Here is a 207,950-nt window from a genome sequence, read left to right as displayed (position 1 = left end):
CTCTGCCTTGACTAGCTGACCTGGGTAAGGTTCCAGGGTACCCCCTAACCCTGGTCCAGAGATGGAAAAACTCAACAGCCTTGGATCTGAGAACTCCAGGATAAAGTGACAGAAGCGGAGGCATCACGTGGAGTGGACACACTGTATTAGGAAGGTGGGGGTGGGCAAGAAGGGTGTAGGGGAGGAGGGACAGCCCACTGCTGAGGACTGAACCCAGAGACCAAACAGTACAGCCACCTCAAGACACAGAGCTGCCCTGCCAGCTCCTCCTCCCCCAGAGCAGAGCCCGCCAGTGCCCAGAGAGACTCCCATCAACTGCTGTGAGTGAGTGAAAGACGCACAGGATGCACCCACCCCTCCATGTCCACAACACCCTCTGCTCAGTAGTGAATCTGGGTTTTGCGGAACTTGGAACTACAGGGGTTGGGTGGGGAAGAAAAAAAATAAATATGTAACTTTTGCAAATATAACAGAGATGTAAGACCATGTGGCCATATAGTTAGGGCCCCTGCTAGGGTTGTGGAAGGTGCCCCGGCAAGTGAGAGGCCCTGAACCTTCAGGCTCATCAGCTTCAGGATAAGTCCACACACAGCCCCCAAGGGCAGTAATGGGGGCTCTGTTATAGCCCAACACCCAGAGAAGTGCCTCTACCCAGCAGGTGCTCGATAGACGCTGAAGAATGAGCTTTGGTGTCGTGCACTTCAGATAAATATTCTTTTATTTCCATACTCCATTGTGACATTTGCAGCACAGGTATCCAAATCTCACAGGAACAGAAAACCCATATTTAGAGGGTATCCAGTGTGCTTAGGAGATGTGGGAATGGGCATTCGTGGGCAGAGCCCTGGGGATCCCTGGGGGCAGCCCCTCATCCATGTCACCTTCCACTAAGTGATGCTGACCCCTCCAGGACAAAGGGAAACTGACAGGGCCACAGTGATACCACACAGTAGCCACTTGCTCTAACACCACGATAGATGGGCCAGTTCCAAGGGCAGGAGCCCAGGAGAAGAAGGGGTGCCTGGATTAAAGCCAGAGCAACAGAGTGACTACCTCCTGGACTGATGATGGCTACTATGTCATTTTGAGAAAAAATTAAACAAGATGCCACTGAGACCCTGAAAAACCAAATTACTCACTGCAGAGACAGAAAGTTAAATTTAAAATCAATCCATAAAATAGTACCTGGAAACTCTGTGCCTGGTGCCAATCAGCTGCAAAGTCGACAGAGTGTAAATAATAAAACTTTAACCCACTAGTAAAAAGCAGTAACAGGCCCACCTATAATCACTTCTGGTTAGTCTACTAATGAGCCCAAAAGTGGCTTAAAACCGAACCATTATTAGTGAGATTAAGACTGTAACTTCATCAGGAAGTCAACGTTAAATGAACAGTTCATTAAAAGTTTTTGTTAAAAAAAAAAAAAAAACCCTTCCCAAATAGCAACGCCAAGGAAGACATGCCTGAAAGGCACCTAAAACACCCTTGTGTGCTCACTGCCGGCTGCTAAAGAAAGATGCCAAGGAGAAGAGGGTGGAGGTCCCCGTTGTGGGCTTGTTGGAGCTGGCATATTGGATCACGTACTCCGGGTAGACCTGGTGCTTCTCAAAGATCACGAAGATGGAGGGGTCCGACATGCTGTTCACGCAGCTGTCATAGAAGTTGTTGCCAAGGCCCTCCTTGGCCGGGGGGCGGACGAAGGAGGCGTTGCCTCGGATGAACTCCCCGACCAGCACCCGGGCCAGGAACATCGTGTGGGACTTGGTGTCGGATTTGCTGTAGTGGTGGGAATAAGCTGCGTCTCGGGCGAAGTAGCTCCCTGCAAGGAAGGACACGTGTGGGCTCAGTGGGGTTTTGGGGGGCACAGCCCGCAGCCTGGCAGGGGAGGCTCAGGTGTCCTGTCAACCAGGAGACATTCCTATCTCCCTGTCCTCCCTCTTTCCTAGTCTCTTCCCTCACGAAGGGCATTAGGGGGAATCACCTAACTCTGAGACAGAAAACTCAGGTTCTGCCTCTCTCAAATCCTAAGGGTCCCCTGGGCACATCACTACTTAGCCCCTAAACCTCAGTCTCCTCAGCTCTAAAATGGGGCTGTCATGCCAGCCTCATGGGGTTGGTGCAGAAAGGTAACAAGATCCCATACATGGAACCGTAGCCACTGGCAGCCTAGCAGAGATTTCTGAAGCTCAGCAAACAGGAACCTGCATCAGAGACTGCCACATACACATATGCAGAAATACGACCCACCACTGGCTTCTGTCCATCCCGCCCCCACAGCTGTTGCCACACCTGATTCAGGCTGACTGATGGACAAGTGATAGAGTCAGAGGGGGGCTGCTGATGACAGTACCACAAGATGCTTCAATTTAGCAACCATGTCATGGTTACGGCAAAGAATGTCCTTGTTCTTAGGAGGTGCTCAAGGGGGAAAGAGCAGGACCTATGCCACCTACTTACTTGCAAATGAGTCAGAAGAAATAAAGCCAATGCGGCACAATGTTAAGCTGATGAATCTAAGTAAAATTTATGTAGGAGTTTTAAAAATATTATTCTGGAGACTTCCCCGGGTTTGAAATTATTTCCAAATAGAGTTTAAAAATAACACAGGAAAATAGAGAACTCCCATTATGGCTGGAATGACATGGACACAAGCGTCCCTCAAGTATTCAGATTCTCATCCTAATGATCAAGCAGGCAACAGCCTGGGGCCAGGCTCGGGGCTGGGAAGGCACCTGGTCTCCTCCCCTGACTCATGCTCACCATCTCCAGGGCCTCTACTCCACAGGGACACAAAACCCTTCTCCAACCTTGGGTAAGGCTCCTGGCTGCACACAGAGGAGTAAGGGGGCCACCGGCTAGGCGCCCCCCCCCCCCCCCCCCCCCCGCGAGGGCCAGGGGTCCTCACTCACTGAGTTTGACCCAGCTCATCAACTCATGCTGGTTCCCCCATGCCCTCCATCAATTTGCTCTAAAAGAGTAAAGCCAGGTTCTGCCAGTGGGGTCACCTTTGCCCTTACCCTTGCCGTAGGAAGTGCCATGAAGACCACAGACCCTCCAGTCAAAGTTCTGCTGGCAGATGGCATCGACGAAACTGGCACTAGTGCCGTGGAAGAGCTGCCGCTCATCTACCATCTTCCCTCCATTTCTCTTCTGCATTTGCCCTTTTTGCCTAGAATCATGGGAGAGGAATGTACGTTGGAGGCAGAGAGTGCCTGCTGCCAAATATAGGCCACTCGACCCAGGAAAACACATTTTATTAGAAACATCAGGAGTCCGGGCCCATGAGACCAGGCAGGCGCCAGGGCATGGGAAAGAGGGTGAGCAGCGGGACCTGGGTGAAGAGCAGAAGGGAAGCCTTTCCTTCCACAGATCTAGATGTCGGCAGCTTCTTGCACTCCCACAGCAGGCCAGCCACTGGCAAGCACACACACCACCTCTTCTTCCTCACCACCTTGCTTCCCAAGGGAGCTTAGCCAGGGAAGCTGGGAGATGCTGGTCAGTTGAGGGGCCATCCCTCTACCTGCTCTAAGCTACCCTGATTTCATCACTGGGCCCAGAGTACAGATGACACTGCTCCAACCCCCTCTTCTGGGGACAGGTCAGCAGGACCTCAGGCCCTCCCTCCCTGGTGACCTGCTGCAGACAAGGACAAGTTGCTGAGCACCCAAGAACATGCTAGTCCTCAGGCCCGAAAATGAGGTCTGGCTCCCTGGCTGTCAGGACAACAGCTCTATATGCCTTGGGGTGCGGGTGGCTCCTACTGACCAGTTCCACGCAGGGAGGCAGAATGCACATGTGCAAGTGCGGGCTCTGTTACTAGGGCAGCTTTAGTCCCCTTGGCTCTGAGGAATATGCCGACACTAAGCTGTAAAGATGGAGAGATGGAGAGGAAAGCAGGGACACAGCTCCTGATGCCACCAACACCGGGCAAGCAATGACTGCTATCTCAGGTTGTCCCTCAAACCCTGGACACATTTGGCAAGCAGCTAGCCTACCGTGTATGGATTGGAGGGACAGTCACCAGCCCACTAACAATGAGCCCCTAACATACCACTGGTAGACTTCCCAGAGAGCCAGATTCTGGACTCGCTCAATCTTCTGAACAAAGTAGAAAGGCAGCGTGCGGTTAAAGAGGTTCCAGACCTTTTGATACTCGTCTGATGAAGAACTGAGGGTAATTTTCTACAAGAAGCAAACATTTTTTTTCTGTTATCATCAAAGTGTAAAATATAAATCAGTCCCTTCCAGGTCTGCTCATAAAATGCTAGAACTGCAGGCAAGACCAGAGTGATCACTACTCTCCCTTGGCCCAGACGTGTAGTCTCTTCAGGTGTCATGGGGGGGTAGGCAGTTTGTGGTCACTTTCCTTTTGTTCACTGTGAAATCCTCCTAAAGGGCAGATACATGATGCTCATGCCAACACCCCCCTGGGTGTCCCCACTCCTCCTCTGTACCCACACAGGGCAGACTATATAGTCTATAAGACCAGAGCTGGTGTCAATAAATGTGGAGCACACTTGTTTGGTGGAGGCAGGCAAACCCAATTAAAGCAGATCTGGGCTCACAGACAGCAGTGTGGTGGGAGCACGCCACACTGCAAGTGCTAAGGAAGAGGCAGGCTGGTAGATGGGCACACATCAACTCAGGAGCGCCATGAGATGTGCAGGAGCGCCATGAGATGTGCAGCACCTGGTGCTACCGCATCCTCCCAGGTGAGCCTACCTCTCCCTTAGTGTCTTGCTCTGGGAATAGCACTCCCTATGCACCAGGAGGGGCCCAGAGCAAGGGCAGCTGACGTTCGCACAGTGACAATCCACCAATTCCTGCACTTGCTGTCTGCACCTAACCAGCCCCCCTGTTCCCAGCTAAACAGGCTTGGCCCCATGACAGCGCATTTGGGAATTCCTGAGAAATCCCTCTGTACCATGGCCTTCCCCTACCCTGTGTTCAGTCTGAATGTCCATGGGTCTCCTGCAACTGAAATTATGACTCTGGTTTCCCTGCTCCCATCCCATGGGAGGACACCAAATTCCTCTTCCTCAAATATGGAACCAGCCTGCCCCTCCAAGACCAGACTGTCAAGGGCTCCCATACCTGCCATGGCCTTCAGCTTGGCCTCACGACCAAGGGCTCCAGAACACAGCCCTGACCTCCCTCTTGCTCCCCCAGTGTCTGTGCACATCCTCCATCCTGACCTGGGCTCCTTCCCTATGCAATTTCCATTGATTTGTATGTTCTTCCCCTATTTCTGCCTGTACGAGCATCAGCCATCACTTAGGTGTGGACCCAGTGAAGCTTTCTCCATTCCCCTCAATATGGTCACCTCGTTCTGTGACACTGACTACTATTGTTCAAACTCGCCCAGCCCTTCTCACATGTGTCTGTGCTGCTGGAGTCTGTGTACATTCTGTACAACCCAATGAGAGTCGACATCTCACGGCAGACAGGCACAGAGCCTGTATGCCCAGTGCCTGACAGGGAGCCAGCATCAGAAGGCCATCTGAGTGCCCCACATTCAAGAGGTGGTAATGGACAATGGCCTGAGTACTCTACAGAACTCAGCATAGGTCTCATTAGCTGGCAGGCCCTACATGAGCCATCTGAATTGATGTTCCCTATCTTCTAGTATCTGGCACCTTCCAACAGCAACTCCCCCTCTACATATCCCTCATCATACTCAAATCCTCCCCTGGTTTTTCTTTTCTTGCTTAGTAAAACTAATACTTATTTGGCTAAGCAGCTGTTAAGCTCCTATTTCTGCCCTTTCCAGAGATTTCCAGATCATCATCCTCGATCCACAATATATTCTCTCCCCTTAGGGCCATAACCATCTTCTTCTGAATGGTGAGCATTCAGCCTTAAAGTCCCCACGACCTGAAAATAAAACCCCACTAGCTCCTCCCTCCTGCTCTAGCCTGACCACACAGCTTCCTCAGTGGTGGAGTCTGCTCACTAACTATGTCTAAGAACACCCTCCTCCATGACCCAAGGCAGCGCGAGTCCCATACCTTAAAGCCAGGGTCTGGCAGGGCTGAGGGGTCCCAATGGTCTGGGATGCTCTTTGGGCCTTGAAACTTGACGCTGCTACAAAATGTAAACAAAAACACTGAAATATTTTGTTCTTAGACTCCAGCAGATCTACTCTAAGCAGCTTCCACTAGCTGGTACCACCAGTCTAGGGTCTCAGCATACCATTTTGTAAAAGCAGGTAGAAGGTGAGGAAGCACCTAATAAGCACACTATCCACCATGTAGGAGTACATCTATCTTTGCTCATGTGGCCAAAACCCAAACAATCAGGTATGAGGGATCCATTTCTCACCTGTATCTCAACTCTTGCATGGAAGGCAAAGAGTATCTGATAAAAGCAGCATGTACAAACTTTTATCCACAATTTTAAAATTCAAAGAATTCTTCTTTCAAGCAGCCTCAATGAGGTATAATTGGCATACAAAACATTTTTAAAGAACAGAAAATTTACATCAAAACTCATTTGGCAGGAGCACCTGGGTGGTTCAGTCAAGTGTCTGACAGGAGATAGAGCCCCGTGTTAGGCTCTGCACTCAGCAGGGAGCCTTGTTTGGGATTCTCTTTCTCCCTTTTCCTCTCCTCCCAAAGCTCAAGCTCACACTCTCTCTCAAAAAATAAATCAATCCTAAACAAACAAACAAACAAACAAACAAAAAAAAAAAAACACCGCATTTGGCAGTAGAAATTTGACTGGAACTAAGGGACTATGGTTATTTCATACTGCTGCAATATTAGCATGCTTAATTACAGGTCTCACATAACACAAGCACCATATCTTTCCAAAAGATAAAATAAAGTCTAAGCTCTAAAAGACACATGACCCAACAGGTCTAGGAACAGGGACTGTGTCACTATAATTCCAAATCTTTCTGACTCTGTTTCAGAATGCTGTTCTTCCTACAATAGATCTACCTTCTGTTTCTACGGGCATGAGACATGTACCTTCATCCTAAGCCTCAAACAACTCCCACAAATAACTCTCCTAGAAAAACAGCACAGTTTAAAAATAACTAATCAAGGCCCCACAAGCAAGAATCAGCCAGAAACAGACCATGAAGACTTAAGATGCTGAAATTACAAGGCAGATTATAGCACAACAATTATTCTTTCCGTGTTTGAAGACGTAAAACACAAACTTTAAAAATATATGCAAGAAACTGAGCTATAAAAAGATGTGGAGAGTTTGGAAAAGAATCAGGAAGAACTTCCAGAAGTGAAAGATACAGTCCTTGCTAGTAGAGGTTCCAAAGACATTTGTGCAAGCAGGGGAGACCACCTGAGGACAGAGGAGTGAGCCGAACTAGACAGCAAGTGTGGTTATCCAGAATGTGGTCCCAGCAGGGAGGAGACAGTAAATGTGGAGGAGAAGCTGGGACACAAAGGAGAGATAGAGAAGGCCAAGATCTAGTCAGAACACAACCAAAGCTCCAAAAAGAGGAGAGAGGAAAGGCTGGAGGCCATTTTAAAGAGAACAAAGGAGACTCTCAGAGTGACACAAAGGTCTAAGAAGTCCCAAGAATCTCCAACAGGATAAATAAAAGCACATGCCCACCCACACCAGGTTAATAAAAGTGTCTAGCAGCAAGACTGACACAATCTGAAAGGCAGCTAAAGAAGACAAGAGGGATTCTGGAAAAGCTCCAGTTAGACTAACAGCTGATTTTGTGAAAGCAGCAATGGAAACCAGGGGACAGTGGAATGTTCTAGGAGAAAATAACCACAACACAAGATGCTATCCTATAGCCAGTGAAAATATCTTCTGAGATTGAGAGCAAAGTAAAGATATACTCAGGCAAACAAAAATAGTTTTCCAACAGACCTCCATCTAAGAAAATGTGAAAAGACAAAGTAGTAAAATGCGAGTGAATCTAATGCAACATTCCTAGTATAAAGTAACAGTACCTCATGAAGTTTAAAAACAAGAGAGGAAATTAATGGAATAAGGCATATGAAAGCCCTTCTACCAGCTGATGAGAAGACAGACACTGATCAACTCATACCTAAAAACACGTTATAATTTCTAGTATGACCTTTAAAATAAAAGGTAATATAATTTGTAACTTCCTTTCTTTTTTAAAAATTTTATTTATTTATTCAAGAGAGAGAGAGAGAGGCAGAGACACAAGCAGACTCCATGCAGGGAGCCTGACATGGGACTCAATCCTGGGTCTCCAAGATCATGCCCTGGGCTGAAGGTGGCACTAAACTGCTGAGCCACCTGGGCTGCCCTAGTTTGTAACTTCCAAACTAGTAGAAGGGGGAAAAATGAAATGACTGAAAATATCTTCATAAAGTGGGAAGAAAAGAAAAAATAAGATCCAATCACATGAATAAAACATTGTTTTTGGAGGATACAAGGACAGTAAGGAACTAAAACCAGAAAGCTGATATACAAATGCCATTTCAAACTCTACATCAAATTCTCATATTAGAACTCTGGAATGTAAAAAAAAGAACTCTGGAATGTGGGAATGTGGAGATCATATTTAGGGATCCTGTCATTTGTGTAAACAGAGAAGTTGTTTCTGAAAGTGACCCACGCTCACTCAGAGTCCCCAGTGGACTTGCTTGCTAGAGTTACATGGCTGCTGTCACATGGGTTATCAGAAGAGCCACAAACCTCACTACATTGACTCTGTGATTCTCAGGGTATGCAGTGGGGAGGATCCTGAATCAGTCATATCTTACTCTGAATTTGACCAAAATGATCACTTTCATTTCTGATGTGCGGTGTCTGTGGCCCTCCCTGAAGACTATGTTACAGTCATAATAAAAGACATCCAGTCTCAGAAAGGAGACAAACAGATTTTTCCACACTGTATCTAAGGTAGACTCTGGTAGGGAAAGAATCAAAAATAACTTCCAGAAGTAGAAGTAGTCACAGTTAACTAAACTGTAAATCCAGAAGCAATATGCAGAAGGGATAGATACATTTCACTAAAAAATAAGCAATTCTGTGGGTAACACACTTTATAAACAAAGCTGAGAACTAACAAACTAAGAGAAAAGGTTTGTGATTTGTTATAAGAAACTGAGTGCTCGGGGATCCCTGGGTGGCTCACAGCTTAGTGCCTGCCTTTGAGCCAGGGCGTAATCCTGGGGTCCCAGGATCGAGTCCCGCATTGAGCTCCCTTCGTGGAGCCTACTTCTCCCTCTGCCTGTGTCTCTGCTTCTCTCTGTCTCTCTCATGAATATATAAATAAATAAATCTTAAAAAAAAAAGAAAGAAACTGAGTGCTCATCTCCCTAGTAGATAAAAGGCTCTTAACATTTAAGAAAATAAAAAGGCTGACAGAAAATTGAACAAAAAGACAAACTGTCCAAGGAAAAAGAAAGGCAAAAGGCTGTTACAGTTAGGAAAAATATTAAACCTCACTTGTAAGAGAAAGCAAATTAAAATAGACTGAAACACCCTTTGCCACTCATGAGAATAGCAAAAGTCCAAGAGATCGATGATTCACCTGTTGGCAAGGCCGAGAGAAACAGGTACCTCAAGCATCCTGAGGCAAAGTGCATAATAGTTCAACCCCATTAAAAGGAACTTGCATTTACCTTCTAGAACTTTAACCTCCATGAATATGAAACAGCTCATACACCAGATCATCCACTGTGGCATTACCATTGTAACAACAAAAGATCTAAAACAATGCAAAGCATCCCTTCAAAGTGGACAAATTAAATAAACTAGGGTATGTACAGATGATGGAGAGCCATGAGACAGATTTCAGAAGATTTCAATGTACTAAAAGGGAATAATTATTTCTAAGTGGAAAAGAATAGTACAGATAAAATGCTACCTTTAGTGCAAGAAAAAGGAAATCAGAAAACACTTTTATATTTATGCGTTTGCTCATTTTTTCCAAAAGAAACATAATACAGATAAATCAGAAATATATGCAAATAACTATTCACTGTGGAAATGCTGGAGGCTAGAGGGAGGAGCATACTGACTACCAAGTATATCCTCTCCTTGAACTGATCATACCTTTTCCGTCTAGCTCCTATCAAATTCTTCTTTAAATGATCATGCTCTACAAATACAACCACTAATGTCCATCTGTGAGACCCCAGAAGAACCAGCAGAGAAGCTATCAGTTTGCTGTGAAATGGCAATGAGCCTGATTTCTCTAGCTAACAGAAGCCATAGCTGGCTGTCAACATGGTCTGAAGTCCCAGCTTAGGCTGTGACACATCCAACTGTAACTGGTGCTGTGGTACCTCTTGCCATGCAGGCCATTCTCCCCCAGTAGAATGTGGGGGACCTCTGGGAGGGCCATGCAGATGGAGAAAAGGACCCTTCCTCCACTCCAATCTCGGCACATCGGCATCCAGCCTAAAACTACTGGTTCAGAAGGGGTCTGATCAGAGCAAAGCTCATAAATATGCCCCATCAGCTGCAGGAGGGCCCTCTCCTGCTCTTAAAAAAAAAGGCTTACAAGGCCAGGCGCTCCCCTAGCGGCTTTTGGCAGCCACAGGGAATCCACCTTGAGGATGAAGCTGGCCGCTTGACACCTGCAGAATCTATATTTGGGTTTGTGGCATACCGTGATATTCAAGTACTGAAATACATGGTTTTTACTGGTATAATTCCATTATTTTCCTATCACTTCAACATTTTCAAAGACTCAAGTCTATGATTCAACTATTCAACTGAAAATACAAACTGCTGAGCCAGCTTCAGCCTCGACTGGCTTGCAGATCACAATAAGCAGCCTTATAATTGTGTATCTCAAGCCTTCTAGCTACGAAGATAATGCTCTGGCCCCAAGCCTTTCCCAACTCATGGAATATAGAGGACTGTAGTCAAACAGCTACAGGTGACTCGGCATCAGAACTGGCATTCAAAAAAAAAAAAAAAAAAAGAACTGGCATTCATACATGACACAAGTGGAGAGCAAAGAGTAACGTGCTTTGTTAGAAGTCAAGATCGCAGCTCACTACCAATAACAAAACCCAAAGAGTTACTGAAAATATCCCTTCCATGTTATTAAACAAAAGATATAATCACTTGAAGACGGAAACAGAGAGAAAATATGAGGAGTGAGATTATTATTTCCTAACCATTCTCTAAAGTAGTCTAAAGTCAGGAAGAACTTTTTTGGTTTCTGGAAAAGTCTACACAAGAATACCTTTATGACTCTGTAACATCACTGGCACACTTAACAGCTAAAATATCTAATTATATGGAGCATGCATGGGTGGCTCAGTCAGCTAAGAGTCCCACTCTTGATTTCAGATCAGGTTATGATCTCAGGGTGGTAGGATGGAGCCCCACATCAGACTCTGTGCTGAGCATGGAGTCTACTTGAGATTCTCTCCCTCTGCCTCTCCCCCCACCACATGCACATTCTCTCTCAAAATAAATCATTCTTTTTTTAAAATCTAATTATGCAATTTTTTTTCAGCATCTTTGTTTTTTTTTTTACCCTTTATTTTATGTTGCATTTAGTTTGGCACTTTAATGCTTTATTAATTAAAACCTGCATTGTATTTATCATCTTATAATCCGTACTAATACTTCTGTCTCTGAAATGTGCTAAGTGTACCCTGATGTTCCAGGTTCATGAATTCTCAGACCTTTTCTGAAACACCGATATTAGCATCAGCACTATGGTATTCAGTGAAGGAAAGTCTGAAAGTACCTGGTGCGGGGCTGGGCACTTGGAGACAGAGCACTGGTACACTCAGACACAAGCCAACAAACCCTCTTACTGCATTAGCCAGTCTGAGGAGGTTTTCTGTACCTGCAGCAGAGCACACCCCATCTAATACACATGCCACTTACCAGGCTTGCTTCACCTTCACCTCCTGAGGAGACACATACTTGGGTCTCCGGCAAACCTTTCTGACCGTACCATAGACCAGGTTTTTCTGAACGAACACTGGAGAAACAAACAAACAAACAAACAACAAAAACACCAAATGTATATACACACATGGGATAGCACTGTTTCATAAACACAAACTAAATGGTTGGAAAATGTGTAAAGCCTATATTCAGTCTGTTAAAAAAAAATAAAGCAATTTTCACATTTCAAATATTCACAAAGAAAATAGGTATCCTTAGGAGACTGAATTTAATGAACCCATGAATGATGAGTAATTGACATATCAATTATACATGAGTACCTTTAAATTGTTCCTTCCAATCTTGTTTAAACTATTATTTTGCTTAGCAATTTTTCCCAACTTGGATATGAAAAAGCTTCAGCTCAGCCTGAGACCAAATTACATCTTGAGTCAGTGGGATTTAGAGTTAATATAATTTTACTCTTATGACTTTTTGAAATTTGACTAAACTGACTCCGTGGCATTATTTCTCAATCCTTTTAAACCTGTACCATCTTTAATAAACAAAATTCTTGGGGCAACCTGGGTGGCTCAGCGGTTTAGCACTGCCTTCGGCCCAGGTTGTGATCCTGGAGACCCAGGATCGAGTCCCACATCAGGCTCCCTGTATGGAGCCTGCTTCTCCTTCTGCCTGTGTCTCTGCCTCTCTCTCTTTCACTCTGAGTCTCTCATGAATAAATAAAATCTTTAAAAAAAATTCTTGCCCCATGCCCACCCCCCAAGATCCTCAGGTTCATCCTTAAGGTGGAGGGGACACTGACCCTCGAGTTGAAAAATCACAAATTCCTGTGAGCGAGATTATGTGTCCCTAGTCACCAGGAAAACCCTATCTTTCTGTACGGAGAGTAAAAACCAGTTTCTTTCATTTATAAAACATTTTAATATTAATTTGTATATGTCTGTAACTTATGCTACTGCATTTCAGCTCACACTGTGTGATCATCTAGGTGTGTGTCCCTCATGCTGTAGCCCAGATGGTCATCAAGATCGGGACTCCCAGAGGTCCCCCCACATTCTGATTAGGAGCCCACACACCAGACATACATGGCTACAAAGCCCTACTGTGGTCCACCACTCAACTCCCATCAATAATTAGTATACTTACAAGGGGTTTTTACTGGCCTCTTGAGTGACATCATGATGAACTTAAATGGGCTTTCACTGGTAAAACTTCAGGATATGCAAATTGGCTAAATAAATGTAAGACCCACTCCCTAGCCTTCTGTGGACAGGAAAAAGTGAGACCTTTTCCTTAATTTACCCTTACCAGAGACACATTAGGCTAAGTCCCTAAACAACCTTGACCTTGGGGATTCCGCCCATCTGATGCCAGCTAACAGATGTCAGAGTTCTGCCTCTGGAATCTTGGCATTGGCAGTGGCTTTGAGCAATGCTTGTGACAAAGGTCTCTCAAATGATAGCACCAAGTCTTCCTCAATCCTACAGAACCAACCATTTCACCTGTTGTGTTTCTTAACTGTACTTGTTTCCTAATATTTGGTTCATAAGTGTGTCTGGCAAATTTGCTGTGTCTGCTTGGATTTGCTTTCACTACACCTCACACAGTGAGACAGGAAGCTAACTCACCTCAAACTACTTCTGTGACTGCTATTATCCACTACCAACAAAAAGAACTGTGCCTATCCACGTGGTCCCGGGTCAGTGTGGGGTGAACACACTTTTTCTTGCAGTTTGCAGAAAACGGCACGCACGTTGCTCTCTCCCACTCTTATTCTGTTTCTCTGTTATGTCCCCTGAGGATGGGGCCTAGAGGTTGAGAATGATAAAGCTTGCGTCTGACAATTCTGGTTTTGATATTTTCCAGATACTTAAAAGAAGTATTTCAAACAGTTGCCAACAGCAGTCAGATTGGTGCTAGGTGTATAGACTTGACCCTCACGTCACTTGCTGTCCCCTTGCATGCACTTGTACCTATCACACTGTGGACTACAAACCACCTGACCTACGGCTAGTGTTCCTGAGCAGATGCTAAAGGTAGGTAGGCAGGTCTCACTGCAGAGCAGAAGAAACTTTTAAGTACTCTGTAAGGGCACATTGAGGCGGCAGAGATTCCACCTTCAGCAAGATGATCAGCACTCCAAAACCATAGCAGGCAGATAAAGTGGTTTTAGGATAATTCACCACATACAGTTTTCTGCCCTCCACATAGAAGAAGGTCCCAAAAAATAGAGAAAATAGTAAACCATATTTACTATTACTAAGGAATGCCCAGTGAATTCCCTCAAAAGGTTCTGAACATTCAGAAGGATTCAGAGTTAAAGAGAGCTAGACTGATATATCCATGAGGAAATGGCTTAAGAGAAGCCACAGAAAAAACTAAAACTTAAAAAAAAAATCCTCCCAAATCAGTCTCTTAGATGAACTGAACCCAAAGGTTATGGGGCCTGTTTCTGTCTGCAAAGGCAACCAGGACAAGTCACTTAAAGTCCAGTATCAGGACACCACAAGCACAGGTAATCTGCTTCTAGCAACTTTTAATGAAAGTGTGTGTCTAGCACGCATTCAATCTGTAGCCCACCTAAGCCACAGGTGCTGACTGAGAAGTTGATGTGGAGCCACCATGCTGGGGGGATGAGGCGGGGTGCACAGAACAGTTATGACACTGGTCAGGGACTGAGGTTAACCTAGGACCACAGGGACTCATCGATGGCCCACAGGACCACCACCACCGCACACATGCAGACCCCACCTGTTCCCCCAACCCTCCTCAGGCTCCTGTCTCCTCACCAACCCCCTCCCTGGGCAGTTTCTCTTTTATCCCACTGAGCTGGCATCATCTGTTTAGTTTGTCTCCCTTTCCAGGTGAGCAGCTCTTCAGGAGCAGGGATCATCCTGTCCTTTTCCATCCTGGCCCTCAATGTGTACATGGAGCTTCTACAGGGTGAAGGCAGAAAAGACAGAGCCAAGAGATGGCCAAGTCCTGCTCGGTGAGGGCAGTGTGTCAGGAAGTACCTTTGAAGTCTAACTCGTATTTGTGCTTTCCAGCCTGGAACTTCAGAATGGCTGCCTGGGCGTCAGAGCCTGGTGCACAGTACGCCAGGTAGGCCTTCTCCAAATCACTGCTGTTGACGGCAGTCACAGGGTGCTCCATGCCCTGTGAGGGAAAAGCCAGATACTTCGTGAAGGCAGGAACCTACAACGATGAAGAAAGCTGCCAGGTGCGATCCACACCACACTGCAGACATGCCCATGGTGGATATCCATGTTTGGGGGGAGGCTGGGGAGTGAGTGAGAAGAGCCAGGGAGCAGGGGTGTGGCAGGAGAGGGAGGCATGAAATAGAAGCCAACACGAATGTCTCCTAAAAGCTGCCCAGGAAAATAGTAAATGCAGGTCCGGCTAGCCAGATGGTAGCAAAAGAAGAGAGAGCATTCAAATTATTCATAATGGATGACACAATCATTCGAATGAAGGTAAATGCCAACACTGAATTCTCCAATCCGCATGGAGGGATGGCCTGACACAGCTGCCTCTTCCCTATCCATTCTTGTACCCACCATCCTTCAGAGCTTAGGCCTCCTCTGTGTCCTTTTCCTGGGCCCGTGGAGAGCTCTTCTATTTCTGAATTGCCCATTTTGATCCCACACCTTCTCTCCAATTACCTATAGAACATCTAAGATTTCAGGACGGACTGAGTTTGAATTCTGGCTCCTCTACAACCATGGTAAGTTATTTTAACCTCTCTGAACCTCAAGATCTCAACAGAATGGTAATAGGAACAGTAACAAACTTACATCATACCCCTATCATGATATAAGAGTACATAGCACTGTGCCTAGAACAAAAAGCAAAGATGCCACAGAAATACCAGGCGGGTATCTAGATAGACCAGTCTGAACTTCGAAGAGGAATCTAGTCTGGAAACAGAGACTTAAAGATCACTTAAGGTGGCTGCTAACATCAGAAGAATGGGGGCATGGGCTGGACCCTGGGACACCCCAACATTCATGAAGGGAAGTAGAAAGCATCAGCCCATGAAAGAGATGGAGGAGGAGCAAGACAGCCAGGTGAGAAGGGAGTGCACAAAGGCTGGAAATGCCACAAGATTTGACACCTGGGCCCTTGACCCTTCACCAGGGTATACAGCACAGTGGGGGCTATGCCCGGCAGGATCCCACCTCCTGCAGGCACTCTATGAGAAGTGACTAGATAAACAAGTAACAATGATGGCAGATTGGCAGATTTGGGTCTGGCTAGTGGAGGAATACACAGGGGTCTTACCTTTCAAGTAGAGATGGATGTGTTGTTCGGGTACAAAAGTGTGAGGGCAGTTGTAGAGGTTTTAGATCAAGGCAAAGAAGATCACAGGAAAGGGAAAAAAATGCAAAAGGCCAATCGACATAAGAAGCCTGTTGTGGATGGTTCAAAGAGGATACAGGTCAGGGTTAAGGTATCCTGGAGCCCAATACCTCAGGGATGTCAAGTTTAACACAGGAAAATTCAGTGGCTGAGAACAGTAATACCTTAGGTTACAGACTGAGCTGTGCCACCCCCTTTGCCTAAAAAGATAAGTTGAGATCTTGATCCTAGTACCTCAAAACTTGACCTTATTTAGGAAAAGGGTCACTGCAAATATAATTAGTTAAGATGTGATCATACCAGAGTAGGATGGACCCCTCATCCACAAAACCCATGTCCTTATGAGAGAACAGCCACGTGAAGGCAGACACAGGGAGAAGGCCAGGTGATGACAAGGCAGAGACTAGACTGAAGCACCTACACGCCAGCGAGGCCACCAGAAGCTAGGATGAGGCAAGTAGGATTCCTAACAGATTTCAAAGGGAATGTGGCCTTGCTGACACCTTGACTTCGATTTGCATCCAATTGTAAGGCAATAAATCACTGTTGTTTCAAGCCACCTAGTTTGTGGTACTTTGTTATGGCAGCCTTAGGAAATTAATATAGGGCAGAGGCAATCTGGACCTAAAACTGGGCTGTACATTCTGAGCTCAGACAGGAAAGAATCTAGCTTCCCTGAATCAAAAGAACATGGTCCTAAACTGGCAATTAGCAGAAAACTAAGAGATAAATCCAAATATGGGGTGACACCAGAAGTGTGTGGGAAAAGAGGAGATAGAATGGACAGGCCACCCTAGGAGAAGATCCAGTCGATGGTACCAAATGAGACCACACATGTGCACCTGCACTCCACCATCAAGTGGTGCATCAATGATACCCAAATACAGGTCATTCCCAGAGATTTTCACTCTTCTAAATGAGGTTATACACTCTGACTATACTGCAAGTAGTAGCAGCCTAGACAAGAAAAAGGAAAAGCCCTAAGTGTGGGTGTTTGGTGGAGAAAGGACCCCACCTTCTAAAACTGTGACAATCCAGTTTTGCAAAGTCACCTAGGGAAGCATACTTTTGCATAAGTTGACTATAGGGTCTATAAGTGTCATCCCACTCATCTCCCCAAGAAGTGGGACAAATCAGAAAACAAAACATGAGAGGTCATCACATTTGCTAAGTGCTTCTCGCCTGCCATGGGTTCCTTCATGATGTCACCAGGTAAGCCCCATTCACAGAGCATAATCAGCCCCACATTCACTCCTGCTCAATACCAGGCATGGCCTCTCCTCTCCTGCTTCTGATCAAACCAAGAGCAACGCCAGGGAGTCTCCTTGAACAAATCCACATGGCAAGGAAAGTGGAAGAAGCCCTAGGATGCTCAAGAGGGGGAGATGGGTGGGAAAGAAGACAGACAGAACAGCTAATGAGAAAAGGCTAGCCATGGAGGACACGGAGGGGAAGCAGATGAGAGCGGAAGTGAGGCCCCTGCTGAGAATGACCACGTCCAATCAACCAGAGGGCAGCTATTACTCTGTTCTTCAGCCAGCCAGTCTATGCTCTGAGGACCTGCTAGGCGCAGGCACTGTCCTCCATACAGGGGCACATCGGTGACACAAGAGACAAAACTCTCTGCTCTCATGCAGCTCTAATTACAGTGTTCCCAGAGAAAAAGAAATTCCAGGTGCAGATAAGAGTAAGAAACCAGGGATCCCCAGGTGGCGCAGCGGTTTGGCGCCTGCCTTTGGCCCGGGGCGTGATCCTGGAGACCCGGGATCGAATCCCATATCGGGCTCCCGGTGCATGGAGCCTGCTTCTCCCTCTGCCTGTGTCTCTGCCTCTCTGTCTCTCTCTGTGTGACTATCATGAATAAATAAATAAAATATTTAAAAAAAAAAAAGGGTAAGAAACCAAAGCTTTAATATAGCCTCTTACAATGTCTATCAGACCACATATCCCAGTTTTCAATTGGGAAAGCTGTCCCTATAGACATGGTGACCTCCCGATACCTCTACAGATCAAGGGGCTCCCTTTAATCTGATCCAGCATCATCAAATTATTGACAGCAGCAGTTATTAGATTCAGATTCCAAATCAATACCTGAAATAAATCCATTTTCTTACACTGGCCCATGTTCTGTGGACTTGCTGCTACACAGAAGGCAGAAAAGCCAGCTTCAGAAAGTCTTAAAGTTTATTATGCAGCTACACAAACTCTCCTGCACACACAGGCACTTGGTCTGGAGTTACCTATTCAACAGTAAGAGAAGCATCTTTCTACTCCATTTAATAAAACCAATGAAGAAATGTCATCTCACTGTAATGTATAGTAATTTAGTTCTCATGGAGCCAGCAAGATACCTAATCATTCAAAGACACAACCTCATACAAAGAAACAAGTTAATAGTTAGTAGTTAGTTTTGCCCTAATTTCCCTAAAGCAAATGAGTCACAGTGGGACCTGGGGATCTTTGGCTCTATCAAGGACTCTCCAGAACAACCCTTGTGCTCATGTCTGGAATGGCTCCTCCATCATGGACCCTTAGCAGAAAACATTTGCCCTCTTTCTGTGACACTTACTTGTTTTCCATATTCCTGCCAAGAGCCAAACTCGTCGGTCCAGTACCAAACCCAGTCAGTGGTGAGGATGAAGTGTGGAGGTTTAGTAACTGAGGAGGCTGTGGAGAGGCGGCGGGCTGGGGCAGCGCCGAACATCATGGAGTCAAAGTCTAGACAATCAAAGTGAAAGTTGCTGGCTGACTCAGCACACAGGATCCTGCAGAAGAACATGAGAGGTAAACTGAAATCTCCACCTGCCAAGTCAATACTCAGGTTCCACCTGTAGTCTTGTAGATGCTCAGCTGGAGGATGTGAATATAAATGTGACACTCCTTAAGAAAAAAAAAAAAAAAAAAGCTTCCAAGTGGGAGGAGGAGAGGACAAGCTGGTTCTTACTAAAACAAGAAAAATATTAATAAAATTAATAAACCTCTGTAAGATGAATCAAGAAAAAAAGGAGAATATTAGAAATACAGAAGGTGGGACCCCTGGTTGACTCGGTGGTTGAGCGTCTGCCTTCAGCTCAGGGTGTGATCCTAGAGTTCCAGGATCGAGCCCCACACTGGATTCCCCATTAAGCAGGGAGTCTGCTTCTCCCTCTCCTTCTGCCCCTCCCCCTGCTTGTGCTAATAAATAAAATCTTTAAAAAAAAAAAAGGCCAAATATTCCAAACATTCACTCATGCTTAAAGTGAAACACTTAATAATTACTCCTAAAATCAAGGGGAAAAGGAAAAAAAGATAATATTCCAGCTATCACTACTTCTATTCAGCATGGCATGGGAGGTCCTAGTCACGGTAACAAGAAGTAAAATGAATAAAAACAAACAAGAATAAAAAAAATTAAAATGCTACCCACAGATATTAATTTCTAGATAAGTAGAATATATAGATAACTATACAGGAAATTCAAATGAATTATCAGTAGAGTCTTCTGAGTTAAGATATTTTAGCAAAGTTGCAGAATACAACTGTTGACAAAAGTCAACTGCGTTTCTATGTATCAGCAGAGAGAAAACAAATTTCTTTTACTGGGGGTATAAACATGACAACTATAGTTAACAATGTTTTATAGCATATTTAAACTTTGCTAAGAGAATAAATTCTCAAAGGTCTCATCATAGAAGAAAAAAATGTTTTTTTTAACTGTATGAAGTGAGAGAGGTTAGCTAAATTTACTGTGCTAGTCATTTTGCAATGTATACGTAGTCAAGTCACTATGCGGCACACCTTAAACTTCTACAGAATTGTGTGTCAATTATATCTAAATATAAGTGGGGGGAAAAAGGATTTCTCTAGCAAAAGACATCAAGATCTTAATGGAGAAATTACAGAACTACTAAAAGATATTTTTAAAAATTTAAATAAATTAGATGCTATTATGTATATGAAGACACAGTCTGAGCATCACTATGATGTCAGTTCTCCCAGGACTGACAAGAGTCCATTCAATTCTAATTTCAAAAATCACAATGGAGATAAGCCAGTGAGATATAAAAATTTCTAAAGAGGAACAAACTACCAAGGGCTCAGGCAGTTCAAAGACAGACAAAATAGGGGTATGCCTCACCAGAGGCCAACACTTACAATAAAGCTCCACCAGGTGACAGTGTGGCAGTGACAGACAAACCAATGAAAGAGAAGAGGCCAGGAACACACTTGGATGTGTTTGCTAACTCAGCACATGTCTCGAGTGGCACTAGAAGTAGGTGGAGGAGGGATGGCCTACTTAAACAAGCGATATTTGGCACAAATCAAAATAAGTCTCAAAATAAGACTCAAATAAGTCAAATAAGTCTCAAAATAAGCTATAAAAGGTGGCAACATTTTGCCAAATTTGGCTCCATTTTGATGGATTTAAAAATAATCACTTGTAACGAGTGGTGGGGACAGCCACACAACAATGTAAAATGTGCTTAATGCCACAGAAATGTACCCTTAAAAATGGGTAAGATGGCAAATTTTATGTTATGTATGCATTACCACAATTTAAAATTTTTTTAAATAAACATTTTTTTAAATAAACATGTATTTAAAAAGTAGTTTTGGTAAAACTGGTTAATTCATCTGCATAAGAATGAAACGGGACCCATACTTCACGTGACCTGCAGTGAAAGATGAAACACAGTGCTTAAAACGTTAAGACTTTTTAAAGAAAATTCAGAAAAATTTCCCAACAGTCTTGGGATAAGAAAGGCTTTCTGAGGACTCAAAAATTATAAAACCATAAAGGGAAAGATGGATAAATACTTCTCTATATTAAAATATACCATAAGTTGGCAGGAAGAGTTTATTTTCAATGCACATTTAATATCCAGAAATTTAAAGAATTCCTAAAACTAGGGATGCCTGGGTGGCTCAGCGGTTGACCGTCTGCCTTTGGCTCAGGGTGTGATCCTGGGATCTGGGGATGGAGTCCCGCATCAGGCTCCCTGCAAGAAGCCCGCTTCTCCCTCTGCCTATGTCTCTGCTTCTCTCTCTCTGTGTCTCTCATGAATAAATAAAATCTTTAAAAAAAAAATTCCCATAACTAAACACCCAACCTTTACCTCAAAAGAACAATCAAACTATAAGGACAGACATTTTAAAGGAAGCACAAATGGCCCATAAACATGTGAGGAGACATCTTACCTCATTAGGACCCAAAGATATGCATGTAGAGCTACCACTTTACATCCCCAGGCTGGGAAAAGTTCAGACGGCAAATAAGACCAACATTAGGGAGATTGTCACCACAGACTGTGAATGGTGGTGGAAAGCAGGCAACCATCATTTTGGAAAACAATTGAGCATTACCTGGCAGAGCTGAGGATGGCCCCAGCCTATCTTCTGGCAGTCTCATCCCTGAACACCTGGCCTAGAGAAGCCCACACACATGTGCCAGGATATCAGCACAACTTGACAGAGTCCTGAGAACAGTGTGCTGAGCAGAAGGCACTAGATGTGGTGGTAGAGAGTATATGGCTCCATTTAGATGGGGTTCAACAAGCGAGATTAATCTGTGGTGACAGATGTCAGACCAATGGTAGCCCATGGAGTGGGCACTGATGGGAAGGGGACAGGAGGGGACTTTCTGGGGTGATGAAGATGATCTCTATTTGGATAAGAACGTCCACTACGTGAGTGCATGCATTTGTCAAGACTCAGTGAACTATACAATTACTATCTGTGCACTTCCCTGTGTGTAAATTCTGCCTCAGAAAAAGAGAGATAGGGGAATATGTGAGCCAATTCATCTTCCAAAGGGGAACAATTTGTTTCACATACTTTAGCAGTAGCGATTTGTGCAAAATTGCACTCTAAGCACAAATTTATTTTTTCCACTTAAAAAAGTAGGCTTAAATTTTCTTCTTGGCAACATATTTTAGCAAGTTCAATCCATAATATGAGAAGTATTTGAAACTAAGGCTTCCCAGGACTTGCCAATTTAATATGACTAAGTGAAAATAGTGGGACACACTTAGAAAAATTGAAAAGTTAAAGGCCGAACAATAAACAGAAGGTCAACTCAGGACTTCTCATGTAAAAGCTAAAATTTCACAAATGACTGCCTCTCGCTTTTCTGCAGTAATCAATGTAGATATATGTACATGATCAATGCCAGCAGCAAATAACTCAAAACTTACATGGTACCACCATTGCCTTTCCCCATAGCTCCTCCCTAAAGGAGAGAAAGGTGGGAAAATAGAGGCATCAAACCAGAGTATCAACACTCACTTCCAATCTCCAGCCTAGAGCTTTCACCTCCAGACCAGGCTGTTTACTGGCGTGTGTGTGTGTGTGTGTGTATGTGATCAAACCTCAACTCTGTTGTGTCCAAACTCCCCACACTACACACAAAAGCCCTGACACACAGCAGACACAAGTGATATATTTCATACCTGTCTTTTCTGGGATCACTATATGCCTCTTCAATAAGCTCCATTTTATCCAAATCCTTCCACTTGCCTCTGTCCAAGAACTGCCATCGATATGGTAAATGGAAATGAACTTTATTGCACTTATCTAAAATAAGAATATAAGGAAATAAGACACCTTACATAGCATGACCTAGTTCTGTGGTTCTCAATGAGTGTGGTGCTGCCCACTGACGTGGGAACACTCTAGAGATCTGTGGAGAAGTCATTTTTAGGGCAATCATCTTGAACATGTAAATATTGAAATACCATGTGTCTTATTATACACACTTTTATATCTCCCCTTTAACAGGACATTACATCAATTTTTAAAAACATATATTGGTAGGTTACATTATGTGTGAGTTTCATCTCATGAGTACAAAAGCTGATCGTGTAAAGGCCAATCAGGAGGCAGTCATCCGACTGCCTCCTGATTATTGCTGGGCATGCAGCATGTGGACAAGTGGTGGTCATACCAAAAACAGAGGCAGATTCATCTCTACTAGAAACCCATACAAACCCTGACACATCTGACCACAGGTAAGTCAGGAGCATAGTTCTAGCCCATTTTTATCTTCTGGCTAACATACTCACCACCTCAGCACAACCCCACATCCCTAGAGGTGTTTATACACACTGCCCTGCCCCTGCCAAAATACACAGAATGGCCCCACCCTCCAGTTCCCTGTCAGTTGCTCCCCCTACATCTTCCTTGTGCTCCCTAGCACCTCTGTCACTCCTCACACATCCTGCCAGCCTTGCCTTGGCTCATGCCAGCCCCTCACTTTTCTCTCTACCTCTCAGTATCTTATACGAGGTTCTGGTACAAACTCCAGAGAGGAAAGGCAGACTGGAAAAAAAAGCAAGAGGAAGCTCTCTGCACCCTGAAATAGACCCACTTTTAAGGTATATGCTATTAGGTAAAAAGACAGACAACAAGGTGCAGAATGCCTCTATTTGTGGAAAAGAAGAAAGAAGAAAGAAAGAAGAAAGAAGAAAGAAAGAAGAAGAAGAAAAAAAGAAGAAGAAGAAAATTAGAGCTACTCTGACTGAGCACATATATACACACATATTATTCCTTGAAGAGAGGAAGTGGGTCACCAGGGACAAAGTTATGAGGAAATATTTCTGTTGTTTTCTATGTCTTTTGAATTTTGAACCACAAGAACACCCAAAAAAATAAATGTCTACGTAAGTGAAAAAAGATACAAAATAGTGTGCATAGTGCACCTATGTAAGAAGGAAACCCACCAGAAATATATACTTGTATATATACATGAAATATATACATGTATAACATCTTCATGGAAGGACAATCAAGGAACTAGTAACAATGATTGTTTCTGGGGGTGGGGGAAGATGGGTGCTAGAAAAAAGAGGTATGAGGGAGACATTTCTTACTGGTTGTCCTTTGTGCTTCTTTAATTCATCTTTCAAAAACAATGACAATGAAGTGGCTAATTTGACACTTGAAAAAATTAAAATTTTCTGAGGTTGTATGTAGGGGCATCTGGGTGGCTCAGTCGGTTAAGCATCTGACCCCTGATTTCAGCTCAGGTCATGATCTTGGGGTCATGGGATTGAGCCCAGTGGGGTTCCACAGAGAGCTGGCTTGAAAGATTCTCTCCCTTTGGCCCTCCCCTGACCTTGCATGCATGCATGCATGCATGCATGCATAAATAAATAAATAGTAATAAAATTATATGCAGCCTTTCAGGCACATCTCAATGCCATTTCTTTTCCATAGATTCTACCTTGGACCATGGAGGAAGGTGGGCAGGTTGCCTGGGCTTGTCAAAGGCCAAGCCTGAGACTAGGCAGAGCAGACAAGAACACCCAGCCAAAGGATACAAAATCAATGCATAGAAATCAGTTGCAATTCTCTACACTAACAATGAGACTGAAGAAAGAGAAATTAAGGAAGCAATCCCATTTACAATTGTACTCAAAAGCATAAGATACCTAGGAATAAACCTAACCAAAGAGGTTAAAGGGTCTGTACTCAATAACTACATAACACTTATGGAAGAAATTGAGGAAGACACAAAGAGATGGAAAAACATTCCAAGTTCATGGATTGGAGGAATAAATACTGTTAAGTGTTTAATAATAAATGTTATTAAAATGTCTATGCTACCCAGAGCAATTTACATTTAATGCAATCCCTATCAAAATACCATGGACTTTCTTCACAGGGTTGGAACAAATAATCCTAAGATTTGTATGGAACCAGAAAAGACCGTGAATAGCCAGATGAATGTTGAAAAAGAAAAACTAAACTAGGGGCATCACAATGCCTGACTTCAAGCTGTATTACAAAGCTGGGATCATCCAGACAGTATGGTACTGGCACAATAACAGACACACAGATCAATGGAACAGAATAGAGAACCCAGAAATGGACCCTCAGCTCTATGGTCAACTCATTTTCGACAAAGCAGGAAAGACTATCCAACAGAAAAAAAGACAATCTCTTTAATAAATGGTGCTGGGAAAATTGGGCAGCCACATGCAGAAGAACAAAACCAGACCATTCTCTTACACCATACACAAAGATAAACTCAAAATGGTTCAAATATCTAAATGTGAGACAAGAATCCATCAAAATCCTAGAGAACACAGGCAACAACCCTTCTGAACTTGACCACAGCAACTTCTTGCAAGATACATCTATAAAGGCAAGGAAACAAACGCAATAAAGTACTGGGACTTCATCAAGATAAAAAGTTCTGCACAGCAAAGGAAACAGTCAACAAAACTACATAATGGGAAAAGATATTTGCAAATGACATATATGATAAAGGGTTAGTATCCAAGATCTATAAAGAACTTAACAAACTCAACACACCAGAAACAAATAATCCAGTCAAGAAATGGGCAGAAGACATGAACAGACATTTCTCCAAAGACGACCTACACATGGCCAAGCATATTAAAAAATGTTCCACATTACTTGCCATCAGGGAAATTAAGTCAAAACTACAATGAGATACCACCTCACACCAATGAAAATGGCTAAAATTAACAAGACACGAAACAAATGTTGGTGAGGGTATGGAGAAAGGGGAACCCTCTTGCACTGTTGGTGGGAATGCAAGCTGGTGCAGCCAATCTGGAAGATAGTGTGAAGGTTCCTCAAGAAGTTAAATTAGAGCTACCCTATTATCCAGCAATTGCACTACTGGGTATTTACCCCAAAGATACAGATGTAGTGAAACAACAGGACACCTGCACCCCACATGTTTATAGCAGCAATGTCCACGACAGCCAAACTATGGAAGGAGCCATAATGTCCTTCATCAGATGAATCAATAAAGAAGATGTGGCATACATATACAATGGAATATTACTCAGCTATCAGAAAGGATGAATACCTACAATTTACACTGACATGGACAGAACTGGAGGGTATTAGGCTGAGTGAAATAGGTGTATCAGAGAAAGACAATTATCATATGGTTTCACTCATATGCGGAATTTAAGAAACAGTGAAAGGGACCATAAGGGAAGCAAGGAAAGTGAGTGGCAAAAATTTAGAGAGAAAGGCATACCATGAGAGACTCCTGACTCTAGGAAACAAAGGGTTGCAGAAGGGGAGGTCAGTGGGGGAATAGGGTAACTGGATGATGGGCATTAAAGAGGCCACATGATGAAATGAGCACTGGGTGTTATACTATATGTTGGCAAATTGAATTTAAATAAAATAAAAAAAAAAAGAACACTCAGCCAAGATGATTCAGGGAATAAGAGAGACTCCAAACAACAACAACAACAAAAATCCCCAAGTTCACGAAGGCTGGGTTCAGCCACTCTTGGGACTGAACTTATCCAGAGTTAGAGCATGGATGGCTCACACCAAGCCACACCTCTTGGACTCTACCAGGGTATATAAAATAGAATGATAATGAAGCGTCCAACCTGGAAAGATAAGGCTACAGATATGGTCCAGAGGTCACAACCAGATTAGATTTCCTGTTCCCTCCCTGAAGGGCACTAAGGGAATGATCAGGATTAATGTCAGTGTTCAGTCACTGCACCTATAGACCCTAGCTCAGGTGAGTCCTGGACAGGCTGAAGAAAGACTCTCCCCTTAGAAGGCCCCCATCAGAGAAAGTATACCACCCATTGCCTTCCAGGCTAACACTTTCTTGGGAAGGACACAGGGGCCAAGGGAAGGCACTGTAGTCAAGAACTGGGGGCTCCAGTTTTTTTTTTTGGGGGGGGCTCCAGTTCTTAATGTGAGCTCAATGTGGAGCCCATATCACTCACCAGCCAGAAGGCGCCCAATAAAAGAGGGTGCAATGCAGGCCACCAGAGCCATGGTGGCTGGCGAGAGCAGAGTCCCAGATGATGAGGCCACTTCTCTGCCTTTCCTGATCCTCTTATCCCCTTTCTCAATTTCCTTTCCCTCCTTCCTAGAATCTAGGCTTTCTGGAAGGTGAGTTGCAAAAACCAAATTAATTTCAGAGACAAAAATACTACATCCACATCCCTTTCCTCCCCACATCACTTGAAATGACAGGCTGGAGAGAAGAACACATCTAAAAATGCTGAAAAAACAATAAATAGTGCCATCAAAAGATTATTGATTCCACTGATTTCATCTATTGATCTATCCTATGGATTTATTCTATCAATTTCAATCGATTGAAAATAATTAGAATTATTGGAGAGTCCCTAAAATATGAAGCACACAGAATCAAACTGAGTTAAAGACAGAAAAACACATGTAAAATACATAGAAGTGGACCTTCTGGAAGTGGGAAGTATTGAGGGGTCCTTAACAAACTCAGAGTTACATGTAACAAAAAGCAAGAAAGACACCTGGTCAGTCCCAATGAGAGTAATTCAGACCCACCCACTAGAACAGGCACTCCCTCCATGCCCTGCTTGTGCCCCACAACCTTGCTATTTTCCCCAAGGAACACAGGAGTGTGGACAGATGTGCTGGAGAGAGAAGCATGTAAGAGAGCCATGAAAGCCCCCACCCCACTCCAAGGATACATGCCAGCAGCCTATACCACCAAACAAAACATGCTGCCTCTTCTCCATTAAGCCTGGGTCAGAATCTGCATGACCAGCAGACACCAGGATTCTCAAGAAGACCACCAAGAGTCACCCAACACATGAGGAAAAATGGAAGCTAACTCACACAGAAGAATCAATATCCAAGGAATAATTATTAGGGTAAACAGCTCAAGTAACAGTTAGACCTAAACATAAAAGTGAAACCTATAAAACTTCTAAGGAAAAAAAAAAGCATAGAGCCACTTTTAGAGGCTTGGAAGGGGTAAAGATTTTTCAGACACAAGAAACAAACTACAAAAGAAAAAGATACTAAAACAATCATCAATAGTGTAATTTATTCCTCAAGACACCATAAAGAAAATGAACATGAAAGAGACAGACTGTCAATACCTGTATCTGACAATGAATTGTATAAATAATACTCAAAACCCTCAGTAATGAGAGATCAAACAATCTAATTAATAAATGGGCAAAATAGTACAAAACACCACGTATTGTGATTCCGTTTACATGAACATCCAAGCAAATCCATAGATACAGAATGTAAACCTGTAGGTGCCCTGGGGAAGAGGGGGAGAATGGGTGGAGTCTGCTAATGGGCACAGCATATCTTTGGGGGTGACTGACTTGATAATAGCTGCACAATTCTGTAACTAAACTAAAAATTATTAAATGGGTGAATTGTATACGAATTATACTTAATACCTCAAACTGTCATATAAAAAACTAGCAGAAAACTTAAACAGATATTTCACAGAAGATACACAAATGGCCAGTAAGTACATGAAAAAAATTAAATATCATTTTCATAAAATAAATGTAAATTAAAACCACCATGAGATATCACTACTCATTAATTACAATAGCCAAAGTTTAAAAGACTGACAATACCAAGTGTTAACAAGAACACAGAGCAATGAACTCTCAGACATTGCCAGTGGGAAGGTATACCCACTTTGGAAGACAGTGGCCATTTCTTATAAAGTTAAACACATACTTACACATTCCACTAATTCCACATCTAGGTCTTTACTCAAGTGAAAACAGATATCCGCAAGAAAACTTGTACATAGGTATAAAGACTCTATTTGTAAAAGCTAAAAACTTAAAACCCATCACATAATGGATAAACAAATTGTAGTCAATCCATGCAACACAATACTATTCAGCAATAAAAAAAGAGCTAACTACTGATTTGCCAACCTGGACAAATCACAAAGGCATGCTGAGTGAAGACAGGGACAGAAGAATGCATGCTGTATGTTTCCATTTACATGAAATTCTAGAGAGTGCAAATCTACAGTGACAAAAAGGAGATCAGGGACTGCATGGGGTCAGGAAATTAGGGGGTGAAGATGAATGGTATTGGGACATAGGGACACTTTGAGAATTAGGAAGCTACCATATCTAAGGTGTTATTATCAGAACTCAGCGTATACTTAAAAATGTTAAATATTTAAAATATCACTGTGTGTAAATTATAGCTCAATAATGTTGGCTTTAAAAAGCATACATGTATATATGACACATATATATGCTTGAACTGGCATTCCATTTTCAGGAACCGAGCTATAGAAATACACTTGAGTACTCAGGTGCTCAGTGGAATATCACTCTAACTGGACACTACAGTTGTTTTTTAAAAACAAGGTGGACTTACACATACTATGGTGGAAAAAAAACTCCAAAACACAATGTTAAGTAAAGGAAGCACACTAAGGAATACCTATCACATATTCCCATCTGTTGAAAAATATGCAAAACAAGCACCATGACCACACGGCATGTGTTTACCTTTGGGGAAGGCTGAAGGAGGACTTCAGACTTTATTCTGTATTATTGGATTCTTTTACAAAGTGAAAGTAGTCCTGAATTGCTTGGGTGGCTTTTAAAGACTGAAAACGAAACAAGAAGTTTGGTGGTTGTTTTTCTAAAAGTCATCAAATTTGAGAAGGAAGCTTTCTTCAGTCAAAGCCCAGGATAACAGTAAGAAGAAAACAAAGGTTTAGTGAAAATACAGACACACATGTACATAAAAGAATTGTTACTTGTGATAAAAAGAGGGACCATGGAAATCCCCAAGAGGTTCTTAAGTTCTTCTTCCCCACCTTAAGTTCTTGTTCCCCAAGAGCACACACAGGCATCTCTTTCTCAGGGAGGGCCTTCTGGCTTCTTGGGGCATTTCTAAGTCTACAACCACCCTTTATGAGGGATGCTCACATTTGTCACCACTAAATGGGGCATCTGTGCAAATCTGTGACCTCATGCTAGGCTGATCAAGGGTCAACACTTGACACTTGCTGCATGAACCAGTTATGTTCCCAAAAACTCATCTATGGTCTAATTTCCATTAATTCAATTCCTACCATCCTCAACTCCCCAACAAAATTGCTTCAGAACTGTTTGGCAAAAGTGCCACCCCAGCTCACAATTAAGAAGGCCTCAACCCTCTCTGGATGGGGGAGAGGACCTTCAGGCATGACCTCAGGGCAGAACTCTTAAAACAAGAAGCAGCTGTCCCACCTACAAGTGGATGAAGGGGATTCCTCGAACTTACCTTGAAAGCTACAACTTTTCCGGATATGGTATAAGCAGATCTCATCACTCTCCTCTTGGTTAGCAGTGTTTGGGGACACAGAACCTGAACTATCTCTTCTTTCTATGAAGAAACACCACAAAGAGGTATCAGCATCCATCAAAGCTTCTGATAGAGTCAGAGTAGTTCAAGATACAAGGAGAGAAAAGTGGGCAAGGCAATCTCACAAAATCCTATGACATTCAGGATGAAATTACCCCATTATGTAAGTGGACCCTCTGTTTTTTAGGGAGGAGCCAGGGAGCCCAACACCATGCAGCTGCTTGCCATGGAGGGGCTCTTTTTTTCCTCAGCTCTGGCTGTGCAACCAACCTTAAAATGAAACCTCCTTAAGTAACTTTAGATGAATTATAAGAATTTTAATATATAACAGGCACAGAGGTGATTTCAAAGTTTATCTTTACTAGTAGTGCTTCAATCAGATGTTACCTAACAATTACATTTACCATTGCCCCTCCACCATACAAACACATAAAACTCACTCACAAACCCTCCTTATTCAGTATCACCAGTTATTTTGTTATTCACTTTCCTTTTAGTTTTTATAGGCTCCCCAGACACTCACAGGGTGGGCCTCAAAACCCACAACTTGGGGGCCTCTGAGATTACCCCCAAGGGCAGGTATCCTTCCCTCCCTTTCTAGGGCCATAATCCAATTTACACTGTTATTAAAGATCTATTTAAAGCAAAACCTGTCTACACCTAGCTTCCTACTATTGAAAGAAATTAACCTAAAATAACTGAAGATAATGTAAAGAAAAAACATATATGGCAAAGACTATTTTTAAATATAAAAATCAAGTAAGATTACAGTGTTGTTTGTTTGCTGGTAGTCCTAGCACTCATCTGATATTTTAGGAAGTAGTCTATTAAAAATTCTAGATAACCTCTATTAAACATCTATTAAAATCCTACAGCTAACAAATGGTTTGATTGTGCATTCCGGGGTGGTGGGGGTGGGGGCGGACTATGTCCTAGTCTCCAATATATAACCAGGGCCCAGGCCAGTGGCTAGCACGTGGCAAGCATATAAATTTGTTAAATGAATGAGTGGATAACCAGAATGGCCAGCCAACAGCCAATACTGTGAAATCCAAAGGACACCAATGTGTCATAACCTCTCCAATGGACTACATTATTAATTTCCCACATAATAAGTGAAGAAATGCTTATTTAAGAAGCAATCTCTGCTTAAAACTCCCCCATCTGCTTGTCATTAAACCTGACATTCCTTTAAAAAATAAATAAATAAATAAAGTATCCTAGCATGCTCGATCACTCAACAAATAAATGTCTGAGTGTGGGCCAGGCACTGGCTAGGTGCTAGAGATGAGCAGTGAACAAAGATATTTATAGGGTCTAAAAGATTCCATTTATTCATGTCAAGAACAGACAAGATTCCATTTATTCATGTCAAGAACAGACCTGAAATTAAAACAGACTTTGTTCACTGCAGATCAGATCTGTCAGGAATGCATTTATAGTAAACATCAATTGGTATTTGTCTACAATATCTTGCTTGTTCATGACCATGATTTCAAGTCATCTTTATAATGCCTACTAGCTGGGAAGGAATCACCAACTGCACTTTTCTAAAAGCAGCACAGACTTGCCCCAGGTCACACAATCTATTATTGGCCAGGTAGAATCCAAGGGCCCCAGTGCAGAGCCTTACCAGATGTCCCCTGTGGGCCCGAGGTAGGAGGGTGCCCTCTGCTGGGGGTGGAGCTCTTGTTCTTGATGTCATGAGCATTTCTGTAAATGGAAGGCAGTCTGCTCACCAGATCTGAGTTCATGCCCAACTTCTCCAGTTTTTCCAGATTCTCAGCATTAGAGAGATCATGAGATCTCTTACAGCTAGTGCCAAACTTGCATTCGCCCTGTAAAAAATACTGGCAGATGTGGAGTTTGATACACTGCTTTTGAAAGGAACAAGAGCCGTAGGGTCCATCTCCTTTGTTATAATGAAGGCAGATCTGTTAACAGAAAAGGAAAAAAGCACCAGCTTAGGAAAACCTCACAGGACACCACCTCCCCTCCGGACCAGTCACAGTCAGAGGAGGTTTCTCTAAAGACCTAGCCAAGGGATCCCTGGGTGGCGCAGCGGTTTGGCGCCTGCCTTTGGCCCAGGGCGCGATCCTGGAGACCCAGGATCAAATCCCACGTCAGGCTCCCGGTGCATGGAGCCTGCTTCTCCCTCTGCCTGTGTCTCTGCCTCTCTCTCTCTCACTGTGTGCCTATCATAAATAAATAAAAATTAAAAAAAAAAAAAAAAAAGACCTAGCCAAAGCTGTGATCCTGTCATCCTCACAAGCCACACAGCTATGAGAATATCCCCCCACTCTAGATAGATGGCTAACATATGCCCTTGGAGAAAATGGAAACCAGGTAGAAAGCAGACTGTGCAAATCCAAAGAATTCCAACTTATCAGAACTGCTCCCTTCACAGGAGATGTTTCCATGTAACTCATACAGCAGCATGCTAACAGCCCACCTACAACCTCCACCTACAACCTTCCCCCACTGACTCACCAACTCTCCCTAAGCCAGGTCCCATATCCCCATCTTCTTTTTTTTCTGAAATTCAGGGTCAAAGAGGTTCTGAGTGTATAAAGTATCTTCGAGAAAGGCCAAATACAGCCCTTTCATTTATCAAGAGCAAACTGAAACTCAGAGAAGTATACCTACTTGCCCTAGGTCACACAGCTATCTACATCTGGCATGCTCAATGTCTGTTGAATTGGACTGTTGGTAAAGCTGGGACTTGAATTTGAATCAACTGCTCCTTTTCTACCTTCCAAATTCCTAGAGATGAGAGCCTGGCCAGAGACCACCAATGGCCTACCCAGGCAATTCAGAGGCATTACACTGAGCAAGAGGTAGAAATGCAACAGAGGGCTGTAGAACCAAGACTTAGATCAGTAAGGACTCTACTCTGGGGATGGAAACCCCAAGGGGAAAGGCCAAGACAGGGTTATGCCCTAACCTTGATTTTGCCACTTAGGAGATGCCTGACCTTAGGCAGGCCACTCGCCAGCTCTGAGTTTCAGCTTTTTAATCCCTAAAATGGGAATAATACCACCTACATCACCAGGCTATCATGAAGATTGAATGGAAAATACACAAAATGGCTAATACAAATGTCTGGGGTCATAGTGGGTGCTCGATTCACGGTAGCAGCCCCTCAATATTCATCCGATAAGGACCAGACTGACAGCAGAAGGTCGGGCAGGAAAGCTACACCAGGTCCCAATTTATGGTCACAGCTCCCAGTTGCCAGCACTGTGTTCTGAAGCAACCTGCTTACACAAGTATACAAGAGGCTACACAATCCAGACTGGTCACCTTCTGATTCACTTTTCATACTATTGACAAGATGATCTCTCCAAAACATTAATGCCCACTCTCCAAACACAACCCCCGACCCCAACTCCTTCCCGTGATACTGAAGCCTGCATGGATGAGTCTCTACTCACTCATTTCTCCTTCTCCCCTCTCCCACTCTAAATCCAAGTTGTCCCCTGGATAAATACATGCTGTCCCCTGACCATACCGGTTCTGTCTTCTCTCTGCCCATTTTTCCCAGACCTTCATCCTCCACACGTCCTTCAGCATTCAGAACACACACCATCTACCCTAGGACACCTTCCCAGGCGTCCAAACTGTGCCCCTGAGACCACAGTGCTTTTACTGCAGTATCTAGAAAAGCACCTTGCAATCACATGCTAACTTGTCTGTCTCACCCAAGAAATGCACCTCCTGGAAGGGCAGAACAGGGTCTTTTATCTCCGTATCACCAGTGCCTCACTCATAGTGGATAGTCAATAAAGGCTAGCTGAATTAAATCAATACTAATTTTCAAAAGGCAAAAGAAAAAAGTTAATACCTATTATGTGCCAGTCACTAAGCTATATATAGCACCTGTCTCAAATGTGTGGTTTTAGTGGAATAATATGTAGCATTTTCATAAAAACAGGTTAATCTGACCTCTGTAATCTTATCCCAGAAACAGTGTCAGAGCATCCCACAAATCTATGCCGGCCACAGGAACACACCACTCAGATCTGCTGCAGAGTGCAATTAACTCAGCTCAGCTGCTGCCCTCGGGAGCCACCACCTTATTCACACAGAGACCATGCTCCCACCGGCTGCTCCCAGGCAACAATGAGCTACCTTGGCTCAGAACTTCCCACTGGCCAGCAGAAGCTCTCTTGGAACTGGGCTACAGTCAGGGTCTCTTCCTACCCAGTCCCTTCCTTCCCCCAGTCCTGCCACATCACTGCCCAAAAGCTTCCCACTTTCTTCTGCTCCCTCTCCACTAAATCTCCTGCACTTCTAATCCCATCTTGGTGTCTGTTTCTCAGAGGACCCAAACTAGTACATAGCCACTGCAGCGAGGTGCATTATGAGATTATGCATTATGCATTATGAGAATCCACATCAACTAAAGTTCAAAATTCCCTGGGTGTAACTGATTTAGTAGAGAGGGCATCATCTGCCTGTCAGCATCTCTGAGAAGTTTCCTCCTGGGAAAGATGGCCCCTCCTGGGTCTGGCAATAACACAGAGTTTCAAGTCCTGCTAGATGGGGAGGAGCCAACTGGAGTCTCTCATCTCCTCATCCCCATGTAAGGAACATCTTGCTTCAGCCACTGACCAACCAGACTCCCCCAACCTCTAAGAAGCCCTGCAAAAGAGGAACCAGTCCCAATGACATAGAAGGAAAGGCAGCTTCTAGAAGGGGCAAGGTTTCAGGCCCAAGGTCACTAGTCTAAAAATCAATAGAGAGCAGCCCGGGTGGTTCAGCGGTCTAGTGCCACCTTCAGCCCAGGGTGTGATCCTGGAGACCTGGGATCAAGTCCTGTGTCGGGCTCCCTGCATGGAGCCTGCTTCTCCCTCTGCCTGTGTCTCTGCCTCTCTCTCTCTCTCTCTCCCCCCTCTGTGTTTCTCATGAATAAATAAATAGTTTTTAAAAATAAACAAATAAATAAAAAATAAAAATCAATAGAGCCAGGAATTCAATCCAGGTCTCCTCCAAGCAGATCCCATGGTCACTATCAGGTCCTCCTCAGCTTCTCTTCTGCCATATTTCTTATCTTCCAACCTTCTAGCTTCTCCCCCATCACTTACACACATACACACCCCCTCCTGAAACTCACCTCTGGCAAAAGCCAGGGGTCATTCTGAAACAAAAGCAGGCAGAGCTCACTGAAGCTGAGGTGGTCAACACCATGAGTTCTCAGCACACTCAGGTTGTGATCTGTCGTCAAGCTGTGACTGTTTCTACAGTTCTTCCTGCAAAGAAGCAAAGCTGGTGTCACAGTTCAACTGTGCCTCCCCAAAATTCTTATGTTGAAGTTCTAACCCTCCCGTGACTGTATTTGGAGATGATTTTTATACAGAGGTAATCAAGTTAAAAAGAGGTTGCTGGGGGGGGGGGGGGTCTAATCCAATCTGCTATCTTTATAATAGAGGAGGAAATTAAGACACAGATGCGTACATGTGAAGACAGAAAGAAGATGCCATCTGCAAGCCAACGAGAGAGGCTGCAGAAAGAAAGCAACCTTGCCAACACCTTGGTTTTAGACTTCTGGCCTTGAGAATTGTGAGAAACTTCTGTTTAGCCCCCACTCTGTGGTACTTTGGTATGGCTGCCCGAGCAAACTAATACAACTAGCAAAATCAGATTTTAAAATAATTTTTCAGGAACAGTTCTTGACATTGCTTATTAGCAGCACCAGGAAAAAACAAAACAAAACAAAACAGCATGTACATACAATGAAAAACCGCAATGCTTATTTACAAAGGAAGAGAGAACACCTTGCGAGTTCTAGGGCCCAGGACAGCACTTCTTATCAGTATCTGGTAAGAATCACAGGGCCATTCCCAAAGAAGACTCCCAGTATGCCAGGCAGTGGGCACTTAACAGACACTTAAACAGTGGCTGAATAAACGAGCCTGGACATCTTTGGTTAAAGGTATGTGTATACACCCTGAGGCCCAGCCCTTTTCTCCACTCCCCTCCTCCATCATTTCCATTAACAAGCAAGCTCCCGTTGAACATGCATAGTGAGCCAGGCACTGGCACCACGCCCTGATGATCCAAAGACTTCAAATGATCGCCCGGGTCACCAGGACCCGGAAAAGTCAGGCACATATCATTTGCTTTATTCAGATGCTGTCAAACCTCAAAAGTCATGTTTATTTTAAGCGTTCCAAAAGAAAGCTGAACCCTTGATTGACTTCCCTAAACCAGCACCTTCCACAGGCTCCCTCATCTCAGTAAAAGACAACTTCTCTCTTTCACTGCACAGACCAACAACTTTGGGAGTCATTTGGCCTCTTCCTCTGATCTCCTCTAGTGGAAGTGACAGATACGGAGAGGACTCTAAAATAGTAGGTCAAGCGCAAGGTCAGCCATGCTCAGAATACATCCGTGCAGACAGGAGAGGCATCTGAGCCTGACAGAAGTGGAGAAGCAATCAAGGGATGGTGCAAAGCCCAGGCCAAATATTGAGGCAGCACAACCAGGCAAGGAGAGATGAGAAGAACATTCTAGGCAAACTTGGTGCCACTAAGATGATTATGACAACAATGATGGTAACAACAGCTGCTAAAACTTGTTGAGGATTTACCACAAACCAGGATTACCTGAAGGTTCTATAAGTCATTCAGTCCTCAACAAGCCCATGAAGTGTGTGATATCCTCATTTTGCAGATAAGGTAACTGAGGCTCAGATATAAAGTCGCTTGCCCAAGATCACGCAGCTAGCAGGGAGCAGAGCCAGGTTTAAAACAAGGTAGGCTTGTCTTGGGGCTGTGCTCTTAACCACCATGCTCACTGCCCCTAAGCACAGGATGGAAGTCAGGGACTTGGGACCCTTCCCAGCTGTCACCAATGAGTAAAAGCAGAAGCCATGATGTTTCTGAAACAGGTGACCCTGTGGTTCAGGAAGTCACAGGAAAAGCATCGAAAGTGCAGCCAACCACACCTACTCTCCCTTATGTGACCCAAAAGCAGTCAGAGAAGGAAGGTTCAAGAAACCGTCATGTGTGAACCACAAGGGAAATGGAACAGCGAAGAACGAAAAGGAAGCTCCGTATCATCTAGGCCAGTCGATAATCAGACTTCCAGATTTCCGAGACAAATAAAATCCAACCCCAAATTTTGGGAACTAGCTGCACAACAGAGCTGCTCTATTTTTATCGCGTATGGACATTAACAAGATGCACCAATTATCCCTATCACTCAATTCATCCTTCCACCATTTATCATTTATCGTGTCCACCTTCTCCAGCTGCTGCTCCTCATTCTCCCCCAAGGTCAGACACTTTTCCAACAGTCCCTGAGGACCCAGCTTCCCGACAGTTCCACCCTCAGGCTCCACCTCAGATCTGACCTGCTCCTGGGGCTGCAGCCCTGGCATGCACCAACCAATAACTTCCAAACCAGCACCTGGGACCTTGGCCATGCTCCCAGGCTTCAGACAGACAGCTGTCCTGGGACACACTTCTCCTGCTCTCTCAGCCAATAAGGAAGAAAAGGAAGAATCATCCCTCAGTCAATAATAAGGGGGGGGGGGGTATGAGTCATCTGTCAACAGTAAGAAAACAGCCATCACCTCTCTGCCATCCTGTCACCACAATCACACCAACTCCCCCTCTCTCAAATTTCTCACACACACATCCCTCCTCTTAAGACCTTAACTAGGTCTGGGAATAGTCTCATCTAGATATTTCTCAGCAGCTGCTGAGGGGGTAGAGGGGCAGCAGCTGCATTTCCCACTCCCACCCTCCTGTATCTAGGCATGAGGGGCGCAGGCAGGAGACATCCAGGGGATGTGTGGAAAGGTATCTACCACCTGCACACCCCGCCCATAAAAACTTCCCTCTGGCCTCTACTGTCCATCTTTTCCACCTGCTCCCTGGAACCTCATACCCAGGATGGCCTTAAGAGCCGTGGGCTGAGGAGGCTGAGCTGAGGTCAGCCAGACCCAGGCCCTGAATGACCGCATGGATCCAGACCCCTACCTCCTGCTGACTAGTGCACCTGATGTGAGCAAAAAATAACATCTCTTGTGTTAAGGGGGGGGGGGGGAGTGAAGGAAGGAAGGGAGGGAGGGAGGGAAGGAAGGAATGAAGGAATGAAGGAAAGAAGGAAAGAAGGGAAGGAAGGAAGGAAAAAAGGAAGAGAGGAGAGGAAAGGAGGGAAGGAGGGGAGGGAGGAAGGGAAGGAAGGAGGAGGGGAGGGGAGGAAAGGAGGGCAGGAAAAGAGGGAAGAAAGGAAAGAAGGGGAGGGAAGGAGAGAGGGAGGAGAGGAAAGGAAGGAAGAGAGGGAAGGAAGGAAGGAAAGGAGAGGAGGAAAGGAGAGGAGGGGGGAAGGAAGAGAGGAAGGAAGGAAGGCAGGGAGGGAAGGGAGGGAGGGAGGAGGGAAGAAAGGAAAGGAGGGGGGGAAGGAAGGGAAGGAAAGAAGGAAGGGAGAAAAGGAAAGAACAAAGGAGGAGCCCACTCCTCCACAGAAAGGGGCAGGCTTCTGGACAGAAGCCCCCTGCGCCCCGGGAAGCGAGCTGGAGCTGAGGCGGCCTGGGGAGTCGTCCTGCGGCGGCGGAGGAAGCCCGGGGCGCCGGGGCCCTGCAGCTGAGGGGAGCGCGGCGCCCAGGAGCCCCGCAGCCGCTCGGCCGCTCCCCCTCCGAGAGCCCGGGCGGGGGGGGGGGGGACCGCGCCCCGAGTCGCCCTCCGGGACGGAGGAGCCTGGGGGCCGCCGTCCAGCGCGAGCCCTCCCACAGCGCCCGGCAGTCAGGTGCCCGCTGAGGAGAAGGGAGGCGGAGGCCGCGGCGGCGCCCGCCCCAGGGGGCCCAGAGCGGGCCCGCGGGCGGGGCCCCCCGTCCCCGGCCGCCGTCGGGCTGCGGGCGCGGCGCTTACCCGGCCCTCAGGAACTTGCAGGCCCCGTAGACCAAGAACTTGCAGAGGTGCAGCTGCGCGCACAGCCCCACGCAGGCCGCCTTGGGGCTCTGGTGCGCGCGGCACAGGCGCAGCGCCGACACCGCCAGCACCACACGCCCGGGCGCCGCCGCGCCGCCCGCGCCCGCCCGCGCCGCCACCGCGAAGCGGCCGCGCTCCCGCAGCAGCCGCTCCAGCGCCTCGGCGCCGACGCCGTCCCGCAAGCGGCGCCGCAGCTCCTCCAGCTCCAGGGCGCCCCCGGCCGCGCACAGCACCTGGGTCACCTCGCCGAGGACGGCGGCCTGGGCCATGGCGGCGGCGGGCTGCCCGTCGGGGCGCGGCTGACGGGACGCGGGCGGCGGGCGGCTCCCGCGGGGTGCAGACGCCAGCTGGAAGCGAAAGCGAAAGCTCCCCGGGGCCCGGGAAAACGGAACCCGCGGCGCCTCACCACGCCCACCGGCCCGCAGCTGAGGGGGCGCGGCGCCTTCCGGCCTCAGGGCGCCCAGCTGCGCGCGGCCGCCGCGCTCCGCGGCCCGCTCCCCGGCTCCGTCGGCAGCCCGGACGGGCGGAGGCGGGGGCCGCAGGCAGACGCAGGCTCGTCGTTCGGGGCAGCGCCCCGGGGCTCTCGCGGCGCCTTCACCTAGTGGCCGGGGGCGGCGACGCCCGGGCCGTGCGCAGCTCCGGCTGAGGCCCCGGGCCGTCGGGAAGCGCGCGGCCGCCAGGCCCGCTACGTCTCCGCCCGCGCGCTGCCGGAGCGCCCGGGACGCCAGCCCACCTGCGGACGGAGCCCGGCCGCCCCGACGGCTCGGACGACGCGGGGCCGCGGGCGGGGGGCGGGGGGCGGGGCGTCGCGGCCAGGCCCCGCCCCCGCCCCGCCCACGTGACCGCGATCCCTCGGGATTGCCGGCGGGGGTCGCGGCCGCGCGCGCTCTCTCCCTCTCTCTCTCTCTCTTCAGGGCTCGCCGGGAACCTCGCGTTTTAAGCTTGAAAGGGTCGTGCGTGTCCTTGGAGAAAGCGGCCCCGCTCCTCCCCAGCCCTGCCGCACGGAGGGACCAGGTGTTCCGGAGCAGTCGGAGCGCAGGCGCGCACGCTTGGGTCCCCCCCCCCCCAGATGTGAGCTGTTACAACCCTTTGGGAAAGTAGTCCCTAAGGTTGTAAGTGTGCCTGACCTTTGACCCAGCAGTCTGCCCTCTGGGAATCTTCTAGAAGTAAAAGCAATAGCAGGTAAGTTTCCCAGTTAAGTGTTGGTGTGGGGGGAGCCCTGGTGCAGGCGTCGTGGATCCTTATCCAGGCCGTTCGACAGCTTTAAACCAGCAGGTGGGCGGCCCAGCGCCGCCTTCAGCCCAGGCCGTGATCCTGGACACTGGCCTCCCTGCAGGGAGCCTGCTTCTCCTCCCTCTGCCAATGTCTCTGCCTCTCTTTCTGTGTCCCTCATGAATAAACAAATGAAATCTTTTTTTAAAAAAATGTGGATTCTTGAAAAATTGTGTAAAAGGCTTTTTTTTAAAGATTTGAGAGAGAGCGCGCGCACGATGGGGGGGGCAGAAGGAGAGAGAGAGCAGCAGACTCAACCTGCTGAGAGCCCCACCCGCCCCCATAAAATTGTGTAAAAAATTTTTGTTGGATATTTAATTTTTAGGGGCGCCTGGATGACTCAGTGGGTTAAGTGTCGGTCTTCCGCTCAGGTCATGATCCCAGGGTCCTGGGATCAGGTCCTGCATGGGGCTCCGTGCTCAAGGAGCCTGCTTCTCCCTCTCCCACCACCTCTGCTTGTGCACTCACACTCTGTGTCAAATAAAACCTTTTTTAAAATTAATTTTTTAATTTAAATTTTTAATTGTGATTTTAATATTGATTTGCAGTACAATATTTCTCAGAAGGGTGACATCAGTGAAAGTGGTGGAGTAGGAACCTCAAAACGTTTGCCTGTCAGTGGCAGTGTGGCCGCAATGAAAAGCTGGCAAATATGATCAGAATCCATACTTTTCAGAGCTTTGGAAATTAAAGTCTTACAGCAGCTCATTTAGCATTTAGTCAAGAAGAACAGCTGCGTCAAAGTGAAAACATCAAGCTTTGTGGCATTTGCACTTACCCTGCTCCCATCTCCTGAATTTCGTGGCAGCCTCGAAAACTAAAAGCCCACACTCTTGGTACCAGTACCAGAGACAGCAAAACAGGGCTGGAGCTTTTTCAAAAAACATCGTTTGGCTTGTCTACTAGTTGCGTGAAAGGCCCCCCTGAAAAGGCTTGTATTTATTCATCCTCACTGGAACTAGCCCGGTCCCAGTGGCTTTTCCCCAGGGGTAGTTCAGTGTTTTAATATCACGACTGGCTGACACAATGGATAATAGTTGAGGCAAACAAAAGACTAACCAAAAGTTTAAAAGGAAAAGCTGAAGGATGAGATGTCCGTTGGGGCTTTGAAAAGCTCGACATATTTCTAGGAATCTAGAAGGCTGCACGCACGCCTCACTGATTGTGTCTCCCGCAAGTCACAACAAAGGTTCTTGCCCACATTTTCCCCACTCCCTCTGCCTCCTCCCCAACACAGGAGGCCAGCACACCGACCCTGCAGTGTGCCGGCCTCCAGTTACTAGCGGCCTGTGAGTATTAAAAACATCTTTCATAGCAGACCTTGCCATGTGCACACGTCCTACCATACCTGATTTAAACACCTCTCTTGGGATCCCTGGGTGGCTCAGCGGTTTAGCGCCTGCCTTTGGCCCTGGGCATGATCCTGGAGATCTGGGATCGAGTCCCGCATCGGGCTCCCTGCGTGGAGCCTGCTTCTCCTTCTGTCTGTCTCTGTTTCTCTCTCTCTCTGTCTCTCATGAATAAATAAAATCTTTAAAAATAAAACCCCTGTGTTTTAAAATGCAGGTCCTGAAGGAGTGTAAGGTAGAAGAAGAGTTAGAGGATTCCTACTGGACATCCAGGTGGAAATGCCCGGCCTGCCCTTGGATCTGTGAGTCTGGCACTTGCAGAAGAGGGCAGAACTAGGACTGTGAACACGCAGATGGTTAAACCCACGGGACTGATGAGATGGGTCAGCAAGAATATCCACTGAGAAGAAGAGTATTCCAAGGATCTGCCCCTCTGATGAAGAAGGCGAATGAGAAGACCGAGAGGGGGCAGCCACTGAGGTAGGAGGAAAACTAGAATTTGGGAATCGTGAAAGGCAAGTATTTAAATATCTCAAGAAAGGATGATCAACCGCATTGAGTGCCATCAAGAGACTGAGTGAAAGAGGGCAGAGAGATGTGTTCTCTATTCCTGAGCACCCCAGAACGTGGTGGCTGAAACCAGTGGTTTCTTTTTCATGGTTTTGTGAGTTCACTGAGCTCAGTTGGGTGGTTCTGCTTTACACAATATAACCAGTCATCCCTGGGGCTGCATCCTGCTGGGATCTCAGTTGGGACAGAACATCTAGGATAGCCCCTCATCCCCCAGGGTCTCCAGGTGGCTGCTCACTACTTAGTAGTCTGTCCTGAGCTTTATGACAGCGGGCGGCAGAATGGCAAGAAAGATGATTGGAGGGGGCTGAAGCTTGAGCCGGCAGTGAGGACGTGGCAACAGCAAATGGAGATGGTATCCGCAGGAAGGTTTGCTGTAAAGGCAAACAGGAGGTGGTGGTGAGCAAGTGACCTTACTGGAGGGAGGAGAGGGAGGTGGGGTCAACGAAGCTTTCTGTCCAAGTGTTGTTCTAAGATGAGGTCTTCATAGTTTCATTCTGTATAACTTATCCAGTGGGGAGATTGCTGACGGCTGAATCATTTGTTGGGGTAGGGAGGGGGCAGTTTGAGGACAGCATCCAGGAATCTGGCTTGGGCAACTGAATATTGGTAAGGTCATTCACCAAGACACCTGTGGGGATTTGGGATCTGATACAGAAGGGTAAGGTGTCCACCACGTGGAGTTGATCTGGAGTTGAGGAACCAAGCCTGGAGCTGTGTCTCTTGGTCCTGCTCTTGACCAAGCTTCTCCCTCTGACCAGGAATCTTTAGAGCCCAGTCTCTACTGGGCTCAGCATACTTATATGCTGGTTTGTGACCAGGCCAACGGCATCATGACTTGTCTTCCAAGGCGAGACCTGCTAGCCCCTGAGCAACTCCCTTTCTGACAATCACGCTGCCCAAGAATAAAGCAGAGCGACAGCACCTATGAAGGGTCCTGCTCCAAAGCTCTGAAAATACTGCTCAGCAGAGTCAAGTAACTTTCAGCAAGCTCTTTTTCTCTCCTTTATTTTTTTTTTAAAGATTTTATGTATTCATGAGAGACAGAGAGAGAGAGGCAGAGACACAGGCAGAGGGGGAAGCAGGCTCCATGTGGGGAGCCTGATGTGGGACCCGATCCCAGGTCTCCAGGATCATGCCCTGGACCAAAGGCGGCGCTAAACCGCTGAGCCACCCGGGCTGCCCTTCCCCTCCTTTACGTAGAAATGCTTTCATGATGAGGTACCACCCAATTAATTTGTTTTGCAGTTTTACACATTAACTATTACTATATAACTATTGCTGTGTGTTCAAAGCAAGGCACACCGATATAAACTGATGTTTACAAAGCAATCACAATAAAAATTTTAAGTTTTAAACGTGAGCTATATAATCAGTTTATTTCATTAAAGAAAAATCTTTACTATCACCTTTTTCTTATTGTAAAGAAACTTGAAACATTTGTTTTTATAATACCGCATTGGTGAGTTTCCAGTTTGTTTTTATTTTACTTTATTGAGAGAGAGTACACGTAACTGTGCTAGCAGGAGTGGGGTGGTAGGGAGCCACAGGGAGAGAATCTCAAGCTGAGCACCAAGCCAGCCGCCAGCTCAGTCTCACCGTCTCAGATCATGACCTGAGCTGAAATCAAGAGTCTAACACTTAACCAACTGCGCCCCTCCACAGTTTTCCAGAGTTGACAGAAACAGAATTCAACAGTGGTTGAAGGTTCTTTTCTCGTTGTTCTGTTTTACACCTCTTCCACTGCCTCCCATCCCATCCCGCTGTGAGAGCGAGAGCGAGAGAGAGGAAATCACAGCAATAAGAACTGTGTTTATGTATTTTTCAGTGTATTTTTGGTGAGATTGGTGCTAAACTCTAGAACACGTCGAGGATAAAGGAACACATTCGGGCTGATAGTTCAGATAGACAAAAAAAGGAAAGTACACACTGCAGAGTGAGAAGTACAGCGATGGAAGCACAGACAAGGCAGAGGGTAGGCGAGGGGGGAGAAGGAGCTCCCTGGTGACCCACTCCCCAGCCCCACTAGGCTGCCACTACAGCACCCCAGGAATACAAGGGCCTGAGTGCTGATGGTTGTGAATAGGCACGAGGGTGTAAGCAGTGTGTTCTTGGGCAGCTAACCCATACCCTGTGGTAGAGCACACTTGCCTCTTTTAATTACAAATTCAACAAGTTATTTGAATTAGGAAAAAAAACAAAACAAAACAAAACATAAAACCTAAGTGTGTACGAGTTCCCAGGCTCAGTGATCTCCCCATTCTCACTCCCCAGGTCACCAGCCACCACTGACTTGATGCAGGTTATTACAGACACAAATGTATCTCAAGTTCCTTAGGGCAGCTTCTAGAGTGAAGGATTTAGGGGAAGGTCAAATACTACTCTTACTGTGGAGAATCTTTCGTTCCAGGTTTTATCTTTTAAACCGTACACGTTACTTTCTATTTTTAGGGCCCTCATTTTTTCCTTTTCTCCACCTGTGGCATAGAAGGGCCACAGTATTTCAGAATTAGCACTTGAAAAGAGCGTAAGGGGTATTATTTCTGGGACCAAGGTTGGGAAGAGGCCAGAAAGAGGGAATGGAGAACCTGGAAGGGAAATGAAGATGAGGACATGGATGGGAAGGAGTTTTGGGGGTGGGGGTAGGAGAGAAGCCAGGCTCTGGAAGGCAGGCAGAAGGCCTTTTCTTTCTCCTTCCTTATCTGGACTGGCCTGCTTATAGAGCTGAGGGGCACAAGATGGCAGGAGAGGCTTCGGCGTGGGAAGAGCAGTGGCAGAAGCAGCGAGGGAGGCAATTGTGCTCTCACGTGGGAGCCAAGCCCGTGGAAGCAGTGTGCCGGGCACGGCCTCTACTCACATCCTTGGTGTGTGGCTTTGGCAACTGCTATTAGGTTCATATATTTTAACAGTATCCTGTGCCCACTGTTTACAGCCTGTTCTCCACTAGACGATGATACCCTAGCAGAAAAACCATAGTCTTCCATGTGTGCCTGTCCCTGGGAAAACTAGACTCAAAGTTAAGTAACAGAAAACTTCTGAAGAAAATGTATTTCAATCCAAAATGGGTACCTACAAAGAAATGTTTAGAACATAAACCATTCCTAAGAACTATCTAGTCCTATTTAATAATGGAAAGTATGTATAAAGTAATTAGAGAAAGAAATTCAGAAAAAAATACCATAGCTTTTATTTAGGCTTTTGATTCAAAACTCAGTTTTACTTATCAGAGTGTGAACCTGGACATATTATTTACCCTCTCTGGCCTCGGTTTCATCTGTAGGATGGATGGACAATGTAGCACCTACCTCTTTGGGTTAGTCGGAGGAAGAAATGAAAATATGCCTTGTCTACAGGAAATACGTGGAATAAAGGTAATGAGGGCTTCTGTTCAAAACTCTGTCCACAGCATAGCACCTGATTCTTCTCTATTTAAAATGAGGGGTGTGTAACACACCATATCACACAGTGATGGGTCGGTCCGCCTCACTGCCTGGTGCAAACACAAAAACCAGGCTAGAAGTCTGAGGAAAGCAGGTCCTGATAACTAATAACAAATGAGCCTAACAAAGGGTTAGCATCCCACAGGTATACAGACAGTCTGTGGATTTTTACAAAAGAACAGATTAATTAGTTCAGATTTAGGTCTCAATCAGCTTGGACCAGAGCAGGCCAGTTAAGAAAGAGGAGGTATAAACGTGCCTGGGGTAACACTCTTGTAAGTGTGTGTAACTCTGGTGTAACTCTGGTGTATTAGGTATACGAAGAGGACAAGTCTGTGTTCCTTCTGAAGCCTTGGTTTCCATGACCAATCAGGGTCCTCCTCCAGAGTGGACTCTCAGCCACTTCCTGCCCCTGCCCCCGCCCATCCCAGGCTCTTCTTCTGCCCTGAAGTGTTGCCCCCAGCCCCTCCCTGCCCCCACCCCCTCCCATCCCAGGCTCTTCTTCTGCCCTGAAGTGTTGCCCCCAGCCCCTCACTCCTTCCTTGGTCTGTAGCTCCCTCTTACTTCACCACATATCATCCCAGACTTGGCTTTGGGGTCTCTCAAAGCACCAAGGCTGACACAGAATTTGTCTTTTTCATTAAACTAGCACTTCCCTTCCACCTTCACTGAGGCAGCTGGTCACCATGGCACATCTCTCCCCAACTTTCACGTCTACCATAAGCTCCCTGAGGACTAGGGCTTTGTTTCGTTCACTCTTGCAGTCCCAGCACTAGAAAAGCACTTGGTATACTGCAGGTGCTCAATAAATATTTGTGGGGTGCCCGGGTTGTGAACAATGAGTGCTCTTAAATGTTCCTCAGTAAACACCCACATCATGGCCAGGGCACAGCAGTATCTTGCCAAGTACCCTTTTGTGTTCCTTCCTCTCTCTCAGCAACTGCTTCCCCAGCAATACGTCTAATAAAAGAATAAGACACTTTACTTTTCACATTTAAATTTTCAGAAATAGTAAGAAGCATAAGTTTGACACAGTTTTTCACATTCTCAAATCTCCTGTGAGTCAATAAGCACAAAAAGGGAACGGAAAGTCAGAATTAGATATAGAATTCAGATTTTTTTTTCTTTCAAAGACACATTTTATACAACTTTCAACATTTATACTTTCAAACAAAATAAGCAAAAAATACACCGAGTGCTAAAAAATCAAAACAGAAGTAATACAATTTTAATTTCAATATTTTAAAATACAGAAATTGGAAAGAATACTAAATACAACTTTAAACAAGTCACTTGTCCTCCCCTATAATAACCAATGTAAGCTACTTAAAGACTTACAAATTTAAAACAGAAACAAAATAAATACTTACACTTTCCCTGCCTGCAGGCAAAAGATGGGAAATACTGTTATGAATCAAAAAAAAAATGCTCTTAAAGCTTCAGCATCCCATTTCCCAGCCACACCCCACTCTGTTGTCACACCGTGTGCTTCTGTATTCAAAGGACACACATGTGCACACATACTGACTGCCTATACAAACAGACAAGACACTACTCCGCAGACACCCCAAACGAGAAAGGGTAACAGTCACCTTGGACCATGGGCATAAAAATCAGTTAAGGAAAGTCAGTCAGGCTAGCAAAACATTACTACAAAACTAGTAAATACTATAGCCAACAACTGTCCCCTTTTCAAATTTCACAGATTTAAAACCCCTAAAACCAATACTACCCCCACATTGCCACCCTCTACACCCCCACCCCCACCCCCCAAAAAAAACAACAACCTGCTGAAGCACTGGCAAAGTTAGACATTTCACAGTAAATGTGAAAATTCATATTATATAATCTCTTAAAATGAACCTTTTCACCCTCTTTCCACAGCATGAAACTGTTATGGCTTAATTTATATTAAAAGTAGAAAAGTCTTTTCGGAAGGAAATACAGTCTGCAAAGATGCATATGTGTTTCCTGATCAGTGCTATTTCATATCTAACAACTGCATGACTTGCTTTTGCAGTCAGAAGCTGTTTTTGAAAAAATTGAGGTTATAGCTTTTGATTCAGTCTAACCATAAATGTAAGGCCCTTAGTTTGGTTTAGTTTCTTTTGCAAGATAAAATAACCTTGGGGTTCACTTAGCAAGTTACACCTCAGGTCCCTGACTATAATGTGGAAGTCTATATGTATGCTTTGTAAAAATAAAAGGTTACTTATGAATCTTAGAGGGGAGAAATGATTCCAGGGAAGGAATCAACTCCTCATTATATATCACACTTAATGCTGGTAACTGTTACCAACCAAGATCCACCAATGAAATATAAGAGTATGTCTGGGTTACTTTATTCCTGCAAAATATTATATATTCCAGCACTTATGATCATTGTTTTGGTGAAAAATCCTGGGAAAAAGAGCTGACATTTTGAAAAGGAAATGGCCTAAATAAAACTGGGTGGAGGCAAGGTTTATCTTTATGGTTTTAAGTTCCCTTTAGGACTGCTTTGTAAAATAAAAGTGAATTCAGAATGTCACAGGTCTTGCATAGGTAAACTACTTGGAGGTCAAGGGCTACGTGGTAGCCAGGGTTTATTAGTGAAATAGTGCAGAGCAGATAAACTTGGAAGAATCACTGAATACAGTTTCAAAAAGGTTTTAACAAAAAATTTAATCTTGCACTTGTTAAGACAAAGCTTTAGAACACTAGAAAGGGCACCAAGGGTGAGCAGGAGAGTCTAAGGGATAGAATGCAGGCGAGTGAGTATTATTTTCCCCTACCCAGTATAAAGGGGAAAAATACTATAAAAGAATAAAACCACAGTCATAAGCTAATTGCTTTGGAAATAGGCATTTACTTAACAACCTTACTTTAAAAATTTTGTTTATGTAAGGGTATCAAATATTTGACTTATGGCATGACGTTCCCTGGAAAATAAAAGGGTTTTTTAGTAAGGCTACAGTATTAAAATTACGTCTCATGAGCAATGTAGTAAGTATATTATCTCTCCCCCTTTCTTTCCACCTGACATGTAGTGAGTGTATCATCCACTGGATGAGCAGAGGCTGCACAACGTCACACAATAGGGGCTGTCTCAGGAAGCAAGGTACCTGATGTCTGGGGTCCACCATGACCCTGGGCACGTCACTGCCCTCCTGGCTTTCATTGGTCTCCTTTACTTACTGGCAATACTCTTTTCCTAAAGTCAACTTTCTCCAGATTGCTTTAGATAAAGGCCTAGGACATCTGAAAATGACTGATGAGTTGTAGCTTCTCTTTTCAGAAGGAGCAATTAGCTTAGTATTTAATGGGGGGAAAATAAGCTTTTGAAAAAGTTTCAGATTTACACTATTAAGCCCTCATTTCTTATGTGAAATTGTAAAATGCTTACATACTGCAATTGTCACTTCTGGCCATGGTCCAGGGGGCTGTACAATTACTCCTCCTCTCTTTGGGGAGTAGCCGTCACTACGGAGGGCATCTCTCAAAAAGGGCAGAAAGAATCTTCTCCTTTCAAGATGTCTGGTCAAGTCTTCTTTCCACCTCTATAGTGCTTTCCCCCTACCAGCTGCTTGCTGTTAGCCAACTCTGAGCGGTCTTCGTTGGTTCTCGTCTTCTAACCACCTTATATTTTCCCCCTAGCTCCTTGGGTAATTGCTACATCATTTTAATTCCATAACTTATTTTACCTTTATCTAGCCTCTGAAGGGTAGGCAGGATCTCTGGCGCAGTACTGTCCTAATTCCTCTTTGAGCAAAACCTAAAACCATCTTTGAATTCCTTTAAATTATTTTAATGATTACTTGGGGATACGCCTTCTCACTCTTATCCATAAACTATCTCACTTGTTTTTCTTTCACTTCAAGCATGGATTCTGATTTTAATTCAACACTTTGTTAGAGATTCTTCAGATTTTTTAGGTATCATGATGCTCTGGGCATATACTTGAGATGAAACAAATTTTATGAGTAACAGTTTTCACTTAAAAGGCATATAAATGTGCTTTGTCAGTTGTAACTTAAATAATGATAAATTCTCTGCAAGCATGAAGTGTTAATAATGCTTTTCTGTGTTGTTCTTAACCACATTTTTATCCAAACTTACAAATGAGAAAACCAAGACTCAGAGTAAGTGACTTATTTACAGTCACATAGCTGATACATAAATGACAGAACTTGGACAAAAACCCAGGTTCATGCTCCCTTCCATGCTATGTAACACACCCCTCTATTATCAACATTAAATTATTAACTTTTGAAATGTTTAAACTTTAAAAATTTTTAAAAATTTACTTCCACTTCTACAGTTATACATTTCAGTTGAAACTAATAAAATTATGCTATCTTTCTTAACACATGGGCCCTCTTTTGCTTAAAGTTTGTTTAGAAATGAAAGTAATACTGCTTATTTCCTGGAGAAGATACTTTCAAGAGCAGAGACCACAACTTCAGCCTTCTATCTCACCACAGTAGTAAGCAGTGCTGGGCACACAGACATTGGATAAATACCTGCTGCCATCATATGAATCAATACAGTAGAGTTCATTTAACAGGCAATAATTAGGATTATTAAAAAATAGATCAGTATTGAAGCTAAGTAAGTCGTGATAATGATGGTCTTGTTTTCTCTGAGTTTCTGTGATTTCGGTCAGAATTTTTAATTGTGTGCTTAAAAATTAACTGATGCTTATGAAATTCAGTGTATTTCTAGGATGCTGAATTACTATAATCTGCCAGCTTTGTGTTGTTTACATCATTAGTCAATCCTGAAAAGTGTATTATGTGACATTATGAGTTACAGTACAGGGGTTCCCAGGTTAACAGAAGTCACTTTTTGAATCAGTACAGAAAAATCATTATCTACCACTACCATTAAAATCGCATATTTTAAGTCACAACTGTTTTATCTATTTGCACATAACTAGCTAAATGCCACCAATGTCTCCTTATCTAAGCTGCAGCATTTGTGTGGTAGGAGGGTTTATAAATGAGACTAAGGAAAACAGAAGGTTGTCTATTACAGCCGAGTCCAGATACTGGCTGCAGTCGCCTCAAAGTCCAGCCACTTCCATGAGATAAATGGATGCATCACAGCCAGTAAGTTTAGAAGTTTGACTTGGCAACTCACTGGGCCAATAGGCTGAATTTTCACCAATTTGGAAAAAGGTACATGAATTCTATTTCAGTAGTTAGATTATCTTACTCAAAGTGTTTTTTGTTTTGTTTTTTTTTTTTTAACGTAGCCAGTTCATGGGCAAAACCTGCCAAAAATTAATCCACAGTAACTTCACTTACTACTAACACACACTGGCTATTTAAAATTAGATTTATTGGGCTAAGTACGCAGGGTAGATAATAGTCATCATTTTAATTCATAAAAATAAATTGATTTTAATTTTTATAGCTAAAGAAGTCAGGTAATAAAGATACTTAGAGCTATAAAAAATGTAAAGAAAACAAAAGAACCCAGACTGTGATGTAGCTGGAAGAAGGAATTATAATTACCATTTCTTAAACCAAAACAAAATCATGTGAACTCTAACACTAAAACAGTGTCTACAGAAAACCAAAACATTATCATAATATGTCAGGAGGTAGGAGAATCAGTCAAGCCCCAACTTTTGACATCTTGAGATCCAGTGACCAAACAAATGACTGATTATACCCATCTCTTAACCAGTTCTGGGATAGTGTAGGCAGAGTTTGTAAGTAGGCCCTTTACAGACATTTAGTATTTCCATAAAAAAATTTTTCCTGACACCCAGATAAGACCCAGAATTCGGTCCAGTCATTTGGACCCAAAAGGCTAACCTATAAGCTATTCTGTATTTATTCCATGAGATATTGCAATGGAGACAGAATAAGAAATATTTCTCTTTGAAAATACACATTTGATTGCAACCATAAAAGATGATGGTATCAATATTTTTCTTAGCTCTTCAAGCGATACTTAATACAGATGGGAGAGTCCTGCTACCTTGCCGAGTAAAAAAAAAAGACAAATCCATAGTATGGCCATATTTCTTCTCCACAAAAATAAATCTTATCCTATTTGCCTATGTTTTCTTGTTTTCTTTGTAGAAATTTGTAAAATGTTCTCTCATCAGAATTGGGAATATCTCCACCTCAGCCCCAGAAATCACTTATTTGATGCCATGGGGAGGAAAAGGGAAAATAAAAGCTATTACGAGCAACTGAAAACTGGCATTTAGTAAGAACTGTGCATAAAGGAGAGAAATGATTCCTTAAAACTCAACCGGACACTTAATCTCAATATGCACTGGTTAAGTTAGGACAGATGGAAGCAACTGCAAGAAGCACCCATTTTACTCCAAATTTGTATCTTAAATAGTTCTTTAGAAGGTTAAGAAATAAGAAACTAAACACACATACACCCAAAAGATCTACTCCAACATGCTTGCTTCTATACAACTTAATACAGTATAGTCCTATTATATTACGGCTTATTATGCAGATTTGAATATACTAAGTCAAACCATATCTCATATTTTCCAACAAGTTAGGTACACAGAATAAAGGCGTCATAAAATATAACCTCTATGGCAGGTGCTCATCCTGCCCTCCAACACCAGCAGTATGAAGAAGGCCCTCTGTAGTTACAAATGTATTTGAAAAACTATAAACATGACAATTTAACCAAACTTATCATCTTTATCCCACAAGTAGGAAAAAGATATTAAAGCTGTTCTCTTTGGGACCCAGTTATCATCAGCAAAAATGAAAATGCAAGAAGCCTATTTTTATATAATTAGAAGAAAACTGCAATGTCAAACGAAATGAGAAATGTGGGATCTTTTATGTAATTCTTACACATTGGCTATGAAAGTGTTTCCCTGCAAAGAGAAAGAGTCTTGTTGCGTCGTCACAAAATGATGGGGAGTGCAGAGGGAAGGTGGGATATAAGGTAATCAACCTGGGTAACAGTATGCACCTTGGATGTTAGCAAAAGCGAAGCTAATAGCTTATAAAAAACACATGAAATATATAAAATAAAATGATTTTCATATACATCTTAATTTAAAATAATTAATGCATCAAATCCCTGTTTAAGACTTTAACCTGAATATCAAATTTAAGAGTCCAGACTAGTTACTGTTACTGTGGCTCTTCCCCACATGTAACATACACACTATCAAAAATAATTTAAAAACTTTCACATTCTTAAATCTAAATTAGTGAGATATTTCTCCAGAAATCTTCCAAATAAATAGCTTTAAAAAAGAAAGAATTTAAAAGCTGTTAACTTTAAAAAAAAATCTGTTAAATAAATTATTGATAATTCTTTACCCTACCACTGAAAATAAATCAAGACACTACCAACAACAAAATGAAATTCAAGCCCTGACAAGAGACCTTTTCCAGTTCAAGGTCTCTTTTTAAGGTTCTACCCTCCTTCTTCCTCTCCCCCACCAGGTCCAAAACGGTTATTGCTGAGTGGGTGTGGCACAGTGAAAATGCAGCATCAGGTTCATTTTGTTCTTCGGGCAGTGTTCTCTACTGTACATGCAAACTGCTTCGGGCGGGGGCTCAGCGGGAGCTCCAGGCTCCCACGCCTCCGAAACTAGTCCGGCTCCAGAGGGAAGAGAGGCCACCACAGCAGCTCCGTCACACAAAGAAACGGGCGTGGCCATTTCTGTTCAACTTAAGAATCTTCCCAAGACGCTGTTTGGCGGTTGCCATTCCTTTTTTTGGACGTTTACCTAGAAGACACCAACATCAGTTTAAGAGTGAAGATCATTCTTGGCAGACACACCTGCAGACGTGAAGGGAGAGCGACAGGGAAAGCAAGCCTTTCGGGTGTTCGGGGGGCAGAGTCACTATGGAGCTCTGCCCTTTCAAGCCTCCCGGCTCATCAGCTGAGAGAGAAAGGCCAACCTCCCTCAGGCTGCCCACAGCCTGACCCCTGCCTAGCACCTGAGCAGGAGCCCTGACCGAATCTGGCATCTAACTGTGCGTCAGCCACCAAACCGACTGCAGTTTCATAGAGCCCACGGACTGTTTCTCACCTGTACCACTGGCCACACTATCTCCTTGACCTTCACTGTGGTCTAGCCTGTGTGGCCAACCCCTTACCATCCTCGTCAGGATCCACCACCTCTCCTCCAGGTTCCACCTGGGTACCCTGGTCTGTTTCCACACTCACTGCTGCATACTGCCACCACTGCGCCATCCAGTGTGCATCAGGGCACACTGAGGGCAGGGACCACTGCGTCTAACTGAACTTCCACCGTCACCAAGATACACAGTCAAAAACATACTCAGCCTACAAACGTGCAAGTTACCTTTTGTTGCCTGGTTGCTGATAGGTGGTGGATTGGATGCAGGTCTCTTTGTGGGGTGAAGGGGCACTGAAAAGGAAGTTTCACCGACTGGCCTTTCTGGGCTTACGCTGCCATTATTTATCTGGCACACCCCTGAAATCAAGCTTGAATTCTGTGTATACTTTCCATTTTGCGGGCTTGAGCCACTGCTGTCCACAGAATTCCTACTTTGTACCTTCTGACTGATTTCTGATGAACTTTCCTTTTTGATGCATTTCTGGCCTCTACTTAGATCCTAGAAAAGGAAGGAAATAAGTAAAGCTGGGTTTTTAGAGTTCCTTTAAGATACGTGAGCTATTTAACCTCTCTATGCGATAGCAAGTCAAGAGAGAGAACAGACTACTGAACTTTGGTTTTCCTAACATATAGCAGCCACAGACGACTACACCTTCAGGGTGGTCATGTCATTCCCAAACCTAATAGCACGAAAGGATTCCATTATTAATTATTTTTTTTAAGATTTATTTATTTATTTATTCATGATAGAGAGAGAGAGAGAGGCAGAGACACAGGAGGAGGGAGAAGCAGGCTCCATGCCGGAAGCCCGAGGCAGGACTTAATCCCGGGACTCCAGGATCACGCCCTGGGCCAAAGGCAGGTGCTAAACCACTGAGCCACCCAGGGATCCCCAGGATTCCATTATTAAAGTGTGCATCATAACTTAAGTCTAGAAGAAAACATTTTTATTTACATATATATATGAATTTGGATATTTATATATATAAATGTATATAACTTTTTTAAAATTTTTATTTATTTATGATAGTCACAGAGAGAGAGAGAGAGAGGCAGAGACACAGGCAAAGGGAGAAGCAGGCTCCCCCGCAGGAAGCCCAATGTGGGACTCCATCCCCGGACCAGGGAATCGTGCCCTGAGCCAAAGGCAGACACTTAACCCCTGAGACACCCAGGGGTCCCACATATATTATTATAATATGGTATTCTGCATGTGCCATGACATGCACTATGGAAAGAACCTGTGGCTGGGACATGGACCTACCATTTCCTCATCACATCACAGCTCCCATGTATCTGTCACAGTGTAATGCACCATTTTTTCTAGAATCTAACTTCTGTTAAGGTTCAACTCCATTGTATCTAAATTGTTTACCAAAAAAAAAGCACCTAGATGCTGAGCGCCAAGTCTGGTTTTTTTCTCTAACAATTCTTTCCTCTGTTTATTTAAAAGATCACTGAATGAACCATCAGGAAACAACAATGCTACTTATGGGTAGGTCTTGAAACCAATAGAAGGGGCATGACCAGAATTAAAAAATAGAAAATACAGACTTGAACATACTGCAGATGTGATGTTTCATGAAACTAGCTGTATGTGTGTGTGTGATGTAAAATTCCTGATTCTGTAATGGTCAAATAAGTTTTTAAAACTGCATTAAATAGGGCAGCCCGGGCGGCGTGGCGGTTTAGCAAGGCGTGGTCCTGGAGACCCAGGATCGAGTCCCACGTTGGGCTCCCAGCGTGGAGCCTGCTTCTCCCTCTGCCTGTGTCTCTGCTTCTCTCTCATGAATAAATTAATAAAATCTTCATTAAAAATAAAACTGCATTAAACACAGACTTGCTTTAAATTAGTCTTACAAATATGCCTGAGTATGAGAAAACAATTGTTATGATTTGACAGGCCTCTCTATAAAACCTCTCTGGGTTATAGGCAAAAGAAATGTGATTTTCTCTAAGGTGATCTTGCTAATCATCTGTCCTCTACTTCTTTATTTTCAAAGACAAAAACAACAGCTAGATTTAAATAATAGCTTACTTTTTTAAAAGAGTTTATTTTTAAGTAATCTCTACACTCAACGTGGGGCTCAAACTTATACCCTGAGATCAAGAGTGGCATGCTCTACCGACTGAGCCAGCCAGGGTCCCCAGTAGTAGCTTACTTTTAATACTGAATCCTATAATGCTAATTAAGTTGTAAACGTTATGATCCATGAAGCACTGTAAAATCATACACTGAATAAGTGAATTACTAATAGTTAAGGTATTCCTTCCTTGACCTTTGATTCTGGAGTATATTCTATTAAAAGGACTTACACTACAAAACTCTGCCTTAAAAAAATAACTTGGCTCTTTTGCTTATTGTAAAATGTCTAAGTATTTAGAAAATGTAGATAAGCCAAATGAAGAAAATAAAAACCATGCATGAAGGGGTGCCTGGGTGGCTCAGTTGATTAAGTGTCTGACTCTTGATCTTGGCCTGATCTAAAGTTGGTGAGTTCAAGCCCTGCATTGAAGCCTACATCTCAGCATGGAGTCTACTTAAACAAACACCTGTGATTCCACTACACACTGTATGCTTAGTGTTGGAAAAGTTAGGGGACTCGACTCTACAGCATATGAGAATTTTGATTCTTTCTATGGTTGTCATTTTCCAAAGCTTGTAGCAAAAGATCATATGGACTACTGGAAAGCTGTGGCTTCTCAAAAAGCTTTTGGGGCTCATTTTGTTTGGTATAACTATTAATATGCTGGGATCCCAAGACATCAAGTGTCTTCTCTTAGAGCAAAGGCTCTTAATCTGGAGTCCATGGATAGTCTGGGTAAGGGTTTCTCACAAACCATGAGAAAATACATGCAAAGATCAGTATTTATGATGAATATTTTTCTTGTAAGAGAGTCAATAACTGCATCAAACTCTAAAATTTACTATCTAAAAATGTTCAAGAAACAATGTCAGAGATTAAAAAGAGATCTTCATGGTACTCCCCCCCACTCCCCTTTCTCCTAGCTAGACATAACCAAGAAGTGTTGGCTGCCAGGACTTTTTAGCTTTCCTTGAATCAACTATTCTTTTCCAGATCACATTCCTTCCATGACCCTTGCATTAGTTGTTAAATCAGAATTCCTAAAAACAGATAGTTGTTCAAATTAAATGTGCATTTAATTGTAAATTATTTTTTAGCTTTCCAGATCCAATTACTGGTTGCAGTAAAAAAACAGAAAGCAAAAGCACAGTTAATGATGACCCTAAATCTCCTTTTGATGTTTCAAGCCTTGCATATACCTGAAGATGAAATCTGGAAGTTGTATCAAATTGTTTAATCCAGGAAGAACTCCTCAAGTCTTGATCTTCAGTCTTGACATGGTACCCTAAACAAAAGTTTTAATTAAATTATATCCACACAAACTTAATCATAACAAACAAAATTAACCTAATGTTTGAAACTGAAAGTACATTTAGATTGACGTTTTATTAAAAAATGAGTTTACTCATATACTTTTCACCAGGCTGCTTTCCCTCTCAAAAACAAAAGCGTCATCAGCTCACAACCTAACATGTTAATTCTTTCAATTCTCTCAAAGACTGTCTTTATATGACAGGTTTTGTGCCAGATGCTGGAAGATCCAGAGTCAAATTCTATGGCCATCTGTTATAGACGGAAAAGCCAAATGCAATATACTCTCTCTAAAACGGGTATATTTTTCCATATAGAATAAAAGGCATATGTTTGCCTGAATCCTGCAGTATTTTCAAAGAAGCCTTCTTTTCAAGGAACCAAAGAAATGACAGGGAGAGAGAAAGGTGTGGACAAACCCAGATCTGAATTTGAGATGTTCCATTACTGGTGCATCTTTAATTATTTAACCTCTCTAAGCGTCAGTTTCCTCTTATACAATAAGCCAAGATCTTGAGATCAGACAGCCCTGGGTTCCAATTCTAACACCAGTGGGTAAGAACAGCTATGCAAGTACGGGCAAGTTCAATTAGCTTTATTAAGTCTTCTTGCCTCTACTTGTAAAAGTCTTATTACATACACCAAAATGCGGTTTCAAGAATTAAGTGAAATGGATGTCAGGTTGCTGGCACACAATTCACACAACTGGGAAGTGAACACAATTTCTACAACAGGCATTTAGTTTTAAGGTGGTACCACTAGTACCATCTTTTCCCCCACCCTCCTCAGACTTTCAGGCAACAAGATTTCCCCCAAAGGTACACAGAACAAAACACTACATGGCATCACTGGTACTGTCGCTGAGTCTTCGCTTTCCCAATATTTCTTTTTCAACTAAGAGAATGTCCTCACCCAGAAACAGATCAAAACTTGTTTTCCCTCCCACGAAAGAAAAGAGGGATTGATGGCTCAAGCCTAGCGGACCATGTAAGACACCTCATCCTACCTTCCATTCTGAATAGCTTATAAAAGAGCACTAACTGTCTTGCAAAAGCAGTGGTAAGATTATGCCAGTGAACACAATTCTCCAGCCACTAATTTACATTTTGACTTCTTATACTTGCATCTTATATTTGTCAACATTATATATTTTCTGGCCAATATGCTTAATACCATTTCCAACTAAAGATGTGCAATTTATAGTTCTTACTCATAATCTCTAACCTCAACTAGGATAATACAGCTATGAAGTTGGGGGTCATATGTGACTTTTTAGAGACTGATAATTTATGTTTCTTACCACAGTCCACTGGTTTATCACAGCGATACACCTGTCTAGCCTCATGGTTACTGCTGTGGCAGCCGCCAGGACCCTGGAGAGAGTCTTTTTCACCACTGCAGTCTGTGCTTTGTCTTTGCCTCTGTAAACATGTGGAATAGTGCAACCCAGCCATAGACAGCATGCCCTGAATAGCTTCTTCCTCTGTGCTCGTAGAGGTAGGACATTCCCTAAAGAGAAAGTAAGCAAAAGGACAAAGATTATTTCTTCTTTTGACATTTTTAGTAAAATATAAAATTAAAAAATGTTTTCATAGAGTTTATAATCACAATGTAATGAGACCACTAACCAGTAAGCCTACCTTTTAATTGGAATTTCACTTCTAGATGGCTTCTGGCCCTTCTGAAGGAAGTTCCTCATCACAGTAGAGTCCTCCTTGAAGTTTGATGTTATTTCTTGTTTTTTTTCATCACCTGAACTTTCAGACTCTTCAGTGGTAAAGTTATTTTTCTGAGATAATAAATAATTAAATGGAAGCAAATCTATATAAGAAATCTGAGTAAGTTTCTACTAACCAAAAACATTTTATCAGTCTAGGCAAAGTTAGAATCTTAATTATCATGGAATTATTTCTGTATTTCCTGTGACAAAGTTAAAATCTGTAGTAATTACAGTTCATAATTCCTTAGTTTAAAAAAAAAGGACAATATAGGTTTTCTTTAAAGTGAAATGAAATATAATCTACGAGAAATATGAGAAACCTAAGAATAGCATCCATCCATCCCCCCTTTCTAAAACCAGAGACAAAAGCTACATTTAACAAATGTAAACAGTCACAGGGTGTGTGTGTGTGTGTGTGTGTGTGTGTGTGTATACGTAATTGCTGTTACAGGGAAGACCTTGTGCCACAAAGGTCATGGAGACAGGCTTTGGGAAGAGCTGTCATTTCTTCCCCCTCTGCTGCCGCAGGTGAAAGAAAGTAGATATTCATCTTTCCATTAGATAATGCACAAGTCACAAGGGTTTGGGCATACCAGTGCAGTGCAATCAGGTCCAGAGTCTTCTGAATCAGAAATATCAGAATATTCTGATGATCGATTCCTGAGTTCTGATTTCACACTTGTAAAAAACCCTGCGAGCAGGAAGAGAGTAAGAGAGACAGTCCGTGGAGGCTTACAAACAGAATGGCACCTGAGTCAGACCAGTTTCCACACAGGCCTCGCCTGCCCCGGCTCCACCCTCCTGCACTGCTTTCATCTTCTTCCTTTCCTTCTTCCTCCAAACACTTTCTCCCTAATTGATCAAGATACAGACTGAAATGTACTCTTAAAATGTTTGTGGCATTTACTGAGCATGATGATACATTCCTCATTTGCGTGGAAATTTTCTCTTTCCAGAAAAAAAGACCTCCAACGCTAAAATTGGCTACAAGATGCTTTTCCCTTTCTCTTTTGCATTGTTTCTCTCAACAGAAAACAAAAAGATAATTCTCTTAAACTTATAAAGCACTCAAGAAGATGGTGAATTCAACAAACTTAAAAACTAAGATTTACCACTGCCCTTCTCTCTCATGTGGCCCTGCCAAGTAACAACTGTTCAATAATTCCATCGATTAGCTGCCTTTCCCTGGCATGTGAACACTTGCAGAGTCACCAACTACAGCAACACCAAATTTATTTAGAATTAGCAAGAATGGAAGTATTCAACATGGATGAAATGTTCATTTTTCTTGTCAATCTATCAAATTATTTAAGTACTTTTTAAAATAGAAGGGTATATGGAGGCCCTGAAAAATGCTAAGAAATTAAGACTTCACTCAAAGAAGAATAATCTGAAGGAAGAGGAGGTGTTATTTTTTGTCACATGGATGATAGCCAATTACTAACCAAGTAGAGGTCTTCCTGTCAACAGGCAACCAAACAGAACAACACATGGATTACTCGTAGCTTCAGAGAGCTAATTCTGTATGTCTCCTAATTCTGACAACCATATATACATGTTAGCTAAAATTATATAAGAAACTGTATTAAACTTGTGACTATTTTAGTATTTGGAGTAGAGGCCCATAAAATGCATAGGCTTTCATGTGACTCTTGTAAAAATCTGTCACCCAACTGACTAGCACATACCCTCCCTTGCACTAAAAACGTCTTCCATGGTCACTACACCTCACTTGGCATCTGCATTCACATTTCCCTGACGGATAAACTACTCAGAAATACTTCAGATTTCTCTAGAGTATTAGGGACATGACAATTTTCAATCCTACTACAAACTTAAAATTTTTAAATTAGCAAGTGACTTTACATATTATCACATAGGTAATAAGTAGACCTTTTAAACAACCATTAAAACAAACATACTGGGGGCACCTGAGTGGCTCAGTCAGTTAAGCATCTGCCTTCAGCTCAGGTTATGATCCCGGGGTCCTGGGACGGAGCCCCGCATCGGGATCCCTGCTCAGAGGAGTCTGTTTCTCCCCTCTGCCCCTCACCCTGCTCATGTTCTCTCTCTCGCTCTCAAATAAATAAATAAAATCTTTTAAAAAAATAAAACATACTGTTAAGTGGTTTTTGAGACTCTTCATTCTCCACTCCCTCTATTCCTGAACTCTCTTCCATCTTCATTTTCGCCTTCTTTGTCCTTCTCTTGTCCTCCTCATTTTCACTATCTGCTGTATAAAGACTTGGATCTGCGAAGGGGTGTCTCTCATCTCTGCACATAGAGGAGAAAAGAATCAAGTCACAAAACAGTCTGACACTGCAGCCACATAGTATATCCTCCCCCTTCATCTCCAGTTGGAGTGGAGAACTGAGACACTTTCCCCATATCTGAGTCAGATGTGCACTAGTGGGTACAGGGACTAAACGAACAGAGGGAATCCACTGAAAACTCATCTGTGTGACGCTCTGATCTACTTGACGTACTTAATGATCCTTCCATTTGTCAGCAGTAACCGTAGATCATTGTCTTTTGCCCTCCATTCTGGTACTGTGGAAGATGGCTGGAGATGTTTGTTAAATTTTCCATTCAGTTTAGAGCTCAAGATGTCCTTAAAGTATAAAAACAGAACTTAACTTAATGTCTGCCCTCGGATATACCTGCCTGACCAAAGGAACACAGTACACCACCACCTTCCGCCTCGGCCCTACATCCCAACCGTGCAGTGTGCAGCACTAACACTAACTGGTTCCTAAAACCAAAGCATGAATACATATGGTTCATCTTCCTGTAGGGCCACTAACAATAAAACACATTCTATAAAGCAGAATGTAAAATTTACATAAAGTGAATGCAAAGACATTTCACTCTTGCAGAAAGCTCAAAAACTGGAGAAGCAGTGCCTTCATGTGTTTTAATTATCTTTTCCTTGCTCCTAGGGGCACTAGTTGCTGGGTCCTGCCCAGTCATCCTATCCTTGATCTAATCCCCAGTTTCCCAGGGAGGCACTGTCAGCAACTTACAGATCACCACCCTGCTATCGCTGGGGACAAAGGCCACCATGGGGCATAAAAGTGCAACGACAGCGGTTTTTTAATAAAGAGTATTTTATTTTTGTGGTAATTTTTTTCTTTCATAATAAATAGAAACTTTCATAACAAGCTAAATCTTCTCCCAGATGGCTATGGGTTAAAGAGGTTCAGAACAACAAAAGCTTAAAACAGTATCAATACAATTATATAAAATGTAAAATGTTTAAGTTATAATTTCTAAAGAACTTCTTCAAATCTTTTAATTCAGAAATAGTTCTATCTTATTCATTTTAAATTATTCCTGTTCTTAAGATGTAAAATGATGGATGACTCACCATAAACTCACTACCATGTTTTACAAAGGCCCCCCCTCCCTCTTGTCCATTAAGCCAGCATTTCCCAAACTTGAACGTGTTTATTCCAACAGTGTCCTGGTCCAATAGTTTCTCATGCTGGTACTGCTGGGTCGGGAGTAGGCTTTCTGCACTTGCTCTTCACTCTGTTTCCTCAAATCTTTGTATCCACTTGACTTCTTCCTGTATTTGTCAGCTCAAACCTGAGAGGTTCTCTGATGAGGGTAGGCGGGGAGCTAAAGTAGCCATCCACACCCCAGCCCTTTTTTTTAAACTCTCCCTATACTCTTCCAGCTTCCTTCATAGTATTTATTACCTGAAATTATATTATTTTAGTATATATCTCGTCTCCCATTCTTCCAACTTGAGCTAGGATGGAAGCTACACAATGCAGAGACCAGTTTTGCTCACTCTGGTATCTTCCCCAGAGCCTAGAAGAGCATAGGGTATTTGGTAAACACTCCATAAACATGTCCACCAAAAAAAATGAGATCTACTCAGCCTACTACACTGATGCCTAGAAAGCTGAAACACATTCCCTGTCACGGACATCAGTACTTTTGGCCCCTACAATACGAGGCGCAAAGATTAGAAAACAAACATCACCAGACTATTCTTTTTATTATCCCTTTAAAGAACTTTCAGGAACAGCCAACTCCTTTTCTGTAATCATGAAACATAATACTTGCCTCTTCCCATGGACACATCTCTAACCTTCTGAGGACCTCCCTTGTATGGAGCTCTAGAATGTCTAAGTTAGAAGGAGTTCGGACATTATGATCTCGAAGTTTCCTCATCTTTCTTCGGGAATGGTACGGGGAAGTTGCTTCATTTGAGGATCGTGAAACTGGACACACAGTAGGAATTCCCTGAGATTTAACTGGTTTGCCATTTTCCTCCTTTAAGAATTAAATTCAGAGTGTTTTTATGACAAGGCCACATATATATCTGACTAAATAAGCAGCCATAAAAATATTTCAAAACAAAAACCATATAAATAACAAAGACCAAATTGTAACACTCATAAGATTCAACATAAGCTTTACTGAGACCTTTAATCCCTTCTCTCCCCCACGAAATATACTGTGCACTTATTTCTTCTTTGATCTTAAATATCATTGTAAAAGCTGGGTAGTGTTCCACTATACAGATAGAGCATAATTTACTGACCTAATACTGGTAGTTATTAGAGGCTGCTTCCAGTTCTTTCCTATGATGAAGATTCTTTCACATATATATTTGCATAAATCAGTAACTGCTTTTTAAATCAAAGTCACCAGTCTATGCAGTTTTAAAAATTAACTCTATAAATGTATCACGAAAGGCAGCAGTCTACTCTCCCCCATCCCTGATTCCCATTCTCCAGGAGCAACTACTTGAAGGTTCTTTTTATTGTTGTGATATATACATAATTTTATGGCACGTACATAACTTACCATTTTAACATTTTTAAGTGTACAGTACAGTGGCATTAAGGACATTTCACACTATTGTGCAACCACATACCACCATCCACCTTTAGAAATCTGTAATCTTCCTAAACTTAAACTCTGTGCCCATTACCCAGTAACTCCCATTCCTCCTTAACCACCAGCCCCTGGCAACCACCTTCTACTTTCTCTATGCATTTAACTCTTCTAGGAGCTTAATATAAGGGGAACCACACAATAGTTGTACCTTTGTGACTGGCTTATTTCACTTAACACAGTATCTTAAAGTTTCATCCATGTTGTAGTATAGGTCAGAATTTCCTTTTTTCAGGCTGAATAATATTCCATTGTACATATATTATGTGTGTACTACTTTTTGTTCACTCATTCCTCCATTATGGACAATTAGGCTGCCTCCACTTTTGGCTGCTGTAAATGCTGCTGCTATGAACACCTGTGAAAACCCTACTTTCAGTCCCGTTGGGTATATTCACAGCACTTGCAACTCTTGTAGCTGTTTTTGTTGGTGGTGTTATTTGTTCAGTTATTTGCCTCTAAATTTCTAATAAAATGTTTTAACTGTTATTTCTTGGTTTTCAGTTTTATTTTATTTTTTAAGATTTTATTTTTTAAGTAATGTCTGTACCCAATGTGGGGTTCAAACCCACAACCCTCAGATCAGGAGTCTCATGCTCTACTGACTGAGCCTGCCAAGCACCCTTTCAGCTTTAGAGGTTACTGATTTCCTACTATGCAAGATGAAGTCTCAATCTTTTCACACTTTTCCTAAGTGTACACATACTTCCTGTCCTTCAGTAAATTGAACTCAGTAAAAACTATTTATAATCCAGTGCCACGTAATGTATTACTGTATTTCCTGTCTTTTATACTTTGATTTTCCCTTAAATTTATAATTGACTCACTCTCTATCTGCTTTGTTTCTATGTATTTATCACTAGTTGATCCCAAATTCTCCACTGGAAGAATGCAAACATTCAAACACATTAGGTAATCTACCAATTTTATACTTTTCTTTGGAGACATCCCTTCGGGGCAGGAATGCCAGCTGAAGTACAAGATGCCCAGCTAAATCTGAATTTCAGATAAACAACAAATATGGAGCCCTTCATTCGCCTGTTCTATCCTGGACTGGACTTCTAATTTCCAAGAACCCCTTTTCTTTCTGGGCCTGCACAGGTCATCAAAAACCTTTCTTGCCCTGCTTTCACTCTACCATTTAAAAATGCAACCTCCACCACCATCTCTGGCTGTCACTCCCCATCTTTTCCTCCTTCTGTATTGTTCTTCATAGCACTTGTCAATTACAGACACATTAAAATATTTATGGCTAGCCTCTTCCTTCTCAGCTCCATGAGGGCGGGGCCTTTGTTTTCTTCACTGCTCTCTGCCCACCTGGGTAATCCAGATTTGTTGCAAGAATTTCAGAGCTTTTTTTTCTAGTTCATTTCCTCTCTTTTGGAATAGCACTCCAAGAGTTTCTTGAGAAGGAGTACATGGGAAGTAAATTTTTTGAGATGTTGCCTCTTTCATATTTTAAGATTTTATTTATTTACTTGAGACAGGGAGCACAAACAGATGGGAAGGGCTGTGGGAGAGGGAGAAGCAGACTCCCACTGAGCAGGGAGCCCAATTTGGGGCTCCATCCCAGGACCCTGAGATCATGACCTGAGCTGAAGGCAGCCTCTTTTTTATTTATTTATTTTTATTTATTTATTTTTTTTAATTTATTTGTGATAGTCACAGAGAGAGAGAGAGAATGAGGCAGAGACACAGGCAGAGGGAGAAGCAGGCTCCATGCACCGGGAGCCCGACGTGGGATTCGATCCCGGGTCTCCAGGATCGCGCCCTGGGCCAAAGGCAGGCACCAAACCGCTGCGCCACCCAGGGATCCCATGAAGGCAGCCTCTTAACCAACTGGACCACCCAGGCACCCCCACCCCCGACATCTGTATTTCACCATATTTAATTTATAGGTGGCTAAATATAAACTTTTGTAAGCTGATATCCCTCCTACTACCCTCTTCCCCCAGAATGTTAAAGACTTTGCTTTAGTGTCTTCTAGTTTACAATGTCATTGTTAAGAAATCTAGTATTATTCTGATTCCTGATGCTCTGTATACCACTCATGCTTGCATAATGCCTTTTAGGATATATTCTATTACATGTATTCTAAAATGTAACCACTATGTACCTGGGCATAGGTCTTTTCTCACCCACAGTACTCGGCATTCTATAGGGTTCTCCATCTGGGAAGATGTGCCCTTGAATTCTAAAACATTTTCTTTATTCCTCTGATAATCTTCTCTTTGTTTTCTATGTTATCTCTTTCTGGACCTCCTATTATTTTCATAGTGACTATGTAAAATGACCTTTGAATTTTTCTGTCCTATCTTGGTCTTTTTTTTTTTAAACTTTATGGGAGAGTTTCCCAATTTTATATTCCAACGATTTTACGAAATATTGTTTCTATTATACTTCTAATTTCTAAGAACCCCTTTTCCTTCTTTTTTCAATGTTCCTTTGTTATAGCTGCCTTTTCTTTTTTCATGGAGGCAATATTTATGTACTCTTTTCTCTTGATAACAATTATATTTGGGTTTTAGTCTAAAGAACTTATTTATTTCCTTCAAATATTTTCCTTCTTTATTTTCGGTCTTTGTCTTCAAAATTCTTCTTGGCTTTCCATGCATTTTATTTTTTTAAAGATTTATTCATTTATTTATGAGAGAGAGAGAGAGAGAGAGAGAGAGGCAGAGACACAGGCAGAGGGAGAAGCAGGCTCCATGCAGGGAACCTGACATGGGACTCAATCCCAGGTCCCGAGGATCATGCCCTGGGCCGAAGGCAGCACTAAATCGCTGAGCCACTTGGGCTGCCCTCTCCATACATTTTATTTTTATTTTTATTTTTTAAAGACTTTATTTATTTATTCATAGAGACACAGAGAGAGAGAGAGGCAGACACACAGGCAGAGGGAGAAGCAGGCTCTATGGCGCTAAACCGCTGAGCCATCCGGGCTGCACTCTCCATGCATTTTAAAAGAAAAAGCATTAAAAAGCTAAATGGTGTCAAGATACAGTAGTACTAGATAAACATATGGGAGGAAAATAATGCCTGAAATTTACCTTATGCTACACACAGAAATTCAAGATTAGCTATTTATCCAAATGTAAAAGTTTACAGGAAGAAACAAAACAAAAAAAGTACCTTCAACCCCTGGGGTGGGCAAAGGTTTCTTAGGGAGGTCACTAAAAAATACTAACTATAAGCAAGAAAACTAATTTACAAATTGGACTTCTTCAAAATTAAATATTTCTGCTCATAAAAAGACACCATTAAGATAATGAAAAGGCAAGCCATAGACTGAGTAAATATTCACTATATTCATCATATATGAATGCATGCGTGCATACCAAACAACAAAGAACTTGTGTCCAAGATACATAATGAACTCCTACAAATCAATAAAAACAACATAATTTCTTAAACGGGCAAAAATTTCAAACGGGTACCTCATAAGAAAAGATATACAAATAGCCACACACAAGAAAAGGTGCTCAACATCATTAGTCTTCCGGAAAAAGCAAATTAACAATACAATGAAATAGTATTTCATACTCTCTAGAAAAGCAAAAATTAAAAGACAGAAAACACCAAACACAAGCAAGAATACACGACGACTACAATTCCTACAAAGTACTGCTGACGGTGGCACAACCACTTCGGAAAATAGATTCTTACAGAGTGGAAATTCAGTTACCATATGACTTGAAAACTCTATTCCAAAGGTACTTATTATCCCCTAAAAATGAAACCCCATGTTTACCACAAGACATAGGCTGTTTATAACAGTTTTATTCATACCAGCCACATCTGTATATATGACCCAAATATCCATCAACCGAAGAATGGAAAACACATCATGGTAATTCATTCAATGGAATACCATTCAGCAACAACAACAACAAAAAAGAACTACTGGCAGATGCAACAACATGGATGAATCTCAAAAGCATTATGTTCAAAGAAGCCAGACACAAAAATAGGATATACTATAAGACTGCCTTTATTTGAAATTCAAAAACAGGCAAACTAATCTATGATGAGAGCCACTGAGGTCTGAATGGTGGTAGCTCACGGTAGTAAGACTGATTAGAAGGGGGAGAAAAGACTTTCTGGGTGACAAGAGTGATTTATAGGTCTCAACTGCACTATTGGTTACACAGTTTTTGTCAAAACTCAAATTGTCCTTTTATGATCTCTGCATTTCACTGAATGTAAAAAGAAAAAAGCTAATGGGGAGCTCTGTGTGAATAGGGCTTTGCAACTGGTGGGTTTCACTGTAGGAAGCTGCCTGCATTGTTCCATCGGAAGGGTACAGTCACTATGAGTAGATCTTCTATACTGGGAGGTATAGGCCAGGTGCCAGTGTTTGGAGAGTCAAGTGGAAAAAGAATCATTCACTATGTAGACTGTCACTTAACCCTCTTGTTTTCAGTATGGTACTTGTTTTGATGTCTCTCAGCTGGGTTCAGTGTCTCAAAGTCCAATCTCAAGTTCAACCTCTCAAACACCTAAACATCAAATTTTCCGCATGTGTTAAGATAGGGATTTGGAGACCAATTCATTTCTTAAACAGAACTGTTATCAATCCTGTTCTCAATCCGACCTCTCCTCTTATATTCAGAGGGTCCTAGCATCCCTAATTCCTGAGCTTTTTGTATGTTCTCCTGTATAAGAAAGACCTACCTCTGGGCCTCTCTCTGCATGCCAAGTTGGTGACCATTTGTACATTTGCCTTCCAGCTTCCAAAACTGTGCTAGACTTCATCTGTGTTATTCTGTTTTCAGGAATATCTTTTTTATTCTTTTACTATCATTTTAGTTCCAAGAGGTGAGAGCAGTAAGCAGGTATGGTCAATCTACCAAATATTTTTTTTAAAGATTTGTATTTATTTATTTATTTATTTGAGAGAGAGAGAGACAGAGACAGAGACAGAGACAGAGGGAGAAGCAGGTTCCATGCAGGGAGCCTGACGTGGGACTCGATCCTGGGACTCCAGGACCACGCCCTGGGCCAAAGGCAGGTGCTAAACCGCTGAGCCACCCAGGGATCCCCCAATCTACCAAATTTAATTAGAATCTTATTTTATTAATGGGAAAATGCCCAATTAAAGGATATGCCATTTAGAAAGCACAAACTAATATATACCTGCTAATCAGCAGGACAAGAATATAGAATTTTATCTCTGCCAATTAGATAAAGGATCATATGAAATCAGAAATCATCTGGCAGAATGTGGCTGAATACTTTTTCATACACTGAGAACATTTTCATATTTTTATATGTTTGGCATTTCTACTTCTTCTTTAATGATATACCTGTTTATTTTCTTTGCACATTTTTCTACAGCCATTTTGCTGCCTTCTGTACTGTCAACCCTCCAATTTAAAAAAAACAACAACAATACTTTGTTGGCTATTTTTGCTCAATTATTCTTACAGGTATATCTTACCATTTTCAATTTAAATATTAACTTGGAATTAACATATTTCAGAAATGACATTTATTTAACTATTGTTTCATTTCCCTTAGTAAAGATTTATAGCTTTTTTCATATAGTTCCAGACCTTTCTTATTGAGTATATTCTTAGTTTTGGTTATCACATATGAGATTTATATATTTAAACATATATTTAAGATTATATCTGTGACTTTTGATTTAAAAATAAAATCTACTCATATGGGGGATCCCTGGGTGGCTCAGCGGTTTAGAGCCTGCCTTTGGCCCAGGGCGTGATCTTGGAGTCCCGGGATCAAGTCCCACAACAGGCTCCCTGCATGGGACCTGCTTCTCCCTCTGCCTGTGTCTCTGCCTCTCTCTCTCTCCCTCTCTCTCTGTGTCTCTCATGAATAAATAAATACAATCTTTTGAAAAATAAAAATAAATAAAAATCTACTTCTATGCAATTACTACCACTCTTTAAAATTAGGAACTATTAAAAAAAATAGGAACTATTTTTCTACCGTATCTTAACACATTGAGGATTATATAAAATATTCTATCCAAGAACATTAAACACAGCATTTCATTATTTCTTTGATGTACACCTCTATCTATTCTCTAAACACAGCCCTTATCTAAACTATGAAACTACCAGTTAGCCTCCACTCTTCCACTTAATTTCCTTTCAGTTCAAGCTAGACACTAACAGAAGCACCTTCCTGAAGAATTACTTTAATTAAAATCCTTTCTTTAATACCCAGAATAGTTCCTAATTAATAAATTAAAACACCTAAATCTCAGATTTTATGCGATTTTGTCAAAGGGCATTTACCCAACCCAAAGGGCATTACCCAAGTTGTTCTACTACTTCAGTCAAGGGGGTCTCCTTGCCTCACACCACTAAGAACATCCCTCTTTTAATTTTTTTTAGCATTCCATCTTTCCAAACACCCTTCACCTGGCTCTACTCACCCACCACCTCACATTTTCTCTCCCCCTCTAATTACTTAACAGGTATTCATCTCTGCAGAGCAGAAATAAATGGGATCTGCAATTTTGTGTATGCTGTGTTTCTTATTCTTGGAGTAAGCTGAAGAAATAAGTAACTAGTAACTGCTTCCTTATTACTTCATTAGGATACAATACTCTAAATTTCTCCATAGTACTTTGGAAGCTTGAAAACCTAAGGCTCCTTCCAAGACGCAGCTCACTCTATATCATCTTAGTAAGGGCTAAGTCATAGTAAGGGCTCTCAAATGTATGTAATGGGATGGCAGATTTATTTGCTTCTTGAAGTAGACAGTAACCAAACATTCAGATGATAGTTTCCACTCTTACCTCTATTGCTCGAATTACTTTTGAAAGTTCTTTAATAAGATGTCCAGGTCTGACATTGTCTGGGATCTCAAAGGCATGTTCAGATACAAGCTGTATTTGGATTAGCAAAGATAAAAGTTATTTACACTATAGTAGGTAAAAAACAATCTACTAAACAAATTTTGGATTCTCTAGATTTTATAGACATAACAAAATACAGTAAGCCAGGTCGCAGAGTTCATGTAGTTGGTACAATACTCTTTAAGGAGATCCTTATTAACTTATAAAATCCTCTTAGCTTTAATGGACTGTCTCTCAGTGAATTTTGCTTTATACCGAGAAATAACCCTGTACTCTATCCCTCAAAGCCTACTGTAATTCTTACTACTATAATTAGTAAAGTAACTAATTAAGTCCAACATTTAATCCATCATACATAAGGATTTGTAAGTGGGAATACAGGCACTAAAATGGTCCTATTTCCTATGGGAGGTCTAATTTGAGTAAATTTTTGTAAACTTTTTTTCTTTACTAGGGAAAAAGATCCTATCATAGGACAGAGGCATCAGTGAGTTGCCATATCTATCCAACTGCAAACTACTGTCATTATTCCTTATATCTATTTCTAAATATTAACTTTGGTATTGAAGAACATTTTAATATTTTTAGACACATTCAATATACTAGTTTTTACTTTTGCTTTACATATTATTAATCCTTTCAACAACTTTCATTCAATATACTAGTTTTTACTTTTGCTTTACATATTATTAATCCTTTCAACAACACTATGTCTACTATTCTCATTTTATAGTTGAGGGAATGAAAGCACAAAGGTTCACTAGTTTATTAGTAGCATAGCTGAGATCTGAATCCAAACATCGGACTCCTGAATCCACACTCTTGACCACTATGCTGAGCTGCTTCTCATCATGGCACAAGGTTAACAGATAAATGCAAACATCATGCTTTTAAAAGAGCACTTCAAATGTCATGAATTAACATTATTTATTACTGATGGATTTTACTATGCATCAAAATCACCTACAAAGTGTGTTAAAAACAGGTTCAGATCCCACCGCTAATCTTTTAAACCAGTATCTCTCAGGAAGGATCCAGGGAGTTTATTTTTTAAAATATTCTGACAACACACAAGTTTGAGCGTAACTTATCTAAACCCTTCAGCAGGTAGCAAATTACACAGTTTTTGCAACATATATTTTGTTATTATCTTGTTACATAGTTTTGTAATCTGTTTACGCCTTTACTTGTCATCTAGGTGATGTCTCTGACACTGGAAAACATGATTTTCACTTTCCTGAATGCTTCCACAGTGCCTGCCTTGCTCTAGTGAGTACACAGCAATGATAATTAAGTGAAACAAGTAAAAAAGTAAAAATTATTGGGAGGGTAACCTATTAATAACTGTCTCCAATATCTCTAAAGAGCAGGATTTTTATTTCAAATGGCCATTCAAAAAATTAGCATGGAAATGTGTTTCCATCAGCTCACGTATTTATCACTTATTAAAGAGTAGCATGTAAAGTTCGAGAGAGAAATTAACATATCAAGTCCCTGGTCTTCAACAGCTCATAAACCTAGTGAAGGGGCTAGGAATATATTACTTTAGAGACTTTAAAGTACACTGGCACAAAAAAAATATGCTACATAAGCATAAGGGAAGGACATGCTGATTCCAAATGGAGATCTGGGATGACCTCTTGGAGGCAGTAGGATTCAAAAGCAAACAGAGCACATTTTAGTGAAAATGAAAGCTCCTGCTTGAACCTTGACTTCCTTTTTCCTTCATTTTTATGAAAGTCTAGCAGATGGATAAGAGTACGTATGGGTTTTGCAATCACAGAGACCTAACTTTAGTACGAGATCTACAAGTATTCTTGGGCAAGTTACATAAAATTCTTTGAACCTCACCTTCTCTATATATAAAAGGGGGATAATGAAAGCAGATGTGAGCTCAAAATTATTTATTATTATTCTGTATCTACATGTTCATTTTTTAGTCAATATGCTAAATATATTTGAGTTACTTTCTTTCCCAGATTAAAGATTAAAGAAATACTTAGGTACTCTATTCTCATAAATACAAACATAAGCCAGCACATTTGTATACACTGTACAATAAACTGCAGGTTTTATCAAAACCGTGATTTCCATTCCCTCGACTGCTGCCACTCACACTGCTGCCAAAGCAGCATAAGGACTCTTACTTTCAATCTTGCCATAGAAACAACAATGATTTTCTCCAAAGAAAACTACTTACTTCTTTCTTCATCCATAACTTTAAAGCAGCATGCAGTGCTTTCACTCCCTGTACTAAGTAAGTTTGAGGCTGGAAACCATCTTCTCTTAGTTCTGTGGGAATGGAAATAGAATGGGGAAAGGAGTTAAAGCTCTCTGCAGGTACCAGGGTTAGCCTCAGGTGCTGAGCGACCACCAACTATCAAACTGTGTAACATTCAAATTCCCAGAGAAGGGAAAAAAGTGAAATAAAAAGCAAAAAAGAAAAAGAAATGGAATGACATGAAATGTGGTTGTAATGAATATTCCAAGCAAAAGGAAGCTCACAAACAGTGCCAAGAGATAAACCATGGAACAATGTGGGTATGGATGTATTCACATGAACTCTAAAAATGGAAACCATTAAACTATTTTATCATTTATGACACAGGTGATAAAACTGAAGAAAAGGATTATCACAAAAGTCAGAATAGTGGTTCTCTCTAGAAGGTAGGGAAGATGGTGAAATGGGAAAAAAATAACTGGATGTTTCAAAGGTACCGTCAAGGCTGAGCCAGTAGCGTAGGTGACTCAAGTGAGCCTGATAATTAATATTTTTTTAAGATTTTATTTATTCATGAGAGACACAGAGAGAGACAGAGAGAGAGGCAGAGACACAGGCAGAAGGAGAAGTAGGCTCCACGTAGGGAGCCCAATGTGGGACTCAATCCCAGAACCCCAGGATCACAGCCCTGGGCCGAAGGCAGGCGCTAAACCGCTCAGCCACCCAGGGATCCCTGATAATTAATATTTAAACTGTTAGGACTGTGTATATGTATGTAGTGTGTGGTCCATACAGTCAGCTATGGGCAAGACATATTTCATGATTGTAAAGGTAAACGCACACACCTTTTTGGGGGTTTTTTAAATCATCTGAAACTCACACAAAATATATCAGACACAGTCTAAATTCATGGTGAAGCAAAAGCAAAAGGTTTCACTTCTGTCCAATGGCTAATTTACCTACTTAGATCCAAAATTAGTTCATTGTTTTATTATTACTGACACTACACACAGTTAAGTTTCATACAATCTATCCTCATTTAACCCATCATATAAGCCTTGTAACAGTCTGAGAGCTGGTAAATAACAGGCTACAATGGAAACTTAAAAGATCAGGGATGAGGCAGCCCTGGTGGCTCAGGGGTTTAGCGCCGCCTTCAGCCCAGGGTAGGATCCTGGAGACCCGGGATGGAGTCCCACGTCGGGTTCCCTGCATGGAGCCTGCTTCTCCCTCTGCCTGTGTCTCTGCCTCTCTCTCTCTCTCTCTGTCTCTGTCTCTGTCTCTATGAATAAATAAATAAATCTTTAAAAAAAAAAAAGATCAGGGATGAAAGAACTAATATGGGATAACAAGACCACCATCCCTGCTTCCAGGATGAATGCCTAGGATAATGGCAATTAGTACAATTTGGCCCTAGTCTTAGTGGGACTGGATTGACTCCTAGTATTGCCAGGTATCCTATCCTGTACTGATCCAGCTGACGAAATAAAAATATTTTAAAACATAACCTACCAATATCCTCTTTACAGTAATATTTTTTAAGTCATTAATGTATAGGGTCATGTTTTCAATTAGACCTCAGTATTTCTAAATTCTCAATGGCCTAAAACAAGGGCTAAATCATTATTCTAAGACTAAGCAACTTGTTTGTGGCTGCAAGAATTTTATCTTTCAGATAAATTCTTAATTTGTTCTAAAAAGTTGATTGATGAACCCCTCTTGGACATTAGGAAAAAGCATCACTTGAGGGGTGGGTGTATGTTAGTGAGAGAAAAGATGGAAAAAGGCTCTGAACTTTCCAAGTACTGAATTGCCAATCTCTTATATGGAGGGTTCAGTAACTGGGTTTTATTTCCAAAACACAAGGACATTTATAAATGTTTCTGTAAGTATTTGTAAGTGTTCCTATTTTTTCTAGGCTTCTACTTAGATAGGAGACTGAAAACCTTACTGCCCAGTACTTTACTGGAAATCACGTATGGCAACTCTAGGTGTGGTCCACTGCGAGATTCCTGCAGTCAAGACACCCAGGCACACTAACTGAAGATGAATGAGGCGGCTCAGCCTCGCCGATACCTGAAAACACTGAGTGAGTCAGAGACTCATGATAAAAATGCACATCTGGAGAGACTGGTCTTGCGGAGAAAGCACCCAATCCTCTTCATCCACGGGCCCCTTCCTCCATCACATATATGTACCTGCACCATATCAAGACACTGATCTCTACAAGGTGCAAGGTGTGGGATGGAGCCCTATTCTTCTTTCCCTCCAAAGAGAGTGAGATTATTGTTTTTTGTTTGTTTGTTTGTTTGAGGAAAAAAGTCACAAATGAGTTTTATCATTTAATTCCATGCATGCTACCCTGGAAAGTAAGTTACTGATTATTTTTCATTTTACCTTTCCTTCTTGTGCAACTTTTAAATGGAAAAACAACCTGTATGTTTAGAACAGACTTTACTGTTTAGTCTGCTTATATCTGTTCTTCTGAGAGTTAATTATAATAGTAGCACTATTTATAAACTGACTAGGAATATATATATATATATATAAACTGACTAGGGGGCGCCTGGGTGGCTCAGTCGGTTAAGCCTCTGCCTTCAGCTCAGGTCATGATCCCAGGGACCCAGGGTCGAGCCCCGCATTAGGCTCCCTGCTCAGTGGGTAGCCTGCTTCTCTCTCTCCTTCTCTGCCTGCTGCTCCCCCTGCTTGTGCTTTCTCTGTCAAATAAATAAATAAATCTTAAAACAATAAATGAACTGACTAGGAAAGTCAGACAACACAAACCAGACAAACTGTATTCTCATGGGCACAAGCGGAAGAGCGGAAAGAAGTAGATGTGACAGTCTCCAACTTGACTGCTCAGAGAGAAGTAAACCAAAGATAAAAACATCAAAATGCCTGGGTGGCTCCCTTCGGCTCAGGGCGTGATCCTGAGGTCCTGGGATGGAATCCCACATTGGGATCCCTGCATGGAGCCTGCTTCTCTCTCTGTGTCTCTGTCTCTCTCTCTCTCTCATGAATAAATAAAATCTTAAAAAAAAAATCAAAATGAAGTTCCACATAAAAAGGATAGGTTCTACGTTTAAATAAAAGAATGTCCTTTCCCACCAAAACCATTTTATTCAACAGGCTCATAGCCTGACATTCAGGTGGTCTGTGCTCACAGGTGCCTTGGACAGACCAGCAGCACAGTCCTAACAGTAATGTTACACACACCACATGATGCTCTCAGGATATGAAACATTCCCTCAATTTTGTAAAGCAAACATTTGGGAACACACCTTATAGTAATAGTCCCGTAGCTTAAATTGCACCTTTGTGAAGAGGCACCTTGACACGTCTGACAACGTGCGCAGGCTACTAGAGTCCAAGAGGAAATGAACATTTTCAGTACTCCCTGTGCTGTTCTGATGCTGCTCTTCATAGATCTGATTGTAAGACTATGGACTAGAGATTCTGATTTGCTAAAACAGTTCATAGCAGGGGAAATCATGCATTTAAAAAACAAAACAGGGGCAACAGCTACATCGTAATAAAAAAGGGCCCTTCTTACTATTGGGGGCTCTTCGTGAATTTACAAGCATCATACATCATAAAGTACAGAGTATTAATTACCTTTCAACGTTTCCAGCAAATTTTTGGCAACAAACCAACATATGGCTTCAAAGAAAGGGAATTTGAAAAGATCTGGTGTTTTTAGCCTTTTTTCCATTTCGTAACACCTAAAGAAAATTTGAAGAAATTAAGTATTAAAATTAGCACTGCAAAGTTAAATGGAGGCAACAAACTTAAGGAAAATAAAACAAGCAGAGGCCACAACATATGAGACCAATTGGGTAGTGTGAATTACCCACCACCTCCACGTCTGACCAAGAATGAACTGTAATCTTACCCTGTCCAACCTGGGTCCAACCTGAACAAATCTTCCCCATACTGAGGGCTTACACACTCTTCCCAGAGATCAGAACCTTGGAATTTGCATCGTAGTTTTAGCAGAAGGAATTTTACAAGGATTCCACCATAACAAATATAACAGTATGCTTAAAACAGCTCCCTGTGTTGGACAGCACCACAACATCCACTCAGGGAGTTTTCTTTAGGCTCCACGAAGCATTCAAGCTCAAGGACACCTTGGTGCGGGTCAAGGTGAGAAGACAGGAACCATAGCTTGCCAGAGCCTTACTCTTCTGTGGGAATCCTGGCAGCGGTTCCTACAACCATCTTTCCCCCAGGGACACCTCAGGTAAAGAAACAAGATTCACATTTGACAGCTGTGGGAGGTGCCCCTGGCTTTGAGCTTCATGCCTAGTAAGAGCCACTATTTCTCATAATACCTCCACAAACACATAGCTTCCAGGGTTCCCTGCGAGCATGCCAAATTATAAGAGTCACCACATTCAGAAAAGCCCTGACTAGGTATCTCTAGTCCTGCCAGTCCTGATGCAGGTAATCAATCAGAAATCATTCTGCCACAAGCAGTACAGCCTGGTAACATTCTACTCTCGTTAGGCTACCAGGAGAACAGTCACCCAACGGTGAAACTCTCAGACCGAAGGAGAAATAGCTGCTAATCCTTTCCCCACGGCAAAACTAAAGCAGGCGTTCTGACAGCAATCTTAACTGAGGATTACCTCTCCCCAGCACCACGTCACACCTGAGTCTGACCCAATTGTGTCATTTCCCTAATTATAACAACAGCCAAAGGACAGAGCCCACACAGTTTTATAAAATTTTGAAATTCAGAGATGCCTGGGTGGCTCAGTCAGTTGGGCATCCGCTTTTGGCTCGGGTTGTGGTCTCAGGGTCCTGGGATGGAGCCCCGCATCGGGTCCCTGCTCAGCGGGGAGTCTGCTTCTCCCCCCTCCTTCAGCCTGTGTTCACTCTCCCTCTTGCTGTCTCTCAAATGAATAAATAAAATCTTAAAAAAAATTTTTTTTGAAATTCAGGGATATAATGTCAAACTGAATAAATGACTCTCTTTGTTTTTAGAGTTGAAATGCATCAAGGAGTCTTCTTGACAAAATTTTACCATAATACGTTTGGTTTAAAGGTCCTATTCCTATTATTTCTCAGGGCCTATCGCCATGAGATCTCAAAATATATTGCTGATTTATTCTGTTGAAACTTTAAAATAATGTCTTATTTAAAGAAAAACAAAAGAGCCTTTAAATACTGATGACACAGACCTGAGCTGCATGCCAATGTTAAGGTTGTGCAGAAAGTTCCCCCCAAAAGCCATACAATCCTGAGATGTGAGCACAGCATGAATCCACCCTGAAACAGTTAAAATATAAGTCAGTGATTTTTCAATATTTAAACCACACAAACATGATATCTACCTGTGAAACAAGAAACTCAAAACACCAACATCAGTTTAGCTCATCCTCCACCAGAGCTGGAGAAGTTAATGCCTATTGTAATCTACAGACTCATTCATTCAAGTATGTATTAAATGCCTATTATATGCCAGACTCTGTGCTGAGTTTGAGGAAGCAAACACATCAAACCAATCAGACAAAATCATGGTACAGGATAGGGGATGGTTTTTGTGGTTGTTGTTGTTTTAGTTTTTTAGTTTAAAAACACAATCCAACTTTACATGGAAGATGTTACTCTGAGAGGAGTCAACCGTGCTAAGAATGAGGTGAGCACATTTCCACTAAATAAACATGGGACTGGCTGAGCACTTCACTTCTTTAGAGTCATCCTAAAATGAGCAGTGCCCTTAGGCATTAAGTAGAGGAGTAAGAGTGAAACTCAACTGGAGAGCTGGCTCTAAGAAGAAGGTAGATCACCCACATTTCACCATGGAGGCTTATGGGTCCTAAGATATGAACATTGGCAATTAAAATGATGTCTTATTTTCCCGTAAATATGTTTTCAAAGTAAGAAACATTTCCAGGAGATGATGCCTAACTTTTGTAAGAAATATCCATAGACTGAACATAAGGCCTTCATATAAATACGAACACATACGTTTGCATGTAAAAATTAGCTATTAAAATAGATGCCATTTTCTATTTTTCATTTTTTGATCTCTCATTGTGCTGTGACACAACAGGAAAAAAATTCCTTTAAAGACTGACTTTCAAGTGGTGCCCTTTGAGCCCAAGCTCAAAGGCACAGAGCCTTGAGCTTCATTCTCAAATCACAAATGAGAAACTTTTGTCAGCTACAAGTCCTACAGATCAGTGGTTTTCAACTGAGGCAGCACTGCCTGTAAAGGACATTTTGGAGAGTTTGGAGGACTTTTTTTGATTGTCTCAATGATCAGGAGGCATTAGTGTCATTTCATGAGCGAGAGCCAAGGATGCAATGAGCAGACCATTCTACATAATAAGAAACAGTTGTGCTTTACTCAGGACTCTCTGCTGGGCATTGACATAACTACAAAATCTGTCATTAATGGTCTAAATCTAGAAACTCTAAGCCCATTATATATGAAAATAAAGTATTTTTTGCACAGTTTTGGCAGAATTTTCCAGGAATACAACTACTCTGTAAATTGAAGGAAACTACAGTTTGTTTGGAAATTTATCAGTTGCTACCCTGGGAAAAAGCAACAGTCCCTATAGGAGTGGTTCTCTAAGTGTGGTCCCCAGACCAGCAGCATCAGCCATCAATTGGAAACCTTTAAAAATGCAATTATAGCCCCACTCAGGTCAACTGAATCAGAACTGCTAGGGATGTGGCCCAGCAATCTTTATTTCAATAAACCCTCCATGTGATTCTAATGTTCCATGACATTTACACCAATGCTATAGAATTTGAGTTGCCAATCATACACCTGTATGAGCAGGCACATTTTGTGAAAGTATTTTATTATAAATTGCCTTTTAATTTCTTCCTTCTATTCTAGTTAGATCATTACATCAATTTCAGGGGGAAATAAATGGTATAGGAGGTTATACCATGAATGAATTTGAATTCAAGATTTTGAAGAGGGCATAACAAAATATTTATTACAAAAGGGAGCCCTAGGAAAGGATTTAAGGGAGGAACTGAGCCCACTCACAATAAAATATTGATACTTATCTAGATTTATAAATTCTGGTGGTTTGGGGCACTTATTCAATACATATTTATCATTAAATACACCAGAGGCAAGGCAAGAAAGCAAGGCCTGTGGCAACAGATCCCTATGAACTCTACAGCCATCAAGAGGTCACCTGAATCAGAAAAACGTAATTCCCAAAACCACTGGCTGGGAGAGTCCACACTCCACATTCAGTCACATCTCAAAGTGACACGTCTGATACCTATACTTAAGGCTACAGCTAAGGCTGGTGGTATTCAGTCCCTTCCCAGGGTCCCTCAAAATATCCCCATTGCCTCCAATGTCCCTGGACAGCAGCCCAGATTCTTAGAGCAGACTTGACCTTTGAGAGCAATGTAGAGTCAACTAGCTAAAATTGAAAGCATGTCACCAAATTTTAAATTTTTGTGCAAAGGGCATTACAAAGAACATATAAAGAAAGTGAAAAGATAAGCCACGGAATAGGAAAGTTACTTGCCAATCATATATGTGGCTAGATCTAGATCATATATCCAAGATACAGAATATATCAACTTAACAATAAAAAGACAAATAACCCAACTTAACAATGGGCAAAAGATTTGAATAGTCACTTCTCCAAAGATATACAAATAGCCCATAAGCACAAGAAAAAAGTTCAGCATCATTACTCATGAAGGAAATGCAAATTAAAACCACAGTAAGATACCATTACTTCACGCCTGTTAGAACAGTTAAAATAATAAAAGATGCAGGCAGCCCGGGTGGCTCAGCAGTTTAGCACCGCCTTCAGCCCAGGGCCTGATCCTGGAGACCTGGGATCAAGTCCCACGTCAGGCCCCCTGCATGGGGCCTGCTTCTCCCTCTGCCTGTGTCTCTGCCCCTCTCTCTCTCTCTCTCTCTCTCTCTCTCTCTGTCTCTGTGTCTCTCATGAATAAATAACAAAATCTTTAAAAATAATAATAATAATAATAAAGATAATTACAGTGCTAGTAAAAATGTGGAGAAACTGGAACGTGTGTACATTGCTGGTAGGAACGTAAAGTGGTGCAACCATTTGGAAAACAGTTTAGCAGCTCCTCAAAAACTTAACACCATAAACTCTATGACCCCACAATTCCATTACTAGCAAGGTATATAATCAAGAGAAATGGAAACAATGTCACCACACAAAAACTTCTACACAAATGTTCAAAGCATCACTATTCATAATAGCCTCAAAGTAGATACAACCGAATGTCCATCAATGATGAATGCATACACAAAATGTGGTCTATCCATAGAGGGATATCACTTGGCCATGAAAAGTGGAAGCACTGATACATGATACAACGTGGATAAGCCCAGTAAACATTAAGCTAACTAAAAGAAGCGGGATACAAAAGGCCATGTACTCCACACATTACACATGAAATGTCCAGAACAGGCAAATCCCTAGAGACAGAAAGAACATTAAGTGGCTGCCAGGGGCTCAGAGGAGGGGGAATGGGGAATGCCTATTAATTGGTAGAGTTTGCTTTTTGAGGTGATGAAATGTTCTGGAAGTGGTATGTGTACACAACTTTGTTCAACAAAAACCACTGACTTGTACACTTTGAAAGGATGAATATTATGGTATATGAGTTTTATCTGAATAAAAATTACGATGAAGGCAAATTACATAAAACACAATTACAAAATAGGTCCTAATTGTAAGAGAAGCCCTCTATAGGACAAAGCAGTGAAAAGTCCAAGATCAGAATTCTTTTTCAAAGCTATTTCCAAACATATTAAAGCCAGAGAATCTAATAAAAAGCTGGCTCCATATGACTGAGTGTCAACTATGGGGAGACAGTATGGGATCAAAGCCTTACCTGTAGGAACAAATAAGGTATGTCCCTGTTTTACCACACATTTGTAGCATTTATCCACCTTATCTCCAAAGAACACCTCACTCTGGGTCACAGATGAACTCCAAGACTCATAGAGTGCCAAGTTTTCATCTGTTGGCTTTATCAAATAGAAAATCTTCTCACCCTAGAAGGAAGTAATCACACTATTTTTGAAAAAAAAAAAAAAGCCATTCTTAGGATGGCCTATGCTGATGCAATTTTCCAATACAATGATCTAAGTTAAATTAGGTAAATATCAAGATTTTTTAGGCTCAAGAGGACACCTTTCACAAACCTGATCAATAGCTATTGCCTTAGTAAGGATCTTTAAAAAGCTAAAGCTCCCCCTCCAAAATACACCCAGGGTCAATAAAGTAGTGTTGGAGAAACAGTTACGAGAGAGGAGGGTAAAGAATCACAAGCATCTTACTGATCTCATTTTCAAGGTATGGAAGTAAATACATGTTAATATATCAGGTCACAGAGTCATCTCTGCAAACTTTGCCCTTGCCTCTAAGATCTATGACTATTTTTTTTAAGACTTGTAAATAAACTTCCTTTAATCAACTAACCCCTTGCCTTCTCATAGAGAAGAGGAACAGGAGCTCAGGACGCAGCATCGAATACAGTCCAGAGCACTACTGACACACAGGCACTGCATACAGATGAAGATCTTGTTCTAGGCCAGCACTGTCCAATAGAACATTGTGTGACGATGGAGATGTTTTACATCTGCGCTATACAATACACTGGTCATAAGTCACATGTCACTACTGAGCACTTGAAATATGGCTAGTGCAAATAAGGAATTGAATTTTAAATTATATTTAATTATAATTATTTAAATTTAGTCACAGGTGGCCAGTGGGCTACTATGCTGAATAGTATGATTCTAGATAAAGCAAGTTGCCAAGAAGAATTAGTATTTTCATGGGCATGCCTGACTTACGCAACTAGCTGTCCTGGCCTACCCTTAAGGTCAGAGGCAAATATTACTGTAATTTTGCTGTAATCAAATATTTGATTCAGGGATTAACTGATAATTAACTAAGGCAAAGAGGAAATGAAGGGACAAAAGGCCAAGAGACCAATTTAAAAGATGGGGACAAAAAAGGAATCTAAATATAAACTAAAAAATCATAGTGGCCCCTCCATTACCTGAGGGGGGAAAAAAAAGCATAATGTTTACAATGATAGATCCTACTTAAAAAGTACAAAAACTTCCTTCTTTATAAATGTCACTTACAGCAAATGGATTCATTCCTGGAAAAAATGTCCAGGACTAAAAGTTTCTGTCAATAAGAGAACAAAGAAATACCCCAATCTTACCCAGAGGACATGGTACCAAACTGAAGTTCCACCAAAGTCAATGTGGAAATCTGTGTAGCTGTCTTGAACTCCCATTAAGCAATATTTCTGAACGAATGGCTTAGGAAAAACTGAATCATCTGGCCAATAATTTTCCACCCAGGAAAGTTTTCTGGCTATATCAGGGACCTCCACCAATTCAGACATCCTTTAAAAAAAACAAACACACATATACACACATACCCACATCATACAAATTAAAAGTTCTTAAAATTTCATCTCCCATCTCAACCCAAACCAAGAGATTAAATGAAACTATGTTAACATTACTTCAAAGTTTAAAATTCATCATATTTCTAAATATTCTCTGTGCGTGCCAAAGCAAAATGTACAACATTGCTATTTACTGGACCACTTTAGAAGTCATAATTCAGTTTCTTACTAAAATAAATTTATCATTTAACTCTACATTTAGCTAACACTGAGAAGACTAAACCAAAATGTCCAAAACTACTCACTTTGTATCTGAAAATTCAAGGCTGATCACATTTAACACTTTTGGTCTGTTAGGATTCATGAAGTATTTAACATAATTGTGAAGTGTCATTTTGCTGTCTGCCTGCCTTGCCACATCAATGACATCTATCACTTTGTCACCACCTGCAGAGAAAAATTATAGTCTTATTATTGGGCTTAAAGGTTACATCAATAGATGCCCTAAACAAAAATGTTTTAAAGACCATATTTACTTAAAGCCAACCATAAAACTACATAGCCTAGACAAAGATTCCGCCTGTATCCTTCTTTCTAAGTCCAAATGGAATTGTTGAAAAAGGGGGAAAAAAAAGAAAGAAAGAAAAAGAAAAAGGGAGCTGCTTTTGAGGGAAAGAACAAAGCAATTAAGACAGTTACTAATTAACATTGAGTGTGAAAACTTAAATGTTTACAAAGTTTTCTACACACTGATTTCTTGTGTGCAGCTCACAGTGATAAAAATGCATTATACTGGTATATGGGAACTGTGCCGCATGCTCTGAGTTTCCATATCCTCATGCATAAAATGAGGAGAGTGACTTCTTCCTTTCACTTATATAATATCTAAGATTCTATCATTTAGAAAAACCAGTCGGTATCCCTGGGTGGCTCAGCGGTTTGGCCCAGGGCATGATCCTGGAGTCCCGGGATCGAGTCCCGCATCGGGCTCCCTGCATGGAGCCTGTTTCTCCCTCTGCCTGTGTCTCTGCCTCTCTCTCTGTGTGTCTCTCATGAATAAATAAAACTTAAAAAAAAAAAAGAAAGAAAGAAAGAGAAACCAGTCAGTCGCTGTGGAATTAGTGAACAAGGTAACCACAACAGATAATTTCTGCTTGACAAGTGGTGTCTTCTAATATTCTGCTTGAAGAAAAAAATCAGTGGTTAGGAAGCAAAACTCAGATCATATTAATGCATGTGAAATGGTTTTTCCTATAAAACCATGAGGTGGGGCATCCGGGTGGCTCAGCGGTCTAGCACTGCCTTTGGCCCAGGGCATGATCCTGGAGACTCAGGATCAAGTCCCACATCGGGCTCCCTGCATGAAGCCTTGCTTTCTCCCTCTTCCTCTCTCTGTCTCTCATGAATAAATAAATAAAATCTTAAAAAAAAATAAAAATAAAAATAAAAATAAAAAAATAAATAATAAAACCATGAGGTGTTGCTTGCCCATCATTGTACTGTCACCCCAGGACAAAGAAAGCATAACCAGTTCTGCCATGTCCTACAGGACAAACGGAATTCAAAATATGGCAATACTTAATCAATCTGAAAGAGAAATCAAATAAATGCCATTTTCTTACTTCAGTGTAACTTTGTATCAAAATACTGCCTGGTAGACTTTATTTTATACTTAAGAGGCAAAACAGTTCTGTTAACCTAAGCAATTTACAGTGCTAAAAAGTAAACTATCTAGTTGTCTGAATATTTCTTCCTATACTTCTATTACACTAGCCACTTATTTTATAGTACTACTTATGCAAACAGGCTCAGGTTAAACCTCAACCTCATCCCCTAGTTTATCAAATAATCCAAAATTAGCTGAATGTGAAGTCATGACCTTGAACTGGGTTTCCTCACTGAAAGAGTTATCCATGAAAACTGTCGCCCAATGGCTCAATAAAGGAACAAGTTCTCAGACATTTCATACTCAGGAGATAATACACTGCAGTCAATGTACAGCTCAGAGCCAAGGTCTGTTTGAGATCTAATCCTCAAAAAACCTCTATCTACTGCTGACAAGGAACGAGATCTACATATAGTCAGTTTTATCTAGAGAACCATGATGAGAATGAACAAAATGACTAGAAATGTTAGGAAGATTGCAACAGATACATGGTTTCCAGCCTTGTTTTTATGGCTTTCTGGGCCTCAAGATCACACACTGAGTCCAGATACCATGAAGGGGCAATATCATCAAGTCATGAATTTGGAAACAGGCTTGAAATTGGCCTCCTCTTTTTCCTAGCCTTTCTCTAGGCACCAGAGGTCAATGGTGCAGGATCCAGAGATTCTGCTTCTGAATGCTGCAGAGTCCTAGAACCAGTCCAATTTCCCGGTGGCTCCTTCCTGGGATCTACAGTTATGCTGAGGTGTAACTGTTGCTCCTAAGCAAGCACCAGAAAATGTGTTGACAGCAAAAAAAGTGGCATAGATCAACTGTTTCATTCTGGTTTTCTGACAACGTTAGGTTTGCTCAGAGAAATAAATAGTTTTTGACATAGGTGATACTGCATTTCACTTTTCCTGACCCAAAAAACTGAACTAAATTAACATCTCTTCACTCAATTTCTAATGGTATTAGAACAATACTACTACTTTTACTGCATTTTCCCAAGTACTTAAAGGAATCAAGTGCGTACCTACATAGCGTTCCACATCCATGACAGAAAACGTAGGTGGAGGAAGCCTGAGTCCTAGATCATCTAATTTGGGGACCATAATAGGAACTTCAAATCCATGTTTCTCCAGGTATCTTTGTGTCAGCTGGCTGCCATGCATCTTTACAATTATTTCATCGGCACTAAAGAAAACATAAGAGAAAATGTTGTATCTTTGTTTTTAAGTTTACTTAAAAAAAAAAAAACAGTCTGGTAATGCGTTAATTCATATACTATACTCTTGTCTGTATTACCAGTTCTTAACCTATCGTATCTGATTCTCCTTTCTAGAACAAATGTTTTATCAAGTCCTTTTTACTATCCTAAAGTAAGTCATAGATAATTACTTCAATACATATAACTGGAAAATATATATGTATTATATTAAATACCTTCACCAAAACATGAGAAAAAATTACTGTATAATAAAATATATTTTTGATATGTAAATGTATATTTGATATGTAGGTAAACTCCCTAGAAGATATAATGTAATAATAGCATGATTACAACTTGTAATGAGTGACTGAATTTAAGAGAAGTGACTAGATCAGAAACCTCTGAACACAAGCTGTATAAGAAATCAGAAGAGCAAAAGGTGGGGGAGGGGGAGGACATATTAGAATAAAAATTAGTGTCAGGATAAGTAAAACATCAGATTCTATCCGGTGATAAAATTCTACACAAATATTTGTTAGGCATTTCAAAGTCTCATGGACATAGAACAATCAATTCACTGGTGTCCTGCACAATGGAGGATGACTAGTTCCCATGGTCCCTTATCCACTGAGACAAATGTCCAAAATGAACTCCTGATTTATCTGTTACAGCCAGCATTTCATAAGTTTCAGTAAGTGGTCACCTTAAGCCACTATAAAGGGATGCTGAAATCCAGCTGCCTGCTCTGATGAGTAACAGGTCATAAGCATCATACTCAAGTGTGGTTTGTCCCTTTCCTTCTACTCTAACCATAAATCAAAGATCTCTCTACACAGGGATGTTCTAGATTTTACCTCCCAATTGCTCGCAGAATGCAGCTATTATACATTCAAGTAAGTACAACATTTGCTTTATAGGTGAAAACACAACAGTTTCCATTTAGACAATCAGACCTTGACTGTCTTTTAACGTCACCTGCAGCCCAGGTGTCAAGCAGAAGACAGGAGGTACTAGTTCTCTGAATCAGTGGACTCTGATCTGTCCACCTTCTCAACAAGGTCAGTTTGAGGCTCCCCAAAATGATACACTCTCTGGATAGTGTTGCATTTGGAGGATTTAGATCTCCTTCATCTGACTCACTGAGTTCTGGACTGCCTTTCATTTCCCCAAAAATTGGGGAATTTGGGGAACTGGTAGCCACTTTTGGCTCTCTGCATGGAGCCTGCTTCTCCCTCTGCCTGTGTCTCTGCCTTTCTCTCTCTCTCTCTCTCTCTCATGAATAAATAAATTTAAAAAAAAATCTTTTTTAAAAAAAGCTCACACTAAGTTGTAAAATGGGGAGGTGGGTGAGATAACCTATTCACTTTATTTTATATACTTCTGTGTTAATCACATCAAGTATGTGTAATTTACTTAATTACTGTCACTCTATATAAGGTTTTAAATGATATGAAGGTTTATGGAGCTAAATAAAATCAAACCAAAGACCTTTAATTAATGGTAATTACAGTTAAGACATTTGTGACCATCTCTATAGCCTGCTCTCATTTGTGATGACTTTGGCAGAGAAGTCACAAGCATCACTAGGCCAGGATTGTTAACACTGTTCTTTTGGGTCACAAGCCTATTTGAAAAAAATAAAAAATAAAAGCTATATGGCTTCTCTTCCTGAAAAATGCACATTTCACATATTGACACTAAACTGTTTATACAGTTTTAAGAAACTCACAAGCCTCTCTGAAGCCAGTCCCTAGACCCAGGCTGAAAACCCTAGCCCTCAGCTCCAAACCAATCAAGGAAAACAAACATTCCTCCAACCACTTTAAAACTTATAAAAGAGAGTATTTGAGACAAGGGCCTTTAATATCACAAAAGTTATGTGGAAACCACTGTGGAAAGCTCAGCAGACCTGAGTGAGCCAACACTAGGTGCCTATCAATTATATGTTTCTGTTTAAGGATTAAGGCCTTGGGAGAGGGAAGAGAACAGGAATACTAAAGACTGTGAAGAAATAAGCAAGGGTTTTATAGTTACAGGATCTGAAATAATTCCATAATAGGCTGCATGTGATGTTGTGATTTAAATTTAAATTGTGCTTCCCCTCTTTAACAAGCCTGGATATGATCTTGTGTAAAAGGCTATTAAGCATTATCACTTTAAATAGATGTCAGGCAGTGAGCAGGAAATGATCTAAATTAGCATGATTAAATGCAGTGTCATACTTTTGACTCTCTTTGAGCCACAGATAAGTCAAACACATTCCATTATTTTTTAGAAATCAAAAGCCCAGTCCTGCTGCCACCAGAGAGAATGAGCAATGGTGATGGGTACCTCTAGTGGACCCAGGGTAGAAAGAGAGATAGGAACATAACATAAGAAAAAAAAAGTTGGAAAATCAGAACAGGTGAGGAAAAAGGTTCAAAGAAGAGCAGCAGCTGCCCATCACGAGGAACCCAGCACTGGGAACAACCACCTTGGATTAGTGTGTTTCGAATTTTCTGGACAGAGAGCAACAGTTAATGCATTTTTACAAGGTGACCCCGTACACATATGTAACAGAATAGTTCCATGAAACTGTACTTTTTTTACACCTACTGCTCATAATGCGTCAATATGTTCCATTTCATTAAAAAAAAAATAGTAAAAAGCTGATAATAATGGGTTGCAACCTGAAGTTTGAAAACACTGCTTTAGATAATGCCACTTTATTAGTTAACATTCTCCATATTCTTTGGTCAGAACAAGATTCCATACCTTGGGAAGACTCGAGAACGTAATTCCTTAACAAAAGTCCTAGTTCCGGCTTGCACTGGTTTGGAGCCATCATCAATCTCTGTGTAGTCATGCCTATGCCAGTTCCTCCTCTTTTTCACTGGGTTTTTAGAAGATAAAAAAAAAAAAAGAAAACAGTTGTGATAAGTGGTAATACCATGTACTTTCTAAAAGGTATATTCTATTATGATTAGAAATAACAACTGTACATACAATCAAAACACTCCCTTTTGAATGCATCTCCAAGATGAAGAGGTAAATTTTACTTTGTGTAATGCCACAATTATAGGCAATTAACTGGGGGTTTAAAAAAATCTACTCTTGTATGTTAACTAACTAGAATTTAAATAAAAATTTGAAAAGAAAAAACACATGAAAAATTTTTTAAAAATTAAAAATCTACTTTATTTCCAAAAAATTTTAAATCAACAAATTCAATTAGCAGATGGAGCCTATTATAATAGTCACACATACTATAAAATAACACAACTATTTTATTTACTTATTTTTTAGGCACAACTATTTTAAATCATGATTTTCACTAGACCATTAAGTCGTAACATGATTTTTATGGATCATCCATGTCATCCATGCCATAGGGTCTTTGATCCTACATCAGAAATCTATTTTAACAGCACAGTTCCCTTCTTTTTTTATGTCAAGATCTATTCCTAAAATAAGCATGCTTACATTGCCACAAAAGAAGAGCTGGTGGCTGCATCACAATTAAAGGAAGACAAGAGGAATGAAATAACTTTATGATTAGTTCTAATGCCCAGGTACGATTCTACACCTCTGGGCAGCTACAATCTTGAACAGTCCTATGGCAGTCAAAATCAGGAGACTTGGATTTGACTCCTAGGTTCAGCCATAACTTCCTCTGCAACCTTGGGCCAAGTCATGTGAATGGGTCCAGTCCTCAAATGAAAATGAAGGGAGGAGTGCTGGGTTTCAAACCATGCTGAGGGACCCTTAAGACAGGGGAAGATGTGGAAGAGGCCAAAAAATGAACTCTGGATCTCCTTCTGCTTTCGACCAGGGCAGCACCACCTACAGCCCTTTTGTGTGCTACCAATAAAATGTCAGTTTTATATCTTTTTTTAAGCTTGAAAATCACTGTTAAGCCTAAAACCTTCATGATTCTGGGAAATGTACTGAAGTCTACAACTAGCTTAGAACCCATCAAAAAACTAAAATGGATAGATACTTAAAAAGACAGTGAGACCAAAAAAAAAAAAAAAAAAAGTGAGACAGCTACAAAGACTGTGTAGTAAAGCAAATAATGTAAAATGTTAATAGTGGAGTCTAGGTGGTGAGTATGGAGGTATTCCCTGCAAAATTTAACTCTTCCTCTATGTCTGAACATTTCCATAAAAAAACATGGGGCAGGGCAACTCTATGAGTCTAAGTTATTTCAAACCATCACTCTAAAAGATCATAATAATAAAATAATACTGGATCCTCAAACAGATAAAGAGAAGTCACACTAAATAACCAAAAGGGGAGGAAATTGGGCTTATTCATTTCTAAAAGTTTAAAACAAGATTCTCAAGTAATTCATGGCAGTCAAACCCTCAATATGGAAAAGCGTAAATCCCATTTTTTTAAAGTCTCATGAGAAAACCTGAGAATCATAAAGCAACCTTCCTAGAAAATACCATTAAGGCATCCTTTGTGTGTTATTTTTTCTCATTTAAAATTACTTTTAAAATTCAAGGGTGTTTCATTACAGGCTTCTGTTCTACATATATATAGATACATCACCCCATTTTATTTTCAACTGGGATCATGATGTTCATCTGCTTACCTTTCTTATTCTATCATGAGCCTTTTCTCCTTATTAAATATTCAAAAGCAATTTAAAAGCAGCCTAGAATTTTAAGATGTAGATATAGATGCATCACTTTATAAATCCTTTTCCTGATTCTTATGCACTTAGCTCATTCTGAATCTTTCTTCAAACAAAGTTGAGATTAATATTCATATACATAAATCTGTTTCCCTCATTAATTCCTCAGGATAAATTCCTAGAAATGCTAGAAGAAAGACTCCAGTATTTTTAAGATACTTGCTACACATTTCAAAACTGCCTCCAAAAAAGTGGTAGGTAACTCACACTCTTACCAGTATATATAAGCAGCCTATTTCAAAGCCCTGGGTCAACAGTCATTTAAAAAAGGGAGGTGGAGGCATCGGGGTGGCTTAGTCAATTGACCATCTGACTCTTGATTTCAGCTCAGGTCATGATCTAGGGGTCTTGAGATCAAGCTCTGCATCAGGCTCTCCACTTGGCAGGGAAGTCTGCTTGTCTCCCTCTTCCTCTGCAACCCCCCTAACTTGCACATGCTCTTTCTCTCAATTCTTTTTTTTTTTTTTTAAGATTTTATTTATTTATTTATTCATGAGAGACACACAGAGAGAGAGAGAGAAGCAGAGACACAGGCAGAGGGAGAAGCAGGCTCCATGCAAGAAGCCCGACGTGGGACTCGATCCCGGGTCTCCAGGATCACACCCTGGGCTAAGGCGATGCTAAACCGCTGAGCCACCGGGACTGCCCTCAAATAATTCTTTAAACATTTAAATTTAAATTAAAAAAAAAAAAAAAAAAAAAAAAGAAAAAGGATAAGCTACCCACTTGATAAGTAAACTACAGTATTACATTGTTTTGATTTTCATTTTGGCAGAATAGACTAGAATTAGAATAGAATAGGGATTGGACAGTTATGGGCTCAAACTCCAGGTCTGCCAAATAACTTTATCAAAGAGCTAGTTAGATAATTTTTCTCACCTAAGCATATTACAAATATGGAAGGAAATAACATAGATCAAATACTTCTTAGCATAGGGTCTGGGGTATCCAATAAGCTGCCAATTACTTCTCTTTCCTTTTAAATGAGATTTGCACAATATTAACAGAAGGCTACAACTGTCCTGATAGGCCAACATGCTTAACACATAAAATCAGCCACTTTAAGAAGCTGATTGAATTTCTTAAAGGAAGAAATATTCTAGTAATCGTCCTAGGGAGAGAAAATTTGAATTTAGAGTCCATGTGCCTGAGGAGCCCTGAGATATGTAAGTACGGGGCTTTTTTGATACTTGTCCTTCAAAAGAGTTCTTAACTCCCATAGAAGGGTCAAATCTAAATTCACCATATTACACTAACTAGTATCTCCAATAAGGGTTCTTAGGGATCCTGAGAGAACAGGAAGCCCTAGGTGGCAAGCAAGAGAGGCTTCAGAGCAGAGGGAAAGGGGACAAAAGGGATGACCCAAGTTGAAAGTGGAGGGTGAAGGGCAGGGAAGGTGAACCTTAGAGCAAGATAAAACAAATTACTGGATCTTGGGTATGTTCCCTGTGGGTATTTAGCGTTGGACTTTTGCCCAGATGATAACCAATGCCTGATCTTATGTTATTCAAGCATGAGAGGTATATGAAGGGTCACACAATAATTAAGCTTCTCTCTGAAGGATTGTTATTCAAAGTGCAGGTTGTGATCCATTATGGATTATGAAATCAATTCAGTGAGTGTGACAAGCTTTTTAAAAAATTAAATCCTAGAGGAAAAATAGAAAACAGAATACATCACATAATATAGCATTTTAAACACAACACTGTTCCGTCTCATACCAACCCACTTAATATTTCATAGAAATTAAATTCAAATCATTTCATTTGGGGATTATATACTTAAGTTCTAAACTAAGACTGTTATAAATTTTATTTCTGTTTCCTTTCTTGAGATAACAACCCAGGATTATTTATTTCCTCCAAGAATTACACTTGGTCAATAATTATTCTAAGTTATATAATACCATATACTTTGCTGCTACACAAAATAAGAGCCTCTAAAAACATTTATGACAATAAACTAGTCAATTACACTAACAATTCTACCAATCTTCTAACCTCAAATTTTATACTGTGTAACTAATAAAATGGATAACTGCATTTTAATGTATTATGAAATTAAATATTTTAATGTATTCTTTTTTTAAAAGATTTTATTTACTTATTTATGAAAGACACAGAGACAGAGGCAGAGACATAGGCAGAAGGAGAAGCAGGCTCCCTGTGGGGAGCCCAATGCAGGATCATGTCCTGAGCCAAAGGCAGACACTTACCACCAAGTCACCCAGGCATCCTTATTTTAATGTATTCTTATACCTTGAATTTCTAAATCTCTTACAAAGAAACTAGATAAATTGCTAATATTCCTAACAGATGAACAGTCAGTTGCTAGTAAGTCTCTTTTACAAAATTACTTGCCCACAACCTCAGATAAAAATTTCTATTTAAAAAAAAAAAAGTCCTAGGGAAGTGTCTCAGTGGCCCAATAAAGTTAAGCATCTGACTCTTAATCTCAGGGTTCTGAGTTCAGGCCCCACATTGGGCTCCACACTGGGCATGGAGCCTGCTTGAGATTCTCTCTCTTCCTCACAGAAAAAAAAAAGTTTAAAAAAATAATAATAAAACAAAAGAGGTTGTATAGGTCACCTCCATCTAACCCTTAAAAATTTTTTTAAATAAAATAAAGTAAAAAAGATTGTATGGGTCACCTACATCGCACCCAAATATGTATCAAAGTATGTTCAAGAAAAGGTTCTTTGTAAAATGAGTAAGTCTATAGTTTTTCCCTTTATTTTTATAAACACAAAAATACTAGTTTGCAGTCTAAATTTTTTAAGAAATTTTATTTATTTATTTGAGAGAGAGAATACACAAGCAGGGGGGAGGGGCAGAGGGAGAAGAGGGAGAGGGTGAAGCAGGCTCCCCCGCTGAGCAGGCAGCCTAATGCGGGGCTCGATCCCAGGACCCTAACATCCTGACCTTAACCGAAAGAGCCACCCCGCCACGTGCAGTCTGAATTTTTTTAAAAAGAAAGTTATAACTTCCTTCAAAGCTTGTTAAATGTTATCTCTACTTTCTGTCTGCACAATTAACATTCCAATCTATTCTTCTGAAGTATCTGTAAAAGGCTAAGGATAAATACCATTTGATGTGATACTGGTACACCCCAGAGAGTGTGTGAACATTCTGGCCTGTACCCTGCCTCTCGGGCAGAAGAGAGCAGGCAGGCACTTGGTCTGGCCTCTGCTTCCTCAGAATGGGACTGGGACAGGGTGCAGTTTCAGGTTGAGGCAGGACTCCAGGCCATACTCAAACTGATGACCAAATTCAGAAAACAGAAGTAACATTTCAGCATACTGATGCCTGAATTTCCTAAAAATATAATGCATGTGTGTGCATTAAAGTCTTATCCTACACACTGTCCCAAATACTACTGGAAAGGTTTTTTTAATTTATAAAGAGAAAAAAACATTTGAAATCAGTTTCCAGAATCAGAAAACTTCACTTTTCCACATTTCTCAGGCTGAAAGCTTTGAATATACGTCCTTAAGTTTAGGGGCTTTGCACTGGCAATTAAGAATGGTAGTATTCTTGGGGCACCTGGGTGGCTAAGTGGGTTGAGCGTCTAACTCTTGATTTCAGCTCAGGTTGTGATCTCAGGGTCCTATGGGATCAAGCCCCCTGTGGGGCTCCATGCTCAGTGGGGAGTCTGCTTAAGATTCTCTCCTCCTCCCTCTCCTTCTGCCCCTCCTTGCCATTCAAGCATGCTCATTTTCTCTCACACTCTCTCTCTAAAATAAATATATCTTTAAAGGGAAAAAAGAATGATAGTATTTTTTTCATTTGATCTTCTTGACTTATTAAATGTTATTCAATAATTCAGACAGAAATTGTATTCTCAGTATCTTCAGAAAAATATTCCCTATAGTTCTTGGTGGGTATAACATAACTAGTCAAAGTATTATTAAAATGTTATCATGTACATATTAAATTCTAAACCTCAGTTTTTATTTAAGTTTCTAGTACTTACTCAAGGAGGAACCATGTAGAACTGCACAGTTGGGACAGTGGTAAAGGTCAATGTCAACAGCATGATGTTCTTCTACACCAACACAGCTAAGATAAAGAAAAACAGAGTTAATAAGTAAATAAGTTGAAAATCTTTACTTAACTATAATAGATGGTTAAAATTTAGCTGGGAAGTGTACAACAACCTCACCAACAAATTTTGTAGATTACAGAAACATATGCAAAAATAAGTTTTATTGTCTTCCCTGTACACTTGCTGAATAATTAGGGGGGATAATATGCCCAACTACATGGGAAATGATTCACTATTATCAACAGTAGAAACATCAGAAGTAATGTAATTACTTATAAGCCATAGGACACTCAACCAAAGTGTAAATGCCACCTAGTGTGGACTCAATGTTTGTGTTCCTCCCAAATTCACATGTTGAAGCTGTAACCCCCTCAGTGTGGCTATTTTTAGAGATAGGACCTCTGATGAAGTAATTGAGATTAACTGAGGTCATAAGGGTGAGGTCCTGATGCAATGGGTTTAGCGTCCTTATAAGAATAGACACCAGGGGTGCCTGGGTGGTGCAACTGGGTAAGCATCCAACTCTTGGTTTTGGCTCAGGCCACGATCTCAGTGTCGTGATCTTGGGAGTCATGAGAGCAAGCCCCAAGAAGAGTCCCACATCAAGACTCCACAGACAACCCCCATGTTAGACTCCATACTCAGTGTGGAGTCTGAGATTTTCTCTGTCCACCTCACTCATGCTCCCTCTCTCACAAGTAAATAATAAAATAAATCTTTTTTTAAAAAAAAGAAATACCAGAGAGTTCTCATAGCTCTCATGATCTCATTCTCTCTCCATTTCCTTTCTCCTCCCTCTCACCCCTATCCTAACATTCTATCAGCCTAGCATTATTTAGTTAAAATAGGTTTCAAGAAGAAGAGAGAAGTATTTGTAGTCAACCAAAAACTGAGAGTTCACCTCCAGCCAACCCACAGTAAAAGACATGTAAAGGACATACTCTGGCAAAAGGAAGATGATCACAGAGAGGTCTGGATGCAAGAAAAAAGTGAAAAGCTTAAAAAAGTAATAATAAATATATGGGCAAATTTACCCATGAATATTCCCTACATAAAATAACGTCATGTGAGATTTTAAAATACATAAAGAACTAAAACACATGATACCAGCGCATCTGAATCAGGAGAGAACAAATGGAGTTATAAAGTCCTAAGGCACTTATCCTGGAAGGAGAGGAAAGGTGATGGTTAACATTGGACTTCTGTAATAAGAATGCCTATTAGAATCTCTCAGGAGACAACTGAAAGGAAATAGAAAGTATAACTTCCATACCAGTACCAGCATGGGGACAAAGAATTTATTTTAAAAATCAATTCAAAAAAAGGAGGAGAGAAAAAGAAATGGAGAGACTAAAATAAGGTGAAGTTATAAATTTAAATACATAAGTACTGTTAATTATATGTAAATTGGTTAACCTACTCCAGTTAAAAGACACAGGTTACCTGGCTGGATGTAAACACTACAATTCACTGGTTGTAAAAGATACACGTACAACAAGAATACAGAAAGGCTGAAGTAATAGGATGAGCAAATAGTAATTTAAAAAGTACAGCTATATTAAGATTAAGCAACATAAAATCTAAATTAAAAATAGGACATACATATATTCAGTCTAAAAATTTCAATTTCCCAGGAGGCTATAATGGGAACGATCATAGTGGGAGATTTTGAGAACTCTTTCAGTGTCTGATAGAATAAGCAAGTAAAACAAAAATGTATGAAATATGTAAGATTTGAACTTTAGGATTAAATAACGTGGCCTAGGAACACCTAGGTGGCTCAGTCAAGTTGAGCATCTGACTCTTGATTTCAGCTCAGGTCATAATCTCAGGATCGTAGAATACAGCCCTGAGTTGGGCTCCAGCCCAGCACTGGGCTCCACATGCAAGGAGGGGCCTGCTTGAAGATTTTCTCTCTCTCTCTGCCCCTCCCCCAACTCACATGCATGTGAAAGTCTGAAATCAGAAATTCTCTAGCCACAGTTCAATTAAGCCAGAAATTAATGACAAAAAATGAAATGGAAAATCTTCATATATTTAGAAACTAAGGAATAAACTGCTAACTAACCCATGAGTCAACAGATAAATTATAATGAAATGCTGAAAATTATCTTGAAATGAGCACTAATAAAAATACTACATAACAGCATTTGTGGGATGTAGAACTTATAAACAGAAATGTACACCTTTAAATGCATGTATTAGAAAAAAAAGGCTGAAATAAACTAAGAAGCATCTACCTGAAGTTATAAAAAGAATAGCAAAATAAACCTTAAAAACATAGGAGGAATAAAAAAGCAGAACTGATGAGATAGAAAACAAATTATACAATAGAGCACCAAAGCCAAAAATTCTTTGAAAACACAAAGTTGGCAAACCTCTCTAGTGAGTCTAAGAAAGAGGTAAGACATGAATAACCAATACTGAGAATGAAAAGAGGTGCAGAACTATAAATTCTATAGACATTAAAGGTAAAACAACCTTTGTTCATTATGAAATGAACCATTTTAGGCTAAGAGATTAGGAAATATAGATAAGATAGGCAAACTTGAATCACAAAGAAATAGAATATTTGAATACTCCTGTAACAGTTACTTTGTAATTTTAAAAACTGTTCCCCCAACACACACAAATATCCCAGTCCCAGATGGCCTCACAGGTAAGTTCTATCAAATACCCAAGAAGTAATTCCGATACGATATAAAACTTATACCAGAGAATAGGACAAAAAGACTTACTCCCTAACTCATTTGAGGATAGCACAGCCTGATACTAAAACTTGGGATGATACAAGCAAGGAAAATTACAAACCACTTTCATTTATGAGCAAAGATGCAAAGAGCAAGTTTGGTCTACCTCAGGAATGCAAGGTGGTTTTAACTCTAAACATCTTAATCAGTGAGGGATGCCTGGGTGGCTCAGCGGCTGAGGGTCTGCCTTTGGCTCAGGGCATGATCCTGGAGTCACGGGATCGAGTCCCACATTGGGTTCTCCACAGGGAGCCTGATTCTACCTCTGCCTGTGTCTTTCTGTCTGCCTCTGTCTCTCTCTGTATCTCTCATGAATAAATACAATCTTTTTAAAAAAAATTTATACATCTGTATGAAAAAAAAATGAAATTAGGCACCTAATTCACAACAATAAAATTTACTGCAAAGTAGATTAAAAACCTAAATACACGTGAAAGGCAAACTATAAAGGTTGTAATAAGATAATATGAAAATAGGGGTGCCTAGGTGGCTCAGTCAGTTGAGCGTCTGACTCTTGATCTCCGCTCAGGTCTTGATCTCACAGTTGTGAGTTCAAGCCTAGAACTGGACCCTGTGCCAGGCATGGAGCCTACTTTAAAAAAGAAAAAAAAAGATAATATGAAAATATCTTTATGACTTTGTGCTGGTAAGGGCTATCAAATCAAAATGCCATGTCCATAAGAGGGAAAAAAAACCTCAGCTAATTTCAATCATACCAGAATAACTTCTGTTCATTAAACTATAAGGAAAGAAAGGATAAACCAGAATGGAAGAAGATGATTCAGTACAGATCACCACCAAAGGAATTATATCTAGACTATAATAATAATAAGGGAAAAAAAGAACCCAATAGAAAAAATGGCCGAAAGACATGAAGAGGCACATCATAAAAGGAAACCCAAGTGGGTAATATACACATGATAAGGTGTGTGACCTCTTTAACAATTGGGGGAAATACAAATTAAAACTGCAATAAAATACCACAATATGCCCACCAGATTGGCTAGTACTAAAAAGTCTGATGACACCAAATGTTGAAGATGATGTGGAAGAGTGGAAACTTGTATACTGCTGGCTGGAGTAATCTAGTACAGTCATTTTGGAAAATAAATTTGAAACAAAACTAAAGAACTGTATTCTATGATCAAGCAGTTTCTCTTTAGATAAATATATCTTAGAGAAACTCATGCACATGTGCACCAGGATATCTACCTAAACAGGAATGGTTATAGAATTATTAGTTCCCAACAGTAAAGGGAATGAATCATAGTATATTCTTGCAGTTATAGTATATACAGATACAAAAATGAAAGAACTAAAGCCCCATGCAATATGAGTAATATGAGTAAATTCTTTTTTTAAAAAAAGATTTTATTTATTAATAAGAGACATACAAAAAGAGAGGCAGAGAGAGATGCAGATTTCCCACAAGGAGCTCAATGCGGGGCTTGAACCCAGAGCCAGGATCACGTCCTGAGCCAAAGACAGACACTCAATCGCTGAGCCACCCAGGTGTCCCTGAACAAATTCTGTAAATGAGTGATCAGTGTGTTAAAGGAAAAGAAGAGAGAGGGAGAGAATATATACAGTGTATTCTATTCATAAAGTTCAAAATTAGGAAAAGCTGAACCACAGTGCTTAGGGATTAAACTATAAAGGAGAGCAAGAAAGAGACAGATCATAATAGTAGGATCAAGGTTTCCTCAAGGGAGCTGCAATCTGGAAAGGTGTGTCTTGGCATCCCGAGTGGTTGTTATGTTTGGTAATTATTCATTAAATGGAAGATTTATGTTTCAAACACTTTTTTGTGTTATTCTGTAAATTAAAATGCTTTTAAGGATAAAATTCTATCCTACCTATTTTTACAACCATGTAAAAAAATTAAGCAAACAAAATCCTTAAAATGTAGCAATCTAACAACTTTAACAAAATATAAAAAAAAAATCTTAGAGATATCCAGATATCCCAAAACAAGTCTACTTTCATGTGTGAACTCCATCCATCTGCTACCATAAGGTCTTTGAGAAGCTGAGTAGAGCTCACTGCAACTAAGACAAAAATGTCAAAAATAACATGACACTACCATTCAAATATTCAATTAGTGAAATCAAGTAAATGCAATTCACTTTTGAGTAGAACCGAAACTTGCTTTATTTGTCCAATTTAAATGTATTTCATTTATTTCCATAGAAAGCAAAAGGTGAATATGCTGTTTAAAAACCTAAAAAGTTGGGATCCCTGGGTGGCGCAGCGGTTTGGCGCCTGCCTTTGGCCCAGGGCGCAATCCTGGAGACCCGGGATCGAATCCCACGTCGGGCTCCTGGTGCATGGAGCCTGCTTCTCCCTCTGCCTGTGTCTCTGCGCCTCTCTCTCTCTCTCTCTCTATCATAAATAAATAAAAATTAAAAAAAAAACCTAAAAAGTTTATTTTTTAACTGAAAGACTATCGATTTCCAAATCAATAAAATAAACCCTATGTAAAAGCACATTTACATAACATGTCCTAGGCCCACAGTTTCTTAAGCCCAAAAGGGTGTCTACAATCCAAAGAAAAGGTTAAAAATTATTGGGCAGAGGATCCAAACTTCCAAATTTCAAAACTTATATACAAACTACAGTAATCAAGACTGTGTGGTGCTAGCATAAGAAGAGACATACAGGATGCAACAGAATTGAGAACCCAGAAATAAACCCCCATGTTTAGCATCAACTGATTTTTGGCAATGCCAAGACTATTCAATTGGTAAAGAACAGTCTTTTCAACAAATATCCTCAGGCATATAGACATACAAAAGACTGCATCTGGACCTCCACCATACACATATACAAAAATTAACTCAAATGGATCATATATCTAAATATAAAAACTAAAACTATAAAACCCTTAAAATAAAGCAGAGGAGTAAATCTTCATGGCCTTAAATTGGTATCCAACCACAAAAACACAGGAACAAAGAGGAAAAATTGATAAATTGGACATCACACTATAGCCTGGAAGTTCTTGTTTTCTCAGCTTAGTCTGCTGTGAGAAAATCAGCTGAGTATACAAAGTGTGAGAAAAGAAAGGTGTGAGGTGTGAGGAGCTAGGAAAAAAAGTATAAACTCATTGATCTGAAGAATAAAAGATCAAGAAACACTGAAATATTGCCAGGCAAGGTTGACAGTCCACCTGTGGTCTGTGATCAGAAATTCCAAATGAAATCACTTCTGCACAGTTGTGTGGTATTTTTTTCAGCAATGCTCAACACAGGCCCAAGGGAAGAGGCTGGGTCTGTCCAGAATTGGGGTTTTGTGGACAAAGACTAGAAAGAGAGTTGTGGATATTTACAAGGAAGTTAATATAATGATGGTCCCGGCAATTCAAGCTGCTGGATGAAGGGGCATGAAGACAGAGGAAGGTAAAAGGTAAATAAATGTTGGGGGAGGTCTCAAGGTGTTCCTATCACAGACTCAGTGGAGGCCTTAAGCCAGTGATCTGTAAGGGAATTATGCTCAAATAGTGGAATGTGCAGAATATGAAATATCCAATGTAGTATATTCCTTAACAGTGATAAGTTATAAGTGTAATAAAAGCAGGCTAAGATGGAGCAAAAGGTCATGAGAAGAGTGAGATGTGTGAGAGCAATCTTTATTCAATGAGAGCTCCAAACCAAACCTCTCTTGGTTCATTAAGTGTGAGTAGTAGGGGCTGCACTTCAACCAGAACACAAACCCAAAGCCACAGAGCCAACTGGACACTTCCAGAAACTCAGATTTGTTTCATCGTAACTTAACTATGGTCACATTCCTTACTCTTAAAAAGTGATGGCTAAATTAAGTAAGAAAGCAACGATAGATGCGTCCTGGAAAATCTAAACCAGTATGTAACATAAACTCATCTATCAATAGCTAAGATATATAAAGAAAGGTGACTTCCACAAGGCTTAGGGAAGAAAAGAGAAGATAGGAACATTCGAATTAATTCAGGACACTTTGGGCAAAACTTAGCTAATAATCCTCAAAGGTCCCTGGTTCCTCTCCCCAGCGTCTACTCTTTACTCCCCCACCCCTGCAAACAATGTCCCCTCTTATACTAAAATGCCAGTGATGTCTTCAGGCTTTGACAAGTATAAACATTTTAACAATATTTATTTTAAAATTTCTGACTTTAGGGATGCTTGGTGGCTTCAGCAGTTGAGCACCTGCCTTCAGTCCAGGGCTTGATCCTGGAGTCTCAGGATCAAGTCCCACATCAGGCTCCCTGCAGGGAGCCTGCTTCTCTCTCTGCCTATGTCTCTATCTCTCTCTCTCTAAGTCTCTCATGAATAAATAAATAAAATCTTTTAAAATTAATTAATTAAAAATAATAAAATTTCTGAATTTAATAGTAAATTCAGTATACCAATTTTTTACAACAGTAAATTGATAAATTAGTAAATATTAAAAACTTTAATCATATAAAAGATAATTTTAGAAAGTAAAATTGAACTTAAAAATTAAATATTCCTAAGCCAAGAAGTTTATTTCAGATCTTTGAAGGGCACCAAAAGGAACTACTAAATATATTTCAGTTTCTCTCCCAGAGGGAAGAATAAATAACTTGTCCCACCCCTCACCCTATATTAAAAGAATTCTAGAATTACTATAACTTTAACAGGTATGTTAAAAGCAAATATAGTAGGACACAAAAAATGCAAAATTCTGAAAGCAAATTTTATAAGAATCACTTTCAACCCGTTAGTCTCTCTTACTACCTTTATTTCTCTTATAAAACTTTCCTTCATATACAAATCACCCTACTCTTTCCTAATAACAAAATGTTCAATGTTTATTAGACCAGTGCGTGTACTTTTCTGTGTTGGAGGTGGTTTTCTACAGGGGTGACAATCTGACCTTTGCTGAATAGCTTCCATCTGTAGAAGAACAGCCCCACTGCCATTTGGTGAGTGGGACAGTGACAACTTTAGCACTTTCTATTGTCTTAATCTTCTGAAATTGTTGCTTAGCTGGCTTTTTTTTTTTTTTTTTTTTTGGACACTTGACAAGAACAGAATTGAATTAATGACTAACCAGAATTCCGTAGGATCTGCCAAACATTCTCTTTTTTCCTCTTGGATAATGCTCCCATTTATATTCTCTACTCTTGTTGTTGGAAGAGTGGGTGGCCAAATTCTTTAAGATCTTACTGTCCTGTGGACTTCATTAGATATTCCTCTGGCTTCAAATTCTCTCCCCATTCTTCACCAAGCAATCCACACTACCTAGAGTCTTCAAAGCCCAACTCAAATTCCAAATCCTTGGTGAAACTTCACTGGATCACCCACAGAAAGTCCTTGACATTTTATTGATATACATTTCTACATATTGATATTGAGCTATTTTATATACTTTTTCCTGAACTGAGCTCAAGACTTCTCTCAGTACCAAGTACAGTGTGCCCACATCATGATCCCAGTAAATTTCTACTGATTATTAGCTGTGCAGAAAATCTATTTGAAAAGCAATACATTGTGGTAAAGCTACTTTTATTTTTAAAGTTCATTCAGCTTAAATTTTTTTAAGAATTTGGTACAAGAACTAAAGGCAACAAATGGTAAAAAGCAAAAGATCTTTCAACATAAGAATTAGTAGATTTTTCATCCTTCCTTGGATGATAGAAGGCTATAGTAATGAAATTTATTCATTTAAAATTTTCATTCCTTACAAAAGTTCTGCCTGGGTATCAAAAGTCGACCTTCTTACCCAAAGCATCAAACTGCTTACTGCAACCTCCAAAGCCCCACACTAACATGATCAGAAGGCAGGCGCTAAACCGCTGAGCCACCCAGGGATCCTCTGTTTTCAATTTTTTTAAAATGTTTTCAATTTTTTATTAATTTTGATGGTTGAGTTCTCTGGAGTCAAGTCTGCCTATGTTGGAATCCAGCCTACTCTACTTAGTAGTTGTGTCAGTTTGGGCAACTTAACTGTTTTTTGTCTTATCTGTAAAGATGGAGATAATGGTATTTGTCTCCCTCAAAAAGTTAATAAAATTAACACACATAAAATGCTTAGAATGAAACAGAACATTGGTTTTGCTGACCCAGAAACCTTATTTTGCTAACCAGTATTAGCTTAATAGGCTCATGTTCCTACTGAAAGTAAAAGGATGCCAATAGGCATTTCTACTTTTAAATTACGTTTTGTGGGGTGTGTTAGCCCTATGATACTTTATTACCAAATATCAGCTAAAGTAAAAATTTATAATTTGCATATAGGAAAATCAAATTGGTAATTAATAAAATTAACTCTGTGGTTCTGAAAAAGTCCAACTTCTGTGGACTTGCTTATATGGACTTGCTGACATATAAAGCTATTTTCATAAAATTAAGTGCTTTTGAGTGTGGCATATTTCAACTTTTGTGAAGATTCTATTTTTCACACATTAAGGCTATTTATTGGCATATTATGTGCTTAACCAATTTTAATGAGGGTTTTGCGTAAAGCGCATACTCTGAACCAAATTCCTTCAGTTCATAAAATCAGAAAATTAGACAATTTTTCCACCTCAAACAGCTGGCTTATGCTTCCTACTGTTTCAGGGTTGCCCAATTTATTTCTGACCAGCTGACAGAAACACGTATGTTACCAAGGAATTGAACAAAGAACATGAGAGAAAAATAGGGGGTTGAAGAACCAAAAGGTGTGCTCATTGGTACAAAATGTACCTCGCCACTTAAAATTCAAACTTTCTGTTAACAAGTCTTCTAATAAAACTTGTTTCAAGGTGGTAAATTTGTGAAATACACACACAAATACATTTTAAATGCTGATACATTACACTTTAAGATTTTAATTTATTTATGGGGGGCGGTGGACAGAGACCCAGGCAGAGGAAGAAGCAGGCTCCCTGCAGGAGGAGCCCAATTCAGGACTCAATCCCCAAACCCTGGGATCAGGCCCTGAGCCACGCAGGCATCCCAACACTGTTTGCTTCTTGAGTGCAAAAAACACCCTTCTGCTTGTCACTGTGTGACATCTAAGTACAGAGTAGGCAATGTAAATATGGTAAATGGATTAAATGGATCTTTACAAATAAGCACAAATAAACTGTTCTCTCATGAAGGCAATATTTTCTATTACAATGTTCTAAAGTAAGGAAAGGTGCTTTAAATTTCTGAAATACCCAAAGAGCTAAACATATTTGTCTTTCACTATCCTGTGGTCATTCCACCAGCCATTCAACCTCTTAAGCTAATACTCTCACTTCTCTTTGGCACCCTACTTTCTACCTGTCTGGCTCCATATGAGGTACGTCTGTAGAGACTAAGGGGAACTGTAATGCAAACGATGCCCAGAGGATATGCTATTTCATGGAGATAGATTATATTTCTATCTTTACCAGTGAAACAGCAAACAAATGCTGGCCCCAAAATGAATATTATGTGAAAATTTAAGAACCCTCTAAATTATCTTAGGGGAGAAAATACTTGCCATGTTGATAAAGGATAAACAGTAGCAATTTCACAGAGGTTTGCCCCACAATGTTCTTAAGTCACCAAAGGAAGAAATTTAAAAGTATGTTATCAGTATGCATATTAGTATGTGCTTCTGCCTTAATGTATTTTTGACTGATAAATTTTACCTATTAACCATAACAAGAATCATTATGTAAAACTTGCTCTAAAGCAACCTGAATCTAGAAGTACATGAAATGTTTGCTGAGTCTAGTTCCTTGCTATGAATTGCAAGACTTTAAAGTATTAACATTTCAAGAAAACTTTTTCTGAACTCTTTTAACATTTAGACTATTTGTGGCTCCCAAACCCGGCTGTGCAACAGAAGCCCCTGTAGAGCTTTTATAAGCTGCTAGGAAGCAGCTTTTCAAAAGAATGAGGAAGCTCCGTAAGAAAAGATAAAGATCTTTAAGATATGCTGGAAAGCCAGGTGCAGAACAGTCTGTATAACATGCCCCCACCCCCAACCAAGAACGTGTGCATGTTTGCAAACCCATGCTGACCGTAAGTCTGGAACAATACACAAAAAATTAGTGAAAGTGGTGCCTCAGGGAAAGAAACCGGGAATGGATGCAGAATGGAGAGGGAGAATTGCTTTTTACCATAAAACCTTCTGTATCTTTTGTCCTATGCATTGCTTATTTCTAAAAAGAAAAACACATTATTGAGCCCCACCTCAGATCTACAGGGAGAAGTTAATGGGTGGGACCCAATAATCTTTATTTTTAACAAGTTCCCCAGGTAATTCTTTTGCGGCCAGCTCAGCAAAGAAATGGTATTTGGGCACAGAGGCCAGCACAATACCTTACTCTCAGTTGTTTCCTATGAGAACTCTGTGATTCCAACCAGACTCTAAGTTCCTTAAAGACATGAGTAATATTTAATAATTCAGAATTTCCTATCCTCCACAGAATTACCTGAAGTTGGTTACATAAGAGATGCTCACGAAATATTTACTGATGGACACAAAGCAGGAATTCCAAGCACATCTAGGAGGCATTAGTTTGGGCTACTATCCTGAAGCCTGTTTAAATATGAATTTTGCAAATATAGGGGTAAAAAAATGGATGTGAGGGAGAAAAAAATAAATAATTGATGAATTTTTCTTTTGAGATCTTATTTTGAAATGTCCATAGTTTATGGCAATGCAAAAGAATGCAGTATTCCTATTTAGGTTCAGTCACAGGTATAATCCCATTGTACGGAAAGGGTCCCTATTTGTTACAGATTTTTATATTATGACCACTTATTTTGTTTTCCTTTCATGTAGCTCCTAAGTGTCCCTATTTTGATTTCCCAAATAGAGTATCTATTTAAAGAACAGATTAAATAAATTATAAATAGAAGTAGATTTTTAAAGATGAACCAACAGCCATCAGAAACATTTCAAGCCAGTTGACAGTCCTATTTCCCACTGTGAATATGGGAAAAGGAAAGCTATATTCCTAGGGTCTAATGACACTTACAGAAGATTTAATATATTCAGGACTAAGAGATCACACCCTAGGATAAAAGATAACAGCAAGTCATAAACTTTTACATTGAAGACACTTAGTGATAAGTCAGCTACAAAAAACAGGAGTCAATGCAAACACATCTATTCCCTTCATAACCCTTCTCCTCCTGTAAAGTCTTCAGTGCCAGCATCTAACAGCAGAGACCACATTCTACCCTAAGCCAAGAGAAAAGATTACTATTAGAGAACTTCTTGTGACAGAGTCTAAAGTAGCATTCTGAGGGGGACCACTAACATCCTTAGTAAGCTTCTTCATTTTCAGTGATGGATGTATGAACTGGAATAGGGCTTTGGACCATGGAAAGCTTGACATAATTCAGAAGAAATATCCCTACATGGAATTCCATATATTACCCAGAAGATCTGGGAGAACTTCAATTAAAAATCAGAAGTATCCATCAAAAGTGAAATGGGGGCACCTGGGTGGCTCAGTCAATTGAGGATCTGGCTCTTGATTGCAGCTCAGGTCATGATCCCAGGTCCTGAGATCAGGCCCCTGTAGGGCTCTGTGCTAAGCAGGGAGTTGGCTTGAGGATTCTCTCTCCCTTTTCCCCCTGCTCAAACAAACAAAATAAATCCTAAAAAAGGGGGGTGGGGGGAATGGGTAGTCCTGAGTTGTCTAGAAAAGCTCAACAGTAAAAGACTGGACCATTCTATTTCAAAACATACAAGTAGGGTAATTTAAAACATAAAATTTGCCTTGACTAAGTTTCTCTGGCTGTGTATCTTAAGTCTCTCAAATGGCATCAGTGTTAACATTCCTTCTATCAGTTATTTATTATTCCATTTATGCACAATTTAAATTACACTTCCAGAACCATCACTTTTTGTTTCTGCTGCACTTTCACCTTTATTAGCACTTCCTCTTTTGATAACCCGGTTTTGCGATGTGTCATGTGGGTTTATCACTGAGAGACAATGAAGCAGCACAACAACATGCTTTCCTGTCTGTGTATGAACTGAAGAACAGATGCACACCTGGTTATTTACAAACAGATTCGTTGACCACGTATGGGAGAGCTGGTAGCAATGTTTGTGCTTTATGCAGTTAACATATCGTGGTCACTAAAATTTGAATTATGTTATTGGGGAACTAGTGCTATTTAACTAGTGCTGTCTTGATAGAAGAAGAAATATGTATTTGGTCTTTGTCCCTAGTTCCTAGCAGAGTGCAGAAAGCCCCTGTTAATTTCCTGATAAGGGTGAAAGTAAAGCCTTTTGTTATTCATAACAAGCCGCTTTCTATGGAGCCTGAGTTTATGCTAATGGAGGGCTTCAAGATGGGGACTGGTTGTCAAAGGAGCCAACCATGGGACCACAGGGTTGTAACTTTTAGCCCCACTCCCAACTGCAGAGGAGGCCAGGATAAGTACCAGGAACTGAATTAATCACTAAGAGCCAACGGTTCAGTCATGCCTACATAATGGAACCTCTATAAAAATGAATGGGTCTGGAGCCCTTTGGGGTTGGTGAGTGCATTCAGGTGCCAGAAGAGTGGCACATCCCAAACCCCAACAGGACAGAATCTCCTGCATGTGGGACTCTTCTGGATCTTACCCTAAGTACCTTTTCATGTGGCTATTCATTTGAAACCTTTATGATATCCTTTATAATAAACTGATAATACTGTTTCCTTGGGTTCTGTAAGCCATTAGAGCAAATTATCAAACCTGAAAGGTTCGAACAGAAGCATAGGTTACCTAGGAACCCACTATTTGTGACTGGTGTCTGACATAGGGAGACAGTCTTGTGGGACTAAGCCCTTCAGGACCAAACCTTAAGTGAGTTCTGCACTAACTCCAGGTGGTTAGTGTGAGAATTGAATTAAATTATAAGACACCCAGCTGGCATCTGCAGACAACTGGGTAATTGCTTAGTGTGGAAAATCCACACATTTGGTGTTAGAAGTGTTTTAAGCAGAGAAACAATTTTCCTTTACATGGTAACTGAAATCTGTGCATATCGGAACCATGCTAAGTGAGGACTGCCTGAAGAGCATTCTCCAAAAGACCATTTCTTAAACTGTCCTACAGGAGGTAAGGTTACTCACAGAACAATTCCAGTCAAATAAGACCGCATAAGAATCAAGACACACCATCTCACTAGCCTAGCCACCTGAGGGTCTTCTGGGTAAAATTACCTATGTGCCACGACTACCCTTATTCACCATGCAGAGCTTCTGTCCCAGGGTAATAAGAAGTCAAAGCAACTATCCAGCTTCACAAGCACTCTTACTTTAAAAATTCTAACCTTGCCTGCCAGATCTATTTAAATGACACCTGCTAAATCCCTTTTGCATAGCTTGACTCCATTCCTGACTAGGCTCATCCTGTCACACAAATGTATCAAAATGACAGAGCAAGTAATTTAAGAAGACCTGTTGTCTGTTTCCCCACTGAAATCTTAAGTTTCTCTCCAGTTAAGAAAACACAGAAAATTAGAAGCAGTATGTAAGAGACAGCAAGAAAGTACAGCAAGGAAGGAGATGAAACACTACCAATAAATACCTCTGGTCTGAGGCAATTTAGTACACACACAGTCCGACACAGGCCAGCAGCCCATACCTACAGCAAACTAAGGTGCACGGCACTTAGTCATCAAAATTAAATAGTGCAATATTCTCTGTGAAAGCGTAATATATCCACCAATATCCTTCTACAAATAACTGACATAAGAGGAAGTATATCTCCTGAGCAACTTTTCTGAGGACATTCAACCACATTTCACAAGGAAAATCTTCAGTTATAGGAAAATTTTATTCCAGCAGACCGCATCATTCCTCAAAGATGGCAACGTGATTGCTATTTTTTGTATGCTAATTAATCTGTAAAATGTTAACACTTCATCCCAATTGTACCCATGCTAAAGGTTACTTCCAGTACATAGAATGTTTCTAGCATTTTGAAAAAGAAGGGATTCGAAAAGAATAAAGAAGGGGAGAAATAAAACAGCAGCAAACAGTTCCAGAGTAAAATCATATCATATATAAACTTAGGGCACGATATCTTTTCCAGGTAGCAGGACCAGAAAACTATTCAGTGAGGTAGGTAAGTAAGCAGCCTCCATACTCTACTCTGCAAGTAATGTCCCTGGTGCACCTACAGGGATTGCATCTACGCAGATACAAGAAAATGAATGCACACTTATTATAGTCATTAATATGCATATATGACCATCACGTAAAAAATCTGCTATTTCATAAAGGGAATCCACATTCTACTTTCAAACCCAGTATCTCTCACTTATGATCCTTCTTCTCATTAATAATTTTCTACTGCTTTAGGGTGGAAGTCTCCAAGAAGCAGATCCTGATACACAAATCTGAGTGCAGATGCTCACATGGCAAGTGATCCCTGGTAGCACTAGTAGAGAAGTGTAAAAGTGAGACAGAAAGAAGCCATAATGCATATGTACCCTAATGAGCATTTACCCCTTTGGGGACATCTGGAAGACTATGGAGAAGGGGCATGGTCCGACCCAAGGGAAGAAGAAGCTAGGTTATTTATCCAGTTTCCCAAAAGACAATGATTGATGGCTATCCTAGGGGCATTACCTTCCCAGCACCTCCAGCCTGCTTCAAATACAAGGTGCTGAGCTCCTACAGCTGGACAAAGTCCTCAGGCCAAGTCTCAAGTGCTTTCAGCAACAAGTCCACAAGAGATAGAGACAGATAGAAATAGAGAGGGAGGGGCACCTGGATGGCAGAAATAGAGAGGGAGGGGCGCCTGGATGGCTCTGTTGGTTAAGCGGCTGCCTGGCTCAGGTCATGGTCCCAGAGAGCCGCACGTTGGCTCCGTGCTCAAAGGGAAGCCTGCTTCTCCCTCTCCCTCTGCCCTTCCCCCGCTCATGCATGCATGCTCGCACACACGCGCTCTCTCAAGTAAATAAACAAAATCCTTAAAAAAGAAAACAAAAAAAGAAAAGAAACAGAGAAGCCAGGAGGAAAAGGGAGGTGCTCCTATAGAGCCTGCTACATAGGTAAAATTCCAGTCTAGCCAAACTACTGTGCATACCTACTTAACCTGTTCATTCTTTGTACACTACATATGCTCATCTTAATACTCATTATGAAAAAGAAATACTCATTGTGTTCACCCTTCTCCATTATTACTTCTCCACTGTCTCTGGGATAAACACCGAACAAGTATATACATAAAATACGTATCATGAGGTTAATAAGGGTAAACAGGTATGGATTAAGTAAATAATAGTAACATGTAATATTAATTAGTAAACAATATTTAACATTAATTTCCTGAACAAAAATTAAAGTTGTCCAATTTGATGAGGAAATCCGCAATTGTGTAAGGGGGAAGAACCATCACTGGACCTCAGCCATTCTCCGGAAGGAAAAATAACCATTCCTAGTGACATGTTATATATCAGTTCCAGAGATGTACATAAAAATGATGAATTTTCAAGACAAATTTTGTTCCACTACCAAGAGCAGTCTCAGCTCTGGGCTGAGCTACCATGAATCGCTTATGAGCCTGGACCGTCGTGTAGAAGAACGAAGACATGGAGCAGATGGAAAGAGGGCAATCTTTTAGACAAAAGGAATTAAAATATCTTATCTTAAGCAAAGTTCCACAGAGAAAAGTAGCACTTCAGGAACTATTTTTAAATGAAGGAAGAAATCATAGTGATGACTAGGGAATTTCCAGAGACTTGTGCTTAAGAGGAAAGTGCTACACTAAATTACATTTATGTATCTGCGTGCATGTGTGTAACAAGGGGGATGAGGAAAGGGAGCATATAGAAGGGGGGAGGTGACTTTGAGAATGAGAGAAGAAAACAAAAGAAGCAAGGATAGGGTACAAGAGATTAGGTCGCAAAGAGACCCCTAGAGGGCAATGTCCAATGTGGGGGGTGAGAGCAGGAAAAAGAAATATGAGCAGGTGGAGGTACCAGCTGTAACACTGGTTTATTATTTAGCAGCCATAACACTGTATGTGGGTAAAAGACACACTTAACACCATCTTCCTTCCTTCAAGGGATAAACTTCGTACTGTAAACGAACCCAAAATGCCTTCTATGACTCAGCCATTCACTCATTCAAGCACTATCAGGACCCCTGAAATATAAGAGTGACAAAACCAAAAAACCAAATGTCTACACTCTTGAAGCTTACACTTTATCTGGAAGAGACAGAAAAACAAACAAGTAGCTATACCATAGATGTCTGATAATAACAAGTGCTACAGAGGAAGAAGTGTCCCAGAGGCTAAGGGATTTTCTATTTTCTATCAGTTAGGGAAGGCCTGGCTGAGAAAACCTAGAGAAGTGCGGGAACAGGCCCTGGGGTATCAGAGGAAAGTGGCTCTAAGCAAAGTAAAAGCAAATGCAAGGGCCCTAAGGCAAGCCTGACCACTGTGTAGGAAACAGAAAGCAGGCTGGTGCAGCTGAAGCATGGGGGTGGGGTGGCAGGGTGGGGGGAAGCAGGGGAGGTGACATCAGAGTGCACGGACGACCTGCAGGTCCTTAGGGGCCACAGGAAGGCTTTTACTCTGGGTGAGATGGGACTCTCTGCAGGGCTTCCTACCCAAGAGGCACCAGACTTAACTCACAGTTTTAAAGTGTCACTCTGGTTTCCGTGCTAGCAGGAGGGCGAGCAGTGAGAAAGCTCCTGCAATAATCTCAATTGATACAAGGGGAGGGATGTGAAGGGATGAGATTACAAAGGTAAGCCAACAAGATTTTGCTGAAGAACTTAATGTAGATTCTAAGAGAAGAAATAAGGATGGCGCTGAAGATTCTGGCCTTGGAGGAGCTGCCATAACCAGGGCAGGGACGACTGCAGGGGGAAGAGCGCGGCTGCCAGGGAGGAGAGCTCTGGCTTCCGCTGTGGACGCGCTAGACGACAGGATGACTACTGCTCATTCGAGCAGAGACATAAATTTGGCAATTACCTATTCAAGAGGAGAGCTCAGGAGAGAGTCTCTGAAGGAGATAAAAATTTAGGAATCATCCACATACAGATGACAGCTGAAGTCATGGGATCAGATAAATGCTAGAAAAAGAGAACTACTGAGGACTAACCCTGCAGTCCTCCCACGTTAAAAGATCAGGGCGATAAGAAGGGACTGCAATGAGGAGCGAGAAGGGAAGAAGTGAAGCTGGAGAAAAACCAGCAGAGGGATTCCCCCAGAAGCCGCAAAGGGGAACTCCCTGGTACTCCAAGACTGCTACTGCTACCACTCGGTAGTAAAGATGAAAGTCCGTCCAACTGGGTTCAGAGAGAATGGACCTTAATTAGAAAAAAAGAGATAGAGGGGCACCTGGGTGGCTCAGTATTTTAAGCGCCTGCCTTCCACTCAGGTCATGATCCCAGGGTCCTGGGATCCAGCCCTGCATGAGGCTCCCTGCTCGGCGGGGAGCCTGCTTCTCCCTCTCCCTCTGCCTGCTGTTCCCCCTGCTTGTCCTCTCTCACTCTCTCCCAGATAGATAAAATCTTAAAAGAGAGACAGAACAAAAACAAAACTGGAGACAGTACACGTGGACACTTCTTTTGATGAATTTTGCTATAAAGAGAGTAAAGAAATGGGACTGCAGATGAAGGGGGAATGTCAGAACAAGGATGTTTTCTTTTTTTTTTTTTAATGAAGGTTATATACTATTTGCTAATGAGAAAAAAAATTATGGGGGGCAAGGGTGCAATTATTGAAGCCATGTACCTGAATAAACAAAAGGGAATGGGTTCTAATATATCTAAAGATAATTCCCAATGACTTGCCAGTTTCCTTTTCTTTCTGAAGCTACATTTCCAGAAACTTTCTAACTCTGAAAATAGATCTGATCTCTGCAAACTACAGCAAACTTTGGCAACTGTATCTCACATATAAATGGCTGAATGCAAGATGTGCAGCACTGACACTTCAAAAACAATGATTAGACTAAAAAGTACTAAAAAGAAAATAATATCCTTTATTTCAAGAATACATGCTATTTTGCAAAACAGATAGGCTACCTGTACTCATTTAGGGATTCCTTTTCACAGGGTGTGTATATACCCTCTAATTACTTTTTACTGATCTAGCTCAAGGTCTCCCAGAGCACAGAGTTATGCATACCTGGAGGAAGAGGAGTCAAGAAGGCTTAAAGCCCGCTAGGAGGATGATACATCTGAGAAAGTGATCTTCGAGTCCCCTCATCGTGCAGAATAAGCTAAGGTTGAGAGCAGTTCCACACACTTGCTGGGCAGGCACAGTCACCAATGAAACAGGAAGGAACGCCAGCCGAGCACCCCAGCACCACCCATCACTGAACCTGATGCGATCCAGATCCCAGATGGCACTGTACTGGCAACAAGACACGTGTATGAGAACTGAAGGCCAGGACAATTTGTCCTGCCACTGGGCTTCCTGCTGTATAAAGCCATTCTCATTTGGTTTAGTTCTATCCCTTACTTCCCTCAAAGAAAGAAACGTGTATTCTTCCCTGTGTCTGTTACTATCCTTTCATCAATCACCACCAGCCTTCTGACATCTCACATGTACGCATTTTATATGATAAAGACTCTTTATCTCAATAAATGCAGTTTTTCTCACAATTATTAAAATATGTGAGTATCGCAAACATGTGATTTAACAGATAACCTTTATTCAGGACAAAATTAAATTAAAAAAAAACAAAATCCATTCAAAGTTGTTTTAAAGAAAAATGCTAAATAAATATTGCATTACAGAGATATATTAGAAACCATGATGGTGGTGAGGAAACAAAAAACCACTGATGTGGTGGAGAGGAAGAGCTAGAAAGGGTCACCCACATCCTAACATCACTTGATCTTAAAGTCCTCAGAAGTTTGTGTCTCAGTCTTCCTATGCTCTGTCCAAAGAGACAAAAGAACTGCTCAGAGCACTGGAACTGGTGAATGACCCATGCAGGAGGCCTGGGGCCAGGAGTAAGGCTGCAAACAAGCACTCTGCAACTGGCAGGAAGTGAGTAAGTTCCCTGGGTAGGGTCACACTCCTGAAGAGATGGGCAGCCCCAACAAGGTGATGCCAAGAGAAAGACATATACAAAAGGCTCCGGAGAATCAATTCCAACAAGGGGTTCATGGAATGAGGACACTGAGAAAAAAGTTTCACCTCAGGGGCTCTGATCTCCCCTACCTCCAGCTGGTTGCCCAGAGAGAGGCAAGAACAAAAAAATTAGGGAGCAGAGTCCAGCACTGACTACCTGGCATTTGGATGGATGGAAAAGCAGGTCTAAGGAAAGAATTACCTGAATCAAACAGAAGAGACTCTGCTCTCCAGTAACCATGGGATCTGATCCTTTGATACACAGAAAATAAGGACAGGCTAGCAAAAAAGTAAAGAAAATGATTCAAGGAACGAGGCACACAGAAATTAGCTTTAAAAAAAGTACTGAAATAGAAGGAATGTAAGAGAGAAATATGACTCAGACCCGTGACAAGTTAAATTAAGTAAAAAGACTTAAATTCCTCTAATCTGCAGATAAAACTATTTATACCCCAAGATTCCTTCAAAAAGCGGAAAAGTAAAAAGGAGGGACCACATGTCTCCAGTGTAGTGTGTGTGATAGGTGAGGCATTGCGGGAGTTCACAGAGAAGAGGAAAAACCCATGACCCCACAAAGCAGTCTCTGGGGGAGAAGGCTCTAATGTGGTCACCCCAGAGAGTCTCTGACATCACAGATGGGAAGTGGCCAGAAAGCCGCTGCTTCCAGGGTACCTTGTGTCCCATACTTTGTTACTCACTAAACCGCTTTAGGACTCTATCCAACTGAATCATTGTTCTGACTTTAGTTCACAGTGGGGTGGTTTTTTTTTTTGTTTTGTTTTGTTTTGTTTTGTTTTTTTCAGTCTGTGGAGTTCTTGAACAGTGAGAATATCCCCAGGATCTCCAGGCAGATCCCCAGGACTGTTTAATCTTCGTTTTTTTTTTTTTAATATATTTATTAATATAAAGTATCCATAAGACACTACATAAATCAAAAGAACCAGAGTGGACATCATTCCAATTTCTTTGTCAAACAGTGACCGCTTATCTGACATTAAAGCTTTTGCACATTAAAAAAAACACTGAATTATCTACAATGGTATCTCCCAGCTTGAACAATGTCGTAATTTAACCGCACATGATGTCAGACTGTTATGATTACTAACTGATAAACAGGAGTCAATACCAGAGGTCTGAAATTTGTGTGTTTTGTGCTCAAGGAAAACTAGACTTCTAAATTACAGAAGATAAGTTCTCCACTTTTTCACAAAACATTCTCAAAGTGTTTTACTCCCCCTCCCCAAAATAAAATACAAATGAGATATGTCATTGTATGTTCTTTAACATTGATTTCTGATGTAATAGAATTAGAGATGGACAGTCCTTCCTCGTGGGGGCTGTGTTGTGGAGGATATTTAGCAGCATCCCTGCCCTTTACCTACAGGATTCCGGTAGCAACACCTCTGCCCTCAAAAAAATGTTTCTAGACATTACCAAGCATCTTCTGGTGGGAGATGAAACCCATCCAGTTGAGAACTACTGCTACAGATTAAAAGACTTACAACATATGAACTAATCACAGTGTGTAGACTATTTGGATCTTGATTCAAGGAGCAGAAAAAGTAATGACATTTTGAGACATTTGGAAATTTGAACAATATTTCATGATTTTAAGGAATTGGCAATTACTTTTGATTGTGGTAATAATATTTTTCTAAAAGAGGCCTTATCTTACAGACATATGTGCTGAAATATGCAAATATGCAGAAATATAATGATACTGTCACAAATTTGCTTCAAAATAACTAACTGTGGGGTTGCCTGGCCAGCTCAGTCAGTAGAGCATGCAACTCTTGATCTCAGAGTTCTAAGTTCAAGCCCCACGTTGACTGTAGAGATTTCTTTAAAAATTAAAAATCTCAAAAAACCAAAAACTAAATACAATAGAAGGAGGAGGGTCAACTGAAGCTAGACTGCTCATGAATCAACAATCACTGAAGCAAAGTGATGGTTAACCTGGGAGTACATTATACTATTCAGTCTACTTTTGTGTATGTTTAAAATTTTCTCAGAAAAACATTAAAATTAAAGTCAAAACCATCATGGTAGCTAGCAGTACTCAGCTGAATGACAAACCAAACCAGTAATTCAATCTTGATAACAATCAACCGATTCCCACTAACCATGAATACTTGTTCCTATACACACAGAGGCACCCAAGCTAATCTACTAAAAGAAAAAAATCCTCATTTTTTTATAAAACAAATTAAAAGAAATAAACTCCCAGGATACCTCAAACCCTTGGGGTTCACAAAACACAGGTTAGAAAATGCTGCTTTAGAAAAATTCCTGGATCATTAAAGATTCCTATTATATTTACATACATATATATACACATTACTTGCTCAGTGTTTTTTTTTTTTAAGATTTTATTTATTTATTCATGACACACACACACAGAGGCAGAGACACAGGCAGAGGGAGGAGAAGCAGGCTCCATGCAAGGAGCCCGATGCGGGACTCGATCCTGGGACCCCAGGATCACACCCTGAGCCAAAAGTGGACGCTCAACCACTGAGCCACCCAGGCATCCCTTGCTCTGTGTTTATGTGTTCCTCTATGTCAGTTCTATTTGTCAATTTTTTACACTAAAAATGACCAAAAGTAGCATTATTTTTTTAATTTATTTATTTATTAAAGATTTTATTTATTTGAGAGAGTGTGCAGGTGGGAGATGGGGGCAGATGGAGAGAGAGAGAAGCCGACTCTCCCCTGAGCTGGACTCAGGGCTCAATCCTGGGATCAAGACCTGAGCAGTCGTTTAACCAACTGAGCCACCCAGGTTCCTCAAGCAGTGGCCATTTTAAATTTTTGATACAGAATAACATTTTTAAACTTAGACACAAAGCATCACCAGAATACAACTTAAATATCCAAGTGAAGCATGTAGTGAAAAATATTTTTACCTGAGGCTGTTCACAGCAGCTATCTCCACCACTATTTAATACTGTAAGGGATATAAGCCTGTGAAATTAAATGTAAGAGAATTCTTGGGTATTAAGTGTAAGAGAATTCATTTAGAGGCAGAATTGGAAAAAAAAAATAGAGGCAGAATTGGTAAGGAAGCAAAGAAACCTATTTGCATATGATAGGAACCTCCAGTGAACTGATGATACAGCTAACACTAACAATTCTTTTGGTAAAATAGCAGAAAAGTAAAGTAACAATGAAAAGTCAAATCGTCATATATACGACCAATAACCAATTAGCAAGCAAATAATAGAGAAAAGCTCATTTATAATAGTAACAAAGAAAACAATATATAGGAATAAACTAACACATTTGCAAAATCTATAGAAAAAATTTTAACATATCTGAAAGTCACTAGATTTAAATAAAGAGGCATCCCTGTTCTTGGATAAAGACTCAACATCACAGAAAGTCAATTTTCCCTAAATTAATCTAGAAATTCAATTTAATACCAATAAAATATTGAGAAGCTTTTTTTAAAAGTTTTAATTTTGGGATCCCTGGGTGGCGCAGCGGTTTAGTGCCTGCCTTTGGCCTAGGGCGCGATCCTGGAGACCCGGGATCGAATCCCACGTGGGGCTCCCAGTGCATGGAGCCTGCTTCTCCCTCTGCCTATGTCTCTGCCTCTCTCTCTCTCTGTGTGACTATCATAAATAAATAAAAATTTTTTTTTAAGTTTTAATTTTAATTCCAGTTAGTTAACATACAATGTTATAGTAGTTTCAGGTGTACAACGCAGTAATTCAACACTTCCATAAATCACCCTGTGCTCACCGGGACAAGTGCCCTCACCTATTTCATCCATTCCCCGACCCTCCCTCCCCTCTGGGATTGTTCTCTATAATTAAGAGTCTATTTCTGGCTTTAAAATATCAACAAGCTTTTAAAAATTTTTTTAGTCAATTGAGACAGAAGATGCAAGCACGGGAGCGGGGAGAGGGGCAGAGGATAAGGCAGAGGGAGAAAATCTCAAGGAGACTCCACACTGAGCTCAGAGCTCTACTGAGGGCTCAATCCCACGACCCTGAGATAATGACCTGACCTGAAACCAAGAGTCCAACGCTCAATCGAGCCACCCAGGTACCCCAAGATATCAACAAGCTTTTAATGAAATTAGGCAAGTTGCTACTATTTTTTCATATGGAAAAATAAACCCGCAAGAACAGCCAGAAAAACACTGAAAATAACAGACTACAAGGTTGAGACTTTCAAGTTTTACCAGACTTCAAAACATACAATAAAAGCCTCCATAATTAAAAGTGTGGTAGTGATACAAGAGTAAATAAACAGATCAGTGGAAAAGAACAGAAAGTGCAGAAACTGATCCAAGTATAGAGAATTTCAGCTATGACAAAGGTGGCATGTCAAATTACTGGGGTAAATATGAGTTAAAAAAAAAAAGATTTATTTATTTGAGAGAGCAAGCAAGCTAGAGCAAGGCACACATAGGCAGGGGAAGAGCCAGAGAGAGAAGGGGAGGAGGAGGAGAGGGACAGGGGAGAAAATCCCAAGCAGAATCCACCCGTAGCACAGAGTCCAAGGCCAGGCTCCATCCTAGGATCCTGAAATTATGGCCTGAGCTGAAATCGAGTCAGATGCTCAACCAGCTGAGCCGCTAAATATGAGCTTTGTAATAAATAGTGCTGGGACAGTCAGGAAAATTTATTTAGGAAAAAAATTAAATTACATCCCTATTTGATACCATACACAAGAATAAATTCCAAATGGATTAGGGATCTAGATGTAAAAGAAAAAAAAAGAGAAAGAAAAGAAAGAAAAGAAAAAAAGAAAAGAAAAGAAAAGAAAAGAAAAGAAAAGAAAAGAAAAGAAAAGAAAAGAAAAGAAAAGAAAAAAGAAAAACAGAACCATACAAGTTCTAAAAGAAAATACAAGTAAAAATCCTCTTTAACCTTGGGGTAGAGAAAAGCTTGCTAATCATGACTCAAAATCCAGAGCCAATAAAAGATTGATAGATAGGACTACATAAATATGTTTTAATTTGCATGGCAAAGAAAAAAAAAAATCACCAAGACAAAACGGAAAAAAAAAAAAAAAAAAACAACTACAAACTTGGAGAGAATATTTATATATGGCATAAAGGCCCAGTAGCCCTAATGTAAAGAACTCCAGGAGAGCTCTTTAAAAAAGAATCAGAAAAAATAATAATAAAATAAATAAATAAATAAATAAATAAATAAATAAAATTAAAAAATAAGAAAAAGTTATAAACAGATTTTTTAAAAATAGAAAGAAAATGGCTCTCAAATATATGAAATGTTCAAACTCACTTGTAATTAGAAAAATGCAGATTAAAACATAAAATATTTTTCACCTATCAGATTGGCAAAGATTAAAAGATAAGAAAACAGTCTGATAGCAAGAATATGGGGAAAAACATGCATCCGTACCCTGTTGGTGTAAATGCAAACTGGTCCAAGCATTCTGGAGGGAAATCTGATAATCTTAACAAAACAACAGATGCACTTATCTTTCGACCAAGTAATCCCACTTCTAGGAATCTAACCTGAATACACCTCCAACAATATGAAAATACACATACACAAGGTTGTACTTTTTTAGTAGTTTTCTGCAATTGCAAAATATTATAAACAAACTAAATGCCCATACACAAGAGAATGGATGAATAAAATAGAGAACGTACACATGAAGGAGTATTATACAGCTATTAAAAAGAATAAGGAAGAGCTCTATGAGCTGACATGAAATGTTTTCCTGTATATATTATTGGGGGGGGGAGCAAATAAGAGTACTTATCAGAAGCTACCCTTTTGTAAAGGAAGTAGATTAAAGAAAATACACATTTATCTGCCCATCTGTGGGAAAAGAAACAAAAACTCCACACTGAATAAACCAGAAACTAAAGAGAAGTGGGTGGCAAAGGGATGGAAAGGCACTGGAGAGATGAAGAGGGTATGACACTTCTTCATATACCTTTTCATATATAACCCTAACTACTTAGAACCCTGGTATTATTTTACATACTCTACATATAAACCAATAATTAAAACTAATCAGGATGTAGGAGGAATCCAAAATGCAACAAATAAACCAAACATTATTACAAATAAGTGATATAATACCCTAAACTGGGGAAGAAAAGAACAGAACCTAGGTTAAGTGTGGAAAAAGTGTCTTACTAGCTGTTATAGCTATCTGAAAATTATAGGCTAGATATTACCGATATTTATTAGATATAGTAAGGCTAAAGATATTATAGATATAAGGCTAAAAACAAAAAGAACCATAAAGAAATACTGTAATTTAGTTAAAAATTTATTACAAGGGTATGAGTTAGCAATTCTAGAACTACTTTATGTATACACTAGGATGGAACAAAACATAACTCTATTGTAGATAATTAGAGCTAAATTTCTCAGTGTTGGACAAAACAGTTACAAGTAAGGAAAGGGGGAAGGCTAAAATGAACCATGTGGTATTGGATTAGAATCAAAGTCATCACTAGAAAACTCTTAAGTTTTAAAACATACAAGTATATAGAACAGAAACAAAGATGTGTCTGCAGAGTAAATTTCTTAGCTCTGTCCACAGAAAACGCCTGCAGCAATGAACCCTCTAATGCCAGGCCTCGGTTTCTAAAAACCATTCTCCAATAAAAGGAACCAGAGCTCACAGAAACACATACTAAAATCATCCAGGTTACCATTAAATCATACTTTAATTAATGGGAAAAATTATAGTGTTAATATTAGTGGAAAAGTAAGTAAACAATTACTATATTAATAAAACATCACTTCCAAAAAGAATCAGAAACTTGGTAGCAGCTGCAAGATCACCACTGGCCAACTGCTCAAAACCTGTGCAAATTATTGTGGAGTTGAATTGCTCAAACCAACCAGTTTGCTTTATAATCAAATTCCCCTACACCTGTTCCATTATTCTTAAGCTCCCACTTCAGATCATCAAATATAAAGGCATTCTTTCCCCTTGGATATTCAGTAAACTCAATTTCATACGTAAGAACACAGGATAGGAGAGCATACCAAGCAGAAATCTGCCCCAAACTGAAGTTAAAAATTTTAAAAAAGCTTGATGAGAGAACTATATGTCACTGCTTCCAAGCAGCTTGAGATAAGACTCCCACATCAAATCAAATTTTGTTCAAATAACAAGATCCAGTAAGATCCATATGTCTATATATATATACACACATACACATATATGTGTATATGTGTATATATATATCTATAAAATACACATATACTTGTATTAAGTGAAACACATGAAAATAATACTCCTATTTTTTCTTATGATAAACTGTTACTAAAAAAAAAAAAGATATCGAGAGGCACCTGGGTGGCTCAATTGGTTTTGGCTCACGTCATGATCCCAGGGTCCTGGGATGGACCCTTGCATTGGGTTCCCTGCTCAGCGGGGAGCCTCCTTCTCCCTGTCCCTCTGTCACTCCCCTGCCTTACGCTCTCTCGCTGTCAAATAAATAAAATCTTAAAAAAAAAAGATACTAAGAAATTCTAGTCCTGTTCTGTTACAGGAAGATATATGTTCACCTAGTAAGTTTATGTCGTAACACTAAAAGTAATTTCATCATTACAAGGAAATGTATATAAAATCAATTTTAAAAATATTTTAACCCTAATTTAAAAAATAAAAATACATTCCAATAAGAAATCCATTGGAACAAATCTGAAAACAGAGTTAAATTATAAAACTTCTCAAATATTTTATAAATACTGTTCCCAAAGCAGTTATGACCATTTTTAACATATTCACGCTAGACAATAACCTAATACAGAACAAAAACAAAAGTATATTGGTTCTAGATGTACCATTCTCTCTGGAACCCTGCTGCATCTGTTCCACCTATGCCCCTTCACACCCCAGGATAAAGACAGACAAGGGAGAAGAAAGCCAGTACCACCTACTACTGGTCGAGAGAGTGAGCTCAGGAGTCAGCGACCTGAATGAAGTCAGATCGGCTAGCTCTATATGACCTTCTAGCTCTGTAACCCTGGGAGAGTTACTGACCTCTCTAACCCTCAGATCCCATCTGCAAAATAAGGACAATAATAACACTTACCCAGCAAGGTTAAGAAATAGAAGTTGAGAAATAGATGAGCTAATTAATACATCTAACACAATCAGAACAGTACCTCACACTTGGTGAGTAAGTGTCTGTGTGAATTCCAGGACTCTAGAGTGACTACCTCAGAAACTGCTACCCAACAGCACTATTCAGATAAAATGTTTCCATTCTCATAAAGTAAGCTCCTCATTCATTCAAGCCTCAGAAATAAAAATTATTACACATTTGAAAATTACCAAAACGGACTCCAACTTTTAAAATCATCTCTCACCTGGATGATTACAATAGCCTTTTTCCTGGTTGGCCTATCACCTTTGCCTCCCCCCAGTCTATTCTCCACACAGAAGCCAGAGTGAACCTTTTAAAGGTTACAAATCATTTACTCTTCTACTCAAAATACATCCATCATTTGCTCTGAGTAAAATCCAAAATATCTTGTGTTCAAATGCCTCCTTCTGAAGGCCTTCCATAACCTCGCCATTTAAATAGTAGTGGCCTTCTACTATCCCCCGGGGCCCTTCTTTTCTCCTAACTCAATTTCCTTCTCTTTTTGTCATATATATTTCTCTCTCTTCCCCCACTAGAATATAAGTTACAAGAGAGCAAAGACTGTTTGGTTCATTGCTATATTCCTAGCACCAAGAACAGCGCCACACATACTGCAAACTCTGGGCCAAAGCCAACATTATACTTAACAGTAAAACACAAGGGGCAATCCCATTAAAGACAGGGACAAGACAGAGCCAAGAAACAAAGTCACAAAATAACACGTCAGCTGCCAAAATGGTAAATTATTAATTTTTCTTTTTTAGCGTTGAAGTACCCTTCAACCATTACAATCATTTTTTAAGATCTCCAGCACATATATATGTCAGGGAATTTTTACATCTGCATACACGTATGTGACCACCACCCAAGATTAAGATCTAGAACACTTCCTGCACTTCAGAAGCTCCCTTGATAGGGCCTCCTTGGTAAACACCCTTCCAGAGGTAAGCATCAGTCTGACTCCACTCACCCAAGTAGGCCTGCACCTGAACTTCATATAAGGAGACTCCAACAGCATTCACTGTTATGCCTGACTCCTTTTGTTTAGCCTGTGTCTGTGACATTTGCCGGTGTTGTGACATGTTTCCGTCTGGCATTCTTTTTTTAATCACCGGGTAGCATTCTATCTTATGATATACCACATTTTATCCCATCTACTGCCGATGACATTTACACTGTTCCAGTTAAGGGATAATATGAATAGCACTGCTATGAACAATCTTGGGTATGTCTTTTGGTGGAAATAAATGTTCACTATCTGCAGACTGGCAAAGCGTTTCGCTGGTTTTTTGGGGGGGAGGGTTTAATAACACCTTAAGGTCGGGGATGATGCAGGGAACTAGAAGTGAGCACTGCTGGTGAGAGTGTAAAGTGGAAGAACCTTTCTGGAGGACAATCTGGCAATAGGTACCAGAAGCTTGAAATTATCTGTGCCCTGAGACCAATAATTCTACTTCAAGGGAATTTCTTATTGAGTACTCACAAGTGCTAGATCTTCTAAGTGTTTTACATGTATTAATTCACGTGATTTATTCTGAGGAAATAATAGAGATGCTCACAATGGTTTAGAAGGATGTCAACCATCCATCACTAGGAATTACAAGAAGTAATAGCTTAATACCTTTTACAACATAAAAAACTAACAAAAGGGGAATGATTTTAAAACACACTTCCATGAAATTAATTATGCAACCAATGAAAACGTTTTCAAACAATATTAAAGACACAAGAAGACGTATATGTTAATAAGAGAACCTAGGTTTTAACAGTGGAATGCACAAAATGAATTCCAGTTTTTTTGAAATATATGCACATACCTTAAATGTTAAAACACTGATAACCCCTGGAAGACAAGGGTACTTTCATATTCTTAATACTTTTCTGTACTTCTCATTTTTTCTATGTTAATTTTGTCAATCAAAGAGAATACGTGACTAAAAAAGACTAATAAAGGTTTTTACATTCAAATGGGGAGACAGAAGACACTAATACACAATTTAATGAAGGCAGTATAGGACGATATTAAGAGTACTAAAGAAAGACCTCTAGCCTAGAGATTAGGGGGTGGGATATTATCAGGAAAGATCTCCATTGTCTTACTTCCACCAAGGGTCCAGAGAGGAAGAACTCCATGTCTAGGAAGTAACCTTCCCAGGAAAATCCTGTTAATTCCTTAGCTCACTGTCCTTAGGATATCAATTACACATTGTACCCTGGCAAGTATTCTTTTCCCCTCCCACTTAGAAAAAAGCCTTAGGGGACCTAGGGGATAGGAATTCTGAACACCAAGGAAGCAGTAGTTCAACACCCTCAAACTCGGAGGAAGCCAGTCCTATTCAATCTGGCTGAAAAGTGTCAAGGAAGAGCCCCTCTTTCCCTGTCAGGCTAAATGAAGACAAAAACTTTTCAGATTTCCAGATGTCTGAAACTCCAGACAGAATAAACTCAAATGTATACCAAAACTCACTGATTCCTTGAGTTTGAAAAAAATTCTTCTACTTGAAGTAATAAAATCATCAACAAACTGTCCTGGTAATTAATGGTAATTCTCTGTTATCAGCACTCCTATTCCCCCTTCCTCTTCTGCAGTTGGACCCCCTCCCTAACCTCCCCCCAAACCAAAGAAAAGAGGAGCATGGACATGAGTAACTGTACCTTAGTACTTTAGGGGCCAAGTCTCACTTAAGCAAATGATATTTGTTTAAAAATTAATACATGAGGAACATTTTGATGTGTTCCATTTGTTAAGCAATTGCCTATTTTACGGTACAATAAACATTATTTTCTCTAACATTACCCAAATGACCCATACTTCCTTAAGAAACTTGCTAAGAAGATAACTGTCTTTGCATGACAGGGCATTATTACTAAATTTTCTAACTGTTCACATCTGAACCACATTAAACTCTCAAGGACCACTGGTCAAAAAAACACACATTTCAGAGTCACTTGCACAGATATGAAGTCACACAAATTTATGGGATAAAGTAGAGCCGATTTGTTTTGGCCTCAGTCTTCCTCCTCCTTACATGCCCTCTTTATTTTCCCCTCAAACTTCTTCTGTTTCCAAATTTATACTTGCATGTCATTACGAAATTTTTCATAAACCACCTGCAGCTCTCCATGGTTATAGTGTTAAATCACCTTAAATTAAGGTAAATAAAACTCTAGTTTACAATTTATTAACATATTGCATTTCTACATTGCACAACAGAACAAGTTTCCTAGGCAGCTAAAATAGTTCTTTGGGGAAAAGAAAAAGTAAGTATTTACATAATCACCAGGGATTCTGGTTTTATCCTATATGTAACCTAGATTTTTGGATAATCTACTCCAGTTGCCTAGGGTATGTTATGGGAAGAGAGGATATAGAAATAGAACTGCCAAGATGTGATATGTTCAAATTTCAGTTTTACATGTCATCAAAATACGGGGGGGGGGGGGAGGGAATCGATCTGGAGTAATAAAAAAAGAATTTTAGATAACTTATTCTTAATTACAGGTTGACAAAGTTGTTATAATTATTCCCCAAGCTGAGACCCAGACTGTGAAAGATTACCTGATAGACAAAATTAGGACGCTGTCCTCTTTTTACAGTGACAATTTTAGGGATGGTTGGTTTTTTTTTTTTTTTTTTTCCTCTCACTGTTGTTGCTGTCAAGGGCTGTGCAACCTGATTCAATAAAACTCCTCGAAGATGAAGCAGAAGTAAACGTACCTAGCACTAAAGCCTGAAAAGAACGCTGTAATGTAAGCGGTTTTCTCTCCCAGGGCCAGTAGAGGGAGACTCAGACATCTGGCCTGGTCGCGTAGTGTTTCTGTAAAATTGGGGAGGGGAGGGGAGGGGAGGGGAGGGGGGAGCGGAGGCTGTATTTAAATGTCCTGCTGTCAATCAAAGGACACTTCCTACAATCACAGTCACCATATCTGCTATTAGCCCCGAGCGGACTCTCGTCCACCGACGACCCCACGCGGTGCCCGCGTAACCTGCTTCACCCAAAGGTGACCGCGGGCTTTGCCACGACACCCAAATAAGGACTTTGGGAGCCCAGCCCCAACTAGTTTCTTTGTTTAAATGCCTGCGAATCCCTCCCACGCCGGAGTCAAGAGGCTGTGGCGCCGCCCTTTATTAGCCTCACACTTTGATTACAAAACACACGAGTCGACGGCTCGGCGGCGGAGGCGGCCCCGAGCTCTCACAAACGTCAAACCCCAAACGCCGGCGGCCGCGGGGGCGGGGGCGGAGGGCGACGCTCGCCGCCCCCGCCCGGGCCCGCGGTGCCCGCCCCCGCCGCAGAGTTGGCCCGCGCCCCCCCCGCGCCCCCCCGCGCCCCCGCGCCCCCGGGCCGCCCCGCCGCCGCCGGCCCCCCGGCGACGGGAGATTTCACTCTTTGTAAAGTTTGAGCCGCGCCGCGGGGGCGACGCGGGGGGCTGGGGACCAGCGGCGGGGCGGTGTCCTCCCCCCTCTCCCCCCTCTCCCCCCCCCGCCGGGGCCTGCCGCCCACGCCCCCCGCCCCAGCCCCGCCAGCACCGGGGCGCCGGGGGCCGGGTCCGAGCCGACCGCGCGCCCGCCCGCCCGCCCGGGACCCCCGGCCCCAAACTTCCCAGTGGCATCCTGAAGTCCCCGAGCGCGCCTCATCTGTTGCTCTGTTTACTCCTCCGGGCCCCGCCGGCTGGCGCTGCCGACGCCCCCGTCCCGGCGCCCCGCGGCCGCGGAAGTTTGATGAAGACCGGGGACGGGGGCGCGACCGGGACCGCGGCGGGGGAGGGGGCGACGGCGATTCCCGGAGCCCCCGAGCCGGGGCGAGCCGCCCGCCGCCCGCCGCCCGGAAGGAAGGAAGGAAGGAAGGAAGGAAGGAAGGAAGGAAGGAAGGAAGGAAGGAAGGAAGGAAGGAAGGAAGGAAGGAAGGAAGGAAGGAAGGCGCTGCGGCCGGCCGGGCAGGGCGACCCGCCGGGCGGCGACTCCGGGCCGGAGCCCCGGGCGGCCGGGCGGCCGGGCGGCGGGCGGCGGCCGGGCTGCGGGCGCGGCGAGGGGCGGCGGGCCTCCGCCGGCGCCTGCCCCGGCCGCGTCCCCTCGCCCCGGTCTCCGCCTGCCAACTTCTCGGCCGGCCCCCTTTGTTCCCGTGTGTTGTGGCGACTCTTCTCCCGGCCGGGCGAGCCCCCCGGCGCCCCTCCGCCCGCCCGGGGCCCCGCGCGCCCCGCTGCCCGGGCCGGGGGCTCGGCGCCTGGCGCGGCGCGGCGGCCGGGCGGGCGGAGGGGGGCGCGGGCGGCCGGCGGCGGCGGCGGCGGCGGCGGCGGCGGGGCTGGAGGGGGTTTATTTACCTGCCGTGGAACCAGTCCTTGCAGATATCGCACTCGATCATGAAGCGGTTCACGTCGTACGGCTGCCGGCACACACAGTACACCGGCGGGGGCGGCGGGGGCGCCGAGGCCCGGCCCGGAGCCGCCACCGACACGGCTGCCGCGGCGGCTCCAGCTGCTGCTCCCGCGGCCACCGCCGCCGCCGCTCCGGCCATCTTTAAAAAACACACACACGCTCGCTCGCTGCTCCGCTCGCCGACTGGAGCGAGCGCAGCCGCCAGCCAGCGCCGCCTCCTGCAGCAGCCGGAGCAGCAGCCGCGGCGGCGGCGGCGGCGGCGGCGGCGGCGGCGCGGCGGCGCGGCGGCGGCGGTGGCAGGCGGCGGCGGCGGCGGCGGCGCCTCAGTGCGCGCGCGCGAGGTCGCGGCCGGGGCCGGAGGGGGGGCGCGCGCACGACGCGCGAGGCTGCGGCCCGGCTCCTTCCGGCGCTCCGCGCGGGGCCGTGCGTCTCGCGCACGTCGTCCCGCCGCCGGCGCGCGCGCCCCGCTCCCCTCGCGTCGGCCGGGCGGGGGGACCCGCTGAAGGGCACGCGGGGCGGGGGAGGCGGAGGCGGGCCGAGGCTCCCTGAGGACACGCGCGGCGGCGCGGGGAGCGCGGCGCGGGGAGCGCGGCTCCGGGAGGGGCCCGGCGGGAGCGTGCGGGGAGCGGGCTCCGGCGTTTGTGAGCCGCCGCCGAGGCCGGGGAAGTTCCTGCGCAGTGGAGAGCGGCTCGCGCTGCGCCTGTGCCCTGAGGGGGAAGGCGAGAAGTTAGAGCCGCGCAGGGCGCCTCCCGAGGGCCCGGAGCGTGCCGGGGAGGCCCGCGGACGGACGAAGACGTCCCACCCCGGTTCCCACCGGCTCGCCGCGGGGAGGTCGTGTCGACGGAGCCGCCGGTTCCCGGGACGGACTCCCTGACGCCCGCCAGCCGAGAGGGGCCCGAGCGGCGCGCGGTTGGTGCAGGGAGGACCCGGCGCGTCGTGAACGGCACGACTCGACTCGGATGCCGACGCTCTCGACTCCCAAGTTGGGAAGAAAGGGGCAAAATTCTAAACGGCAGGGAGACCTCGGAAAAGGAATACTACAAAAGCTGGATAATACGGCATAGTAGGCCATTAATAAATATTTTTGAATGAAGGGTGAGATTGATCAGAATAAGAACGGCTAACGGGGATGCCTTGGAGTCAGAACTACGCGAACCGGAAGGCATGTGAAGGATGAATTTCACAAGCATTTCTGTTCCCGGGGGAAAAGCCCTGGTGAGCTCCCATCTCACCCAGCCCCAGGCAGAGAATCGCTGATCTAACCTCTTTTTAATCCTGGAGGAAAGCGAGGAACTTGCCTGAAGTCTCACAGATAGGAGCTGGAGCTAAACTTTGATGATGCACCCAATCCTTCTCCTTACCTGGTACATCTTTTGCGGGAAGAAACACCTGGAAATCAGAGTTGACCACGAAGTGAATATGTTTGGACATACTTCTACTGGAGAAAAAGGAAAAGTTACTCTAATGTTGGCATCATGTTTAGAGGCATCATAAATTGGTGGAGTGGAAAGCCCTGCGTTCAGACCCTGCTTTATACAAGCCGTGCAGCCGTGGGCAATCACTCCGTTTCTCTTGAACTAGATCGTTGGAGATCTGTTCAAGGAAAAATTATGGATAATAATACCTCCTTAACTACCTCACAGAGGTTTTATAACAAGCAAAAGAGAGGACGTATTTTTAAACGTACATTGTAGACGATGTGTGTTGGGGGACAGCACAGCAAGTGTGTAACGGAAGGGAAGGCAGCCTCCAAAGCCGTCATGTTGGACTTGGGGTGAAAGGGGCATCCACACAGGGAAGTGGCCTGGTATAGAGTGCTCTCCTCACCTTGCTGGAGGGGCCATCTGGCCTTAGGAAGTCAGTATGGGTAGATGAGAAGGGTAGCCAAGCAGAGGAGGGGCCAATATCAGTGGTGGGAGGTAGGTTATGTTCAAGAGTATTGATCCAATATGTAAGGGAAATGAGAATCAAATTTCTTACTGTTGAGGAAGAGAGGTACAATAGAAAGAAGACTAGAATGACCTTTTCGGTAGTGGACTGATAATGGAGGTTATCAATATTAATATAGGTGTATAAGTACATATATACTCTGTACACTGAGAGAGTCTGGGAGTAGTCACAAAACTGAACAATGAGTACATCTAGCCCAGATCTTGGCTTCTCCATACCATTCTCCTCAGTTTTCTTCTTTGGCAAAATGGCTGATTTCAGAACTTGGAGAAGTACGGGATGAGCCTGGAGCCTCTAGCTGTGCCAGAAAATAAGGACATGCTCAAAGAATAATGGAGCATGTCAAACGGACACAGGCCAACTTGTGTCCCACTGGCCAAATCTTTGACAAATTCAGCTTCAAAATAAACAGTGATAACCTATTGTAACCCACTGAATAGCGTAGGAAAACCCACATATGTAAATAAGCATAAACTGAAAATTTGAAAAAGATTGGAATATTTACACGCTTTCAAAATAACGCCCCCATGAAGTTCTTATTCGGTATAAAGGGAATTAGAGTAATGTTACAGCAGAGAGAATCTGGCAGACATCATCTTAATCAAGTGCCATTGGTAATGGGACAAATCAAAATCATGCACCGGCAGATAGGATCCAATGAGAAGCATACTAGCATCACTTCTATTTCTTCCCAGTACTTAGATGAGTCTCTAGTTTGGAAATGCAGCGTTTTAAAGGTACATCAAGAAATTAGCAAGAATGAGAACCCGATAAGGCATACTAATCTGTAAGGAAAGATTAAATTGTAAACACAAAGATTTGACCTTAAGAAGGAAAGGATGAAGGCTAGAAGTCTGAATAATGCCAAAAGTTTAGTGACAAGCTCCATGCCTAGGAATTAAGAGTATATGCTTGGATTCCACCATCTACTATCTCTATGACAACTTACTATTGGGTTTTAGTTTTTCTCATGTTAATGGGGATGATAAGAATAACTACTTCACAGGGTTGGGTTCACCAAAGGAAATGACAAAATGCTGGCCATAATTCTTAGTACCTAATAACCCACATAGCTGTTAGCTATAATTATGAATAATTATTTTACTTGTTTATTAACAATAATAGGAGTGAAGAACATCTAGAGAATTAGAAGAGAAGCTTAGGATAATATCCCAAAATCCAGGGGGAGAGAATTTCAGAAAGAAAATATCTCAAAGCAAGACACCCAGCTCCATGCCAGCATTCGTTGGCAATGACTGTGGGGCTCCCTCTATCTCCTTTGGAAGTACTCTAGTACCTGCAGTAGAGCTTCAATTTTCATATCAAACCTAAGCTGCTTTGTTGGTTGTTTTTAACACTACACTTGCCCTTAAACCCTCATTTCCCTGGCAAGAAATGTATTCTCCAACCTAACAACTCTGCTTCCTACTGTTACCGATACTTGTCTCTCTCCATGACCATGTCTGCTATTCTCTTCCTTTTTCTTCAAAACGCTATTCAAAACCCACACCTAGGCCTCTGACTATACTGTGTACCTTTAAACACATAAAATTTAATTTGCATATTACGTGTGTATTACTCAGATTTTTGGTCAGTGCCTATACTTTTTTTTCCTAGGGGATGATTTCCTTCTTACAAATTCAGGAACTGAAAGAGCCTGTTTTCAAAAAGCATTACATACTTAAAGGAAAAACGTGAATAATTAGAAAAAAATTTTAACAAAAGAAGGGATAGTAGTAGGACATTTAGTGGCAGCTATGGATGCTTCAGTGGTGATGAAGGTTAGAAACCATTTGTCCTATGCAATTTATTTGGGGATCCTGAAAGAAATTACCTATCCCAGGTGGTTTTCTTCATCAGCCTGCCAGGGTGCTCAAAAGTCCCTTATACAGAGTCATCCCTTAAAGGTAGGTGTATGTGGGGTCTTCTATCCTCAAGCCTCCCTAGCAAATACAGATATAAAACGTGAGAGGTATCCCATTCTGGGGATTCTGAGAGGTATTCTGGAGACTGTGGGATTTCCATAGTCAAGTAAGTGTGAACAAGGCTGCGTCCTGTGTGTGTTTTCTGGGGCACCTGGGTGGCTCAGTGCTTGAGTGTCTGCCATTGGCTCAGGTCATGCGTGATCCCAGGGTCCTGGGATCGATCGAGTCCCACATTAGGCTCCCCACAGGGAACGTGCTTCTCCCTGTATGTCTCTGCCTGTCTCTGTATCTCTCATGAATAAATATATAAAATCTTTTAAAAACTACTGCATCTTCTACAGTTAAACAAATAAACAAACCTAACACCTGGGTAACTGACTCCGCATCTCCCAAAGTCATTTGACCTCTTAAGTTGTTGTGGTTCTTTGTTTTGTTATTCATAACAGCCATTAAAGTCCCACCTAAGAAACCTATTTGGGGAATGCTACATGAACCATTTACACGTGTTAAATGATAGTGATTTGCTGCTCTTGGATAGCAGTTTGTACTACTTGATTTTCACAATTGCCTGTTTATCAGATTAACTACAGTAAGAAAGGAACAACCTGCTAAAGTTGTAGTGAGAAGACAGAAATTTTAATTTTACAGAGCAGAAGGGGAAAGGAAAAGTCTAAATAGAAAACATCACTCAGGGAGAACAGATCTTGAAGAGGTAGTGTATTGCTGGTGCCAGGAGCAAGAGCCTAGTCCCAGGAGAGAAAAAGGAACCCCAACACATGAAATTCAGCAGCTTTATCATAGTCAGCCTGATTTTTCTCTGCTTCTGTCCTAGAAGCTGGGGAAAATTCTAAACTGACAGCCCAAGATTAGGGTATAAGATTAATAATAAAGGAGGACTGTCATCATGTTGAACATAGTCGATCAAAATGCATGTCTGAGAATAAAACAGTGATGAGAACAGAGTATAGATGAAGACAAACCAGATAAGTGACATCGGTAAAGAAAGTGAATTTAAAAATGTACCCTGTGAGATATAGTATAAAGTACACAGCATCACTTATGAAGTATTCTTGCTAAAAATATTAACTTGAATGTAATTTAGCCTTTAGACTTAACTTCCAGCTTACAGGAAATTCAAGAGATAGAGTAACAAGTTAGTTGCATGATGCCACAGGGAATTCAGACCTATCCAAAATGTGAAACACTCTACAAGACAACTGGCTCAGTTTCTTTAAAAAGTTGTTATTAAAAAAAATTTTTTAAAGAAAAGAAAAAAGGGGCAGCCTGGGTGGCTCAGCGGTTTAAGCACCTGCCTTCCGCCCAGGGCGTGATCCTGGAGTCCCAGGATGGAGTCCCACGTCAGACTCCCTGCATGGAGCCTGCTCCTCCCTCTGCCTGTGTCTCTGCCTCTCTCTGTGTGTGTGTCTATCATGAATAAATAAATAAAATCTTTAAAAAAGAAAGAAAGAGAAGAAAAAAGGCATGAGGGAAAGAGCACTGTTATAGATAAAAAATCTTAAGAAAATAACCAAGGGGGGGCTGGGTGGCTCAGTTCGTTGACTGTCCAACTCTTGGTTTCAGCTCAGGTCATGATCTCAGGGTCCTGGGATCCAGCCCCACATCAGGCTCAGTGCTAGGCATGGAGCCTGCTTGAGATTCTTTCTTTCTCTCCCTCTCTCTCTGCCCACTCCCCCGACCCAGGGTCTAAAAAAAGGGGGGGGGAGAAAGATAGAGGTGAATGAAGACAATACAATAACATTAACAATTGTCAAATCCAGGGATCCCTGGGTGGCGCAGCGGTTTGGTGCCTGGCTTTGGCCCAGGGCGTGATCCCGGAGACCCGGGATCGAATCCCACATCGGGTTCCCTGTGCATGGAGCCTGCTTCTCCCTCTGCCTGTGTCTCTGCCTCTCTCTCTCTCTCTCTGTGACTATCATAAATAAATAAAAATTAAAAAAAAAAACAATTGTCAAATCCACATAATGGTGTGTACATAAGTATACATTGATACATTGTACTCATCTTTCAGCTTTTCTGTATTTTTGTAATTTTTTATAAGTTTAAAAATAAAGCCTCTTTCTTGAGTCTGTTCAAAAGTTAAATGATATTTATGTAATCAATGTTCCTATTCTGAATATCTCTACAGTTTATTTTCTTATTACAATGCCTTCTAGAGTTACACCTGTCTTCCAGAGATCAAAGTACCTTGGGACCATTATTTTGTTAAGCTCTAAAACCCAAATATGGCCTTTCTAAACAGGAACAAAGAGGGGCATATTTTTAGACCATCTATATACAATCCAGAAAGTTTCCTAAGTGCTCCTAACTGTGCCTCCACCCCACCATCTGTCATCTAATGGGAGATGTTACTCATGGGCGTGTGCCACACATGTGCCCAACGTAGAAGCAGAAAAAAAGTTGATAACCACCGTATTAGATTGTGTCTCCTCACAAAAAACTCCACATGTGCCCCAGTCTAACCATAAGAAAAACATCAAACAAATTCCTATGGAGGGACATTCTACAAAGTACCTGACCAGTATACCCAAAGTGGCCAAGATCATGAAAACAAGGACGAAAGAAAGAAAGAAAGAAAGAAAGAAAGAAAGAAAGAAAGAAAGAAAGAAAGAAAGAAAGAAAGAAAAAGAAAAAGAAAAAGAAAACAAGGACAGCCTGAGAAACTGTCAAAGCCAAGAGGATCCCAAGGAAACATGACAATTAAATATAATGCAGTATCCTAGATTGGATCCTGGCTAGGGGGGGAAATGCATTAGGTTAAAACTAAAGAAATCTGGAGGTGCTTGGGTGGCTTGGTTGGTTGGACATCCGACTCTTGGTTTCAGCTCGGGTCATGATCTTAGGATTCCAGGATCGAGCCCCACATCAGGCTCTGCGCTCAGTATAAAGTCTGCTTATTCCTCTCCCTCTGCTTCTTCCCCCAATAGTGCTCTCTCTAGTGTCTCTCTCAAATAAATAAATACATAAAATCTTTTTAAAAACTAAAGAAATTACAATAAACCATAGACTTTAGTTAAAGATAATGTATCAATATCTGTTCATTAATTACAACAACTGTATCAGACAAATGTAGGATGTTAATAATAGATGAAACTTGGTACTTGCATATGAGAACTCTGTACTACTCAGTTTTTCTGTAAACCTAAAACTTTTCTAAGAAATAAGGTTTAGGGCAGCCCGGTGGCTCAGTGGTTGAGCACCTGCCTTCGGCCCAGGGCCTGATCCTGGAGACCTGGGATCGGGTCCCACATCGGGCTCCCTGCATGGAGCCTGCTTCTCCCTCTGCCTGTGTCTCTGCCTCTCTCTCTCTCTCTCTCTCTCTCTCTCATAAATAAATAAAATCTTTTCAAAATAAGAAAAAAATTTTAATAAAAAATAAGGTTTATTCAAAATTAAACAAAAAATTTTTATTTTTCAGGAGCCTAGAGCTTTGAGCTAACCCATAATCGCAAATGCTTTGAATCTATATATTATTTTGGTCTATGAAAACACTGTTGTGTACATTATCTATAAAGTCTCCATGTTTCTTTTTTTTTAAGATTTATTTATTTATTCATTCATGATAGACATACAGAAAGAGAGAGAGAGAGAGGCAGAGACACAGGCAGAGGGAGAAGCAGGCTCCATGCAGGGAGCCTGACGCGGGACTTGATCCCAGGACTCCAGGATTGCACCCTGAGCCAAAGGAAGGCGCCAAACTGCTGAGCCACCCAGGGATCCCCTCCATGTTTCTAATACCAACCCAATTGCTTAAAAATAGTTATACAGGGCACTAGATCATGGTTTCCCATTCTGAATTCTGTGGTACTTTAATGCAGTTTAAGAAAGTATACCTGGTGAGATGAGCAACATATTATTATTTTTTTAAAAGATTTACTTATTCTTGAGAGACAGAGAGAGAGAGCCAGAGACACAGGCAGAGGGAGAAGCAGGGTCCATGCAGGGAGCCTGACATGGGACTCGATCCTGGGTCTCCGGGATCCGGCTCTGGGCTGAAGACAGCGCTAAACCACTGAGCCAGTGGGGCTGCCAGAGCAACATATTATTAATTATTAAGTCTGGGAAATTATGGAGGCCCGTGTCCATATGTGTAGCATTAGCCTGAGGGATTGGCTAAATTTAAAAGTAAAGTAATTTATTTATCCGTCCATTTATTCATCATTATTGAGTGGCTACTGCATACGTCTATCTGGTAGTTGCTAAGATTACAAGGATAACAGACACATCCTCTATCCTCAATGGGATCTCACTGTAAAAGAGATAAACAAGTAAACATAAAACCATAACAAAATATGACAAGTGTTGTGGTGGAGAAAAACACAAAGAGTTGTGGCAGCAAGTAGGAGGGACAGCTAATCCAGACTGGAGTAGGTCAGGGCATGTTTAATTCTAAAGGGCAAACATATAAAGTTCTATGTCCTTCACCATCCCTATTTCAGAAATATTGAAAATTTTACTTTCCACACAATATAATGAAGTTTTACTCTCACCTCAAGTAGATATATATATCAAGTAGACATACACATATGTATAGAGATATATATACATATATATCAAGTGTATAAATATACTCTTTTTTAAAGGTTTTATTTATTTATTCATGAAAGACACAGAAAGGCAGAGACATAGGCAGAGGGAGAAGCAGGCTCCCTGCAGGGAGCCTGACATGGGACTCAATCCCAGGACCTGGGATCACACCCTGAGCCAAAGGCAGATGCTCAACCACTGAACCACCCAGGTGTCTCATAGGTATTCTTTAAATGTATATATATCAGGTACATATATACTTACACATATACTTGATATATACCATACATATATATGATATATACTATGCATACATATGATATATATTATCCATATATATTTATGTATCTACTTTACTAGTATGTGTGTATATATATGTATAATGTGTATATATATACACATATATCTCAACTATATATATATATCTGAAGTATATATATATATATATTTTTTTTTTTTTTTAATTTTTAGGTTAAAAGAAACCAACCAATCAAGGTAGTGTTTACTAGTAAATGAATTGGGGTGTGTTTCTTTAAAGGGGACTGAATGAGGGGTACCTGGGTGGCTGAGTGGGTTAAGTGTCTGCCTTCAGCTCAGATAATGATCCTGGGGTCCTGGGATCGAGCCCCAGGGCTCCCTGCTCAGCAGGGAGTCTGCCTCTGTCTCTGCCATTGTCCCTCCCTATCCTCTGCTCATACTCTCTCTCATGCTCTCTCCCAAATAAATAAATAAAATCTTTTTAAAAATTAAAATTAAAAAAATAAATAAAGGGACTGAATGTGAGATAATGGCAAAACCAGTAGTGTTATCAATAGCCACAGACACTTATTCAGCACTCAAGGCAGCATGTTTAGCAAAACTGCAGATATAAAGAAAAATTGAATAAATATTGTAACAGAAAATTATGGACAAAGTCTTAATAAATTTTGTTTCCATTCTCAGTTCAGGGGTGATTCATCCTCATTTCTGATTGATAACAATCAGTAGTCACTCCTAATAACCTATAAATATTTCCAAAATGTGAAGAATCACTTTCTTTTTTTTTTTTTTTTTTTTTATTTTTTATTTATCTATGATAGTCACAGAGAGAGAAAGAGAGAGAGGCAGAGACATAGGCAGAGGGAGAAGCAGGCTCCATGCACTGGGAGCCCGACGTGGGATTCGATCCCGGGTCTCCAGGATCACGCCCTGGGCCAAAGGCAGGCGCCAAACCGCTGCGCCACCCAGGGATCCCGAAGAATCACTTTCAAACCCAAACCAAATGACAATTCTTTTGTGACCTGAAAACTGCAGCATTAAATATATATGTAATAACTTCAGATATTGTTTCTTGTCTTCAAATTCCTCATATATGATCTATGGCCTATGCATAACTAACTTACATTCTATTAACTCTGTGAATTTAGTTAAATTGTGAGTTCTGCCTCTTGAGTTTATCACCCCATGAATTTATTCCTCTCTAGGTCCCAATTGAGAAATTAACGTTAAAACCAAAATTGAAGTTTTTGTTCTGTTTTCTAATTGCTTAAAAGCTGTAAAATACCACTGAATATCTTTCTTCATAATACAGGAGTCAGAGTTCAGAATTCCCAGCTCTCTTTTATCCAAGTATATAAAAACAGTAATTAATGTATAGCCAGCCTTAATATTTAGGGCCAGTTATGGGAAAGAAGTTTGCATTTCCATATATTTGAGAAAAAATGGCTTTAAAGATGCTCTTAACAAATGCAGTAAGAATTACCTTAGCATATAATAGCAAAAAATAAGTTGGGTTAATAAGATTTTACTGAGGTCTGTTTCATGTAAGGCATTATGCTGAATGTCATGGAGAAAAATGAAAGAAATATACAAACGGTTCCTGCTTTTAAGTAACTTATAATTTACAGGAGTAAAAATAGTGAGCAAAGGGCTAATCATGTGATACACAAGGAGCCCTGAAAAGCCAAGATTTTCAGAGAACTTGGACAAAGGGACATTCAACCAAGAACAAACACAGAATTGCAGCACAGACTTATATAAAAGGTGTGAGGAAGATTAAAGCATAGGATGAGCTAGGCCTTGCCAAAATAAGTTAAGGACAACTAAAAGGACTCTTTAATCTATATTTAGAGTGAGAAGAAGAACAAGATAGGTGTAGGCATGATGCTTGGGGCTGATGGTGTGATATTGACAGATGATAAAACCAAATTGCTCACTATCTATTTCGTTTTCATCTGCCTTATCAGAAGAGGTCTCTGAGCTAGAAAATACTCTCTGCCAAAAAAGATGGCACGTGGAATTAAGTACTGATTTGACCCATTTATTTGTAGCAGGATTGGGAAGACTAGAAAGGTTCTCTGTTTAAAACTAGACTTAGCTTCTTGAGTGGACCAAAAGGAAGTATCAGAGTATGAGAGAGGCAGAGGTAGGTGGTGCCAGAGACAGACCCAGGTATGGCCTATTAATGTGCAATCTAGGGGATCCCTGGGTGGCTCAGCGGTTTAGCACCTGCCTTTGGCCCAGGGCACGATCCTGGAGTCCCGGGATCGAGTCCCACGCCGGGCTCCCTGCATGGAGCCTGCTTCTCCCTCTGCCTGTGTCTCTGCCTCTCTCTCTCTCTCTCTCTCTCTATCATGAATAAATAAATAAATCTTTAAAAAATAAAAAAATAATGTGCAATCTAAAGGGTAAGAAACTTGAGAATCAGAGGTCCCCACTGGCATCATAGAGGACTGTGAGCAGCTGCGAGGGCCCCCTTCTTGGGCCTGGAGTTTAAAGGTACAGGGGCCTTCCCTGGGCAAGGTGACTGGTAAGAACAAAGTGTGGTACTAGGCCTAGGTTGTCTTCAATGGATCAAAAGAGTGACCTAATCACATGGACCAGGCCAGAAAGCCAGGAATTTGATGTACAATTCAAGGAAGGATGACTTGATGCTGACCTGCTCAAGTACTTCCTACTAAGATTCCTGCAACGTGGGAGAATGGTAAGGGAAACCCCAGGACCCCAGCTGAGCAGAAGCCTGCAGAGCAAACCTGCCCAACAGGAGAGGCGGGCAGAAAGCTTCAAGAGGAAGGTCACCAGGGATTAAAACAATGAAACTGACAGATTGCTGGAAATGGCCTTTTAAACAAACAAACAAAATACGACTGATGAGAGTGTGACAAATACATTGGAGCATGGGGGAGAGGGGATTAATAAATAAGCATTTAGAAAAGCAAGCTAATTTGAAAATAAGTTGATTTTAACTTTAGGACAAACTCACATTGTAAGAGAAAAACAGGGTACACTATGGGGTTCTGTAGTGAGTCCTATTCAAACTCTGGCTATTGGTTTTTTTAAAAAATAGTAATAGAAGTGTCCTTAGAAGACAGAGGTGGAGAGAGGAGGGTAGATAGGGTGGAAGAGTTAAAATGCTCAATAACAGTAACAGGAAATCAATACATAATGCCAGAAGTTGAGAAGTCGAGAAATAGCCCTATAAGTGTGTTATTTAGAAATACGGAGCAAAGTGGCTGAAAGGGTATGAAACAGTTGCCAGTAGAGAATGGGTCTGGGTGGCTTGGGTCGGGGGAGCAGGGTATAGGGATGTCAGCAGAAGATCGCTTTCCTCATTGCAAGTCATTGAGTACTATTTGATTTATTACTTATATCATTATGATGGAATTACTAATTTTTTAAAAATTTGTATTTATTTATTTGAGAAAGAGAGATAGAGAAAGTATGAGTGGGAGGGACAGAGGGAGAGGGAGAGAGAATCCCAAGCAGACTCCACACGGAGCATGAAGCCCCACATGGGGCTTGATCCCACAAGCCTGAGATCATGCCCTGAGCCAAAACCAAGGGTCAGATGCCCAACCAACTGCACCACCCAGACACCCCAAATTGTTAATTTTTTAAAAGCAGATGGTATTTGATTGAAAAAGAAAAAAGGAGCAGCCCAGGTGGCTCAGCGGTTTGGCACTGCCTTCAGCCCAAGGTGTGATCCTGGAGACCTGGGATCGAGTCCAACATGGGGCTCCCTGCATGGAGCCTGCTTCTCCCTCTGCTTGTGTCTCTGCCTCTCTCTCTGTGCATCTCTCATGAATAAATAAATAAAATATTTTTTAAAAAAAAGAAAAAGATAAAGGAAACCACACCACTCAGTAATTGTGAGTCACTGGTCAATACATTTAAAGAAAAGGAAAAAAATAAATAAATAAAAGAAAGAAAGAAAGAAAGAAAGAAAGAAAGAAAGAAAGAAAGAAAGAAAGAAAGAAAGAAAGAAAGAAAGAAAAGGAATGAGGTTTATGTATACTATGGAATATTCCTCAGCCATTAGAAATGACAAATACCCACCATTTGCTTCAACGTGGATGGAACTGGAGGGTATGATGCTGAGTGAAGTAAGTCAGTCGGAGAAGGACAAACATTATATGGTCTCATTCATTTCGGGAATATAAATAATAGTGAAGGGGAATACAAGGGAAGGGAGAAGAAATGTGTGGGAAATATCAGAAAGGGAGACAGAACATGGAAGACTCCTAACTCTGGGAAACGAACTAGGGGTGGTGGAAGGGGAGGAGGGCGGGGGGTGGGGGTGACTGGGTGGCGGGCACTGAGGGGGGCACTTGACGGGATGAGCACTGGGTGTTATTCTGTATGTTGGCAAATTGAACACCAATAAAAAATAGATTTATTATTAAAAAAATAAAAATAAAAAAATAAAGAAAAGGAATGCACCATGGCATGATCAGTAGAGTAACTCACTAAAGAACTTGGGAACCAGCTGGAGCACCTGTACCCTCCCATCCCCTCCTGCCGGAAGCTGTGGCATTGCCCCAGGCCAATAGGTGTTGAACCATGGGGCTTGTTTTGGAGCTTATTAAAACCTAGATTGCTGAGCCCCACCCCCGCCCCCAGGTTTCAGTAGGGCTAGGGTGGGGCTCAGCAAAGAATCTGCATTTTGAACAACTTTCCAGGTGATGCTGCTGCTGCTGCTGCTGGTCTGGGACCACGCTCAGAACCAGGGACCTCAGCGGAAATTATTAAGTCTCCCTAAAGAAAATAGGCTGGGCACCTGAGTGTCTCAGCCAGTTAAGCGTCTGCCTTCAGCTCAGGTCATGATCCTGGGGTCATGGGATGGAGCCCTGCGCCAAGCTCCTTGCTCAGTGGGGAGTCTGTTTCCCCCCCCCCCTGCTGCTCTCCCTCCCTCTACTGCTCCTCTGGCTTATTCTCTCTCTCTCTCTCTAATACATAAATAAAATCTTTTTAAAAAAATAAAACAGAATAAGGGGATGGAGGGCTAGGCCAGAAATGTAGCAGAGCTTAAGATAAGTCCAGGCCTCTACAACAGCTGCTAGGAAAAAGAAGGAAGAGAAGAAGGAGGAGTAAAAGACAAGGATAGAAACACACTAAAGTGCTATTTTCAAAGAATAAGGCCCTTCTTGCTCTGATAATTGAAGAGGTCCCCAACCTGCTGGCCTGCTGCCCACATACCCAACCAGGAGCCAGGCCTGTAAACACCCCTCACCCACTGACCTCAAAGCCACAATCAAGACTCCCATGTGGGGAAAGAACCGTGTCAATAAACTGCAGAAAGAGCCCAAAGCAGCCACACGCTGACAAACAGGAGCATGCATTATAAATGTGAAGGGACAGAAAGGTATGTGAGGAAAACCAACAGGATGCAAGAGAAGGATTAACGTGGAAAACACATACAAAAACAACTCACCCTTGGGGTGCCTGGGTGGCTCAGTGGTTGAGCATCTGCCTTTGGCTCAGGGCGTGATCCTGGGATTCGGGATTGAGCCCCACGTCGGGCTCCCTACATGGAGTCTGCCTGTGTCTCTGCCTCTCTCTGTGTGTCTCTCATGAATAAATAAAAATCTTTAAAAAAAAAACAACTTACCCTGAAAGAAACATAATTCAGGAACATAAGGGAAGTATTTTTTTTTCTGAATTCTAGTAAGTAGCCTCAGAGATAAACTTGAGAGAAAAGTTTAAGCAACAGGAGCAAACCTCTATAAAAAAGGAGCCTCGCTCCTCACAGAGTTTGAGGAACCTAAAAAAAATAGGATGACCAAAGCTTAAAGAAAAAAAAAAAAGTGAATGAGCAGAATAACAAATGAACCAAGCTAAAGGCCGAACTAGTGACCTGGAAGATAAACCTAAGGACATCCCCCAGAACATGCCATAAGAGGCAGAGAAATACAAGATATGTGAGGTGAAATGAGACAGAAGAGGAAGGAAGGCCTGTAGTCATCTAATGGAAGCTCTTCAAGGAAGCAAACAGAGAAGGGGAAAAGAAAACCAGAGAAACAACAAGAAAAAAATGCCCTAAGTTGAAGAATGAATGATTTCAGAGTAAAGAGGCCCAGAGAATGCCAAACCAGAGCAGATTAAGGATTAAGAATTATTGGGCAGCCCAGGTGGCTCAGCAGTTGAGCGCCTGCCTTCAGCCCAGGGTGTGATCGTGGAGTCCCGGGATCGAGTCCCACATCAGGCTCCCTGCATGGAGCTAACTCCTCCTTCTGCCCAAGTCTCTGCCTCTCTCTCTCTCTCTCTCTCTCTCTCTCTCTCTCTGTGTGTGTGTGTGTGTGTGTGTCTCATGAATAAATAAATAAAATATTTTTTAAAAAAAAGAATTATTAAGATTCTGGCAATGGCAGAATTTTTAACCAGATCGGGTCTGGGCTGGGGGCGCTTTTAAGCATGTGGCCTCTTATTTCCTTTGTATTCTTTTACTTCCTGATCCTTCCCAGCTACCAAGGTCTACAGTACCTCATGCTATTTTCTTTCTTGGAGAGAGCAGGTCCCATGCCAATGGAGACAGTCCTGTTTCCAAGTTCTGAGAAGCAAAGATTTGAACCTAACATTCTCTACTCAGCCAAACTGTCAACTAAGTAGATGGGCAAATAGAGATGTTTTTGGACTTGTATGAATCTAGAAAATTTACTTGATGCCTACCCTACATGAAAAAGGTATTTCGGTGGCTTTTTAAAAAGCTTAGAGCTACCAGAAAAATAAATCAGGACTCCAAGAAATAAAGTGGCTTAAAATACCAGACACCCAGTGGTAGCTGGGGATGACCTAGAAGTAAAGGGAGATGAAAAGAAAGCAGGGGATACATTAGGTATTGAGGCTTAAGTGATTTTTCTTTAAGCTTCAAAGGTTTAGTGACACTAGATTACGTTCCTTCTCTACAGAGCCAATCATTGTTGGTTTGGTGGTAAATAATATTTAAATAATTATAATATTGTAATGGCTTTTTCAATTATTTTTATTCTTAGAATCAATCTATAGTCAAAACAGATGAAAAATCATTATGATTAAAGAATGTAAATATTATAAATCTTGGTAATGTAAAATAAGAATTCCTATAGAGAAATAAGAGGTAGATAAGAAAAGCAGAGAGTCAACAGGATTTGCTTGAATTTGATAAATCTAGAAATAAAGGTTTGAGTATTTTATTTGAAGTTGTAAAATACCCCATTGAAAAACTAAAGAACTAAAATATCTAATAAAAACTGGTTAGGAAAAGTAGGTGGCATTATAAAACGTATTAGATTCTTCAATTTCATAGCAAGAAATTAGTAGATCCTTTCTACATTGATAAATCAAGAAACAAAGCTATAACCAAATCATTTCAGGTTCTATCATAACTACCATAAAAATTTTAGACAGGAAATCTTGACGATGGGGACTTCTGAGGAGTGAGACTGAGGGAGCAGTTTGGGGAAGAAATATAATGTTTATTTTTCATTTTATACTTTCTATACTTTTCTGTATCATTCTAATTTTGCCATGTGCATGCACTATTTCTCTCATTAAAAATCAGTTCAGCAAGAAAGGAAATGAGAGCAATAGGAACCAATAGGAGACAGGATGGCTCAATGACTTTGACTTTCCTCCCAGTTACTTGCCTGCTACATCAAGAGAATTATTACCATGTTCCAGATCCTCTTCAAGGAGCTAAGGATGCAGTAAGTGAAACTTAAAAGAAAAATGAAAAAGAAAAGAAAAATGAAACAAAAAATTGCCCTCATGGAACTTACATCCAAGTGTAGGAGGTTGACAATCTACGTGATAAGGTCTAAAGAAACTTCAGTGAGGGAAAGGTCAATAGATGCCTGGGTATTTGGTGGTTCTGGACTGGGTGACCAGGGAAGGCCTCACTGATAAAGGGATTAAATGACTAAAGACAAGAAAGTGATAAGGCAGTGGTCAAGTGGATACCTGAGGGGAGGTATTCCAGACAGAATAGCCAGTGCAAAGGCCCTGGGGCAGGAATATACCCAGTAAGCTCCAGGAACCCAAGTGGCTGGAGTGGAGAAAGCAAAAGGGAGCATTGTAGGAGATGAAATGAGAGACGTAAGGGAGTAGGGGCAGATCACACAGGCCTTATCTGCTCTCTGAAGCACTTCAGTTTTTCTTGTAAACAAGATGCCAAGAGCCCTGTGATGGAGTAGAGCACAGAACTTCTCAAACTTTAACGAGCACTTGCATCACCTGAGGGGCATGTGAGAACACAGAATCTGATTCATTAGGCTTGAGGTGGGCATTGAGATTCTCCAGTTCTTACATGATCCCTGGTTATACACCGCTGGTCTGAAAATTGGCCTGTGAGTAGCAAGAATAGCTCACCCAAGCAGAAATAAGCCTCACTAACCAGCTTTCATCAGAGGGGGCCATGCTACTTTTAAGACCTCTGAGCGCCAGAGACTTTATTCATATGGCTGGATAGACTTATGTGCCCCAGGTAAATAATACCTAAAGAATGAGCAGGTTCTTTCACTGGACTTCAGTCAAAAGCCAGTAAGGAGCTGAGGTCCTCAGGCCAACAACCTACAATGAACCGTATCCTACCAACTACCACTTGAGTGAGCTTGAACCAGAATCAAGCCTCATCAAGACTACAGCCCTATCAAATACCTCAATCGCAGCCCATGACAGACCCTGAGCCAGAAGACCCAGCTAAGCCACATTCAGATTCCAGACCCACAGACACTGTGAAATAATAAGTGCTTGTGGTTGAAACCACTAAATTTCAGACTAGTTTGTTACACGGCAATAGATAACTAATACACCATTACAATTTTCTTTTAAGTATATGGGGCATTTATAAGGCTCTAGCCTGCATTATCAAGCATGTTCTTGATAGGCAAGAACTTCCATTTCTTTTTTCTTTCTTATTCTTTTTTTTTTAAGGATTTTATTTATTTATTAATGAGAGACACACACAGAGAGGCAGAGAAACAGGCAGAGGGAGAAGCAGGCTCCCTGCAAGGAGCCCGATATGGGACTAGATCCCAGGACTCTGGGATCACGACCTGAGCCAAAGGCAGATGCTCAACCGCTGCACCACCCAGGCATCCCAAGAACTTCCATTTCTTATAGGCTTTGATGAGAACCAAATCATCTGTGTAAAACTCACATACCTGATGACTGAAAGAATTTCCCACTGACTAGCCTCTGGCTCTATACACTTAAAAAAAAAATAGTTTCTTCTCCCTTATCCACATATTTCAGATCAGATCACTAACTCTAGCCCTGAACCTTCATGTCATAAAACAGGGTGAATCAACATAGTGGTAGGAGTGCTCCTGGTAGCATTCACATCAGCGATGTGATAGAGCTGGCTCATTGTGGCTCACAAGAACTGTTAGCTTTTCAGGAATTTTGGGAGGCCATTGTTAATCATAGCCATTATTAAAAATTAAATGACATAAACTTACAATGAAATAAGCAATACTAAAAACAAAGATAATAAATTCTCAAAACTCATCATTTCCTAATTAAACATCTCACTATTCCTATGCTCTTGAAGTTATTTACATCTCTTGTATTCCTATGGTGTCAATACTATATGACGGCGTATACTCTTTCCAACCCTGCACACAGTGATGACACACCAACAGCTTGAAATAGGTGGGAGTAATTTATACCACAGAAATCAGCAAACACTACCAATCTGGTTCTGAACATTTACTAGTCTATCAGTGCACCACTGGCCATAGCATAACTCTACACAGATCTGACTACGACCCATATAAGTATGTCCCACAAACCCAAACAAAAGGAGACCCCCAACTCAAATGTTCTCTATCTGGGAGCCACTCCTATACAACTCAACAGGAGGATACGTGTGATGGGGAAGGAACTGGAGTGGAAAGAGATGTTAGTTTTAACCGATCGCTGTTAAAGTATCTTTTTGCAAATTTTGCTCAAAACAAGAATGAATATCTTGCCAGGGCCCCTCCTGAGACATTGGAAGAAGCTCCAGCAAGTTGGAGGCTCTGAAGCTAAAGCTTCATCATTGGCCTCATGGTAAATCCACCTCTGCTCCAGAACTTTATGGATGCTTCCATCCCTCCTGAGTGACTCCCACCATGGTTGACTCTGGACCGGGGAGCACGGGGGAGGGGACATTGAGTGCGCTAGCACCTGACATGTTTCCGCATGCTTGGCTCTTGTGCTTACTCTGGTGAGTTCGTGACACACGCATACACTGGAGGCACTTCCCCTCCAACCTTCCTGTCTGAAACCAACTGCCCTGAGGGTGTGTCTTTCTCATTCTTTGTTGCCTAAGAGCCTTTAGCTTGCTGGGGCTGCCACAACAAAATACCATAGACTGGAAGCCTTAAATAATAGAATTGAATTTTCTTACACTTCTAGAAGTTCGAAGTCTAAGATCAAGATGTTGATAGGTTTATTTTCTTCTGAGGCTTCTTTTGTTGGTTTGAAGACAGCCATCCTCTTGCTGCACTTTCACATGGTTATCCCTCTGGGATCTCATGCCTCTGGTGACTCTTTGTGTCCAGATTCCTTCTTCTTAGAAGGACACCAGTCAGATTGGGTTAGAACCTACTCTAAAGACCTCATTTCAACTTAATCATCTTTTTAAAGACCTTGTGTCCAAATACACTCATATTCCGAGGTACTGTGATTGGGACTTCAACATAGGAATTTGGGGGAGAACAAAATTCACTTCATAATATTATCCTTTCCAGATACACTAAGCTCAGCTTCTTGGCCTCGCATTAATAGTGATGAGACTGCCGGAAAATGACCTCATTTATCAAAAAGGAAAATACAGCAGGGGTTCCTGGGTGGCTCCATCGGTTAAGCATCTGCCTTCAGCTCAGGTCATGATCTCAGGGCCCTGGGATGGAGCCCCACATTGGGCTCCCTGCTCAGTGGAGAGTCTGCTTCTCACCCCCACCCTTCCCCTCTCCCCGTTCATGCTCTCTCTTTCTCTCAAATAAATAAATAAAATCTTTTGTTAAAGAAAGGAAAACAAAAAGAAAGAAAGAAAGAAAGAAAGGAAAACATAGCAGTATTTCAAAAACTATCATTCTGTTACAGAATTATTCAAGAGATTCGTAGAGAATAGGAATGAAAAGGAGGACCTGGTGTTTGGGAGCTACAGGAAGACAGGTTATGAAAGTCTGAAAGTGCCATGCAGAAGTGGTACCGCCTGGTACCCGAAGAGCTCTCTGTCACCTGTGCATCAGAGAGAGGTGCTCAAGCAGATGCTGGAAAACCAGTCTGAGGGGATTCATGCACTAGATAAGGTTTTAAATTAGATGACCTTTCAAGACTCTACCACCCGCACGTTCTCCAATTTTTTCTCAGCCGACATGGCAACCACACCACTAGATTTAGCAAATCTTTTATTTTTTAAAAATGTGGAATATTTATCATTTCAAAGTATACTTCAAAACCTAAAGCTATTGCTACATTGATTCCCTTTAAAATTCTATCTGGAAAAGATCTGAAATGATTGAAAGGCAAAATAGAAACAAAAATTCCCCAAGCTCCAAGATTTGAAATTCAAGAAAAATGTTCCAGATCTCAGCATGAAATGATCCAAAATAGGCAATATAATTTTCACATCTCTTGGAAAAATACTGAGTCATATTGCCCACCCACATCTTACAAAAATAACAGAAATCCAATGATTCAAGCAAGATACACTCTGCCATTGTCTGAAGCAAACATTTGAGTCATTCAGGAAAACGAGGAGCAAAGTCCCCTTGGTGAAAAACATTTAAATTCCATGTCCCAAGGGAAGTTTTGTAATGAGGAGTTCTTTCCAGCACCAGACATTCTGTTTTCTCACGTCCTGGGATCCCTTCGGGCCAGACATTGCCGCTGCGTGAGAACCACAAACAGCACTTGAACAGAGTGCAGCCACGTGTTCGGTGAGCAGCGATCAGGACCAGTGTCCCAGGACAAGTCGCCTGGGACAAGGGTGGGAAAGACTTCCCAGAGATGCTCACGACCCATGGGGTCAGAAGGAGGCCACCCCTGGTCTGAATTCCTGTCACCTCCCAGACTGTGTGTCTTTCTTGAGGCTGGGCAGCAGCAGGCTAGTCCTCTCCCCGTGATTCCCCCCCTGCTCTCCCTCTACTTGCCCATCCTGCTCTGCCTATGCTTGTGTATCCTTCCTTCCCTGCTCCCCTTTCGCCACACCCTCTCTCTGCCAGGCCAGCTTTCCCTGCCCCTGCCGAGCGGAGTGTTTGATGGCACCAGCTGCTCAACAGAGATCTGACCTGGGCCAGTGGCAACACAAACAGAAGGAATGCCACAAGGGCACCTGGGTGGCTCAGTGGTTGAGCGTCTGCCTCTGGCTCAGGTTCTGGTCCCAGGTCCTGGGATCGAGTCCCACATCAGCCTGCTTCTCCCTCTGCCTGTGCATCTTCCTCTCTCTGTGTGTCTCTCTTGAATAAATAAATAAAATCTTAAAAAGAAGAGGAAGAGCAGGAGGAGGAAGAAGAAGGAGGAGGAGGAGGAGGAGGAGGAGGAGAAGGAGAAGGGGGGGAAGGAACATCAAATAAGCTGCTCCTGAGCTTGCCGCTCCTAAAGGAACCCACCCAGCCATCCCCCTCCTGACCCTTCACCCCCCAATCCCTGGCCTTGTGGTTGGCACCACTAGGGAATTACCAAGAGGGCTCCCCGAATGGCACCAAGGACCCACTGATGCCAAATGAGGGCCCTTGGCCCGTCCTCCTCCTGCTCAGTCTGCAACACCGGGCAGCGAGGATGACTCACTCTCCACAAGAGGTGTCCTTCCCGTCTGTGCCAGCAGCCCTGGTTTTCCTCCCAATTCAACCAGCCAATGTCTGCTCGGCCCTTTCGCTGCATCACCTCCTCTTTGCCCTGGCCTTCTTTGCCAACTCCTCTTTCTTTCCGCTCTCTGCACACCTCAGACCTCCTGTCCCTCCAGAGAACTTGGCCTTGGAGCCCCAGAGCCAAGCTCCATCTCCAACTCTGCTCAGAAAGGGCTGCTTTACTTCCTCGTTCATGCACATCCCCTGTCCCCAGGTCTTCCTCGGTTTCCATCAGGCCTCACCACCCCACCTTCCGTGTGCCCTCATCCCAGTCACATGCATAAGAAATAGGCCATATGAAGTCTTTACCAGGCCCTATGAGTTCTTTCCTTAAAATTGTCTTTCTCACTGACCCCTGCCTCCCTCCCATCCATTTCCTTCCTTCCTACCACATGCCTGGATTCCTGCGAGTCTTAGCCTCTCATTCCTCCAGCTCGGCCTGAGGCATCTTCCTAAGACACCCCACTGATCCGTACTGCCCCGCTGGAAACTTCAGTGGGTCCCTGTCATCCCTTGAATATGTAAATATGTAAATATATATACATATATATAGAGAGAGAGAGAGACGGGGTGAGGGAGATTTATTCTAAGGAACTGGCTCATGTGATTGTAGATCACGGAGGCTGACAAAAAAATCTGGGTAGGCTGGCAAGCTGGAGACTCAGGGAATAGTTGATGTGGCAACTGGAGTTTGAGGCCAGTCTTTTGACAGAGCTCCCTCTTCCTCTGGAGAGGTTAGTCTTTGTCTTCAGGCCTTCAATTGATTGGGTTGGGGCAACCCACATTATGGAGGTCATCTGCTTTCTCAAAGTCTACTGATTTAAATGTTAATTCCATCCAAAAAAATACTGAGTTAATCAACTTGTGCTGCTATAATAAATACCATGACCGGGTGGGTGGCTTCAACAACAAATACTTCTTACAGTTCTAGAGGGTGGGAAGTCCAAGATCGAGGTTCCAGTCAATTCTATTCCTGGTGAGAACCCACTTTCTAGTTTGCAGATGGATGCCTTATTGCTGTGTCCTCACATGGCAGAGAGAGAGAAGTTCTCTCTCTCCTGCTCTTATAAGGGCACTAACCCTATCATGAGAGCTCTGTCCTCATGACTTAATTATCTGACAAAGGCCCCACCTCCAGATACCATCACACTGGGATTAAGGCTTCAATGTATGACTTTTAGGAGGACACACATTTTCAGTCCATACCAAATGCCTTCACAGAAATATCTAGAATGGTGCTTGGCCAAATATCTGGGTACTGTGGCCTACCCAAGCTGACACATAAAATTGACTCTCAGTCTCTTCAAAGTCTGATGTTGGCTTCTTCAATTCAAGACACCACTAGGCTCCCTTTGGATTCCACTTCCTTACACAGCAGGTAGGAACTCTCTCCAGGTCGTAATCTAGGAGAATATAATGGTGCTTCTCCTTCGTTTCAATTCTTTCAGGTATCACGATTTTGCATTGCCTGTCATACAATGTCTGAAAACTGTTCTCTCATATATTCATATATTTTGTCTGGTTTTAAAATTGTTTTAGGTGGGAGGGTGAATCCATTCACTGAAGCTCCATTGCAGCTAAAGGTAGGAGTTTATTTCAACATCATGCTATGAAGAGTGCTTTGTTCAGGGGTACCTGGGCAGCTCAGTCGGTATAGTGTCCAACGCCTGGTTTTGGCTCACAACCACGAGATCGAGCCCCAAGTCCAGCTCTGTGCTCAGCTTGGAGTTGGCTTCAGAGTTTCTCTCCCTTAAAAAAAAAAAAAAAAAGAGTGTTTTGTTAATCTAAGCTCATTTTCATAAAATAGCATTTTTTAATTTAAAAATTAATCTGTTTAGGGGCACCTGGGTGGCTCAGTGGTTGAGAGTCTGCCTTTGGCACAGGTCATGACCCCCAGGGTCCTGGGATCCAGTCCCACATCAGACTCCCTGCATGGATCCTGCTTCTCCCTCTGCCTGTGTCTCTGCTTCTTTCTCTGTGTCTCTTATGAATGAATAAATAAAAATCTTTAAGAATAAATTAATCTGTTTATCATAGAAATGTCTAAACTACAGAAAAATACTAAGGAAAAAATAGTTTACACAAAACCTCCCACCCTTTGGCTGCATAATCTTTCTCTCTTTATGAATATATTATTCTCTTTCTGAATACATTTGTGACTATACTATTACTGGGATTATTATTACCTCGATAAATAGTTTTGAATGAACATGTATGAATTGGAGCTAAGATAGTTAGGGATCACACATGCACGAGTTCTCAGAGAACTAAGTGGGAAGCAAATCGCTACCAAGCAGGTGGACGCAGCTGCTTGACAAGGAAGCTCCTTCTGTGGGAGGTTACTTAAGGAGTTTGGACAACCGGAGTCAGAACAGAGAGCCCAAACCTGATCAGCTTCTGACGTGTGAGCTGCTGTCACTTGGCAGGCCCCAAAACCTCTCTTTCCAAAACAAAAATTACTCCCCATCCAGAAAAGGAAAACAGGACGTCTGGTTGCGTGCTAAGGGAGTCTAGTCTGAAATGGCTAATTGGAAGGAGGGGAGAATAGATCTGAGAGGTCAAAGGTTCTGGGTCCTGCAGAGGCAATGCCCCCCCACATCCCAGGGAGAAAGGGACACCCTGAGTTTTCTGACCTCATGGATAGAATGCCCTCACTCCCTCCTCCTGTGCCCTGCTCATCGAAGGCCGACCACGAACATTGGTTGGACTAATGAATAGAATATATAAATAAACATAACAGAAGGTCCCTGAGAAGCCAGATCTTTTTCTGGAAAGCTTTGTCTCTTCCTGATGGTTTCACCTCAGCATAGTGTTTCCGTAGCTCTGCCAACATGGGATCTGAGGTGTCTTATGCTCATTGCACAGGGACAGAGGTCCAAAAATTAATGGGCTCACAGATGCACAAGTTCTTATAACACTTTCAGTTTTCAGTTGTCTGACACTCGGCCACTGTTTAGGGGACCAGCCTGGTGTCCTTTGACTCCTGCCATTGACCTCTGACTTCTCAGTTGCTTTTGGTGGCTCTCCAGGAGTAGCAGGAGAGGATAAGGGGGGAGGTAGTTCAAGCGTCTACCATGCAGAAGTAGATGAGATTCTCTTTGATAAGAATTCAATTAAAAAATACTTTAAAATATACAGCAAGAGAATAAAGAGGGTAAAAGGGGGGGAAGGAGAAAAAGGTAGAGAAGGAACCAGATCCTTTTTTTCTGGACTGAGCACCGGTGACCCTGAGACTGGAGACAGCCAAGCAGCCTCAGATCAAATAAGCTCAGCCAAACACAGAACATCTTACATGGTAAAAATATCTCATTTCTCGGGGCGCCGGGGTGGCTCAGTTGGTTAAGCACCTGCTTTCAGCTTGGATCATGATCTCAGAGTCCTGGGATGGAGCCCCATGGTGGGCTCCCTACTTATTGGAGAGTCTGCTTCTCCCTCTGCCTCTACCCCTCCTGGCAGCCCTTGCTTGTGCTCTCTTTCTCTCTATCTCTATCTCAAATAAATTTTAAAATCTTTTTTTTTTTTTCTTAAATCTGCTCTTGTTGACAGGGCTTGAGAAAGAGCTCCCATTTCCCTCTTTCTCATCTGGCTCATAGAAGGTAGGATATTAGGGTAACTGAGGGCATAGGCCCAGAAAGTTACACACCAGATTTTGCACGCTGGCCCCACCACTTAACACCATTGTGACCTTGGGCAAGACCCTCATGAGCACAGAGGAGCAGAATTTCATAGCACCTACCCCATGAGGTTGCTATGAATCCAGTGAAGTAAGGTGTTTAGAATGTCCCTGGTACTCAGTAAATCTCAGGAAATCTGAGCTGCTATCCTTTTATTTCCCAGATCCTTCTCTTTGTACGTTCCTTTAATTACCTGGTTTCTTTTTCTTTTTTTTTTTTTTAACCTGGTTTCATTTAAAGAAATTATGAGGGTAGAGATGTAGATTATTATGAAAGATTGAAGATGTGATGACACAAACATTTCTGAGGTGTGGGGAAGGGAACAGAGAAACTTAGGGGAAAGAAAAATATATGAAATAGGAAAGATACAAAAATGCCCTTTAAAAAATGAAAATTACTTTGATGTTTGGGGACATTAAAACATCCTGTGTGTATAGCTTGCTCTTAGAACGCTTTACACAGTAACTGTAAAAGCACAGCTTGATCTCAGCATTAACTATAAATCTATCAGTTGACTTAATTATTATATGTCTTGAATTCTTGTTGTGAATGGGGCTACAAGAGGTGGAAGGAATCAGAGTTGTCAGTTTGTGCCTATTTGTGAGAATCAAACAGAATCTAAGAACCGGGGGAGAAAGTCAGCCTTACAGTAAAACAAAGAAAGTCATTATGTTCTCTGCACTCAGTGTCCTCCACTGTTTCAAAAAAGATACAGAAAGCCCTGGTTTCCAGAAAAGGAGCTGAGAATAAAATGAACCCAGATTCACAGAGAACATCTTTTTTTTTTTTTTCCCACAGCTCTAATTAGTCTTGTTTTGTGTGCTGCCACTAACACACATTTCTGCCTTTTCGTTTCTTTTTTATCACCTTCAAGGATTTTTGGAAGAACGAAATTTTGTCCAAACTAAAATTAATCGTTCTATCTTTCCCACACTAGAACATTTACAAGTTATATTATTTCTAGAACAAATACAAGTCATTTGTGTCTTCACTCGATAAAGTCCCCCCTAGTATGGCAGCTGCTCGGTGCAGGGCACAAGGACATACATAGCCCTTGCCCCTGAGCTGCTCACGGGCTGTGCCGGAGAGAGGCTAGTGAGGAAGTCAGTGTACTGGAGAGTTACGGGAGCAGTGCCTGGTGCTTGGGGGACGGGGGACACTCGGGAACAGTGCCCATCCAGAGGAAGAGGAAGCTAAGTCTGCCCATCCGTGGGAGGGTCAGGAACATTCTCGAGGGACACATTTGATGACTCCTCTTCAGACATGCTTTCCAAATAGACCTCCTTCTTTCCTTTTCTGTAGGACTTGGGGGCCTCTGGGGTCATCAGGAACCACTGCTTTGCAAAGGCCTCACAGAAATGTGGGAGTATTTTTACAATCTCAAAATTAGCTGACATCATCAGCATGATTGGTCAAGAAGAGGACAGACAGAGATGCACAGCCCAGCCCATCCTCCCCCCGACCCCCCAATCAGTATTTGTCGATTCCCTGCTGCGCGCCCCTGCGACTAGTTATCCTAATTTCCTTCAGGGAGCTCCCCCTGGTGAACCCAAGTCACTCGTCCCCAGGATAGTGATCCCCCCTTATATACACTAAGTCCTTCAGTACCTCATGTGTTCACTTCAAAGCACCCTTTGCTTTTCACAAACATTCACAGAACTTCTTAGGGGACCCTGACCAAGATTCACTGCAGGGTTTCAGTTTTGGGTTTTTCCCCCCGTTCTTTTCTTTGTATTTCTTCCTGAAGATGGCGTCTACTTGAGTGGCTTTTAGGGAGATGACCAAAGGTCATGTCTGAGGAAGTGTGTGAAGGGAATAGGAGTCCAGATGGAAGGAGTGAGAGGCTGGGTCAAAGTCCTGGAGAGAGCAAGCTATGGAACATCAGAGCGGGCGGCCAAGGTTACAGGAACAAGGAACCCGGACAGAGCAGATGGGGAGAGGCAGTCAGACTCCCCAGGACCACCCACCTCCTCCTCTGGGGGAACACCAGGTGCTGAGCTTAACTTATTTTTTTTTAAGATTTTATTTATTTATTCATGAGAGACACAGAGAGAGAGGCAGAGACCTAGGCAGAGGGAGAAGCAGGCTCCATGCAGGGAGCCTGATACGGGACTCGATCCCAGGACCTAAGCCAAAAGCAGACACTCAACCCCTGAGTCACCCAGGCATCCCTGAGCTTGACTTCTAGAAGCATTTATCACCTGTCCTGGCTTCCCCAGATTTAGGGACACACAGGTTTAGGAATCAGGTTCTGGGGCAATCAGACCGGAGGTTACTGGCCCTCAGGTTCCATGGCTGATGGGAAGTGAGAGAAACAGGACTGGGTTAGGGAGTCATTGAGCTGGGGTGCGGTGACAACAAGGCCTCAGCACCCCCTGCGGGGAGCTCTGGACCTGGGATGGCCCTTCAGTGTCTAGCATTGGGGCAGGGAGGCCATACCCCAGCACTGTCCAGTCAGTGGACGTGAGCTGCCCCAGGAGAAGGAGGTGACATTGAGCAAGGATGGCAATTTCTGGAAAGGGACTCAACCCAGAGCCAGCAGCCAGACCCCACAGCTGAGGGGGATGGTCACGTAACAAAAGGTCCATCCTTACCTGTACTTCTCATTTTGTTTCTTTGTTGGACGATAAACATGTTGTGGGAGAGACTTGTCCTTCCAGCTCTGAGTGTCCCCCACGAGTGTCCCCCCACCTCTTGAAGGCTCCCTGGACAGGACTACCAACCAGGCCTACACACACCAAAGTCCTTTATGCTCCAGGGCTGCCGGCCGCAATACACGGGCATGTGGGGGACCGTCCTCCTGGCTGGCGATGCCTCATCTTCCTAGAACCCTGGAAATCTGCGCCCCAGGCCCACTAGAAGCTCCTATAGCAGGTCTCAGCGTGGGCTGCAGGCCCAGCAGCCTCCGTGTCACCTAGGAACTTGATAGAAATGCAAATTCTCGGGCCGAGCCCTGAGCCACTGCATCAGACACTCCCGGGAGGGGTCCTGTGATGTGCAGCCGAGCAAGGACGCTGGGCCTCGGGCTCTCCGGTGGCAGAAGCGGGCGCTGGTGACGCCGCTCGGGAGTGTGGGACGCAGGAGAGCCTGTGAATCAAGGGAGCCTGTGGATCAGGTCCCGCGGGGGCTCGCACCTGGCCAGGGAGGCAAAAGAGACAAGAGAGGGGACAGCGGGGTATCGAGGGCCAGCGTGTACGGCCAAGAGCACAAGTGTGTCTTCCCTGGCTCCTGGGCCGGGCGAGGAAGCCGGGCAGGCCCTGCACCTGGTGCACGCCTGATGCCCCCCGAGATGGGGGCAACAGAGGTGGGGGGCCTGTGTTGGCATCGGGCGTCTGCAGGGGCTCCGGGCCGGGTGGGAGGGGGTGCCCTGGGTGCTGCCTCCTGGGCTGTGGGAAGGAGAAGTGAAACGGGCCGCCGGCTGGGGAGGAAGGGGGGTGGCCTGGGCTTCTGGGGGTGCCGAGCCTTGTGCTTTCACCTGCAGCACCACCACCTCCGAGACTGGTCCGCCTCTGCAACTGCCCACGTGGCTGGGATTCCCTGGAATGGGCTACTCAGGTGGCGGCCGCAGAGGCCTCTCTGACAGGGGCCGGCAGCCTAGCGAGAGAGGGCCACGCGGACCCAGCCTGTAACCGGGAGCTCGGAGACCGGGTGCGGATCTACGCGGGATGTGTCAGGGAGGAGCAGGCCCCGAGACGGAGGAGACCCCGAGGAGCAAGGACAGGCCCGGGAGGCCGGGGAAGCGGAGAGAAGGTGCGGGGCCAGTAAGTGCAGGACCAGAAGCCGGGAGGCAGGGAGGCCAGGGAGGCCAGGGGAGAAAGGAGTCCCATGGGGTGGAGGCCCTGCCAAGCAAGCCAAGGGATGGTCAAGGCCAGCCCAGGTTGTCAGATAAAACACAGGGCACCTAGTTCAACTGGAATTTCAGATAAGCAAAAAAATAACTTTTAGCATAAGCATGTCCCAAATATTGCAAGACTTTTTGTTCTAAAATTGTATCCACGGGCTGCCTGGGTGGCCTAGTCAGTTAAGCATCTGCCTTCGGCTCGGATCATGATGCCGGGGTCCTGGGATGGAGCCCCGCGTCAGACTCCCTGCTCAGCAAGGAGCCTGCTTTTCCCTCTGCCTCTGCCACTCCCCTTGCTTGTATTCTCTGTCTCTCTCAAACAAATAAAATATTTTAAAATATAAAAATTGGGGATGCCTGGGTGGCTCAGCAGTTTAAGAGCCTGCCTTCGGCCCAGGGCATGATCCTGGAGTCCCGGGATCGAGTCGCACGTCAGACTCCCTGCATGGAGCCTGTTTCTCTCTCTGCCTCTCTTTCTCTGTGTGTGTGTGTGTCTCATGAATAAATAAAACCTTAAAAAAAAAAAAAAGAAGATAACATTAAAAAAATTTTTAATAAAATATAAAAATCAAAAATAAAAATAAATAAAATATTAACTACTGTTTATCTGAAATTCAAATTGAAGTGAGCATCCTGTCATTTTATTTGCTACCTCAGGCGATCCTATTCATCAAGTACTTATATTTTATAGCTTCTCGCCCCTCAGTCGTACCTTAGGAGGTGGTTCTGTTCTCACCATCATCCTCATTTTACAGTCGAGAAAACTACATTGCCCGCAGCCGCACAACTAGCGCGTCTGTTTCCACAGCTGGTGCTCCCGGCCTCTAGGCTACCATATAGAGCTAAGAATCCATCAGACCTGAATTCAAAATCTGCCTCTGCCACCTACTAGTAATGACCTAGTGACGGTGACCTTTGGCGAGTCCTTTGCCCTCCCTGAGCCCCCTTCTCCTCATTAACAGTGCCTGCCCTGCAGTGTTTGGTGAGAAGTCAGGGGGGTGACTACATCCACGGGGAGCGCTCGGTAAATGGCACTTGGGTGATGATGACCACCATGGTGTTGACGATGGTGGCGGTAGTGGGGTTGGTGGGTGCTGAGGAGCCTTGAGACCCACACAGAGGAGCCGTGGTTGATGCCCCAGCAAGCGAGGAGCCACGGGCAGGCTGTGCGATGGTAGCAGAAGCCGACGGCCTCCCTTCTCACGCCTGCCTCCTACCTAGTGCCTGGCCTGCTCAGCTCTCTAACTTGTCTCCCTGCCCCCGATCCTTAAGCCCTGAACCAGCCCATCCTGCACGTGTCAGAGGCATCCTGCCCAGACCTTGGCTCAGAGTCCAGAGTCCCTTGTCGCCGGTGGTAGGGGTTCACCGCCTGCCTCTCCAGCTCCCGCCCCCGACTGTAAGCAGTCCAGGCCTCTCCACTCGTCTGCCAGCACTGCCCAGATGTGCCTACATCCCAGTTCTCGCTGCCATCAGGGAGAAAAGAAACTCAACAGATGGAACATTTTGCACCCATCTCCAACCACATATAACGAACGGGTTCTCCTCCCTCTTACATAACTCAGCCTCATTGAGACTGCCAGCACGCATGCTCTGAATGCCTTCCATCGACATATGTAGTGAGTAAAATCAAGACAGAAAAATATCTGATGATTAGGGGCAGGTTTAGTCACTTCCTGCCTTCTCAGCACGAGTCAGGTAGAGGTTAGTTCCTGGCCCCTGGGCCCCCCACGGAAGCCCCTCACTGCCCTGGGTCTGCGCTGGGCAGGCCATCCCAGGCGCAAGCTGCCTGCGTCCCCAGGGCAGGTGGCCGAGGTGCTGGGGAGCCAGCCTGCAGCAACGATGCCTGCTACCATCACCGTTGACCTCTTTATTATTCCTTGTGAGTTTTTCACCACTCATGCTCCAGGTAGGCATTCATCCTGGTACATAAACTAAAAAAATGCATGGCCAGTCCTCTCCTTTGAATTCTCTCTCCAACGGGGCCGAAGGGATCACGATCACCTTGACCTTTGCATCACCTTCCTGCTGCTGGCTCTTCAGTCTGACCTGTGTGACGCTTCTGTTCCAGGTCATGACGAGATCCCTGCTCTTATGAGGACATTAATGTTTTGACCTCGATTCCCACCGTGCACTCACTCCTGGTCTCTACTTAGCTCCCCCTCTTGACTTTTAGCACCAGGGGCCCCTGGCTCCAAGTGGCTCACCTGGCTCTGGTCTGTGCTTCCCTAACTGCCAGCGCTGATGTACATCTCTGGTCTCATCTGTTCCCCGTGCCCCCCGCTTGTTCCCTGTGCCCCCCGCCTGTGTGCTTGCTGGGAGTTTCCAGCCTTCTTCAGGCTCTCTCCAGCCTCGTGCTGAGTCCTACCCCCAGGACCCTCAGCCAGCCACCCCGCAGCACTGACGACGCCCGAGTCCACCCATCTGTCCCTCACAGTGTCCCTGGCACCATGCCGAGCCGCACCACAGATTGGCCCCTGGTTGCCTGGGCAACTGTAGGCTGAACTGGCTGCCAAATCAATGGAGGGTTTCAGCCATGTGGTTGGCCACCTGGGCAGAAACCTTGCTGATTGCTTTCTTACCTATCACTTCCCCTTTGTGAGCTCTGAAGCCCAACCCGATCTGAGTCACCCAGGGCCTTAGAAACCTGTTCCTTTGGAGTCATTTGCAACATGGAAACCCAGCTTCTGGGTCACAGGCACCTTGGACATCCAATGAGTGTCCTGTGTTAATTCAGTCTTTTGTACTCTGAAATCTCTCATCTTGGTCCTGGTGTTCATCCAGGATGTCCCAGGCCCATGAGAGCTGGACTCCAAGAACAAGCCACCCCATTCCTAGAACCCAAGTCTCTGAGTCACCAGAATCTTGGTTACTTTCCCTTGATCAACAAAACCCTGTTGCTATATCAGAGTCTTGCTTTCATTTGCCCTGCCCTGCCCCACCCCATTCACCCACTTATCCATTCACAAGTTGATAAAGCATGTGTTTGGAGCCAGATAATATGTTAGTTCAGGCTCCCAATAAGGAATGGGCAAGACATGGTTTCTGGACTAGAGGAGCTCATAGTTCAGAGGAAGCATCAAAGTAGATCTAATTTGTTTCAGCCATGTAAACTGCATCACAGTAGGGTTGGGGGCAAGTTCAAGGTAACAGGGAGCACCTGGGAAGGACATAACTCCTGCTCACGGGTGCAGGGGATGTCTCCCATGGTGAGTCTAAGCTGAATCCTGAATGGCAGCGAGAGCTGGTGAATGAGTCCAAGTGGGAGGTGGCACTCCAGATCTCATGTGTGAAAACTCAAAGAGAGAGAGCAACTCAAAATGGGAAATGAAAACTGTCAACATGACTGGGGCAGTTGGAGAGGTAGGAAGAGCCTGACCATCCAGAAGGAATTGGTTGGTATCCTGAGGGTGATGGAAAGGTACTAAGGGATTCTAAGATACACCCACCTCAGTTGCTCTATTCTTCATGCTCAGATCCATACTTTGGGAAGCTTGTTCCACCATCATGATGGAGAATGAATTAGAGGAAGGCAAGGTCCAGGGCAGGAAGAGGTATTCTGGCAGGATTCCAAGCCTATGATGATAATGGCCTCAACCAAGGAAGTAATAAAATGTACTGGGAGCATAAGATCAATGGGACTTAGGATTGTGCACGAGGTGTGAGGGAAAGAGAGGCATCTAGAATAATGTCCAGGATGGGAGCATGGTGGTGCCATGAACTGTCATCAGGGGACAGAGGAGGAGGGGGTCAGGGAAATGGGAGGCAGGAAGGGCAGCACTAGGGACTGCTCCTGGGAGAGAGCTCCAAGAGCTGTCTTGGCCAGAGACAGAGGTCTGAGATTTAGCAGCAAGAGAGCAGAAAGCAAAGCCATGAACATGGTTGAATGGGAAGAGCAGAGGCTGATGATGGAGACAAGGAAAGATCAGCATGTGGAGACAGAAATTCACATAGTCCAAAGTAACTCCCATAAGTGATACTTATTAATCTGATGGGAAAACAGTAACTTTACAATGGAGACACCTGGCAGTGACCACTGTGACCAAATGATCAACATTACCATCACCACTAATGGGACGAATAGCCGTCACCTGCCTCTGAGTATGAAGCACTGAGAAGGACACAACATCACTTCTGTAATATTCCTCCCAAAATGCAGAATCTGAATCTAATGGTGAGGGAACATCAGACAAACCCTCACTGAAGGACATTCTACAAAATAACCGGCCCATGCTCTTCAAAGATGCCAAGATTATGAAAGATAGAGAGAGGGGTACCCAGCTGGCTCAGTCAGAAGAGCATGTGACTCTTCTGACTGATTTTGAGGACGTGAGTTCAAGCCCCACATTGGATGCAGAGAGTACTAAAAAAAAAGAGAGAGAGAGAAAAAAAATTTTAAAGAAGGCTGAGAAATTATTCTGGATTAAAGAATATTAAGGAACAGACATAAAAACTAAAGAATTCAATGTATAATCCTGAACTAAATCCTGGACCAGAAGAAAAAATCTTTCAAAAATTTTACAGCTAACGTTACTTACTCTGTGGCAATTAGCAAAATTTGAAATATAGATTAGACAATAGCACTACATCAGTGTTTTTCTGAGTTTGACCATTGACTGGTGTAAGAAAGATAAAGATAAAAGCAATAGAAGTATCTAGGGGTAAAGGAGAATGATGTCTGTAATTCACTCTCTGTGGTCCAGGAAGAAAGGTAAAACAGACAGATAGATGGATAATGATATAGCAAATGTGAGAAAATGGTAACATTTCGGGAAGCTGAGTATAAGTGTACTGGAATTCATTGTGGCATTCGTTTCAGCTTTTCTGTAAATATGAAACTATTCTGGGGTTGTCTTAAGTGCTAAATACTCTTTAAACAAAATTGAAAACAGATTTCTTTCCCTAAGAACTTCAACCTCCAATCTCTACCTTCTCTCTCTTTTGCAATGTAACTATTCCTTCAAATAGTATTCTTTTTTTAAATTGTGGTTTAAAAAAAATATATATATATATATAACATGAAATTTGTCATCTTAACCATTTTTAAGGGTACAATTGAGTAGTGTTAAGTATATTTACACTGCTGTGCAACAGATCTCTGTAAGTCTAAAATTATATATTTTTAGGGGAAACTGGGTGGCTCAGTGGTTGAGCATCTACCTTTGGCTCAGGTCATGATCCCCGGGGTCCTGGGATTGAGTCCCACATCGGGCTCCCTGCAGGGAACCTGCTTCTCCCTCTGTCTGTGTCTCTGCCTCTCCCTCTATGTCTCTCATGAATAAATAAATAAAACCTTTAAAAATAAAATAAAATTATAATTTTTAAAGATTTTATTTTTAAGTAATCTCTACACCCAACATGAGACCTGGCAACCTTGGGATCAAGAGTCGCCTGCTCTACTGACTGAGCCAGCCAGGCATCTCAGGCTGAAAATATTTTCAAAGAAAAGTTAAAAAAAAAAAGAAAAAAAGAAAAGGCCGAAGAGGCACCCAAGGAGGAGACAGGAAGAACAGGCACAGAAGGAGACAGAGGAGAGACAGTGGATGGTGAGGTGGGAACAGCCTGTGGAGGAGAGCGTGTCAAGTGGAAGTTTGTGGTCCGAGGGATTAACGCTGAGGAAAGGCCACATAAATGTAAGGGGGAGACAAGACAAACAAACCTCAACCCTGCAAGTTTTGCTCTAGGAAAGCTCTCCATTCTCCATCCACAGGTGCTACTGGTGGGGAGGGAAGCCTAGAATATTCTATGAAACCACACTCCATAAAAGAGCAAATGGCTCCAGAGTTCTGACAGTGTTCCATGAGGCTGGAGGTAGAGACCCAGGGGTAGCCTGTGTTTTGGTTTGGAAAGTGTCTTGTGGGCCCATGGCTCATCCCCCAGCAGCCTCCCATCACCTGACTAGGGGGGTTGACTCCAAAGGGAATTGAAGCTACCCAGTGTGGAACTGGGTCAGGGTTTTTTCATGGGCCCGGGTGCCCTGGTGACCCCAGAGACGCGACTTTGGGATGGACCTTGGCACCATGGAAAGCTAATGAATGTGGAGGAAATTCTACATGGGGAGCAAGAAGGTCTCCAGCAACAAAGCAGGAGGCCGGCCAAGAAGAGAGGCTGCTGGAAAGAGGTTCCGCTGGGCCACTGGTCTCAGAGCTGGTGCTCTCTACGTTCCTCATGCCGTAATTCCTGGGAAGCATCTACAGGCTTTAAGAATAGTCTTTTTTGGCAGCCTGGGTGGCTCATTGGTTTAGCGCCTGCCTTCAGCCCAGGGCCTGATCCTGGGAACCCAGGACAGAGTCCCATGTCGGGCTCCCCTCATAGAGCCTGCTTCTCCCTCTACCTGTGTCTCTGCCTCTCTCTGTATGTCTCTCATGAATAAATAAACAAAATCTTTTAAAAAAAAATAGTCTTTTTCCACTTGGAACAGGACAGGACTGCTCTGGAGAGAAACCTGCAAGAGTTTAAAGACATAGGCAAACCACATCGCCTCGAAATATTGGGGATCACACCCCACTTATACATGTTACTTACACCTACATGCTGAACCTTCTTTGTTAAAGAGTGAGCTCAGGAAGTCAAAGGAACTAGGGCCACTTGGGCCACAGAACCAAAACCGGTCACTGGGGATGCTCATGCCCTTGGCGAGAGCAGACTTGGCCTAGAGCTTTGGCACAGACCGACCCGCAGAGAGCCGGCAAAGCACGGGTGGGGAGAAAGGCAGCCCACGGACAACTCGTTCAAGGTTTATGGCTGTAAAAAGGAGGAAGGACGTTGGGAGCGAAAGTCTGCTGCCTAGACACAGAATTTTGTTTCAAGATGAGAACGACTTTGAATATGTAGTTGATGGTGAGGGGGAAGTCCAGTAAGGAGGGAAAGATTAAAGGCTTAGGGCAGAAAGTAAACAATAGCCAACAAATAGCCAACAAACCAACAAATAGGATTTGGTTGGTTCTAAGGCCTTGCTCATTGGAAAGAATACCAAACCCCTACAGGATAGGGGCTCAGCCCAGAAACCGTCAGGGTGATGCTCCAGGGTCCAGTGTCATCATTTTTACCTTGAGCCTTGGGATCTGATTGGCTGAATCACTAAGACCAGGCTGTTCCACTTTACCTTTTCTGTTTGGTGGTGTGGGACCCTCCACTCAACAGATGACACCAAAGTAGACTGACACTTCCTCATGGCCAAGCTTCATGTACTTGATCATATTTACTTCTCACAGCAGCCCCCCAAGTAGGCTTTATTATCCCCATTTTATAGATGAGCATATTGAGGCTCAGAGAGGCTGAAGACCAAGCAGCAAATAGCAGAAGAGGAAGACAAGCCTGGCCCTTATCCCAAAGTTCGTTGTGTCCGGCTACCTACAAAATCAATAGTGTTACCAAGCTGGTTAGCAGACACTCTCTGGGTTTTCTGAATTACAGAAACGTGTGTTTCTATCTCCAGAACCATGGAAATCTGAGCCCACACAACCTGTTCTATTTGCTTCTCTAGAAACCCAGAAACTTCTCGCCATTGGTCCTGGAGTTTCTCCCCGGGCCATGGAGCTTCAGAACTGCTGGATCCGTGGTAACACAACAAAGCGGAGAAAAAGGGAACAGGTCCTGGCTTGAGCTTCTAGGCATCCCAAATTTTTTTTCCTTTTTTTACTGAAGCAACTGAAACTCAAAGAAGTAAAGTGATCTGCCTCAGACCCATCCCACAGAGAGTTAAGTGATTTACAAATCCTGATAACCCGTTTATTTCACAGCTACAAAGTCCAGCTTTTTTTTTTTTAAGTCCAGCTTTCTCTGATAGAAACTGTGAAATGCCTGCCCAATCCAACAGGAGCACTGCTTCTTCCTCTTGGTAACAGAACCCCAAATTTATTCAGAGTAGCATTACACCTGTTAATGGACTAATTTTCCCACCTCCCTTCAGCTGGGTCTGGCCATTAAGTTCTAGCCGGTGAGTTGTAAGCAAAAACATAGTATGGTTCATTCCAGGAAAGTCTCTTTAAAAGAAGCTATAGGCTATTCTCCCTTTCCTCTTTTCTGCTGCTTAGAAGTCAGGTGTGATGGCTGGAGCCCCAGCAGTCATTTTGCACCACGAAGGATGAGGCACACAGTCTAGGGAGGGCAGACAGAATGCTGGAAAGAGCCTGGGTCCCTGATGATGGTGAAGCTGACATAATACAACTGGACTGTGTACACAAGAAGCAATTTAATATATCTGGTTTAAGCTGCTATTGTGGCAGCTGAATCTAAACTAGATGATATAAATCAGGAACAGTTTCCATCATTTTCTCTAAGCCATGAGCACAATCCCCACTGGTATGGCCTGGAATGCATACCTGGGGCCTGAGAAGGTAGGACCAGCAGCCTTCCATTCATTCCCAAAGCCTTTGTGTGCTGTGTTTCCAGGGGCAGGAGGCCAGCCTAGCGGCATTACTCAATCCTTGGAGGATCACGTCATCCAAGCTGCCAATTCAGGCTCATCGAGGATTTGTATATCTATGTCTAGGTTCTATTTCCAGAACTTCGAAAGTCCAACCACTTCCTGAGCCTTCAAGCTGCTGTTTTCCCTTAACGTCAGAAAACCCCTGAGGTTGTATGATCGTGAACTCCAAACAGGGATCACTGAAAATCACGAGAAGTCAGGGGGAAAAAACTACTTAACCTTATTCCCAGAAACTCACAAAAAATACACTTAGTGGTGTGCGTGAGCCAAAACAAATCTGTAAATATAAAGGGGTTAGAATCCAATAGTGATAGAAATAGCTAGAATGGGATCCTCAAGACTTCACTAAAGAGTTTTCCATGAAGGCAACAAACTCAGTCTTGCCTGAAGAGACCAGAATGCAGGACATTTCCTTCCTCTTCCCACTGATGAGGAGCACCTGAGGCCACGTGGCCTCTGTCAGGAGGTCAGCAGCCCCTTGGTGGTCACTCCAGCCACGTCATTCCTGATCCAGTCCCTGGGCCGGGGATGAAGAAGGTGTGGGGAGATGGTACCTGTCAGCAAGAATGCATTAAGCAGCTTCTTAGCCTCGCCGTCAGGGAGACTGATGGGTTGTAGGGAGAGCTGTACTGGTCCCCAGATTCATGAGCCTGAACCAAAAGGAAGTCTACCTCCTAACAAAGCTGAACTAACCACCACATTTGCACCCATCTCGACTGCAGAGGCTGCAACAGAAAGGCACTTGCCCTTGGAGAAGGTCAGCCCCAGTGGAGGTGGTCCAGAGGCAGGTGAGAGGAGCCCAGCACCTATGGTGCATACAGGGATCCTCAGGGGAAAATTTAGAGAGAACTCTGGTCCCTGACACTTTCAGCACAGGGTGGGGTTGGGGGGTCCCCCATGTGATGTTGGATGGGACCTCATGCCTTACGCCCTCTTTCTGTTCCAGCTGTTGCTGCAGTGACCAGCAGCTGCACGAGGTGTCACCTATGCCGTTCGTCGCCCCGTGTATCTCTTGCTCTCTGCCCTGGGCTTTCTCCACAGCCTGCAGGAACCCACTCACCGTGGGACACCCCTAACTACCAGGAGACAAGAACCAGTGGATATTGGATATTCTCCTGGTCCTTCGCTTGGGCAAACGAGTCTTAGGCATGGTCTCCACGGCTCCTCGGAAGGCCCCCCAGCAAGACTGAGCCCTGGACACCCAAAGCCAATCGGATTGACCTTTCCCTTTCCTCTTTCACACTCCCTGGTCCTCTCTCCTATTCCTTGGGATCACTTCCCAGAATAGATGACCTGCCTGCAAGTCTCCTTCTCAGGCTCCACTTTCAGGGGGAATCGGAGGGCAGGAAACAGACAGGTGCACAACCATGGGCAGATCCCAGCCTTGTGAGGTGACGGTGGGGTAGGTGGGCTATTTACAAGAGTACTCAATGGGAAGCTAATAACTCTCGTCACTGGAAATGTGTCCGAGGGCCCGCAGCCGGGACGCTGAGCTCCGGGACACTGTGGTTTGCATGCATGCTCTTCGGGCTCCATCCTCTCTCTCCAACTCCTGGTCTCAGAGCTCCTCTGCCCACAACGTTTCACGTCTCCAGTCTACACTGATGGGTTCCAAACACTGCATCAGTTCTGGTTCCATTTTTCACCCAGACCCCGGGCTCATTCCAAGGCACCTTGCGGACAGAGTCTCCCTGATAACTTGTCTGTAAGAGAAACATCTCTTCTTCCCAATTTCTTCTGTGGGTGTACAACTACCAGACTTGAAGGTTCGGGATCATCTTCAACCTGCTGTCCTTCCCCCCCCACATCCCCCCTCCAATCAACCAACAAGTCCTGTGGTTCCTTTAGACATTCTTTTAAAAATTTATTTATTTATTTATTTATTTGTTTGTTTGTTTGTTTATTTATTTATTTATTTATTTATTGGGGTGGGGGGAAGGGGCAGAGGGAGAGGGAGAGGGAGAAGCAGGCTCCCTGCTGAGCGGGGATCCCACACGGGGCTGGATCCCAGGACCTTGAGATCATGACCTGAGCTGAAGGCAGACACTTAACCAACTGAGCCACCCAGGCGCCCCTAGAGACATTCTTACTATCGTCCTCACTCCTTTCCCCACAACCTGGCCCTGGCCTCTGGCACTTCCTCACCACCACCACCACCACCACCACCCCTCCCGCCCCAGTACTGCAGTTCCTGACACAGCTGGCCTCACCAGTTACCCCATCACTAGCCGGCCCTGCGCCCTGGGGTGGGGCAACGCTTACACCACTTGCAGTGCTCTCCGGCTCACCTCACGGGGCTCAGAGATCCTTGGCTCCTCCTGGGGGGCAGACAGAAGGGCCAGTGGAGACCACAGCAGCCTGTTCACATGGGAGCGAGTGGAGACCTGGGTCCCCGGGGGCTCACCAGCACCAAGGCTGCAGGCCACACCGCAAAACCTCCTTCCTAAAGCAGAGCCCCTGCCTTCACGAAATGCTAGCACCCAGGGTCAATCCTAGCATCCCATTTTCAGTTTTGACAGTTGTAGTTGCTGCAGAGTTTTTTGTTAGTTTAAGCCCATGCAGGTGTCACTGTAACTTTTGCCCATGGGCTCTCGTCCTGCGCCCTGGGCTCGTCTCCGCTTTGCTGTGGGCTTACACAAATCAATCTCATCCCTCCTCCATACTGTGCCTTTTCCTACTTGAAGACAGCTCTCCTGTGCCTTCCTCCTACCTGAATTGCTTTCCGCTCCTCCTGCTACTTCCTACGTGACTTGGTTTCCAGGTCTTCCATCATCCCTGGGATTCATTCCCTTACCCAATAAAGGATTATTGTGCACCCCCTTTGTGCCAGGTCTTGTTGAGCAACAGGATATAACATTGAAAAGGACAGACTTGATCTGTTTTCGTGAAGCTTATTTAAGTCCAGGGAGTTCTCAAGTTTACTCTTGCTCCTTTTAAAATGTGATACCCACACTGAATGCAATAAATCCTTCATACTGAGGACCAGTAAATTGTACAATAGGGCCAGTATGTCCCCTGGTACCTTCCTGCAACTTGAATTTTGCATTCAGTGGAAATAGAAAAGCACTGGACCTGGGGTCTAAATCCATTTCCATTGCTAAAAGACATATGCTTCTTTGAGACTTTGAATCCCCATCCATAAAATAGGGGGAAAAATACCCTGCCTATCTCCCTGAATCACTTGGAAGAAATTACACATGTGCACCCAGCTTGCAGCAGCCCAGGGTGACATCAGATCCCTTTTAGATTGTTACTCCAAATCACAGTGATTCTGAGGCCCTAGGTGAAGGCAGGAGCTCAACCCCATCCCTGGATGTCTCCCCTGGGTCTTTCAGAGAGTCAGCAAAAGGGTCCCCCAATTTGTCCCAGTTGTGACTGGGTCCTTCTGCCCTGGCTTCTGCGGATGATGTCCATGGCCCCCTCACCACCACTAGGAGCCTCAGGGCTACCGCTGCTAATGGCACACTGCCCATGGTGAGGCTGTCAAGCTCCAGGCCGGGGTGGGGGAGAGGGGGGCTTCCATGCCCTCGAGCCCCACCCACTCCAACCCCGCATGACCCAGCCGTGGCTGATTCTGTGCATACGTGCAGAAAACGTACCTTCCACCCTCGTACACTCCGCATCTCCCACAAGCAACTTTCAGCAAATCTCCACCCACCTCCTCCCCCCAACCCAAGAAAAGAAGCCAACCGACAAAAATACCAATTTCCACAAGAGCGAGTTTAGGCTCTTGTGGGCTCTCCAGTCCAATCCAAGAGCGAGTTTAGGCTCTCCGCGGGCTCTCCAGTCCAATCCCCTGGATTCAGACTTGGCTCATCTTGACAGAGGATTAACATGCTCAAACCAGCACTGTGAACCTCTGCAGTGTGAGATGAACAGTGGCTTGCCAGAGGCTTCCCCTAGGACAACGAGAATGCACCTGTCTGTCCTGGCGGCCTTCATGAACAAAGAGAGATGTTGCCCCAAAGGTGGATTGAAACATCCACCTCAAAAAACAAGAAAGCTGCTGGCCACATCTGAAAGACAGCTCCTCCCCCTTCCCAGCACCTGCAGCCTATGCCACCTGTCCACACCGCAGCAGGAAGCCAGAGGACCCTAGGGAAAAATGCGAGGCAGAGGGAGTACTGTTGTTCGTGGTGCGGCAGAGACAGGAGAGCATGTGGGAACATAGAGGGGCAAAGGAAATCAGGCGAGTGAGGAAAACAAAGCTCTTATTAATTCCAGCAGGAGAAAAGGGTTGTGGAGAAGGGAGCGTGGTCAGAGGCCAACAGTATCTATCTAATCCTGATCGCAGGAGAGCTGCCCATTTCATCAAATGTTGTAATAGGGGGAGATGGCAGGGGGCTAGCTCCTCAGCTACCATGGTGGGAGTCAACAGGTAATGTCCAAACCTGAAGAATCAAGAAATATAGGAGCACCTGGGTGGCTTGGTTGGTTAAACGTCTGCCTTTGGCCCAGGGGGTGATCCCTGGGCCCTGGGACTGAGCCCGTGTAGGGCTCCTTGCTCTGCAGAGAGCCTGCTTCTTCTCCCTCTGCCTGTCACTCCCCCTCCTTGTTTTCTCTCTCTAATAAATAAATACAATCTAAAAAAAAAAAAAAAAAAAAAAACACTGGTCAGTAATAATGTCAACCTCACATCAAAAAGTAGAGATGGAAGGCTTAAAAAGAAAAGAAAAGAAAAGAAAACTAGTAATATAAACAAATAGGAAATATTAGGAAAATAGAGGTTAAAAAAAAAAAAAAAGGCTATCCTGTTGAGTCATTTCCTCCTGGGGAGAGAGGCCACGACAAAAGACAAGGTGGTTGTTACTTTTTATTACAATAAATATGTACTTATTCCACTTAACTTTTAAACTGCGTACATGTATCATTCTGTGTGTGTGTGTGTGTGAGAGAGAGAGAGAGAGGAGATACTTTTGTATAAAACAGGTCCTCTCGGGGCACCTGGGTGGCTCAGTTGGTTAAGCATCATCTGCCTTTGGCTCAGGTCATGATCCCAGGGTCCTGGGATGGGAGCCCTACATGGAGCCTCTGCTCAGTGGGGAGCCTGCTTCTCCCTCTCCCTCTGCCTGCTGCTCCCCCTGCTTGTGCTCGCTCTCTCTCTGTGTCAAGTAAATAAACACAATCTTTAAAAACAAAACAAAACAGGTCTTCTCAGCTGCTACAAAGCAAGGTTTCAAAAATTGAGGGGCTCTACAGCCCCCAGGGCACCTGACCGATGTGTGGCCATGTGTATCACCTTGCTAAAGCCGCTGCCATAGAGTACTGTGCACCGAGTACCGCACACCGAGTGGCCTAAAAGCAGAAATGTATTGTCTCACAGCTCCGGAGGCCAGAAGCCCGAGCTCAAGGCAGCGGCAGTGTTGCTTTCCCTGAGGGCTGTGATGGGGAATCTGTTCCAGGCCTCTCTTCTGGCTTCTGGTGGTTTGCCAACAATCTTTGGCCTTCCCTGGCTGGCAGACACACCACCCTGATCTCTGCCTTCATGCTCACACAGCGTTCTCCCTGTGTGTGTGTGTCTGTGTCCAAATCTCCCCTTTTGGTAAGGACACCAGGCATATTGGGACCCACCCTACTCTGGGAGGACCTCATTCTAACTTAGCCAACTACACCTGCAATGAAGTTATTTCCAAGTAAAGTCACATTCTGAGGTCTCAGGGGTTAGGACCTCAACCTATGAATTGGGTGGGAGGATACAATTCAACCCATAAAGCTGGGTTATCCAGGCAGGGTGATACTTTGAAACAAATTGGCCACCCTGCAGGTCCCACCTCTTACTGTGGACACCTTCCTATGAGACCCTGACTCCCATGCTTGCCTTCCTCTAGAGGCTCCCGCCGGCCTCGGCAAAGGCCCCATCTCTCTTTGTCCTCCCCTGAACACACACCACTAAAAGGCACTCCTGCTCCCCCAGCAATGGGGCCAGTCCCAGCGTCATCCCACTGCGTCGTCTGTCCTGGTTCCTCTCACTGATCCCTGCTAGGCCGGTGGACCCTTAGCTCTTCTTCCCCTCCCTCTGATTCAGCCAACCCCTTTTCAAAAGTTTCCCCTCAGATTCAGACCAAGAAATCCTGAACTTTCCCCAGGACAAGAACTTGTGAATCCAATCTCAGCAAAAAAAAAAAGCGGGGGGGGGGGGGGGCAAAACACTTCCTTCCCCATGTGTCTGAGTGACATGGGCATGAGCGGGAGCCCTTGCTTGGCCACTTACCAACTGGGTGACGGTGGGCAAATTAACCTTCCTGTAGCTGCTTCCTTGGCTGGGAACTGGGAATAACTGTAACCCACCTCGTAGGGCTAAGTGATGAGAAGCATGTGAAGCCCCTAGCACAGTGTCTACAGCGTGATAGGTGTTCAGTAAATACCATTTGTCATTATTTTTTTTCTTATTACCATGTGTTAACCCCTTGATACCTTCCTCCATCTTTCCATTTTAAGAGCAAAAGCCTGGCTGTGCTAGGCCTCCCCCCAGCCTCTGATTAAAGTGAGGCCTCATTCAGGCCTTACAGTGCTCCGTTAGCAGTGTTTCTGTGGCTCCTGCCTCCTCCCCGTCCTGTCCTGCTAACAGCCAAGCAACGGGGCCAGCTCACCTGTCATCCCCGGGGCTCCCAGGGCACATCCGTCTCCAGGACATCCTCCACTGCACTGCCTCACTCAGATGATTTCCTAGTGCCTTCAGGACCTCCCCACCCCCACAGAAGCACTTTTAAGACATTTGTTTGTAAAAACAACAAGAAGAAGAACAGGCACCTGGGTGGCTCAGTGGTTGAGCATCTGCCTTTGGCCCAGGTCATGATCCCAGGTCCTGGGATTGAGTCCCGAATTAGGCTCCCTGCAGGGAGTCTGCTTCTCCCTCTGCTATGTCTCTGCCTCTCTCTCACCCTGTGTCTCTCATGAATAAATAAACTCTTTAAAAAAGAAAACCCATTTCCAAAAAAGTAAACGATCTGGTGAATAATGTTGATATGTTTTGTGAAATTTTAGGACAAAGTCAAGTTACCTTATCCTTGTCATTAACACACACACACACACACACACACACACACATTCCATTCCATTTTAAACTCATAGGCATCAAAGCACCCAGCTGAGGTCTGAACAGCATGTTTTTGCTAAAGGTCTCCAGTTGGGAAGGAAGCATAGTGGATCAGGTCTGGGAGCAAATCTCTGTGGGAAAACTAGAGTACAGTTTGTCTTGGAGCAACTTGCTCTGGAGTCCAACTCCCAATACCATTTAGAGATAGCTCTAACCAGGGAAAAACAAAACCCTGAACATTTCTGAAAGAATGTATCAAGGTCTGCTGCCTATGATCCTGTACAACTTGCCATCATGATAGACAGAACTTTTATGGTTATTATTTGTAATAACTGTGATCCAAAAAAAAAATCAGTAACTTTTCACTGTGCAGTTACTGTGTGCCAGGCACTGTTGTGCTTTGTGGGATGTGATTCATTTGATTCATCCAGTTAACTGTTAGTGGAGGACGTGCTTAAGAAGAAACGTTCTCAGGGAGCCTGGGTGGCTAAGTCTGTTGAGTGGCTGACTTGGTTTCAGCTCAGGTGGTGAACTCGTGGGTCACAGGACCAGGCCCCATGTCTGGCTACTTGCTCAGGGTGGTGTCTGCTTGTCCCTCTCCCTCTGCTCCTTCCCCTGCTCATGCTCACTCACTCTCTCTCATAGAAATACATACATACATACATACATACATAACTTAAAAAAAAGGAAGGCAGGTTCTCCATGGGGCAGCTATGTGAACCTAGACTTTCAATTCCTCATCTATAAAGTGGGTGACACCACCAGCCAGAGGCAGTGGTTGTGAGGATTAGATGAAATCATGCAGGTAGAGCATGTGAATCCAAGGTTTTTCACTGTCATTTCAGAGGCATGGAGAACTGAATGATACCTTTGAAAAACAGGTACTATATTGATTTAAAAAAAAAAAAAAAGCAGCAGGAAATGGGAAAATGTAAGATTCTAGAGGATCTCAGTCCGCCCTTCCCTTCGGTTTGTGGGTCCTGCTGGAGGTGAACTTGGGAGTGGTGTTTGATGCCCTGGTCCCCAGGGCCAGCCTCTGCCGCCGGGTGTCATTCCACATCAAAGGAGACGGGGCAGTCAGAGGCACCGAAACGCTGCCCACACTTCAAAGGCAGTTCCTCTTCCGGAAGCTGTTACAGCCTTTCAAGGAGGGTTAAAAGCAGTACAGCTTGGGGACGGGGACGGGGACGGGGACGGGGACGGGGATGGGACGGGGACGGGGACGGGACGGGGACGGGACAGGGACGGGGACCCGCCGTCGGCTGCCACGCCGCGTCTGGACCCTCCCGGGTGCGCACTTCCCCCCTCCCCGGGACTTTACCGGGGCGCCGGGAGGCCCCGTGGGGGGGGGGGCGGGGGAGCCGACGTCTCGCGCCCTGCACGCGGCGCCCCCCTTCCTCTCTGCGCCCCGCCAAGTCCACCCGCGCTGCTCTGACCCCGGGGCTTCCGCCGCGTGGATCACACACCCGACGGCTGGGTTTCAAAATCACAACCAGAAATAAAACACTCCCTATTTGGGGGGCAGAGGGCGGGGGCAGGGGGTGAAGAAGGTGCCTCGGATGCTCTGCTTTCCCCTGAGCAGGTGCTCTGGGCGCAGCATCTGGAGCCCCTCCCGGGACCCCCGCGCGCTGGCGGCGTCCGCACCGGTGTGCGCCCCACTCCCTGCGGACAGAGATGGGCCGAGATGGGCAATTTCGCAGCGCTCCTCCCCCCGCAAAAAACAACAACTGGTTAGGGAGGTGGGCAGGCGTGGGCGCACCCTCTCCTGGACCCCGGGCACTCGGGGCACTCGCTCGGCAAGCGCGCCCTCCCCCCGCCCCCCTGCCCGGCCGCGCCCCCCAAGACCCTTCAGCCCCACCCCCACCCCTCACACCCTGCTCAGCCCCTGCCCGCTCGCACCTCCCGGACCCCCCAGCACATTCCTGCCCCCGCGCGGCCCCCTCCAGCGCCCCGCCCGCGCACCCCGCGGTGCCGGACCCACCCCCCGCACCCCTGCCGAGCCGAGGCGCAGACGTGCCGCACGTGCGCCGCGCGGGGATTGGCGGCCGCGCCCCGCCCCCCCGCCCCCCCCCCCCCCCCCGCGCCCCGTGCCCCCCCTCCCAGCTGCGGTGCAGGCTCCCGGCCCCGCTCCGAGGGAGGTCCCGGGCCCCGGACCACCGGGCAGCTGGTCCGTAGGGCGGGGAGGGGGAGGGCGGGGGGGGGGGGGGGGGGGCCGGAGCAGCCCTTGGGGAGCGCCCCTCGCCGCGCGGTGTGGGCTCGGCGGGGCCCAGCGAGCCTGCTCGGAGGAGCGGGAGATGCGGTTCCTGCCGAGCGCAAATACTTTCGGTAAGTGATGAGAAAAAGTGCCCCCTTGATTCGGTTGTCTGGTTGGGGCGCCCGCGCTCTTTGGGAAGGAGCCGCGGCGGGGCGGGGGTGGGGGGCTCCCCGCCCCCTCCGACCCGAATTTCGCGGGAGAACCGTGGAGAAGGAGCCTGAGCCTTTCAAGGCAGCTGGCGGGGCCTGACAGTGACAAAGGCACCGCGCGTGTGCGTGGCTGGGGGCTGGTTCCCCGCTCGGAGCAGGGACCCACGGTGTGCCCATTCGGGAACTGCTGATGGCCGGGCTTAGCCCGGGAGGGCTCCCCAGAGGAGGCGAGCTGAGCGGAGGCTGTGGGTGCCCGGGACCCGCAGGACTGGAAGAGCAGCCTGGGAGGGACAGGGGAGCGCGCGGGCGCCTTGGGGGCGGGAGGCAGCAAAGGTGCCAGCAGGTGAACCGCGCAGGGCCTGGGCTCCTCCTCCCAGCTGCAGTCAAGCCAATGCAGTCAAGCCGAGGGAAGACAGAGGCAGGGAACCCCCCAACCCAGCCGAGGCAAACCCACCGGCCTGCGGAGGAATTGCCACTGAAAGCATGTAGGGACACCTGGCCAAGAGGCTTCTCTTGCGGGCTGCCTTTCCAGAAGCCCAGGACAGGGCTGTACCAAGGGCCAAAATACCAGGAGCCTATTCGATTACTCATTCTTTTGGAGGAGGGTGCCTGCTGCTTGTACAACCAGACAAACGCCATCATACACGGTGAGGGCAAAGGAGAAGAGGAGGGCAGAGGGGAAGAAACGTGCCTCCTGACCTGACCATCTTAGGAGCTGGTGAAGGGTTTCTCCCACTGTTCTCCCTGCCTCCTCTTCCACGCCTTAAAGCTTAGCGTCTATTTGTGTGATGCGTTAGTTTCCAAACTGCTTTCACATCCATAAGTTATCCAGTAATCCCTATAACCTATAAAACAGGTTACTCATATGTGACCAGTGGAGGAAGTGACAGATTAGTTCAACTGTGTACCCAGAGTGATGCAGCTGTTAGGGATAGCTGTGGGACCAGAACTCGGGTCCTGGCTACCAATCCAGGGCTCTTTCAATACATCCAAGGAAGGAAAACAGGCCTGCTTTATGATTTCTGGTGCCCGGGGCACACCCGACAATTAAAATGAAATCCAGAAAGACAAGGTTCATTTTTTTTTTTCTTAGTCATGGGTCTTTCAAATTGTCCCCTTGAAACACAGGTTGGCTCTGCTATTACACACCTGCGTGTGAAGAAGGGATTCCATTGAGTGACTGCCAGGAAAGCCAGCACTGGAGGTAAGAACAGAATGCCGGGGGGGGGGGGGGGGGGGGGGGGGGTGTGTGTGTGAAGATGGGTCACTGTGACTTGCTTCCTGATCCATACTTATGGTTAGAGCCACTCGAGATCTGGGGTCCTCTGTCTCCTCTCCTATTGGTTGCCCACTACAGATGTTTTTTCCTGTCCTGGGCTGGGCTACACCCAGGGGGACCTCTGAAGCCTCCACCTCCTCCACTCCCACCCCTGAGGAAACAGAAACACCCACCCCTCCCATGGCCATGGCAACGTTGTTAAAATGAGTTTTGCTTCTAGAGGACTGTCACTTGAGCACTCACCATCTTTCTCCCACGTCAAGCTTTTTAAAAACGCACATCACTGAGCACGTCTCTGGGTTGGGATTCAGGAGGTCCTAGATGTGCGCTATTTGTTTTGTTTTGAATACCCTGACATGGTTTGGACGATCGGCCGGGTTTGGAACACACAGGTGTAGCACGACTTTCATCTGAATTGGTGGATCATCGGCCAGGTCAGGAACCTGTCACTGAGATGTTCATATTGCCTGAGAAGGGGCAGAAAGACAACTCCATTCATAAGGGAGCCCAGAACGGAACTAAAAGTGCTCACGGTAGGAAAATGCTGTGTTGAGTAGAAAGAAGACCCTAGAGGAATATAGGGTTGGGGAACTGAGAATGGGTGGGGACTAAAATAAAGTGAGAAAGTCAGTACTCTAAATAGAGAAAGGTCAGCGGCTTATATTTACATGACTTCTGTTCTGATCAATGGGCCGCGTTGGCTTCAGTTCCTTCCTCTCTAGATGGGCACCCCCCCACCCCCCCACCCCGGTAGCCACTGGCCATATGTGGGTGTGGAGCCCTTGGAATGTGGCTACATTTCAAGGTTCTGTCCACGTCCACTGAACACTGGATTTCAAAGACTCAGGAACGGTAAGAGCTCAGGGACACCTCTAACACTGATTATGTGTTAAAAGCGTATTTTGGGGGCAGCCCGGGTGACTCAGTGGTTTAATGCTGCTTTCAGCCCAGGGTGTGATCCTGGAGACCCGGGATCGAGTCCCGTGTCAGGCTCCCTGCACGGAGCCTACTTCTCCCTCTGCCTGTGTCTCTGCCTCTCTCTCTCTCTCATCAATAAATAAATAAAATCTTTTTTAAAAAAGTGTATTTTGGATCCCCTGAGTTAAATCAAATAAACATTATTGAAATTCATTTCACCTGTTTCTTTGTACATGTTTTTACATGTGGCTCCCAGAAAATTTTAAGTTACATATATGGCCTGTGGGGGCTGGAACTGTTCTTGACCTGAGTGATGGAGATATATGGGTATGTGTGCACATGTTGAAGTTCATCAAACTGTGCCTGTGAGCCTTGTGTACTATACTGTATATAAATTAAAAATAGTTAAAAGAAAAACAAAAAACTAACAGTGGCTTTCTGTTGTATTTAGAGCAAAAGCTAAGCTCCTCTCCATGGGCACCCAAGACCTGGCCCACTCATCTCCCTCATAGGACATCATTTCCCCCATGGCTCATGGACCTTGCCACTTTTCAGATGGGCCTGGCTCGTACTTATCTTGGGGTATTTGTATTTACATTTTCCTCTGCTTGGAAGGTTTTTCTCCCATATCGTCTTTGCTCCCATTCGTGTCTCAGCTCAAACATCTTCTCCTTCTTCCCTGACCATCTCTATCAGTTTTTGGTTAAAAAGAAACAAGAAACCCAAGTTGGCTTAAACATTGACGGGAATTTGTAGGCTGTGAAGCGATTAAGTTCAGAAGCGAATTAGGCACCAGGCAGGGTATAATCAGGGCCCTAGATCCTTTTCTCTTTGATTCTCTGGGGGCTCCCCTCAATAGGTCACCTTTATCCATTATCCTCATGTTAGCAGACTGGCTGCAGCAATCTCTAGCTTCTCATTCATATCCTACTTCATCCAGAAAGAGAGTTTCTTGTACTTCAACACTCAAAAGGGAAATCCTGCACTCACCTAACTTAAGTCCCGCCCTTAGCCCAGGAGAATCCCACACACTAATTGGTGTGATCCTGAACCAGTCCCTGCTCAAAGGACCCTAATTAGGCTTAGGCCGTGAAAGCCCCATGCCACCCAAATCTCAAGGCTACCATGTATTTGAGAGATTCAGATGGGTGCTGGGGAGGCAGCGGATGTGTCCCCAGACCACCTTACAGCCTCGAGTCCCTGGCTAGACCAGCACCTGGCAAACTTTTCTGCCAAGAAAAATAGTAGATAGGGACACCTGGGTGGTTCAGTGGTTAAGCGTCTGCCTTTGGCTCAGGGCGTGATCCCAGGGTCCCGGGATCGAGTTTTGCATCGGGTTCCTTGAGGGAAGACTGTTTCTCCCTCTGCCTGTGTCTCTGCCTCTCTCTCTCTCTCTGTGTCTCTCATGAATAAATAAATAAAATATTCAAAAAAAAGTAAAATGAAAAGAAAAATAGTAGATAATTAGGGTTGGCATGCTTCCTAAGGGTCTCTTTATTTCGTTTTATAATCCTTTAAAATATATAACTCGTTCTTAGCTCATAGGCCTGGGCCAAGGGCCAGACCTGACTTGAGGGCCACAGTCTGCCAATTCTGACCTAGACCACTGTGACGCCTGAGATGTCTAAATTGACCTTGTTGACTTGTTCCCCGGCCTAACTACAGTGCAAGCTCCGTGAGAGCAGGAACCGTGTCTGTCTTATTCACCACTACCTTCTCAACACTTAAAGTGGGGCTGCACACAGATATGCTCAATAAATACTCCCTGGTTGGATGACGATGAAAACTTTACGGCAGAGTAGCAGGACCCAGTGCCTAGCTCTGGCCTGTATTTTTCTGCTCTCGCTGTCTAGAGGACACAGCTGCCCCACACTGAGCAGGACTGCTGCTGGGCCATGGGTCGTCATTATGTGAACCAGGAAAAGGTAACCCCTCTGGCTGATGTAGCCCAGCCCCCAGCACTGGGGTGAGGGGCCAAGGGCTGGATTGTGGACAGCAGCTCTGGGGTGGAGTTCTGAGTCAGAGTTCTGAGATCTCACGTTCTTGTGCTGTTCCCACACCTCTAGGCCAAAATCCTCTGTGTGTGCTCTGCTTGCTGCTTTGACTCTCTTTTCTTTCACCAAGTCCCAATACCCTCTTGTTCCAGTTTTCAACAAAATGACTGCCGTCTGCATATATTGAAGTGAAATTCTCATTTGGTACTTGGAGCCGCATCCAAGTATAATAGAATGTGGCACAGGGTCAATGCGTGGTTGGGGAGCAATTTCTGTCCCGCACGCTTGCTATACCATGGGAACTCAGAAAAAGGGCCAGTCAACATTGCCAATAGAGAAACTACCAAAAAATACAGAGTAATAATGTTGAGGGTTCTTCTATCTGGGAAGATAAAAGCTAAAAAGGAATTACATCTGGGGCCCCTGGGTGGCTCTGTCAGTTAAGTGTCTGCCTTCGGCTCAGGTCATGATCTCAGGGTCCTGGGATCGAGCCCCAAACCCACTCTGCCCCTCCCCCTGCTTATGCTCTCCCTCTGGTGCACGCTGTCTAAAAGAAAGATATCTTTAAAAAAAAAAAAAAAGAGGAGGGGGAGGGGGAGGAGGAGATAACTCCTGTCCGATCACGAAACTATGGTTAGGGTGGTCATGAACTCATTCCCCAAATCCTGAACCAGACTAGGGTGCTCTGCTTAAAGCTGGAGAGAACTACTTACAGGAAGAACAGAAGAAAAATCTTCACTCTGTGGGTGGTAAGTAAGCTCATGGAACTCATTACCCCAAGCAGGAGTCAGGCAGGAAATAAAAATGCCCAGTGATGCTGTGGAAGACTGCTGTTGACAGATTTTAACGACTTACAAGAGAAATGAGGAATGCCTTGGGATGTCAGGATGTGCTCTTAGAAGCAGCAGACGGGGAGTGTAGCTAGCTGTTCACAGGGCCTCCCTCCATACCCCCCGCAGGGACTGAGTTCGAGGCAGGACAAGACCAGGAGGCAAAGCTGCCCCCCCACCCCGTACCCCAGGAGCAGTGTGGAAGATAGCCTTGCTCAGGGGTACAGGCCCTCACCCCTCAAAGAGTGACCTTGCCGACGTGGGGTTTCCTAGGCCAGCTACAATCTATTGCTGGGAATCTGGGGCTCACGAGACAGTGAAATGATGTTTGCGGAAACTTTATGTGTCTACTCCCTGGGAACTCATCTGTTGTCATTACAACAGCTAACGTACATCATGTACCGTGTGCGGCTGTCAGTCCTTACTCATTTAATCCTTACAACAACCCTGTCGGTACTCTTATTTCCCCATCCTATTTGACAGATGGGGAAACTGAGGCACAAAGCAATAACTTGTCAAGGCCCCACAGCCAATAAGTGATCCAGGATTCAACCTTAGGCTGATTGATTCTGGAACCCATCATTTCCCCATGAATATGGAGTTAAGGAGTTCTGCTACAGTTCTGCTGAGGAAGACACTGCTCGGCTCCCGTCATAAGGAATCCCTGTGACCATGCACACTTTTTCAAGAGAAGTCATGAGAGTCAACACTGGGTTCTGAATCAAATAAATCGGGCTAAATCCAGCCTGAAGTCATCTGGCTCCTGACTCCTGCTCCACCCACACCACCTCTCCAGCGACATGTTTTACAGGATGCTGTTGTCCACGTCTGTGGGCGACCAAGTTACTAGACGCGCTCTGAGGAAAGCAGGGGAGACCAGGAGGACAGACATGGGGCTGGGGTGCTTCTGTGACTGGGAGTCTGTCCTGATGGAACAGATGTGGTGCCCCTGTCACTCAGCGATGACTAGTAATCTGTGATCCCTTGCAGTTCCAGGACCCAGTGAATCCACGGATGCCGTCACAGGAAGCAGCATCTAAGGCTCTAAGGCAGAGAAAGGTGTTTGACATGTGGGAAGAGAAGCTCTGTGGCATATCTTGACTGTCCATAATAGTCACACAAATCACACAAAATGTGCAAATTGGCAAGGCAAGAGTGAGGAGCCTGTGGCATCAAGTGGAGCCTTCATTCAGGGTCACCCCGTAGGTTGGGTTGTGCACTGCACTTCACGTGCACAGGGAAGACAGGGGGCCTTTTCTAGTTTGTACAAAGGCACTATTTGCTAAACAGAGCACCCTCAAGGCTGTGTCTGCCCACGGGGGACCTTTTCTAATTCATATCAAGTCTCCATAGGTACCAGGTGGGCCCTGAAGAAATTTGGGGCACTGTGCTACAGCACAGAGCCTGATGCACCACCGCAGGGCAGGGCTCTGAGCTCAATGATAGGACGGAGCTCAGGATGCCCAGGATCCAGAGCTGTCACTCCCCTGCGCCCCAAGCAGTCCCCACAGATCAGGGCTCCTGGGAGGAGCAAGAGGGAGGACAGGGAGGCCAGCCCCCAAGTGGATATTGCTCAGCTTCCTCGTTCCACCCCCCAGTGAGGAGAGCACAGTCCACCCAGCCCCTGAGTGCAAGAAGTGGGGGAAAAGGCTGCATCCGGGCACATGACCCTTTATTGCACCGGAGCCCCATCCCTCATAAACGTGGCTGGACCGGTGTCCTGGATCTCAACCAAACAGATGACAGCAGAGGAGCGGGCTGGAGGCTTTCCCTCCCCTACGGAACATGGTTTTATTTGATCCTCACCATTTCCCTTTTCACAGGTCAGGATGCTGAACACACATTCAAGAAGGATAAGGGAGTAGGTCAAGGTCACATAACTAGGAAGTTGCAGCCTGAAGCAGACGCTGTGGCCTCTGCCCAGGTTCCCCTTTGAGGCTGATGAGAGCTCACAGTCAGTCCCTCCCCAGGAACAGCCCTGCCTGAAGGGAGCCACCCCGTCCAACACGGGCCCCTTCCTGGGGTGACCCCAATCCAACTCAGCCCTGCTGGGCTGGGGGAAGGAGTACAAAGAATCCAGTCCCCTGCTCCAATGTGGGACAATTCTGAATGGCCATCCTGGCTTCAGAGCTTTTGTTACAGCTGTTGTCTGCATCTCCCTCAGCCCAATCCTGCTCTCCTCACTCTTAGAGCTACTGCTGGGGGGCATGCTCCCCAATAAACTCTCTGCATGCAAATCTCCCTCTTATAATTGGCTTTGGGGCATCCCACTTAAGACCCCTGCACTTCCCACCTTTATGAAACACTGCCTCCCACCTCAGGCTTGCCAGGATGGAAGAATCCAGAATCCAAGCAGGGAGGGTGAGGCAAACCAGAGATAAACAACAGCAGGAAGCCACTGCCACCCCCAGGCTGGAGGGACAGAAGTGGGGGCAGTGTTCTCTGAGCCCAGGGTTCGCCCAGCAGAAGCTAGAACCACAGTGGGTCACAGCAGATCTGTCTGGCTCCTCTCTTCCTTCCTCCTTCGATTTTAGGATTATTTACATTTGCACTTATTTAGGTAATGTTAAAAACTAAAAATTTCAAGTCAGTCCAGGGTCCCTTTTGAAAGGGAATCATCACTGTAGAATGATGGAGGAGGGCCCCAAGGCATCATTAGCCTCCGCCCCAGTCCTGCACACCCTTAACGTCCAGACTTTTCTATTGCTTTGATCCCTTGTGGGGGGAGGGTGTAGCCCAAAACAGCCCAGGGAGCCAGAGGATTTTAGAGCTGGAGAGTCCATCTTCTGGAAGGGGGCCCTATAACTTTAGGGGACCATCACTCCAGGGGATTGAAGTCACCTCCAGCCTTTTTAATCTCAGCCTAGAAGGGTACATGCAGGAGAATGACTGGACATCTTTTAAAATGGACAGGAGTCATTGGCATTGGTAATAGATCGAGTGTGAATATATTTGGTTTGTCTTGTGTGGGGAGAAAGCTCCTCTGGCCTGTCCCCAGGGAAGGAAAACAAGGTCCAGTGGAGAGAGAAGGGCTGAGGAACCCAACCCAGGTCCTAGCTCCAAGGAAGCCAGGCTCTGCCCTGGAGACCAGCTGCCATCCGTTTGTTTTTCAGTGGGCTGGGGATCTGGGCTGAAGGCACATCTGCTTCTGTTTATTCTTCCTCCTTATCTTAATGGGTCCCCACCTACCACTCCCTGTTACCCCTCAGCACCCCTGGGGCACTCGGGTGCCTCTTGCTGCCCCAGCATAGACTCGGGGTTAGGGCAGGGTGGCAGGGAGGAGAACAAGCTGGAGACTTGGTGTCCTGGGTGCAGCCTCCTCACTAAAAACCACCCCAGGCTCAATTGGATGCTAAGGTCAAAGAGGCAAAGGGCAAGAGGAGTAAAAAAGGCCAAAGATTCTCTTCCTGAGAAGGAAAGCAGGAAACTAACTGGCAGGTTGCTAGGGCCAACCTTAGCTCTTCGCTCTAAGAAAACTGTAATGATGTTTAAATTTCAGGTTACACCTAGGCTAATAACTACAACTGGCAATTCCTGTGGGAAGGAGGAAGTTTTCTCCCATGAAGTGGTAATAGGGAGGCACTCGCCCTTGAACCCAGAACAGTCAGCTTCATACAGGAAGAACTTTGCTCAGATAGGGCCCCTGGGAGCCTAAGGCACCTTCGTGCAGATTTGAAAAAGGGGCCCCTTCATCCAGGCAGTTCCCCCTCTCCCTTCCCAGCACCCCGGGGCAGGAGAGGCAGGACACATAGTCCTAGCAGCCCTCCCCCCCTCCCTCCACTTGCTCTCCCTTCCATCAGCCTGGACAGCTTAAGCTCTGAATAGACCACCCTGCTGGTGGTGTGAGAAAAGCTACCAGCAGAGAAAACCCGCTGGTAGGTGTGAGAAAAGCTTGAAAGGCTTTTAACACTAACTTGGTCCAAAGTCCCTGCTCCATTTCATTCCATGATAAGGCTTCTCGTGGAGTGGTAAGAAAGCTTTCTCATCACATTCCAGCCCTGACCTGGGTTATCCTAAATTGTGATTATTGGCAATTTAGAATGCATGAAAAGGTACTAGATTTCTCAAGGACTCCCTTCTTCAAATTTTGCCTAATGCCTGTCATCTTCAAGCAGGGTTTTGGTTTTTGTTTAACTGTAGATATCATGAGGTTCTGTTCTTTTTAATTAGCTTTCTTTTTGGGGTAGCAAAATTAGCAATACGGCATGGTGGTTCCAAGCTTGATTTGGGGGTCAGAATTATGTAAGTTCCAATTTTAACTCCCCCACTTGCTAGCTGAGTGGCCCTATGCAGTTTACTTCTCCAAAGCCCAGTTTGCTCATTTGTACAATGGGGATAAGTAAAAGTATTTACCGTAAAGACTTGGCCCATGAATTAAATGAGGCAATGCATGGAAAACACTTGGTGGAGAGCACACAGCACCTAAGAACCATTAGCTATTCTGAAGTTTTTTTTTTCTTTTTTAAGATTTTATTTATTTGACAGAGAGAGAGAGAACACAAGCAGGGGGACCGATGGGCAGAGGCAGAGGGAGAAGCAGCCTCCCTGTAGAGCAAGGAGCCCAATGTGAGGCTCGATCCCAGACCCCGAGTTCATGACCTGAGCTGAAGGCAGACGCCCAACAAACTGAGCCACCCAAGTGCCCCTGAAGCTTATTTTAAATAGGTAAGGAAACAGACACCTTATTTTGGGATAATTGAGAAGGATGACCATGTTTTCTGTCCTTGGAAAAATGGCTGATTTTGTTTGGGGGCTGGGAAAATGAAACTGGGGCATCAAATTGTGCCAAAAGACTAGAAAGTGTTCAAGAACATAGGAGACATTAAAGGGGTTCTTGATGGCCACATTTGGGAAGTTTTGAGCATCAGAATTAATAATGACTACATTTGGTAGCATCACGAATAAAACAAAATCCATGTGTTCATAGTGAGTACTCAAAATCACTATAAGGGACAGGAAGAGAAAGAGCCAATAAAAATGGAAGGAATAATAGAATTGGAAATCACTATTTTACAGCCCCCAATCAAATAAGTGATTTACACCAAGATAATCTGTAGAGAGTAAGATGTTCACATTGCCACAGATGACTTATGTGTCACCAAGGGGGAAATTTCCCTTTACAATAGGGAGATCTGGGGCTCACCATCTTAGCTGAGCCATCAAACTGAGCATCACCAACAATGCAACAGTTATGCACCTGCTGATGTAATAGAATATGAACAACACAATACCACCTGTGGATTATTCCTGCCAACATAGCTAACATGAGTCTAACCCAGCCTCGTGTCTACATTCCAGTGTACAGGAAAGAAGGACATAGGGGAACAAGTTAAATTATACCAAGAGGAATCGAGACTACCAATTCACAGTGTGGAACACACTATAAGACAACTGACCCGTGACAAAGGCTCTCTCCTTGGCCAGACTCGCGTCAGGCTCCTCCAAACATCTTTTAATGAGGTCTTGACCTTGGTCCCCACTCTGTCTTGGGCCTGCCCAGCCAATCTTGGCAAAGAATCTTGCTAAATCATCCCCCACCCTTGACATCCGACCATCCTTGACTTCTGATCAAGGTCCTCATCCCCCAGCGTTGATATCTACGCTGTTGACCTGCCTTCAGCAAGAGTCACATCAGGTCAGTGTAGTAAGAATCCCCCTACCCTCTCCTCTTGACATCTGCCCTTTGTCTATCCACTGACCCCCTCCTCCTGCTCCTTTTTTTTTTTTTAAGATTTTATTTATTTATTCATTCATGATAGTCACACAGAGAGAGAGAGAGAGAGGCAGAGACATAGGCAAGGGAGAAGTGCAGGGAGCCCGACGTGGGATTCGATCCCAGGTCTCCAGGATTGCGCCCTGGGCCAAAGGCAGGCGCTAACCCGCTGCGCCACCCAGGGATCCCTCCTCCTGCTCTTTGGCTATAAATCCCCACCTGTCCCTGTTTCAGAGTTGAGCCCAATCTCTCTCCCTTATTACAATAATCTTGAAGTCTCCCTTATCGTTCAAGCATAATTTTTTCTTTAATAGTTCAAAAATCAATGTCCTTTAAAAAAAAGGTGGATTACTTTAGAATAAAAGAAGCTAGAAAGATGTAACAATCAAATGAATATATAAGATACTGTGATCAGATTCTGCTCAAAGAAGAAAAAAAATCTACATAAGATGTTTGGAGGACAACTGGATCCTTTTGATTACAGATCGGATATTATAAAATTATTGTTAGTTTTTGTATAGGTGATAATGGCAGGGCTGTGCTTTGCCTGAGGTTTCTTGAGGAAGATCCTGCCTTGCTTCTTCCTACATTTTTTGGGGGGATTGCTGGCAATCCTTGCTGTTCTTGGCTTAGGACAGCATTAACTCCTCTCTCTGTCTCCACAGTCACATGTCCTCCGTAGTGTGTCTGTGGCTTCTAATCTTTCTTTATAAGGACACTGGTTATTGGATTTAGGGCCTACCCTACTCTAGGATGCTCTTATCTTAACTTGATTACACCTGCAAAGGTGCTGCTTATGAACAGGTCACCTTTACTGGCACCAGGCTTTAGGACTTCAGCCTGTCTTTTCGGGGGAATGTAACTCAACCCACAACAAGGGTGAAATGTCAGGATGTCTGAAATCTACTTTCAGCTCTTTCAGGAAAAAAAAAATAGCTATAGAAAGAGCAAGAAAGGAAAAAAAATTAATGTAGTGAATGTGATCACTGTGATTCCTTAAGCTCCAGCTAAGCATGGATCCCAACTTGGGGATTGATCCCAAGACTCTGAGATCACAACCTGAGCGGAAATCAAGAGTTGGACGCTTAACCAACCAAGTGCCCCGAGCATCACTGTTTTTTTTTTTAAAGATTTTATTTATTTATTTGACAGAGAGTGCAAGAGAGCATAAGCAGGGGGTGTAGCACAGGGAGAGGGAGAAGCAGACTCCCCGCTGAACAGAGACCCTGGTGCAGAACTCAGTCCCAGGACCCTGAGATCATGACCTGAGCTGAAGGCAGACTGAGCCACCCAGGCGTGCCCCTCAAGCATTCCCATTTTTAATAAGGTGATCCTAACACAACACTAGGGTTGAAAAATACTAAATGCTAACACCATATTATTAAAAATACTACTAATACTAAATACTAAACATAAATATATACAAACACTAAAACATTAAATATATTTTAGGAAATATGAATACTAACTACTATAAACACTAAATACTATTTTTATACTTATAACACTAAATACTATAAATATCTACTATAAATACTATAAAAATAAATACTAAAATATTATAAACTCACATGGATGTATTTAAATCCCCTGCCCCTTCTTTCTACCCACACACTCTAAAATGTGTTCTTTTTTAGAGCATAAATTTATGTAAAAGTGTACCAACCAATATTTCAGCGAACATTGACCCATGTAACAATGTTGAACAATTTATTATTAGATACATACTTCACAGTAGGGAGATATAGCCAAAGTTTATTTCTCTTGAACATCAATAGGCTTCAGCTAGGATTTGTTTTTCCTCCCTGTCTCTGCTCTTACCTCTCTTAAAGGTATAGGCTTTTCTTTTTTTAAATCTCTTTACTCACATTTTAGTGAGGTTTGGGGAGGAGGCTGGGGCTTATGCACATGTTCAATCTGCTATGTTTAATGGGAAATCCTCAGAACCCAAAGTTTTCAACCCTAATTTTATTGAAATAGGCTTCCTCCTGTAAACCTAATCCCAGTTTCAAAATGGAAGTCAAGGAGAAATAAGACTTGATTCACATAGTTTGTAGACCACTTTCCAAAAATGCACTGGCCTGTGTGGTTTAGTCTGAATGATCCATCTAAGTATAATTGTCTGACCGTCCTGTGTGGACCATGTATATACAGCTCAAAGCCAAAGCCCCAGCCTCATCCCTTCTGGTGAAACACCAGTGCCCACAAACAGAAGGTTCCCCTTCTCTCACCCTGGAATAAACAGGAAGGTCTCTTGGGGCTGTGGTCTTAGGGCTATAGCTCTGCCCCTAATTTCTTCAGACCCTTTACTAAGAACTGAGTCATTGCAACATCACACCCAGCCAGCTGTCTCAGCACAAGAAAAGCTTTGCTGTGGTATGAGGTTTTGTGGGCTGCAAACTCCATCTAGGTCAGCAAATTAAACCCCATGGTGTGGTTACAGAGTCCAGCTCCATCTAGCTAAAGGGCTGTCTGACTTTACTCTATGGCCACCGGCTCTTTTGGTGCCTGGGATACTAGGCCCCTTGGCGGCTGTTTAAGGTACAACACTTCAAGCCTAAACCACTGGATGACATATGCCTAAACCCAGAATCTTGTTTTCTCCACCAGGGCTCTAGGGTATATGAGAATAGCAATACTCCACCACCCCTGCAGACATGGAGGTTTGTGTGTGTGTATTGGGACAAACACGGAAAATAGAAATGTGTTTCTTCCTTAGTTTCTCCTACTACTTGTGTTTTTCTGCTGCCGTGTTGACCCAAACATGAGCCTTTCTTCTCAGTTCTCTTTCATGGAAGTTTTTAAGAATCATTTCACAACAGATGGCCAACTGGTATACCTAGATTGGGTTTTACAAAGGGCAGTGTCTCAATGGTGTGGAGTCACCTTGGCTCAGGAACTGAGTCTCAGATTTATAGTGGATAAAGCCTTCAGAAACTACATTATGTCAAAAATTCAAAACAACTCAGCAACTACATATTTGAGGGCCTGCTACTATCCAGGGCTCAGGAACACAGACCTGAAAACCAGAGTTGTCTCTCAGGAGTTCTTTGACATTGGAGGAAGACCAACATAGTAGTGAATGGTTATACTTCTTACTACCTAGCACCTGCTCCTGCTTCTGGAAACAGTACCCCAAGTTCACTCTGGGGAAACTGCCCCCCTCATCCTGTGTGCTTTCACTGGGACTGAATCTGCCCCTAGCTCTAGAGCTGAGGTATAGACTCACGCCTGACCACAGTGATTGGTTTAAAGATGGGCATGAAACCTTCAAAGCCAAAGATATCCATGAAATGTTTGCTGATACTATTCAGGCAGAGGTACTAGGTACTTTTTACTAGGGTTGCTACCAGTAAGGATGATACAAGAATAGAACTGCCAGAAGCCACAAGATGGAAACCTAAGAATGAGGCCAACACAGCAAAAGACAGATCTGAATGAGAGAAACTGAGCTCCTCGGTCATGCCATTTTTGAAATTCTGCATATTCCTAGACTTCTCTGTCAATTGTCCCAATATCATTTTTATTTACTTAAGCTACTTAGATGGGGTTTTCTGTAATTTGCAACTAAAACAGTTCTATGTAGTAGGTTGAATAGCGTCCACCAAAAATTCACACCTACCCAGAACTCCGGAATGTAACCTTATTTGAAAACTGGGTCCTTTAAGATTTAATCAGTTAAAAATGTTGAGAGGATATCATCCTTGATAGATGATGTGCCCCAAATCTAATGACTGGTGTCCCTTTAAGATGAGGAGAGCCAGGGGCTGGGGGAGTTATGCTGCTCAAGGCCAAGGAGCACCTGGGGCCACCAGAAGTAAGGAAGAGGCAAGGAAGGATCCTCTCAAGAGCACGTAAAGGGAGTCTGGCCATGCTGACACCTTGATCTCAAACGTCTGGCCTCTAGAACCGTAGAATGTCCACTGCTCTAAGCCACCCATACTTTATTATGGAAGCTCAAGCAAACTAATACTCTCTAATATATGTTATCATTTAGTAAACACTTATGTGTTTGAACAAATCTCAGCATAAAATCCAAAGGCTGCTGAGAGATATTTGAGCTGGGACATTATGAAGCCTGAGGAACTGACTGTCCCACCAACCTGCCTGGCCATGGGCGCCCCTGGAAGGCCCCTGGAGAGTCTACACAATTCATATTCTGTAGGCCTCCTCTTTTCTAGATTTCTTGCAGGCCACTCTCCTAACGCAGGCACTTCTTTTTCTTCAGCAGGGAAATGAGCTCTGTTTGATAGACATTTAAAACATTTCTCCCAGTTTGTTTTCTGTCATCTCACTTTGTTTGGAGTAATAGTTGCCCTGTAGAGTTTACATTTTTATACATTTTCAAATCTATCCATTTTTTAAAAAAAGATTTTATGTATTTATTCGTGAGAGACACACAGAGAGAGAAAGAGAGAGAGAGAGGCAGAGACACAGGCAGAGGGAGAAGCAAGCCCCATGCAGGGAGCCTGATGTGGGACTTGATCCCAGGTCCCAGGGTCATGCCCTGGGCTGAAGGCGGCGCTAAACCGCTGAGCCACCCGGGCTGCCCAAATCTATCCATTTTTTAATGGCTTATCATTGTTGGCCTTTTAAACATTCCCCTATTTTTATCTAATGGGCTATCCTACCTAATAAGGTAGCTTTTTTTTTTCCATTTTTTTTTCCTTATTGTAAAAAAACATACGCAACAAATTTGTCATCTTAACCATTTTTAAGTGTACGGTTCAGTGGCATTAAGTACATTCACATTGCTGAGCAACTGTCACAACCATCCATCTGCAGAACTCTTTCCATCTTGCAAAACTGAAACTCTATACCCATTAAACAATAACTCCCCATCTCTTCCCTCCCCCTGCCTCTGGGAGCCATTCTACTTTCCGTTTCTACAATTTTAACTACCCTAAGTATATGGCAGCTTTCTTTTATATTTGCCTCTACTTGCCTTACGCTGCATTTCCGCCACCTTTTATTAGGTGTTCCCAATAAATAGCAGCAGTGGTAACAGCTACCGTCGGCTATGTCCAGTCATTGTTCCCAGGCTCTACATCCAATGGCTCTGATCTGCTGGTGTCCCTGCCAGCTACGTGGCATTCTGTGCATTTTACAGATGATAAGAGTATGACCCCAACAAGCTCTACAAATTGCACTGATTAAAGAGTCTCGCACTCTTATTTGGAAGAGGGAGGATTTGTGCTCTTGTCTGTCCAAGCCAGAGCCACGGCTCCCCCCACAATGCCATTCTCAAAGACTTGCTTGCATGCCCTCAGAGTGACTGGCTTCTACAGACCTTGTCTCTTTTTTTTTTTTTAAGAGTTTTTTTTAGAGGTTTATTTTTTTTTATTTTATTTATTTATTTATGATAGTCACAGAGAAAGAGAGAGAGAGGCAGAGACACAGGCAGAGGGAGAAGCAGGCTCCATGCACCGGGAGCCCAATGTGGGATTCAATCCCTGGTCTCCAGGATGGCGCCCTGGGCCAAAGGCAGGCGCCAAACCGCTGCGCCACCCAGGGATCCCAGACCTTGTCTCTTAAATGTTGGCCATTCCTGGCTTTACTCCCACAGGAAAAACTTACTTTCAAATATTGCATGCAACTTTTTCACCTTGAAGCCTGGTTACAAAGTACAACGCCATTGGGGCACCTGGGCTAGCTCAGTCAGTAGAGCATGTGACTCTTGATTTTAGAGTTATAAGTTCAAGCTCTACATTGGGTGTACAGATTATTTAAAAATAAAACTTTTAAAAAACAAAATAACCCCAAATATAACTCTATTAATATCATGGGAGAATAAGAGGAAACAATTATTAAAAAGCAAATTCTATGACCATGGTCAAGATTCCAAAGTGGAAGACTGTGGTAGCCCCAAGTGCTACCCATGGGCGTGTCTCCACTCCACTTTCTGCTCTCTCTCAGGTGGCTGGCCTCTAGTTGCCAACTTATCTTGTCCTAACCACAGGAAAGCACAGAAGAGTATGAACTTTGCCTCATGCGAACTCTTTTTCCTGTGTGAGAGCTGTGTCTTTTTTAAAGGAAGTGTAAACAATGGTGCATGATACTTGTATTAGTTTGCTAGGGCTGAATGAAGTAGCTGAAATGACAGGAATGTCTCACAGTTATGGAGACTACATATTTGAGGTGAAGGTGTTGGTGGGGATAGTTTCTCCTCAGGCCTCTCTCCTTGGCTTATACACAGTGGTCTTCATAGCATGCACTAGTGTGCTTGGGCTGCCATCATATCTGTTTTCTCACAGCTCTGGAGGCCGCAAGTCCAAATTCAGGGTGCCAGCATGGTCAGTTTCTGGTGACAGCCCTCTTCCTGGCTCAGAGGTGGCTTCTCACAATGTCTTTGAGCAGTAGAGAGGGTTACTGTTGCTTCCTCCTCTCCTTAGAAGAGTGGTAATCCCATCATGAGGATTACCACTGTCTGTCTTAGCTCAGGCTGCTGTCACAAAACACCACACACTGGGGGGCTTATGAACAACAGTCGTGGAGGCTGGGAGGCTATGCACAAGGTGCCAGTGTTGGGCACATTCTGACTGGGCCTTCTTCCAAGTCACAGAGCACCTGCTAACTTGTGGCATCCTCACGGGGCAGAGTAGAGAGAAGAGGAAACAAGGTATCTCAAGACTCTTATAGGGGGCACCTGGGTGGCTCAGTGGTTGAGCATCTGCCTTTGGTTCAGGTCATGATCCCAAGGTCTTGTGATCGAGTCCTGCATCAGCTCCCTTCAGGAAGCCTGCTTCTCCCTCTGCCTTTGTCTCTGCCTCTCTGTCTCTCATGAATAAAAAACATCTTTAAAAAAAAAAAGTCTCTTATAAGAACACTATTCCCATTCATGCAGGCTCTCCCCTCACTGCCTCATCTAATTCTAATTACCTCACAAGAGCTCCACCTCCTAATACCATCACATGGAGGGGTCTGTAGTTTCAGCAGATGATTTTGAAGGACACAAACATCCTGTCCATAACAAGGCCTCACCCTCATGACCTCATCTAAACCTAATTATTGAAAGCTAATTATCTCCCAAAAGTCTACCTCTAACTAGCATTACATTGGGGTGAAGTGTTTGTGGAGGGTGGTTAGGGCTCCAACACATGACTTTGAGGGTTGGGAGACATAAATATTTAGTTCATAGCACATTGTCTTTTCTCCTTCCAGTGTGCAAATTTCTTCTCCTTATAAGGACCCTACCCCGCAGTGACCTCATTTGACCTTAATTACCTCTGAAAAGGCCCCATCCCTAAAGAAAGTCACATGCGAGCTACTGGGAGTTAGGATTCCACATATGAATTTGGAGTGGGGGTGGGAGGGACACAATTTGGCCCAAAATACTACTCTGAGCCTCACGGAATGAAGAGATTTTTTCCAAGTCTAACATTCCTGACCCCTCTCACGCCTGTGAATGATCAGATTCACCAGGTGTCCACTACTTTCAGCCTCACTCCCAGCAGCTTATTATTTTCTTTTTCTTTTTTTCTTTCAGATCTTATTTACTTATTTGAGAGAGAGAGAGAGAGAGACAGAGCAATGGGGGGGGGGGGGGGGGGGGGTTGGTGCAACGGGAGAGGAAGAAGCAGGCTCCCTGCTGAGCAGGGAGCCCAATTCAGAGCTCCATCCCAGGACCCTGGATACATGACCTGAGCCGAAGGCAGATGTCCAACTGACTGAGCCACCCAGTTGTACCCCCATTACAAAAATGTTCAAACATAGAAAAGTTGAAAGAATACCATAATGCTCACCTGTATGCTTATCACCTAAACTTCACCATTGTTGACATTTTGCCACTTTTGTTTTACCTGTATACACATGGTGGGGGAGGGTTGCTAAATTGCTTGAAAATAAGTTTTAGAACTATTTCACTCCACATGTTTCAGTATGTACCTCCTAAAAATAAACATAGTGCCATTTTCACATCTAAGAAATTTTATAGTAATTTGTCTTTCTTTCTCTCTCTCTTTCTTTCTTTCTTTTTTCATAGGCTCCATGCCCAGTGTGGAGCCCAACACAGGGCTTGAGATCAAGACCTGAGCTGAGATCAAGAGTTGGACACTTAAAAAAAAAAAAAAGAGTTGGACACTTAAGGGTGCCTTGGTGGCTCAGTCAGTTGAGCATCCTACTCTTTTTTTTTTTTAAAGATTTATTCATTTATTTATTCATGATAGATATATAGAGAGAAAGAGAGAGGCAGAGACACAGGCAGAGGGAGAAGCAGGCTCCATACCAGGAGTCCGATGTGGGACTTGATCCGATCCGGGGACTCCAGGATTGCGTCCTGGGCCAAAGGCAGGTGCCAAACCGCTGAGTCACCCAGGGATACCCGAGCATCCTACTCTTGATTGCAGCTCAGGTCATCTCAGGACTGTGGGATTCTCTCTCTCACTTTCCCTCTGCTCCTTCCCCCTCCCCTGCTTATGCATGCATGCACACTCTCTCTTTGAAATAAGTAAATAAAATCTAGAAAAAAAAAAACAGTTGGATACTTAACCAACTGAGCCACCCAGATGCCCCTATATTAATTTTTTTAGATATTTTTAATTCTATTTAAATTCAACTAATTGACATATAACACATTACTGATGTCAGAGGTCGAGATCAGTGGTTCATCTGTCTTATATAACACTCAGTGCTCATTATATCATGTGTCCTCCTTAATGTCCATCACCCAGTCACCTCCAGTAATTTCTTAATATCATCCAATATCTAGTCCATATTTAGATTTCCCTCAAAATACATTTTATAGCTCTTTTTTTATAGAACCAGAATCTAAACAAGGTTCACAAATTGTATTTGGTTACTGTGTCTCTTTTATCCCAGAAAAATCTCTCTCACCATTTAATTTTTGACATTGACTTTTTAAAGAAACCGGGTTAGTTGTTTTGTAGTTAGTTGTTTTTGAAAACCCACATTCTGGATTTTTCTGATTGTTTCTTTGTATGCCATTTAACTTGTCCCTCTATCCCTTTATTTCCTCAACTGGGCTTTTTCAACTGGGGTTCATCTGTACTAAAACAATTCTAGATTCATAAGGAGAAACTAATTCATTATATACAAAGGAAGCTGAGATCATTAATTGTATATGTCAACTTGTCTGGACCACAAAGTGCCCAGAATTTTGGTCAAACCTTATTTTATAGAATATTTTATTTAAATTCAATTTGCCAATATATAGTTTAAGTGCTCATCCCATCAAGTGTCCTCCTCTGTGCCCATAACCTTTGGTCAAACATTATTTTAGATGCTGCCATGAGAGTGTTTCTGGATGAGATTAACATTTGAATTGGTAGACTGAGTAAAGCAGATTGCTCTCCCTAATGTGGGTGAGTCTCATCCAATCAGTTGAAGGCCTGAAGAGAACAAAACCTGACCCTCCACTGAGTAAGAACGAACTCCTACCAGACTGCTGAAGAGATGGGACATTATTATTTTCCTGCCTTCAGACTTGAAAGGAAACACTGGCTCTTCTTATGGCTCAAATCTATTGACTTTCAGACTGGAACTTATACCATCGGCTCTCCTGCGTCTTCAGCTTGCCAACTGTAATTCCTTAGACTTCTCAGTCCCCATAATTGCAGGAGTCAGTTCTTTCTAACAAATCTGATACACACACACACACACACACACACACACACACTCCCCTATTGGTTCTGTTTTTCTAGAGAACTCTAATACAGATGCCTTTAGGTCACTGGGCTTATTTCTTTCCCAGAACCATGGTTGAAAAATTTAGATGAATAGATTAAGATTAAACATTTGGGGCAAGAACATTTCACATCATGTGACATCAGGAACCCCATAATATGTCCCTCTAATAATGATGCTAAATTTGGTCACAAATTAGCAACAAATCTGTTGATCACAGATTTTTACTTTATAAAGCTTCCCCCCCCCGCCCCGCCCTTGTGATTAGCAAGTGATTCTGTGGGGTTAGGCACCATGCAATTATCCTGTTCTCAACTAATTTTTACTGAATGATTTTGGTACTCATTGAGGATCCCTGCCTGAACCAGTTATTTCATTGGTTGCCCTCCCAACAATTTAAACTTTAAAAAGTTTGCGCCTCAGGCCACCTGGATGGCTCAGTAGTTGAGTGTCTGTCTTTGGCTCAGGGTGTGATCCAGACCCACATCAGGCTCCCCAGAGGGAGTCTGCTTCTCCCTCTGCCCATGTCCCTGCCTCTCTCTGTGTTTCTCATGAATAAATAAAATCAAGAAAGGAAGGAGGGAGGGAGGGAAGGAAGGAGGGAAAGAAAAAAGAAAAAGAGGTCAGACTGAATGGCTCAGTGGTTTAGCGCTGCCTTCGGCCCAGATGGTGATCCTGGAGACCAGGGACTGAGTACCACATCGGACTCCCTGCATGGAGCCTGCTTCTCCCTCTGCCTGTGTTTCTGCCTGTGTTGTGAGAGAGAGAGAGAGAGAGAAGAAAGAGGGAGGGAAAAAGAAAGTTTGCCCCTCAAAAGGCTCCAGCTTAATCTCCTGTGATTAAGGTATGTAGCAGGGCCAAATCTCTTACCCTTAGAGGGCTTTCTCTTTCCTATGAATCCTCTGATAACTGCTTAGTCCGTGCAGACCAGACCTGGCTGGTTGATTTCCTGGTGCCTGGAAAGTAAACATTAGGGGAACATTTTGTATCTTTGGTTGTGGTGCCTGAAAACAAGAATCAGAACCATTTGTGGAGGTTGGTGGTGGGGGCAGTGCCAACAGGAAGTGAAGCAAAGCTGGCATATCTGAATTAAGAGCAGGCTAAACTGAAGATGCCAGTGGGAATGAGGGACTCAGGGAAGGTGAGATCAGAGGGCCCCTGTCAGAGAACCGGCAGGATGCTGAGCATCAGCCAGGATTGGAGGGAAATGTGCTTTGCATTGGGGCTCCCCTGTGGGAGGGGAGTGGGTGGGCAAGAGGGGGGAGTACTAGGGCAGGCTGGGGGTCTATGGAACAGAGTGGGAAGACTCTGAGGGCAGAGGATGCGGCACCCAGGTCGGGGACAGGCTGAGCTCACACCACACTTCATCGGAGCAGAGAAGGATTAAGGGCAGAAGTTAGGGAAGCTCAACAATTCGTGCCCCAGGCAGGAGGGACTGGCAGGAATCAGAGAGCCCCGGTGGAGGTGACCCCGGAACCAAGCACTGCAGAAGCAGAGAAAGGTGGCAGTTCTCGAAGGAATTCTATGAAGGCAGGGGAGCCAGAGAGGCACAGCCTCTGTGTACAGGCCAGGAGGAAATCGGTGGTCACAGGGGCCTGCAGGTGGGCCAGGGATGCTGGTCCTTCTGTCCCACCTCTCCCTGACGGCCTACACCCGATGCTGGTTGCTGCAGGTACCCCCCAGGAAATGTATTTGTGGAGCTTGAGGGACCCCAGGGCAGTAGAGCCCAGCTCTGCCCTCTCAGAATGACACTTCCCTCCTGCCCCTCCCAGAAAATGTAGCAGGAGCTTCCTACAGCCTCCTTCCTCCACCCCCATCACCTTAGCATTTCAGCCCCTGGAAAAGATTAGTGTCACTGGCAAACCTGGAGAGCTCATTGTGCACTTCCTCTTCAATGTGATTTATAAAAAAAAAAAAAAAAAAAAAAGGCTTGAATGAGATCAGTTCCAGCACTTTCCCTAGGGATCCATGTAAAGTCTACAGAGAAGTGTCCATTTATCACTACCCTGGGGTTTCCTGTTTTGAACCTGACCTGTTCTTGGCAGACCCTCCACCCTGGTTTCATCCAGTGGAAAACCCTGTACAGACTTTAACCCTCTCTTTTCCCTCATCCTTCCTTGGTCCCTGCCCTGCTCTTTCCAAGCTCGGGGCTCCTGGGCAGGATTCAGGCCTCCGGGGACCCACAGGGCAGGGGAGGCAGCGAAGGAAGCCACATGCTGGCCACACCCCTTGTAGTCTCTGCACCAGGCTACCTGGGTAATATTTCATGGAAGTTGGAGTGCAGAGGAAATGCAGGCCCACCTAGACAAAACGTGCCTGGCGATCTCAGGAGCAGAGCCGTCCTCGGTGTGGAGTGTGGTTTACAAAGAGCGGACAGATCCAGTTTGAAAGCAAACACCTGGCTTGGCCTGGACCGTGGAGAGAACAATGCAGAAGTGGTCATGAAATGGGGAAGGTAAATAGTGGAGCTCCATCTATGACTGCCCCGAGAAAACTGGGGAGGGTGCCAGGAGTTCACTTTTCTCTTCATTAAGTCAGGATTGTATCCTGACCACCTACCAATACTGGTTTGTCCCAAAACCCACTGGTGATCAGCTGCTTCAGGTATCAGGAAGTAATCCCATCCCCCTCTAGGGCCAACACAGGTATGCCTTGCTCTACAGAAGCTTCCTAGCTAAATCCTACCTGCCAATGTCAGGACAATTGTATGTCTAGCCAGCTTCTCCTAGCCCCAGACCCCAACCCACCAGCTATAGAGTGTGCACATGACCTGGGTTGCCAATCATGTGCCCCATCCCCCTGCCCCGGTGCCCAGAAGCCAAGAAAGACCTAATGCAACTAAGTGGTTGCAATTTAAAAGCAGGTGTGGCAGCCTGATGGTTGCTTCCCTCTGATACTCATTCTCTTCTTATTCCTTAGTAACAGAAGTCCAATTTTTTAAAAATTGTGATAACATTCACAACAACAAAATTCACCCCTTTAGAGCGTACCATTCAATATTTAGTACACTCGCAAGGTTGCACAACCCTCACCACTATATCCAGTTCCAGAACATTTTCATCACCCACAGGATTTATCTTACTCAGGGCAGCAATGCTGCCAGCTTCAAGACTTCATTTCTCAACTCCCGCTGCAGCTAGGTGTGCTTTGTGGCTGGGTTTAGTCAATGAACTGTGGGCGGAAGCTAAAGGGGCCCCCAGGGAAGGGCCTTACAAGGAAGTGGCACCTTTGTCTCTCCTGTTTCTTTCTTCTGCTGCCTTTAACATCAGCTGTTTTTCCAAGGGTTTAATGGAAGAGCTGGCCTGGTTGGGGTTTTTGCCCCTGGTGTGGGCAGTACAGGTCTTAACAGGGAGTTCTGCTGCAACTTGCTACGGATTAAATCAGATCCACACATGAAGACCAGCAGGTGTGGCTCTTTGGAGAGCCACCAGTATAACAGGCTGCCGGCCCTGCCCACAATCCTTGGTTGTCTCCTCTAGAGAACCATCTCTGATGTATTCCTATTTGACTTGATTTTTCCAACATAACCTATAATATAATCTGTCTCCAGGCAGCGTGAACTTTGACCACTAGAGCTCCCATCCGGAAGCTGCTAAGCCCATCCCTCAGAGGCAGGTGTGGCTGCCTGAGTAATAAGCTTAGACAGCACTCACTCTGCACCAGGCTTTGATAGAAGCCCTTGATGTAGATCAGCTCTTGTAATCCTTATAGTAACCCTACGAGGTTAGAATCGTTTCCTTTTTAGAGACTAGGAAACTGAGGCGCAGAGCTCATTTACCTCGTGGTGCGGCATTTTGTCCTAAAACAAAACACAGGACAAAAGGCCATATGGTGACATCCACGCAAATCCTCCTTCCACTTTGGTCCTCCCTGCCACCACCCCTGTTACCATAGCTCCACACAGAGACTGGGTGGCTTAACAACAGAAATTTATTTAACTGGTCCCCTACTGGCTGTTTCCAAACTTTTGCTGTTATAAACAACACTGCAACAAATATCACTGTGTATATATAATTTTGTCCATGCGTGTATCTGTTAGATGAATTACTAGAAGTGGGATTTCTGAGTCAAAGGGCATGTGCATCTGTAATTTTGATGGCTACTACTCTCCATAGAGATTGGACAGATCTGCTCTCCCACCAAGTGTTTGAGGCCACCTGTTTTGCTATTGCTTCATCAACACACCAACAAAATAGTGTCAGACTCTGCCAGACGGATAGGCAAACAAATAAATAACTCCACTGTACTCTAACTTGTCAGTTGTGTGTGATGAGTTAGATCGAGCATCTTTTTACCTGTTGGGGAGTCATGAGCCCAGGCTGGGGGACAGCCATGCCCTCGGGCCAGGCCTCAGGCACAAATACCCCATCTCTACCTCCAAAGTAGGAGCTGCTTCTCAAGGCACCAAGTCAGATGCTTCTTTCCAAATGGCAGGGCTGCCGGGGATGAGGCGCCAAAACCAAAATAGCATGCTTTCTTGTTTCTAGTTTTAATATTTTTTTCTAGTGCTAAAACAACATACAACCCTGGACAAAAAAGAACATGAAAGAAAATGTAGGGGCGCCTGGGTTCTCAGTTAAGCATCTGCCTTCAGCTTCAGGATCTCAAGGTCCTGGGATAAAGCTGCCCACACCACCCCCCAAGTCAGGCTCCCTGCCCATTGGAAAGTCTGCTTCTCCCTCTTTCTGCCCCTCCCCCCATTCGTGCACTCTCGTGCACTCTCTCAAATAAATAAATAAAATCTTTAAAAATGAAAGAAAGGGGCACCTGTGTGGCTTAGTCAGTTACGCGTCAGCCTTTGGCTTGGGTCATGATCCCGCAGTCTTCAGATCAAGCCCCACACCGGGCTCCCTGCTCAGCTCTTCCTGTGTTCTCTCTCTCTCTCTTTCTCTCTCTTTCTTTCTCTCTCTTAAATAAATAAATAAATCTTTTTGTGTAAAGTTTAAAAAAAAAGAAAATGCAAATGACCATAATTGCTTGACACAAAAATATATGAGCAGCTTGACCCAAAAATATATGAGCAACATTGTTGTGTTATTTCCCACCAGTTCATTTTTCTAAGTGTGTATTTGCTTTTCCTTTTGAAAATTGTATTTAATTTGACTCAAATACAGGTATATATTCTCACGAAAAAAAGCACAAACCAGCCTTACAAGGGGAAGAAATCTGATGCAAGTTACAACAGCATGGATAAACCTGGAGGACATTATGCAAAATGAAATAACCCAGTCACACACACAAAAAAAAGGCATAAATGGGGCAATTTACCTCTATGCGGTACTTAGAGTGGTCAGATTCACAGGAACAGAATAGAATGGTGGTTGCCAGGGGTGGCAGGAAGGGGGAATGGGGAGTTGCTGTTTAAAAAATATTAGAGTTTCAGATGTTCAAGATGGGAAGAGTTCTAGAGATGGTTGTACAACAGGGTGAATGTGCTTGATACTACTGAACTGTACACCTAAAAATGGTTAAGATGGCGACTTTATGTCACGTGTATTTTACCATGATTCACATTTTTTAATTTAAAAATAGATTTCCATTTTGTCCCTCCTTCAAAAAGACAGTAAACTCTCCACTTGATTCCATTATTCGCTAGATATGTATGCTTCCAGAACTTTTCCTGTGCACAGACATGCTTATGTGAACATATAAAAAATATACTGCTTTGTGGGTGACATAGGTGATGGGGAGTAAGGCGTGCACTTGTGACGAGCCCCAGGTGATGTATGGAAGTGCTGAATCACTATATTGCACACCTGAAACTAATATAGCGCTGTATATTACACTGGAATTAAAAACATAAAGTCATACAGCTCTGCAAAAAACCCCCACATATATATGTGTGTATATATATGCACAAACAAATATATATACACAACAATGTTGCTCATATATATATATATATCTTCATTTTGTGTGGGTGTGGTTGCAATTTTAACATTCATGCTGTTCTAGAACTTGTGTTTTTCACTAAATGAGGTGTCAGAGAGCTATTGCCTAATTAGTACACGGTACATATAGTACATGTCAGCAGCTCAGTGTGAAACCAGACTTCTGTTTTGTGGTGTTGTACTGCCAATTCCCTTTTATTGGAGATTTATAGCATCATCATTTTTTTTTTTTACCTAACAAACAATGCTCCAGGAACATCCTTAGGCATGCATCCTTGAGCACATGTGCAAGTGTTTCTCCGAGGATAAAGGCCAGGACGTGTGACTGCTGGGTTGATGGGTATGGACGTGGCAAATTTGACTAGATTATGCTGAGTGACCTTTCCAAAAGGGCTGTGCCAATTTATACTTCACTGAGGAGTGTTTGAGATTATCCACACCTCACCAGCACTTAATAATATATGCCTTTTATGGCATATATATAATAGGTTTTTTCCAATTTATTTTTAATAAACATATATAGTTATATATTTATGCATGTGTGTATACATACATATATATATATGTTTTTAATATATGTTTTTAATGAAAAACAGCAGTTCCCTGCCCTCAGCTATCTTACCATCAGGATCTACTTCCCAGAGGCAACTATTGGCAACCTTCTGTTTTCTCTGGCAATTAATCTCCATATTTATGAACACTCTGCTTCTACTGTTATTTGTTAATTTATTATTTTTAGATAGTATTCATGGACTCTGGTGCAGAGTCCCTAACTCTCCCACAGGTACACCCATCACTTCCCCTCTCCCATCACCCCAACATAGCCCTAGGACACTTTTTGGGTGAACAGTCAGTATTTACGTTATAATGACTATGATGGGCCAAGTAAGCATTAATTAGCTCCATTGTTGTGCAACCCTCCGGTATCCCTAAAGTCAAGGATGGCTTCTTTTTTATTCACTTTGCCTTCCATTACCTATCATTAGTGTTCTCTAAAAGCTTTCACATCTCTGCCAAGAGCCTTTCTGTGATCTTTTCCATATGTTCAAGTACATGGGTCCCATCATCTTCCTGGAGCCCCTCAGGAGTGCTCCTTTGTCCTGCACTTGGAGCTGGCTAGGCTCTGACCTAATGCTCTACTATATCCGGGGACATCTCTTCACACCTTCCTGTGTTGAATACCTAGTCCCTCTTTTAGGGATCCCATCTCCTTCTCTCTCTCTCTCTCTCTGCCTCCCTCTTTTTTAAAATTTAATTTTTTAAAGTAATCTTTTCACCCACTGTGGGGCTCAGACTCACGACCCTAAGATCAAGGGTTACAACCACACTAACCAGATGCCCCTCCATCCTGCTTTTTAATTTTACTCCCTCCTTTTGATGACGCATATTCTCTAATAGTATCCTAATAAAAATCACTTGGGAGCATACTTGGAAAATGTGCTTCAGAGAAAAACTATGTATTGTTTGGAGCACGTCCTTTGGAGTTATGTGATTTTTTTAAGATTTTATTTATTCATTAATGAGAGACAGAGAGAGAGGCAGAGACACAGGCAGAGGGAGAAGCAGGCTCTACACAGGGAGCCCCATATGAGACTCAATCCCGGTTCTCCAGGATCACGCCCTGGCCAAAGGTGGCACTAAACCACTGAGCCACCCGGACCCCCCATGATTTTGATTCTATGGGGGCCCTGTGCCTTTTGCTGCCTTTGAGCTATTTTACAAGTCTGTAAATTGTAGATAAATAATAGCAATTGAAAAATAATTCATATCTATAAATATGCAAATAAATAATCCATGTCCCTCTCTCTACCCCATACAAAAGGTCAGTTTCATACCCATTTGTAAATTCATTTGAAAATTCCTCTATTCAAAAGAATTCCTTTATTCCATATAAATTTGTGCTTCTTTGGCTTATTTAAACTGGTTGTAACATCTTACTAGTTCCCTCATTAATAATAAGGTAAGTACAACATTTAACACATGTTCACTTTATATTTCTGAGAGTCATGATGATTTTACCTTTAAGAAAAATTATCCTTGGGGTGCCTGGGTGGCTCAGTCAGTGGACTGTCTCCCTTCGGCTCTGGTCATGATCTCAGGGTCCTGGGATCAAGCCCCATGTCAGGCTCCCAGCTCAGTGGAGAGCCTGCTTCTCCTTCTCTGCTATTCCCCCTGCTTGTGTGCTTTTTCTCTGTCTCATTCTGTCAAATAAGTAAATTAAAAAATCCTAAAAAAAAAAAGAGAGAGAAAAGAAAAATTATCCTTTAACAGAAGTATTTTTTCAAGTCACATCTGAAAAACCCTTGTTTAAAAAAAAAATACCCTTGTTCTACCTTCATACTTGATTGATAGATTGGGTATAAAATTGTGGGTTAAAAACCTAGTACCAATAAAATAAAATTAAATTAAAAGCTAGTGCCCTTTTGACTCCTGTTTCTTTGCATATTTAACTACTTTCCAACATTCCCCCAACCCTGTTTTTTTTTTTTTCTTTGTCTATGAGATTCAGAAATGTCATGATAATATACTTTGGTGAGGGTCTTTTGCATTCATGTTGCCATGCACTTCAGCAGACCATTTACATAGAGAGACACCTGCCCTTCAGGCCTGGGCATATTTTTATATTATTTCTTTGGTGATTTGTTCCTCTTATATTCCTCTCCTCTCTCTTCCTGGAATTCCTTATATTTGGATGCTGAATGCTTAGATTTGACTTTCTACTTCCCTCCTCTCCCTGATCCCCATTCTCACTGTTGTATTAATTTGTTTCCCTGTTTACTAATGAGGTTAAGTAGCTTTCCATATTTAATTGGCCACTTAGCTTCTCAATTATTCTTTTTCTATTAAATAGAATTTTAATGTAAAACAACTGAATATAAACCAATAACTTGTTAGTGTATCATTGCATTTCAAAGGATGCTCAACTTAGAGCAAGATTCATTTATGTCATCTAGGTAAAAATGGTGTCTTACTTGTCTTGCTAGCCACAGAATTCCCAACACTTTATACATGTTCTGGCATATAACAGTTGCTCAACATACCTTTGTTGACTAAATCTTTAATTTATAGATTACAACGTATCTTAATCCAGTTCTTCCCCCAGGGTTAAATAGTAAATGGTCTTTAATTTTTCATCCTGAAAAAATAAAAAATAATCTTTACTGACTACTTACTCTTTGTCCTGTTCTAAGCTCTTTAGGTGTGGCAACTAATTTCATCCTTCCAACAATCCAATGAGATAGGTACTATTCTTATCTGCATTTTGCAGGTCAGGAAATGTATCTGAAAGTTTAAGTGGCTGAACTGAGATTTGGCTCCAAAGACAACACTTTTAACCACCAGACTAGGTGCCTCTTTACTTGACTCAGCTCATATGCCAATTCTGATCTATTTATAGTAGCTGTCAGGCACATATTGTTGTGAAGAATTTGGGGGCAGCATCTCAGTTCCATCTCAGGTCCAAAATCTGCCTTGATTGATTAATGATGTCTGCTATAGGCACAGGAATGGACAGTCTGAGTTACCTTTTTTTTTTTTTTTTAATACTCTGCTTAATAATTCCTTGGAGAAAAAATACTATCTTTGGGGTTAAACATAGCTTTAGTGCTTTTGAAATTAGGGCATGTTGACATCCAAAGTGTTTAAAGGCTGCTTTGTTTCTTTGCTATAGCAAGAGAATTCTTTAACTGCCTGTTTATAATTTATCTGAGAAAAGCACTGGTAATTAAGCATCTGAGCACTCCTCTGATTCTCTCCCTTCTTCCTTTTCCTGTGGCAAAAACAGAAAAAATAATCACATTGCATCATGATACCAGTGGGCCTTATAAAAAGCCCCATGATGTTATTTTTCCGATCATTGGTTTCCTCAGCAGCCAGCATTTAAGCCATTCCAAATACCCTTCACATCAGATCGTTAGAAATGACCGTACAATTGGTCTCTTTACTAACCTTTCTCCATCCCAAACAGTTTTACAATGTGGCTGCAGCTGCAGGGCAGCCCAGCTCTTCCCAGAACATCCATTAAACAGAACTTAGCATAGCTTTAAAAGTGGTATAAAGTAATTTTCTCCAATCTCTACCCACTTTCCAAAGTGCATTTTTGTCTTACACTCAGAACCAGCATCCATGTGTTTAGGATAGTTCCATAAGGTATTCGATATTTGCTTTTGAATCCTTTAAAAAAATTTCTTCAGCTAAAAGAATATCCATTTATTGAGAATTCCAGGGATGGCTATTATCTCCTATAACTACAAGGCGGGGATCCAAACAGAGAGAAAAATCACACAGCTCTGATACCCCTGGCAGAGAAAATGGAAGAGGAAAGCTACCCCAGAGGTCAACTTCATAAAAGCCAACAAGATTTTGAAGGAGGCACAGTGAGAGGAGGTCCCAGGACACCAGGGGTGGGTGGGGGCTGCGCTCTCCTACCACTGGCTGCTGTGTCTGCATCAGGGGGAGCCCTCCTCCTGGAAGCTCCACAGGGGCAACAGCAGAGAACCAGGTGTGCCCAGCGTTGGACTTGCTGGGGCTACTTAGACCTTGGCCACTCTGAGGCAGACAGGGCTCTCTCTTAGCTAGTTCCAAAGCATCCCCCATCAGATCAAAGAAAGAAACTCTGGCTGCATACCACATGGGTGCTGCAGGTCAGCCATACTCCTACAGAGCTTTCTGAGGGAATGTGTACACTCAGCCCCATAAACGGCCCTTCCTCTTAAGCTTCTGGATCTAGAACCCTCCCTGTGAGGCAGCATAGCTTGCTGCACCCAAGAAGGAGGCCATCTCATCTTCTTGTTGACACTGCACCTGCTGGGGGGTGGCATCTTGTCCATGATCCCATGAAGTTCTCTCTTGTAATACACAAAACTTCCACAGCTCCCTCGACTATTGCTGTATCCCATTATCTATGATGTTCAAGTTCAACTATAGAATGTCCCCTCCCACACATGCCCCACAGACCTACTCTATCTGGGCATACCCATAGCCAAAGCTGCCCAACCTGAATGCATCTTCAAAGCCCAGGTACTCTTAGATGTTCTTTTTGTGTTTTATTTTTGTTATTGAAATTGTGTTATTTTTGTTATTGAATATTTTTGAAAATTGAAATATTTTGTTATTGAAATATTTTGTTATTGAAATATTGAATATTGAATTTTGATATTGAAATATTTTTGTTATTGAAATATTGTTATTGAAATATGTTTTGTTTTGTTATTGTAATAACACTTTTTGTTATTGTGTTATTTTTGTTATTGAAATATTGTATATATAACTTATATGTACAGTTTAAAAATAGTAATAAACTCCCGTGTACTTATAACCCAGATCAAGCAGTATAACATTAGGAAAGCTTTGGGCCTTGTATTTGTTTCCTGAGGCTGCTCTAACCAATTATTGCAAGCTGGGTAATTTAAAACAACTGGGTAACTGGAATTCTCTCCCAATTCCAGGGGCCAGAAGTCTGAAATCATGGTGTCTGCAGGAGTGAACCAGGGGAAGGGGGTCAATGGAGCAGGGGCTTCAGGGCAGAGGCTCAGAAAGGATAAAGCCTTAAGGGAGTTTGGAAGCATTAGCTGTTAGGGGGCAGTTGGAGCCATAGCTGGGGGAGCCCACCCAGGAAAAGTGGATGAGGGGGTGGGGGTGGGGAGCGTGGAGGGGGATCTGCTGGCCAAAGACTGGGTAGAGAGGAAGGCAGTACTTGGGCACAAGCAGCAGACCCCAGAGGAAGACTGAAAAGGAACGGCCACAGAAGTAGGAGGGTAGTAGATGCATTGGCAGCTTTTATAAAGGTTTCAAGAAGTCTAGGCTTTCAAAAGTAAGAAACCAATCCTGTATGATTCCACTTACAGAAGGTATTTAGAGTAGTTGTATTCGTAGAAACAGAAAGAATGGTGTCTACCAGGGGCTGGAAAGGGGAAAGCAGAAGTTGTTAATGACTATAGTTTCAGTTTTGCAAGATGACAAGGTGATGGAGATTGGTTGCACAATAATGGGAATATCCTTAACATTACTGAACACTTAGAAATAGTTAAAGTGGCAAATTTTATGTTTTGCATTTTTTACCACAATAAAGAATAATTTACCAAAAACGAAAAAGTAACACAGAAACCAGAGCCTTATTTCTAGGCTTCAAATGTTCCTTGATTCTTTATCCTTTTGTGATTAGCGTTGACGCACAAGACCAGCATTCCCAAATAGGGGCAAAGCTACAATGTCTGCTCATAGCTGCGATCTGATGGGGGGGGGGGGGCATGAGAGACTTTGCATCCCTCCCACCCCCCACCTATCCATAAGTACCCCCAAATACCCATGCTGGTAGACAGAAATCTAAGTAAAAACTCAAGCTGAGTCCCTTAGCAACCTGCAACCACACTGTCCCCTTCCTGCCCAGCACCTCTTATAAAGAAATCCTGCCACCCTCCCCAGCTAGTCAGCCAGCGCTCCCACTGTATGGCCATGGCTAAAACCTGCCAATTGCTAAGATCTACTTTATCTCCAAAAGTACCAATGCTTATTTTCAGTCTCATGGTCCAGGCTCTGGAAATTCAAATG

At 43.2% G+C, this 207,950-nt stretch overlaps 2 protein-coding genes and 2 long non-coding RNA genes across 4 annotated transcripts; 1 reads left to right on the top strand and 3 right to left on the bottom strand.

Annotated features, from left to right (window-relative positions):
• Nucleotides 1–692: 692 nt before the first annotated feature.
• Nucleotides 693–39,517, bottom strand: PARP12 (poly(ADP-ribose) polymerase family member 12). The gene is made up of 12 exons (XM_038559410.1): nucleotides 39,189–39,517; nucleotides 35,426–35,561; nucleotides 31,943–32,243; nucleotides 30,229–30,330; nucleotides 22,626–22,749; nucleotides 18,767–18,962; nucleotides 14,853–14,994; nucleotides 11,815–11,911; nucleotides 6,009–6,084; nucleotides 4,052–4,182; nucleotides 3,018–3,169; nucleotides 693–1,819 (listed from the first exon to the last, which is right to left on the bottom strand). The coding sequence occupies exons 1-12, from the start codon at nucleotides 39,515–39,517 to the stop codon at nucleotides 1,494–1,496; spliced, it is 2,112 nt and encodes a 703-aa protein (XP_038415338.1). The 3' UTR covers nucleotides 693–1,493.
• Nucleotides 39,518–40,079: 562 nt separating this feature from the next.
• Nucleotides 40,080–55,004, top strand: LOC119869616. The gene is made up of 4 exons (XR_005371244.1): nucleotides 40,080–40,430; nucleotides 42,087–42,349; nucleotides 45,720–45,810; nucleotides 53,307–55,004. It is a non-coding gene; the product is annotated as an uncharacterized LOC119869616 (long non-coding RNA).
• On the bottom strand, nucleotides 46,977–128,401 carry KDM7A (lysine demethylase 7A). Its single transcript, XM_038559409.1, has 20 exons — nucleotides 128,208–128,401; nucleotides 94,948–95,033; nucleotides 89,049–89,166; nucleotides 86,118–86,278; nucleotides 83,742–83,883; nucleotides 83,245–83,431; nucleotides 81,898–82,060; nucleotides 78,216–78,303; nucleotides 76,645–76,751; nucleotides 73,009–73,100; nucleotides 70,749–70,838; nucleotides 63,143–63,352; nucleotides 61,555–61,679; nucleotides 61,188–61,342; nucleotides 59,662–59,759; nucleotides 58,989–59,137; nucleotides 58,649–58,857; nucleotides 57,237–57,322; nucleotides 54,176–54,449; nucleotides 46,977–53,593 (listed from the first exon to the last, which is right to left on the bottom strand). Exons 1-20 carry the CDS (start codon nucleotides 128,399–128,401, stop codon nucleotides 53,499–53,501), a joined length of 2,829 nt encoding a protein of 942 aa, XP_038415337.1. The 3' UTR covers nucleotides 46,977–53,498.
• Nucleotides 128,402–176,593: 48,192 nt separating this feature from the next.
• On the bottom strand, nucleotides 176,594–197,925 carry LOC111090234. The gene is made up of 3 exons (XR_005371243.1): nucleotides 197,812–197,925; nucleotides 196,381–196,466; nucleotides 176,594–176,880 (listed from the first exon to the last, which is right to left on the bottom strand). It is a non-coding gene; the product is annotated as an uncharacterized LOC111090234 (long non-coding RNA).
• Between the last annotated feature and the right edge of the window lie 10,025 nt (nucleotides 197,926–207,950).

The sequence above is a fragment of the Canis lupus genome, chromosome 16, assembly GCF_011100685.1.
Source record: "Canis lupus familiaris isolate Mischka breed German Shepherd chromosome 16, alternate assembly UU_Cfam_GSD_1.0, whole genome shotgun sequence".
NCBI classification, from domain to species: Eukaryota; Metazoa; Chordata; class Mammalia; order Carnivora; family Canidae; genus Canis; species Canis lupus.
This window is presented reverse-complemented; position numbering and strand designations above follow the sequence as displayed.

Coding starts and splice junctions, on each gene's coding strand:
- PARP12 (XM_038559410.1), bottom strand. CDS start 39,517: ATGGCCCAGGCCGCCGTCCTCGGCGAGGTGACCCAGGTGCTGTGCGCG. Junction 30,331..31,942: donor GGGCCCACAGGGGACATCTG/GTAAGGCTCTGC, acceptor GTTTCTTCATAG/AAAGAAGAGATAGTTCAGGT. Junction 6,085..11,814: donor GTGAAGGTGAAGCAAGCCTG/GTAAGTGGCATG, acceptor TACATTTTGTAG/CAGCGTCAAGTTTCAAGGCC.
- KDM7A (XM_038559409.1), bottom strand. CDS start 128,401: ATGGCCGGAGCGGCGGCGGCGGTGGCCGCGGGAGCAGCAGCTGGAGCC. Junction 63,353..70,748: donor AAGTAATTCGAGCAATAGAG/GTAAGAGTGGAA, acceptor TAATTCTTAAAG/GAGGAAAATGGCAAACCAGT. Junction 53,594..54,175: donor CAGCAACCAGGCAACAAAAG/GTAACTTGCACG, acceptor GGTGTCTTCTAG/GTAAACGTCCAAAAAAAGGA.